Source organism: Amphiura filiformis, chromosome 17 (assembly GCF_039555335.1).
Source record: "Amphiura filiformis chromosome 17, Afil_fr2py, whole genome shotgun sequence".
Classification (NCBI taxonomy): Eukaryota; Metazoa; Echinodermata; class Ophiuroidea; order Amphilepidida; family Amphiuridae; genus Amphiura; species Amphiura filiformis.
In genome coordinates this window covers 37,808,146-38,051,938 of record NC_092644.1, presented here as the reverse complement: position 1 = coordinate 38,051,938, position 243,793 = coordinate 37,808,146, and the positions used below count along the sequence as shown (strand labels likewise).

General features: G+C 36.6%; 7 protein-coding genes across 8 annotated transcripts in view; 2 read left to right on the top strand and 5 right to left on the bottom strand.

Annotated features, from left to right (window-relative positions):
- Window positions 1–1,334: 1,334 nt before the first annotated feature.
- Window positions 1,335–31,744, bottom strand: LOC140137753 (15-hydroxyprostaglandin dehydrogenase [NAD(+)]-like). Its single transcript, XM_072159519.1, has 7 exons — window positions 31,602–31,744; window positions 30,409–30,535; window positions 18,978–19,084; window positions 7,923–8,016; window positions 6,770–6,846; window positions 5,801–5,952; window positions 1,335–2,825 (listed from the first exon to the last, which is right to left on the bottom strand). Exons 1-7 carry the CDS (start codon window positions 31,692–31,694, stop codon window positions 2,633–2,635), a joined length of 843 nt encoding a protein of 280 aa, XP_072015620.1. The 5' UTR covers window positions 31,695–31,744; the 3' UTR covers window positions 1,335–2,632.
- A 16,745-nt stretch (window positions 31,745–48,489) lies between these two features.
- On the bottom strand, window positions 48,490–97,161 carry LOC140137749 (ADP-ribosylation factor GTPase-activating protein 2-like). Of its 2 annotated transcripts, none has more exons than XM_072159515.1 (13): window positions 97,047–97,161; window positions 88,380–88,498; window positions 74,480–74,549; window positions 73,286–73,441; window positions 71,386–71,584; window positions 70,435–70,562; window positions 69,733–69,887; window positions 68,712–68,840; window positions 68,095–68,250; window positions 59,742–59,876; window positions 54,271–54,394; window positions 50,898–51,095; window positions 48,490–49,762 (listed from the first exon to the last, which is right to left on the bottom strand). In XM_072159515.1, the coding sequence occupies exons 1-13, from the start codon at window positions 97,113–97,115 to the stop codon at window positions 49,745–49,747; spliced, it is 1,656 nt and encodes a 551-aa protein (XP_072015616.1). In that variant the 5' UTR covers window positions 97,116–97,161; the 3' UTR covers window positions 48,490–49,744. The 2 variants fall into 2 exon arrangements, with proteins under 2 accessions (XP_072015616.1, XP_072015617.1); XM_072159516.1 differs by having other exon boundaries at window positions 48,492–49,762; window positions 73,310–73,441.
- Window positions 97,162–97,278: 117 nt separating this feature from the next.
- Window positions 97,279–119,034, top strand: LOC140137751 (periodic tryptophan protein 1 homolog). Its single transcript, XM_072159517.1, has 13 exons — window positions 97,279–97,423; window positions 100,029–100,117; window positions 102,109–102,385; window positions 103,497–103,603; window positions 104,147–104,246; window positions 104,833–104,940; window positions 105,937–106,052; window positions 106,996–107,157; window positions 109,838–109,899; window positions 111,029–111,140; window positions 113,816–113,989; window positions 115,231–115,378; window positions 116,472–119,034. The coding sequence occupies exons 2-13, from the start codon at window positions 100,046–100,048 to the stop codon at window positions 116,651–116,653; spliced, it is 1,620 nt and encodes a 539-aa protein (XP_072015618.1). The 5' UTR covers window positions 97,279–97,423; window positions 100,029–100,045; the 3' UTR covers window positions 116,654–119,034.
- Window positions 119,035–123,874: 4,840 nt separating this feature from the next.
- On the bottom strand, window positions 123,875–144,478 carry LOC140137748 (uncharacterized). The gene is made up of 8 exons (XM_072159514.1): window positions 144,361–144,478; window positions 132,832–132,981; window positions 129,545–129,713; window positions 128,703–128,923; window positions 128,077–128,190; window positions 126,703–126,832; window positions 125,387–125,495; window positions 123,875–124,112 (listed from the first exon to the last, which is right to left on the bottom strand). Exons 2-8 carry the CDS (start codon window positions 132,948–132,950, stop codon window positions 123,973–123,975), a joined length of 1,002 nt encoding a protein of 333 aa, XP_072015615.1. The 5' UTR covers window positions 132,951–132,981; window positions 144,361–144,478; the 3' UTR covers window positions 123,875–123,972.
- A 258-nt stretch (window positions 144,479–144,736) lies between these two features.
- On the top strand, window positions 144,737–159,568 carry LOC140137747 (T-complex protein 11-like protein 1). Its single transcript, XM_072159513.1, has 10 exons — window positions 144,737–144,928; window positions 148,676–148,889; window positions 149,532–149,664; window positions 150,442–150,562; window positions 151,424–151,644; window positions 152,368–152,504; window positions 153,070–153,275; window positions 154,325–154,500; window positions 155,130–155,296; window positions 156,260–159,568. The coding sequence occupies exons 2-10, from the start codon at window positions 148,685–148,687 to the stop codon at window positions 156,463–156,465; spliced, it is 1,572 nt and encodes a 523-aa protein (XP_072015614.1). The 5' UTR covers window positions 144,737–144,928; window positions 148,676–148,684; the 3' UTR covers window positions 156,466–159,568.
- Window positions 159,569–163,121: 3,553 nt separating this feature from the next.
- On the bottom strand, window positions 163,122–188,556 carry LOC140137196 (ectonucleotide pyrophosphatase/phosphodiesterase family member 7-like). Its single transcript, XM_072158847.1, has 5 exons — window positions 188,517–188,556; window positions 166,110–166,726; window positions 164,719–164,847; window positions 163,758–163,895; window positions 163,122–163,250 (listed from the first exon to the last, which is right to left on the bottom strand). The coding sequence occupies exons 1-5, from the start codon at window positions 188,554–188,556 to the stop codon at window positions 163,122–163,124; spliced, it is 1,053 nt and encodes a 350-aa protein (XP_072014948.1).
- Window positions 188,557–239,330: 50,774 nt separating this feature from the next.
- LOC140137194 (ectonucleotide pyrophosphatase/phosphodiesterase family member 7-like) overlaps window positions 239,331–243,793 on the bottom strand; it is a 6,791-nt gene continuing 2,328 nt past the window's right edge. Inside the window, exons 3-5 of the mRNA XM_072158846.1 lie at window positions 242,202–242,342; window positions 241,249–241,386; window positions 239,331–240,684 (exon numbers count right to left, since the gene is read on the bottom strand). Of these exons, the coding sequence (XP_072014947.1) occupies window positions 240,517–240,684; window positions 241,249–241,386; window positions 242,202–242,342 (447 nt within the window). The 3' untranslated portion in view covers window positions 239,331–240,516. The remainder of the gene's footprint in view (window positions 240,685–241,248; window positions 241,387–242,201; window positions 242,343–243,793) is intronic.

The window sequence follows — 243,793 nt, the reverse complement described above, 5'->3', positions numbered from 1 at the left end:
GTAAGTAAGATATGTATATTATAGGGGCAAGGACTACAACTATATACTGCACTGAAAATTCAGCAACTCAAGGCAAGTAGTTATTGATTTATTGATCAATATTGGTTTTCCCTCATTTTTGACTGTAACTCCACAACTGTTGTCTGTGCTGAAATAAAATTTCCAGTGTAGTAGTTGTAGTCCTTGCCCCTATAATGTCACTAATGCGCTATAACTTATGAGAAAAATGCAAAAATAGGCACAAAATTGGCCAGGGGTGTAGTACCCCCCTTAAGAGAGGGGCAATGCTTAGATATAACTGATTTAAAAAAAAAAAAATGATTTTGGAGATCTGCTAAAATGCCATCCACTAGAGGCCCATGTCATTTTTAATTGTGGGGAATTTGCAAAGTTTTGCAGGAAGGATTAAAAAAATACAAAGCAGGCTGGCTTGCCTGTAAATCAAATTATAAAGCAAAAGTCTCTTTCTTAGTTAAATATTATTTTAATTTAACAACTAAAAACTATTCTATTTAGCAAAAACTAAGTTACAGACATAAAATCTCCCCTTACTCTAAAATAATAAAACTTGTTTACATCAACTTCAATTGGGCTATTCCAGTTGAAATCCACCCCCCCTGTGGAAGATTTTGGAAATAGCTTCAACAGAGGGAGTGTAGGTTTCAAATAGAATAGACAGTTGGGTAACTTCCATTAGAATACTCACTCCAGTTGTGGAAGATACAGGTAAAGCCATTATACAGAGGGGGTATGGGTTTCAAAATGATTAACTCAGACCAATTACATTTGAAAAACATACTCCCCCTGTGCAAGATATTTCCAAAATCTTCCACAGGGGAGTGTGGATTTCAACTGAATAGCCCATTATGCATACTGTGATCACATGCACATCTCCTACGAGGGTCATTCAAAAAGTTCTACCTCCATCATCCCGGCTCTGTTATCTTACGCACCAGGATATTCAAATTACCCACGATTATACTCTTACATCTAGGCTACAAAATAAAAGTTATTTAATGAAAATGTGAATTTTGGTTGTTTAGATAATTGGTTAAAGCGAATACAGATTTGGTACATCGGACACGGTTAAAAACTGAAGCCGAAAGTTTAGTAAGCATCATATTGTAGCTTTGGATAATCTCCATAAAAAATGTTTTTTAGATGCGGTTGTCCAACTGCTTACTCAGGATAAATATTTTGTTTCTATTTGAGCTCCTTGATATGTCTTAGAACTTCAAAACAAAATAAAAATAAAAACATGTTTTATATGAGAAGAAAACATCGACGGGTTTAACAGACAAATAAAATGTTAGATTCGACTAGACCATGTTTAAGGTTAATTCGTAATTATGTCCTTAATTAAGGATGCATCTTGACATGGAAATAAGATGAACAGTTTATTAATAACCTTGTATATACATACAAAATACAAAAAAATGTGCATAAGATTTATTTGATTTTAATTTATGACCCAATTAATATGATTTCAACCAAAAAGTGCTCACCAAATATAGCTCCCAATCGAAGTCAACAACCTATGGAAAAGGGTCAATATGAAGGCTACCCTGGCCCTGAACATGTATCGGTTTTGTTTTGCAATAGATATAATACCCAGTAAAACTATACTACCTGCAAGCATTAGATATTGTTAAATTATTTGAACAAAAATAAAGCAATTTAATCATTTTTAGAAATAAATAAATCTGTAAATGATTTCCACATAAATGTGGCCAACCTTTTTAATCAAAATTAGCCTTTCTTTTCAGACCGTAGGCTGTATTCACTTTAACCAACACATCATAACACTAACAGCCAAAAATCATATTTTAAAAGATTTCGTGATCCTAGCATCTTCTTTTTATGACATTTTTCAGTAGATATCCACGAAAAATGCTTATTTCACAATATTTTTGCTAGACAAATTAATCTGCAAGACATTTTTTTGTAGCCAAGGTTTCCAGTGGTATAAAAATCTCAACTTTTAATATTCAATAAAAGGGGTCAAAGGTTAACTTTCATACTGACCGACCCTTGGTAAAGTGTAAGAAATCCCACTGGTTATTTTGGCCATTTACATGCAATTCTATGAGAGGACATAAAGTCATAGGCCTAATAAAAAAATTATGACTTTATGTTGAACTTTGCTCTGTTGACCTATAAACACAACAAATTTGGCTGATTCCATTTAGGTGCAAGTTGCGACATGTGCAAACATTACAAATATGCATTACAAAAAAATATGCAATAAAATCAACCAAAAACATTAACCAATTTCATGTTATAAGATCGTACATTATGGATTTAAGCCTGTGCATTGATACTCAAACATTTGAGGCAAGCACATGTATACCCACAAAGGTCCTGCATGTATATAGGAAGGAAGGAAGGCAGTGCCGCCGAGAGCCATTATGGGCCCGGGCGTCAAATGAACACACAGGCCCCCATTTTTACGGACCCCCAAGGTGTCTTTTCTTTGCTTTTACGGGCCCATTAATGTATGTTTTCTTTATTTTTGCGGGCCCCTTAGGACCCCGGGCCTGGGGGTAACACACAACCTTAAGCTCCCCTTGTCAGCAGCACTGAAGGAAGACAGCTAAACCACACCCACTGGCTAAGAATATTTTACATGTTTTTAGGATGCCTGCATGCTAGCAGCATCCCGCAGCTTCAAGAATGAATCAGCAAGACCTATATGTTCCCTGAATCCTTTGGTCTCATCTGCAATCAATTCAGTCTTCTGGGCATTCTCCGCAGGCACATACATAGTGTCACCATGATGAGATTCCTCAATGAGTTTCATATAGTGCTGGGCAAACTCTTGTGGTCTGCAATATAAAACGGTCAAAGATTTAAATCATAATCAGAAATATTGGATTGTCTGTAATAAACATTCCCTTAAATAAACGCCCCCCCCCTGCAATTTTTCAATGCTGACGTAACCAAAACGCACATATTGCCATATTAGCATGTGAGTAAGCTTGGGGGTAAGCTTAAAACATAAGTGCTGTAGGCTGTCATGATCACTAAAATTGCCTGGACAAAACCTACTACAACTTAACTTCCATCCAGTTCACTGCCACATTATCCCAGGCCCCCAGCTCAACACGGAAAAGATTTTTTTTACCAGTAGCGAGGACCTTGAAAGCAGCAAAATAGGGGGTATTTAATTTGCACTGTCCGCGAAATTTGGATAAAAGGGGTAGGCCTACTTGGGAAAATTTGGTATTTTATGTCAATATTATATAAGTGTCATTGAAAAGGGGTGTTTGAAATTCTAGTCATTGCAAACCACAAAAACAGGGTTGTTTTGGGCCAAATTTTGTCCTTGATTTTGCATGAAAAAGGGAGGGGGGAGAATTTGATGAAAACCATTGCGAAGGGGGTCTTTGCCATGCATGGTTACCACTTTTGTGTTAAGGGGATGGGCAAATTATGGAACATCACATTGTGCTTATAATGTGCTTACAGATGTACAAGTTTCGTAGTATCCCAGCCAACACCAATTTGTTTTTAAAACCATTATGAACATGTTATAAACATCTTTTGGTTTTGGTCAAAATGTTTTAATAACACTGATTTAAATGTCGGGTTATAGAATGGTCATGAAAACGTTTTTAACCCCATCAGAACTACCCAGCAAACACAAAAACGTTTTAAAAACGCTTTAAATAAGTTATATTTTGGCTTTTGGTTTAGGTAAAAACGTTTTAATAACATTAAAATGTCGGGTTATATAAAGGTCATGATAAGTTTTTAAAACGTTTTGTATGAAAACACACTACAACAATATTTTTTAATGTTTTCAAAAAATGTTATTGTAAACTATTTTTGCAAACATTTTTGCCAAATATTGTGTCAATACTTAAATAACATTATGTTAAAATATTTGAACCCAGCAAACACAGAAATGTTCTTAAAATGTTTTTTCAAAACCTTTTAATAACATTTAAATGTCGGGTTATATAAAGGTCATGACAACGTTTTTAAAACATTATTGAAAATATTTTGGGCAACTATTTTTCGCAAAATATTTTTTCAACCCCAAAATAACATTCTGTTAAGAATGTTTTGTATCAAGTTTTCAAGAATATTTTTGGAATGCTATTAAAACGTTTTTATACCCTTTATATAACCCGACATTTTAAACGTTTTCTGTAAAACATTTTTGTTTGCTGAGCAGTAGATTATCAAAAAATGTTTTTTAAGGTTATGAAAACGATTTATACTCTTAATATACCCTTCATATAACCCGACATTAAAACGTTTTCTGACAACCTTTTATAACATTTTGCGAATGATGTCGAAAACGTTTTGTGTTTGCTGGGTACCTGCCTATTGGTCAAAAAGGAGGTTTCCTTATCAATTGGACCAATCAGCAACATTGCTAGAATAATTTCACCACGCAAATAAATTGGGGTGCAATATTTGCAAAACTCCATTCTGATTGGTGATTAAAATGAAGATATCATGTAACTGACCAATCAGAGGCAATGTTAGATTGTGAAGTCTTTATAAAGTGTCATAAAATGTGGACCATTATAACATTAAAATAATTATTACAATTTGAGTTTGGGCTGGTGAAAATAGATTTCAAATAAACCAAGGTTTTTGAATGTGGTACACCTAAATCAGGAAAAGCTTAAATTTAATTTAATTAAAGATGCTCATTTTTGATTAAATTACTCACTAAAAGGGAAACAATTGTCAACAACAAATTGAAGCATAAAAAGCTAATGTAGAAAAATGCAACTTTTTTTTTTTTTTTTTTTCATAAATGGCTGTATTTTGCAAAGAAGATGTTAATATGTAGTAACACAAACCCGCTCACTTGATGCATAACTAATAATGAGTCTATGTTCCAAACTTTAAAACAAGAGAATTGATCAATCAGTTTTTGGATTATACCAAAATGTCTTGAGGGACTTGCTTTTTTGCAACCGTTTATATTGCATATGATAGTATAGTAAATTTGTGTCCCCCACAAAGGTCAAATTCAGCCTAAAGATCATGCTTGATTGACAGAAAGTACTTAATTCATAGCTCAAATGGTTTTGCGACACCCCTCGTCCAACTGCGGCAAAATGAGCATTGAATTTGCACGGGACTTTGGACAAGATTTTGGGTTTTCCTTTCCTACATAAATGTATGGTCCTCTGTTACCGAAATGAAGTAATATACAGCATTAGCAGACCCGTACGCAGTATTTCACTGGGGGTGCTGATTTTGAAAAAGTAGATTTTTTTCCAAGGGGGTAGCAATTTTGTGAAAAGTGGACTTTCTTCCCAAAATTTGGACCTTTTAGTCCATAAAAGCATAAAAAATCTGATTGTTTTGCTCGCAACGCTTGCAAAGTCTGAATTTTGGGACTTTTTGTATACTTTTCCAAATTGCGTACGGGCCTGAGCATTAGCAGGCCTTGCCGTCTAGATTTTAAAGGCGAGTGGTTAATCACTCGCTAGCATGATGCTAGGCGAGTGGTCGCATTTTCACAAATACCATTTATTTAGGTATAATCAAGTAGGTCTTAAAATGGTATTTATGAATTTGTGTTGAAATGCGTGCGAAGCGCGCTAAAATTTGTGACTTTCTCCGCTCAGAGAGGGCACAGAATCGATTAAATTCTGAATTTGCTGATTCAATTGCTGATTTGGGGAGATTCGCAGCGAGTGATATTTAGTGTGTATGGCGAGTGAAAAATCGCTCGCTAGAAATCGAGTTTGGGCGAGCGGTGGCGAGCGAGAGCGATCGCTCGCCTCAAACGGCAAGGCCTGCATTAGCATCACGTTGTGATGTTACTCACGTGCTCATATTCTGTACAATACCGGCGGTATCTTCCATCACTGGTACGTACACCTTTTCCTTCTTCATTTTTGTAAATATTGGCGTATCAACTGTATGTGGGCAGATCACATTTACACGGATCTTCTTTTTCGCTACAAGTGCATCAAAAGTCTGTAGGTCAAAATAAAAATAGGAATGGTTGTACTGTGCTATCAAATAAATATGATAAGTCATTGCATACACATGTGATATACACAATTACACGATGTACTTTATGGGGATATATGCCCCCTTGGTAGTTGGAAAAGGTTTCAAAATGAAGGCCCAATTGAAGCCATTCTTGGACCATTTTTACACTTTTGTTATTATTGCTTTACACAAAAAGTGTACAGGTGTCCAAAACAAGCCAAAATGGCTACTTTTATTGATCCATATACACAGAGTCTGAATGCTTCCCTCGCAGAAGTTGGAACATTTTACGAAATGATGGCCCAATTGAAGCCATTGGGTTCACCAACTTTACACAATTTACAAAGCAGGCAACACCAATTGTGACCCGTGGATCTCCTTATTTTATATCCACAACATCAGGTGTAAAACAGGCAATGAAGCAGGTGTACTCACTCTACTATGTTTTTCCCCTTTCTCTTGTCTTCTCTTTTCTTTTCTTTTTTCTTCCTCTTTTTCTCCCATTCTTTTCCTTCTCTTTCTCTCTCTCAGGGGGGGGGGGTAAAATACTGGTACCATGCTCAGCCATCCAATATTATATCATACATATGAGGGAGGCACTATGGAAGAAGAAGAATCATCAAAAGACACCTGAAATAGCAGCCTATCATGAGTGATTCACTTCCCAGGCATGTACGCTCGTGATTCTCATGTGGTTTACACGTTTGCTGTGTTCATTCAAATGAAATTTTTACTATAGTGATCCACCTGTAAATTCTGAGTTGAAATTCTGAAATACGTTGCGGCGTTGACAACTTACTGCAATTTGTCTTGAGAACCCAATGATGGCCAATTTTGTTGTTGAGTATATTGGTAGAGATGGGAACAAGGATAATCCTAGAATGAAAAAAAAATGATAAAGACGATTATAATATGATAATTTTGAAACCTAAGGGACCATTCACAAACACTGGTTAAGGGGCCCTGATGCAAAATGGGGGGAGGGATCTGAAAATTTTTGACCCTCCTAAGGGGGCCTGAAAATTTTTTATATGGGGTTGACCCATAATTTGTGACCTTTCATAATAAATATACACATTTTTTCCCCAAAAGACCTAATTTTTTGGGTGTTTTGGGGAAAAATCCATTAGATATGTACTTTTTTGTTAAATATCAAAAATATCAATTTTTAATTATTTGCCATAAAATGTGCATTAGGCCCCTATATCGCAAATTTCAAAAAATTCTTCATATTCAGAATGCAATTTGATATGTCTGATGTGCTCTTAAGTCCCACAAAAAGTACTGTCTAATCGTTCATACCCCATCTCTTATGATTTGTTGAATTCACATTTTCTCATACGGAAAACCATGATACAATCTTAATGCCAAGTCCTATCTTCGCGAATCAAAAACTCACTTATGAAATGGAGTACAAACTTTTGTCTCTTGGAATAATGATATCATGATGGGGGGAAACTATTGACCGGAAAGTTAGCCATATACTTGGAACAGGTCAATCTACTTGGGTTGTGTCAAGTTGCAATTCTCATGATATGCTTACCTAAGGAATATTTATGGGTTATTGTAATATCAGCTTTTGAATAGTCCTTCAAGAATTACTCTTGGCTGACAAAATTGTCTATCTGCCTCGCTACTAGGCCTTTGGCCTCACCGAGCCCCCCCCCCCATACAGTGGCATGCGCAGCACATTGAAAGTGGGGTGCCAGGTTGTTCAGTTCCCCTAAATGGAGTCTGATTAGGAGTGTAAGTTGCGCGCGAAATCAGTCATTTCGGGGGAAATGACTGATTTCCCTCGAATGACCAATAAAAGTGGGGGGGGGGGGGCTGTGGCCCTCTTGCCCCCTTTGCACACACCACTACCCCCATAGCCAAGGTTATTCTTGAAGGACTACTTTTGAAAGCAATGATAGGTGTGGTGTATTACCACACCATTTTATTTGAATTCTCACCAGCAAATGATGACGTGTTTATTATCACTCCTCCACCACCAGTATCTCCTTGCATGTACTGCACTGCCAACTTGGTGCCAATGATAACACCTCTCTGAAATTAAAAGTAAAAAGTATAGAAAAATATCATGGTAATCCAGCTCCCCCAGTGGCGTAACTAGGTGGCAGGGGGGGGGGGCAATGTGCCCCGGGCGCAACCTTAGGGGGATGTCAAATTGACCAATTCAGCATCGATTCTGTGCCCCTCCAAGCGATGAAAGTCAAAATTTTCGTATGCTTCACACGCATTTCAGCACAAAATCAATTGAAAGAACATTTTAAGACCAATATTCAACTTCTAGTAACCAAAATTAATTAGTGGTAGGCCTTATTTGTCCAAAATTTTGCACGCTAAGCATGCAATTGTTTCATGAATCTGGGGCATTATGTACCCGTAGCCATGGGCGCCACAACCACTAGCTACGCCACTGCCCGTGTCTAATATACTCTCGGGTTGGGGGGTAGGGGCACCAATTTGGTATCTTGCCCCGGGCGCTACCAACCCTAGTTACGCAACTGCCCCCATCTTATCAAATGCGGAAAATGTGTTGGTTATACTCACCTAGCAAACACAACATGTTTTTATAACATTTTTAAATGAGTGCATAATGGCAGCCAGAAGGTTAAAAAGTTATAAAACATTTTAATAACATGCCCCCCTTAAAAAAACCATACCTTTCCTTTGCCCCATCAGTCACAACAAAAAAATCACAGAAAATCCATTTATATTTTGGGCCATAAGGCAAAAAAAAAGTTTGTCTCAAAACTTGCGTGCGCATTAAATCGCATGATTTGAAAAAAAAAATGCAGTTTTTTTTTTATTTCAAAAATTTTTTTTTTCCGGAAAAATTGGGCCTCAAAATACCAAGTCAGGAATTAAAAAAAAAAAAAATTACATTTCGCATTTGTTTTCAAACCACTTGTGAGCTTTGAGGCCCATTCTCCGTTAAAGCGTTCAAGTTTGGTCTCAGGAATGACAAAATGCCAACCACAAAGAATTCATAAAATTCGTTCAGAATCTTAAACTTTAATAGTTTAAAGGGGCACTTCGTGATCCACAGCCTCATCCCCCACTTTTCTCAAAAAAAGTTGAGATTTTTATATCACTGGAAACCTCTGGCTACATAATGTTTATGTACAAAATATTTCTTGCAGATTAATTCGCTTTAGCAAAGATATCGTGAAATTTGAATTTCGTTCTGGTGCACCAGAACGAAATTACAACGTATTGTCTATGGAGCAGTGTAATACACATAATCATGCATAACTCGCAAACGCAATATCGGAATCAACTGAAATTTTGGGAATATGCTTTTTTCATGGATATGAACTGAAAAATGTCATAAAAAGAGGATGCTAGGATCACGAAATACTCCTTTAAGAACACAAAACAGCTAGTGCATGGGTGATTTTTCAACAATACTTCATTTTTAAGCAATATTACTTGTACGTATTGGGGGTAACGTATCAGTGGTAACGATATCTGTGAAACCCTTTCCCATCTTTGTCTTAATCGTGCAAGTGTAAAAACTGACCGACTTAATACCCATACTTGATCAGTCATCACCCAATGTACTAAAGTCTGGTATGGTATTTGGCTTCATTTATCACAGCGTTTTTTCCGAGGGGAGTATAATTTAGGTAACGTATCTGTGAAGGCATGAACATAACGTCAGCGCCAGTTGATTCATAGTTGTGTGCCCTTAAGGTGCACTGAGCCTGGATGAGCTCTCTCTCTCTCTGTCTCTGCACTCGTGGAAACTACATGTGCCTGGTTGTGATTATCACATTAGATTAATCCCTAATCCTTTTATTGGCGTGGTGACAGCTTGGATTCAAAACCAGTCATCTCTGAAGTCTCTCAGCTGACCTTCCTGACGAAATTGGTGGTCATCTTGAACCCTAAATGTGTGATCTTTCACAAGACTGTGAGCGACCAGTAAGCTTAAAACAGTAAGCTTAAGCCTGCAAGGCTGCATATTAGCTTTTATTCTGGTTCACATACACGAGTGTAAAAACAATCAGCAATGGCCACAACACATCGTGCGCCAAGCAATGGCCTCTAACAAAGAACGAAACAATAAACTCATTTGAAAGCTGGAAACATAACCTCCAATATACACTGTCATTAGACCCAAGCTTTTCTCCCTACTTGGTTGAAGGAGCGGTATGGGGCAAAAAGTCAAAACTTCCCTCTTCGAGGTCTCACTAACGATGGTGAGGACATACAGGAAGCCCAAAGGAAAACAGCAGTCCAGAAAAATGCTGCATTGGAGCTTATGCTTGGACAAATAGCCAACTATTGTCCAATTATCTCACGAAATACAATACTCAACTAGATGGACCGCGGTTCTCGGATGTCGCGGTTTTCGACGCACAGCGTCGACCGTGATGCCTCCACTAAAGGGAGTGATGTGGAATTCACAAGTTGATACAAAGCTTCAAGCCTAAAAGAGGAGACTGAATTTGACCTTAGATGACACCTGGATGACCCCAAAACAACCTTTCAATGACTCCTGGGTGACCCCTGATGACCCCAAAATGACCCCCAAAAATTTGGCTCTAAATGTTGACTGTACCCACCAAGTTTCATGTCCATATAGTAGTTTATACTAATTTGACCTCAGATGACCCCTGGTGACCCCAAAAAAAACTTCCAAAAATTTGGCTCTAAATGTTAACTGTACCCACCAAGTTTCATGCCCATACGATAGTGTTTACTAATTTGACCTCAGATGACCCCTGGGTGACCCCAGAAGACCCCAAAATGACCTTCCAAAAATTTGGCTCTAAATCTTGACTGTACCTACCAAGTTTCATGGCCATATGACTATTTTTGCTAATTTGACCTCAGATGACCCTGCATGACCTCAGGAGACCTTGACCCACTAACCAATATAAACTTGTTCTGTCTGGGGTCAAGATGCACCCACCCACCAAGTTTGAGGAACGTCGACCCCCAGTCTCTGAGAAAAGAGGTAAATAAGGAAAATGGGCCCTCTGACCTCAAATGACCTTTTACCTCAGTATATGACCTTGAACCTCACCAAAAAAAAAAAGTAGCCAGAGTTTTTGACCATGACCCACCTATCCTGAAAATCTGAAGTCAATCCGCCCATCCATGCCCGAGATATCGCATCCGGACGGAAGGACGGAAGCACGGAAGGACGGAAGGACGGACATTGCAAAAACAGTATGCCTCGCGGTGGAGGCATAAAAACTGCACCAGCCTGAACAAGATATGGCAAGCCATCCGTCTCCATTTTGGCTTCCAAACAACAGGTGGCCACTTCCTAGAGTTCAACAATATTAGCCTTGGCCCTGATGAACGGCCAGAGGACTTGTACCAGCGTCTAGTAGCATTCACCGAAGACAACCTCATGCGTGAAGGAGGCGGCATCAGTCACTATGACCAAGTCATCGATGAAGATGAGGAGATTACGCCTACACTAGAAAACTTTGTAGTGTTAACGTGGTTGCGTCTTATAAACCCTGATCTGCCCCGATTAGTAAAGCAGCGGTACGATACAGAGCTAAGATCCCGCACCTTGGCTTCTATCAAAGCCTAAATTTCTCAAGCTCTGGATGAGCTGAGCTCAAACGATGCTGCTCGCAGCATGCGCACTAGTAGTCAGCGTAGACCGATGCCTAAATTGAAAGCTAAGAAATCATTTGGTAAATCCTGCCCTCTGTGTGAGCAACCTGGTCGGCATGACCATGCGCATTTATTAAGCGAGTGCTCGTACCTCCCTGAAAAGGACAGAAAATACCTGGCCTGCGCTCGTCAGCTTAACATCCTTGATGATTGTGACAGCGACTCAGATTTAGCATGCGCCTTTGTTGACCAATCTGACCTTAGTGCGCAGCCCAATGTTCAGACAGCGCTGCGAATTCATGTTGATCAGTCTCCTTATGTAGATGCATTCCACAAGCACCATGCGGTCCGCATCACCATTGACAGTGGATCCACTGGTAATCTCATTCGCGAAAACACTGTCCAACGATTAGGATGCCCTATTCATCAGAGTTCGCAGTCTGCCCGTCAAGCTGATGGGTCATCCCCTCTTAAGGTAGTTGGGGAAACAACCCTCACTTTTACTCGTGACAGACACTCCTTTGTCTTTAAAGGTCTAGTTGTTAGAGACCTTGACGAAGAAATCCTTGCAGGTATTCCCTTCATGAAATGCAATGATGTCGCAATTAAGCCCTGCTAAGAACCAAATCATCTTGAAAGATGGTACAATTATCACTTATGGCGCCAACAAGAGCCCCAAATCCCAGCACACTGTTCGTCGTGCCCATATACTTCGTGGACCTTCTCAAAATACTACCATATGGCCAGGCTCATACGTTGAGGTAAATCTCCCTGCAGACATCGTTGAATCAGATGCTACTTTTGCCATTGAGCTCCGTGTTGATACCCCGCTCGGTAGGTTCCTACCGCCCAAACAAGCCTGGCCCAAGCCTGATGTAATCACAAGTATTGCAGGCAGGGTTCGCATTCCCAACAATACTGGTGTGCCACTTGTCATCAGAAAGCATGAACATCTTGGCCAGATACACACTGTTTATTCACCATCACTAACTTCTAAGCCATCACACACTGCTGCAGCAGCCCTTGAGGAACTGATTTGTCGTGTCCTTGGTGACCTCTTAGAGAAAGGTGTCATAGCAAAACTCGCTGATGACTTGTACTGTGGTGGTAATACTGTGGATAAACTTGTTGATAATTGGCGTCAAGTTTTGCAAGCTTTGTCTAAGTCTGGGTTACGTCTTTCTGCTTCCAAAACAGTGATTTGCCCCCAAAAGACAGTAATTCTGGGTTGGATTTGATCAAATGGAACCCTTTGTGCTAGCCCCCATAGCATCGCCACACTTTCCAGCTGCTCGCCTCCAAGCAAAGTTGGTGGCATGCGGTCCTTCATCGGTGCATACAAGGTTCTGGCCCGTGTCATTCAGAATTGTGCCAGTCTGGTAGCCCCATTAGATGATGCTTTTGCAGGGCACCAATCAACTGAAGAGCTTACATGGTCTGATAGTCTGCATACTGCTTTTCACAAGGCTCAAGCAGCACTGTCGTCCGCTAGGGCAGTCACACTTCCCCATCCCAATGATCAGCTTTGGATCATTACTGATGGATCCGTGAAGAAACATAGCATTGGGTCGACCTTGTATATTTCCCGCAATGACAAACTCTTCCTCGCCGGTTCTTCAGTGCTAAATTGTGTGATCGACAGCCAACATGGTTACCCTGTGAAATTGAGGCGCTGTCTATTTCTGCCTCCACCAAGCACTTCAGTCCCTATGTTATTCAGTCCAAACACAAGACATGTATCCTCACTGACAGCAAACCTTGTGTTCAGGCATATGAAAAGCTCTGCCGGGGTGAGTTTTCAGCCAGTCCTCGCGTGTCCACATTCCTCTCCGCTGTCAGTCGTTTCCAAGCATCTGTTCGTCATCTTGCAGGATCAGCTAACACCCCCTCAGACTTTGCTAGTCGTAATGCCCCTGACTGCACTGAGCCCACTTGTCAAATATGCTCCTTTATCAAACGTGAAGAGGAAGCAACTGTCCTTCGTGTTTCCGCACATGACATTCTGTCCGGGAAAGCTAAGCTCCCCTTTGCCAGCAAAGCAGTCTGGCATGCTATTCAGCAGGAATGCCCGGATCTGCGGCGAACACATGCTCATCTAGTTCAGGGCACTCGCCTTCAAAGAAAGCTACTTCTGTCAAAGATGTGAAGCGCTATTTGCAGGTTGCATCTATCGCTAGAGATGGCCTACTTGTTGTTCATCGTAATCAACCATTGTCCCCAACTCGCGATTGTATTGTTGTTCCCAGACAGGTCTTAAATGGTCTTCTCACTGCCCTGCACATCCAACTTGACCATCCCTCCAAACATCAGCTCAGTTTGGTGACCCAGCGTTACTTTTATGCTCTTGATATGGACAAGGCTATTGATCAAGTGACATCAATTAACTTGTCACCCTAAGGCATTGATCGAGCAGTCCTCAAGTTACCCTCCCGATGCAGTTGGCATTTCTTTTGCAGCTGATATCCTGAAGCGTAGCCGCCAGCTAGTCCTTGTGCTGCGCGAAACCTCAACGTCCTTCACAGCTTCTTGCATTGTCGAGAATGAACAACATGGCACATTGCGTGATGCCCTGATTCAATTGTGCATTGAACTTCGTCCACTTGATGGCCCCCCTGCAGTCATTCGTACTGACCCAGCACCAGGGTTTGTTCGACTCGCCAATGACAAACTTCTCACACGTTACCATCTATCGGTTGAGATCGGTCGTATTAAAAATAATAACAAGAATCCTGTTGCTGAGAAAGCCATTCCTGAGCTTGAAGATGAGTTGCTCAGACAAGATTCTACAGGTGGTCCGGCTACAGCATTATCACTTGCCATTGCTACTGCAGCCCTTAATACTCGCATCAGATCCCGAGGTCTTTCAGCCCGTGAGATGTGGTTTCAGCGAGACCAGTTTACCAATGAGCAGGTTCCTTTCACTGATTGTCAAATGATTCAGGCCCAGCATGCCTTGCGAAAAGCCAACCACCCACACAGTGCTCATTCAAAGGCCCCATTAGCCTCTGCCTCCCCAGCAGCAGAGTTGGAGGTTGGTGATCTTGTCTACCTCTACTCAGATCGCAAGAAATCTCATGCTAGAGATCGCTACTTAGTCACTACTATCGAAGGCCCATGGTGCAACATCCGCAAATTTGTGGGTTCTCAGCTTCGAATACTTCTTATCGTATCAAGAAATCTGAGTGCTTTAAGGTCCAGTATTATCCTGACCTGGATTCTCGTCCCTTTCCCAAGTCGTCTCCACCCACCGAGGATTCCGAGTTTGTTGAAGTGGTCCCTGAATGTACTCCTCCAGATCCTCCTTTCATCCCCCCGGGGGCACTTCCATAGTGGATACGCATCATGTGCCTCGGGAATGACCCCCTTTTTCAAACCGGCTTGTACCCAATGACCCCCTTTTTTGTGTTATGGTCCTACCTATTACCCAATGACCCCCTTTTAAAAAATCCATGTACTCAATGACCCCCTTTTTCTATTTCCTGCTATACCCAATGACCCCCCTTTTAATTCCCAAATTTAGGTGGTATTTGTGTTCTCCTCCAGAAATAATGAGATTTTTCACATTTCCAAGGTGGCCAAGTTGTTTTTACACAGTTTGGCACTTATTTATGTGTACTTAATGATACTCTTTTGGCAATCCTGTACTCAATGACTCCCATTTTACTTTTTGTTACCCCAATGACCATCCTTTTTTCAAAGTTTCATACCGAATGACCCCATTTTTATTCAGGTTGTGTACTGAATGACCCCATATTTTTGTATTGTACATTTGACCTGAATGCCCCCTACTTTTAACATGGCCGAGGCACATCCCTGCCATTTCAGATAGGGAGTGCCCCCCCGGTCAGTTTGTCATTGCAGACAAAAAGACTCTTGAACTGTTGATGTTATTGACTGTTGGCACATTGCCTATTTTGAGTGTTCTAACCAACAGTGTCTTCATTCACATAAGCTGTTAGATTGGTTTCTGCAAGTCAGTTGTTAGTAGTAGTTGTTTAGTAATGTTATCCTCACCTCCTTGTGAGGAAAGTGATCTTGTTTTTTTTCTTTTTAAAAAAAAAAAAGAGAGAAAGAGGTAGTTACGCCAGTTGATTCATAGTTGTGTGCCCTTAAGGTGCACTGAGCCTGGATGAGCTCTCTCTCTCTGTCTCTGCACTCATGGAAGCTACATGTGCCTGGTTGTGATTATCACATTAGATTAATCCCTAATCCTTTTATTGGCGCAGGACTTTTTGCCATTAATAGACCTGATTTTTTTACTTTGAAACCATTATGTTTTGTTCCATATATATAATATAACTATGGTTATCTGCTTGATCCATCACATATGAGAAGCATTCATCTAGCCAATTATTTTCACAGATTGTTATCCATTAGAAATATGGTAACGTATCAGTGAACAATATTGGTGACATAGTCTGAAAGACCTGTTGGAAAAATTTAATAATCTGTGTTGTGATGATTTATACTTTATAATTAGGGCATGATACCAGCTAATGAAAAGTACCTATAATCCATTATATGCACGCATGTTTAGAGAGCAGGGACACATTATACTGAACACACCTTGGCTGGCGACATGGAGGAAAACAGTGGACATGCATAATCAGCTCTATTGTTTTATTCTTTCTAGGCATGTTACAACCTCTAGCCTCACACATTTTAAAAAAGCAACTCCTAAGTATAAGTTATATTAATAAAAGTTATTTCTTTCTGATGAAACAAGTCTGAATACGACTTGAAACTATGGGCGACACATATTTGGCATTTTGAACACTTTATTGGAGAATGTGCCTTGAGACAAACCTTTTTTTTTTCAACGGGCCTATTTCCGGCCTAATCACCCAATTTTCAATCACTTTACACCCACCTATAGAAAAAATGGCTGCTGTTACTATTCACCAAATTACTGGATGACTTTTAAGATAAATTTGAGATAGAAGCAAATATAACAGATCAATTATAAAGAAAATAACAAGAAAATATGTGTCACATATAGTTTCAAAACTCACCCTTGATCTTTGACACTCAAGATTAATAGGTAAATTTTCATGGGAAAATTTTCTGGACACATGACCAATGCGTATCAATGTGAGTGTAACCTTGAGCCTGATCCCTGACCCCCGGCGGTGACCTCGCTATTCAAGTCTTAATTATTATGAATTGGAATAGTATTTTGGCCGTAGTTTCGATAGAAATTCATGCACTACAAAATTATTGAATATTATGTGATCTTAATTTCTTCACAATATCATCAAAACGTAATTTCAAAAATATTTACCTACGGAAAAAATATTTATCTACGGAAACTCTTGTTATAACATTATTAACTTCCGACAAGTAACTTATTTTGCATCCAAGAAAAATTCTGCCTATTCAAATACATTGAAGACCACCATGTGCTCGGGGTCACATTCCATAATGCTAATATGTCTGCGCTCATGAGTGTCATGTGTCCAGAAAATTTTCCTGTGAAAATATGGTGAGAAATATGGTAACGTATCGGTGAACAATATTGGTGACATAGTCTGAAAGACCTGTTGGAAAAATTTAATAATCTGTGTTGTGATGATTTATACTTTATAATTAGGGCATGATACCAGCTAATGAAAAGTACCTATAATCCATTATATGCACGCATGTTTAGAGAGCAGGGACACATTATACTGAACACACCTTGGCTGGCGACATGGAGGAAAACAGTGGACATGCATAATCAGCTCTATTGTTTTATTCTTTCTAGGCATGTTACAACCTCTAGCCTCACACATTTTAAAAAGCAACTCCTAAGTATATGTTATATTAATAAAAGTTATTTCTTTCTGATGAAACAAGTCTGAATACGACTTGAAACTATGGGCGACACATATTTGGCATTTTGAACACTTTATTGGAGAATGTGCCTTGAGACAAACCTTTTTTTTTCAACGGGCCTATTCCGGCCTAATCACCCAATTTTCAATCACTTTACACCCACCTATAGAAAAAATGGCTGCTGTTACTATTCACCAAATTACTGGATGACTTTTAAGATAAATTTGAGATAGAAGCAAATATAACAGATCAATTATAAAGAAAATAACAAGAAAATATGTGTCACATAGTTTCAAAACTCACCCTTGATCTTTGACACTCAAGATTAATAGGTAAATTTTCACGGGAAAATTTTCTGGACACATGACCAATGCGTATCAATGTGAGTGTAACCTTGAGCCTGATCCCTGACCCCCGGCGGTGACCTCGCTATTCAAGTCTTAATTATTATGAATTGGAATAGTATTTTGGCCGTAGTTTCGATAGAAATTCATGCACTACAAAATTATTGAATATTATGTGATCTTAATTTCTTCACAATATCATCAAAACGTAATTTCAAAAATATTTACCAACGGAAAAAAATATTTATCTACGGAAACTCTTGTTATAACATTATTAACTTCCGACAAGTAACTTATTTTGCATCCAAGAAAAAATTCTGCCTATTTAGTCCAGTCAAAGTGGGTTTTGACTCACCACTAACTGCAACAGTCATAAGGATTCAGAAAAAATATAGTTTGCCATATCTGTGATGGTCTCAAATTGTTCGGCTTGCATACATAATTCATTTAAAGAATATTTGCACTGTTTAGGTTGTTTAATTACATGTGTAACATCGAAAACTAGGTTGGGGTCAATAGAGTTCAATGGTCAATGACCTCTTTTACCCTGCTACCTAGGTAACGAAACATCCAAGATATGGCAAACTATTCTTATTTTGGAGTGTTTTTAAAAGACGAACACATTTAGACCATTTTTAAGGAGATCGGAGTATTTTTTCGAAGTTGACCCACATGGAGCCCAAAATTTGACCTTTGACCTTTTTGCTTATAACTTGAGAATGGTACATCACAGATATGACAAACTATACTTTTTTTGAATCCATAAGACTAGAGGAATGCTTTGGTATAGTTTTTAAAAAGATTAAAGCAATTTTGAAATTTGACCCCTGTATGACCTTTTCCCGCCAAAAACTACCTTTCCACCAATTCACATTCCATAATGCTAATATGTCTGCGCTCATGAGTGTCATGTGTCCAGAAAATTTTCCTGTGAAAATTTTCCTATTAATTGTGACTGTTTGAGAGTGTCAATTTATATTGCAGGGCAGATATTGGTACTCTTTTAATAATACAGAAAGTTTGAAAACAGCATTTATCATGTTTAGGCCAAATAAAAAAGTAATTTGTTTCGCATCCACCTCCCTAAGTTTTAATACTTTAGTATGATGTTAATGCTGATAAACATGATAAACAAGTAAGTTTATTAGACAGCATGTCTCACTTGCAAGTGTTTTTGTGGAACTCTAAGGGGTCTAACTCTTCATAATCTTAAATGAAAAGGGCCTCAATGTTTTAAATTTTATGTGTAACATATATACTCACCAAATTGACATCCAATGTTTTTTCCCAATCAATTTCATCACATATTCCAGCATTGTTACACACAATGTGAAGTTCTCCATATGCAGATATTACATTCTTAAAACAGTCTGTGTTGGAAAATAATATAAACATTCAAAATACCAGTGATTGAAGTTAAGAAAGTACAAACAAATATATAGGTCTTTTTGGTGATACAGGAATTTATTCCATTTCTTAATATTATCACCAGCTTAGAATACATGTTACGGTGAAAGTTTGTTTTCACATGTTAATCTTTTGACTTAAGGCGGTACTACACCCCTGATAAATTTTGTGACTAATTTTGCATTTTTCTCAAAAAATAACTACACACTGGTAACAAAAGAGTTATGTACAATGTACATGTATATTATTGGGGTAAGGAATCCAATTACTCACTGAAATTTCAATGATTCAAGACAAGTGGTTCATTATATATGTTAAGAAATGAGGTCAATTCTAGCGATACCCCTTTTCTTATCATAAATAATGTACCGCTTGTCTTTAATCACTGAAATTTGGAGTTTTTGCGTAGCATCCCCACAAACTCCGAATTTGGAGTAGAAAACATTATTAACAATATTTAAAATGGACGTAAATCCTCTAATTTTAGAGTTTTTGTAGACCTGCAGAAACTCAGATTTTGAAGTTTTTGTGTAGCATCTGCAAAAACTGTGAACTGTGGAAATCCAAAATCAGAGTAACTTCATACCTTGTCACTTATGATGATAGATTAATATTTTGGACCTTTTAAACATCTTGTTGGCTTAAGCAATGTAAAAAATAATGGCCCATCCAAAATGATTTTGTTAAGCACCTTGGGCGGTTAATGAAACGAATACGGTACTTTATTATGAGCAAATTTTTATCCTAAAGCCTCAAAGTCAAAATGTTCCCAAAAGTTACACAAAGAAGATAATTTCAGCTCTCGACCTTAGTCCTGCAGTTTTACCCGACACAGTTTATTAATGTCATTTTGGTCCACAATTTGTGACAGACATCAGGGTTTAAACATTATTCATTTTTATGGAATAAAGCATTATCATATTAATATTTAGCTTTTTCATTACTATTTAAAATAAATTTGCCTTTGATAAAAATCCCTTTGCCTTTGATAAAGATCCTGCTAGGATAGAAAGCTCAGGACATTAACCAAATTCGAACTTAACTACATACCCAGCAAACACAAAAACGTTTTAAAAACGTTTTAAATAAGTTATATTTTGGCTTTTGGTTTAGGTAAAAGCTTTTTAATAACATTAAAATGTCGGGTTATATAAAGGTCATGATAACGTTTTAAAACGTTTTATATGGAAACACACTACAACAATATTTTTAAATGTTTTCAAAAAATTTTATTGTAAACTATTTTTGCAAACATTTTTGCCAAATATTGTGTCAATACTTAAATAACATTATGTTAAAATATTTGAACCCAGCAAACACAGAAATGTTCTTCAAATGTTTTTTTTCAAAACCTTTAATAACATTTAAATGTCGGGTTATATAAAGGTCATGAAAACGTTTTTAAAACGTTATTGAAAATATTTTGGGCAAACATTTTTCGCAAAAATATTTTTTCAATCCCAAAATAAAATTCTGTTTAGAATGTTTTGTATCAACTTTTCAAGAATGTTTTTGTAATGTTATTAAAACGTTTTTATACCCTTTATATAACCCGACATTTAAACGTTTTCTGTAAAACATTTTTTTTTTCTTTTCAGTAGATTATCAAAAAAATGTTTTTCAAGGTTATGAAAACGTTTTATACTCTTAATATACCCTTTATATAACCCAACATTTAAACGTTTTCTGACAACCTTTTATAACCTTTTGCGAATGATGTCGAAAACGTTTTGTGTTTGCTGGGTAGGCTATTTTTGTGGACAATCAGTTTCCAACAGCTCCTTTTAACTTGATAAAATAAATTTGCATAAAAGGAGGGGATACAATGCCCTCTCATTTTGAATCACCTCACCAAACACCCCCAGCTCCCACATCCACCCCCACATCTCCCCTGCATACAAGGACATGTATGAGCTTACATACAGTGTTTGAAATAAGGCAGGCCCTCAGGTCACATGCCCGGTCCCAGCACTCCGTGCATCCACGGGTATTCATGCTCGTCGAAAGAAACACGATTCGCGAAACACACAAAAAAAGGGGTGTTTTTCAAACCATGTGTTCGCGAAATTGAAAAAAAAAAGGTATTTTCATTGAGCAGCCTACGCGTTTCTGCCAGAAAAGGGTATATTAGAAATATCGTTCGCGTTTTAGCGAAAATAGGGGTATTGTCGAAAGGCAAATAATTCGCAAAATCGCTGAAAAAAAGGGGTGTTTTCCCCCTAAAAACTTCGCGAAATGAGATGCAAAAGGGGGTGTTTTTAAAGTTCACCGACAAGCATGAATACCCGCGGATGCACGGAGTGCGGGGCCCGGGGTCACATGCCTGTAAAAATCCCTGCGAGCACCACTTTATGGACCCCCAGAGTCCATGAAGTTTTGATACCAAAGTCGACAAGATGAACTTGTTTACCGCTTCTGCTTGAATCTTATGAAGCTTCTGTTCTTGACATTACTATTTTATTTTGTTGGTCTCCAAATCTGACGTCTTAAGTGAATGTGTGAAACATAAATGTAAAATTTGAATTTGGCCCCTATATAAATTGATGAGGGCCCATAGAATTTTAGACCTACAGGCCAAAACATTCTGGCTTATTTCCAACACTGCTCACCCAGAGATTTGATCGCAGGGTTAGAGCAACACATCCTCATATTCAGGGTTTTCAATGAATGAAGGGTCTATTCCATTTTAAAATCAATTTTTGTGTCAGTTCCGCAGAAGTTCCAGAGCTGTAATCGATTGTCGTAAGTATCGATAGTCGGAAAATACATAGACTTCCGACATGTCGAAACACTCAATGTCAGTATCGATACACAAACGACATGGCACACATGCTTAGATTATCTCAAATCAGGTCTCAAATTACCGTCAAATACTCAAATTACCGTCTCCCAATTCCAAGGTGAGCTTTACATCTAGAATACATGCATCATGTCGTCTTCACGATCTCCAGCCCCTCCAGTATTGGTAAACTCAAATCCGTGTTTCAAACTGCGTGAGTATCGATAATAGTATCGACATGTCGGATGTTTGCCTCCCGACATATCGATACCCAGAAAGCTTATCGATTACAGCACTATGCAGAACTGACACCTTCTAGTACAGGTTTGACGATCATGTGACAAATCGAATCTGTGACGTCAATATTAATATCGATATCAATTTAAGGCTGTTCTAGTTAAAAAAACATACCCATTGGCATTTTGGCTGTTCCATTTAATTTACATACTCAACATTTCCCTGTGCACTTTAATAACACCGCCGGGTAACACCGGGGGTAGTTCATGAATTGATCCTGATTTGCATTGTTGTATAGAGTTATTTTTTGTACACAACAGGGATGTTACTATTGTTTAACTAAATTAAGCATACTTTTGCTTTTATCTTTCTTCGTCCTTTATTAATTATAAATTAGGTGATTTAATTAATATAATTCTTTGTTTCAGCGACCCTGGGGTAAACAGACAAACAAAAACATGGGTCAAAATCCTTTAATTTCTGTGAAAATTGAACAAAAAGTACCCAAATCCCTACATTTTATATCTCCCTGTATGACAAATTTTATATGTCACATTTAAAATCATTTAAAATGACTTATAAATTGCCTTATGCTATAATGGGGTCTTATACATTTAGTATAGTCACCAGAGGGGGTTCCCATGCACCGAGTGCTTTTTTTTTTTTTAACTTACATTTTTGTAATCCTGAAGGTGTCTAGTAAATGAATTTTGATGTTCCCAAAATTAAATATTGTCCCATGGGGTTCATTTGGCGGCCATCTTGGATTCCGACAAAATTCAATTAAATTGACATAACTTTTGAACTAGACATCACAGGAAGACAAATGACCCCATTTTTCGGGATAATGTGGACATGAGCAATCAATTAAAAGGTCTATTTTCATGATTTAAACATGTTGGATACATTAAAATGCAAAATATTATGTCCCATGGCGTTCATTTGGCGGCCATCTTGGATTCCGACAAAATTCAATGAAATTGACATAACTTTTGAACTAGACATCATAGGAAGACAAATGACCCCATTTTTTTCGGGATAATGTGGACATGAGCAATCAATTAAAAGGGTTATTTTCATGATTTAAACATGTTGGATACATTAAAATACAAAATATTACTAAAAATAGTATCTTCAAGGCATACCCAGTCTGTATATAATAGGAGCTCTTTTTGGTACATTGAGAAGGATATTTTGATGTTATTGATTTATTTACTATTTTCTCTTCTAGGTGCATGACTTAACTTATTATTAGCTAGAACTGGTGTTAGTGAACTAAAAATCGTAGCATAGTTATAGTGATTGGTGGATAATCATGCCAAAACGCAAGGGTGATAAAGGTACCGAGTCAGACTCACTGCAGAAATGTTCACCTGTAAATTGTATTTTACATGTGAGTGGTATTGAGCATCTAGATTATACGCCGCTCAGTAAAGTAAGGGGCCCCGCCACTGACAAGCTGGCTCAGCTACATGACATTTGTGACAAAAGACACATTGAACCTCATGATTCACCCTATCACATGGATGATGTCTGTAATCACATTCCGGAGAGTATTGCTGGTGTAGATTTATATAGAAACAATTGGATATCATCGAGGCTGCTACTAAAACTTTACTGAAAATCAATATCGTTTGAAATGTAGTGCAGGAACTAATGAAGCTTTAACATCACAATCCTCTCGTAACCGTAAATTACAATTATCAACTGTCATGCGACTGTTCCCTCCAGAATGTATCTTTTTACTGGAAATTAAAGTGTCTGGAAAGACTGAGAGATGCATCAAATTCCCAGTATTCAAGGACAAATACGGAGCATTTAAGGAGCCTACTTGGAAACAGATTGAGCCTCAGGCACTAGAACTAGGACTACATTTTTGTACGTCGTCTACATAGCATGGTGCTAGGTGAGGACCTCTTTGCAAGAGAGGTCCTGCTTGAGAACCACATTATCCATGACTCGATCGCTTATGCCAAATTTCATCTAGGTGACAAAGGGTATATCACCAACAACCTGGACTACAGCAGCAGCATCTCTGTCGCAGACGCGGTGACTGGAAACTACCAAAGCACATACTGCTCTGCACTATCATCCGGCACCTCTACAGAAGCAAACAACTCGCCACTATTCTCAGTAAGCTGGATATAACTGTGACACTGAGACATATAACTTCGCCTTGGAACTTGAGACAATGCTGGCCAAGGATCTTGATGAGGTTTCCACATCCCTTACTCCGCAGATCATTACCGGCGAGGGAAAGGATGTGTTTCATCTCGAATGGGACAATCTAAACAAAACAATGACAAATATTCATGGGCCAAACGTGGTGAACAGCACTGGTGGGATAATGATACAAGATGTGAAACCCGGTTTGATACCACTACTAACCAGGATTCTGTTCATATCTGTAGTCAAGTCGGGCCTAAATTTCCTGAGGGAACCGTGTTCACTCCGCCCATGATAAATAGCGAAATGTACTCAACATGCATCTCAAAGAATGTCGTGTGTCTGGTCATTTACACGGGAAGCAGTGGGGAGAATCAGCCTGTCCCAGGGTTTGGTGGCTTCTTCTCAGCTACCGGTGTGAAACCTCAAAGAAAGTCAACTATCGACTATTTCACCCCTATCCTCCACCATCCAAGTGGGTCAGGAGTATGTCCTTGTCTTCATATGTGGCATACTTCACAAGCATGGTAAAAGTGGAGGGGTCCTGTAAAGCGAGGTCGAGGGTCTCACGAGGAGTACATGTCTGTACAAGATTCAGCAAGGTCTTGGGCTTGGTAACCTCAACGTTCTCCTCCTCAATGAATCGCTCAATTAACAAGCGCTTCACCGGCTTCACCGACTGTTTAGAGGCAGAACAGTGCTTTTGCATATGCCTTCCCTGTCAATACAGTACATAGGCAGCCACTGGTAAATGAGATCAGCCACCAAACCCTGGGACAGGTTGCTTCTCCCAATAGCTTCCACAGCTGTGAACAGGATCAGGAGCCATGGTCTCGGGTGTATCTACCTTTAGGGAGCGCACCTTGCTCCGCGCGTAGAGAGGGAGAGTTCGAACCTGGTTAGTGGTATCAAACCCGGTTTCACATCTTGTATCATTATCCCACCAGTGCTGTTCACAACATTTTAGCCATGGATATTCGCCATTGTTTTGTTTAGATTGTCCCATACAAGATGAAACACGTCGCTTCCCTTGCTGGTAATGATCTGCGGGAGTATTATGTGGAAACCTTAGCCAGCACTGTCTCTAGTTCCTAAGGCGAAGTTGCATGTCTCACAGTGACCCAGCTTACTGAAGATAGTGGTGAGTTGTTTGCTTCTATAGAGGTGCCCGATACTAGTGCAGCATGTGCTTTGGTAGTTTGGTAGAAGAAACAGGGCCAGTCCACATCCTTAACTTATCTTTGAACCCCTGCTTATATGAATAAGTCACAGCGTCTGCGACAGAGGTGATAGCGCCGTAGACCAGGTTGTAGGTGATATAGCCTTTGTCACCCGGATAAAACTTGGCAAAGGTGATCGAGTCATGAATATCATGGTTCTCAAGTCGGACCTTCAGCTTGTCACTTCTGTACTCTGGATTGGGGAAGCCACTTCTTTCAAACTCTTGTATGATTGTACAGAAGACTCAGCGATGTAAGTAACATAACCTCCTTCTGCCCAACAACTCGGTCTTGAATGAAATCAAGGACAACAGTGAATGCCAACAGATGTGCAGCAGCTTTACGATCCTGCTCTGTTTCAATTGTCGCTTTCGCTTCATCACGCAGGTAAGTTGTGTACTTCGTGTTGAAAGAATCGCGACAGGAATAGTGGAAATTCGCCTCTCTTGCAAACAGGTCCTCACCTTGCACCATGCTATGTAGACGATGTAGTCCTAGTTCTAGTGCCCGAGGCTCAAGCTGTTTCCAATTAGGCTCTTTAAATGCTCCGTCTTTGTCCTTGAATGCTGGGAATTTGATGCATCTCTCAGTCTTTCCAGACACTTTCATTTCCAGTCTTTCACAAAAGATACATTCTGGAGGGAACAGTCGCATGACAGTTGATAATTGTAATTTAAGGTTACGAGAGGATTGTGATGTTGAAGCTTCATTAGTTCCTGCACTACATTTTAAACGATATTGATTTTCAGTAAAGTTTTGGCAGCAGCCTCGATGATATCCAATTGTTTCTATATAAATCTACACCAGCAAGACTCTCCGGAATGTGATTACAGACATCATCCATGCGATAGGGTGAATCATGAGGTTCAATGTGTCTTTTGTCGCAAATGTCATGTAGCTGAGCCAGCTTGTCAGTGGCGGAGCCCTTACTTTACTGAGCGGCGATAATCTAGATGCTCAATACCACTCACATGTAAAATACAATTTACAGGTGGACGTTTCTGCAGTGAGTCTGACTCGGTACCTTTATCACCCTTGCGTTTTGGCATGATTATCCACCACTTCACTATAACTATGCTACGATTTTTAGTTCACTAACGCCAGTTCTAGCTAATAATAAGTTAAGTCATGCACCTAGAAGAGAAAATAGTAAATAAATCAATAACATCAAAATATCCTTCTCAATGTACCAAAAAGAGCTCCTATTATATACAGACGAGTATGCCTTGAAGATACTATTTTAGTAATATTTTGCATTTTAATGTATCCAACATGTTTAAATCATGAAAATAACCCTTTTAATTGATTGCTCATGTCCACATTATCCCGAAAAATGGGGTCATTTGTCTTCCTATGATGTCTAGTTCAAAAGTTATGTCAATTTCATTGAATTTTGTCGGAATCCAAGATGGCCGCCAAATGAACGCCATGGGACATAATATTTTGCATTTTAATGTATCCAACATGTTTAAATCATGAAAATAGACCTTTTAATTGATTGCTCATGTCCACATTATCCCGAAAAATGGGGTCATTTGTCTTCCTATGATGTCTAGTTCAAAAGTTATGTCAATTTAATTGAATTTTGTCGGAATCCAAGATGGCCGCCAAATGAACCCCATGGGACAATATTTAATTTTGGGAACATCAAAATTCATTTACTAGACACCTTCAGGATTACAAAAATGTAAGTTAGAAAAAAAAAGCACTCGGTGCATGGGAACCCCTTCTGGTGACTATACTAATTTGTATTGTGTGAACTTTGTTTTTAAATGCCTTTGGCTTCCAGGTTAGTTTCTCGGAGCTGGTGAGGTGTATTGGGGTATAACTTGGTAGGGTGGTGGTAAATGGCTGCCCTAAGACTTGATGCAATTTTTGGCGCAAAATATGTACCTAATTTGCATATTTAACTTTAAATTTTTTTTTTTTTTTTTTTTTTTCCATTTCGAAGAACTGGTGATGAGGCGTATAGGGACAGGCGGCGGATGACATGATCGAGCCGGCAACTTGTGAAACCGCCCGGCCGTATGGCATTTTCCATATACTCAGTTAGTTTTGTGGGGTTCATTATCGAACCCCAACGGTTTTAGCTTGTATTTATATTATTTATCAACATAGGCCTATTTGTTTGTGATATTTCAAGCGTTTTAAAATTTCAAAATAATCCCATTCAATTACGGGTTGACGATGTAAATTTACTGAATTTAGGGAATGCACGTGATACACCACCTGTATAGGGATGTAACTTGATGAGGTTGTGGTAAGCGGCAGTTTCTCGGAGCTGGTGAGGTGTATTGGGGTGTAACTTGGTAGGGTGGTAGTAAGTGGCTGCCCTAAGACTTGATGCAATTTTTAGCGCAAATTAGGTAGCTAATTTGCATATTTAACTTTAAAATTGTTTTTGGTGGTTTTTTTTTGTCATTTTGAAGAACTGTTGAGGTGTATTGGGATGTAACTTGATGAGGTTGTGGTAAATGGCAGTCGTAAGATCCGATGCAATTTTTGTTGCAAGATATGCAAATTAATCACCACATTTGCCTATTTTGTTATTTGTCGAAATGCTTTTGGCCATTTTTCAGAACTGGTGAGGCATATAGAAATGTTATTTGGTGGGGTGATGGTTAAGAGCAGTCTTAAGATTAGATGCTATTTTTGTCACAAAATATGCAAATCAGCCACCTCATTTCCTTTTTTTCTATTTTTAAAAACGCTTTTTGCCATTTTTCGAAACTGGTAGGGGGTATATAGATGTAACTTGGTAGGGTGGTGGTAAAGGGGCAGTCTTAAGATCCCACATGATTTTTGTCGCAAAATATTCCAATTAGCCACCTCATTTGCATATTTGTTTATTTTTAAAAAGACTTTTTGCCATTTTTGGAACTGGTGAGGCGTATAGAGATTTAACTTGGTTGGATGGTGGTAAGGGGGCAATCTTAAGATCCCATGTGATTTTTGTCACAAAATATGCAAATTAGCTACCTCATTTGCATATTTGTTATTTAAAAAAATGTTTTTAGCTAGAATAGAAGGCTGATGCTGCGCCAAAACACGTATGTAAGTGCATAATTTATTAATGATAAATGAACTAGCACTAAATGTTCCTGTCAGTGCTGCAGTGCAAAACTTCTCATGCAATTCCATCTTTAACATTACATTCAAATAATAATTACAATGTAAATTGGAACTGACACCAATTTTTTTCAGGAATATCTTGTTTTTTTTAATTTGAACAATATGTGTTTTAATTTCACTGAATTATTGACCCCCAAAGAAAAATCTAAAAAGTGGGGAGGTGGGCACTACCATGACTACCTACAACCATAATCACATGGTTTATTTTCTTATTAAAGGCCCATTCAGTGATTTGCTCATTCGGACGATCGTAAAAATCATCAAAATTCAGATTTTGATACCTTTGTCTTTTTCATAAATATGTAAACATACCCTGCTAGTGGTTCAGCCGAAAGCCGAAAAAACTAGATGGACGGCGGTTCTCGGATGTCGCGGTTTTCGACGCACAGCGTCGACTGAGATGCCTCCACCTAAGGGAGCGATTTAGCACAAAGTTTGATACAAAGTTTCGAGCCGCTAGGGCAGACTGAATTTGACCTGGCTCTAAATGTTGACTGTACCCACCAAGTTTCATGCCCATATGACCAAATTTATTAATTTGACCTGAGATGACCCCTGGGTGACCCCAGATGACCCCAACATGACCTTCCAAAAATTTGGCTCTAAATGTTGACTGTACCCACCAAATTTCATGCCCATAAGACAATATTTAGTAATTTGACCTCAGATGACCCCTGGGTGACCTCTGATGACCCTGAAATAACTTTCCAAAAATTTGGCTGTAAATGTTGACTGTACATACGAAGTTTTATGCCCATACGACTAATTTTATTAATTTGACCTTAGATGACCCTGGATGACCCCAAAATGACCTCTCAAAATTTGGCTCTAAATGTTGACTGTACCCACCAAGTTTCAAGCCCATACGACCAAATTTATTAATTTGACCTGAGATGACCCCTGGGTGACCCCGGATGACCCCAAAATGACCTTCCAAAAATTTGGCTCTAAATGTTGACTGTAGGCCTACCCACCAAATTTCATGCCCATAAGACAATATTTAGTCATTTGACCTCAGATGACCCCTGGGCGACCTCTGATGACCCTGAAATGACCTCTCACAAATTTGGCTCTGAATGTTGACTATACCCACCAAGTTTCATGCCCACACGACAGTTTTTAGTAATTTGACCTTAAATGACCTTTGGCCTCAGTATATGACCCTGAACCCCACCAAAAAAAAGTAGCCAGAGTTTTTGACCATGACCCACCTATCCTGAAAATCTGAAGTCAATCGGCCCATCCATGCCCGAGATACAGCATCCGGACGGAAGGAAGGACGGAAGCACGGACATTGCAAAAACAGTATGCCTCGCGGTGGCATAAAAAGAGACAAAAATAAGGAATTTACATGAATCTGTAATTTAGATACTGACAGTATCTAAATTAGCTACATGTCTTCAAATGGGGCTTCAACTTTGTTAATACTGCTGTTTTCTTTGTTTTTGCCCAATTTGTCATTTCAAAAATACCAAATGACAATTTGAATGACTTATCCTTCATTTTAAAAGCAATTTATAAACAATATTAATTTTTTTACACTTGCGCTGGGATCACTGAATGGGTCAAGCTCTTGAATGGGTCTTTGAGAAGGGTATAGTTAATTTCATTGTCTATCACTACTAGCTGGAAATTACAGGGTGTTTTTTTTATATCAAATCATTGAATATATGAACACGCACATTTCCAAGTAAATATAATGTAAGAACCGGTAAATATACATGATTTGTGTGGTCAAGTAAACCCTGCTCACCTTCCATTTGCTCCTTGGAAGAGACATCACATTTGCAGATATGTACTTTTCCTGCGCCAAATTCCTTCTCAAATTCCTGTTGCGCTAGCTTCAATCCATCTTCGTCGATATCAACCATGAAAATTGCCTAAGAGAACAATTACTGGTATTTATTTTCTCAAGGAAAACTCAAGATTATAAACTATCATCATTAGAGAATGAATTTGGAGAAAACCTTCTGATAATTACAAACACTCGCTGAGCAGCAAGACCTTCCCTCCAAGCTTTTAATCCGATAGGCTGATTATCTATTTGATTTCATGAATTGGAAGACATTCTTTGTTGTATAACTGAGCTCAATCATCTGAAATTACTGGAACGTGAGCCACCCAGGCTGGTGGCTCAGCATAGTATTTTATTAACAGAAGGTTTTCTCCAAATTCGTTTCCTAATGTAGAATACTTGCAACCAAATTGCATGATGGGCTTTTACGAGGATATATTCATGATACAAATTCAATGTGTTCACCGTTGCCAATACTAAGTCTTACATCACTACCATAAGTGACAGGTCATCAGATGTTGGAAAAAGAACTATTCAAGCTGACTGGCCCTTGTCCACTAAAGACCTTTCTGGGAGGAAAAATCAACCATTTTAGCTCATTTTCACCGTATCTGGACAGGTTTTATATAAAAAGCAATTGCATGATAATATCGCTCAGCTTTGTTTCTTTTTTTATGCCAGGCTGGATTCACCCCCGGGGGTGGCACTTAACACAAATGACCATATGGGTATGCTCCCCCGGAAAGACCCCCCTTTTTGGATTTCGCAGCTCTGAAAGACACCCTATATTTGACCAAAATAGAGCTCCGAAAGACCCTTGATTTTGATCATTTCAGCTCTAAAAGGTTTTTTCAGGCGATTTTCAACCAAAAAGCCAAGAAAGACCCTCGATTTGCATTTGCCCCCCCCCCCTCAAATATTTTTCTTGTCCCCCCAGTTTGCTCCCCCCAGTTTTGAGGCAAAACCCCCTAAGTCTGTTGCTGGGGTCCGCTGTGAGGGACACAGACTGCGGCTAATCAAACCAAGGAGCAAAAAAAGATTGGTGTCTGCAGCATGTAGCTATGTGATATGATACTGAAGTTAAAGCACAACACACATAAAATTATACATAATATTATACCATGATTATACATAGGCTATTATATACATACCTTAGCATGTTTTTGGAGCAATATTTCCACCAGAGCTTTCCCAATACCACCAGCTCCTCCTGTCACAAGAGCAACTTTCCCTGAAATATTCATGATAGTGAACTGGGATCCACTCCTGAATATAATTATGTACGGTATTTTTTATTAGTTGAAATGGAAAAATGCACTTGCTGTCTGGTTCAATAGCCTATGTACATGTCATTGGGAACGTTGAGTGGATGTTCCTTATTGTTCAGTTGGTTCAAGCAGAGTCCATGGTTCAATGTTGCGTTCAGTTGGTTGTAACCTGAATGACCCACTTCAAGTTCAACATAAATGCAAGTGCATTGCATATGGTGTACCATGAGGGCCAATATTTTTCCCAGAAAAAAATATTTATCCCACAAAAAATATTTTTCACAGAAAAAACATTTATCCCAGAAAAGATAATCTCAGAAAAAACATTTGCACCCAGGAAAAATATTTATCCCAGAAAAAATATTATCCCAGAAAAATATTTTCCCAGAAAAAATAGTTTTCCCAGAAAAATGATTTTCCCAGAAAAAAATATTCCCAGAAAAATTAATTTCATCGGATAAAACATTTTTTGCAGAAAAAAATATTTATCCCAGGAAAAATGTTTATCCCAGTGACAGTTTTTTTAAATATTTCTGTGTGATTGTTAAAACAGTTAACAAGGGGGGGGGGACAACCAAATGTTACCCCCATTTATTTATTTGTTTATTTACTTACTTATTTTATAAATAAATATTATTTTGTTTTACCCTTTTGGCTGGCCACCCATCCCCCCATTTTACCATCCCCAGAGCTTATAATTAATTATTTGCACCCCCTGTAAAATTAAACTTAATATTATAATAAGCCATTTGAAACCAATTGAAACAAATCAAAGAAACATACACATTTGTAGGCAGGCTTTTCAAATGTAGAAATGAAATGTGTGTAAATTGAAGTGGCAGTGGCGCCGACAAGGGGGGGTGGCCTGGGGTCCTAGGGGGCCCGTAAAAAGTGAAGAGAAGATACTTTACTATGGGGCATTAAAAGCCAAGAAAACGGACCTCAGGGGCCCGTAAAAGGTTCAGAATAGATATCTTGCAATTAAGGCATATTTTTTACATTACTTTACTATACGGGCCGACAAAGGTCTCTTTTCTTAGGCCTAAGGTATCTCTTCTTTGCTTTTTACGGGCCCTCCGAGGTCTCTTTTTTTCTTTTTATGGGTCCATTATATATCTTTTCTTTGCTTATTAAGGTTTTTTTACATACTCACTAAGGTCTCTTTTCTTTCCTTTACGGGCCTATGGTATCTATTCTTTGCTCTTTACGGGCCCACTACGGTCTCTTTTCTTTGCCTTTACGGGTCCATTATAAGGTATGTTTTCTTTGCTCTTTTACGGCCCATAAAAACCAAACAAAAGTAACGGGTCTGTAAAAACATAGAAAAGAGACGTGCATTTTATAAAAAAAATACAAGATATAGCGTTTGAAGCACACACTCTAATAAATATTTCACTTGAATTTACTCTTTGCTTTTGCCAAAATGATCATCCTCGATATAATGAAATCTACGAGAAATCAGGGGAGTGCACAGCTTAATCGTGGGAACACAAATTGCAAATTTTCCCGCACTTCGCGTGTATTGTGCCCTACTGCCCTTCACTTTATTATGATCATTTACCTTAAAATTGGCAATTTTTCCGCGCTTCGCACGGAGTTTCTTTCAATATGTCCAATCTGGGAGCAAAAGTCGCTAATTCTAATTACAAATTTTTGCGAGCTTAGGGCGCATAATTCACCGGTTCATACTTGGATCATTTTAGCTTCAAATTGGCTTTAAATTGGCAATTTTTTTACACTTCAGCGTGGAAGTTGTTCAGAGAAACTTAATATGGGAGCAAAATGCCGTTCAAATTGCAAATTTGTAAAGGCTTCAGCAGCGCATTTGTCTCCTTCAATGTTCATATTTGATTATTGGCATCTAAACATGCTACTTTCGCTCCCGTCTGCAACATATGTTCAAGAATTTTACACCAACCTCCCTCCCCCATGTTACAAAGAAATTTATGCCACTGTTGCCCCCCACACACACCCACACTTATGAAGTCCTGCACCGTCATCACTGATCAAAGGGGCCCGTGCGTTCACATTGCCCCCGGGCCCGTAATAGCTCTCGGCGGCACTGTGAAGTGGAGTGAATTACAAAATGTCCAGTCAGTTGGACATATTGGGAATAGAAAAACTGGACTTAAGTTATGTTAGAAAGTTTGTTTGAACTGAAAAAAAGAATTGAAAGAACGCAAAAATGACCCTTTATTTAAATTACAGTCTATTTCAGATCTGGCCTATTTATTGTGCATTGCCTGTATTATAAAGATTTCCGAATATATGCCTATGCCCTCATTAGCTTCTCGTTGGAGCTGGGGCATGATCACATGCAATCAGTTGGCAAATAATGTCATTATGGTTCACTTTTTGGGACAGTTATCAGGGTTAAACAATTAATGTTTTGAATATCCATATGTTGCTTTATTCTGCAATAATTAGCATAAATTTGCATAAATGATCTCAGCCTATGTTGGGATATTAGGTGCCACTCTGCACTCCCAACAGAGTCAGTTCTGGGTATGCTAATGCGATACACCCCCAACACACACAACCCCACAAAGGTCCCCTAGCACCAGTGGTGTGCGCAAGGGGGGGGGACAGCCAGGGGGGCCATGGCCCCCCACTTTTGTTGGTCATTCGGGGGAAATCAGTCATTTCCACCGAAATGACTGATTTTGCCCGCACCTTACACTCCTAATCAGACTCCATTCGGGGGGAACCAAACGACAATGCCCCCCCCCCCACTTTCAATGTGCTGCGCACGCCACTGCCTAGCACTGAAGGAATTTAGCCAAAGTTAGATCCCATGATACTAATGTAAGGTAAACATGTGCTCTTTTATACTCACCAAATTTACAGCCAATATTTGCTCCCAATTAATTTCATCACATAGGCCTACCAGCATTGTTACACACAATGTGAAGTTCTCCGTAAGTCGACATGATGTTCTTGAAACAGTCTGAATTAAAGGTCCGTAACCCGATCGACAGCATCATCCCCCGATTTTTTTCATTGTTGATGAGGTTTTGGTATCACATAATAGATACTATTTTTCTCATTACTATCCTGAAATTTGACGCTCCAAGTCGATGTATTTCCGGAGATATCATGAAACACATCGGCTTTTTCAGGTTACCAGTTTGTAAATACTAAAATTACTCCGAATTCTGGGGCAGGGAATTATGAGCGATCATCAGTCTCCTCAACAGCTACTTTGGTTTCAAGGCATACACATTCTGTGAAAAAGCGAACCACACTAACTGCTGAGGAGACTGTGCGCCGTATTTAATTATAGAACTTCCACGCTTCATGTAATGGGCTGTTTAGCTCAATTGATTAGCGCGTTTGTTCTTATATACCAGAGAGGTACCCGGTTCAAAACCCGGTACCGGAAGGTTTTTTTTCTCTCCATTTTTAACCCAAACTTTTTTATATTCATTTGAAATGTAGATATTGCAAGGGGAAATATATTTTGTTTCCTTTTTTTCTGAAACGGTACGAAAAAAACAAATATTTTCCGTTCAATACGGGCCGGGCATTGTACGTCATACGAATGCGAATTGTTGTTGTTGCCTGCCTGCCCAGAATGCAATTCATGTATACCAATTGGATTGCAAATTTGGCTATTTATTCACATTTACGCTTTAAATGCTCTCGTTTTTTCACAAAGCAGCATAAAGGGGGCGATATTTGATATTATTATGTAATTTTAAAGACAATCCATATCCAAAACCAATAGGGTTACCCCCCTTTAAATAGTACAATACAAAATGGAAATAGATTAATTGCATCCTTTTTTTCCCAATATATAAGGTTTTCTGGGACACCCCACACCACCCCAACATTAACCTATTTTTCATTCCAAAAGAATGCTTCAATAAATTTTCCCACTTTCCTTTTCTAACAATTTCTGTTAATTTTAATTTGGTTAATCTTCAACCGAAATGCTGGAATAATATTATATTAGTATTAACTGTCAGGCAGGGTTTCTGTCTATTTTAAGCCGAAATAAAGAAGTAGGGGCCTAATAAAAAAGGAAAAAAACACTGGCTATTTTGGCCATTTAATGGGTGTTCTATGGGTTAGTGATACGACTTTATATATCGAAATTGCTTTGTTGCTTTGCAAACACAACAAATGTGGCTGATTCAATTTTTTTGCTATCAAAAGGGAAAAAAGAAATGAAAAAGGAGAGAAGATAAGAAAATAAGTCATTTGGTACTCTGCGATTCGAACCTTGGACCCCTGGCGTGCCAAGCACAAGATCATCATCAAGTAGCCACAGGACATTCGTTGGCCTAGCTAAGGGCAATTGCATCATGGCATACACCGTGTTTTTTAGTGTGATTTTTTGCGTAATTCGAATTAATTAATTAATCACGAGTATACATTAAAATTGTGTAAATATCAGAATGTTCTCAAATGTTACAATAAAGCAACACCTCACCTTCCATTTGTTCCTTGGAAGAGACATCTCATTTGCAGATATGTACTTTTCCTGCACCAAATTCCTTCTCCAATTCCTGTTGTGCCAGCTTCAATCCATCTTCATCAACATCAATTGCCTAAAAGAGGAAATGTATTCAAGACAAATAAAAAACCCTTTAAAAGGGAGTGCTCAGGCATGATTGGAAAACATGGTTGTGCAATGTAGGTCGGTGGTAATTCATGTAGGCCTACTAATAAACTTCTTGTGATAAAAAGTGTACCATAGCTTTAATGTTAAGTTATTCTATATATTTATACTATGATCAGCTCTTAATTATTCGTTTTTTGTTATTGCGCAAGTCAATAAAGTTCCAAATTACGCCACACATAAATTCACAAAAGCATGTGTCATTTAGGCAATATGCAAAGCGCAGTTCGTGTAGGTGCTGCGCCCAGCTGTGTGTGTACGCCATTCTACATGTATATCAATCCACAATGTTATGAGTCCCGCCTATTATGAGCTGATCAGAGTATAACACAACATACCAGGGCCGTAGCAAGCGGGGCGGCCAGGGATGCCATGGCCGCCCCACTTTTTGAGAAATTTGTTATGTTTTTCTTTATATCTCCATTTCAATTTGGGCATATATTCGTATTTTGGCCGCCCCACATTTGAGATGGCTGCCCCACATTTTTCAACCTTGCTACGGCCCTGCAACATACATGAAGTAAGAAACAGGTTCCGATGGTGTACGTAGGTCTATTTTGTGTATACGTAGGCCCCACCCCATATTGGATTTTTTTAAACACTTCAACATGTACATGTAATATACAAATGGTAATGAAAAGTAAATCCAAAGTTATACTAAAGTAACTTACAAACATGTATGGAATTTCAATAATGTGCACTAATTTGGACATCAATTCAAAACGATTTGAAAGGGGCATTCCGTGATCCACACTTTGTACAGAAATATTCAGATTTTTATCATTTTTATACCACTGGAAAACTCTGGCAGAACTGTTTCTGTAATAAATAATTCTTGCCGATTAATTCGTTTAGCAAGCATATTGTCAAACTTGTTCACCAAATTACAACATAGCAAGTTGCATATGGGGCATATAAATACACATAGAGGCTGTATCAAAATGATACCAGTACTCATCATTTTGATGTTGATTGATAAGCGTACATGCTTATTTTATTCTTGCAAACAAACAATCTCATCAACTGAAGTTGTGAGATTTAAGCTTTTGCTCCTGGATATCTACTGACAAATGTCATAAAAAGTGGATGCTAGGATTGTGAAATACTCCTTTAACATATTATGTCACATTTAGTGATGTAGGCCTATGCACTTGAATGTTACCCATGAAAATAAAAAGTAAATTTTAAGTTGTAAATGTTAACGATCTAAATAATACAATTCAATTTAAATATTACACCACTTTATCACCAATGCATCATTTTTACAAAAAAATAAATAATTTAAGCCCTTAGCGCCAATGTGCTCTGTTCTATTTCAGATGCCATTTTACCCGAAATTGTTTAAACTTGATAAATTTGTGTTTGTGGGATATTCCAATCCAGGGCCGTAGCAAAGTTGAAAAATGTGGGGCGGCCATCATAAATGTGGAGCGGCCAAAATACAAATATATGCCCAAATTGACATTAAGATATAGAAAAACATAACACTTTTTCAAAAAGTGGGGCGGCCATGGCATCCCCGGCCGCCCCGCTTGCTACGGCCCTGTTCCAATCTGTTGGCGTTGAAGATGATGCTAGATATAAATTTGTATCTGCGGAATATTCCAATTTCTGTTGGTCTTGATTCTTGAAGATGATGCTGTGGAAGGCTGTTGTGTAGAGTGTGAATGAGATGACTACTGTGTATATAGTGTGGATGAGATGACCACTGTGAACTTCTGGCAAAAGTCCAGAACAGTCAGAACACCTTACTTATCTCTCATTGCAAATTTAAGAAGTTCATGGACATTTGGTAACTGACCATGCACGCTGACCTAGCTAGCTGACTTTGTCCATAAAACAAAATCTGTTCATGGACAGTTTGTAACTTGTTATTAAACTTCAACTTCAACTTCCACTACACTATCAATCTGTCAACACTCATAATATTGAAACTGATTATCATTCCCAGGTAACAAAACCCTCCACTATGGGCTACAGAACACAGTCTTATAAATAATTTCATGTGGAATGAGGCTAATATCCTATCCCCACCTCAAACTAGAAATCTCACTGCTGCATATATTTATGAACTATGTCATGAGGAGTGAGGTTATTTTAGGAGCTGGCAGTAGTCTGCATTAGTGCATTTCTATTACTGAGATACCATGCATTATTCTACAAAATATTTTTAGTGATTACAAAGCAAGAGCATTTGCAAAAGAAGCTCGGACTTGGAGCTACTTAGGTTCAAAAGTCGAATTTTATTTCAAGGTCTAAACTGGATGTATATATTCACTCAGGTGTACCTGAGCGAAAAAAAGGTTTGTAATTTTTACAAATAGTTACATGTATTGTTCAATTTTGATTAAAATATCAAATGACACTTGCTTTAAGGCAAGTGGGATGGCTGGAGCCATATATTTCCAGTTGTAGCCATTTAATTAAAACAGTGCACTTATAATAAGTACACTTATAACGTGCGACGATTTGATCACAAGGATCCTACTTTTTGAATGATAGTAATACCCAATGGTGTACTTAAATACCCAGGGTAAGACTAAAGTCTGAAATTTCAAAAAATCTGAATTATTTGATATCATGACATTCTTCGTATGCCCTGTTCGTATTCAGAATACAATTCGATGTCTGGTGTGCTGTCATGTCCCACAAAAAATACTGTGAAACACTCATACCAGAGCCCTTAATTGCACTCAAATTAAAAATTTTATTTGCCAATTCGACTAAGCCAACTAAGTCAACTTTCAGCCCGGTTTCTCAGTATGATAAATAAAGTAAAGTACAAAATAATATAGCCCTACCCTTTAGAAAATTACTATACATACCTTAGCATGTTTTTGGAGCAATATTTCCACCAGAGTTTTCCCAATACCATCAGCTGCTCCTGTAACAAGAGCTACTTTCCCTGAAATGTCCATATTTAACTCAATGACATTCCTCCTCCAGCCACTTGATCCAAGGTGTTTGATTGATATGGAAAATGAACTGCAGCTCTGCTGAACTGGTATAAATGAATATGCAGTGTCACTGTCAGTATGCGAGTGAACATGTGTTTGGCGGTACTAAGCATTGAATATTTTTATACTGCTCATGAATTAAATTTGAATGAAAAAACAAAAACAAATTTGGTGTGATGCATGACTTTTGAACCACCGACATTTGAACCACCAAATGATATTTTTCTCAAACTACATGAAAACACAAAATGTGATGCATGACTATTTTTATACTGCTCAAGAATTCAATTTGACCTTTAGATGTAGTTATAACCAATCAAAATCAGTTCTCAGTTAGATATGGAAATCATAATATTGTAAGTTGTAACACTAAATACATCAAAGACACACAACTTGTTATTTCAATTTTTCTTATTTATTCAATGATATACATGTAGTACATGCTACACCATACATGAGCAAAGCCATTTCCAGTGATAGGTGCTTAACTTGATGACCCCTTATAATTGATGAGATTCTTTAAAATATGAACACAAAAAATTGACCTTGATATTCCTGAAATACAGACAATAAGACTCGACTAAACATAACTTCAAATGTGATCCCAATGCAACATTTGAACAAGAAATATATGTATTCATACATTGCTTCTTTATAATGAGTCAAACTGCATCCAGGTACTTCCTATTAAGCTGAATTTATACTCTATCACTTTTGCAGAAACGCAAATTACACAATGCTCTATGTTTACTTCTGATTTCAGAGCGTCAAGCCGATCGATCCATACCCATCACTTTTGCAAAAACAATGTTGCTTTTGTGCATTGACAAAAATTTGAACCACCACATGATTTTTTTTCTCAAACTACATGAAAAAACAAAAACAAATTTCAACCCCAGAAATATATTGCTAATCAATCATAGTTTGTTAATTAACTTTTCTAGAAGTTAATTAATACAGACCAATAATGATCAACAACAATTGACCTTTTCGGTAAATCCCATAAGCCTTTGCGAGTACATCCGAGATGTCGTCACATCAGTATGAGTCAGGCCGATGCACACATCATCGTTTAACAACATTGTTACTGCACATTGGAAGTTGGTGTGCCGTCAAATGACGACATCATATGTACCGAAAAGGTCAATATGGATGTTCTAAAATGCATTAAGTGGTATTGTTAATATTTTACTTGTCATCTGCAATCACTCAGCGAGCAAGTATAAGTTCACACTAAGAAAAGTATACTCTAGATTTACAATCACCACATTATTGATGTTGGTCTCAATTTTGACAGGGAAGTGAAAAAACTACATGAACATTGTTTGGACTCAAAATTGTTTAGATTCAAAATCTTTATTCAAAATTTGGTCTGTTTGTGCAATAAATATTAATTTTCTTTTGTTACCATACTTAAAAAATTTCTGTTATTATGAGCAAGTCATGCCTGATAACAACTTTATTACAGTTGCAAGGTAACATAATACTGGAAATGGAAATTTCGCACGATAAATTTATCGCGCTTTGCCAATTTTGAACTGTTTCCCCCGTTTTTAAATTTGCAATTCCAAGTTTCCTTACATTGACTTATATTTGTGCATTGTTAGTATCGCGGTATCAGCTTGAAAATAAATGTAGCACGAAAATTTCCATTTTTACAGTACACAATTTTAGTCACTGACTATTCTCCTCGTCATCAGTTATTTCCAACAAGTTTCTATTCACTCAAATCTGAGCAAGATACAATTTGACCCCCAGATGATTTTTGAAGAGGCCCTCTGGTTATCGCCCACTTTCAAAATTATTTCCAGCCAGTATTTGCCCAATCATAGCCATTTTCTGAAAGTATCATAAATATTGTGTACATGACCCCTGGGTGACCTTTGACCTTACTGTCCTTGACACCGTACCCCACTTGAACCTTCCTATAAGAAATATTTTGACCAACCTTTTAACGATCTGTTACTTTCAGGGAGAAAAACCTGTATTGTTTTGTTTTGGTATTGACAGCATTTGACCCCAAGATGACACTTGACAGCCTTCAGATCACCGAATGATCATTACTACAATTCGCTGTTGTAGTGCACGTTAGTAATCATTGGTTACTGCTCCAAGCCTGGGCTCATACACCTGTTCCGAATTTTGATATGCCATAGGCTTTGTGTTGTAATCATTGCGATCAGTGGTTCGTAACAAAGAAAGCGTGATCCAGTTGACCTAGCATTGGGCTAGCAGCTGCTAGCAACGGTCATATTCTAACATGCACTACGACAGCGAATAGCAGTGATACTTTTGGAATAGCAGCTATTTTACAAAACATTAACCAAATTAGCACATACACATACAAACAGAAATAGTGACTGCATAGTCTTTTCCTGGAGAGAGAAAAATAAAACACAAGGCAGTTACACATTTGTTGCAATTGCATCATAATTTCTTTTGTATTTTGATATACACATGTAACTTGATTAGTGATAAACAAGACGAGCATAAACAGGGATAAAGAATTATTGAACTACCGCTTGCCTTTTTCTTTCTTGCCCTTTCTAATGGAAAAATCACACCTTTTAATCTGTAAGCCTTCCCTTTACTAAACAAAAAAGCAACATAATGCTTTTTCCCCATCTCGATGTACATTACATAACTTAGTCCCGATTGACCCTGTGACAAAGTTGCAGCAACAAGCATTTACAGGTAAATGAAGTAATTCTTGCACGAGCTCGAACATTGTGAACGCTAGTGGCTCCGCAATAAACACATGCGTGCCCTTACATTGTGTAGGCGCTTAGTACGCTACATGGATGCAACACGCATGTTCCAGCTTGGCCAAGAATTACCTAATTTACCTGTAACAAGGGTAATAAGACAGTCAAAAATAAAATTGTTCCTTTACATTATAAACAGTACAATGAAGGTGCAAGTAAAACTTGTACTCACAAGTTGCACACCTGAAAGTTTTGATACACCTGTACATTTTGAAACCAAAAAAAAACCCACTTGGTTCTCAGTACAGACAAAGTCCATATACAGATCTGTGATAGGGAACCATATCACCTAGAAATATACATACTGGCCAACAACCAACCTGCTTTGATACTGGACAGAGAATGGGCTATTCCATTTAAAATCCATACTACCCCTGTGGAAGATGTTGGAAATATCTTCCACAGGGGGAGTATGAATTTCAAATGGAGTGAGCACAATAGTAGCTCCAATTGAAACTCTCCCTCCTTCTGTGGAAGATTCATGTTGAATCTTTCTCTCAAGGGGGTGTATGAAATTCAAATGGAGCTGCCTAATACGGTTAATTATCAACTGCAGCTTCCAATAAGCAATGCAAAACATTAAGGTAAACAACTTCACCTGCTATGAATGAAAGTTAAATTTGAAAATAATAATTGCAAACACAAATAAACTTTTTGTTAGTGTATCATAAAGAAAGTCTTTACTATATTTTTTTAACTTATCAAAAGAAGAATTGTCAAAGGTTAGGCCTATATGTTTGTAAAACTATGATGACAGCAGGGGACTGGGGGAGTGAGCATGAAATTATAAAATAAATAATAAATTAATTCCCACCTGTCCGAACTCTACCTTTACACAACTTCTATACTCTTATCCTAACTTGAAATCTGAACATTTTACCCTTACCCTAAAACTAGCGCTAACTTTACATTATAATGCCTTGGTATTTTAAGTTGATGGGACAATGAACTAAACACAAATAAATCATCCTAACCGAAAAATTTAATTTGAATATTCTTATCAACCAATGTATTATTTTATAATGTACCATCCAGGCCCGTACGCAGGGGGGGGGGGGTGCGACAGGTTTTTTACGCATTTTTGGACAAAAAAGGTCCAAATTTTGGGAAGAAAGTCCACTTTTCACAAAATTGCCCCCCCCCCCTGGAAAAAAGTCCACTTTGTCAAAATCAGCACGCCCCAAATGAAATCTTGCGTATGGGCCTGGCACCATCATTGGTACCCAAGAGAAGAGAAGGGTACACAGATGTATGACATGCAAACATTGCAGAGGCCAGGCTATCAAGTCTTAACTCTCTTCATGTTGAACAAATAATTGGACAAAACAGCTTTGTATTTTGACAATACATTCCAAACTTATGATTTTAAATATTTCTTAACAATATAACCAAGTCACCGACAATAAATCATAAGTTTTGTTAATATACATGTACAAATAAAAGTGGCCAGCATTGTGAATACCTCAAACAACAAATGTTGTCTTTACAAGTTTCAACAAAAATAACAGTCAAGTAATAATACATGACTCCATCCAACTTCAATGTTGACACACACATGGCCTACATTTGCATCAAAAGTTCCATGAAAGTGGATTGTTTTAAATTGTTATTCTATCAATATTATTCTAATATAGTTTATTTTCTTTATTATAAAACATTATGTACATGTTCATTCATAGTATTTAGTTCCATATTATTATGCTTATTGAAACCCCCACAATAAATAATATTTGAGGACCTGGAAAAATGATGCCTGGTTTGATATCTATAGTCTGCGCACCTTTCTCGAGTCAGTAATTTTGATATTAATGTTTTTTATTGTATCTTTAAATGTTATGATGGGAAGTATATAAAAGTACAGACAAATCCAATTTCACACATTCCTACACATCAATGCCAGCCATAGCTGGGTCCCCCGTTAGGTGTATCCCACCAAAAATGTGAAATTGTGTGGCCTTGGCAGGGATATTAAACTGCATTCCATCACCCGTGTTACACATAGACAAAGGAAAGATGAAAGCTTACAACACAATACAATTCAACATTGATTTTTAAGCGGATTTAATCCACCCAATTGGGCAGTATCAACACCAGTTTGGTGCAGGCGGAACCCAGTAATGGCCGACTGAATTCTGACCATCACTTGGCTCGTTGGATTCATCTATACATTATCAGAAAGGAAATGATTCAAGGAATCCAACTAGCATAACAGATTCCTGCAAAAATAAACAGTTTCTGAGAAAGTCTCAACATTTGATTTTACTTTACTGACTTGAGGAAGGTATACAGACTATAGTACCTCTATAACATTATAGAGGTACACACATTTAAAAATCCTCACACACACATATTAATATTACTAATATCATATTAATATTGGTGTATTTAATTTTACTGTTTAGGCAAAATAATGATTCCAGCATGTTTGCTAATCTAAACTTCAGATAACCATGTCATTTCCAATGAAAAGATTATATTGAAATACACCAGTGCTCGATTTAAGAAAAAAAATCTGGTCATCCGCCAGATGACTATGTCATAAAATCTGGTCCTCTGCCAACATTTTTGATCACCTGTGTATATTTAGGTGAAAATTGTTATTTTATTATCATTTTTTTAATGGGCATCCAACAGATAACCTCCAGTGAATTTCTGGTCATCCAACAGCAGTTTTGGGCATCAGGATGCCCAGATTACCACTTAATTCGAACACTGTAATACACTGGACAAAGAATGCTCCAAAATGCTGCTTGTTTTTGCAGGATAGTATTAATATTTTATTCACAAATATTTTTTTCACTCCACCTGACTGCCCCTGAAACACACAATAACAAGCCAAGATTAAGTAAACATCAATTGCATTGTTAGCAATTCACCATAGGAGTGTACCTTTGAACTATTTTGTCATGCCCCAATGACTTTTGATTTCACAAATTTAAGTGCATACAAAACAATGATAGCAAAAAAATCCAAGTGCTGTATTACTGTTGTTAAATATGACATGATCTGGTCCACGGCAGGCGGTAAAGGACACGTGACATTCGAGGCTGGCGAAAATACAAGGCTGACAGCCCCATTCAAAATACTTACAGTGGGGTACTTTGTCGTACCCCAGTGGTTTTAGAGTAAGATAATTTTGCTTTGACACCACATAACAAATTTAGAATAATGTTTGTTAAGATTTCATGATTATGTGTTAATCCAATGGCGATATCGCATCCGCCGCCACCTGGTCCATGGAGGCTAAAGGAGGCATTTTTGATAATTGAGTTACTGTAATTATTATACAAACATTAAGCTATCACATACTGAAAACACCAAAGGTCTAGCTTACTTGGTGCTGAAATTTTGTAATGTCTATATTATTATGTATTTTATTGGGTTTTTTTACCCATAAATTTTTTGCCTTTATCTCAATTTCAAATTTGCCACCTTTGGCCTCCATGGACCAGATCATTTCACAAATTATACACATGCTTTCTAGTAATACCCCTTTGACCTTTGCTGAAAAAATGAAGAAAACCCCACCCAACAGCCTTAATCATTTGAGCAGCAAATTGCAGAGAACAAGCAATTGCAGCCAGGAAATGGTAAATGCATTGTTGTTGTAATGTGAAAAAAAATGGCCATTTTCAACCAGTTTGCTCATTTTTAAATTTGTGATTTTGAGTTTTACATTGACCTATACATAAAAGAACATATTCATGCATTTTTATTTTCATGGTAGCTGTGTTATGCACTGAAAACTTCCACTTTTAGAGTGCCGGTATATTATTTGTACCACAGAACAAAATATTCTGGTTATCTATTTCTAGAAACACTACCACTACATTGGGATATGTTACTAATTTAGATCTATTCGCTGTCGTAGTGAATGTTAGTAACCATTGGTTACTGCTCCAAACCTGGGCCCATACACCTTTTCCGAATTTTGATATGCCATAGGCTTTGTGTTGTGATCATTTTGATCAGTGGTTCGAAACAAAGAAAGCGTGATCCAGTTCTGTTTGATTGGCGAATCCCATTTGTGGACACAGATCTACTTTATAGCCATCTTGTGGAACATTGAATAAATTATGAAAAGCTTTGTTAATTAATGAGTTGAGTTACCAACCATTTGGGCTAGTGTGACAATATTACATGTTTTACAAATGGAATGATTCAATGTAAGAGAACCTATAAAAAGAGAAAAACACCACAGTAACTTTTAAATATATTCCTTGAAACAAAAATAATTACATCACATGCCTACTTACAAATAAATGGTCAGAAAATAAAATATCACTGTTTTGTACATTTACATAAGGCCACCATAATTAAATCCGGAGTCTCAAAGCTTAGTAAAATTAGTAAAATCCTCTTTGAAAATCGAGAAATTCATTTTTTTTTTAACAAAAGGGAGAATATAAAACTTAAATTCCAATTTGATTTCAAGTTTTTCAACCAGTTTTGAAGTTTTCAACACAGAGAAGAATTATTTTGTAGCAGTGACTTTATTTGTCTACTATTCCAACATTTGTAACAGACATTAGATACTTTCTGCACAAAATGGTTGTCCCAAAAGCTGTTCTGACACATAAAAATAAAAATCAGTAAAAATAAATATTAAAGAATAATATATTCTGCATTTGATTTTCAATTTCTCACAAGCTGTGATACTCAGGATTTAATTAAAGCCATATTATAACATTTTCATTCAAAATAGATAAGTATTTCTTTGCCATAAAATGTTAGCTTTTATTATCAGATATGTCCCCTTTTAATTTTGAGCCAAACAACCGAGGTAAAGCAAAGAAAATTGGAATTTACTACCAGCGCCGCCGATGTCGCCAATGTGTATCACTCTGTCGGTTGTGTTACGGTACTATCCTTTGATGTGTATATCCGTCCCCGCACGCAATGCACGTACTGTGTTGTCAATATCGTGTAATGCGTCAATAATATTTCCATCGTAATAATAAAACGCCGTTCCGGGCGCTTTTATTCAAAATCTCGGATTTTGACAAAACTACAGCACCTATAGTCTTGATTTTTTCAGGGTATGATAGTTTAATAAAGTACAATATAATCATGTAAAAAACAGAATTTTGAAAAACTATTGAGGGCGTTCTTCTCAGCAAATGTTATAATATGGCTTTAAGGTGGTTTAATACTTGTAATTTAGAATTTATTTATGATGAATAAAATGTCACACATAAAATCCAAATTTGTTTTCAAAGCATGTGCATAATGGAGATTTTTGCTGTCCAATTTTATGTTTGTTTGAGTCCATCCATTATTAGTTTAGTAAAATAAAATTCTGTATGCTTAATTTAAAAGTAGACCCAAAAATCAGGGAAACCTTCAAACAATAAATACATTTGCAATAAACATTAATATGACATTGTACCATCACTTAGTCTACATACAACATAATATCCAGAGTTGTGGCCAACATTGTTGTTTTCATTTCTTATCATGTATGTAGAATATCACTTTAGGATAGTTCAAAACAACTTAAAAGATTACCCATTTTCACTCTTACTTAATGACAGCGTAGTCCCATCTTGATATGATTTTGACTTTCTGAACAATTTGCATATTTGGTAAACAATCTTCTTTAAAATGTAGCATTCTGTCACTCATCATACCCTCCTTCAAAATTCCTGCACTGTTAATACAAAACTATATCTTGTAGCTCAAATATGCCTGTATCATACTAAAGCAGTTGCATCAAGTGTCTTTTTGTGACATCCGTTGATTGGATGATGATCGAATCGCTAACAGTTTACTTCAAAGCAACTTTTTAGTAGTCGCTATCCACAAATGGATGCTGGTTAAAATTTGTTTGGCTTATAATAGGTGCATAAAATATGACTCATAACACCGTGTACTGATATCAAATGGCGTGCACCCAGTTGGGCGCAGCACTTACACTAGTTGTGCGTTGCGTAACGCTGACTGTCGCACGCTTATGTGAATTTGCGCAAGCTTGAGTTGAGACTTCATTGATGTGCGCAAGAAAATAAACCAAATAATTTTCACCTATTAAAAGCCAAACAAATGTTAGCGCTGTACAAATCCTACTAGCTTTTGATCACTCGCTGTGACTACAATATGGGCATTACATCAACTGATGAATTTGCAACCCACAGTTCCACCAAAACGGTAAGAGCATTGATTCACAAAAATTTATATTTTCATCTGTTAATATTTGGAATCTCAGCAGACTTTGGTCCCAATTCACACCTCATCGTAAAGTTGCACTCAGTGGCGTAGCTGGGATTTTTTCCTACAAGCCTGTATGGGGCGGGGGCCCAAATCCACCAAATTTCCCTGCACTTGGGGGGGGGGGGGGCGGGGCCCAAATAGACAATTTTTGCCAGGCTCATTGATAATAATCGTTTGGTATTGCATATCGTATGGATTCCCCATCTCTCTGCCCCTCCTCTCTCTCCTCTCTTTTTCCTCTTTCTCCCTCCTGTTTCCTCTGTTTTCCTTGCACTAAGGGGCGGGGGCCCAAATAGGCAATTTTTTGCCCCGGCAGCTACGTCACTGGTTGCACTCTCACAGAAACATACCAAAATGACTTCACAAATTAAAATAAATCATCATGAGAACATGAGAGATATATATCAAGTTGACACATTAAATGCAATTGAAGCTTACCTTCATGTAAATGCAAATAAGTGAATTAAAAATGCAAGGTATAATGGATAACACATTTATCAACAAATAATTTTCTCCAAACATCAATATAGCGCTTGTTGTCAGTTTAAGAGATATCTAAACAAATATTTTTGAGTTTATAATTTAAAACCAGCAGGTTATGTCGCATATTTTTTATTTTAGATCATTTCCTATTCTATTGAGGGTACAATAGCTTGGGTTATAATAGTTATGGTTTTGCTTAAGCCTACTACATGACATATGACATAGATTTCAAAACAAACCAATTATCACATGTTGATAAATTAAAATCCCACATTCCTTTTCATGGTTGGTTAATGGACCATCTGGCTTAAAGAATCAACCAATCATGATTGAGTTACAAAGTGACCTTTTAGCCCATGTTGTGATTGGTTAAATAGTGAAGTGGTATGTACATTTTTAACCAATCACAGTCTTCCTTACATGGATGCACCTTTGTATTTTTACTCAATAGAGGCCTTGCATGTGACGTATCATCCCGTAAATATGGCGGACTACTCAAATGCATTCAACAAAAGCATGATTGCAATCTACCGTGACAGTTCGTCTCACACACATAACCCTGCACTACGATCAAATAGGTTGATGACAACATTTGATTGAATGGACTGCACTCCGCCATAACTACGGTTGTAGGACACCGGCTCAAATCCTTTGTTTGGAGCCAATCGATAATTTCATGCAGGGCCTCTATGACCAATAGGACAACATGACACATTAGTGCTTGATGGAATTCTTCATGATGAGTTCAGTCAATCACCATATAACAAGATATACCATAACAAGATATTGGAACTGTATCAGAGCATCAAACTGCACACTTTATCGACAGAGTCCATGGATCACAGATGAAATCATGAAGCTCTTTGATTTCTTCAGGCTTATGACATCAAAGCATTGGCACCTCTGAAGTAACTGGTCCAAGCGGCATGCTGTCTCGGAAGTGATGGGAATTAAGATCGAGGTCTATCTATACTATAGCAGCATTATCTAGTACCCATAGCGGTCCTATTTGGAAAACACAAAGAAAGGGAGAGCCAGTGGTAAATGTTAAAGTTGAAGTGACCAAAACAAACAAAAAAACAATTATTGAGCTAACTTCTGCAAATATATACATCCACAAGATCACAAACCAACACACGGTAAAAATACTGACTGCTTACCACGTAGGTTGATACTAAAGCATATCTTCTCAATTGAAAGATGGGCAAAATGCATCTTTCAATGAGGGATGGAATATGTTTCCTTTATACATTTAAGTTGTAAATATTTCATTGATGTATCTCATTTTCTTTTAGGTTGCAAATAATTGCTGGCACATGAGTTGAAAGCTTAATGTTTAACAGGTACAATCTGCCCAACAGACTGCAAGTATGCATGCACTAGAAGTTCACTAGGTACATGGTCTACTATTTTGCCTCTATGAGTGACACACAACCATGGCAGAGACAAAACCTTTCCTATAGTATTTGGCAAGGTCCTTAAGCAGTCTGCTGATTTGGTGCTGTTTCCAGCATCACAGAAGTAGGGTTATGATTGGCTAATTGAATCACATCATCATCACAGCAGGTGATAAAAGTGGTTTTCCAAGTAAAGTGTTGGATGCGGACCGAAAGACCAATAGGCCTATAAAATAAACGCTGTGTCAGACAAAAGTCTTTGAACATGGAGAAAGTTCGAAGTCAGCAAAAACATCTAAATCCAGCGATGCTGAGGTCTTCACTTAGAAAACCACTTTTATCACCTACTATGCGTGCCGACGTAGCAACCTTGTCTTCTATCATCACAGCAGCACCTCCTTTGCCAAACAAGCTGTGTGATCTAGTTCTTTTTACACAATAATCAGGAAAAGTGGTAGGACAGTGCTGAAGAACCTTGCTGAATACTAAAGGGGGTATCAATATGATTGGTACCTTTCAGCTTCCACTGATTATGGACAGAACTACCACATCAAAATACAACATAGGATCTAACTTATTTATAGATTATAAAAGGTCATAAACTATAAATCCTGATTATTTCAAGAGGATCCAATGTTGCATATTGAAGAAGCAGGCTTGTCAATAACCCCCCAAAACTGATGGGTACTAATCATTTTGCTACATTTTGCTAACCTCCGTGACTCGTTACCTGTAATACTTACCTGTATAGATGTATATAATCCATTTGCCATCCGTGATAGTTTCCCAGCAACCTGTGTTACACCATCCTTCATTCCATCTTTAATAGCTCCCATATCTGTGGCACCTGCTGCTGAGCTCTGGGTTTCTCTACCAAAGAGCTGATCACTTGATATACTGCCACTGGCTGAGTATTTCTCTAGATTTGTTCTGGTTTCATACTGATGTATATGACAAAGAGTAAAGAGATCATTGGTCTCCGAACAATGTTGTGTTTACATGTATGCATATGTTAGGTTTTCATTTGTCTGAACTTAACAAGCTTGCTTTGTAATGTATTAGTGCAAAGAAAAACTCGCCTGAAAAGACGCTCTTTTATTATGAGAGAAAGACATGTGATTCAACATCACTAAATGCGTAACAATGCGTAAACTCTCATTTTGATTTATTAGTACAAGTGTGGAACAATGCCAAAAACAGGTCATATTTTATAAATTTAAATGCTCCTAACTTGTATTTGATGTTGTCATACAAACTGGTTTTCCAGCATTCATTACTTTTGATAAGAATGCAGGCCTTGCAGGGTATATATGACTTAGGCTGATAGCGTCATCAAGTCACGTGGAATGCATGCACGCAGAGTTGTTTTAATAGTGAGCTTTAGTGAGACTCAGTTGGGTTAGGGTTAAGTCCTCTAGATTACCAGAGAAGTAAGGATTACAATAATAGGAACAGCTCAACTTTGATACTTCCCTCAATATGTCTCATTTACATGTTAGGTCACATAAACTCCTCAACAAAAGTTTGGAAAGTTTTTTCAAGCATCTGTATCTCAAATTATTTATGACATATTCATATCGTGTAGCATATCAATGGATAGCGACAATACTCCCCTTTACACTGCCATCCCATTTGAAACAATAACATTTTTCACGGCTGAGTACACGCCTTGTGAATAAAGTGGGGTCTCAAAAAGAATTTGCCAAATTCTGCAATCCCATAACTTCACAATCTGGGACCTAATGCAATCCTCCAAGATGACACCGCTCGTCCCACATAGGCACGGTAGTCAACGACTACCTACAGAATATGGGAGTATAGTCAAAATGGCCTGCCATCAGGCCAGACCCGGAGGCCAGACCTCAACCCGATTGAACACTTGTGGGACCAGCTTGATCGTGCTGTGCATGCCAGAGAAGCCCATATGCAACGACATTGAATGACCTGCGGCGAATCCTTGTTGAAGAATGGAATGCCATGCCACAGTAACGTGTAACCAGGTCGGTGAGCAGCATGAGGAGAAGGTGCATGACTATTGTGGCTGCCGTTATTGAGGTTATTGGCTAGCGTTGTTTGAGCACAGAATAATGGTCAATTTGGCAAATTCTGTTTGAGACCCCACTACATTCATAAGGCGTGTACTCAGCCGTGAAAAATGTTGTTGTTTCAAATGGGGTGCCATTGTAAAGGGGAGTATTGTAGCTATCCAGTGATATGCAACACGATATGAATATGTCACAAATAATTGGATGCTTGAAAGAACTTTCCAAACTTTTGTTGAGGAGTTTATTATACAGAAAGAACTTAAAAAGCATGTTATATTTCAGAGTACAAGAAAGGCTGCTCATACACTACATTTGCACCCTTATTTGCCCACACCAACTTTGAACATTAGCTATCAACCAGGCTAATGTATGGAACATGGGATAACAATGCCTTTTTTATTATACAAAAATAGTCACCAACAAGGTAATACCTCAGTTAGATTTTGGACTCCTTTCATGATAAAAGTTCTGTAATTACTATGGAGTGCAACTTCCAGATTTTTTTACTAGCTGACTAGTTAGCACCAATCAGCCATGTATAATTATGTAGCCAGGGCTACGAAATCACCGGTATCGGAGTCGCAGAAAAAAATCAAGACGGGAAAAATAATCTTTAATATCATTTTTTTGAAGCTCTGAAAATATTCTGTGAACACGATCACTCGTGAAATATTTTCTGCGAACTTTCTGCGACGATAACTGATAAATAAAACTAAACGCCAGTGACAGGAATGAATATAGCATAAGTAGGATTTGTTCCCCAGAAAAGCAGGTTTTTCATTGATTTGCCAAGGGAAATAATTTTTTTTGTTGCATATTGTTTTGGAAAAACTTCAACTGTTCACATCTTTGGAACTAAATTAATGTTCAATAACTAGGATTTTGGGTCCTAAAAAAGGGGGATCAAAAAAATTCAGTCCTTAATAGAGGGGGATCAAAAAAATTTGAGGGTTAAATTCCGGAGTAAAATGTACAAGAAGGCAAAATTTTGCACGCTCCGCGCGCACGAATGTTAAGTATTCAATTTTGTAATCTCAAGCTACAAATCAACAAAATGTGCGCACTTTACAATTTGGGTGTAACACTATGACTCCAATGAGTAATAACTCCAAACAGTCATTTTAGCTAATGACATAGGGGTAGATCCGGGGTGGGAGGGGGCATAAATCCCCCCAATATATTGTTAGGGGATGGTCCATACAATCATCCCCACAAAATTGACGCCTGTATATGGGTTTCTAACCAAAATTAACCCTATATTTGGTCATTTTAAAATAAAAAGTGCCAATTTTTAAAGCGCTTCACGCAAATTAATTCTAAGATCTGCGCTGGGGCTTTGCCCTGGACCCCACCTGTTTAATAATTGTGTTCATACTCAAGGCTCCGGCTCCACACTCAGAAAATATTTCAAACAACAGTTCACGTTCCCAGAAAGGAAATTATTTTTCGCTGCCCTGTATATAGCTCACAGTCAGTTTTGAGAAGAGTAGGGTGTCAACCACTGACTGTTTCTATCCTGTCCCATTGTTCAAATGGGCCCCAATGGAAATAAGCTCCATGAAGCAGTTAGAGGCTTTCTTGGGTGTCAAATTTGAACAAATCAAATCAAATTTATATGACCTGAAAACAATTTGTACTGCAAATTCAGGTGCATTTGATGTAAATATTTCCTTTATTTATGCTTTTGGAGGGCATAACAGATAGCCAACTAATACCAGATCATATAAGGTCTATTCATGCTTAACTGTATCTGAGTTGCATTACAAATATATCGGTCATTGTCTGCCACAACTCAACACAACGCACTGCAAATCTGATGTTAAAAAGAATATAACTTTATTGTGATACTGCTATGCAGTATTTTGGGAAGAGACTGTAATACGGATAATGCAACTCACCGCTACGCAGATGCAGTGTAGCATGATTGGACCTTAAGTCTGTTAATCGTCCAGACTACAACTACAGTCCACTTAGTCAAGCAAACCCTAGTTATCCAGCTCCCATTTTCAGAGCCTGAAGTTTCCTAAAATTATATGCTCCAATTTTAACCCAAAAATAACCATCTACTTACATCCATTTCGTCTTTTTTGCCAAAATATTGATCTGATGATATTGATTTGGCATTGGCAAATCTCTTCATTGCATCATTTGAGCCGCTGCTGCTGCTGGAAGAATAGTCTTTCTTGGACCGTGCCCTGTAAAGTAATTCATTAAATCAAAACCATACTCTTAGAAACAATCCGGTGTAGTTGATGAAATTCCATGTGAGGACTGTTCAATATCCTATGTTGGCCAAGCTGGAAGGCCCCTTGGTGCTTGAACTAAGGTGGGTCGGAGAGAAGCACTCAAATATTGATATAAATAAAGCTGACACACAAGAGGAATGTATGGGTTCTATAAAGGAGACCCCAAGGCTTGATATAAGGGATGTTATTTCCACCCCATGTGCATGATTTTTTTCTGCGGATGGTGAAAACATATCGTCAGCCGCATTCTTCATTTAACTTGTCGAATACATCAAAAGAGATGTATTCCACAAGTTAATAAAAAATGTGGCTGGAAATTTTTATTATGCGTTTATTACTCAGAAAATCAAAATTGCAAATGAGAAACATGTAAAAATGACTTAGGCAATTAGCGTAGCAGGCTGACGATACAAAACTTTTGCTTTGATACACTATTGGCCTTAATTCAATAATTGAAAGACCTATGGAAATATAAATGTGCTTATATTGGCTTCCTTGACGTATTTCCTATAAAGTAACACTGTTGTTGTTCTAGTATCAGGGGCGGATTTAGAAGGGTGCACCTGGCACTCCCCCCCCCCCCATCTAATTTGTGCAGAGCGGCACCTGACTTTGGCTTAACGGCGGCAGCGGCTCGGCGTTCTTTTTACTGGTATTTATTATAATCATACTTGTTTTTATTTCATTCACGGTAGAACCTGCCATCCATGCATGCCACTTGGGCCGGTGTTGCTGACATTAGGCTATTCCTGTTAAAATCCAAACACCCCATGTAGAAGACATGGCCTTACATCTTCCACACAGGGAGTGTGAACTTCAAATGGGTTACCTCAATGGGTGACTCCATTTGAAATCTACACTCCGTGTGTGGGATATGAAGGTCATGTCTTCCATAGGGGGTGTATGGATTTCAACTGGAATAGCCCAAATTTGGTATTGTTACAAGGGACAAATATTCTTTAGAATTCTAATGTCACATGTCATCTGACAAAATATCTGGGGAGGAGCACTCAAGCTCAATTTGTTTGTCATCCTTGGGCAAAATTTCACAGGAAAGGGTAGGGTTTTCACTTAAGGGATCTGGAATAAGCGTTTTGAGCGTTTCGACAGTATTTTTTGTGGGACATGAGAGCACATCAGACATATCGAATTGCATTCTGAATACGAAGAATGTCTTTCTGATATCAAATAATTTTTATTTTTTGAAATTCACGATATAATACAAATTTTATGACAAATTATTAAAATTTTTTTTTCACATTTTTGATATATAACAGTCCTCGACGTAAATTTTTTTTATATCTAATGATATATTCTTAAAGTGTATGTAGCTGGGAGGAAAAGCCGATGATCAATTGAAAATTTTGAACTTTCATGTTGAAGATATGGATTTTTTTCCCAAAAAGACCACATTTTTTTTGGTGTTTTGGGAAAAAAAAATCCATATCTTCAATACTGAAAGTCAAAATTTTCAATTGATCGTCGGCTTTTCATCCCACCTACACATACACTTTAAGTACATATTATCAGAATTATAAAGTTTACTTCGAATACTGTTAAATATCAAAAATATCAATTTTTAATCATTTGCCACAAAATGTGTATTACATTGCAAATTTCAAAAAATCAAAATTATTTCATATCAGAAGGATATTCTTCGTATTCAGAATGCAATTCGATATGTCTGATGTGCTCTAATGTCCCACAATAAATACTGTCCAAAGGTTCATACCCCACCCCTTAACATCACAGACTGCATAATTAGGGTACTGATTTGGAACTCGGGACTCTAGCTTTGAAAGAAAAATTCAAATGCGCAAAATAAGCCGTCAAAAACGAAATGCGTGTGCGCCACAGGAAACGAACTTGTTTTTTTATTTGGCCTAATTTGTTTTTTATCTGCTGTACTTGTTTCATTTTGTTTATAAAAATTCACCCCTAATTCACAGTATACAGATAAAAAAAAGGGCTATTCCAGTTGAAATCCAGACACCCCCTATCGAAGATATGACCTTAATCTCCCACACAGTGGGTATAGATCTCAAATGGAATCGCCCATTTGGATAACCCCATTTGAAATTTGCACTCCCGGTGTAGAAGACAAGGTCATGTCATCCATAGGGGGCGTATGGATTTCAACTAAAATTGCCAAAAGCTATTCATCTGTATGCAAATCTGTAACATTCTCAATTATAAATTTTAGACCAAGTATTTCTATGTCCTACTGTCATATTCATCTAACAATCTCGATGAATGTATCATTAGTCGATTGATCATGGGCAGACCAGATCAGTGACTGATGCTATGCATGGGCCTGGTCGTATGCAGACATGGCGGTGCCATTACCATTAATAAGATATCATCATGGACATCCAAGGGTACATAGTTCGCCATCTAACTTGAAGCAAGTAGACATTTTTACTTTTCTTGGGGGACACAGGGGTTGATAGTTCCAATTGGAGAAGATTGGTAAAAAAAATTAGTAACAATTGTTGAAAGAAAGCACCTACTGGAATATCCAACTCCGATTCTCCATTAATATTGTAGCCATGAAAACAAAGCATAATTTCATGTGGGGAAAAGTAGTAAGAACATCATCTACTAACCTGGCAGTATCATAATCGAGGGTCATCATCAGAATTATGGCAAAGGGTCATCCAACTTTGGTCCAGATGACTAACAGAAGATTGCTGCCCGTAAGGCAAATTTTGCTACTCAGTGTCTGATCGACATATCATTTTTTTCAAATTGTATTTTTAGTGTGTGCATATTTCTGAGTTCTACTCCTTTGGCAATGAGGTGTCTATGATATAAATTGTGTTCTACAAGTGATGAGCTTGTTTCCAAACCATGTTAAGTCCACAAACATATGTGTCTGATTTACCTGTGTGATATTGCAATGCATTGTGATGCTATAGGTACAGTAGTTTCAGTTGGATGCACCATTACAAAGCAAACAGTGGATGGATGCACAGAGGCCTTTGTTTCCCAAATGAGAACAATAGTCTGCATATTGTTTAGCAGCACTGTTGTGGTAAATAATGGCTTGTTGATGGTACAACTCATTGTTGCTAATGTCAAACTTGGTCAAAGTAATTGTAATTGTATAACATAAGTAAATGAGAAACACTGGGTTGTGGACTTAGCATGGTTTGGAAACAAGTTCTTCAATTGTGTGTTTGATAGTATTGTTACTACTGCACCAGGCTTATCAGCTGAACAGCCTGTCATTGTACACCATGTGGGTACAAAACACCAGTTTATGTTTCCTTCCATTCCAAATTAAGGCTTGTTACAGGTTTCAGTGTTATTCTGAATACAATAATTCTTTCCATTTCATTCCCAACTAACTATATAGCTCTAAACTGCCACAGCCCATCTGGAGATTTCCCTATCTTATTAAGGTGTCTTGGAGCCTTCAGGCCAAATTTGGTAATTTTGCTATTAATACAGTTTATTTTGGCCAGGTAATACATTAATTTTACAGGAAATTAGTCAAGGAAGCCACTGGACACATATATATTTCCATATGTATAGCAGTTATCGCCAAAACAAAAGTTTTTGCTATTTCCCCTCTCTCAAGAAAAATCATGCAAATGGGGGGGGGGGGATAAAACCCATTTAAAATATTACAATTAGCCATGTGATATCAGATATTGAGCCGATACCTTTCCCTGTGATTATTTTTCTTAATATTTGAGCACAAGCACCGCTAGCGCAGGCCGCAGGCATCACTTCGACTTGCCTTAGTATTTAAATTATTGCATCATGTTTCTAAGGTGGCACATGACTACCACATTTACTCATCAAACGCCCTGGGGTTATTGCATTTTCCAAGGGGGAGCATTTATTGGAGGCAAATTTAAGCATAACCATCCACAGGCAAAACATAATTTACTTACAGGTCCGACATTTTAAAAATGCTGGCTGAAGTAAATAGCATTATTTTGTTTATTGTGAATCATCGGTGGGTATGGAAAATTAATCACCCCAAAATTGCATGCAAGTGTATTTTCATGTAAAAATAGTTCTGATCCACTCAGCCTTAAATGCTCGGATAGCGATGTTTTCACATATTTTTGTCAAATTGTGGGATCCAAGAGCACAACAGACATATCGAAATGAATTTTGAAAATGAGGAATGTCCTTCTGATACCAAATAATTTTGATTTTTTGAAATTTGTGATATAATACACATTTTATAGCAAATGATATATTTTTGAAATTTAACAGTCCTCTATATCTAATGATATGTACTTAAAGTGTATGTAGCTAGGATGAAAAGCCGTACAACATATACAATTTTGACCTTTCGTATTGAAGATATAGATTTTTTTTCAAAAACACCAAACAAAATTCTTTTTGGGAAAAAATGTAGATCTTCAATATGAAAGGTCAAAATTTTCAATTGATGGTCAGCCTTTCATCCCAACTACACACACTTTAAATAAATATCATTAGATTTATAAAGTTTACTTTGAGGACTGTTAAATATCAAAAATATCAAATTTTAATAATTTGCCATAAAATTTGCATTGTATCACAAATTTCAAAACATCTTAAATTATTTTATATCAACAGGACATTCCTCGTATTCAGGAAAGTGGGCACCTCTATATGTTCCATCTCGTGCCCTGCGGGGCAACCCAAATATCCGAAATACCCCGGCCCGATTTGGACCAACAGCGGATCAGATTTTAGAAAATTCAAAATTTAAGGGTCGGGACAGATCGGGATTATATCAGCGGGTTGGGACGGATCCGTGTGAGTTCTGGCTGAGTTGAAACGGATCGGGGTTCTTTCTTCCGGTCTGGGTCAGGATCAGCAAAAAATAATAAACATATAGCCTCCTATTATATTATTATATAAACAATACAAAAGTACCGATGCATCTGTGGTACAATGTATGAGAACTGAAGAGTACATTGATAGCACACTGTACAAGTGTACATGATAATGCAAGTCTGGTTGCCATTCTTAGTTTGCAATTAAAATTGATCGGATTGGATCTGGAAAGGCTAGAACAGATCGGGATGAGACTAGCAGAAGTTTCTGATCGGCTGGTCTGCAAAAAAGAAAATGGGTCCAAATCGGGCGGGATCGTTCAAGACGGGACGGAATGGGTCGGGTCGCTATCATTCGGGGAATGCCAGGATCGGGGTGGAAAAAATCCTGCCACGCAGGACACAAGTTCCATCAAACTGAACTCGTCAATGTATATTGCCAATTTAATCACAGTGAATTTATCATATTTACCACCCCCATACCAAATCCCATTTACGTAATAAATACGCACCTGGAGTCATCCAAAGGTGCAATAGAGTCATAGGAACTTTGCTTTGGCGCTGATGAGGTGCTCTTACTGCTTGATTTGCTGGCACCAAAACTGGAGAAGAATTCATCCTCATCTGGTTCTTCTTCATCTTTGAATCTATGAGAAGACACAGGAATAGAGAATTGATTGCAACATCTCAATTGGTACCACTAAGATGAGGTGCTGGTATTTTTGAAAGTTTATTATAACTGTTACAGAGATGTAAGTTAAAGGAGCACTTGTACTATTCTGTTGGTCAGACATCCAGGCTTTTTTATCATCTATCATAATTACTCCCTGGATCTAGAGTGAAACTTTGCATTGGCATGTGTACAAAAACAGTTTTTGTTCATTCTTTTTGGTGTGACACAATTAATTTTCTTGGGAGGAAATTAGAGAATATCAACTGAACAATGTTGTACAAGTTGGAAGTTTTCCATGAAAAGATTAGGCTGCAATTTCAAATTCTGAAGGTGAATTATGAATGAAAATACTGGAATAACTTACGAATTTTGCAAATTTTCATCCAATCTCATTGGACTTCATCTGGCAACTGCAAAGATGCCCTGTATTGATTGTAATCGGAGACTGGTCATGTATCAGCCGGCAAGGAGCAATACAGGAGCATCTTTGCTTGCCAGATGAAGTCCAATGAGATTGGATGAAAATTTGCAAAATTTATAAGTTATTCCAGTATTTTTTATTCATAATTCACCTTCTGTTTCTATGACTGGGTGATTCATTATATACATCAACATTTATTTCAAATTCTGTTAACTTCCCCCATGTGTCAGGTTGAGGAAAAGCCACAGAATAGCTTAATTTATATTACAATGCTCCGACTGACAAAATACGGTACATCACACCTGTCGAACACTTTTGAGAATTACCATACAAGCAATTCCTTGATAACTTTCATCTCTGCCTCAGATTTTGGAATAAGACTCTTTTTGCTTTTAAAGAAATTGTATGACTTTGATGTGGATTTGGGGCCTGCTACTTTATTGGGCTATTCCATTTAAAATCCACACTACCCCTGTGGAAGATTTTGGAAATATCTTCCACAGGGGAGTATGAATTTTAAATCGAATGAGCACATTTGGCAGCTCCATTTGAATTTCATACACCCTGTGTGAAAGATTCAAACTGAATCTTCCACTGAAGGAGGGTGAGTTTAAATGGAGCTGCTAATGTGTTCATTCCATTTGAAATACATACTCCCCCTGTGGAATATATTTCCAAAATCTTCCACAGGTGGAGTGTGGATTTTAAATGGAATGGCCCATTCTTGGGGTTTGAACTTGGCACATCACATTTCAGCAAAATATTTTTGAAGTTGGCCAGCAAGAAAGAAACTTTGAAATATAAACAGAAAATAATAATAATAAAATAATAAAACAGTATTTATATAATAAAACAGTATTTATATAATAAAACAGTATTTATATAGCGCATTGTATGAAAAAATAAAACAGTATTTATATAGCGCATTGTAAGAAAAAATAAAACAGTATTTATATAGCGCATTGTATGAAAAAATAAAACAGTATTTATATAGCGCATTGTATGAAATATGTATATTTTGCTGAAATGGATCATCACATTTTATGGGAAAAAGTAGTAAGATAGAGATTCACCGATGGGTAAGATTATGATCAATTTCATAATGATTCATGATCAAAATCATGTTTCCAGATCACCATGATTCATGATAAAGATAAGCAAGATCGAAATTCATGATCAAGAACATGATTCATGATAACGATCATGATCTGTGATCACAATGGTATATGTCACCAAAACCCAAGACATGCAAAGAAATTATGTGTGCCACAGATTGGCAATGTCACCAAGAACATTGGAGATGACCTTTTTAAGCCTAATATAAGGCAACTTTTGAGTAAAATGTTAGTGCTTTGGGACCGACAGGCTGTGAGATGAAATCAACATAATTAGTCACTCACAAACAAGGCTTACTTGAACAGGTTTAATTGTCTGAAAATGAAAACTGATAACTTATGGGTCATTTAATTATGAATTTTTTTGACGCACATTTTAGAAACAGCATCAATGAAACTAATAATTTGAAAGAATGTTAACTTTGTAAAAGTTGACCTGCTTTAAAGCATTTGGCAACTTTTGCAAGGCTTATGTAATGTAATAGGAACCATTTTCAAAAATTAAACTTTAATTTTCGGATGATTGGACAGGTAAATCATTAAAGACATATAATTTGTTTTTCATGCCCACATGAAAGCATGAACACCATTCAATTTAACACAAGTATTAACCAACTTGTATAGTTCTGAAGTATTAGTTCATGAGATATTGGCCAGGTTTAGCTGTAGTGTATGTGGAGTACAGCGTAGTGGTAGCAAAATTCAGCCCATGTGAGCAAGTGAGTCCAAAGTCCACTCAATCTACAGTGACCTCATTATGACAACCACTCTGCACTTAGCTAAACCTTGTTAATATCTCATGAAAATATACTTGGTAGCTTTTCAAGATGGTTACTATTTAGGTAAATTTGAACGGCATTCATTCAGTTCATTGTACATATTCAATTAAGCCTTGTGCGGAACACTTAAAGACAAAGACAGACGGATAGAGTTACAAGTGACTAGTAAGTATCTGTGTACAGGTATGGTGTAGGCTTTAATACTACGTTATCATGCATCATTATTAACACAAATCAGTTTACATTATAATTAATGAATTTGTGACATCTCATCTATTATGTCTCAATTACATCATAGAGGGCTGACAGTACTTGACAGCATTAACTATGTAATCTGGTTTGGTAATGTCAGCCCCAATGGATAGATTATTGAGGCATATTTGAAAGGATGCTGAAGTTTGATAATCTTAACAATTGACCTTTACGGTAAATCCCATAAGCCTCTGCGAGTACACCTGAGATGTCGTCATTTGATGTCACAACGATGTGCAAATCGTTTAGCAAACATCGTTTCTGCACATTTCAAAGCCGTGAAGTGCGCAGCAACACTGTGCGCATCGGCATGGCAACATCTGAGGTGTACTCGCAAAACTTATGGGATTTACCGAAAAAAATCAACTGACCAAATCTTAAAATCCTAAAAACTTTCACGTTTTAACCCCTATCAATACGCACAAAATGTCACACATCTTCACAATGCAATACTGCGAAATTTAATATACCGTATCCAATGAAAATGTGCAGAACGATCATACGTCATCAGGGGTCCAATATCAAAAGCTTTCCGGATTTACCGAAAAACTGAATTGACCCAAAACCAAAGAAAAACACACTACATCCAAGTCAAAGTGTACATGATCACTGTGCACGTTCAACTTTTCAAACATGAGCAGTGACTATGTGATGATGTAGTTTGTTTTTCTTCAAGAATTTCAGGAATTAACCATAATGATCCCTTAAAATTACTAATTATTATCAGTTTCTCAAATTTCATTCACTACAGGATGACATTATTTTGCATTATAGATGGCATGTAGAGTGAATGTTGGCCTTGAGGAGAGGCACTTCGAGGCAAATTTAATCCATTGAATGCAAGAAAGTCATAAGTGCTTTATTACTACTATGCATTTAGGACCTCCTTGCATTCAATTATTAATTTGAGATCTGATAAATTTGTTCGATTCAAAAGCATTATGTACAATACGTGGCTATTTTTACATAAACAATAACTACATAATAAATACTAATATGACAAACTACATTTACAGAAAATTTATCTTATTTATAGAGAGAATATAGAGAGTTTGAATCAAAGTAACTCAACTCTACAATTCATATCAGAAAATAGTTATCATAGATATCACCAACTATACTTGGTTGTTTTCATACAGTCGGCAACAGGGTTTCCAAATTTTTAATAAACCCCTTCCTCGGTCTTTCGTGGATGCACAGGCACTTACATAAACATAAGCCAAAGCAAATACTAAATATTCTGAGCATTCTACAAAGTTTATCAATTTAACCAAATTAATATTAATTTGTCAAAGGAAATGTTTAAAATTACCCTGTGGTTATTTGGATTGTTCAGACATCAAGGATTTTGTAGATCTTCATGAGTAAATTGCTTCAAACTCCTTATATTGAACCCATCTTTAAATGTCAAACAAGATAAATGTTTAAAATTTAATTTATATTTTAAGTCGATAAAAACATCTACCAGTGATAAAACTTTACTGCATATTAATAAGACTAAAATGTTATCTATTTGACACGCATCATAAAATTGTTTATGTTTATACAATTAAGATAAATGTTTGAAGTTTAATTTATATTTTAAGTCGATAAAAACATCTACCAGTGATAAAACTTTACTGCTTATTAATAAGACTAAAATGTTATCTATTTTACACGCATCATAAAATTGTTAAAGTTTATACAACAGATAATACTGCCCTATTGCGATTAAAAGTGCTAATTATATTGTACCACATCATCACCCTTCATTTAAGACTATTTTTTTAATATCATTTGGTATAACATTCTTGAAAGATTCAATGGTACTCCACACTTAATACTTTGTTTTGTTATGTCAGTAAAAAAGATTATTTTTATGTTTTAATTAATGCAGGTATGGAAGATTGCAATAGAAAAATTTAATAAATTGCACATTTCTGTAACTGCAGTGCTAATATACTTGGTCCACAAACATTTGTTGCATAAATATAAAATTAACAAGAATATGTGACAAACTTTTTACAATGATGCATACTCTCATTCAAGTGGGAAGAGCAGTCTTGTCTGACAAAGCCATATCAGGCATTCTTAAACACTTGAGAATGTTTCTGCAATCTTATTTGAAACTCGCTATTTGAACCAATCGGAGGCGCATAGCAACAACGGGACTGATCGATTTTAAGCCCTAGGTAATTCCTTGTAAAATGTAGGATTCAGTTTGATTAAAATGTGGTATACTTATGATTATTATAATTATTTGAATTGAAGTGTTTAAGAATGAGAATAAAGGTATTGTTTTTAGCCGCTGTCGTACATCTATCGTCTCATTTAACACGCGGCATCATTATTTTTGTCGTAAAACAACGAGGCGAAAAAATAATGATGTCGCCCGTGTTATATGAGACGATAGATGCACTCCAGAGGCTAAAACTAATACCTTTATTCTCTAAATTGAAGATACTAGTTCTAAAAGGGGCTTAAGTTACATTGGTTGCATTTTGGCAAAGAAGGATGTTATGTTCATGTAGATTCAATGCATCGTTTTTGCCCACAAATGAAATAGCCCATTTTTGATGGATGTTACAATCTACAATCCTTCTAATCTTTATGGGATTTATAATTACAATTTATACAAATAGCTGCAAAATAAACATTGGAAATGTCTCAAATTAATCTATTGAAAGAACAAATAGGTATAGTCCATTTTGCTTCCTTGCAACAGTAGCACCTGTGAATGATACACACAGGTAGCATGCGGTGCAAAGTGACTACTCCTTACAGATATAACGCCTTTCATCGTATGTGTACCACAAACAGACGCTACTGTCACAACAAAGCCATATGGACTACAGTTTAGAATAAATATATTGCTGAACAATATTACAAAATACTTGTGCGTATTACAAAGTTTCCCAGGAAGCAGTTTTACCATTTCCCAATTTTTGCCTGGGTGCTATAGTGCATCTTGTCTGAAGTTGAAAGTAATGCTAAGTTGGATTTTGCAGTGGCATGCACGCATATTCCAATCAGCGTATTTACACAGTTGCAATTCCAGCGTACAGACAAATTGCCCTTCTACATGTGTGTATACCCACCCCAACCCCCCAGGATTAGGTTAGCATGCACAATTCAAATCGGCCACTGCGATATCCAACATGGTGTTACTCTCAATTTGAGATGAGACACACTATAATAGCTCTGCTATCTTTAATATTATGATACAAACTATACCAATGTAGTGGCACCTGAATTAGTAGTACAATTTAATTCTGGCTTATACCATACTTAGTTTATAACACTGTACTGTTTCTTTTCATCTTCAGCAAGGCACAGTATGCCAAATTTGGTATGTTTGTTAGTTCTTAACACACTGTTGGAAAGTAGGTAAAAATTGCAAGTACTTTTTAATCATTGCTATAAAAATTGTATTAATAATAAATAATAGTCAGTATATGATATCAGAGGTAACACAGATTGCAAACACCTTACTTTATATAATAATTTGCAGCATAAAAATCCTTGAGGAAGCTCCTTTATGACATACCCAATACAGTGGCTATTCATTTGAAAATCACACTCGTGAGGAAGATTTTGGCATTCCACTGATAATTCCACTTTTTTTGTTTCATCCCAATTTTCATCCAAACTCAGTGGTAAGATTATGGAAAATTTAGAAATTAAGAGCAAATATGTCTCAAATTGAGGTTTGCCTGACATTTGAATAAAAATACCTGTCCTAATTTGACCTTTTAAAACATTTACCAGACCTCTACCGCCCATTGGTCTTGTTTTGCAAAGCTGGTCTACTAAAAAGGTCAACAGCTTTTGTAAATACATGCAATTTTAATGCAGCATCTGTCAAAGGCATTAATTTTGCCCGTCCCAGGAGCAAACTTCCCGTCTAAAATGACGGCCAGACGGGTGGCTAGCTAAGACACTGGGTAGCATCACAGCTCAGCCAAGACAAGCCATCAGGGTTAGACTTTCTTTGTGCACATTGTGGCAATTAAATATTGATTCTTGCTAAGGCATTATATAGGAATCATTCAATTCTTGCCAATTATAATACTTGAACCATATTCAACCTAACTATGTGCAAAACAATATTGTGATTAGGAAATACAGAAATAATATCCTTAAAAAACTATCATCATAGCTATTTTTTACTTTCCTGTGATTCAACAGGATTGCAATTTTTCATACTAAAAGTACACCGAAACAGTGCACTTAAACAGGTTCAAGTAAGAAAGAAAAGTTCATGGGGAGGGGCTTAAAAGGGGGGAGCACTAAGTAGGTTCAATACGTGCTGTAGCTTTTGAAAATTGTCAAGAATTAAACTTTCCTGCCAATCTTTGTGATAATCTTTTTAAGAAGCAATTATTATTAAGATGCTATCACTGACATTCTAACCCTGAGCCAAGTTGTAATGAAATGATGAAAGCTCAGAAGATAAAACATTGCACATACAATATGCCATAGTAGCACCTGACCATACTTAGCACTTAACAGAACAATTGTTTATTTCAAACAGATCTCCAAATCTGTTGTCATTAATACATCCATCGATCCAAGTGCATCCTATGCTCAGTCCATGCAAAATTCCACTCATCTCACCAATTGCTTTTATCCGCCAGGATTAGCTTCATGCTGTAGAGAATGTTGCAGCTTTTCAAGCACATGATTACGTCCCTCACCTGGTAACATCTCCACATCAATAGTCTTAAAAATTTCCTGATATGTACATATTAATTTATTACTTTTAAAATGTCATACTTACCCAGCAAATACAAAAAACGTATACAAAAAAAATATTGGGTTATATAACGTTTTAATAACATTCAGAAAACATTTTTGAAAACTTGATGCAGAGCATTCTAAGAATGTAATTCAACAAAATGTTTTGCAAAAAAAAATTGCAAAAAACATTTTTCAATAACATTTTGATAACATTTAAAAAATGTAGTTGAAGTGGTTTTTTTCACATAAAACTGTTTAAAAAATGTTTTCATGACCTTTCTATTTAAATGTTATTAGAACTTCTTAACCAAAACCAATATGCATTCATAACATTGTACATAAACTAGGCTCAAAAAGAAAAGTGTGTAATTTGGGTTCATTTTTATGGACAGGATTTTAAGATTAAATTTACAAGTTTCTTTTTGAGCCCAGTTTACATTTTTGTGTTTGCTGGGTATTAGTATTAATTGCAATGAATTACACATATACTGTTAGCTAGAAGGATTACATTTTGATCAAATCTTACGTACTGTACCAATTGACTACATTAAAATGTACATTACTTGCATGTTTAACAGTTGGGCCCCATTTCTACAGTATACTTGGCTATTTTTGTCCAAGTCTTATATATAGTGGCACAACATCCAAAACAGTTTAAATTGACATTCAAAATGACTCAAAAAGTTACGGTTATTTGAATTTCAGTACAACTAATTTTGGATATTGTTCACTATGCCTACAAATTTCTTCCTTGATCACAACAGCAGACAAGCTGGGAAAAAGCTGGACAGTTGTTGATCAAGAAAGCCTTAAAAAGGGTGGCAACCATCAACATCACCCTACTTCAACAAAAAGGAGCTATGTATGATAGGATAGGGCAGCTATCACCATTGTGATGATACCAACCTGCTACTGCTGCTGGAGGAGCCACGAGAGTTGCCTAGATCAAACTCATCAAAGAAATCACCACGGTTGGAAGAGCGAGATGAGCGTGATTGTTCCTTGATTGGTGACACTTGTTCTATTACCTTCATGTCGGTGGTGGCTGAATGTGATATAGCGCTGTATGCAATGAAAAGTACAGAATAATGATTACTTTAGCTTTTTATGGTGCTGACACAGCTGTCGCCACCATCATGTTTCTGCTCCCAGCTTTTCCTTGTTTGTTGTCTGTTATCATTTATATAAGCTTTGTTTATCTGTACCTGACTGTTAAACATCATCTCAACAATGATCTCTGTGAGTATGTTGATGAAACAAATGCAGCAAAACTAATTCCAAATGATCATCTACAGAACTACCTTTTGGGGTGCAAAATTTGGCAGCCATGCACCTGTTTAAGCTTACCTCCAGATTTAAGCTTATTGACTGTCAACCAGTTAATAAGTGACATTATTTCTATATCCAACAACATCAGTATTGATGACAATTTGTGCAATCACATCACATATGTCCCTTTACATGTCAGTTTTTTCTTTTTATATGTCGCTCCACGTCTAACAGAGAGAAAAGTGTTAACTTACGTTCTTCCGCCAAATCCCATGCCAAGTCTTTCCATCTGCTGAGCTTTCTTAGGATCTGCTGCTTTCATCTTCTCTTCTTGTTTCTTTAGTTCTAATGACATGTCTTGGTAAGCCAGCCTCATTGATGCCCTACAGACATTTATGGTATGTATAAATGGTCCATGATTATATGAAAACATCATAAAGGCATTTGGTTGGGGTATTAAAACATAAGTCACTGGCTTCAGTCCCCTCCTCAAAATAAAGACATTGGAAAATGTATGTTGGTGATGTTCACTAAAAGCTGATTTTTATCACTTCAGCAAAGTTCATAACAAAGGTTTTTTCTCTCAATTCCATCTACAAGTGAACATGCCTGTCAAAGACTCTCTTACTCTCTTTCTTCAAAAAACTCTCATTTACAGGCATATGTTCTCGTATATAGATGGAATTCTTCGGTATTTCTATAGTAAACATCCATGCAACAGTTTACCCATTACATCTAGCCCGGGTCAAGGCAAACTGCGTAAAGCAGCACACAAATAGTTCTGACACAGTAAAATCAGCATGGAATTTCCCTTTTTTATTACCTTTTCTCTTCCATTTCCTTTTGAACTCTACAACTACCCCAGTTTTGACCTAAACGACCACTAGTATGACGTCCCACCCCAAATATTGATTTAGTAAATAGGGACCAGTGGTACATATTGGCCTCCAGGTTCGACAAACTATGCTCTGATCAGCTTGTAATCGGCAGGACTCATAACATCATGGATAGATATAGAATAGTTTACAAATAGCTTTGTGTACCACCTACGCGCACAGCGCTTTGCATATTGCTTGACTGACGCACACTTTTGTGAATTTACGCAGGCGCCAGTAGGGAATAATTGATGCGCACAGTAACAAAAACTGAACTATTCTCGCCTATTACGAGCTGATCATAGCGCTTTATAAACAGCCCAAAACTTTTGTACACATTCTATAGTGTTTGTTGGCAAAACTTCTGGTGGTCACTTGTTCTTGGTCTATGTTTACTTACATGTTTGCTTCCTCTTCTTCCTTTGTCCTAGCAGCTTGCGCAGCCTTCTGTTTAACAGATTCCTCCTTCATGCGGTCTGCTTGCTGTGCAGCAGACTCAAGATCAGCAAAATTAGCCTTCACCTTCTGGGCTCCAAGTCCTTTCCTGGTTCCAAGCTAAAAGCAATACAAGCAAATGTTTTTATACCGTATGTTCAATGGCATTGATTTTTACACATAATATCAAACCAGGACAATGATGGCATTTTTTTAGATAACCATGTTACTATCATCCCCAACTAGCCATGTAGCAACCATGTAGTATCGATGAAATCTTTTAAGGTGTTTAAACACCCTTTTAATTATCACATTAGCACCTTTGAATAAGATAGCTTCAAATATTTAGTTTGCAATACTAAGGCTGAGAATAGATGATGATGAAAACAAAATATTGTTGTGACACCCTCCTGCGGGATTGAAAAAAAGCTGGTGCTTCTTCAACTTGGATTTAAGACCAACAGGGATATTCCAATTTAAATCCATACATCCCTATGGAAGACATGACCTTAATGTCCCACACAGGGAGTGTGAATTTCAGATGGGGTCATCTGAATGGGCAACTCCATTGTCTTGTTTTCCATAGGGGGTACATGGATTTCAACTGGAATAGCTATGTTGAATACCAACATCATTTTACAGATATGTTTAGCAATGATGTACTTACACCTTTCTTTGCACTCTGTGGTTTGCGTTGTCCAATGGTTGACTTCCTGGGCTCAGGTTTTGACAGAGCTTGAGTTGGGGAAATACTCAGTGCAGCCTCTACATTGGGCCCCTTAGTTGGATCATCATCTAGGTAAACAAACAGTGGGAAAAATTTATCACATTTCCTTGCCTTACTCCAGGAAGAGACCTAGGTGAAGGCACCTCTGGGGTAATGATAAGTGCTGTCAACTTCACGGTAACTTTTACAAGTACAGTTTTGATTAGAATAACTATAGTAGACAGAAGACCATTATAAGGCTGCATTTGTTTTTGCCAACAATGTTGTCAAGCAGCATCCAGAGAGTTCGATAAAAACACAGAAATTGTTCATTTTTCTCTCAATCAAAGTAACATTTGTTTTTTACACGAGTCATCTTCACAGAGAGCAGAGTATTTTGATGTATTGTACAGTTTAACACTCCAATATGACAAATCCAATACACTCATGAAATAAACAATATCAGAACTAAACCTTTACTTTTTTGGTTGCCATACCTTGGAACACTTTTAAAATATCACCGAATATATAAAACCTAACACACCTCATTCACCCTTTCACTACACCCTACTCTATACAAACACACCCTTGTTTGTAAATATGTTCAAAAGAGGACCTCAACTTTACGAGGATCTAACCAAGGACTCACACCCGTTTTTAATCGACACCGTGGACCTCACACAGACACACCAGACAACTTACTATCCAACTGTGACCCGTCCTATACCTCCTATGGGGGACCTATCTTATATGCATTTTTGCATCATTAACGTCATCCTGGTCATAGTAACAAACCGAGGTGTGTCCTCGTTGTATGGTGTGTATCCATATGTAGGTCCTCATTTGGAGGCATTTACAAGCGCACCCCCACACAGAAACATACATCCCGGAATTAAATTTCATTCCACTTACCAACTTTTTTACCGTTTCCGTTTCCATTTCCATTTTTAATAGGCACTGGTTGGCTGCTAGCCTCACTCGCTGTTTCTAATTGTATAGAATTACTTGCTGATTTTACTACTGAAGAAGGTGTTGACTCTGTGTGTTCTTGGAAGAAGTCTACTTCTTTCTCTTTGGGTGATTGAGCGTGGGCTATCTCTGATATATGTATCTACAATGAACATGGGCAAGAAATAATGTGAAAGGTTAACATTGGAGAATGAACAAAATCACTTCTTTCAGTATGATGCAGTGGTGACTTGATAAGAATTCATTTATTGATTTATTTATCTGATGATTGATAATTTAAAAATACAAATAGTCAGCAGAGTAGATAGCAGTGGCTAACAAAATATAATTCAATCAATATATGATTCAAACTCATGAAATATATACAAGAGCCAACTTTCATAAAATTTCTTCCTTACAAATAATTTTAAATCTGTTTCAATAAACAACAACAACATTTAGCAATTTAGCAACAACAGCAACACAATTTGCAAACTGAATTGGAGAGTGTACATTTGCTAATTTAAAACACAATTTAAAAAGTTGTAACCTGATGCAACTATGAAGAAAGTCAAGAAACTACTACAAATGTCAGATTTCAATCCATACAACATAATTGATAAACATTTAACAATTTCACTGCCCATTTGAGCTGGGAAATAAATATGTGTGCAGTACAAGATAACTGTCTAAATTGTGAAACAAAGTTCAGTTCATTTCAGTTCAGATTGATGATTTTTCACTAAATGCTTACAAAATAACAACAATAAATGATAGATAAAGCAGATATAATGAGTGAGGGAGTCAGGGGTAGCGCTAGGCTGCATTTTGGGGTCCCGGACTCACCAAAATACAGTTTGGACCCCCTACTTTTTAAATTTTCTGCACGTTCAGGGGTCCCTGCAGACCCCCAGATTTTCAATCTAGGGCTACCACACACATACTATTTATGCTGCATTTGTGCAACTCTGACTCACCAAACTCTACTAGGGACCCCTTACTCTTTTTTTTTCTGCAAGTTTGGGGGTCCCTGTGGACTCTGGAGTGTTTTGTTCTGGCGCTACCCCTGGAGGGAGTTACAGATAAGGCAAATAATAAAATAGCCTGTAAGCCTGTAACCCCTAGTAGGATACTGAGACTGATTCGATGTGAGGAAGGAATAATGGATATTAGGAAAGTATGCAACATAATTGTCCAGAATTAAAACATCATATCAAATCAGTAACCTGTAAGTGCAAAAAAAATATGAATGTCAAATGCTAATAAATAAAAAATATAATGCTAAAAAAAATTAAGTCAAGCATGACATGCTCATGGCCCTTGTGGCCAAGTACATGTAAGCAAAAGCTACTTTTAAAGCAATATTGTAACATGTGCTGAGAAAGATGCCCTCAATATTTAAAAAAAATCATTATAATGTAATGTACTTTAATAAACTAATATACCCTGCAAAAATCAAGACTTTACGTCCTGTATTTGTGACAAAATCCAAAATTTTGAAGAAAACCACGGAGTACATTGTTTTTAATCATACAATGAAAATATTTGTCAAACATGTATGCCATGTTTGTAACACTGTATATGTTCATATTAAATCAAGACAACTGAGCTCAGTCACAAACGATGCGGTGATATACATTAGCAACATAGGCACTGGAATTACTATGGCAATTTTCTTTGGTTTGCCTCATTTATTCGGCTTAACATTATAAAACTATTTTTTAATAGAAATGTTACAATATTGCTCTAATAATTGTGAATTAACAAAAATAACTAATCAAAAGAAAGAAAAAATACAACAATATCTCAAATGGCAAAATAGTAAAAAAAGATGGAGGGATAAAAAAAAAGGTTTGTTTCTTACTTCTTTGAGTGCATGCCTACTTACATCTGTACCATATTTCCTCATAGCTCCTATAGCTAGTTTATTGACTTTTTCTTTGTACATTCCAGCAGCACGGCTGGTGTATTTCCGGTGGGCATCTGTTGTAGACACTCCATGTTGTCTGAAGAATGCCATCTATAACAAGTTATATAGTCATTAAATGATGAATGATCATATTTCTCGGTCAAGTGTTGGGCTATTCCGTTTAAAACCCATACTACCCCTGTGGATGATTTTGGAAATATCTTCCACAGGGGTGGTGTGGATTTCAAATAGAATAGACAGTTGGGTAACTTCCATTTGAAATACTCACTCAGTTGTGGAAGATATAGGTAAACACATAATACAGATGGAGTATGGGTTTCAAAATGACTAATCCTGACCAATTACATTTGAAAAACATACTCCCGCTGTGGAAGATATTTCCAAAATCTTCCACAGGGGTAGTGTGGATTTCTACTGGAATATCCCAGTACGAAAGAGGGCTGTGTAAAATGTCAATATTCTCCCAGTTTTACTGCCCTCACATAGGATAACCATATTTTGAGACCAGTCATAGCAAAAGGTACTTTACAGGAAAATAATAATAATACTTTCATGTATTGTTAGGTAGAATTTGATCAGCTCTATTTTGAGATGTCTCTTGTCAAAATTGAACCATGGCATTCAGATTGTTTACATGAATAAAAACAATGACTTGTTTTTGTATTCGTTATTTATTCATGTATCATTTCATCCACACTTCAAAATTACTTCCGTTCCTTCCTCCGGAATGTGTGATATTTGATAAGATTAGAGCAGAACTGGGCTACATTCTTAGCATGATTGTCTGCAGAAAAAGTTATACATGTGGTTATTATAATACTCTCAATCTGGGTGTAGCAATATTGTCTAAATATATCTAATTCATCAGTGTACATGTAGTCCAGTTTCCTGTAAACTGAACAAAGACCTACATGTATATTCATGTTGAAGTTGTAGAGTACTTCCACCAAGATTATTTTTTCAACAAAGATACATTTTTGTGTACATCCATGAGACTCACATTCACAAACTAGTACCCAAGATCAAAATAAGAAAATGTAAGCGAGGTGGGCATAAATATAGTTTGAAATATCTAAAGTTTTACACAAATAGCTTCATTGAGTAAGTATTGCTAATGATAGGTCTTACCGCATTGGCGTTTCCACCAAGCTGCATGGCTCGTAATTGTAGCCATGTAAATACATCAAGTTGTGTAGATCTGAAACAATCAATCAATGTGTAATGAAAAAATGGAGAACATATAAATATGTGAGTGACAACTGGAGTGAAAGCAAAACAACAAAAACTCTCTGTGGACGGCCAATCTTTTTAAGATTAATGCAGAAAGACAATGACTTTTAAGCTAATAAATGCTGTTTTAACTGGAGAAATATTACATTGTATCCTTTACTATGAGGCTATCATTGAAAAGCTTAGTATTTTTGACTAAAATACTCATGTTGACATGTTATACAAGGACTAGACAACAACACATACATGCTTATATCACTAGTCTGTGACAAAGGTATGCTGTGCATCGCATGGGTTTTCATACATGTATCATAGCTTCATACACAGACATATATATGGCTCAAAATATGCTAAGGTGTCATATTGGGCTATTCCAGAAATTAAAGGCACACCCCCTAAAGAAGACATGGGATTCCCAAAAATTTTCACCATTTTTTGCTCTGGGAATTCCCAAAAAAAATGGCCATTATTCTCACAACCCTAAAGAAGACATGGGAATTCCCAAGAAAAAGACGTCTTTTTAGGCTTGGGAATTCCCAAAAATTTTGGCAAAAATTTGCATGTCTTCTTTAGGGACACTGGGAATTCCCATTTTTTTACACATAATTTTTTTCAAAAAGGGAATTCCCATTATTTCGGATATAATTTTGGTATGGGAATTCCCAAAACATTATGGTACAAATTTACATGTCTTCTTTAGTCCCCTTTTGCCTTTTTTTAGGAGTGCAAATTTTCCTCCAAAAGGGCTTGTAATTATTCTGGAAACCCTAAAGAAGACATGGGAATTCCCAAGAAAAGACACCTTTATAGGAGTGGAAAGTCCACCACTTCCCAAGAAAAATGTCCCCTTTTTACCCCCTCCCCCGGTTATTATTCTTAAACCCTAAAGAAGACATAAGAATTCACAAGAAAAAGACCCCTTGTTTCTTTTTAGGAGTGGACATTCAGAATAGGGAATTCTCTAGAATAAAGAAACTATTCTTGCAAATATCATATAGGGTGGATAAGTTAAATTTTGGTTCAAAAAGTACACAATTTTGTTCTTCTCTTATTTACCCCATCAAAACTTCTTGTATTAAAACCAATGTGCTAAGAACATTGTAGGCTTTCAAAAAAAATCAAACTTCAATAATGAGTTATGTTGCCTTGCTGAGATACAGCACATATCCTGGAAATCAGGATCTGTGGATACAGTGTGTTCAAAAACGATACATAATTTTAATATATTTTATGACTTTCTCAATCAAAACTATCCAACCAATATCATACAAATGTGCATGAAATGGTATGTAAGATTTGGAATTCCAACCAAATTTAACATTGTGTGAGCACATGCACAACTGGACAAATATCCACATTGACATCAAAATTGCTGATGGAGATGCATGGTTAGCCTATGTAAAATTATCTCATACTAGTATGGGCAGTATAGGTTTATAATGCAGCAAAAATTGAAATGTGTAGCATATGTCATCTCAGGACAAATCTATCATGTATTATGTAAGCCTAATCTAAAAACGGCCTAATATCTCATGACTAGTTATATTAAATTGCTGGTGAAATCTTACAACTAAACTTCATTATGTAGTTGAGAATGAGGTTTTAATAGCTAGTCAGTAAGTTCTTTAATTGCTAGTATCTCAGTATCAATGAACGCCTTTTTAGTTACGACTGTCCTTTTTTAATAATATCGCCAAAATATTAACCCTAACAACGGCCCTAATCCTAAACATAATCCTAACCCTAACACTGATTCCTAAACAATAGACCTAATCCTAAAACCATACTAAATATAAACTTTTAAAAAGAAGTATAGCATGCACATGTAATTTTCAAGTGGGGGTAAAATAGTCCAAAAACAGGGTACTTGAAAGAAATCTTTAAACAACGTGGGACCATATTTCAAAACATTTTGCCGGTTTTTGTAGTAAAAATTACCCTTAGGAATGGAGTAAAAATAACCCCTATGATATGTGGTAGCCTAAATATTACACCTATAGAAGTTTATAAAAATGTTGTAGGGGTTTGAAGTTTCCCCCACTCTGGCCTCTGCCCCTCCTGCCATGCAATGAATAAGTTTGATCATGTTGATAGTTGCGGAAGAGCAACCTAATTGCTATTATTTAGAGGCCTGCCACCAATGTCCACCATGACCAAAGACAAATGTAAGCATGTGCTACTTTCTTGTTCCAAGCAATGCAATTAAATAATATTTTAATATTATTTAAAAGAGGGAGCATGTTCATCTCTTATACTTCCACTTGCCTGATCCTGAGCCTGGGTCCCCTCGCCTCGCCCTCGCCTCTTTTCAGTCATTCTACTCCATTTCAAGGCGTGCCTAACGACTGGACCTTTTGACCACTTATATATAGACATTCCTGAATAGTGCAACACATGTGACATGGCCTGTCTGTCTTGTTGGTGGTCGTCCTAATTGTCTCAAGACATCGAAGTCATTCTGGTATAGACTTGGAATGGAATGGGAGTTGTTACTATGTGGGGGCAATTTAACAATATACCCAAACCATATCAATTGCCCAAAATTAAATCACAACAACAAAATGGGATGTTTTATTTCAGGCTGATATTTTTTATAATATAAGTGAAAAACAAAAATCTTCACCGTCTCATCTTGACACATGTGCTGGGCAGTCAGTAGAAAGACCTTGCTACATGTAATTCTATAATCGTCCATATGACAAACAACATATATCATATCAGTAGAGTCTCTGGAGCTTCGGAATCCACATTGTTCCCCTCTGAGGTTGTCGCCATTTATTATGGTTTACTGGTTCAGAACCATCTTGCAGAATACTCTCCATCTCTCTGGGATGGACAGAATGATTGCTCATAGTTGGCTGAGTCTAGTTTCCCCTGGGCCTCAAGGAAGAACAGATGATTAATTGTGTTTTCAACTGATTGAGTGTCCCAGGTTAAAGAAGAAATAAAGCAAACAAACAAAATCCCCCTCCTTGAATCCTGGGTGATAAGACCCTTGCTCCTTTCAAATGCCAGGGCCTTTATTTCCCCCTTACTTTTTGTAACCTAGTGACCTATATTTCATGCATATCGATCAATATTTGAACCAGTTTGGAAAACTTATGCCTCCGCACCAGGCTGCATGTCAATTTAGGTGAGTCATATTTTCACATATTAACATTCTGAAGCTGAAAGATCTATAATGGTACAGGGTGTCTCCCCCACCAAAAAATAAAAACCAGAACCCTCATTGCGCCCTCTTTTTCTCCTATTTCTGAAAAGGTGATCAAATATATTTTGGTAGGTAAAGAAACCTTTAATCGTTAGCTTAAATAAACCAAAATAATTATGACGATAATGTCCCCGTTTTTCACTCGGTACACGAATGAGGTTTGGCTTTGGAATGGTCTGCAAGATCACCAGATCTCTGTCACACCGCTTGATTTCTTCCATTGGGGCAACATCCAAAGCGACGTCTATGAGCGAGGATCAGCTAGCCTCCAACTCCAATATCTTCGCAACCGTATCACAAGTATGGGTATGCAACGCGATTGATGCAATGAGGACCAGGGCGGAAACAGGTATTTGTCAAGAAGGCAACCAGGTAGAAGGCAGAGCAGCACAGTAAATTCACTTCAGAAGAACCAAAGACAACCCAAACAGCCCTTTTCAGGGCTACCTTTTATCCCAAAAAGAGAAATGACTTATGTTGTAAATAAAAAGAAAGCAAGAAACAACAAAGTAAAAAAGTAAGAAACATAATTAACAAAGGCATAAATAATCAAAAAAATAAGTAATTACCCCACATCCATTTTGCCCACAATTATGACACGTAACAAATTCCATAGCCCATAAGCCCACCGGTAAAGCCAATTCCCTAAATAAAGTTGTTATTTTATAAAGTTATCATTGAGTAATGTTTGATATTCATGCATTATATTTGTGTTCATTTTTAATCTTTGAAGTAGCCAAACCTCCTCCGTGGACAGAGGGGAAAAGGTGTACATTTCTTAAAAACAGCATATTTTCAAAAGTTGTGAGCCGATTGAGGGGAAATATTTTTTTTTCAATTTATTAAAGCTAACGATTAAAGGTTTCTTTTCTTGCCTCAAATCTACATTTCCTTAAAATTACTGAGATGTAGGTAGTCATAGAATATGAGAAAAAGTGTGCCTATACATGTATATGGACAAGGTTAACATTTTGTCATTAAATTGCCATTTGTTCAAAATCCGTAGAATTTATGTTAATATTATATTATTGACCAATTTGGTATTTCTACAAAGCCTTATAATTGTTTTCAAAGTGACGTAAAGAAGGCATTTTCACTCTAATAGTGTCCAATTACCCATGAATTGCCCTTATTTATAATATGATGAGAACAAAATATTTTAAAATTTTCAGGCAGGTATATTTTTTCAATTATTTTCTTTAATTTGAAGAACTGCTGTCATCAAACAGGACTTGTGTCATCAACCATATTTCTCTATTTTAGGTGTGGTATGGCTCTGAAGGGCCAAGACAAATATTGGAAACTTGAAAAACTAATTTTCCATGATCTGTGGGGCACTCTTGACATTTTGTGGAAAATTGTTTAAGCTTTAGCATCCATAGCACTAGCGTTGGGCTGAGACAGGCATCTGCTATCTACTGAAGATAGCAACATTCACATACTTAATACATGATTTTCTTCACTTGTTCCATTGTACTTTTGTATTGTTTACCTGACACTGCTATGGGTTCTGGAATTGGTCATATTTGGCCATCTAACTTTACCTATTTTTATTTTGTTGTTCAGTTTAGCATGTCTGCATGCTTAGTACACATTATGTTAGTATACCTTGCACTTTTTCTTTCCAATTCTGAAAACCTGAATGGCTACACATGGAATGCCCAATCTATTAACATGATGAAGCTGCCAATGTTTGTGATTTTATTATGAGTCAAAAGTCATGTACTGGAGGCATAGCTATTAAAGCAGACATTAAAGGGGTGTTTCGTGATCCACAGCCTCATCCCCTCACTTTTCTCAAAAAAAGTTGAGATTTTTATACCACTGGAAACCTCTGGCTACATAATGTTTATGTACATGTACAGAAAATTTCTTGCAGATTAATTCTTTTCAATAACAAAACATTGTCAATTTGTATTTTGTTCTGGTTTGAAACAGAACAAAATTACAACACAGTGGCCTATGGAGCAGTGTTATACACATAATCATGCATAACTCGCAAACACAAAATCGGAATCAACTGACATTTTGGGGAAAAGCTTTTTTTCATGGATATCTACAGAAAAATGTCATAAAAGTATCACAAAATACTTCTTTAACATGACCATATCCTTGCTGACATTATCAACGCTATGTTGGGCGCAATGGGTGGGACGGGGAGAGACCTATTTTACCGTAGTTAACATTTGAATGGGAGCCTGTTTAAACAACTGTATACGTGGTGTCCCGCCTATTAGGGTTAGGGTTCGAGTTCAGTTCATTATTGATCGGAAATTATATAGATATTCACTGGTAATAAATACTATTTATTTATTTATTTATTTATTTATTATTCATTAGGCATTTCAACAAAAATATACAGCAAAATTAGACCAGCAAGCAAGGGCTGCCAGGGCCCAACAAAAGTGGCAAATAAAGCACTGACATCTAAAAGATGAGTGGACCCCACCCTTGCAAGCTGGTCATGAAAATAAACAAAGTATTGCACTATAAATACACATAAAAATTACAAAGATTATTAACACATTAAAAGTACAATTTTTTTTTAAAAACAGCACTATGTTAAAACTAGAAGCATGAAGCCCCAAGATACAAGAGACACAATATATTGCACTTAGCCAAGCAGGAAAAAACACACCACAACATAATGAGATAATGCCCCCCCTCCCACCCTATCACCACAACAAAACATAGATGGCACCAAGGATTAAATTTCTTGAATGGACTGAAAGTAGTCTCTCAAGTGGGATTTGAAGCAGTTAAAGCTATTGCACAAATAAATATCAGTGATGTGACGGGGGAGGTCAGACCATTTTTTGGGGAAGCGTTGGATGGAATGATAAAGAAAAGCATCCGTTTTGGCTTTAAGATGGTGAAAAATAAGGTGATCGGGATGCCTACTATTTGGACGGATTTTATTTAAAGCAGGCATAGCATTGCAGCAGTCAACATTGAGGAGGCATTTGGAAACAAGTGAAATGGACATGTATTCACGCTTTGGGACAAATAACTGAGGTCAAGACGCTCCAAACGAACATTGTACTCCTCCTCGCGACGCTTCTGATGGAGAATAGCCCTGGTGGCTGTCCTTTGAACGCGTTCAAGAGCATTTTAAGACGCTTTGTGTGGGGCATCCAGACAGGGAGCAATAATCGAGGATGGGCAAGACCATGGTCCGATATAATTGGAGGAGAACCTCTGGGGAGATTCCCCGCCACATGGCGAATAAAACCAAGAAGTTTGTTGCTTCTTGCTATAACATCCTTAACATGAGCATCCCAATTAAGCTTATCTGAGATGATGACACCCAAGAGGGAAGATTATTTACCTGATCAAGATTGATGTTGTTAATACTATACACTGATGGATATGAAATGCGCTTACGAGTGATAGATATAAATTTACATTTGGTAGGATTCAATTGAAGTGAATTACGAGACGACCATACTGAAAGCTTGTCAAGATCCATTTGTAAATCCCTTACATCATTAGCATTGTAAATAGCACGATAAAGAAATGTATCATCAGCAAATTGCCCGATACCAGAGGTCAAGTGCTGGCCTAGATCATTGGCATAAATGGTGAAGAGCAGGGGCCAAGAACAGAGCCCTGAGGAATTCCAGAAAGGACCGAGACCCAATCAGCACTCTGCCCTCTAAAAGTAACCCTCTGAACACGACCTAAGACAAAGGAACTGATCCAGGCAAGCAGTTGACCTCTGATAGTATATCATAGTATATCGTGTGTATATGCATTTTATTCCGTAATCATAAAAAGACGCGTAGCACAGTGGTCATGGTGGTATAGCATCTGACCCATATAGGTTGTCGATTCCGAAACCGGGTGGATCCTTGGTAGAATTTTATATATTTCGTTTCGTTAGGCAAGAGGAAATAATAATGGCATTATGTGGAATTTAACCTCATAATACTTATGTACATGTATGATGCAAATGTTAAATACAGAAAAAAAATATTGTGGATGGGGAGCATGACCTAGTGGTGTTTCCATTCAAATACTCAGCTCAGACAAATAAAGATTACACTCAAGCAAGAGAAATGAAGACCTATAGGTTCTATAAAAGATATCCCAAGACTTGTTATAAGGAAACTCCGTAAACTTTACAAGAATAAAGAAAAATGGATAAATTAAATAAAAATACTAGTAGTCGCCCGAGTTAGTATTTACAAAAGGGGTGGGGAAAGTTCTTGATTTTAATTTGGGTAGGGGTATGCAGCTGGGATTTAAAAAAACTAAAACAAAAGAAAACAAAATTGATGAGGAGACCAACATTCTTTTTATTATTTCTGTTTAAAATTATGGTAAATTTGCCCAACTATTTATAGTAGTATGGACAAAATTGTACAAAATTTGCTAAAACAATAAAGAATTTTTTAGATTTTAGGAAAACATTGGAAACACCATATGCACCTCAAGACACAAATTTAATTATGGCCCAGAGAAATGCCAATAAACCTGAAATTCACCCTAAATCGAGGAGGGGGCACTCGCTAAAATGGGGATGTTTAAGTGTGGCCACATTGACCCTAGTTCCAGTAACTGTAACTCAGTATCTTCATTTATCATTAGGACGTTATTAGATACTGATACAGGTCCGTAGATGTCAGTATGTTTATGATAAAGACTGAAGTCTTGCTTGCAGGACTCCTTCTCACCCAAATGACCCCTTATTTGTTTAACTGAACTCCTTCTCATCCAATGACCCCCTTTTTGTTTGCCTGTCACCAAAAGATTCCCTTTTTCACTTTTGGACACATTTCTGATAATCTCTCACCGAATGCGGGACCCCGACATCTTTTATACTTATTTTTATACTTTGTAAATACTAACTCGGGCGACTACTAGTATTTTTATTTAATTTATCCATTTTTCTTTATTCTTGTAAAGTTTACGGAGTTTCCTTATAACTTTAACAAGTCTTGGGATATCTTTTATAGAACCTATAGGTCTTCATTTCTCTTGCTTGAATGTTTCCTAGTCTCATGGAAAGACTGAGACTCCCCCCCCCCCCTCCTTTTTTTGGTAAGATTTTCCCCAGTCTCATGGAATGACCCCTTCTTTGGACCTTCAGTCTCTCAATTAAGACCCCTAGTGGAAAGGTGGGTACCGAGATGTGCAGCAGATTTGCATAATTTCAGCTATTAACTTTGGGTGTGTTTCAGTAGATATCCACAAAATGCCTATTCCCCAAATTTTAGTTGATTCCAATTTTTCGTTAGTGAGTTATGCATGATTTATATGTATTATACATGTAGGCTCAGTATGCTACTTGTTATTTTGTAAACAAATACAAATTTGACATGTCACATGGGGGAAAATGGGAATTAAAACGACAAACTATTTAAACTATTTTAAAGTGTTGACACATTTTGACAAAATTTTGACATTTTTGGAAAGTATTTTTGGGAAAAAGTTGTACAAATTATGAAATTCAGTGAAATCACTCAAAATCTATTAAAATATTTTTGAAATTTAACAGTCCTCGATGTAAATGGTATAAATTTAATGATATGTAGTTAAAGTGGGTGTAGCTGGGATGAAAAGCATTCCATCATATGAAAATTTTGTCCTTTCAGATTGAAAAAATAGATTTTTCCCCAAAGCACCTACAAATTTTAGGTCTTTAAAAAAAACACATACAAATAATAAATCACAAGAAAAAATATGTAATCGCAGGAAATAATGTGAAATAACAGGAAAAATCATTACATTATGATTTTGTTTGCAAATTATTGTAAAAATTAGCCAAAGTTGTTAGTTTCTAAATCACTGAAAAATATATAAAAATGAAAAATAATGTAAAATCGCATGAAAAATAAATGCAAAATATTTTTTAAACACCTTCAATAATGTCGCTCTCCTTGGAACAACGACATGCGATTAAAAAAAAAAGTCCCAAAATATAATTAATAGTCTTATTTGGTCAATTTTAGTTTCCATTTTTAATATGTACATGTAATCACCAGATTGTAATCACCCTATAAAAATAAATTTTCTTGAATTAAATTTGACTGGAAAAAAATGATTAAATTTCATTGTCATTTTGAGAAAAAGCCCACAAATTATTTCACCATAATTATAGTGTGGAATTTGTAAGTGTTTTTTCATATTGAGATTGAGGCTTTTGCTTGGGTACACTCATAGAAATGACTTGTTCGCCTTGTTGGCGCAATTCAAAAGGAGTAAGTTTGGACAACTTCAATATAGTGTAAAAGTTGCCAAAACACAATTCATTTTAGTTATCCGAACTTAAAAATGCTGAAAAAGCTCAAAAGTTCCGTCAACTAATCAACTTTGTTGGCATTACTTAAAAAGTTGATGTAAGTCGTTGCGTCAAGTTTCTAAGTAATGTCAACTTCTGAATTCAAGTTCAGGGAACTTAGAAAAATAAAAAGAACCAATTAGTTGAGTTATTGTAACTCGAACATGTAAGTTGATGTAACTCGTTCATATTATAAGTTACTGGTACTTATTGTTTTGAGTTATTTCAATTTAGTACTTTGTTACTTAATTCACGTAATTTTGGATCATCTTCTGCACAATTAGCAGTATTCAAATATTTATTTTTGTAATCAGTGCAAAATTTTGTATACTGTAGCACACCTCTAGAAAATTATGCTATAAACCTAGTTTTATTTTCTGAGTTGTAACAACTCAATAAAGTAAGTGCAAATGAGTGCGACCAACATAATGATATCGAGTCAGCGTTACTCAAAATTGTACGCGTTGGCATTACTAGGAAAGTTGACGCAACGTCTTACATCAACTTACTGAGTAATGCCAACGAACAATTTCTATAAGTGTAGAACGCAATTCAAAAGTATATTTTAATATTCAGCCCTGATCTTCAATTTGTCCATCAAGACCTGTTCTTGACATTTCACCTATGGCCAAACCATCTCCATAAAATACAGCAAGTTAAATTGGTTTACAAAGATCTACAGGTTTATATTGATTTGAACAAAGTTAACTAGTCAGACAAACACTTCAATTAATTCACATCAATATAGAGAGAAATGTACGATATATACGGCCTAAAACCCCAGTAACCATGGTAACCCACTATAAAAAAAATTCAAAAAGTAGCATGCTCAAGAAGATACAATGTATATCCAAAGTGGTATATCCATGCAAAGCTGTGCACAGCACTGAATGTTTTATCTTAGATAATCTATGGTTTTATCAAACTTTGAACATGTACACTGTATAGCATGTATAGTCATGATAGTAATGCTGCAGGCATCAGGCATATAGACCAGATATTGGAATACATGGGTCAAGGTCATATTATGTAATAGTTTCTACCAAGGGTTTCTGCTGTCTAGCATGATCTGGTTAAATCAGGGATCTACTCTCACATCCCTGGTTAAATTTATGTAGCATTTATATTTTTGCAGAAGTCTGGTTTTGAAACTTCCACAATGCAGACAAATGTAATGTCCTTGCCCCTTGAAGTCTTTTTAAATGTTGGGCAGTACAGTGGACACAAAGTTAAAGTCCCAGGCCTACTTGATTTATATAAGTTGATATTTTAATACCACAAAATATTAACAGGCAAAATAAAGAGTTGAAGTTTCTGAGATAACACATTTTGTCTTGTTTTGTGTGTCTTCCATGGGGTAAATTTGCAAATGATTGAGTTATAAAAGTGCAGGAAATTATTGAAACTGCCCCCAAATAAAGCAATATTGTATAAAGAATTTTTGAATATGGTTAAATCGCATGACGTATTTTATAAAAATGGTAAAATACCAAGTAATATTTCAAAGCTTCCCAAATAATTATACACTTGTAAGAAATTTACAAAAAATCCAAAAAGTTGTTAAATGGCATATGAAAATTTAAAAAAATTGCAAACAATTGTAAAATCACAGGAAATAATCTAAAAACATCCTAACATTTGTAGAATTCGGGATATATTTTTAAAATGTCCTAAAAATTGTAAAAACACAGTAAATATTTCAAAATGGGCAAAAAATTAGTAAAATGGCAGGAAATCTTCAAAAATTGCTTCAATAATTTTTCTAAACAGAGTGAAATCGCAGGAAATATTCAAAAATCGCCTTAACAATATTTTTCAAAAAGTAAACTCACTGGAAAAAATCTAAAATCGCAACACATTTAGAAAAATAAAAGTGGAAATATGTCAAATACGTTAACAAAATGATTTCCCATTTCCCCCATGAAACACTCCCGGTCGTTACACCTCTGAATAAGGGGGCAGGGCAGAACAAATTTTGTGTCAAAGGGGTGTGCAATAATTATGAGCCGGGGGGGGGGGATTCCAAACGGCTTGCCAAAAATCGCTTGTCCCCCCTCCTCTTGGCCCGCCAAAAATCACTTGCCTCCCCTCGCCCATAAAAATCTTTGCCCCCCCTTTTGGGGTGCTAAGTTTCAAACCTTATGGTCTATATACCTGTTGCGAGCGCTGCGAGCAAGAAGATTTGCCTATTTAAGCATTTCCGTGCCAAAATCACTTCCCCCCCCCCTCGGCTTGCCAAAAATTGCTTGCCTCCCCCTTTTGGCTCGCCAAAAAAAATTTGCCCTCCACCCAGGGCTCATAATTATTGCACAGCCCCTAAATTTTTAGGCTTGGGAATTCCCAAAAATATTGGTAAAAATTTGCCTGTCTTCTTTAGGTACACTGGGAATTCCCAATATTTTTAAGCATTTTTTCTGGCAGTGGGAATTCCCAAATAAAAAGGGCAGCATATTGAGGCAACCCTAAAGAAGACATGGGAATTCCCAAGAAAAGTACCCCTTTTTAGGCTTGGGAATTCCCAAAAATGTTGTCAAAAATTTGCCTGTCTTCTTTAGGGTCACTGGGAATTCCCAAGTTTTTTAAGCATTTTTTTATCAAAATGGGAATTCCCAATTTTTTTTGATAAAATTTTGGTATGGGAATTCCCAAACATTTTGGCAAAAATTTGCATGTCTTCTTTAGGGTCACTGGGAATTCCCAATAGTTGTAAGCATTTTTTTATCGAAATGGGAATTCCCAATTTTTTTGGATAAAATTTTAGTCTGGGAATTCCCAAAAGTTTATGGTACAAATTCACATGTCTTCTTTAGGGGGGGTGCCATTAATTTCTGGAATAGCCCATTATAGCCATATATTTTGACATCTTTTTTTAAAAATAATAATTATAGAAATGGAATATTTGCTAGTTTAGTGGCAAGTTTAGGTAGTAAAGACATAGCATACACAATTTAAGTAAAATCCTTTCACTCTAAATAATAAAAATAATAAAAAATAGCTGTAAAAATGCCTATTTTTACACTTTTATTTGTAACATGCCAAGAGATGCCTTTTTTCAACAGCTTTTAATTTTTTTTATGGATCCTTACAGAAATTCATGTGACCTGTTTCCCAAAATGGTGCAGTAAACCAATCAAAAAAACAGAAAGAGGCATTATGAATTATAAGTTAACAGATCAAAAAAGATTTAAAAGTTTGCCTTATGTATGTTACTATTGTCTGTCAAACTTTTGATTGATTTTGAAGTCCCTCAGTTTTTTATAAACAAAGACTTGAAGCATAAACTAAAGGGTAAATCTATTGTAAATTACTTCATTTCTCCATATTATAATCAATTTGTAAGTGGCTGCCATCTTTTTTGAACATATAACAATTTTAAAATTTTTCTTGAAATGTCTGTCAAATAGTAACATACGCAAGACGGTGCTGTAATTCCTGCTAAACTAGGGTGATACAGCTAATTATGCTACATGACATAGCATTTAGCTCCACCTAGCTTTGTGGCACTATCACTTTGTGAGGAGATGCTTTTTTGATGACACGATCCATTGTTAAGTGTTGTCTGTCAAACATTTGTACATAAGTAACATACGCAAGATTTGTATGTGTCTGTCAAAAGTAACATACATAATACGCTTAAAAAATTAAAAATCACTTGATGTTCACATTATGATGATAGTTTAGAGTTTATAAAAGTGTTTTAAAACATGTGATTTATAAACTGCATGTGATCTTTATTCAATTTCCCATCTTGAACTACTGTTTTTGCCAAATTATTATTCTGTATGTTACATTTGACAGACATCTTATGTATGTTATGGCTTGACAGACACACATATTTTATTTATAACAATTTATCCTCCTTATTGTAATATTTGGACACATTTTTTTCCACAATCAGTTGCTGTAGGTCCTACACCTAAATAACCACAAAATACCTTATGTAATAATTTATAAATTTTTATTTGATTGCAGAAAATCATCAAAATTGTGTCTGTCAAATATAACGTACGCAAGGGCTAGAAAATTGAATTTGTGAAGTAAATGGTCTATAACTTATCTTTCTTTTAGTGTATTATGAACGATATAGATGTGCATACTATAATTTAAACCTGGTTGGAGACCAAAAGAAAAGAGCTGGAAAAATAATTGTGTGTTACACTTTTATGACACCTTAGCTTATTTTGAGCCATATGGCAACCGACCAGTCAGTTCTTAGTCTCAAACTGATAAATAAGCATTACTTTTGCAATTCAATCACAATCAGTCAATCATGTGATATTTTCAAAACAACCATACCCCGGTACCTGATAAATGTGACATGTACTCCAAGGGCTCTGTGTACAGCGGAGCAGTCAATGCACAGAAAAACACCATAAGTTACTGATGCCCATGTTGGGTTCTTGGCTCCACAATCAAAGCATTGCTGCAAAATATAAAAACAGAATTTGTTATCTTATCAGAATGAGTGAAAACAAAATGACATGACATGACATTGACAGTTTTTGAAACAGCCCGATCGATAACACTTATTGCATTCTACAATGTACTTCCATTGAATAGGCACATCAGGTCACAAGTACTACAATCAAATTAAGTATTTCTTGGCCAAACTGGAACACTGTGAACACTAGTGGCTCAGCGATAAACACACACGAATATAGCACGGTACAGAAGAAAGTATGTATACACACGCCTTACACTGCGTACACGCTTAGTACACTACATGGACGCAACACGCATGTTCCAGTTTGGCCAAGAAATACTTAATTTGATTATAGTTGTCAGCAAAATTTTAGACTGTCCAAAATAGGCAAATATTGCTCAAAAAAACAGTTGACTCATCGAAATAACTTTCATCCAAATTTTAACATTAACAGAAAATTAAATAACCTCCAGTGCAAAAAATTGCACCGCTGTTCGACCAAAAAACCATATAGCAAAGCACTCTAGCATTGAATACATAAACTATCGTGTGCAAATTCAAAGTAATCCTCACGCCGCGACTAAATGAATGCTATAGCCAAAATAATTAATTCTCGATCATGAGAGCCAACTTGGGTAATGGGTACGCACAGTTACTTGCGTCGAGCGTACTACGCAAATACCGGTGCTTACGGCGCAAACACAGTGTATTGATATCATCATATAGTGATGTGCGCCCATAATCTGAGTAGCACAAGATGGCGACCTCCAGTAGTAAATAAACCAGTGTTATCTAATAAGAATATTAGATCTTTGTGTTCTGCGTAATCCATCCTGATATGTGTTCATAGTAAACACAATATGGTGATCAGAAGTGACTGGAGAAGAAGTCACAGCTGTTTTAACCGCTTGTAAGTGGGAGAATAATCCCAGTAAAATTCGCACGAGTGAAAGGTGCAGAATTTTGAAGGCATGCACGACATGTCAACGTATCGCAAGTCATGCAAGTAGTAATAAGGGTATATAGTAAGCGTCAAATTTAAGCTAGAAAGCTTAATAAATAGCCTTGCAAGAAGTTGTAAGCTTCTTAAAAAGTGGTAAGACGCTGTAAGCTTATAAAATAAAACTGAGCAGGCTAGTAAAAGTAAACCTGTCTGTGATTAAAAAATCAAGTCAAGTTACTGATTTTGACAGGAGCGCTTCGAGCGGCTTTCTTGATTTCAGCTAAAAATCAAGCCGGTGGCGCGATCCCTTAGGCGAACAAATACACGCTCAATTACACACATCAGTCATTTGCGCTCCGCGGCTTTCTTGATCTCAGCTTAAGATCAAGCCGGATGCGCTTCGAGCGAGTCAAATACACACGCATGACATACAACGGCCTTTCTTGGTTGGTGGTCAAAACCAAGATTCCTGAGTTTTCAGGAGCTCGCATCAGCGCCTTTCTTGATTTTCGGGTTAAAATCAAGTGCGCTTGGAGACAGCGATTTAGAAATTAGGTGAATACGTACACAGTGAAAACACAAATAGTACAGCCATGGCCGATCAGGTAGTAGTAGCTAGTCAAATAACACTCTCACAACCAGAACCATTGGTTTTAGAGGGAATCTCTCTGAGAATTGGAAAAATTCAAACAAAGGTTTGAATTGTTTAGGGTGGCATCAGGTTTAACGGAAAGTACCGATGCACAACAAACATCAACATTTCTCCACGTAGTGGGTGATGAGGCTCTGAGCCTGTATAATACATTTGAATTCACAAATGAGGATGACAAAATGAAACTAGAGCCAGTAATGCTGAAGTACGAGCAGTACTGTGCGCCGAAGAAAAACGTAACATACCAAAGGTACTTGTTCTTTCTCGTCATCAAGATGCAAATGAAAATATTGATCAGTATGTGACAGAGCTCCGTACTCGTAGCCAATCCTGTGAGTTTGATACACTCAAGGATGGACTGATCAGAGACATGATAGTTTTAGGGGTCAAAGACAATAAGTTGAGAGAAACTTTACTTCAAGAAGCTGACCTAACATTGGATACTGCATTAAAAAAGTGCAGAGCAAAAGAGCAATCGCGAAAGCAGGCTAAAGAATTAGTCAAATCCAAGCCTTACATTAAGTATGTCAAGACCAGGAGCCAAAAAGCGGCTCCTGGTCTTTGGTATTTTTGCTGAACCAGGAGCCATTTTTGCAAACCCAGGAGCAATTTCAAGAATTGAAAAAATTAATTAGTTTTACAGGTTTTATCCATTCCAGCATTATTTATACATTATGTGTATTACCAAAGTGTAAACAAAATTAAACCAACAAATTTGAAAAATGAATAATAATTTTTTTATAATTTTTACAGGGTAGACCAAGCTTAAATCATACAAAATCAAAGAAAAAACAATTATAATTATTAAATTTGTAATACAAATGAATAAAACTGACAACCCAGTGACCCACTCTTTTCATGAACTGAACCAGATCAAGAAAATCATGTTCTAAAAGTGCATTTAACTTCAATGAACAAGTGTATTGGGATTCTGGGATTCAACAAGGTCAAAGTGGCATCCAAGGTCAATTTAAATTGCATCTGGACTTTTAATACTTAACTTGCTGAAGACTTTAAGGACATTTTAGTTGCTTGTAAGATGAATTAAAATGCTAGGCCTATTCTTTTTTTTTTTTTTTTTTTAAAAGCAATATAGTGGTTTGTCATGTATGTTGACCTGCCAACTGAGTACAAAACCAGTCAATTATAGTTTTTACTGGTCAATTTAAGCTTTTATACCAGGAGCCAAACACTTGTTTTTAGTGGCTCCTGGTCCATACATTTTTCACTTGAACCAGGAGCCAAAAGGTTAGAACCACTGGGTAAAAATCGCCCGGCGCCTGTCTAATGTAAGGCTTGGTCAAATCAGGTACATCATCACATGTTGACACAGTCAATAGAAATAGAAAACCTAGACCTAGACAACAACAGTCACAAGCTAGACAACAGTCACATCAAAAGTCAAATCCACAACAGAAAGCTGAAAGTTCAAGTTCAAAATGTGGAAGATGTGGAAAGTATCACAAAAACAAAGATGAGTGCAAAGCGCTAAAAATAGAATGCTTCAAATGTGGCAAAAAGGGGCATTTCGCAACCTTCTGTCTTTCTAAAAAGTCTCAAAACAGAAGCAAAGTAGATGAAATAAATGATGAAAGCGATTCAGATCAAGAATACTTTGTTGACATTCATGCGATCACTCATGAGCTCACAACACGGAAACGTGATGAGTGGGTTGTTAAGCTACCAGTCAATAAGCACAATGTTTCATTGAAACTAGACACCGTGCTCAGGTCAACATATTACCTCACTCAGTGTATAAGAAACTGAAACCCAGACCAAAACTGCAGAAAAGTTTTGTGAAACTTAGGGATATTCTGGTACAGTCATTCCAGTTCTTGGTAGATGTAAAGCAGAAATAAAACACAAAGGCAAAACACAAGAACGATCGTTCATAGTCATACCTAACCAAACAAGACAAGGCGTCAAATTTAGACCAGTGCTTGGGTTAAAGGCGTGTGAGTCATTGGGTCTCATTAAGTTAGTTTGGAATGTGGAGGTAGACTCAGTTGAAGATGAACTGACAGATACTGTTATGGAAGAATTTAGCCATGTCTTTAAAGGGCTTGGATGCTTACCAGATACACATACAATACATGTAGATCCCTCATCAGTACCACCAGTACAACATGCTTGTAGAAAAATTCCATTCAAATTGCGTGACAAGGTCAAAGCTGAATTGCAAAGAATGGAGAGTATTGGTGTTATAGTCAAGCAAGAAGAACCTACTGACTGGGTCAGTAGCCTAGTCACAGTCAAAAAGAAAAATGGTGATATTCGGGTATGTCTCGATCCTCGTAACTTGAATAAGGCTATAAAGCGTGAGCATTTCAAGCTACCATCACGCGAGGAGATAATGGCTGAATTTGCTGGAGCAAAGTATTTCAGTAAATTAGATGCCTCATCAGGGTTTTGGCAAATAAAGCTCGATGCAGAAAGCAGTAAACTTACATGCTTTATCACACTCTTCGGTAGATACCGATATTTGAGATTACCATTTGGGTTAAATATGGCACCTGAAGCCTACCACCAGAAGATTCATAGACTGTTTGAATCAATAGATGGGGTAAATACAATGATGGATGACATTATTGTATGGGGAGCTACTCGTGAAGAGCACGATACTACGCCAAGCAAAAGTACTAGAAACCGCTTCTAAAAATAACATGAAGCTAAATAGAAGCAAGTGTGAGTTTGGAGTAACCAAACTGATCTTCATGGGAGATCTTATCACTGATCAAGGCATTATGGCAGATCCAAGTAAGATTAGTGCCATAACCAACATGCCGCGCCTCAGCAGAAAGCTGATCTTCAAAGATTTTTGGGCATGACAAATTACTTAGCCAAATTTGTGCCAGAACTGTCATCAATGACAGCACCTATGAGAGAACTGCTTGATCAGCAGAATGAGTGGATTTGGGGTGATGCGCAAGAAAAGTCTTGGCAGCAAGTGAAGAAAGTGCTTTCTTCAGCCCCTGTGCTTAAGTTTTATAATCCAGACAAACAATGCAAAGTATCTGCTGATGCATCTAAAGATGGTCTTGGAGCAGTCTTACTCCAACAACATAATGACGAGTAATGGGCACCAATAGCCTATGCATCTCGAGCGATGACAAGTGCTGAAACGCGATACGCGCAAATCGAGAAAGAATGTTTAGCATTAACATTTGCATGCGAGCGATTTCATCAGTTCCTGTATGGTCGGAAAGTACAAGCTGAAACGGACCACAAACCGTTGGTAGCTATATTTAAGAAGCCACTTTCTGAAAGTCCGCTAAGATTACAGTTGATGCGCATTAGATTGCAAAGATATGATCTTGAGTTAGAGTACACACCAGGTAAACTGCTATTTACAGCTGACGCTCTCTCTCGAGCTGTAGATATTAATGCATCATCGCATCCTGATGAAGGTATGGAAGATGACATAGATGTTTATGTTGATATGATCATGACATCACTTCCAGTAACCACAAGCTCAACTAAGAAAATCAAAGAAGAAGCTTTGATAGATCCTGTGCTGCAAAAGCTAACTAAAGCCATAATGGAAGGATGGCCAGTACAGAGACTACAGTGTCCAGTAGAAATCAGAGATTTCTGGAACTACAGAGATGAATTGTCAGTGGTAGAAAATCTTATCTTAAAGGGTAATAGATTAGTTATACCTACAAGTCTGCAAAGTGAGCTGTTGCAACAAATTCACAAGGGTCATTTGGGCATGGAAAAATGTAAGCGCCGTGCTAGAGAAGTTATTTTTTGGCCTTGTTTGAATGCTGACATAGATGATATGCTACAAACATGTTCAACATGCATGAGTAACAGAAAGAAGCAACAGGCAGAACCACTGAAATCACATGAAATACCACAAGTTCCATGGGAAAAAGTTGGAATGGATCTCTTCACTGTAAACAGAAAAGACTACTTAGCAGTGGTAGACTATCATTCTCAGTATATTGAGATCTCCACACTTACCAGTACTACAAGCAGAGCTGTAATAAATATAGTGAAATCTATATTTTCCAGACATGGAACACCTGTTCAAGTCATAAGTGATAATGGTCCTCAATTCTCAAGTCAAGAATTTAGAGAGTTTGCAAAGGAGTGGGACTTCGATCACACTACATCAAGTCCTCACTTTCCATCATCTAATGGACAAGCAGAAAATGCTGTGAAGATTATGAAAAACATGATAATGAAAGTAACTAGTACTCGTGAAGATATTTATCAAGCTCTTCAAGTATACAGAAGTACACCTCTGGAACACGGTAAATCCCCAGCAGAGTTACTGTTCAACAGACGTATCAGATCAAATCTTCCAGTAGCTAAAAAGTTACTTGAGAACCAGTCGCCCAGCTCTAATGTGGTTGAAAAGAAAAAAGAGCTGAAAAAGAGACAAAAGACTAACTATGACAAAAAAGCAAAAGCTGTGCCTTTTGAAACATTAAAAAAAGGAGCTACAGTTAGACTACAAAACATGGAGAAACCAACCATGAACAAACCACAATGGTCACTCAAAGGAGTAGTTGTGGAAGTTCTCCCAAACCGTTCCTACAAGGTGAGAACTGAATCCGGTGAAGTCCTCAGAAGAAACAGACGTCATCTGTTGGCAACGACTGAACCAGAGGAAGAAGATGAATGGTACGACGCAGACGACCAACCAGTAGTTGATCAGCAAGCACCTGCACAACCAGTACCAGAAGGGAACAACAACCAACCAGCTGCGCAACCAGATGTGAACCATCCACCTGAGATCCGCAGAAGTACAAGAGTCCGGAAGCCTAATCCGAAGTACAGCAGTGATGTGTATGACTGACTGCACATAGAACTCTTGAACATTAATTTTGTGTACCACAAGTCTGTGAACTCTGAACTGAAGAACTTTAAAACTTGTTTCAAAGTTATGGTACACATGTCTGAGATATAATCACACTTTAATCATACAAAAGTGAAGACAAGAACTGATTGTTTTTTCTAAATCACTTTATTCAGTCAAAATTTGGTATCATTTCTAAATTTTGTGAGTTAATTGAAGTTGAAAGTTTTCAATAATTTAAAAGTTTTCACATGTTGTGACATGTTAACTTAATCAACCGAAATGCTTGGTTGTGCTCGATAAGCATTTTTTTTTTCCTAATTGGATAATTTATGTCACATTGGACTTTTGAGATATTAAAATTTCAGATGTCAAGTTATATAGTAACTTCCTATCTTTTAAAGGAGGGAAGGTGTATTGATATCATCATATAGTGATGTGCGCCCATAATCTGAGTAGCACAAGATGGCGACCTCCAGTAGTAAATAAACCAGTGTTATCTAATAAGAATATTAGATCTTTGTGTTCTGCGTAATCCATCCTGATATGTGTTCATAGTAATCACAATACACAGCTTTTGAGAATTGACCAATCACACAGTCGTTGCTAGGCAAGGTCAAGGTTCGGTCATGCAGGTCGCGCGATCGTGTTATTCTATGAAAAGTACGCTGACGCAGAAGGTACATCCTTTCATGATCGAGAATTTGTTATTTTGGCTATAGTAAATGCACGAGCATACAACGGCCAACGCTACTCTACATGTACGCGTCCATATATAATATACGATGCAAGATTATCTGCGTACAACAGCTTATACTACGCACAGCCACGCAATTTAGAGTATGTTCCATGATGTACATGTACACAAATTAAATAATTTTTCTTAAGTTTTAAATTTATTAATAAGAATTCACATGCATTGTATTGCATGTGTACATGACAAATTTATATATATAAAAAAAATTCAACACTCAACAGACATCATGAAAGTCATCATGACATTGACAGTTTCTGAAGACTATAGAAAAATTATCAAATTCATGGACATCGTGGAACATACTCTTTGCGTGGCTGTGCGTAGTAAGCAGTTGTACGCAGATAGCCTCGCTAATATGGACGCTTAGAGTAGCGTTGTATGCGCGTGTAGTTAGTATGATTTATAGTCGCGGAGTAACAAGCGTAGTTGAATGTTCCACGATGTCCACAAATTTGATAATTTTTCTATAGTCTAAGACTAGGTATGCTAGGTGAATTCGAATTTGCCATCAAACTGCATCATTTTATATATCAAATTAAAGCCCTTGAGTAAACAAAGCCAAAACTGAAAACCTTTTTTTTTTCATAGCACTTTCCGTAGCAAAGTTACATCTTGTCAAAGATTGACTTTCATCAAACAATGTCAAAAAGATTCAGCTAGCAAAATTCCCCAAAACGGCATTTCGGGGTGTTTCTAGATCTTAGTCTCATGATGATAGCAGCTTTTTTTTATGGAACTGCTATCAAAATCCCTCTAAAATTCCATGTGCGAGTGACTTATCACCATAAAAAATCATGATATATTTGGGTCAAGTGAAGTATAGAAAACATATTTATGTAGGTTTCTTTCTTCGGCCAGTTGTTTTAAATTTCTATGTAAAAATTGCATTGACATTGTCGGCGAATTTGGCCGACTAGTAGTCCGAGGTGCTCTGACGATAACACTCTGATCGCCAGGCAATCTACGTTTGTAGTAGGCCAGTGGGACAACGAAAACGCTACGTGAACGAGCTAGCTGACTAGCAAATGTGCCTGGCAGGGCCTGGCATATAAAAAGTAAGACAGACAGACAGAGTCAATTTTTTCATGTTTAATACTTTTTACAATACAAGACAAGACGGAAACTGCTTCCATATGTTATTTGACTGATTATACAAAACAGAACAGATGTATATGACAATGCTAAATAAATGAGTCAGACATGCAGAGCCGGATTTAATTGTACGATACATGGATACGTGTAAATATTGCAGGCCTACGAATTTTAAGGAAACATATTTGTCGGAAATCAACGTAAATAACCACGATATTCTACAACTTTGTAACTTAATTTTTAACCACACAGTATCAAACATATACATCTATCATCTGACAAGTTTAAATGTCATACCTTATTCGTCTGAATCGAGCGTAGACGCTTAAAAATTGTCTGAATCTCTGCTTTCGTTGGTTCAGCCATTTTCCTTTTAACTTACGATGACAAATGTTGCACAATAATGTACCCCAATAGAGCCCAATTGAACGGAAGTCATACAGCTTCAAATGGAGCGATAAATCGTTTATTTAATCAAACCCGCCCAAATTGGGCGTCATCCACAAAAATACCGGTGAATTGCCAGAAAGCTGACGTAGCCTTCGTTGTGGTAGCCTCGACTTTAGTAAGCAGCTTACTCCTCTAATGTGCATTTGTGTGTACGGGAAGATGCAAGAGATGCGGTTATAAAGCACAAAGGTCAACAAAACACATGTGAGTGGAGATCTGAAAATGTAAGTACATGAGTAAGCTTAAACTTTTGAGAAAGGATATCTCAAACAAATGAAGCAATCTAAGGCTAACAATATTTCTTTATCTATCATGAATTAGTTTTCTGTCATGTCTGTCGGTCGGAGTGTTGTCACAAGCTTTGTTTGAGTGTTTTCTATACATTCAGCATGTTCAGTGGCTATTGTTGATTGCTCAAAGTTTTTTAAAAGGACACTGATTGACTGAACATGAGTGACATGTAATATGCATACATGCATGCATATGGCCCCGGTCTGGCCTGATGGAGCCCTGTTAGTGGAGCGTCATCTATAATATTAAAAGTGATCAACACTGCACTACAGTTCTTGTCGGAGAAGAACAGCACTAATTGTTTTAACATTTTGAGAGCGTGCAGAGCGCAAACACGGAAGTGGGGTTCTGATTGGCTGAATCAATTGTCTGACAATCATAGGTAGCAACAGACCGATAATCTGATTGGCCGATTGTGCAAATCAAATGATATTTTTTTTTATCATACATGTACCCCCAAGCCTATTCCCGGATCCCTGACGTTCACTAAAAAGATTGTGCCCCAAGCCAGCACTTTATTGGATAGTAGGACTTACTCATTGAATCCCAACAACATGGATGTTAGGCCCTTCACAATTGATTTTGAGTTTCCTATTTCCCACCCGCATCAAAAATTGAGAATTGCAAAATATTTAATTATTTGATTTTTATTAGGCCTGGCATTTTCGGGTAATTTTGTACCCGGGTACCCGGCGGATTTTTCGGGCGGGTAACTGGGTACCCGAAATTGCAAAAAAAATAAAATAATTCATCTATTAATGATTTCAAAATGCATTCAAATTCAATGCATTTTGAAATCATTAATAGACTATGACATGAATACAAATGATCAATTTTCATATTAAAAATACAAAATATTTTGAAATTTTTTATTTTTTTAGGTCAACCATGAATGATCCTAGCATTTAGGTCTAGGTCTAGGGACACTACAAACCGAAAAAAAAAAAAAAAAAAAATTTAAAAAATTTTTTTTTTTTTATTTTTTATTTTTTTTTTTGCAATTTCGGTACCCGGTTACCCGCCTGAAAAATCCGCCAGGTACCGGGTACAAAATTACCCGGTACTTGCTATCAGATGCAAGTTCATGCAACATACTGTTTGTAGCAAGTTACAAACAAGTACATTGCAGTATTTATCATTTCAATCTAGATGCCCATTAATTCATTATTGATATTTTTTTTTTGTTGTACCAGCATCTAGGCACAAGACTAAAATTTTAAGTGATCAACACTGCACTGTATTGAAAAGAATCAAACTTTGGATTAAGGGCTATGATGAGCCCTGGGTAGGGTAAAATTGGGGGTGGGGTGGCAAATTTTTTTGGAGAGCCGAGAAGGGGGGGGTGCAGGCGATTTTTGGCACACATTCACTGGGCGCTTTAAAAAAAACGCTTTAAAAAGGCATAGGAAAACAGTACGGAAACGCTTTAATATATATATGCAAATTTTCCTCCTCCTCATCCGCCGGATTTTTTTTTTTTAATTTTTTTTTTTACCAACTCAACCATTTGATACCTAATATTTCACAGTAACATGAGTGAAGAGAGGCATATGCATAATATTGGCTGTATATTCTACCCAATGTTCAATATTTTATTGAAGTAAATATTAATATTAAGACCCTTCACAATTAATTCTTAGTTTACTATTTAAATATTTTTAAAAAAGGCATGAGGTAACTTAATTATTAGTTATTTATTACTTATTATTTTCTTCATTTTGAAACAAGTGGTCACAGCCCAATATCAACATCCTGCATGGTACACACTGCAGATCATATTGCAATTATGGTTGATTTTATACATTGATAATAATATGTGTTATTTGTTTGTTCAGGATTCATGATCAAAGTAAGAAAGTAGCAAATTAATGTAACAAAAATGTCATTTAACAGAGAAAATGACAGATAAAAATTAAGGCTGGCATTTTCAGGCTGGCCCAAGATTACATTACCCGGGTAGGAAATACCCTACCGGGTAATTTTACACGGAAATAACAAGGTTAGGTGAAAGAAACCCCACTGGCTATTTTGATCATTTAACATGGAGTTCTACATGTATGGAGGACGCAAATGTCCAAATACAACATTCACACAAAACGATGTTGACCTGACAAACACAATAAATTTGGCTGATTCCATAATTAGGTGTAAATTGGGATGTGTGTAAACATGACAAATATGCAACAACAACAAAATTCAGTTTTGAAGAAAAATTACCCCAATTTCCTATTATCATGTCGTACATTGTGGCTTTAATATCAATGTATGTTGCAACAAGTTTCAGTATTAGAAAATATTTCAATTTGTGAATTCGCAGCAAAATTTATCCCTGAAGCCAAAAGCCAATTGATTAATGATCTCATTAGACCAATGTTCCGTTTGCAGAAAGATGACCTTTTGAAAATGATTATTTGTTTTTAGTTGTAAATAAAGTGAAAATATGTTTTTCAATGAGATATATACTTGTAACCAAAGAGTAATTTGTTTCTAAATGTACAGGAATCACTAAGACATAAATTGAAGCTTTCTATTTTTCAGATAGAAGTGAAGTAAAGATGTCGGGCAGCAGTCAGGTGACTTGTTTGGCTTGGGTCAAGAGAGGTGCTGCCAAAGAAACCCCAGACAAGGTAAGGCCCAAACAAACATAACAATAATAGTATGTCTCACAGCTTGCAAAGATTTAAACCCAATGCTGAGTGCATTTTTTTCCTTCTTCCTTTATTTTCCCTGACTCAAACTCTGTCCAAAGGTTGAGATACGTACTCTGAACTTTCAACACTTATATTGTTATACACCAATCTGAGAAGGCGTTTACTGTATTTGGCCCTCTATTGATGGCAACACAGATGTACCAGAGCTGGAGATTTAATTTGTAATTCAATACTCATGATTGTGTATTGAATATCACTGTTGTGTAATAAATAATGGATGAACCGTTCAACCCCGACCTCGGGACACCACAGTTTTACATCGGGGACACTGCAGTAATGGTGAAGTTGGATAGGTGTATACACGTCATAATGAAATGTTTTTACATAATTTATATTGTTGCCCATACAATTCTTCCAACAAATTTCCTGTGTTGGATTAGTGAGCCAGTCTGCCTCTGGTGTTTTGATAACACATTATTGCATAGGGTATACTTGGATAGGATAGGATAGGATAAGAAGCTTTATTTCACCACGGAGGCCCAAATCAACAAAGTTGTTCTTCCTTGGGGCCGTGGACATAACATAACATACAAAATATATTAATAAACAAAGTACAAATAAAATTTACATCATCATAAAATTGATAGATTTAAACAACAGTTAGAAATATACACTTTTAGCATTATTTTTGAAAATATGTAAGGTCATGGATTTTTGAATAGTTTCATCTAAATTGTTCCAGATGATTCCACCTCTATATGATAAACTACGTTTCTTATAATCTGTCCTCGGTTGAGGGATCTTAACATTAAATTTACTCTGGCGAAAGTTGTAATGATTCTCTGGAATTGAAAATATGTGAGTTAAGTACGGAGGTGACAAGTTATTCAAAATCTTATATGTTAAGGGGGTACTACACCCCTGTGGTAAATCGGGACTATTTTTGCATTTTTCTCAAAAAATAATAACACACTGATAACAAAAGTTATGTATATTATTGGGGCAAGGAATCCGATTACTACACTGAAATTTCAGTGACTAAAGACAAGCGGTTCAGTTTATATGATAGAAAATGAGGTACATTCTAGCGGTACCTCTTTTCTTATCATAAATAACAAACCACTTGTCTTGGGTCACTGAAATTCCAGTGTAGTAACTGGATTCCTTGCCCCTATAATATACGTAACTTTTGTTACCACTGTGTTATTAGTTTTTGAGAAAAATGCAAAAATAGACAAAAATTTATCGAGGGGTGTAGTACCCCCTTAAAACAGAACAATTGTACTGCTGCCTATTAGAAACTGGTTTCCAACCAAGTTGATCAAGAACGATATTACTAGATGTGTCCCATTTAGCATTACAAATTATACGTGCAGCCCTGTTTTGGATAATTTGTAGACGTTTTGCTACAGAAATACTACAATTTCCCCAAACAATGTTACAATATTCTAGATGAGGCAGAACAATTGAATTATAAACCATCTTCAAAATATCTTCAATGAGGAAATTAGATCTACATTTTTTTAGCATGAACATTCCTTTGAGAGCTTTTTTATGCACAGTATCAATTTGTTGGTTCCAAGACAAAGTATCATCAATAATAACACCAAGGTGTTTGCTCTCTTGCACCCTCTTAATATTAACACCATTTATATGAACATGGACATCTGCAAATTGGATTGGGCCACATGGAGATGAATCCAAGAAATGAGTTAATATATGTAACATTCAAACATTTACGTAGTATGTAATTATATAACCCATGTGGTGCCAGATATATGGCTTTGTCCAACTTGGAAGAAAGTTTCCATATCCTTACTAATTTCAGGGGAAAGCTGATCTTGTCTCAGGAATGCATTAGGAAAAAAAGATGGCATGGAAAGTCTCATGGTCTTTGAATAATATCATCAGGACTGGTATAAGTGTATTTCACACTTTTTCATGAATATTTTGTGATTTCTTTGCAGGTTGAGCTTTCACAAGAACAATTGAAGAAACTATTTCAAGAGGCTAAGACCGGTCTCCAAGAAGTGGGTGAAGCAGAGGATGAGAGTGGTGAGGTAGATACCAATGAAGATGAGGATGGGAGTGATGATGGTGATACTGAAGCAAAGGAAGGTGATGATGATGCAGCTAGAGGGGAGGGAGAACATATCACACCAGCTGCAGAGGAAGAGGAGGATGAACTTGCCAAATATGGATTGGATAAATATGATGATGATGAGGGTGGTGAACCAATGGAAGGTAAAGTATTGAAAACAAAATACTGCTGCTATAGTAGTGCTATAGTCCATTTAGCTTCCTCAAGACTGTAGTGTCCGTATGTGGCGTAAAGTGACTGCGTATGTTCATCTCTATACCACCACACTTTGCACAGCTCATAACTTAATGTGTTTTCCAGATATTTGGAGCGCCCTTTAAGAAGAAATCACCCAAACTTAAATCAGTAATAAAACACCAGAAAATTAAGCAAAAAGGCTTACCAAAAAGGCATAAATGCTCTAAGCAAATGCCCCACAAAAGGCCAAAAGACTCAGCTTCGGTGGAATGCAGAGGATGTATAAAGACATTCCCATAACCCAATGGGGTTTCTGACATTGTTATGTCTGGCTTTTGTACACATGTGGCACAGTTGACCATAACTTGCATTGGGATTGTGTGCAACATTCAAAACATTGAGACTTATGAATAAAATTAATGTAGTGGGACATGATTAAGAACGTTTTCTATAAGAAAATCCAATTGAATTTGATAAGTCTCAACTATTAGCTCATTGGCTGCAAGTTTAAAATTACCATTTTGTGTGTGTGGAAATTGGGACTTTGCCTTTAAGATTAGGTTATATTGATCAAATTTCCCAATCATAGTGCATTGTAGGAATGCCTTTAAGCCTCCTCTGGGTGGAATCATGGAATGTGACTCCAAATTAGCCACCAACAACCATCAATCAATCAATGTCAAAATTAGAATTTGACTTTTGTAGTAGAGAAGACATCTTACACTTCCCACAATGCATTTCTTTCATTTCAATTTTCTGTACTGATTTGTGATCTTGTGCAACATGGGTCTAAAAAGTACCTCAATGAACATAGCACATCCAGATCTTGCAAAGTATATTTATTTCTTGACTATTGACCCATGTTTAGCCCGTCTATTCATAACATGAAAATAAAGGGAATCATGTACAAAGTAATATGAGCGTCATGTAATGAAGTGATGTCTCATATTGCAAAGGATTCTGGGAAGGGTACGGTATCTTCTCTACTTTGGCAGCTTGTTGTCACATAAGTCGGGTTAATGGACCATTGAGTTATTGTCTTGCTTGATCACATTTTGTGTGTCCTTTTTCTGATAGAGGGTCAAGCTTCTGGGGGAGGCGGCATGATTGCATCAACCTTACCATCACTAGCCATGTATGCATCCAATGATGATGATCCTTATATAACGCTTAAAGATGATGAGGTAAGAATCACTCCAATTGGTTGGTTTGCCATACGAGTCATGTATGCAACCAATTACTATGTCTCTTATATAAATATATAAATCATGCATTGGGGTTTAACTAATTTGATTGGTTATTTATGAGCCTTGTTTATGAATTCATTGGTGAGGCTCTGTATATATAAGATGGTGTGGTTTTAAAAGGACATCGAAGTATAAGCTGAAACTATCGTCCTTCTTAAGTCATGTTTTTGAAGGAGGTGTACAATATGGATATGAATATCGAACATATATTATATATATTGCTCAAAACATTTTGAATGATGGAAATTGCAGTTGGACCAGCTAGCATGGTAAATGACTTGAGGCATGGTCACTTTCTGCAGTCCAGTGCTCAGTCAACCTTCATGCATGTCATATACATATTGTGATTTTGCTATAAAATTTGATTTTAAATCACCAAATTTGTGATGTACATCATTTGAAGTCAATTTTTTGTAAATAATTTTAAAAGGTTGATACTGATATTTATAGCATGATAATTTTCTCATTGTTTATTCCTAGGAAGATGAATTTGAAAGGGAAGATTTCACAATCAAACCAACAGATAATCTGGTGGTTCTAGGCAAAGTCCATGAAGATTACGGAAACATAGAAGTACATGGTATGTTTACAATTTTGTCTCATGAACAAAATATGTTACTTGTACCGTATCTGTTGCATTAACCACTCAGGGCGCTTAACAAAGTCATTTTGGGTGGGTACTTTTATATTGTTTACATAATTGCATACGGTACGTCAAAAATGGCCCATTATATGGATTTTATGTGTACATGGTTCCGTCTTTGATACATGTGTAGTTGGATCCTGCACATATTCAGCATCGAAGTGGTTACGTAATTCTCTTGGTTACCAGATCACGCTACTTTGGTATGCCTTCGAGTGCCATATACTTTATGTGGTGATCATTTCGATCGTGGTTCATTACTCTAGCGCGTGATCCCGTTGACATAGTAACATTACATAATGATGATGTGTAGTAGGCGCTTATAGGGGAATGGGCAGTTATGGAATGAATACGGTACACATTTTTTTTTGGAGCAAGGTACATTTTTGCCACCAAAGTTTTCCTGGTGTTTCAAGGTCTTCAGCAGAGTTCCAAGCCTTAATAACAAAAACAACACAACATTAGAAAACCGTACAATTTGCAACTGGAATAATAATTCTTTCTGTCTTTACTTTTTTTCCAGTTTACAATGAAGCAGAAGGTGCACTGTATATTCATCATGATATTCTGCTCCCAGCATTCCCTCTGGCATTAGAATGGTTGAACTTTGACCCTGGTGAAGGAACTCCAGGTAATGTGTAATGAATGTGTGTTTATTTCTAATGCATATTCTATGTCACCTTGCGTTTATGATGTCAGTGTCTTTACGCGGTTGCTCTGCATGGCGTGGAGATAAACACCATTGTAAGCATGTGTAAATGCTCTGCAAAATTAGAATAGCATTCATCATTTGATACTCTGATGCGATGCAGGTACCCGTTTATTCAGAGGATAACGTCCAGATACAGATACTGTAGGCCTGCTAAGAATACACGATTTTGGAGGCCAAAAAACGCACCCCGATTTTCCAAAAAACGCAAAAATCTGTGATTTCCGCCAAAACGCATAAAATCTTAAAAAATAAATAAATAAAAAACTTTTTTTTTTTTTTTTTTTTTTTTTGCGATTTTTTTTTTCTTCATGGATTTGGGTAGTCACTGGACCTAACATCAAGTGCTACCATCATTAAAAAAGTTTGAAAAAAATTTGGAAAAAAAAAAAATTAGAAAAAAAAAAAAAAAAAGATTTTTTCAATGTCAAAAAACGCAATTGGAGCCAAAATACACAAATTGCGGCACAAATAATTATTAGCAGCTCTAAGATACTGCAACCAGCGAAATCAGTAGTTACACTTGAGGTGACACAAGGTATAGATTTGACACTTATAGTGTACTGATAATTATGTAGAGGTTAACCCTGACATTTCTTCACCTTGGGTTTCGCTGATCCCTTGGTCCTCATCCATCCTATATGTAAAGTACTTACAATACTTACGACACTTAAGGTTCGTTCATACTACCACCGCATTTGCGATGCGTTGCTTTGCGATGCCGATATATCGATTACTTTTTGCCGCAACTCGTCGCAATTAAAAGTTAAAATGTATTTAACTTCATTGCGATATCGCAATGCAGTAGTTTGCAGTACGATGCAGTGCGGCACCGCATCGCAAAGCAACGCATCGCAAATGCGGTGGTAGTATGAACGAACCTTTAAGATTTGATTTATTTTGGTGGTTTCCTATTAGGTAACCTTGTTGCTGTTGGTAGTATGATGCCGACTATCGATGTATGGGATTTGGATCTGGTAGACTGCTTAGAACCAGCATTTACTCTAGGTACACCAAAGAGCAAATTACGAAAGGTAAATATCCATTTTATCATGGTTGTCTTATTTCTATAATCCACTCTGGAACTCATGAAACAGTCATAAACATCTGTAAAACTCATCATGCTTGATTGCTTATGATAATCAAAGTAATCAAACTCTTGATCTTTGCCCTTGCAGACCACATTTTTTTATAAATTTCTTTAAAATGTTTAAAATACCACAAATACAAGTATGTGTTTGGGACATCCATTGATGTTGATTAAAATTGTGGAGAATTAATTCACTTTTTATGATCGAAAATAGAAAATTAATATGCAAAATAATAGATCTGGCTGGTAGGTGGTGATTGGTCAATGCAGCTCATGTGACAAGTAATATCACTTAGAGGTTGCAAATTTTGTAAAGGCAGTGGTTATCGATCAATTGGCTTGGTGCTCTGAAAGAAAAGCGTATGAAGATCATGAGTGAGAATCACTTCCCTGGCAAAAGAATCTTGTATAAATTAGCCCGAGTCATGAACACCATGAGAACTACCTGCCGATTGGCTAAAATGAATATTGTATCCAATTTTGAACCAATCAAGGAGGGTCCTCTGCAAATGAAGTTTGACCATAAATAGTTTAAAGCCTAGTCATAATTGGCAATTGAAATAAGCATTTCAAGTTATCAACCAATCAGAAATGCTGTTAGATGACCAGTAGTGTCCAGGGGGTTAAACAATCATTTAGACTGTTTGGAGCACAAAAAGGCTATCTGCATATGAACTGCTGAAGTACAAAAGGATTAACCACCTGTATTTAACATTTAGCAGTTAAACATTTTATGCACCAGGCAGCACATGCAGTTGGCCTTTTTGTGCACCAAGCAGTTGATGCGTATCTCCGTGTCAGAGAGAGAAATACAAAATATCTACTTCATAAGTCAATTCCCTAATTCATGCATTGTTGAAAAACATTTCATGTCTTTTGCTCCACAGAAATCTGCCAACATCATAGCTCATCATGATGCAGTTTTAGATTTGTCATGGAACCGCCTTGTACCGCACGCCCTCGCTAGTGCATCTGCTGACCGCACTATTGTATTATGGGATATGGAGGAATGTAAAGCAGTATCTGACATAAGGAAGCATACAGACAAGGTAGGTTTTCAGAGAAGATATCTTACACTTCCCAGCATCCTTTGCAATTTGATGCATCACCTTGATGGCACTCCATTTCTTTGTGCAGATTCCCTTTGTTTTCATGTTGAGAATAGACTGGCTAAACATGGGTTGATAGTCAAGAAATAAACATATTTTGCAAGACCTGGATGTGCTCTGTTCATTTGAGGTAATTTTTGTCACCATCGACCATATTGCACTAGATAGCAAATCAGTACAGAAAAATGAAATGAAAGAAATGCATTGTGGGAAGTGTAAGATATCTTCTCTAGTAGGTTCTTATGTCTAAAAAATCTCCCAAGCCTGTTGACAAATGCGGCTGCCAGGCATGTCATTGCTATGAGACTGGAGAACATAAATTTAAACAACCCATCACTCCTCCACAATTTGTTCATCTCATTTCTGGCCTAGTACTTCTCTAAATTTAGGAAGGATGCTCTTTGCACTCCTTTGATCTCAAAAATCTTTGCACTGCTAGACAGTTATTTTGTCATTGAGTGCAATGATCATCCTATCATACGGCCCTAGTCTAGCTGAGGCCAAAAAAAAAAGGTGTTTGTTTGCCCAGACACGACCGACCCAAAAATTCAAAAAACATCACACACTTTTTTTTATTCTTTTTTTTTAATAATGATTCAAGAATAAAGTAAATTATGTTTTTTCCTATAAAAATGCAAAATGACACTTGAAAGTTAATATTCCTGGCAATCACAGCTTTCATTTTTCCCATTTAACCCTCCCCAACACTATTTTACCATCAATCAACATAGAGAACCAAGCATGACAAGTAAAGTCCACTTTGAAGTACGAAGTAAGGTACTCACAAGTTGCGTAAGCGAATCGTACGTCGTGTATTAAAACGCTCGTGCATTTGTGTGCGCCTAGCAGTGTGTTAGTTCTTTTTGACTTTACGGCATGCAGAAACTGCATAATTTACTGCGTAATTTGCTTCGTACTTCAAAGTGGACTTAAACTTCAATTTTGTACTACAGGCTTCCAGCCCGTCACCCTTGCAACAAGCATGTATTTATACTGAATTTTTATCAAGATTTTGTTGCCAAAGAGTTTAAACTTTATATGGTAAGGTTGAAATACATTAAAGTTTGACACAAGTACAAAATGTAAGGCAGATGAACGTCATATATATTTTCTCTTACCCCACTTGCTGCAACACGTGTACAGATCTAAAAAAAAAAAGAAAAAGGAAATCGACCTACCGACCCACTCCTTTCTACCGCATGTCTGGGCAAACAAACACTTTTTTTTTTTTGCCTGATGAGGTGAGCAGATTATGTTGAAGTGTGAAACAACCCGTTCCGCCATCATCACATGAGGTGCTGCCAAAAGGATGGTATCTGATATACGTCTAAGTGGCGTCTGTGCTGTGCTGTGCTTAAAAAGTGTATGAAACCAGCTAGTGAGAGAGTCTTCTTTGTTCTGTGGACCAGCAATTTGACTTCTTTGTTCTGTTGATGATAATTCTTCTGTGCTGCGCATCTGTTTTTCCTGTGTGCTGTAAATCTTTTCAAACAGGTACTGAGAGGGCCTGTACACTATCTTTTGGCAGAAGTTTCCATTCAACCTGTATCATAGAGGCTGCATCTGTAGGAGTTACAAAGTCCCGATATACTTACAGCTCCTCATTCTGTTTATCATTTAGCAGTTCTAGTTTGTTGTACACAGACATCACAATTTCTGTTCTAGCAGCTCATCTAGGAAGAAGGGGTTCTACTTCATCTACACCCAGCTCTATCTCTTGATTTGCGCCAGCTTCTATCTGTTTCTCTTCCATTCCACCTGGAGAGGGTTGGTTGATCATTAGCTGAATCTGTTTGCTGTACGATCCTTGATAGAAAATAGATGAAAGATTAGCATATCCGTTGCTTGAAGTTCCTTCTGCATACCTTCCATACGCAGAGTATCACAAAGAACAATGTTAAGCCTGGTAAAGAGAGTATCCGCTCCCCAAGTTTTGAGAAGACCCTTTGTCTTGTCACTGTACTATCCTGGCTGGTTGTGAGAAGAAACTCCAAAGTGTCACATATTGAGCCGATTTGGGAAGTTATACCTTTCGCCATTGCATGAACGTGTTCAGCAAAGCACACATCTGGTGGGTTCTTGAGCTCTGAATTCTCAATGTCCGATTCTTGGCATTTTCGCTTTAGAATCTTAAGCCTAGATGTTGTCCGCATAAAGCAGATAAACTGTTTGATAGTTGTGCTCCAGTGTCTCATTTCTGGTACATATGCTTCCAAGTCATGTAGGTCTTCGTCAGATCTATGGCAGGCACACCAGGTGCAAAGTATCACTCAGTTTTCGCCATAGACCAGCAGTTGCTGACTCTCCATCATTTGTTACTGCAGCAAGACCATGAAATGCCTGGTTTTTGAAGTCAAATACATTCTCTACTTCATCAAGATCTTCTTCATCGATATCTGAGGCTTCTGTACCACTTTCTATCAATTGCGATAGATCACTCCTTTCCATTGGTAGAGTTTGATTTACATCACAGTGTCAGTTTCAAGAAATGAGAATTCACCTATATTAGATGTCCTAAATTCATCTATTTGGACATCTGGATACCTCTAACTTTGTGTCAACCACATCTTGACTAAAAAGTCATATTTTGTAACTTCCCATAACAATATTGTGTTTTCAGGTCCAGAGTTTACAGTGGCATCCATTTGAAGCCCAGTCTTTACTTAGTGGAGGATTTGACAAGTAAGTGCTTGTTTCAGTTGGGTAAATTTTCTTATGAATAAGCTTACCCCAAGTGTTTTTCTTGCATGAGAGAAGCTGTAAAATATTTGACAGTCAGATGTCATCGTGCCTTTAAGAAATTTATGTGTTTAATAGTTGTTGTTCCTATTCACTGTACATGTATTTGGAAGAAAAGCCATATTTAAACATGTTAACATCGCCCGTCATTTTCAGTGATTCATTTTCTACGATGAAGGCACAGATGAATCAACTTCCCTTCATGCGTTACTAACCAATCACAGGCAGTTGTGAGTGTGATTGATAGGATTTTATTTACGACTTTTAGGGTAAACAAAATTCTGTTTCAGACACATTCGGTAAAAACGATAAGTGCTATGCTCTTTGTTTAGAAAATGAACTATGCGATATGCCATGTATTTTTTTTTACAGTCAAGGGACAATGTTTATGTACTTTGTAATATTAAAAAACACAGAAACATAGCAATATACACACAACGAATAGTTGTGTTTGTCTCTTTTACAATCACGTCGAAATGTGTACAAAAAAACAAACAAACTGAAAAAAAAAGACAAAATTGGATCACGATAGGATACTGAAAATATCAAAATGGGAAAAAAATTACAGACTTTCTTTTTTGGGAGGGGACCTTATTATAGATAGATACCTATACAGACCAACAGAGATATTGGCAAATGGGCTATTCCAGTTGAAATCCACACTACCCCTGTGGAAGATTCTGGAAATATCTTCCACAGGGGGAGTATGTTTTTCAAATGTAATTGACCAGGGTTAATCATTTTGAAACTCATACTCCCCCTGTATTATGCCTTTACCTATATCTTCCACAGCTGGAGTGAGTATTTCAAATGGAAGTTACCCAATTAATATATTCTCTTCAAAACTCATACTACCCCTGTGGAAGACTTTAGCTAAATCTTCCACAGGGGTAGTGTAGATATTAAATGGAATAGCCCAATAGAGGAAGAGAGTAAGAGGGGGAACAGGTAAACAGAATTGAAAGATCGGGAGAGAGCAGAAACAAAGAGACAAAATAATAGCTGTCAGAAAAGACAAAGACTTACAGATGTCAAGAAATAAGTTAGTTGTTGATTTTGTTATTCCACCCAGGACAGTGAAGGTGTATGATTGTAGAAGTCCAGGTGATAATTTGCAATCTTGGGCTATAGATGGTGAGGTGGAGAGAGTTCTGTGGAATCATTTCCAGCCTTTTACATTCTTAGTGAGTATACATGTACAGTCATATTAAGTAGCGTAAGTGGTATGGAAATCAGCACAGTCAAGTTACGTCTAGTCATGTTCACAAACACGTTATGCACCGGTAATACAACATATACAAATTAGATAATATCAAGTGTATTTGATCTTGTGCCATATACTGGGATACCCAAAAAGGTGGCTTTGTTACATTTTGATGTGCAGTTTGGATTTCAAAACACTGTCTCTTGAGTATTCCTTCAGTTAGAAGATTCAATTAGGTCTTAAATTGAGGCTAATTTATTCTATATTACTCATGTTTTTATCCTGTTTTAAAATATTTTTCAATTATTTTCTTATGACGTTTGGCATGAAATGTGCCAAGGGTGGCTGAGGATTAGGGGGAGGGATTTATATTGTAAATTTGATTTAAAACCCCCTTTAAAAATTTGAATCTAGTAAAAAAAATGTCTAAATTAACTCTTAGACATCTAAACCAAGTAAATAAATACAGAAGTTCATTTAAAAGACCAATACTTGCTCAGAATGATTGTAAATGTGGAAAAAAGAGGTGGGGTTACATCCTCCCTACTTTGTGATGGTTTTTGCCCACACTCTCTCATTTTTAACCGATTTCCATAAAAAAGGTGTCAAACTGCTCAGAAGGATGAGCCACTTCAAATGAGATGTGTAGGTAAAATGTTTGAACCATTTCATTTTTTTACTATGTAACACAAAGGTACCCCAGGTTGTGACACAAGACCATTTCTGAATCCTTTAGACCCACAGGCATAACATTTTGATGGATCTGTCCATTAGCTGTTATGTGAATGCTTGTATCTAGATACCTAGGGGTCAACAGTACAAAGCCATAATATGTCCATTAGCTGCCATATGAATGATTTTATTTTCATCTAGATTCTTAGGGCTCAGTGGCACAAGGACATATTTGATGCGATTAAGTAAAATCAGTCGGAACTCAGAAATATTGATTTTGAGATATAGCCAAACAAAGGCAATAGTTCCTTTTGTTTCCTCATGTTTTGGAAACTCTTTAATTGCCCATATCTTTGGAACGGATTGTTCAATTTCAATGTGGTTTTCTGCAAACTACAGCTTTATAAATGCTTTTTAGTATCCTATAAGAAACTAAAAATTTAATATTTCTGAGTTCCGACTGATTTTGCTTGATCGCATCACATATATCCATTAGCTGTGATATGAAAGATTGCATCTAGTTGCCTAGGACAAAGCAGCACAAAGACTTATGTCCATTAGCTTCCATATGAATGATTGCATCTAGATACCTAGGACTCAGTGACACAAAGACTTATGTCCATTAGCTGCCATATGAATGATTGCATCTAGATACCTAGGACTCTGACTCAACGGCACAAGACTTATGTCTATTAGCTGCCATATGAATGATTACATCTAGATACCTAGGACTCAGCGGCATAAAGACTTATGTCCATTACCTGCTATATGAAAGATTGCATCTAGATACCTAGGACTCAGCGGCACAAAGACTTATGTCCATTAGCTGCTGTATGAATGATTGCATCTAGATACCTGGGACTCAGTGGCACAAAGACGTATGTCCATTAGCTGCCATATGAATGATTGCATCTAGATACCTAGAACTCAGTGGCACAAAGACTTATGTCCATTAGCTGCCATATGAATGCTTGCATCTAGATACCTAGGACTCAGTGGCACAAAGACTTATGTACATTAGCTGCCATATGAATGATTGCATCTAGATACCTAGGACTCAGCGGCACAAAGACTTATGTCCATTAGCTGCCATATGAATGATTGCATCTAGATACCTAGGACTCAGCGGCACAAAGACTTATGTCCATTAGCTGCCATATGAATGATTGCATCTAGATACGTAGGACTCAGCGGCACAAAGACTTATGTCCATTAGCTGATATATGAATGATTGCATCTAGATACCTAAGACTTCACAGCACAAAGACTTATGTCCATTAAGCTGCCATATGAATGATTGCATCTAGATGCTTAGGACTCAGCGGCACAAGGACTTATGTCCATTAGCTACCATATGAATGATTGCATCTAGATACCTTTGGGTCAGCAGCACAAAGCCATATGTTCATTAGCTGCCTAGATTACATCTAGATATCAAGGGCTCAGTGGAACAAAGACATGTTCATTACCCATCATGTATTAATGTGTGCAGCTCAGTGGCACAGAGTCGTAACTCCATTTTAGTCATTTGAACTTGAGGAGTTATTATGGAATTACATGAATGCAGGGCAGCTAATGATGGACATACCTCTTTGTGCCACTGAGGTTATCTAGATACAATTGTTCATACAGCAGCTACTGGACATACAGTTTTGTGCAGTTTGTACTATATCCGTTTGTAAGCATACTCACTTGCCGTGATTGCATGAGTTGGATTTATATGTATACGCTATAATATAATTTATTTTATTTTGATACAAATAGTTGGTGGGCAACATTCAGCGTAGGGTTCGTGTTTGGGCTTAATATGTACCGGTATGTTCTTATTAATTGTGGAATGCAGATTGGCAAAAAAAAACCAACATCTAGCACTTGGCTAACACAGTGTGCTTATACAATCTTCTTGCATGTGTGTTTATACGATCACAGTGTGTTTATACAATCTTCTTGGTATTAATTTCTCCCTATCTTTATCCCCTACAGGCCAGTACCGATACAGGGTTTGTATGTTGCTATGACGTCAGATCAGCAAGTGATCCCGTCTTCAGGTTAAAAGCTCACGATGATGCCATCACTGGACTGTCATTAAGTAGTCAGGTGTCTGGTTGCCTAGTAACAGGATCAGCTGATAACACCTACAAAGTATGGGATATACAGGTGAGAACATAATACTGTAAAAGTGGCCATTTTTGCACACGTAACTGTTTGTGCTTCGTTGATGTTGAATTACTTGGCTTGTTCCTAAATTCACAATTCTAAGCAAAGCTTTAGCTAGAGACCTGTCCGGCCGTCATTTGGATGGTCTGTCACAAGAATGGACGGCCTACAAAATGCTAAAGCCGTCCACGAGGCTGTAAAAAAAAAAAGCCTTTTGCAATATGCAATCATGTTGAATGTTACAAACCACTGTTAGGAGCCTCTAAATGTCTATAAAAAGGTTACAAACCACTGTCAGGAGCCTCTAAATGTCTATAAAAAGGCACTTTATGATGCATTTTCACAAGTACGACCTTTGATGGGCACCATTTTGTTTAAGCTTGTTTACTTCCTGCTTTATTTGGTGAATAGCCGGATTTCGGCTGTGGCGGTGCTCTCCCAGAATCCCAGACTGGGTTGGGCGCCCTACTTTCAAATCCTGGCTAATGCCCTGATTCTGAGTTTATTTGTGTTTTTATTTTCTCATTGAGTGAGATGCACAAAAATTAATGTTCTGCAAAAATGTCCACTGTATTGATTAGGTTCAATTCATAATGCACAGAATTTGATTTTTATATTGTGGACTTAATCCCAAAAGTGTTTAATTATTAATTAACTTCTTTGGAATGCCTCCTAAACTTTGGTTCACCTCAAGTTCAGTAGTGATGTAGTTACATATTTCGATGGTCGCATTATTGATTCATAGACATAAAGATAATCGCATAGAGCCTACAGACACGCATACAAGGGCAGTTTGTTGGTATGCGAATTGCGCAACTGCGAAAAAGCATTGATGTCACTTCTGAAGTGAAGCAAAGTAAATAACTTGGTAATGTTACATTCCAATATGCTGTTTTTTAAGATGATACACAGGGATGTAAATCTTCCGGAAATTTGGCCATTTTGGTTTTTTTTTTTATTTCCTGAATTGGATGATGATAATTTGTCATAAAAAGAGCCAAAAAAATTTTTTAGGTGGGGGTGATACCCTACAGCGTATTCCCAGGACAAACCCCTCTTAATGTTCCATACTGTGCACAAGCCCTTGGCCACCTGTCCAAGGACCAGATGTATTTTCAGGAAATGGATGTTGCCCATTTACATCCCTGGATACAAATATGACAAAACAGAAAATGGTGTAATATTAGTTATGTTCATTTCATTTCAGTCATTGATCTTTCTGGGGTTTTTTTTCATTCCAGGATAATAAACCATCTCTAGTTGTCTCCAAAGATCCCAAGATGAAAGCTATTCATTGTGTCCATGGTAACCCAGACTCAGCCTTTGTCATGGCAATGGGAGGTGAACGGGATGGTTTAAGAGCGGTAGACATCATGTCTCATGCACCAGGTAGGCCAGATCAACATTTATTAATTTGCAGTACAAGTCCTAAGCAAGGAAGTCAAGCTAGTTTCCTGTCATAGACTTGACCTAAGTTGTATATTAATATAATAACTAAGTTGTATATTGTATATTACTGCTCAGTGCCAAAAGTGGGTAATTGCAATAGCTGCCCCGTGAACATTTCGCAATTTACACACAGTATATTGTACTCGTCTACTTACCCACTTCTGGCACCGAGCAGTCAATTTGTGACCTGCTCTCATAAAATGTGCATAAAGTTGACCAAATGTCTTTGAGAATTCAAGATGATGAATAGAAGCTTTAAAGACATACCAAGCATGATAGGGATGCTCCTTGCGTTTGTATTCAAACATCAGTATTTTAATTTTGTGTTTTATTGAATGTTGGCACATTCAATGGAATGTATTTTCTGAAGTTCACTGGTGACACTACACCCATTTTGTGGTAGCGGACAAAATGTTTGCCAACTTTGTAAATGTGAACCATCACTTTTATAATTTAGCATATACCACATGGTAGATTGTCAGATTTGTTTATTGCTTAAAAATTCTTCCGAAACACAGATTATTATTTTGAAATAGTTGTAAACTATATTGGTCTTGTATGCAGTCTATGGTCCAAAGGTGTTCATTTGACTCTGGTGAATCAATCAGAAAACTTAGCTACTCATCAATCAAATCTGACAAACTAAAATACTGCTTAAGTGGTAATTTTCACTTACAGTTTTTTCACGATTTGGAGTGAGAGACACATTTTCGCGAATGTTATTTTCGTGATTGCCCAGTTCTTCCCTATACTTATAATACATTATTGCATATATTCACAAGGTGTTATTTCCGTGGTTGGAGCTCTAATCGCGAAATTCACGAAACTAAAACCCTCGCAAAAATTACCACTAATACAGTAGTACTTCTGGTGTAACTTTTTGTTCAAAATTGGGGTAACAATTTTCACATTCAGTTGGTAGACATGACAAACTCTGTTGAAAATACATGTGTGCGTTACAAATAAAATTGTCATTGTGTAATACAATGTGTATACTAAAGTATCTTTTATTCTTTCTCCACTTTCTCTGCAGTTTCTAATCAATTTCGAGACAGGCCTAAACACAGAATACCAGAGCCAGATGTGACGTCAAGTAATGAAGGCTTAGTAAGGACACAACCTGGTACATCTGGAAATAATGCTGCACCAAGTACCAGCAGTGCACAGAAATCCCGCAGGAAAAGGAAGAAAAAGAAGAATGTCAAAAGCAGTTGAAATTAGACATTCCTGTGCAAGAGAACTTTATATATCTATCTTTTAAAACTTACGGAATGTGGGTATGGGTATGGACCACCAGAATTTAATACATGAAAGACCATCTTGAGGCCCCTGGATTACTTACTGAATGGGGCTTTAATGCATGCAAGACCATCTTGAGGCCCTTAGATAAATACTTGTTGCCTCTTCATATGGTAAGAGTGACTCATCAGTAATAATGCATTGGACTGTTACCACCCAAGGTCCTGTAACCATCTAAGGTCCTAGATTCAAAACTAGGACAATCGGAGTCAAAGCTAGTTTATACAAGAAACGTTTTATTTCTTATTTATAACATTTAGCAAATACCAGGCAATTTAACCTAACATTGACCAACAAGAAATCAAATGGATGCAGAATTTCATTATTTATGAAACCATTATAGAGATGGAGTAAAAGGTGCACACCTCAGTAGTTTTCATATGTGAGAAAATAGCCTATACTATGTGTTTCCTGAGGTGGTATAATCACGTCTTTAATATTCCAACAGGGATGTCAACATCCTGCAATTCTGCCATTTTTCGGATCCATGACATCCGTTTTTGAGGCAGTAAAGTGACACTACAAGAGCAAGTCACTTTTTGAAAGGTTTTTGGATGTTTTTTCACAGCAGCAGTGTGAAACGTAACATATGCATGGTTAAAATTGTATATGTTTGAGAAATTTATTACACACTGATTTTTCTGTTTTTCAGAGATAATGACAATATTTGAAGGAAATCATTTTGACACATTGATACTCAATATGCTTTTTGCAAATATATGCAAATTGAAATTTTATCTGTGCAATTGTTTTCATGATGGGAACCCATAACAATACAGAATTTGTCCACAAAAATTTAGACACAATTTTGTTTATTGTTTTAAAGATGAGGTAAAAGCAGTCAAGTTAGCTCAATCGATAAGGCATTCGACTATGGTGCTAGAGGTTGCTGGTTCGAACCCTGGCGGTGCCTAGTACACTCTCGTGGAAAAATTGAGTTAGCTTGAAATTCCCTTGGACAAGGAACTTACTGCTAATTATCTCGTTTTAACCCGTACGAAACTCGGGGAGCTGATCCTGGTTGTGAAGGTTATTTGTGGAATGTCTAGGGTGTGCGCTCTTGTATATTGTTTTGGAAACAGTTCAACTGTTCATTATCTTTGTAACTAAATGTTCAATTTCAATGGGATTTTCTGCCAAATGTATCTTCGTAAATGCTTTACACAATCATGTAAAAAAACTGAAAATTGATTATGCCTGACTTCAGACTGATTTTGCTTGATCACAGCAGATATATTATTGATTTCTTCCCAGAAGCACAAAAAAACTTTGGCACACCGCAGTTAATTCCTGTAATCAATGTACAGAATTACTGGTTAATCCGAATTCATGTGAAACAAATCTTTGTAATGTGGACACGAGTGTGTAAAATGAGCATTTATCTAATGAAATAAGGCAAATATCATACAGGTTGTATCAAAATGAATGGTGCTTGTCCTGACAAAAGCTTGACAACCTTTTCACTCAGATGGTACTGGTACACCAGTTGGTTGTTTGTTATGGGTTCCCATCATGAAAGCATTCTGCTTTGTTTTATTTATGACTGGTACCAATCCGTTTTTAAGTTTTATGTTTATTTATACCCAGGTATATTTAAACGTTCACCTTTTAATGGCGCCATGGGCTCCCTTGATCATGACATAACTGGAATTTTAGACATTAACTAAAAGTGCCCTCCCATAAAATTCCCACCAGCAAATAAGGGCACATACCCTTAATTCTTGTTATTCTTGGGATTTTTAGTTTTTAGAGGAGGGAGCTCTCTATTTGTACATGAAATTTACCCGAAGGCAAAGGAGCCAAGGTGCACCATTAGACGAACGTGTACGGTATAGTGCAAGGAAGGTAAAACACTCATTGTGGGGTGAGTGGTGAACTCCCCACAACCAGTTAATTCAGGAGAGTCTGACCAAAAAATCAAGAAGAAAAAGACGGGAACTTTGGCCTGGAGCATTGCTCTCGCATGACTTTACTTTTTTACTATCAATGTAACTACCATATTTTAGTAAAAATTTAATAAAAGTCGGAACACAATACTGCTTTTTAAATTTAAAATAAGATTTATTTCTACTTGTGTACAATTGCAAACAATAAAATTATATTACATGAGATGAATTAATACAAATATTTCTCCTGTAGTCCTTTCTCATTCTAGTGTCAAGCCTTGCTGTAACTCATGTTGTCAATGTGCAATTTAATTTCATTTATAATAATAATATTATTATTTATTATTTTTTATTTTTTATTTATAATAGGTAAACAGGTTTTTAATTTGTCAAAACCAGTGAAGAAACTTATTATTTTCTTGCTGACAGTTTCATCAGTGAACCACTGACTTTATCGAAGCTTGTTGATGTTGTGATCCAACAGCTGATGACTAGCGGGAAGTTATGTCACTTCCGGTAGTGATGTTAGTCCTACTTAGTTGGATCACAACATCAACAAGCTTTGATAAAGTCAGTGGTTCACTGACAAAACTGTCAGCAAGAAAAAAAGTAAGTTTCTTCACTGGTTTTGACAAATTAAAAACCTGTTTATTTTGTTATTACCAAACCTGATGAACCTGTTTCAATAACCTATTATACTTGTTATAAAATTCTTGCATCCTGGCAAAGACGCTCATTCCAAAATCTCGGGATTTGGAAGGATATTTTAGGATTTAGGATTGCAAGAAATAAGAAATTATGGCAAATTTTGCCATCTTTGGGCGGAATTTGGCTTGCCACTTTGTCTCATCTTGAGTTGAGAATGATGTCGGTACCTTACACATTGGCACTACATGTGTGCCCATAGACTGCAATTACGTTGGCATGTGATTCAATACCGCGACCATCGCAATCACACCTACATCACTATCAACTCCTGATGAGACAAAATATAGCATAAATATCTGCTCTGAGAATGATACAAAATGAAACTCCAGGGTTACAAATTAAATCATCAATTTGGAATTTTGACTCTTGTGTAAGCTATAACCTTGAATTGCCCAGGGGTGACAATTTTACACTCCAGAATCTCATTTTGCACCACCTATAATCAGCAAACCATCTTGCCATGCTCTTCTGCAAACATACCTTATTCTCTCTCATTAATACCCCCTGTAATAAAAGCCCCCCCCCCCTTTTTCATCTAAAATGTTTTTAAAATGATAAAATGTCTAAGTAAACAACGATCCACACACGATTAGTAATTGCTAAAAGCGACATCACAAAGCTAGAAGTGAACCGGAAGTCATTGATCGTAAGTTCATGGTTGATCATTTTGATTCCCCCTTTCGAAAATGTTACACCCCTGGGGCACTGATTAGATAGAATATGGTATGTAATGTTGAATGAAAACAAATTTTGTGTTTCCAATGCTGATGTATAGTTCAGAAATTTGAAATTGATGTAGAAAGTATGATAAACTGACATATAAATTGCGCATCAAAAAGTCATGCAAAAATGATGTCCTAATAAATGAGTGAACTTGAGCTAGCTAGACACTGAAGTTCAAAAATGTCACGATCTGGTCCATGGGGCCAAAGGAGGCATTTTTGAAAATTTAGTTAACTGTAATAATTACATTATACATACACTAGGCTATCATTCACTGAAAACACCAAAGGCCTAGCATACTTGATTCAAAAGTTACAAAGTTTTTTGATGTCTATTTTCTTATGTATTTTATTGTTTTTTAACTCCATATTTTTACCTTCATCTCAGTTTCAAATTTGCCGCCTTTGGCCCCCATCGACCAGATCGTGTCACAAATACAAATGAAACATGCCTGAATACATTGCACACTCCACCATATGATAAGAAAGAATCTTCATCTATATAAGGGGTTCCCGACCTTTGTTTTAAATCATACACCCCATTCTTAACCCTATTCTATTACCCCCACAAAAGTGGTATATTTGAGTGGTGTGGAGGTATCATATTAACTATTGCCTTGCAGTGTTATTGGTTGGGTAAAAACCAATAAGTGGCATACCATTGGCAAGCTTGGACTTTAAGCTTTTAGAAAAACAAGTTTAATATTTAATTATGTAAATTTTATGCAAATTAACTCATGAATAATTAATGAGCTCATAGCCAAATAAGATCAAAGAATTATTTTCATTTACAATTTTGAAGTGTATGAGTACATCAATGTGGCATTTTTATGCAGTTTTAAATACACTGCCATGTTCCTACATATAATACAAAGAAATCCGAGTTACTTTGGACCATATTTAAAAAGTTTATGGACTTTTTAGGGCAAAATTTGGCCTAAAAATGGTCAAAATATGCAGGTTTCCAACATTTTAAACCATTTTATGATGTGTTAATGGTAGTTATATTAGGAAAAAAGGTGTTTTATTGATAGAGAAGTGATAAATTATCAAAACTGTTCCAAAGGTAAGACCTTATTTGTGTAAACAATTTGTTTACATGCATATTAAGCCATTTCGTGCCATATGGCACGAAATTGATAGGGGGTAATAGAATAGGGTTAAAAGTCATACAACTCCCAACCCAATGTCAAAATTTGTATTTGTTTATTATTATGCCAAATCATCTGGCCAAAGTTAGGGCTCACAACTCACAGGGCCCCAGCAAACACAAGATTGTTTTTTGAATATAGAACTTTTTAAAAACATTTTAGAACATAAATGTTGAGCTACATAAAGATTGAAAAAAAAATAACACGATTTGTAAAAAAACGAAAATGCCTCGAAAACATTTTTATAACATTGACAAAATGTCACTTTCTAACCGCCTAAGGGCTTTTTGGTGACGGGAAGGGAAAGAAGGAAGGAATAAAGAGAGAAAACAAAGAAAGAAGTTGTTTGCTCTGGGTTGGATTTGAACCTGAGACCCCTCGCATGCCAACCATTAGCTCGGCGACACGTAGCCATGGGTGTTGGGCTTCGCTGGCCAGCGAAACTGTGCCTATACAATGTATATCACTTAGGGCGATTGTGTCATCACACCACGTGGGATGCACGCACGAACAGCGCATATATCAAGTAGTATTTTGTAGTAATTAGTACAGTTAGGGTTAAAATATTTTTGCAACAATATTTGAAAGAAATTATAGAGTAAAACATTTAGATAATGTAAGTTGCAATTGTTTTGAGGCAACATTTGAAAATGTTTTTAAAATGTTCTAAAACATTTTTATAATCTTTACTGACCCCTGGCATGGATTCGCCATCTTGCTACCAAAATGAGGTTCTCCCTACAACGCCAGAAAGCTTGCAATGCGTATGCAGTAATTACAGCATGCATTTGTAAGGCGAATGCACACAATACACAATTTGTGGGTGGAACCTCTTTTTAAGATGACCGTGCAAAGGAGTCAAAATAAACCACCATGTTATCATTTTCTGGCAACCTTTGTGCACCAAATTGAAAATGTTACAAAAACACATTATGTTTGCTGGGTTGGGAATCCCTGCTCTATAATCACCATAAAAGTCACAGTTTAGCCTCACTTTAATAGTTTACCACCATGAAAGGTACATTTAAACATATAGTTATTACATGCATATAGCAATTATTAACTTAACACCAATTAGGCTTAAAAAATTGTTATGTCTCAAAGCCCATGCGCATGTTCGTTTTTTCTTGGCGCATCCATATCAGCTGAAACGGCAAATCAATTTTTTTTTTTTTTTTCCTTTTTTATGGTTTTTTTGCAGTAAAATCATGAAATTCTGTGACAAATTTGGAAGAAAAGTTATTTGATTTGATACTCGCATTGTTTATTGATATTTGTACTTCAATAATGTAAATCAACTCCAATTTTATACTGTGTACTTTTGATCACTCAAAAATGACATCTTAATTCAAAATTATAAAAAAAATCTTTCAAAAAAACTTTTAAAAATACCTCATTCCGAATTTGTTTTTGAAACTGCCATGGGCTGTGAGACATAACAATTTTTTTAGCCGTATCTATATAAATATATAAATACACAGCCAGACAACTCCATTATGGGTGAAGTAGAAGGCATATGCACTTTTAATCTTGGTTCACAATAAAAGGATCATGCTCTAGCAATGCCCAGTCTACTGTAGAACACAACATTTTGACAGCACTAAATTTTTGAAATTTGGAAAGAATCATCATTTTTGCAGCATATAATATTTGTGAAATAAATAAATTTTCTTAAAAGGGTATTTCGTGATCCACAGCCTCATCCCCCACTTTTTTCAAAAGAAGTTGAGATTTTTATACCACTGGAAACCTCTGGCTACAAAATGTTTATGTACCAAAAATTTCTTGCAGATTAATTCGTTTAGTAAAAATATCGTCAAATTTGGATACGAAATGGCAAGAGTGGCCTATGGAGCAGTGTAATACACATAATCATGCATAACTCGCAAACGCAAAATCGGAAACGACTCAAATTTGGGAATAAGCTTTTTTCATGGATATCTACTGGAAAATGTCAAAAAGAGGATGCTAGGATCACGTAATCCTCCTTTAATGTAAAGGCCTAATAATAGTGAACATGAAAATCCATATCACTCGCAAAATTTTCCTGCGCACGAACATTTCATGCTCTACAGTAATCATGTAATCAAATAATTTGTGGTATTCACTGCAACAATGTGGCAGATTTGTCAATCTCATAGCATTGATTTAATTTGTTTTCATCATGAAACATACCCATAGCATAACACATAGTCTACTCGATAATCTTATGACAAAGGTTGCAGCATGTGTGTTGCTGCATGCAAAGCTGCATGCATACCAAGTGTTCCACAGTGGACACAAATTAGTTGAAAGGCCAGCGGGAAGACCTGTAGTATTCTTTTGCACTATTTTTGCCTCGTACCCCACCTAAAGAGTTTCAGGCCAGAATTTCAATAACTTTTGAAATGAGAGCCCAAAGTGTGTAATTAAATTCACTTAAGATGTTTTGCCTCAAACAATGAAACATCTTTCAACCCTAATATTTCACAGGGTAAATTAGAAAAAATATTGGCTTTCCACTTACAAAAATGTATACCAAAATCTCATTTTTTATAAAAAAACGGGATGAGGTTTGTTAATTGGACCATGTCCTTTAACAATATATTTCAGAGACCAACATGCACATAATGTGACACAAACAAACAAAATAAATTTACAAAAAACTCATTTTGCCTGGTCCTGCCACATTATACCAAGATAACTATTAAGGTATGCATAGCTGCATAGCTAACCCCATGATGGAGTTGTCTGGCTGTGTTATCTGTGTATCTACACATGAGTTATCATCATGACAAGAATTCAACAACTTCATCTATTTCTCGTTGTCTAGCTTGTTCGTGTGCCCATCGATCCTCTGATAGCTTAGGTGCTATGTTCCATTTGTCATGGTATATTCTCTTCCCACAATCTGGACATTTCTTACCACCTGCAGATGAGGGAAAATAAACGAGACACATAACAAAAGTGGATTCAACTGGCCTCTATAGCACTTTTGGCATTGTATAGTATAAATATTAACTGTCTTAAATTTATGTGATGTTAAGGACACAGATTCTTTCTCATCAATTTAACAATCCATCTTTTACCGAGTGATTATATTTCTACGATCACATTAATTTAAGACAGTTAATACTTGTTTAAATGAAGTCTCCGGCAATCACAGCATTATGCCTTATATGTTAGAAAAATACTTATCAAGCATGAACCACGTGGTTTTATTTAAAATAAACTCATATTGACCATAAAAACAAATAAAAACACCCGGCTCTCAACACACAATATTCAAAATTCCCGTGCCAAAAATTGTCTAGTGCAATGACATCATGGTTATTTGTACCCAATTGTATACTGGGACATCATTGCACTAGACAATTTCGGCACCCAGGAATTTTGAATTGAAAGACAGATGTTTTTATTCATTTTTAATGGTCAATATGAGTCTGTTTTTAATAAAAACATGTGATTTGTGCTTGATAATAATTTTTCTTTAATGGCATAATGTTGTGATTGCCGGAGACTTCCTTTAATATCACTCATACAAAAAAATGACTTTTTAAGAATGTTTTATACTCATTTGACACCATATACACAACACCAAGTTTTGCCATTACCTATCTATACTCAAATAATTCACAACTAAATCAGGGAGTCTATGAATGAGAAATGACACATGCACAAGTTGCCCAAGGAAGCAGTCTTTTCCCTGCACATATATGACACATATACTACATATGGCTAAGACATGAACGGTCATAACGCATTACATGATATAAGGGTCGTTGGGATGATAAAAATTATCAAACAGCGTTAGTTGATAGCAAAACTATTACATGGTAACACACCATATCTATGTAGTATTTATGTAAGAGTGCAATTGATATAATCAGTGTAATGATCCAGGCAACTGTTTCAAGTACACAGCTATGTTAAATCTGTGCATGTTTGCACTTTGCACTAGAGCTTTGAGTGAAAACAAAATTCACCTGTTACCATCTGATCCAGTGGCGGCACCAAGGGTGGGGGGCAGAATTCTTGCCCCTAGTTCCTCCCCCCCCCCCCCCAAATTATGAAAATGTCCACTTTTGGCGACAATTTTGCGCAAAATTTGTTGATTTCCACTTCTGAAATTCACCTTGCCCACCTCCCATAAAATTCTGGCGCTACTGATTTGAGCAAAGTAAATTTGCCTGTTTAACTCACCTGTAAATGGTGGTATCTTCATATATGCATCTACACATCCATGATGGTACACATGTCCACAGTACATCCATTCCACATGTCTGCCTGATTTAGGATCATTTATTACATGCTGTAGGTTAGGGAAGATAATGCAGGGAAGGGTGATTAAGTTATTGCTCTACACACATTACTTGAAGAAATTACTTGAATGACAATCACAAGCTGATACCAGAGGCGGATTTGGGGTGGGGGACACACCGGCTCGCCCCCTAATTTTTTACAGAGCAGCACCTGACTTTGTGTGGGTGGTGCGGCAGGTGTAGCTTGATGCCCCCCATTGAAAATTCCTGAATCTGCCCCTGGATACATATTAAAGTTAACTTACATATGTTTCATAATTATTATGTTTTGATGGATCCAAGTTGTGATAATATTGGATCCAAAACATAATAATGATAAAATTGATGCTTCGCCCAATATTTATTGGTCTCGCTATGAGTTGTAAAATATTGGACTCGACTACGTCTCGTCCAATATTTTAAAACTCATAGCTCGACCAATAAATATGGGCTCAACCGATCCAATTTTATATCATTATAGGACAAATGTGGAAGAAAATATCAGGAAAAAAATCAAATTTAACCATCTTTACTACTTTCACCTCGCATGACTTTGAAATGACGATACATATTAAAGTTAACTTACACCAAGTTTCAGACCTTTATAGACCTTTTTCCAGTGACATCATTAATTAAAATTGGTTCCCAGAGACAGCCTGTGTGATAACACAGCATTCAGAGTGATCTATGTGCAAACGAAAAATGAGCAGCCAATGCAAAAGATAACATTGCGTTACACGCTGCGCGATATACTTTGCGTTTGTCATACCATAATGTATAAAATATAAAAGTTACGAAATGAAGTATCAAAGAAACGCTTTCCTTTATACTTTCCATTTTGAAGGCTCAAAACAAGTTTAAAACAATGTGGACCATGTTTGAACACACTGTTTTTTGACAATAAACTAAACCTTATGAGAAAATAAGCGATGAGGTGTGCCTTGATTTTTTACATCTAGATCCAATATAATTAACACAAGCTGTCTCTTGGACCCAATTTTGATTAATTGTGATGTCATGGAAAAAGGTCTATCGGATAAAAGGGCAAGAAAATATCAGGAAAAAACCAAAATGGACATAAGCAGCCTTACATACTTATACACCCCCACTACCACTAAACAAAAGGAATATACTATCACAATAACCCGCTTATGGCTAAAGCCAGGGGGATAAAAATGAAAATATTGAACACTTGTTTCTTCTAAAAATCTTACTTACCTCAGGTTTCTTAGGGAAAGCCCTTTCTTTGCAAACAGGACATGGCAGCACTGGAAACCTTCGTATACAATCTTTGACTAAATACTCTACAACATGGCGTAGTGAAGGCTTGGGCTCAAAAGGTGGTTCACTGTAAATTGACAAACATGTTTAGAATTAAATCAATGAATATCCAACAGGAATAGTATGTCAGATGAAGTCAAAAAGGTTTACAAATTGTTAACTCATCAAGAATACTGCCCTTGTATATCATCTTCTTGCATGTAAGGTCCATCAGGTACATTGAAGCTAGACAGGTAGATCCCTGCAAAGTAGCTAAACAGGTAGGTCCATGCACAGCTCGCTGATGGTGTCTTCATCAAGCTCTTGAAGTCCAGGGGCACCGTGTGGGACATGTTGATGGTACAGACATCGATGATGTGCTCCATCGTTTGTTTAAATGTAATAACTGACACCATCTTCCAAAGACATCAAAAACTTATATCATTTTCAAAAGGCATCAAAATGTAAGGCCTCTTGACCATTGGTTCCAGTTGAATTCCAGACACTCCCTATATATGGTAGGCATAACCTTAATATTCTAAACATGGGGACACCCATTCAGGTAACTCCATGTGAAATTCACACTCTTTATGCGGATAATTAAGGTCATGTCTTCCATAAACTTATGGGCTCGCATACATTCCAAGGATTATGTTTGCTTCTGTTTTTGACTGCTGGTATTGCTTTTGTGACCTGTAAGGAAATTCAGTCTTCTTTTAATGGCAAGGCTAATTAAGGTTACTTACGATGCATTAACACTTCCTGCTCACAACCCATAAATGGGAATATTCCCTTCTCAGCAAATCCAAGATCATGGCTGCCATAGCAATGAGCTTTGATGTGTAGCAAAGGTGAATTTTGAAAACTACTTATGAGTAATGAGGAATAATCATTTAAAATGCTTATTAAGTAATTATAGTATGTTTTCCCCGCAGACTACTACAGACCATGTGTCAACAGTTAAAGTCCCTGTGCATTGTATGCTGTGAATTATCGCATATTCCTGAGGGCCGATTGTTCGATCATGATGTGTTTAACAATCATGCCAGCGCTGCGTGCATTCGCTCGAGCTATGTGTGTCTTCACGTAAACACGAAAGGCCGTAAAAATATGCAGTATCGCCTGTCGCATTTCATAGAACAATTAGACATCATTATCGGGTGATGCTGAGACTTTGACCGATTGAACACAGCCTGTTATCTCTATCGTCAATGGGTTTTCCCTCACTTGCATATCCAAGATGGCTGCCATTTGCACCGTAAGCAAGGAGCGGGATTTTTATGTCAGAATTCTGCTATTTGTTACAAGTTCAGCGTTTCAGTTTTCACTTACCCTGGTTTGGGTTTCTTGAGAGGAGGTTGAACACGCCGCCTTGCTAATTCTGTTGCTTGTGCTACAAACATGGTTTTGAACAAACCAGGAAAATTGCTGTCATCTAGTTCAACGCTGCAAATGAAATGCATATACAGAATTCTTTTAATGTTTACGTCCACATAATGAAGACTGTGTGAACTACATCAGCTTCAAATGTTTATTAGTTACTAGGTGAAGTGGCGGTATGGTACCGGAAATTATCATGCACAAAGTGCCATACTGGGTCAAGCCCAAGGTTGAGTATTATACTGAGTGAAATCAATGCATGATAATTTCATTCTAAATAAATAATATAAATAAGTTTTTAGGCATTCTAATTCTTGCAAAAAAGTAAAAACATTACAAAAATCAAATGACTTTTCCGTGTATTAACACGCGTAGCACTTAGCGTGCATTATCAGCACAACCCAATACTCCGAACATTATTTTGCCCTCCATGAGTGACATGCCCGGGTGACATGCAAACAGGGAGGAGTTGGTACTCTTTGGTTCTACCTCATTGGGAGGTACAATGTACACTATTTTGCCCTCCATGAGTGACGTGCAAACAGGTTCTAATCTCTTTGCTTACAACAAAGTCTCACCTAATCGGATGTTCAGGATACTCATTTGGCACTTTGCACTTTAACTTGACAAAATATTCCTGTACTTTGAGATGTAATGTGATGACGCCAGCTTTCTGTTTGGTTTTGATTTCATCGTTATCTGTGATTAGTTCTTTCTTTATGAAGGCAAGTTCGTCACTGCATACAGTAAATGGGTTATCATCTAAAAACTTTCTGATAAATAGAAGGATGTCTAGTACCTGTGGAAGAGTGGTGGAAAGATGAGTGTTAATGGTTTGGTCATTTTTTTTCTGTATGATGAAATATTATATTTGAATTTTTCTCCACATCCATAGGGTGAGATTCCTGACAACTTGGTCATCATATCTCTCATTTCTTATGACCACATATAGGCCTACAATCCAATGCTAAAAACATTGCTAAAAAATGTGCGAAGCAAACAAAAAATTGCAACAAGAAATGTAATTTATTTACAAATTTTGTAGATTTTCAGGGTCATTTGCTAAAAAAAATCCTGACCGATCGACCTTACTTGAAAAGTCCGACCACAGAACAGTCAAGTTAGCTCAATCAATAAGACATTTGACTATGGTGCAAGAGGTTGCGGGTTTGTACCCTGTCGGTGGTTTAGTATGCTCTAGTGGAGAAATTTTGTAAGCTCGTCAAAACTGCTATTTTCATTACCAAATTGTTCATTTCAAAAATAGCAAAAGACAATTTGAATGACTTATCCTTCACCTTTAAGCAAATTATAAACAATTTTAAATTTTTTACACTTGTGCTTGCCTGCTCGGATCACTGAATGGGTCTTTAACTACTAAAATTTAAGTACAAAATTCATAGTTTCAATGAGCACTTACATGTGGTTTTCCACACAATTTCTTTGCTTCTGCATCACATATAGTAGTAAACCCATTGCACAGTCTCTCTGGTATCGTCTTACTCTTGATTTCAATCACAATAGCATTACTAGGATAGCCATCAGCAGGAAACTGTAGACATACCACCAGCTTTTTATACTTGGTTTTTCTGTGGATATTTACAAACAATGTATGATCAGTGATATAGAATATCATCAGCCTGCTACGCTAATTGCCTAAGTCATATTTTGTAATTTTGAGAAGAGGATGTGGTTCAAGCATGCATCAGTTACGTAATCACCCTAATTATTTCGGATTATTCCCTTTTATTAGTCTCATTATCATTTGTTCTTGTTCAAAGATTGGTGAATAAATATGTTTAAATGCATGCTTGAACTATATTTTGTGATTTGTTCTCAAAATTACAAAAAATGACTTGGGCAATTAGCGTAGCAGGCTGACGATATAATAAAAAAACTCAAATCTGAGAACAATACTTCAGTTCCTGTCATATCACACGTATCATGCTCATGACTTCGAACTTTTATTTATTTCTTCTTTAACCGGGGCAGTGACCAGCACTGTTCTCCCTTGCTGCCCAGGATATGAAGTACCTATTTTCAATATAGCCCCTTTCAGTTACAGTGCCTCATTGCTTAAACTTTCTCCTACTTTTGCATTTAATTATGTCATACTCAAATTTATGTAAGTTTCACAGACACACCGTAATAGAACAGTGTAAAACAACACAGTCACACACAAATTACCATCTTTATGAGGGAACTTGAAAGTTGAAACAAGCATTTTCAAAAAGACAATGCGTTATTAAATATGTCCTCCAAATGATGACTATGTATGCTTAAAATACTGCTCTTTAGAAGGGGGTGTGGGGTGTGTGTGCAATCAATTGAATACCTGAGTGGAAGAAGGGCCCAACTCCATCAAATCTGTTTTTGAGATATTAAGAAAAAACTTAATATTTGGAAAAGTTTTATAGGCAGAATGTTATCATCTTCAGGGGACATTTAATACACGAACATACAATATTACATATATTCGAAATTATATATGATGTTTCCATGGCAACGGTACAGGTCTTAATACGAGCTGGAGTTGGGCCCTTCTTCCACTAATATACTGCAAGTGCCAGTTCCGTAAGCAGATGTGTTATAAATAGCTACAGAAATTATGGTAATTATCCATTAATTGCACAAGTAGAAGCATGTAATATGTTAACAAAAAAGTTTATTGTAGTGAAAAGCAGATTTCATGGATGAACAAAATTCCTCTTTAACCAAAAGAAGGGCCCAACTCCATGGAGTTGGGCCTTTCTTCAATGATAACCACGATTAAGTGTACATGGAAGACTATTTAGACTTAGGGAACAACCCAAAAGTTCGATGAAGCCCTATAAACGAAAGTCCTTTCGTTAGGGAGGGAGGGGGTCAAAAAGTCCAATTACGTTTGTAAAGAAGTAGTTAAAACATCGGTCAAAGTTGATCTTTTTTAAAGATTTAATATATAATTGTAAAATTTTAGTATTTTATGAAGTACGATATTGACATTTTACAGTGGTTGCTTCAAATGATTTCAAATAAAAGAAGCTCTCAATGAACTACTGTTTGCAGATGATCAATGTCTCATCCACCAAGACAGCCTTAGCTTACAAAACCACACCAACAGACTGCACGCAACCTGCCAGAAGTATGGCATGAGCATAAGCATCCCAAAGACAGAAACCATGCTGATCAGCCGATCCCAAAAGACCTTGGACATCAAGATTGACAACACAACCCTCCAGCAATCAAAGGAGTTTAAGTACCTGGGCAGCATCTTTACTGAAGACGGGAAGATAGACCGAGAAATTGAAACCAGATGCCAGAAAGCAAACAACATCACCTTCATGCTTGGGCCTATACTTTCCCACCCAGCTGTGCCAATGGATGCAAAAGAACAATCATCAACGCAATCTATACTCCGACTCTCGGGTACCGGGCACAAACATGGGCTAAAAAAAAAAAGACTGAACGGAAGATCACCACCTGTGAAATGAAATGCCTACGAAAAGCTGTAAACAAGACACGACGGGACAAAATTAGAAATGAAGTCATCAGAGACATGGTTGGCACCAAGCCTATGCTAGACCAGATTGAAAGCCATCGCATCAAATGGTTTGGTCACCTTATGCGCATGCCCACAAATCAACCAGCCCTGCGGACCTACAACAGCAAACTGTCCGGTACCACGCCTGTAGGAAGACCAAGAAGAAGATGGATTGAGGGGGTCAAGAAAATCCTGACAAGGCACAATACCAACCTGACAGATGCTACCCATGCAGCCCAAGACAGACGTCCCATCATTTCCCAGCGACTCTGAGAGGAACAAGCGGAGGACAAAAGTAAAGTAAGTAAGTAAGTACTCGCAACCTGCAACTTGTAAGTTCATTTTTAAAGCAGCTGTACCGCATTTTGATTCTTTTTTATATGAAAATTCAGCAAGTCCTAATTTTTATGAAGAAAAATATTTCAAAATAAAATAGAATTATTGTTTTTTAAACGTGTTCAACATCCTAGCAATGTCGCACCCTCCATAACCCCATCGACCATAGCGACGGCCCTGTGCCCCATGAATACGGGTTGGAATTCCCGATATTTGACACTTACGTTAGAGGGGAGGGGGGCGGGGGTTAGCTTTCTAACGAAAGGACTTTCGTTTATAGGGCTTCATCGAACTTTTGGGTTGTTCCCTTAGAGAGTGTATTTTGGCTCATCTTTCACACACAAGGAATTACAGTCTGGTGGCAAGAAAGTGCTGGGTCTACCTCATTTTTGTAAATTTGGAGTTGGGCCTTCTTCCACTCAGGTATTCAATTATAATGCATTTCGGTCGTCATTTTTAGTTTTCAATTGACATTGATCGGATCATTGGATCTGGAATAGTCAAATGAATCGCGATGAGGCTAGCAGAAATTTGGATTGGGTGAAAATAAATAAGTTAGAATCGGGTGTGATGTTCCAAATTGTTCAAGATGGGTCAGGTTGGTATTATTTAGGGAATAAATTCCAAGATTAAGGTGGAAAAATCTTACCCCACAGGACACTAGCAGGTATAGGTCCTTAAGAAACCCTTTACACATACTTTCATATTTAAATATGCAGATGTTTATTGAAATCATCATTTACACCCCGCCCATAATAATGTGCAAACACTTAAATGAGTCTGTGCTAAAAGTTTGCTTATAGTTAATTAATACTATTTATTTTATAACAATACAAGTTTTCACTTACGTAATCTGTACTCTGATTTGAGCTGGATGACATGTGATGACTTCAGAGCCTTCTATTTGAGATGTACATTTGCTCCTTAAATCTGATAACTCTTTCTCTATGACAGCTGACGATGTCATACTGACAAAACGTTTTTTCTATAAAGTCAACCTGTGAAAAACAAAAATATCAATCAGTGTACAATTAAAACTTGCTGCATTTCTACCTTTGTGTAGCTTGTATACTCTCATGAAAATTGACCTAAAACTGGACCGGCGATAGCACATGCACTGCCTGCATGTCACCCCCCCCCAACAAAAAAAATATTGACTACTATGGCTTCAAGATATTTAAAATGAAGCAAAAGCATGCAAGATTTATTTTAGATATTTCACATGAGCAAAATAATAACTGATGTTTTAACTACCGGTACTATTCTTAACCGCATGAATATACGCGAAGCATGTGATCCAATCATATTTTATTATTTGTAAAAACACAAACGCAAATCGAGGTAATTAATATCTCACAATTGTTTGACAGTAAAATGTGTAAATGTTCTAGCGTAAATATTAGTAACCTCCATGCGTGCCGTGTTGTGCATCGCACAAACTGATCATGCGTTTGCCTTTCGTATTGGATTGTGCGCTACCTTATTTGCACAGATTGTGCTCGCTCGATGCGAATCTCCCAAAATCAGCCATCGAATCAGCCATTTCAGCATTTAATCGATTCTATGCCCCCTCCAAGCGTAGAAAGTCAAAAAATTTAGCATTTCAACATAAATACCGTTTTAAGACCGAAGCTCTACCTGATTACAGGGTCGCATGTCATAAAGTGGGCACAATTTCCATTACCGGTACATGTTCAAAATTAACAAAAATTTTATTTTTTGATGTTATAGGTAGTGACTCTCTCTAATAATTAACACCAACTTAAGCTTGAAAACATGTGTACATACTTTTTGTAATAATGCTTAATTACTTAAGGTTAGCAACTATTTTAAACTGTTGTGATTTGGTCGTTCACAGCATCTTGCGAATGGTAGTGAGCTTTGGCAAAAATTGCATTGATCATTTCATAGCGAGTGTGTAGAAGAATTCAAATATCACAGATATAATTTTGTAGGTCTTGTGGTTCTTGAGTTATGTTGTAAAGAGGGCTGAAACAACAGCACTTTTGTAAAACGTACATAACTCATTAACAACAATAAATCAAGCAAGCTTTCAAAGTATATGATTTGTAGAATGAACTTTTGCAAAACATCAAAGTGTTATTTCTCAATAATAAATGGATTTAGATAATGAAAATCAATTTTTTTCTGATTCGACCAACAATACATTGTGTACCCTAATACACAGGCGCCTATGTAAACATCAAATTTCAAATGCGTTTTTCTCGAATTGGACATTAATTACAAAAATGTTTTATTTTTTGCACCATACATGTATGTATCAAATTTGGAGGACATGTTTTCTATTTCTCAAATACATTGTAAATTGTACATCTTATGTGATTATACAGGGTGCACAAAAAATAAGTTAATTTGAAAATAATTTTTGGCTATAATGTTTGCCTTTTATCTCCAACAATTTTTTGAATGCAATATTCAGATTCCTCATGCAATTTCCTTTCAGAAAATGTATACTTTTCTTGTGGTTGGGTCATTATCTAATGTTTAATGGTATAACTTCGGCTCAAAATATAATAAGATACATTGAAAAAGTGTACACCCGGTGCCAAAAGACATGACCATTAGGGTGCATCAAACGCCACTCATGCCATGCAGATTTTTTCTACCTGGTCTTAAAATGTTCCATTGGGCTAGAAAACACCCTGTGTAAAATTTGAAAAAAATTGAAGGTGGTCTAGGGTGGCCTCGGTGGCGTGAAAAACTTCTTCCTCAAGTTAAAATATGAGGATATTGTTCTTGACATAGTGACACATGTGCTATATTTAGGCTTAGAGACAAAACGCAATCTCGCATTTCACGCCGTGAATCTCGCTTTTTAGTGCTTTTCTCGCTTTCAAAACATTCATTTCTACCACGAAAATCTATTTCTGTGGCGCATGGTTGCAGAATTCGACAACCATTACAACTGATAAGCTTAAAGTTTGACCCGATTTTCCAGCCTGATTTTGCAAAAACGATCCATTTTCTGGCAAATCCAAGCAACATTGCAAGTGATATTCTTTATTTACTACACAAATCATTCAGTATATTGACCTTTTAAGCTGATTTATGAGCAAATATTTGTGTATTTTTGGTCACTCGCCGGCGTCAGTTCTGCTCAAGCAATGCAATGGTTAAATTCAGAAATAGAGGGCAGTATATTATTTATTTAATTAATTAATTTTTTTTTAATTTTCGCCAATTTGGGGGCATAAATCTCGCTTTTTCTCGCATTTTGCAGTTGCCATCTCGCATTTTTGGTCAAAAAATTGCGTTTTTTCTCTAAGCCTAGCTATATTCCTTCATCAATTCACCATGACTGTTCTTACGAAAAACGTCATTTTGTGTCAATTTTTCTCGAGTGATCGTCAGACATCACACAGTCGCCATTGTAATAGGTGATCAACAAATGTAGTGCTGGGCTCACATGTTCAAGAAGATATGACACCGGAAGGGTGTCACCATCAGTTTGCAATGACAAGTCAACGTTTGCCAATCGGGAGATGGATTGATTTGCCCAGCACTGGATTTTCCCATTGATATATAATGAGTGGCGCTGGTCGGTCGTCAAAACAACTTTGATCAAGCAAGGTTGTAGAATTAAACGGACTCATAATATAGTCGGAATTTCAGTACTTCAGGGCCCGTGTTTCCAGTTAAAAGTAAGCAAACACTTCAGCTAAGATACTTAAAGCCATAATGTACGAACTTATAATATGAAATTGGTTAATTTTTTTCAAACCTGATTTTTTTGCATATTTGTAATGTTTACACATGTCCCAACTTGCACCTAAATGGAATCGGCCAAATTTGTTGTCTTTTGTAGGTCAACAGAGCAAAGTTCGACATATTATCATAATTTAAAAAATATGATAATATGTCCTCCCATAGAAGTTAACTGCATGTTAAATGGTCAAAATAACCAGTGGGGTTTCTTTCACTTTACCTTGTTATTTCAACTTAAAAATGCACAGCAACCCTTCCTGGCAGTTATTACTAATATTATTTCAACATTTTGAATAAAAAATAACAAAATTAAAATTTGACGGAAATCGTACATTAAGGCTTAAATGATAAATGTTAGCCAAGTTAAATTGTAGCCAAATTGGACAATCTAAAGAATTGTTTTAATGCGTTAAAACTGATGACGCTATAATGACTGAACGTGATACTAGCACTCTCTATCTATCGTGTCGTCGTGGATAGTAGATAGAAGATTGTATATAGGTATGCCAGGCAAACCTTAGTTAACACATTTGCTAGTCAGCGAAATTCGCCTAGACCGGGGACCAAACACAATACATATTTACATAGAAATTTCATTTTTTTCAAGAACAGGTCGGTCAAGGAAACCTACATTTATAAATATGTTTTCTATACTTCACTTGACCCAAATATATGATTTTTTATGGTGATGAGACACTCACACATGGAATTTTAGAGGGATTTTGATAGCAGTTCCATTAAAAAAAGCTGCTATCATCATGAGACTAAGATCTAGAAACACCCCCGTAATGCTGTTTTGGGGAATTTTGCTAGCAGAATCTTTTTGATGAAAGTCGATCTTTGAAAAGATGCAACTTTGCCACGGAAAGTGCAATGACAAAAAGGTTTTCAGTTTTGGCTTTCTTTACTCAAGAGTCAAGGGCTTTAATTTGATATATAAAATGATGCAGTTTGATGGCAAATTTAAATTCACCTGGCATACCTATTGTATACATTATTATCATGCCAGTGGCTGGGGCCAGTCAGTCACAAGCGGCTACGGGACACCAGCTAGGTTAGGTAACCTCAGTATTTTCTTGTCAACTTTTTGTTCGTTTGTTTATAATTTGTTTCAGCATTTCCCAAAAATTAAAAGGTAGTGCAGAACCCCGTCAAAAGTCAACATTTTATTTTATTTGCAGTTTTTTTTTTCTTAAATTTTTTATGTTTGTTAGTTTTTCATTATTTCAGCATTTCCCCAAAATGTCACGTGTGTTTTCTTGCAGTTTAAACATTTTTTTTTCAGTTTTATTAGTTTGTAATTTATTTCAATATTTCCACAAAAATTCACAAATAAATTTTTCTTACAGTAAGCCTATAACAAAAAATCAGTTTTTGTTAGTTTTTTTATAATTTATGTCAGCATTTTCAAAAAAATAGAAAGAATGGGGTGTACAACCTCCTGAGCCGTCTTTTAATTTTTCTTTTTTTAAAACTTTTTTTTTCATTTTTGTTAGTTTTTTATTCAGCTTTTCCCAAAAATTCCAAAATAAAGCGGGATGTAAACCCCGCCCCCCTCAAATCGACTTTTTCTTCCCCTTTTTTTTTTTAATTCTTTTTTTTTCTTTTTTTAGTTTTTGTTGTTTTTAGAATTTATTTCAGCATTTTCCAAAAATTACAAAAGGGGGGTGTAGAACCCCTAAATCAACTTTAAAATTTGGGCGATTTTTTGGCTATTTGGGCGACATTTCACGGCTAATACCCGCGACTTGGGCTAAAAAGTTTTGGCAACCCTGCCAATTAGATGTTGATTGACAGGATGAGTGGTCAACGGATTACTGCTTACTGACTGTGTCAGTCACCAGTCTCAGTCAGATAGCCCTAGAACTCTGGCCATATAGTACCGGTATCCGTTTATACTTCCACTAGGGCCAGAGGCACTTACATTGAAAAATTTGTTGGAGATGCTTGAACGATCCAGTACAAAACATCAATGCTTGATCGAACCAATACAAATGTGTGTCAGGTCACTAATTAACATGATAAAACCCACTTGAGAACACACAATCGCCAGTCATTGCTGGTGACGTCATAGCCATAGGCGGTGCCATCCTGGGTCTCCCCGATTTTTCAGCTATATTTTCTTGATTTCGGCGGAAAACACAATCCATCCTGATTTTCCTGTTTATGATTTGGACCCATAAACCTTCTTGTTGCACTGTGCTTGCAATTTTTGTGAATTTTATCGCCAAAGGAACTCATACAGGAGTTGTTTGCTCTTGCCCATTGATCCCATCCCATATGACTGGACTGCAGAATTTTGATCCCTTTGTTTTCCCAACTACATGCGCAATATCATCTCAAGTGCTTTTAGCGGGACTGAAAGGTAGGATCATTCCTCTTTTATTAATGCAATTTATTACCTGTACCACTACCAATCATGAAGATGGCGTGTGATGAAGAGGCTAGACATTCCATATTGATGAATTTTCTCATGTTATCATCATTCGTGTTACAAATACATGCAGTTGTTTTGATTAACCATGGCAACAGTGGTGCTTCCATTCACCAACCAAATAGTAGTAGTATTATAAGTATACATACATACCATGGAGATACTTATGTAGGTTTTGACAACCCTGATCCTAGTCTGCATACAGGTGCCCGTCCACCCAGTTTAATCTTACAGGGTGTTGACATTTCTGAATTTTTGCAATACAGTGAAGCTTGGAGCTTACATGTTTCCTTGTGTGCCATACAAAAATCATCACTGGCAACCTGTGTTTTGAAATTTAAATCTGACAACACATATCATTTGTTCCTCGCAATCCTCCTGAGTGGTCAAGTTGAAACCAATCCTGGCCCTCCCAATCCGGCATATCCTTGTGGTATTTGTCAGAATGAAGTCCTGGATAATGATCATGCTCTGCAGTGTGACTCTTGTAATTTCTGGTGCCACACCAATTGCTGTGGCATCTCGAGCATGAATTATGAAGCTCTCTGTGATCTGCCATCTAGCTTCTCATGGATTTGTTTTAAATGTGGTTGTCCAAACTTCAACAGCTCTTTGTTTGGTACCATGTCTGTTGAAATCTCAAATCCATTCTCTGTTTTGGACAGTAGTTTTGACTGTGATGAATCAGAAAACACAGTCCATCTTGACCATCCTTTGACATCAACCCCCAATGATCCTGACAAATGCCCGAGGTTTGCTCCGCCCCAAAATAAGCACACACCCAATGGGTTGAAAACTATGATCATTAACTGTGATGGAATAAAGAGCATCAAAAAACAAGCTGCTTTTCTTGCTACCATTGAACAACATAGCCCCGATATTATCCTTGGGTGTGAAAGCAAGATTGAGAGCAATGTGCCCACTTATTCTGTTTTCCCACCTGGGTACACAGTTTATAGAAAAGACAGGAATGTTCATGGAGGCGGTGTCTTCATTGCCACAAAGGTCACCCTGGTCTCAGTTGATATACCAGACATGGACTCAAATAGTGAACTGATCTGGTCATGTTTACAATTTGCTGGCTCAAAACCATTTTATATTGCCAGTTTTTATGGTCCTCACCCAGCTGCGAGCAAAGCCAAGGCCCTTGAGGATCTTTCATGTTCTGTCTCCAAATTATTAAATCAGCACAAGAGAAGTCCCCCAAATATTGTCATAGGTGGTGACCAGTGTTTACTCTCTCTGGAAATTGGGTGCGCCAAATGAAACATTTTCTTCCCAAATTGGCCCAATTTTGGCCCAGTAATTCCCCAAATTGACTAATTGTAATACAGCATTACAAATTTTTGTGAGACAAAAAAATTTTCACTGGGCCAAAATTGAGACATACGGCCTCTGAGTAAACACTGGTGGTGACTATAATTTCCCTGATATCAACTGGGACAGTTGGTCTACCACCAAGTGTAGTACAGCTTCAATCCATCAGAAATTTTTAAACTTTCTTCTTGAAAATTCTCTTGCTCAGCTGGTGAATAAAATCACAAGACCACGGTCAAACAGTGTTCTTGACCTCATTGTTACGAGTTGCCCGCAGCTCATAAATGATATTGAGTCATTACCTGGTATATCAGATCACAACATAGTTCTCTTCAACATAAGTCTGAAATCTAAAAGGCAATCCAAACCACCATTTAAGTCGTTTAACTTCAAACAAGCAAACTTAGAACAACTAAAAGCTGACACACAGGAGTTCACTTCAGAATTTTTGGCAAACAATCCCCTAGAAAATTCAGTGGACACAAACTGAGTATTATAAGTAACAAGATCAAAGAACTTATGGACGAGCATGTCCCTCAAAGCTTAAAAGTGGCAAAAGACATCTGCCATGGATTACAGTCCCTATAAAGAGACAAATGAGAAAGAGGGATCGTCTGTATAGTGTTGCCAGAAAATCAAATTCCTCCTCCAAATGGAGAAGTTACAGAGAGTATAGAAATGCTCTTGCTAAAACTATACACCAGGCACATTTAAACTACACCAACAACATAATCGGTGGTAGTTTGTCTGAAAATCCCAAGACCTTTTGGTCGTATGTCAAGCTCATGAAAACCGAAAATCTTGGCATCCCAGTTCTATGCACAGAAAATAAACTGTGCACCACTGATGAGGAGAAAGCCCAAGCCTTAAATGAGCAGTTCCAATCTGTTTTCTCATCATCGTCTGCCAGAGATATACCTGATAAAGGCCCCTCACCTCACTCGAGCATCTCACCACTGGTCATCCACCAGCAAAGAGTTCTTAAACAGATGCAACAACTGAACCCAGCCAAGGCCAGTGGTCCAGATGAAGTGCCACCGAAGTTATTGAAACCTGTTGCTGAAGAGTTAGCCCCAGCCCTGACTGTACTCTACCAACAATCCATTGATACTGGGGACGTACCAGTCCAGTGGCGCCAGGCACTGGTTACAGCTATCTACAAAAAAGGTGACAAATGTGATGCAGCTAACTACAGACCCATATCTTTGACATGCCTATGTTGTAAGATGTTAGAGCACATAGTACTGAGCCATATGGCCAAACATTTGAGTTCCCACAATATCCTCTTGGACTCACAACATGGCTTTAGAGAACGCCTGTCAACCGTTACTCAACTTCTCACATCTGTACATGACTGGGCTAACACTCTTGACAACCATGGCCAGACAGACGTAATATTGCTTGATTTCAGCAAAGCGTTCGATAGAGTTTCACACCCACATCTATCCGCTAAGTTGGACTTCTATGGGATCAGGGGATCTACGCTCCGATGGATCTGTGCATTCTAGCTGATCGCAAACAAGCTGTATCAGTCAACGGTACTCACTCAACATGGGGTAACGTCACATCCGGAGTACCCTAGGGATCTGTGTTGGGGCCAGCCCTTTTCCTATTATATATAAACGACATCCAAGACAACATAAAATCAAACATCAGGCTATTTGCGGATGATTCCATCCTTTATCGTGAGATCCACAACCAAGAAGATCATCAAATCCTCCAAGAAAACCTGCAGGTTCTTGCTGATTGGGCTACTGATTGGCTGATGGACTTTAACGTCAAGAAGTGTGCGGTTCTTGCTATATCTCGCAAAAGAAAACCCAGTCATTTCCAATATTCCATTCTTGGGCAGCCACTCACCAGTGTAGAGCAACATGATTACCTAGGTATCTCCATCTCCAATGATCTTCGATGGAACTCCCACTGTAACAACATCATCAAGAAGTCTAACAAGACCCTGGGCCTGTTATGGAGGACATTATCACCCTGTTCCAGAGATGTTAAGAAGAAAGCTTATGAGGCCCTGGTTCGTCCACGTTTAGAGTATGCTGCAGCAGCTTGGAATCCATACAATATCCCTGGTGAACAAGCTAGAGCAAGTTCAGAGAGCTGCTGCACGCTTTGTTTATGCTGATTTTCGTCGGACGACCTCAGTTACACCTATGATTACCAGTCTTGGTTGGGACTCCCTACACGTAAGACGCCTGGTAGACCAGAGTGTGATGTTCTACAAAATCCACAACCAGTTTGTCAATATCCAGTTCCCTCCATGTGTTACCCCTGCATGCTACCTGTCTCGCAATGATCATCAATTGAAGTACCAGGTACCAACTCCATCTACCGAGGGTTTCAAGTTTTCCTTTTATCCACGCTCCATACGTGTTTGGAATCATCTTCCTCCATCAGTTGTGATCCAAGCAACCCCAGCTGCCTTCAAAGAAGCTGCCCTTGTGTCAATCAGGGGGATGCTTCCGCCACCAGGCAGCAAACTCCTGTAAACCAGTCTCCAGTTCCTGTATATAGTGCACCCTCAGTTCATCGTTGGATGGTTTTTTGCCGTAGCTTTGTTTTTCTTCACCTTCTTCACTACGCACCGCACCATGGCTGTTGACGTCACTCTGCACCGTTACATCCTAGTTTAGCTCAAGATGAAGCTGTAAAAGGATTACACTACCAAGTACAAGTCATTTCTAAAGATGCATTTATACTCAATCGCTTTTGCAGAAATCTGAATCGCACGCATGATCAGTGAGTGTACTAAATCGCCGTCGTATTTGCCTGCTGAGCGTGCGCATGAATCGCTGTTTTTCACAAGCGACACGTAGGCCTATATTGACACCCTCTGTCGGTCAACGTTCTCTAGAATTGCACACATAACTTGTGCAGCTAACGACAATGATTCAGTCTAATGATGAGTAACCTATGGGGCCATGCGTTTTGAACTGGTAGATTTTCGTGTGACATGAAAAGTTCACTTTTTCAGTTCCGCGAAATGCACCAATTTTCATTTGATATTAATTATTTCAGTAACTGTGTATGCTACCATAGGAAAAATATACATATTCTGAGAGGAAATTCCACAAGGAAACCAAAAATGACATTGATTTTTATGTGGGGTTAATGGTTAGGGAGATATTGCAAGTAGAATGTGAGATTTTTCATGAAAATTTTTCAAAACTTTGTGTGAATATTTTGTTATTATCTTATACCCCACATCAAAAAGAAAATTATATTTAAGCTCTATAGAGCTAGAGCTTTCAAAAATGTATACATTTACTATACTACCTGCTATAGATTTTTCATGGCGTAAACATTTTGTCGGAACGTAAAAAATATACAAATTTGTTCAAATTCTCGTAATGCTCTTGATAATACTTGTACAAATAGTTACAATTTATGTTACCCTGGACACAAATTTGCACAAAAACACATACATACAATGTTTTCTAACTGATTGATAACTAAAAATTTAACCAATGCCTAACCTAATTACCTTTTGTACAATTGGGCATACCGGCACTTTAAAGATCTAGAGTCTAGTAAGTTACATGGAAATGGAACATATACATGTATGATGTCGCATTATATCTGTGGGCTTCAGGTCAAGTCACCCTGTACTCTGGGCCAAATAATTCCTTAGTGCTTTAAGTTTAAGTTCAGATTTGATTATTTAAATTGCAAGTTTTGCACAGCACTTTTGTCACTTTCTTTTGCATAAGGCTCCATCCACCCCCTTGGGTAACTTACAATTTTACACGTCAATGTTGTTTTTTTAAACAATTTTCTTGTAACTGACTGTAGGGACAGTCTAAAGCTTTTTTCAGTTGCACTTATAAACAGTATTAATTAATAATTTTACCAGCCACAAGACATCAACAACAGAAAAACGATGACTACAAATTTTACCGCATTATATATTTCGCCTTTTCTGCATGGCAATAACAGCCGCAATTTCACTTCAAGTTCAGGGCTCCAGTTTCCAACCTCTAACTTATAAACTGATAGACCTAAATTATACAGTATGCCTAATATTTAATGCCAATGATGAAATAAAAGTTGAATTAGCTGAGTTAAATCATTTTAGGTAGGTTACTAGCTATAAATTAGCTGATTTCTATTCCAAACCAAATTTACCGCGTGGGAGCCACCGCGTGGGAGCCACGGCTCCACCCTGTGATTTTTTTACCTTAACAATCATAACTCTAGAAGTTCACATAGTATGTGCAAAGTTAAGGTACCATTTTAAAGAGCTCATCAATAGCTTTAATTTGATATGTAATTTACCTATGCAGGGTATCATGATGTGAACTAAAATTGAATAAGAATGTAAAAAATCTTGCGCCAATGTCACGGCTCCAGGCTATCAGTGTACCAGTTCAAAACACATGGCCATGGGTATAAACACAGCTTTTATACACGACAGCACAATGACTAATTTACATATAGGCACAAAAGACGTGTTCATGTACCGTTACTCAGCCAAACACGGCAGAGTAGGTCCCGGATGTTCGGTACATGTTCCTATCTCGTCAACGTTATACCTTTCCAACAAGGAAAGAGATACGAAAAGCGAACGTCTACACTACAGTCAGATGAGTTCTGAATCTGAACCTGAGCTGAGTGACAGTCACATACTTTCATCCATAACTTCATTAATATTGGCTTAAAATACACCATTCACCTATCATTTTATAGGGAAATGTATCATCTTCCTAGTCCTTACAATTCTGGATTAAAATTTACTTCTGTACAACTTAAAAATTTACGGATCATAAATTGTATCTAGAAATGTAGCAGAATTCGGCAGCTTTGCAAGTTACTTCCGAAGCTTTTAGTTTACAGAATTACACACGATGATCATATGCACTCCGATGTTATTAATTCGATTTAAACAACTTACCTATAAAACAACCGTTTACACTTTTATTTACGAAAAAGTTTGGTAAACTCAACAAGGAAGACGTATTTTACGAGAAAATTGGGCGACTAAAAATTGTGTTGCAACAAATCTTCACAGGGCTCACGGAAGTAAACGGAAGATTTCCAGTGCTTTTTGTTAGCCCTGTGAATTTGGTTTTCTTTGTTGGTGACAATAATTTTAATAATAAATTCTTAATTCCTTTCCAAATTACAAAATAATTAAACTAGATGAGCGTGCTTTTCTCTTTAATTATTTATAACTTGAAGCATTACATAAAATATTTGACTTTTGTTGACTTTTTAAAGATTTTATTACACAAATAGAGCATTCAATCAATCATCTAGAAAATATTCTAGAAACAATGATCAGCTGTTTTCCGGATTGTTTTGTTTTCGTTTCGCGTCCTCTGCTAGCGTCTATTTTGATGGAATGTGCTAGAAATTTGTAACGAAGCTACTGTTGTAGGTCCTCAAAACATAGCAGTTTGCAGATTTTGAGAGCATATTGTAATCTGAGTTGATTTGTACTGTGAAAAGAACTTTTACAGGTAAGTGCGTCATATTTTTCACATTTAAAGGTATTCTGTCGGTCGGACATCCGGGCTATCTCTAGTCTCGAGCCCAAACTGCATGTGGCTCACGGTTTGTTGTGAACAACAGAAACCGACTGTGAAGGAGGCTACATAGCGATGTTGCTGGAGTGGCATTCAATTTCGGAAAAAACGACACTCGACCATGGAATTTAATTTTAAGTTTGTCAGTATATAAACGGTAAATCAAGTAAGTTTCTTCCACTCTGAAGACTTAGAAACTGTTGTTTGATTCCACTGACTATTTGCGATCGAAATTTACATAACACCAATGACAGAAATCATCAACAAAAATCAAATTAGGGACTTGTTTTCACTCGAACATCATCAACCGGAAGTGACGTGACACGGACCGACAGAATATGTGTGGAATAGGGAGACATGAAGTCCATGTACAAAGACCAGAATTACATTTCAAATGTACACCAAGGTATTCTTCCCTAACTATTTCACTTACCATGTCACTGTTGCCCTAAACATCATTGAAATAAGCTTCCTTGGTTGTATTATGTCTCTGGAAATTTATTGGTCCAAATTTGTAGTCAATATCCTGAAATTATGTGTCCTGCTTGTAAGCTACACCATGCTTCAAATGGTGTTGATCAAATCTAGCTCTCAAAATGTCTGACAAAACAATCCCTAACTTTTGACCTTTCATAAAGACATGTGTTATTCTACCAATACCCCACAGAACAGAGACTGTGACTATGAGGTTGATGACACATCAGCAGTTGAAGCATGTGCTATAACATGTGCAGGTGCATGGGTGAATGAACATGTGGACTCTCAACCAGTCTCTTGTTCAGCATGAATTGGGCTATTGACCACATGGCAGTGGTATCAAGGCCTTGTGCATGTGTCTAAGGTCTGATTTTGGGTCATGTTGTGAACATATACAATGGACATGTACAGCTGAATTTGTCATGTGGATATTTTAACTTTTATCAATAAAGTAAGTACAAATTGGGGATCATATTTTTCAGATATGGAATAAGGACTTTGAGTGCATTTTAAAAGTGGTATGTGTGTGGGAATTTTTATAACTGGTGCAGTTATCATGTTTTGAAATATACACTCTTTGACAGCTCTCTCCGTGCCTGTTTGAATGCCTGGTTATTCCATGTACCCATACACTAGGTATGGGTACATGAGACCAGGTATAATTTAAAGGACAACATTTTCTTTTCATTCATGCATTTAAAAAAAAAAAAAAAGCCAGTCTTGTTTTTTTTTTCTTATGGGTTCAGTTAGATGCGGAACTCAGTCCTCAATGATAGTCAGTCATTTATCTTTTGGTCGTTATATGACTATCATTTGAGGGACTGAGTTGTTATAATATATCTTCCGAGGTGCAATTTCAGACAATAGCTGGGGATTAGTGGGGCAGAGGTTATCTATTGAATCCTTTCATGACCACTGAAGCATAGTCAAGACTGCCAAGGACACTGGTACAAATTGAAAGACCATCACAAAAGAATGCATGCATGTCAGGTCATCGACACCAATTTGGTGTTTGTTATGACACAAATTTTGTGTCTGTTATGCACCTCGAAATATGTACCTTAAAGTCTGTATCTAGGGTTCAGTATAGAAAATCATTCATGCAATCCAAATGAAAGTGAAAACTGCAACGTGGAAGAAGTGCCCAATTGCAACAATAATTTTATATGCCATAGCTGTGCAATAAACTCCAACGTGCAAAAATGTATTTAATATTTAAATAAAACTAAAAGTAAAAGTATAGAACTTTCTGCTAATTAGCCAAAATAATTAATTCTCGATCATGAGAGCCAACTTGGGTCCGCACAGTTATTTGCGTTGAGCGTACTACGCAAATACCGGCGCTTACGGCGCAAACACAGCTTCTGTGAATTGACCAATCACACAGTCGTTGCTCAAGGTTTCGTTCATGCAGCTCAGGTCGCGTGATCGTGTTATTCTATGAAAAGTACGCTGACGCAATGGTACATCCTCTCATGTTCTCGAGAATTTGTTGATTTGACTATAGACATTGTCTTTGTGACTTGCTGCTCTAGCCTTGTGTTGATTGATGTGTTTTTATCTACATGTAATTGTATGTCCCGGGTGAGGGTCACTCACTACTTGACTTGCTACGCACCCGCATCCAAGAAAAACATCGAAAAGGGTACGTTTTCCACCGCACAGCATCGTCGACATCTTTTTGATGCTGATCACTCGCACAGTATCTTTGAATTGAAGAGATCGCATCTATGATTGCAGACATATTAAATTTAACACAGGTGATGAGTGCAACCTACTTGTAGTGCAGGGCGATATGTTCAAAATTGTTTTAACCTATTATTGCTATGGTACCGGTAGTTAATCCTGTTACATCATCTATTCTACAGCGAAAGCGAATATTTGAGTGGTACTCTTGCAAAACATGAGCTGTACTGCAGAAATTAAATTAAGATTCCTCTCTGTGTCTGAGCCTAGCAGCCTAGCTGGGGTGCACTGAGCAAAGCTGATGACACAATGGGGTAAACTTCCCACTTTTGCTGTAGTTGGTCCATGCACCCAATACCCAATGCAGTATTGGGTGCTGGTAATTCATTTCAGCGAAGGCACAGCACATTTTGTGTCGCCTATAATTTGTAACTCAATGTTCAAAATCATTCCTTGCATGAATTTTTAAACTCAGTACGGTAGTCATAATTTTTAAGAATGGATTCTGCTCAAATTCCTATCTATTGAACCTCTGCTATTTAACCATTCCATACTTTGGTACAAAAAGGATGCTATAATCGCAAAAGACCTATCTACAGTAGCGTAGCCAGGGGGGGCAGGGGGGGGCAGAGCCCCCAAAAAATGAAAGAAAAGTGCCCTTCTGACAAAAAAAATGAAAGAGAAAATCAGGAGGGCAAAGGAAAAAAAAAGGGCAAGGAGCCCCTTTTCTAGCAAAATTCAGGGCCAAAATAGTGTAAAATACAAAATTTATGCGGACATTGTAACAATAAAGCCCTTTTTAGCCGGATAATGGGCGAAAATAGTGTAAAATACCATTTTTTCACGCTACGCGCCCACATCATCCCACTCAGGCCCTTTTCGTGAAGCTCGAAGACATACAGTCTCTATGTATTGTATGATGCAACTGCAATTTTTTTCGCCTGTGCCCCCAAAATTTTTTTTTCCCCCCCGACCAAGAAAGCTGGCTACGCCCTGCCTATCTACATGAATAATGAATCCTGTTTGTCTTTGACTGTATATAGTATTTATAATACTTCACAATGTTTCTGTAGAAGCCATGCGCGAAGGAATGTGAGTAAGCAGAGAGTTGAAATTTTGAATAGTTGCAGAGTTGTTGTTGCCCTAGTCCGAATAATCAGACCCAGAACAAAATATTAATTTCTGACATGATACTGTACTGGGTCTGAACTGTTTCCATATGAAATCTTGATGGCAAATTGGACAATAGAAGCACATGGTTCTACGTGACAGCTTTTTAATCCCTATTCATGTTACGTGAATCACGCTATTGTGGACCATCCTGATGATACTTGAGTGTTTGGACAAGCGGAACGGTCTTTTGTCGAAATCGTCCTCCTTGCCGAATACGAAAGTCAGCGTAATAGTACGGCACTATTGTTGCCCCTGGGTTGTTGCCGCCTTACATGTAGGCCTATGTGTTTACTAGTTACTTGGTCTAAATCAGTTACTGTAAAGTTTTTAGAAATTTATTTTCAGATCAAAAGCATGCCTCTTGAAGACAAACCAAAAGAGGACCCTCCATCACAACAGGATGGAGCTGTTGGTGGTGCAGCAGATGATGGGTCCACTAAGATGGATGATGATACTAACATCAACACCCATGAATTAGATTCATCAGGAGAAGGAGAAGTCTTCAAAAGGCAGAGAATCAATAGTCCTAAAAGGCCAACACATAATGTCAGTCCTGGTGGTAAGTGACTTGAATAGTATGATACAATGCTTTCATGGTTCCTGGAAAAATCAAAACTACAATGGAGGCAAAGTCATTTTATGATTTCCTCTTAACAGTCCAGCAAATGAATACATTTCTTGCTGTATTGATGATTGGTCTATAGTTGCCATTCAGAGTTGGACTGACTCTTTGTAGTGGTGCAGGAAATTTAAATTTCAGTGAAATTGATCCTGGTTTAAATCTATTTCTGGGATTGTAAATACTTGTCAGACCCTTTAATCCGTCTAGATACTATACAACCTCCTTCAATTGGGATATTCCAGTTGAAATACATTAAAAGAAAAAAACATATGACCTTCAGTTGCAGTGCCAGGATTTGGGTGGGGCATTGGGAGGCTGGCAGAGTCAATTTCATCTGGAATGGATTTCAACTGGAATGGCCCATTATTTACTCCTTGACACCACAACATTGAAACAGTCCCAAACAGTGCAACATCCCATTATGGCCACTGTAACAGACTACCTTGGCCTTTCAGGTGTTAATTTGAAATATTTTCTCTGAACTGTTTAGATATTGAATGCATGATTTTGGATATAAAAGTCAACTTTACAATTTCAAACTTGCCTCTTACCCCTTTCATAATACTTTTATGTCCATAGCATCACCAAGAAAGCATGCCACATTCGAGGAGCTACTAGCTCAGGCTGGGATTGTCACCAACATGGCTTTGGCTCATGAAATAGTTGTTGATGGCAACTTCAAGCTTCAGCAGAGTGATTTTCCAGAGAACTCGTGAGTAACTTTTTCTATCTTAAAGTTTTCCACTTCATCAAAGCTAAACAGCTATCTCCCTTTCTTGGCTGTCACCGTCTTTCTGAACTTGGATTAGGCCCTTTATTTTTCTTTCTGTCTGTCTTTTGATTATCATGCCTTCCTGCCATCTTTCTTTTGAGTTTTGACATTGTTGAATAAAGTGTATAGTGTAGATATAAAGCTAAAAAGATATAAAGCTAAATGCATGAATTAGATTAACCATACCAAACATCAAAAACCTTCCATTCACAAAGCATCTGCAAGCGCAAGTATCCCAGGTGATGCGATTGCGTCATCATGCAAACAATCATATGGGCGCGGAAAGCTTGCCTGGCCAAGGGAGGGCGCGTGCAGTTCACATGTCTGGCACCCGAGGGGTCCCTGGTTCAAAACCGCACCCAGAAAAAAGTTCTCTCATCTTCTTTTTTTCCTTCCTTCCTTTCTTCCCCCTTGCCATTGGGTTTTAAAATTAGATTTGATCTGTTATATGCCTGAGATTAATAATAAATAAACCACAGTGGATAAACCAACGGATAGAAGCATGTCATGTAATAAGTTTATTATGGAACCTGTTGGCACACTTTTCACATCATGTTGACGGATCCATACATGTGGGAGACCAGAAGGAGATAATTGAAGTGATTAGTGGTTTTCAAATTATTCCTTTTTCATATGGAAACTGGACTATAAAAGCATTTTCTTTTAAATCAGATGGTCATAAAGATCTGTCAATATAATACATTTATGTTTATACAGAATTGAGAAGCAGGTGAAAGAAGTGATGCACAGAGCATTTTGGGACAGTCTTAAGGGTCATTTAGAAGAAGATCCACCAAGATATGATACTGCTGTGTCTCTGCTGGGAGAAGTTAAAGAGGTGAGGTAGTGTCAACTACATAGATAAATGTAGATCGCTGAGCTTGCGCTAGTATGTTGCCATTTCATTGAAAACCACAGATCTACAGACTGAACAACCCATTTATAAATAGGGGACCTAACAAAAACAGCACCAAAAAAAAATGATAACTAAATTTACTTTAGCATGTGTGGGTAAATAAGTTTAAATGAATCACATATTTTAGCACCTTCATCTTTACTGTATGCCATTGTTTTAGCGTAATATCAGTGAATAAAAAAGCAAGCACACTCCTAAATCTAGTACATTCGTCCCGTTGCCATACAAACTCTACCACAATGATGAAGGAGGCAGACTGTGTCGCGAAAGTGGTTATCGATCTGCTCCAATTTTGGACAGGCAGCTTGGTTGAAAATGACGGGCAATACATCACTGTATAAAACAGTACCGTATTTCGTCAAATAATTTCCCAAGGGGGGGGCGTTTATTAGAGGTCATTTTTAGCACGACAATTCCCGTTAAAATCATTAGGTAAGCTTAAAAGTCATGCTAAAATGACGAACTATGAACTTTTGACACTGACATTTGGTTCACTTCCGGGTTTCTGATGCAGATTTTCGCCATTTATTGCTGTTATTACCGACCATGTGAGCAACTTGGTAAGCTTACTACACAAGATAGCATAGAAATATCGGAATTTTTGAAACATCTTGGTTGAAAAAAGTGGTGAGGGCGTTTATTTGAGGGGGGCGACTATTTGACGAAATACGGTATGTGGTTTGTACACGACAGGTACATGAACTTCTGGATGGCCATGAATTATTTGAAATTACCATAGTTATGTTGATACCTAAAGATAATTCTCTACCATTTTCTTTTCAGTTCATGTTTTCCATTCTCCTCCCTCATCATGAGAGGTTGCGAGCCCAAATAGATGAAGCCATTGACTTACCACTGATCCAACAACAAGCAGAACAGGAGATCCTAGACGTGATGCATTATGCTAATTTCATCATTGGTATCATGAGTAAACTATGTGCACCTGTCAGAGATGAGGATATCACTAAACTCAAAGAAATCACAGATGTTGTACAACTCTTCAAGTAAGAACCTCTAAATTTGTTGACTTCATTCTATAGTGGCGTATGGTGGGGCACCATGTATAAATAACTTTTCGAGAAAATCAGGCTTGAAGAAATGCCAATATAAAATCAAGTTATGTAAATCAGACACTCATTATATATATTAACTTTGTAGTTGATGTGAAATTTCTGTTGTGCATGTAAAATAAATAGATGTTATCAATTTTTATTGAAGATATTTATTAATCTAGTGATGCTGTGGTTTTGCCCGGAGGTTAAAGTTCTGCACATGAGTTGTTTTGACTTTTTAGGGTATACAAGCTGTATCAAAATGATTGGTACCCGTTAGTTTTCATTGATAATGGACAAGTCTGGCACATCTACATTCAACATAAGATGCAGATACTTTTTAGATTATTGTATACATAACAAGTCATAAATTATACATTCTAGAGATTTCAACAGTATCCTATGTTGCATTTTGAAGAGGCATGCTTTTCAATAAACATCAGAATTGATGGGTACCAATCATTTTGATACTCCATGTATTTGAGGGTATCAGAATATCTTTAGTACTTCTAGGTACATGTACAGGTGAAAATTGAGTTAGTCAGTCAAAGACAAGCAAACCTCTGTCAATCTACTCATTGAGATACATTGTATATTGGTCCTTTCACACTAGCACCTTGTGAACCATCTGTTGGATGATCATGTAACATAAATCCCAACATTTATTCATTTCAGAGAGATTTTCAGAGTGTTAGAATTAATGAAGCTTGACATGCTGAACTTTACACTGCAAAGTTTGAGGCCACACCTCCAACACCAGTCTGTGGAATATGAGAGGGGAAAGTTTGCAGAATTCCTTCAAACACAACAAGGTAAGGAGAATTAGTATTAATAATAACCCATGGGTCCCCCGGGGCTCCATTCTGTGACCCCTTGTTTTCAGGTCTCAATAAATGCTTGTTATACTTTGTTCAACTTGTTGCTGCACACATCAATCACAAGTTGGACAAAGTAAAAAGTACATACAGTGTATATGTCAAAATCAAGCTATTCTATATAGTACTATGAAAATCTCTGATGTGGTTTTGATATAGTAATGTATGTGACTAGCTGTGACAAACATTGGAACAAGTCAGAGTCTTATCATTTTGTATTTACAGGAGGAAATGCCTGAAAATGTGCTTTTAAATGAAAATAAGCCAGGTTCATTTTCTTTTTTACACAGGAGTAGTTGATTAATTAAATTTCATAGGAATGTCATCTTTTCAGGCTCATAAATCAAAAACATACCCTTGCAACTTGTTCTGTGTTTTGTTGGAGCAGATGGCATAGTTTTGGTTACTCTGACCAAGTTATATATTTTAACAAGTTATATCAACAGGACTAGACTAAATGCTACAACATGTGACACTGTTGTTTTCATGTTTTTCCCTATAGATGGTTTGGAATTAACACGTAAATGGCTTGAAGAGTCTGCTGAAGATCTGAAAACCAAAGTACAGCAGTCAACACCACCTAGCACTACAGCTACAGCATCAGCACCATCAACAGCACGTCCTGGGTTAGTGTATGGCCCTGCAGCTATCTTGAATCATGGTTATGTCGGGTTATTGAAATGGAAAGAAACAGAGCTGTTTCCAGAGGTATGGCTGTTATTTTACGTTCAATTTCATAATATAATGCAAACTATTTATTTTAGTTCTTCTAACAGTGAAAAAAGCAGAACTAAATAAAACTATTTTGCAGATGATTCCTAATCCATGTAATGCATTTTAATGATTTCTGAGAGATTACTTTGATGGGAGCAAACAAATTTACAGACCAACGTCTATCCTTAATTTGTCACTTCAAAAAGGACATGCGCAGCAGTTCTGAGAGTTACTTTATTGGCCTATAATATGCAGTGGAGGATTTGCCACGTCACCACCCACAGAGAGTTTACATACGTTCTTGGCATAATCACCATACACTGGGGCTTGAAGAGGCAATAGAAGTGAAAGGTTGCTTCAGTGCACAACATGATGGCACCACCAAGATTTGATCCTGCATTGCAACCTTGAGACCATGAGTTGGCAACATGGGAGCACCACCATATCCTCTCTGATGTAGACTTGAAGTAATTTGAAGAGACTTTACTGTTCCCAAAAAATGTATCCATTCCTAATAGACTATGCCATTGTCAATTTTTGATCCTTAAAAATAAGTTAGTAATCATGATGAACGCATTTAGTTGAACTCAAAATTATACTGATGTTTGTCTCAATTAAAGTATTCAATAAATAGTCGTAAAGCAGTTAATATAAATAGTAACAGTAAAAGTAAATTAACCTATATGTGTATTATTGAATGCAACATATATGTCGGTGTAATTATAATGAGTGCTCACTAACTGAACAATTCTGATATTAGATCTACCAGTCTATTTGATCGCGAAAGCCCAAGTAAAAAATATCGTCTATGAACTTTGGATTTTGAGCAGGACTTTGTCCCTAACACACACTGTCAATCATACGTATGCGTACGCATTTCCTCCTTTGGGGCTCATGCATTAAACGCATCAACATCTCAGTATGTGTACATTATTTTGTACAATCTCACTCCCTACAAGTGATATGCATTTATTAACCTATAAGTCTATATACCCTTACTGCATGAATGAATAATTTCTTCCTTTCATATGTTACTTTTTCAGACAATGACAATGGATAAAGGCAGAATTATTGACTTGAGTGTACAGTTGGAGAGAGCTGTGCTATTAGCATCAGTCCTGCTTGTCACTTATACCAATGTTGGTGCCGCTATTGCTGGCATACAGGGATTCCCAAGCAGATTAAAACATCATATGATTGTACTATTGGAAGGAGTAAAGTGAGTATTCCAATCAAAGTTTGTCCTAAAATATTTTGCAGAGTGGAAATTTATGAATGAACTTTGCGCCATACGTGTTCTTAGTTCTGACTTTGCAACATACGGTAGTTTGCACTTGTCAAAGGTTTACTGCAAAATATTATAAAACTAGGTGTGTAGAAGTGAGACATTATTTTCTGTTCTTCAGACTTGTCATTTGGCATAAACAAAACCACTAACATGTTCATTATGACAAGCTCCTCTTATTGATACTGTGTGAGTGTGATTTATAGTTCCTCTTTATGATGCTCTGCATCCTTATATATCCTTAATCAGGGCTGTTAACTTTTTGGAATTGCTTGGCATGAGATATTGTTGAGGGGCGTACGAGGATGGTAATATAGTTTTCTGACTAAAATAAATTATTTTTCGCTACGGCACTAAAATGTGGGGGGAAGGGGTAGGTAGGGACAAAATTTTGATGAATGCATGAGATTTTGTGTGAGATTTGACATCCCTGAACTAAATGGTTGACATCATACATTAAGGATGCAATGCAATAAAGTATAGGCCTACACTTTACACTTTACACTCCAAATTCTGAGCTGTTATTAATCCTTACAACAATGCATTGTTGTTTTCCATTATAGGGATTATTCAACAGTTATGCCCAACATAGCAGAGGAAGTTTGCAAGGAAGTGAACAAGTGTCTGCAAGAAAGACAAGCACCAGTACTAACTCCAGAAATACAAGAGGCACTCAAGGCACAGGTCATTGCTGTGGGAGATAAACAACACTCAGTACACCAGCTATTAGGTAAGTTCATTATAGTCTTTAGGTTTGCACCTATGAAAATCATGTCAGACTCATTCTTGTGTGACTTTTGTTGTGCCATAGTGCAACTGCCTATCAGCGCCTGTGTACCATGCTGATGTACCATGCTCTGTAGTTCTAAAATTATTTGTTCAATAACAAGCACAGTCAAAATGGTCAATATGGACACAACTGCGCAGTCTCAGATCAACAGAATCTGATGGAAAAGTCAGACACTTTTTTAAAACATAAGTTTCTCAGTTATCAACCCAGACAGTTGATGAATGAGTGCAGCGGTCTTTGCTATCACCCTTTTAAAACAAAAGTGAAGTTGCAAGATCCCGTTCAAATCTACACAAAATGAGAGATTGCATTTATATTAATGAAACTTTTAAGTATTTGATGGTATCAGGGAACCTCAAAGCCTCATACATGTTTTAAATCAGGGATTATCATAGGTAAAGTAGTCAACAAATGTGGTTTGAAAATAACAAAATGGAAACCATCCAATGTTTTTGTATCGCCTGAACATTGTTCAAGGAGGCACTGACCAGTCCTAGATTCTGCATTGATTATGTAGGGTGTGTGTGTGGCAGGGCTGTCAACTCTCACGCATTGGGACACTTTCTCACAGTCTCACGCCAAGGTAGTATAATCTCACGCCTAGGTAGTTAATCTCACGCAAAAAGCTGAAAAATAAGTAAAATCTCACGCATTGTCAAAATAATTTGCTGTCCCTACAACCCCCCCTGCTTTTCAGATTCTCGAGCGCCGTGGCTCAAGTAATCATGGGTCAAAATGAACAATGTAGTCGGAAAATCCCGGTGCGTCTCTGACTCACGCCAAGCAATTCCAAAAAGTTGACAGCCCTGAGCTGGTGTGTGGATGTATGTATCAATATTGACTGATTTCTATACAATATATATATCTAACTATAATTTCCTTTTGTATTTGTTTTCTACGCAGATTCAAGAGCAGAATCATTCATTAGAATGATCATCTCACAACCTTTGAACTTTGACCCTACGGGTAAACTACCAATGGGTCTGACAACTGTGGAAAGACAGCTAATAGAGCTGAGTAAGCAGTATGCTAGATTATTATCACATAACAGAGCTGTATTTGGACCATACTATTCTGAAATTATCAGTAAAATAATTCAGCCAGCTTAATTGTTGTCCTTGTAGTAAATGTAGTAAGTACAATATTGACTGCTTCAAGCTCAAAAAGGTCAACTTCATTTGTCTTCATATTATTATAGTATTTGAACATTTTTAACTGGTGCACACACCAGTTAAGGACTATTAAATAATCATTGGTTAAATGGTGTGGACATTTTATGGGTCAACCTGGCAGGAAAAAGTGTCAGGTCGACCCATAAATCCTTATCAATATTATCAATTGTCAATAGACCACCTAAGTTATCATAAATTGGTTTTTGTCAGGTCAACCATAAAAGTTTGACCAAGTGAGAGCTACAAGTTATCACTGTTCATGCAAGACCTGTGTGGTGATTCTAATATTATATTCTTTGATCAGGGATGTTGGGGTGAAAGGTCTGCACATAGCTTTGTGGGTATCATAAATTGGCCAGTAATGTTAAACTAATGATAGTTTAATCATGTTACTGTAATTAACAAAACCACATTAACAGAGTTTATACATGTACCTCTTAAACCTGGGTGATAATGGTGATACAATGTATATAGAATTTTTTGGATGCCAAAAGTTGCATAATTTTGTGATAAATATTTCTTCACAATGAAGAGAGTCAACTTGCAAATGAACATATAATGTGTGTAATTGTATCCAGAAAAGATTTCACAATAACTATTTATGAAATTGATGTACAACAAATATGGTTACAAATCTTGGGTGTTGTTTGTTTTATTTGTTTTTAGAGATCATTGTATGGGGTGTATGTCAATTACAGCATAACTTTATGCATAGTTGAACCACTATCCCAGTAAGGGAACAACCCAAAAGTTCGATGAAGCCCTATAAACGAAAGTCCTTTCGTTAGAAGGCTAACCCCCTCCCCTCTAACGTAAGTGTCAAATATCGAAAATTACAACCCGTATTCATTGGGCACAGGGTCGTCGCTATGGTCGATGGGGTTGTGGAGGGGTTTGACATTGCTAGGATATTGATCACGTTTTAAGAAACAATAACTCTATTTTATTTTGAACTATTTTTCTTCATAAAAAATTAGGACTTGTTGGATTTTCAAATAAAAAATAATCAAAGTGCGGTACAGCTGCTTAAAAAAAAAATGAACTTACAAGTTGCAGGTTGCGAGTACTGCACTCTATTATTTGAAATCATTTTGAAGCAACCACTGTAGAATGTCAATATCGTACGTCAGAAAATACTAAAATTTTATAATTATATATTAAATCCTTAATAAAAGATCAACTTTGACCAATGTTTTAACTACTTTACAAACATAATTGGACTTTTTGACCCCCCTCGCTCCCTAATGAACGGACATTCGCTTATATAGGGCTTCATTGAACTTTTGGGTTTTCCTAAAAAATATAATCGTTTTATTATCTCAAACTGATATTATCTCAAACTGATATTATCTGGTATAATACTGCGTGTACATGATACACGTTTTTCCCTAAAAAATATAATCGTTTTATTATCTCATACTGATATTATCTCAAACTGATATTATCTGGTATAATACTGCGTGTACATCATACACGTTTTTCCCTAAAAAATATAATCGTTTTATTATCTCAAACTGATATTATCTGGTATAATACTGTGTGTACATCATACATTTTTGTACATACAGCTACTTGTGATTCAACCCTTGATATGCAACTCACCTGTCTCCACTAAAGCTTTATTAAGAAAAACAAGCATTACATGTCGGTAATTACAGGTTATATTAATGATAAAATTGACAGAGTCAAAGATTTTATATATAGCTTACACTTACCAAATCAACGATGTGACTGTTTAGCTTTTAATATATACAGGACAGATCCAGGGTCCACCTGGATATACATTGTAGCTAGTGTATGTAGCAGGGACTGCCTTTTGAGGAGAGCAAGAGCAATCGCTCACCTTAAATCGGATATAGGAGAGTGATTTTTAGCACTCCTTAGTTGACCATTCTCTCCTTACATTCTGTTGTAAATGCTCTAAACAGCTCTCCTCGAAGACTCCAGAATAGCTATTTATGCTCTCCTGCAAATTCCAAAAGACAGTCCCTGATGTAGTGTTTCTGTTTGTGTATATGTGTTTGTAGTGTGGTGCAAGGCACATCTATAGCAATTAAGTGTATCTATGTACATGAAATTAATATATGCACATGAGTCATGACCATACGACTTGTTGAAATCATACCATTGTCTTCTGTGCATTATTATTTATATTCATTTCTCAGTCAGTGACTGAATTGCCAACATTTTAAAATGAAATATTTATTACTGAAAACATTAATTTTTGTTTCATTATTTTTACCTTTCTGACATTTGAGACCTGTACTCACAAAATGAGTGAAAAGTTGCCAGGAAGAGAAGGAGATATTTTTCATTTAGCATACCAGAAAACAATAGAAACAAAAGATTTCTTTGAAATATTGACTCTTGAAAACAAATTGAGGGAGCAATCCTGGTAATTTATTTTAAAGCTTATGATCCAGAAGTTATGAAGCTGACCATATATCAAAAATAAAGATTTGTAACTTTCCTCTTGTTTTGTGGGAACAGGTCTCATTTATGGTAGAGTATTAATACTCCACCATTAATGAGACCCTTAAAAGTTTCATCAGAACTTTCATGGACATTGTTAATAGGTAGGTATTCATGTGGTTACATGAAGGGAATTTTGAAACCTAAAAAGTACATTACAAACTAATTAAAAGCTGGTAACATTAGATATGTAAAGTTCATATAGTTTCTTTTGCTGAGTGGACAGTATCTCCAACATAAAAGGTCAATTCTTCAATATTTCAATAAAATAATGTAGACTACATATCTAATTATATTGGAAATTGCATAGCATGGAAAGGTACTATTTCAGAGTTGTGTGTTGTACAGCAATGTGGCATTGATGGGGCTATTCTTGTTGAAATCCATACACCCCTTATGGAAGGCATGACCTTAATCTTACACACACACAAGGGATATAGACTTCAAATTGAGTCACCCATTCAGGTAACAACATTCACTGCATGTGTGGAAGATTAAGGTCATGTTGTCCATAGGGTGGATGCATGGTTTTCAACTGTATAGCACATTATTTTTTATATGAACTGAAAATTTAATGGGTCCTTCTATATATCATATCAATTGCTTGGAGCACAAAAACAGGTAACTGCAGGATTGAACCCCGGTCGCTGGATTACCGGTCCAGAGTCTAACCACTGTCCTACCTGAGTTCAGAGTCGGTACTCAGGCAATCTCAACTCAAGTTCCCATGATAACTCCAGACCTGCCAACTGCCCCTCATTTTAAGGGACTGTCCCTCATTTAGGGTTTACCAAAGTGAAAAATGAGGGACAGTCCTGTTTTCTGAAAATTTCAGTGATGGCAAATTTAAATGTAAGAACAGCAGAAAATGATGAAAATGACCCTTTAAAATTTACTATAGCATTCTCTTTAGTCTATTGTGATAAATTCAGACCTGCAAAACCTTCTCTGAATTCTGAAAGTAGTCCACACCTCAAGTCTTTGAATTTGTTGGTACCTGGTTTGTGTACCTGTACAAGGTTTTGGTCTCAATGTCCCTCATTCTGACTTCGGTAGGTTGGCAGGTCTGTAACTCTCTCATTGTGTCTCAGCAGCTAATTATAATATGAAATAATGAAGAAGGAAGAGGCCTACATGCTTCACCCTAACAGGGCGTAAGACAACGCGAGACACAAATTAATATATGTGAGGATCGGAAATAATAGATGCAAGCCCAAGAAATTACGATTTAAATGATGTATTTAACCTGTTTGGTAGTTAACCTGTTTGTTCTCCAGGTAGCCTTAGCACTTAAATTTTTTGTGCTTCAAACAGTCAATACTGACATGATGTTTGAGTATACATAAGTCTTGATTGCATTGACTAAAGCATTCTTGTGGAAATATAGATTTGAGTCTTTTTTTGTTATTAAAAAAAATGTGTATGGAATGTTTTATAGAAGTTGCTGAATGTATATAGTGTACATATAGAAACTGGTTGATAAGCATGTGTGCCATTTAGGGAACAGACCAAAAGATTGATGACATCCTGTTAAAAAATATATGATTACTCTTGAAAAGGATGGGTAAAATATCAGTTAAAAATGATTAATTTCCAACATTTCACAATTTTCAACATTTCACATACATTTTAGGCAGGGAAGGAGGGCCAGCCTTCTAATGAAACTAATTTTGTTTATTGTACATAATTGATCTTTTGGTTTGTTTCCTTATACAAAATGTCTGTGATTAGGCAAAGAATTGAAGACCAAATTAAAAAGACTAGTTAGCGTCTGACTTCATGGTAAAAGTGCTGTGTCATTGGTTGCCGACCTGGGCAGTACGGCATTTTTGGTCTGGTTTACAGGACGTCATACACAAACTAGTCTTTTTAATTCGGTCTTCAATTATATACAGTGTGAATTTTTCAGGGAGACTTTGTCAAATAACTGTTTGGTCATGATGTCATCTAATCGATACAGACTTTCAACAGGAATATGTATATTTTTTTTATTTATTCTTATACCTGTGACCATTAGAAAATGCACCCCACAAATCAATTACTATAGATGTCACAAATATGATTGGTTTGTTAGAAATTGTTGGGTTTTGTGTTCGAGCACAGATGATGTAAAGAACATCTCCGGTTAAAGGAAAATTTCATAGAAATGGTAATAGATGTCTACACCAGAGATGACACAGGTTGATCTGAATTCAGGTATTTTGTAAGTTCAAATTCCTCTGTTTTTATTTAGCATGATTTTTCAGGGTTTTTTGAGTGAAACTGAGTGGCATCTCTGCTACACAGATAAAGATTAAATTTGTTATATTGCTTGAAATGGTGTGTTTACTAGCATGTTAACATGCGCAAAATGATTAAAGATCAGGGCTAATATCATTCCATCTAAAAATTGAAGCAGAATCCCGTTTACAAATCTGTAGTACTTAATGCACCGAGCATTGGCTGCTTATGAGATCTGTCGGACTCCCAATTTGCAATTGTGACGCCAAACATCTATGATGCCTGAAAAGGATTCTGCTTCTTTATAATTGAAATGGTGCTTCATTTACTTCATATTACAAGTAGTTTAAAGGCTCATTGAGGGATCCCAGGGACAGTGTAACAAGATTACCATTGTGTATAAATTGCTTAAAACATAAGTTATTAAAATTGTCATTAGGTATTTCTGAACTGAAAAATTTTGCAGTAAACAACAGTATTGACAAAGTTGAAGCCCTATTCAGATACATGTATCCAATTTATCTACATGTATGTATGACGCACGTACATTGTATGTAGAGATATTAGTTTCATGTATGTGTTATTTTGTCTTTAATATACACTGCTTTTGGTTTAACCACTCACAGGCTATATTAGCACATCTATTGCTAGTAACAAAGGTGCAAAAAAATTTTGATGATTTTTCAAATTAGCAAATCACTTAATAAATGAGTAAATCACTGTCTTTTGAATGATGAAAGGTTACAATATGTTATAGCTTAATTTGAACTCATTAGTACTATTTATTGTATGCTTTATGTGACATCAATAATGGCATTGGTTTTAGTGCTGGACACTATTAATATGTTGATAAGTTATTTTAATAACTTAAAACTTAAAAGTTTATTTTCAATTATCTTTATGTCTATTGAGTGTATTCACATTTTGGAAAAATGTAGTAATAACATACATATCTGCGACTGTCATTGTGAGCTCAAAATGGTAACATAATAACGGTAACATACTTGTAATACAAATAGAATTTGTAAATTGGTTATTCCAGATGAAGTCCATATACCCCTATCCCTATGACAGACATGACCTTAATCTTCCACACAGGGAGTGTGAATTTCAAATGGAGTTACCTGATCTGAATGGGCAACTCCATTTTAAATCTACCCCCCTCCCTATGTGGGAGATCATGGTTATGTCTTCAATATGGGGTGTATGGTTTTCACCTGGAATAGCCTGATAACACCCTCAGATGTTAAAATTGATATTTGCATTTGAAGAAAGTTGTAAGGAAATAAATGACATTTTGAGTTGAGTTCAATAGTCAATATTTAATGGATCTATGTCAACATTATTTTAGTTCTAGTTGTTTTATTCAGTAGCGTATATAATGATGTATTAGGGTCAGTAAACTGTAGGGAAATAATGTGGGCAGTTAATTGCCAGGGGTTAATTGGTTCCAAAACATATTACACTTTTAAAAATATCGGGAGATTGCCGCAAGCGACCTCTATGGTGTGTATAAGACATTGAAAATTGTTGGTTAAAAGAGCTCATAAATTAAAATCACAAACAGTAATATCCACATTAAATATCTACATTTTAAACAGAAATGCTTTTCAAAAACATACCCTGGGGGGGGGGCAATCATCTTGAGCCCCGGCTTGAGCCAAATAGGGAAAATGGGACCACCTGTAAAAAATTTTAAAAAGTGTGTATGCTTGAAGTGGCTATAAATTTGGGACATCGCAACATGTTGAAATTAGTGTCAGTCCTGTTAAATGATACAATAATTATCCTCAAGACGGTGTTTGTTAAACTGCGATGTTTACTTTTTATGAAATAAATTACTTTCTCGGAAAACTTTGAGGGGAAGTACTTTATTAAGGTACATTGTATAAGGAGTTAATTCAACAAAAGCATGGGGAAAAGCAGCCATATCCACTGGATATCAGCATATCTGCATAGTTTGCACAAGATCCATTATTTGGTGCTGGGTTTAGGTTGAGAAGCTCGCACATCAATGGGTAAACGTTTACCTGCAATGAGAAAATAAACATATTTGTCGTAATTTTGTCATAGTATAATGGCGACTTTGAAAAAGTAGTACATTTTTAGCGCTACATTTTTGGACAAAGCTTCTTATGGTATATTTTAACATATCTGTGTTAAAAAAATCATATACACTGATGTTTGTTTATATGGACATAAAATGATGGTATTCAGCTGTGTTTTATTGTAGCCATTACGTTTCACTACCTGGAGAGAATTGATCAAAAATTGAATTCCCTCCTGAGGTTTGTTTAGATCTGTCAATGTGTTGACCAGATCACAAGGATGTCATTATAAATAGCTAGAGGCAGTATATAACACAAATGGGTCAATGAGTTGCATAAAAATGACATTGTGTGGTATTTCGTGCCTGCCAACCCTGCTATATGTGTATTACAACATGATATGTCACTGTTCAAAAATGATCAAGACTCTTATATATTTTAATATACATGTAGACCCGGCATGTAGTAGGGGGGCCTACATTGACTCACCGATTCGAAGGGTTCTTTTTTATAACCCTTCTTAAAGCTGGGTCCCTGAGCAAAGAAGATAGATTTCATTTCTGTGTTACCGTTATCATATCCATGTCCAGATCCAATAGGGGGCCTCCTTAATACACTGGATGAGTTCTGAGTTTTAAAAAAAAGTATTATAAAAAGCAATAATCTTGTGATCAAGAGGTCATAATAGGCCAGCGAGTAATCAGCACCTAAAATTATTAGTTACCAAATATAACACCAAAATATGGGTCAAATGTTATGCTTGTACATATTTCTATTGGACATTGGCTGCATTAACTCTGAAGGGGGCGTGGCAATACAAAAATGCACTTAAATTGTTTGAGATTTCTTATGTTAGAGGGAGTGATTTGAGACCAGTTTCAATGAAATCGGACCATTTTTTTAATTATGACCTCTGTATGAAATTTTTGATATTTGACCTATTCGACCTTATAACTCCTGAACTAAGCACCGTCGGAAAATATGACAATTGATTTTTTATTCCCTGTGATAAGAGAAACAATTTGAGATACATTACAACATGATGAGACTGTTTTTAAGTTTTCCCCCCACTGTGACCTTCGACCCCTCGTGGGAATCACAGGGGCATAGAAAAATGGAACCAATCAACTTTTTATCATTTCAGGTTGGGATGCCAAAAAAAACATGGGTTCCACTTATGTAGAAATATAAAATCCCAAACCCATAAGAGGCTGTGCAATAATTATGAGCCCCCAGGGCGGGTAAAATTTTCAAATTGCTCGCCAAAAATCGCTTGCCCCCGCCCCTCTCGGCTCGCCAAAATTGCTTGCCCCACCCCTTTCGGCTTGACAAAAATGTCTTGCTCCCCCCCACAATTTTACCCTCCCCCAGGGCTCATAATTATTGCACAGCTCCTAACGCTATGGCCTCAGGCCCTCTGAAAGTGTAAACACATTACCTCATAAAGGACCCATGGTGAGTCCACATATCCTATGATCTTCAGATGCCTTGAATTATCTCCGTAATGATATTGTTCAGGGAAGTCTTCTTGCTTAAAAACGTGAAGATTTGGATGTGCTCTTCTCAGGATACTAAACAACTGCGTTATCATGAAAAAAAAAACCATGGCAATTTTTTTTTGTTACAGAAATTAAAACATGCATTATTAAAATTATTATTATTATTATTAAGTTTTCACAAAACTATTATGTACATACACTGTAAAAAAGGGTGTCTTCCGATATAGACGTGTCCAGTGTCTTGAAAGTAGACACATCTACACAACAGAGAAACATAAGAAATAGAAACACATGCATTGCAGCTTATTGCATGAAGACACAATCTAAGACAACTCTGTGAAGACGATTCAGCCGGATCCAAATTAAGACACAAGTCTCGTCCTTATTCAAGACATGTCATACATGCAAGACATGTCTAAATTGATTTTGTGTCTTCTGGTTAGACGTGACTTGCCTGAAGACACGTATCTTTGACAGTGTCTTCAAGCAAGGGGCATGATTTTATTTTATCTTTTGTTTTCTATTGTTGAAGACATCGTCTTCTTGCAAGACATGTCTTCAAAATGATGCAAAGACACCATTTACAAAGGAATGGGGAGAAAGAGTACCAATGACGCATTTCATAATTCCACGAAATCCATGTTTTATGGTCGTTAAAGTTGGCAAAACATGCATGTAATCAAATTTTGGCTCAATGTGTCTATAGTTTGCCTTATACTGAACAGTAAACTGGCCTCAAAAAGAAACTTATAATTGTTCACAAGGTCATATCTTAAAATCCTATCCATAAAATGAACCAATATTGCACACAGGATTACTTCAATACTCTACTCTAAACACTGGTCAGTAACCAAACAGTTGTCCAACTGACACAACAGCAAATGCACTGACATGGAACAGCTTCCTGGACCACATTCACGGCCCAACAATTGACACCCAACACAAGAAATCTGTGAGTAAGTGGAATAATGTGGAACAAGACCTGTCTCTTGAAGAAAGGGTGTGAAAAGAAGCAGCCTTGTTCCACACTTTTCCACTTACTCTTTGGAAATAATCACCTGTGTGTTCGCACAGATTTTTTTTGCTGGGTGCCAATTATTCGCCTGTGAATGTGGTCCAGGAAGCTGTTCCGTGTCAGTGCAATTTGCTGTTGTATCAGTTGGACAACTGCTTGGTTGCTGACATGTGTTTAGAGTAGAGTATTGAAGTTATTCCTGTGTGTAATTTTTGTTCATTTTTATGGACAGGATTTTAAGATATGGCATTTTGAAAAATTAAAAGTTTCTTTTTGAGGTCAGTTTACATTTCTGACCGATACCAATTTTTATGTGCATGCACTTACCTTTTGCAATTGCCCTTCTTTAGGTTCCAGCTCAAACACAGTGTTAGACACGATCAACATGTGCACATCATCTGGATCGATGTAATCATACATCGATATCGTCTTTTGAGGATCCAATGTCACATGTCCATGATCGCTGACAATGATGACATCGGTGATGTCTGACAAACCTTCGCTTTCCAGCTTGGTAAAAAGATACCCAATATCTGAATCGATTTCTTTGATCATTTTGATTGCTGTCGGGTCTTCATACCCACGTGCATGGAGAATAACGTCTGGCTGTGGAAAACGTATCAAAGCTAAATCAAAGTCATCTTCTTGTAACCAAGATAAGGCCTCATTAACGGCTTGACGGTTTGGATAATTAGTCCACTGCAAATAGTAGCTGATGACATTCTTTGTTGGCCATACACCATTTATAGCAACATTACAACCAGGATACTGAATCGTGGCAGCTTTATGCCCTTGGTTAATTGCTGTCACCCAGATTGGTTCAGCTCCCTTCTGATTCCATAATTCTGTGTCGTTTAAACCTTCTAAAAATGAGTATTGTCTTTCTAATGTTTTTGCATTGAAGTTGATGTTAAGAAGAACGCCATGGGATTCAACATATAAACCTGTTGTTGGAAAGATTAATAATTGTTAGTAGAATGGAATCTTCCTCCGGAAGCTAGAAAAGTCCTTACCAGAAGGCTGGGCTTTCGATACATTAGTTAATAGGTGTTATCTTCGGAGGGAAATTAAGAAAATGTGCCATATCGTTGCTCGCATCACATTATTGTCGTATCTCACGAAATACAGTTTCCGAGAAAATCGCGATTGAAATTCTTTCGGAATACGTGCAAGCCTATAGGCCTACGTAAAACTTGGAGAGGTCCATTAGGTTTGTAGAAACTCGTAATAATTATACAGTTCATCTTGTCAAAGTCAATTAGGGCCTTAATGTTTTACTGACCTGACAGTTTCGACCATCTTGGGCGATGGCCAAGAATGGCCGTTGTGCAGAAGCTTGGATCAAACATATCAATGGTCAAAACTGTCAGGTCAGTAAAACAGAATTGGTTTAGACAAAATGAACTGTATGAATTCATTATTTTATTATGAAGTAATGTTCTATAAAATCATATCACGTCTTCCATCTTAAATATGGCATAAAAATCCCTGTTGAATTGACTGAGGCTTGTGGGTAAAGCCACGATTTCTCCGTGATACGGAAAAACGGAAAAATTCACGGAATTCGGGGTTTGCTCACGATCACGGAAATTTGAAAATGCGACAAAATAGTCAAAAACTGTGTAAAATGTGTAACCTTTGTGTTGATTTGCAAAAGAAAACAAAGATGATAATTTAGCAGTAGTCAACCATTAAACAATCCATTCTAGCATTTATTCTAGGCCTACGATGCAAGATTCTGGCTGATACAGCTATCGAAAGTACACACAAGACAATTAATGATGCTTAATTTTAATGGGGATGTTGAGGGAGACTACAGTAAAAAGGTACATATAATTACATAAGACAAATAACACTTTTAAAAACATGCTTGTATTCACTTTTCACTGCTTTATAATGGAAAATGGAAAATCACGGAATCGACTAATTTGTAACACGGAATTTAAATTTTGTAACACGGAAAAATCGTGGCTTTAGTTTATGGGCACGGTGAAGATGGCTCGAGATATTGAGAATAGACATTTGTACTGAATTACGTTGAATATTACCTGAGACTAATATTCAGGTATATTAGTCTCAACCTGAGACTAATATTCAGGTATATTAGTCTCAACCTGAGACTAATATTCAGGTATATTAGTCTCAACCTGAGACTAATATTCAGGTATATTAGTCTCAACCTGAGACTAATATTCAGGTATATTAGTCTCAACCTGAGACTAATATTCAGGTATATTAGTCTCAACCTGAGACTAATATTCAGGTATATTAGTCTCAACCTGAGACTAATATTCAGGTATATTAGTCTCAACCTGAGACTAATATTCAGGTATATTAGTCTCAACCTGAGACTAATATTCAGGTATATTAGTCTCAACCTGAGACTAATATTCAGGTATATTAGTCTCAACCTGAGACTAATATTCAGGTATATTAGTCTCAACCTGAGACTAATATTCAGGTATATTAGTCTCAACCTGAGACTAATATTCAGGTATATTAGTCTCAACCTGAGACTAATATTCAGGTATATTAGTCTCAACCTGAGACTAATATTCAGGTATATTAGTCTCAACCTGAGACTAATATTCAGGTATATTAGTCTCAACCTGAGACTAATATTCAGGTATATTAGTCTCAACCTGAGACTAATATTCAGGTATATTAGTCTCAACCTGAGACTAATATTCAGGTATATTAGTCTCAACCTGAGACTAATATTCAGGTATATTAGTCTCAACCTGAGACTAATATTCAGGTATATTAGTCTCAACCTGAGACTAATATTCAGGTATATTAGTCTCAACCTGAGACTAATATTCAGGTATATTAGTCTCAACCTGAGACTAATATTCAGGTATATTAGTCTCAACCAGAGACTAATATTCAGGTATATTAGTCTCAACCTGAGACTAATATTCAGGTATATTAGTCTCAACCTGAGACTAATATTCAGGTATATTAGTCTCAACCTGAGACTAATATTCAGGTATATTAGTCTCAGATATTCGTTTTCATCGTTTTTCTGCATCGATCATATATGGAGTAAATTTAGACGGTTTTTGGACTTTCTAAAATTTTGACCCAAAAATTGACGTATTTCGACCTTAAAACACTTTCATGCCTTCTACATTATTTTGACACCATGTTTGGACATTCAAACATTTTGGCGTATGAGTCGAATAAATAAAGAGAACTCTTAAAGGGGTACTATACCCTGCCCAATTTTGTGCCTATTTTTGCATTTTTCTCAAAAATTATAGCGCATTGGTGACAAGTAAGATATGTATATTATAGGGCAAGGACTACAACTACTGCACTGGAAATTTTATTTCAGCACAGACAACAGTTGTGGAGTTATGTACAGTCAAAAATGAGGGAAAACCAATATTTGATCAATAAATCAATAACTACTTGCCTTGAGTTGCTGAATTGTCAGTGCAGTAGTTGTAGTCCTTGCCCCTATAATAAACATATCTTACTTGTCACCAATGCGCTATAATTTTTGAGAAAAATGCAAAATAGGCACAAAATTGGGCAGGGGTGTAGTACCCCTTAAGTTATAGTTTTGAGATACACGTTCCCGGTTGGATACATTCGTTTTAATGAAACCTTTCTTAATATAAACATGCATAAATTGCCTACGATTAATAATAATTGTTTTATTTTTAGAAGAATCATAAAATATATATGTACAAGCTAAATGGGTTTGATGTCGATCAAAATCAAAATTCAATTTTTAATGAGCTATTCTCAGAGCTGTATTTCACTGAAAACCCCATCATATAAAGACTTCTATAGAGATAATGGTCATTTTAGTGTTGCTCAGAACAATAAAATACAAAGGAAGATGAATACTATTATTGGCTATAGTACAATAATCAAAATCAATATTTCCGACATCAAACTCATTTTGCTTGATTACATCATTCAAGGCCTACCCGTAGCAATACTGAATGTACTGGGGCTTGGGCATAACTACACAATACCCACCACACCATGGGCACAGCCCCGAGCTGCTTCGAAGGGAATAGCCCCCTCAATTTGATATTTTCTTGTATTTTGACAAATAATCCCCCTATAGTCACATCATAATTTCTTTTACATTTTGGTTCTTGGACAAATGTCTTCAACGAAGCGCCATCTATCTAGTAGTTGGACAAATAATCCCCCTACAGTCACGACATGGCTTTTTGGATTCTGGTATTTGGACAAATAATTTCAGACAGAGAGGGCGTGTTGGTTGAAAACAGCCCGACGGCGTTGGTCGGCGTAGACGGAGTTGAAAACTCATTATTTCAGTACATCCAAGGTTCCACACCATGGGCCATTAACCAAGTGCGTCCATGTCCAAATAGGATATGCACGCAATTCTTGGTTTTATGTTGGCGCAGTCGGCGCAGACATAGTTCTGAATTCACATAGACACACTTGCGTGTAGGTCTTGGTTTTACGTTGGCGCAGTCGGCGCAGACGTAGTTCTGAATTCGATAGAGGGCTTATAGGTCTTGGTTTTATGTTGGCGCAGTCGGCGTGGACATAGTTGAGAATTCGCAGTGTTCCGTAATTAATGGACAGACTTGCGTGTAGACCTCATAGTTGAGAACTCGCAGTGTTCCTTTCTTAAACACAAAGCACGACTAAACATAATGTATGAGGGAATGGCTCGTTCTAACAAGAAAGCCCGACTGCGCGTTGGGACGAGAGACCTTATTTTTTTTTGTATATTTCGAATCAATCGTATCAAATTTTTAATTGAGTTGTAAAAACCATAAAAAGAGTCTCAATCAGTCTCATTAATTTTTATGTATTTTGCTGTTTGTTGGTATAAGAAAATATGTAATAGTGCAATGCATCGCAACAAGACCAAAGTCATATAATTTGGATTCTATTATTTTCCCAATTTTAACGTGATAAAATGGACTTTACAATCCATACCCGATGACCACCCCCCTTTTTTTTTTTTTAGTTGCAGCTACCCAATGAACCCCTGTCTTTGGTTGCGGCTACCCATAACCCCCTTTTTTCTATAATAGCATATCAAAATGCAACTAAAAAATGCCGAACCTGTCCAATTTTGCTTCATTTGTCCAAAATTATGCCGAAAGTTTCAACATTTGGCTACATTTTCTCACAATTTTCTACCCGATGACCCTTTCTTTAAATCTTATATTCGATGACCCCCTTTTTTATTTTGTTTGTACCCAATGACCCCCTTAGTTTTAAAAATAACGCTTTGTACCCGATAGGCCCTATACTTCGCGACTCCGGTAGGCACATACCCGTCACTTCCAAAATTGAGTGCCCCCCTCCCCCCGAGGTCCAAGTTGCATATGGTATACAAATGTGACACAAAGACAGAGATATACACAATTATTGTTTAATTCTTGATGGTTTATTGATAGTAATAACAAAAATATACTTACAAAATTGGATGCAAATATAAGTGAGATGCTTGTAGTCATACAGTTATAACAAGATTAGAATGTACACGAATTTGTTTGCCTTATTAAGAAATACAGAAAGGTGTACAATAGAGTTGATAATGGTAAGCATGGCTATGTGTCATTCATGTTAACTGTGTTTTCTTTTGAAAATATGCAAGCTTCATAAGCATGTAATTGAAGATTCCGCATGTTTTGAAGGTGATAATGATACTTTTTTGATAATTTTGGCTATGGCGCACGGGCCCAAAACGGGGAGGCTGTATTGCACGCCCCACGGCTGGTACCAGAGGATGATTTTTCTTGTAAGACTGTCTGGATTTTTGCAATTTATAGTAAAAGTCCACGTAGGTCCCCAAAGTCCTTTCAGATATTAAAAGATAAAATTCCCATAAAGACGAAACAGTAATCTTTAGTACGGACCTACGTAAATTTTACATAAAATTTCCGCCATCAATTCAGTGTTAATTTTTATTATTCAGAAAATATTTTGGCGTATATAAAATTGAAATAAAATTCTCTGCTTCCTAAACCACATAAATTGAAGCATGATTGGGTATCACGAATCGTTATATATGATGTAGGCTACAGTTAATATTCAAATATTCTTTTACACATATGATGCTTCAGTTTTTACACAAACAAGAATTTGTCTTAAAAAAAACAGTTCACGGATCAGGTGTATAGTACATGTACTTTGAGCTACTTTGGTCTAACATTTAATATTCATATTTAACCTACTCTGCACTTATTCGACAATAAATAAGTGATATGAGGCTTAATAATGATACATGTGTCTTGACTCTGAAAAACAAAGGATCTCATTTTGCATTTAGGGTTTTTTATTGCGTCGCAAAGTAGCAAAACTTTCTTTATATATGGCCCAATTCGTGCCTGGAAAAGGCTATCCTCTTACAACCTATCAACAAGTCTGATTTCTATAATGAGGTGTCACCGGGTTTCATGAGATAATAGAGAGCTTGCGAAATGACGTTACTTTAACTTTAACTTTAACGTCTAGAGGATTATAGAGGATTATGTATTAGAGGATTATGTATTCAAAACCACTTGGTTTTGAATACATAATCCTCTATAATCCTCTAGACGTTAAAGTTAAAGTTAAAGTTAAAGTAACGTCACGACCAAGCTCACATTGGGCGCCCATTCCTTTTTTAAAGGAATTTTTATTAAGCCACCTACAGGAAACAAATTTGGCTATAAACTACGAAGAAAATTGTACATGTATGCAAGATGCCTTATCACTGAAGTAAACAAATTACACAGCCATTTGCTCTTGCTAGCTTTTGTCAGGGTCAGGGATATTTGTCTCATAGTCCTGCTATTATGAACACCAATATTATACAGGTTTGTAGGCCTACACATGGGTTATTACAAGAGTCAATAAACATTTGACCAATTAACTATAGATAATGGGCTTAGTTTTATGCAATGTAGTTATATTGAACTTTTTCTGAAGTCGCCTGCTGCATAGTTTTCTATACAGATGATATGTTTACTTTGTGATTAGGCCTGATCATGACCTGCTAGTTTGATTAACCAATCGGGTATGTGTATTGGCAGCATGAGACGGCTATAAGCCAATTGCAAACATATTTATAAAAAAGGCTAAAAAATTCCTACACTGAGTAGACTCTTTGCCGGGTTTAAGGGCTAAATAGTAATATGAGATGTGGGGGCAAGTGGCATCATTTCACTGCCGTGAAAAAATATTTCATTGAAAACCCTCCCACTCAGCTATTTTAAAAAGGTAATCAGGCTTCCTCAGCATGTGCAATAAATTAGCATTACATTTTTTCTTACTCATCTGGAATGGATAACAATTGAAATGGCAGACATGTTGGTTTTAAGTTCTAAGTGACAGAGAGCTATTTCTCTAGTTCGATTCCACAACCATTCACACTTATCACCTGTGTTATGGTTTTATTTTGCGAATTGCCCCGTGGTACTTTATGGAGGGGAGACTTTTATTTAAATATAAAGGACGAGTGGCCAGAATTCGGTAGGGTCTATACTAACTATATAGCTTTACAAATTCAGAGTCTTGCAATTATGATTTTAGAGCCAAAGGGGTAACTATATATTATAAAATTATAAAAGGTTAGAAAGTCAGTATTATAAAGCAAGTCAGTAAGATACACCTCTACACTTCAGACTGCACTCCATAGTAGGCCCACAGCTAAAAACTACACTGACAGAAAAAAAAAATTTAAAAAGAGGAGAACTTTTTTATTTTTATTTTTTTTCTACAATGCAAAATTGATCATTAAGAGGAGGAAGCAAATTATTTTTCACTTTTATGCAAGAAATAAAAGAAGAAGATAAAAATTCCTTTTTAAAGGGAAAGCCAGCTTCAATGCAGAAGAGGTCTTGTAATTAGTTTGGGTGGAAGGCATTTTTAGGATCAATCTTTTTTATGATCCATCATGTTTCATGACAGTCCACCAAACCAGGTGGTCAGCGTTCGAAATAGGCCTATGCCTCAAAAAGTTACAGGCCAGCCGGGCCTGTAAATCTGAAAAGTTACAGGCCCGGTTGAAAAGTTTCCGGCCAAAACTTTTAGAGCTTCTAAACGGGAAATTAAGCCGGGAAATATCAACATAGTTCCGTCAATGACAAGTTACAACAAGTTCAATAGTGACGTTTTAAACCAAGGAATTATTTGTCATGCATTTTTAAAATGAACTGCAAATTATAATTATACATTTTATATTGATAATAAAAATTCCTTTAAAAAAGGAATGGGGCGCCCAAATTATGTGAGCTTGGACGTGATATGGTGAATTCCATGGCATGGTGTTTAGATTTGGTCCCGGGGATTTGGTATCATAATGATTTTTTCTAGGGAAGAGTAGAAGATGATCAAATGCAAGACAAATGTGTTTGATTGGGGAAGGTGTATCACAGGACCGTTTTGGATGAAATAAATTGAATTGGAATGAAGCTGTCGTGTCAATTTGCGATTATGTGGGGTGGGGAGTTCAATTTTGGGGCATATTGTAGTGATGATATTGCTTTGGATATTGAATATTGTTGAATTTCGTTATGCAGGGGGGTATATGATGGATAGTATAGAAGAGGATCTACCCCTATGTTGACCAAAAGAAAAGTTTTTATGAATGTATAACGTCTGTGATACATATACATCATAACGTCTGTGATACATATACATCATCTACTTGCTAATACACTGAAAATCTAATAGAGATGAAGGATAAAAGACAATTACAGAACATTCATTCTTCAAAAGTAGCTATATGGGTATACAATGTTTACAAGATAAGAACGTTAATGTTTTGTACATGAACGTAACATCTTTGATACATAGTTGTTAACACACTGAAAATCTGACTAGAGATTTACAATTTGATGATATCCAAAAGAATACTTACTAACTTAGCATTGAAGAATTAAAATAATTACAGAACTTTCATTTGTTAACATACACGTAGCAATGATTAACAATGTTGAAAATACAAACGTAACGTTTTGTTCATAAACATAACATCCTCGACACATCTAGGATCTGCATAATTTGTTGATTAATGTCATAAACAGTCACAAAAGATTTATGGTCTGATCATTTTATCATTTTAAGGGGGACCCGATATTGCATTTGGAAGAACCAGGCTTTTCAATTACTATCAAAACTGCTGGGTACCAAACTTTTTGATACAGCTTGTATAGTAATTTGTTCTAATTTCCATGCAAAAGGAGCCAGTTGTTTCATCCTTATAGCTACACCATAATTTCCAATTACCCCATGCAGATAGATAAGACCTTGGTAAGATAAGCGTGTGAATTGTTATGTCACTATCACTATCTTGATCTTGATAAGATGCCTGACTTTGAAACTTTGGGTACAAAAACTCATACTCTGCAAGTTAGGTCAAATGTTGCACTATGATTGTTTATTTGAGCTTATTGGACTATGCCATTCAGATTAGGCTATTGTAATCCAAAGTGTTGGTCACCGTCTATCGGGTTCTAAGAGGCGGTAAACTGGTTACAAAGGTCAAAGTGGTTACAAAGGTCAAAGGTCTCGATTTATTTGGTGTTTTTACAAATCCATTAATGTTGTCTTTTAAACAAAGAATATACGCACACCATTTTATCCTGCGCATAACAGAAAACAATAATAAAATAAAATCCAAGCATATTGTGGATTTATTTCTGAGCAAGGGCATAATTTTAGCAAAATAGCACAACAATTGCGGAGTAAATCTAGTAAGACTGAAATTAGAAGCTACTCACAAGTACATGCCAATATTGTGGGACGCCTCCGTAGAGGGCGCCCCAAAAAGATAATGTTATTTGTTTTAATTCTGAACAGGTACCGGTAACTAAGGACGTATATAGATTACTATGTGTATAGTTTTACCCCAGTTTGTGGGTATTTGTCCCAGCTGTAAGTTTGTAACTAACGGAGAAATTAGAGTTAAACTAAAGTGGCAACTGATACCAGTACATCCATCGACCCCCCCCCCCCCCGCCCACCTCCTCACTCGGGTACTCATGCATAAGATATAAAGATATGTGCCCCTGTACCATGTCTATAACGGGTCGATTTTTTGCAAAAAGAAAGCCCTAAAAATGGGACCTTCCGAATTTGAGAAAAATATCCCTAAACATGGGTCCTGATTTGAAAAAAATTGGTAAAAAAAAGTCAAATCAGCCGTTTTTTAGGCAAAAAATCAAACATGGCTCCCTATTTGGGAAATAAAATGGTCAAAAACTGCCAAATCAGCCGTTTTTTAGGTAAAACAAATCCCTAAATTTGGGTTTCAGACTCCCAGTCCCAGCGGCACACCCCTGTCAAAATGTAATTCGAGTACCTCCCCGGAATCGTAACGTCATCTAATCACCATAATCCACATCACTGATGTAAGAGTCTGACTTGGGCTGTTCAAAACGGACATCTCGTTACTACAAATCAAGTGTGATATAAATACGTTGGCACGATTATAATACACAGAATATAACTTGTATAATATATAAATGTTTCTGGCAAGATCACGATTTTTTTATCGAAATTTAATTAATTTTATACCGTGCTGTGGTTTAATAAATAATAACAGTACAGATTGAAGGTGCATTCATGAATCATGTGTTTGAACATTTAAAAAACTAATACTTTGACCTTTAAAAAGTTACCGGCCAGCCGGGCCGGCAACTAGACTGCCAGTCAGAAAAGTTACCGGCCAGGCCAAAAAGTTACAGGCCAATGGCCGGCTGACCGGCCCTATTTCGAACGCTGCAGGTGGTGTTCGCATTGCATTTTCATCGTCAACCGTGTAATTGAACAAACATTAACTCCTATAACTTCCTGTCAACTCTTCAATTAATTACTCCAAATTGTTCTGTCTTTTTGTCTTTTCTGCCTTGCTCATTATTAATATAAAGAAATACACTGCAGTTTTTAGTTAATGGGCTAAAAACTGTCATCCTACTTGCCTTATACATGTACATAAATTTTATATTAATTTATATATTAATTCGCAATTTATGCATATCACATTATAAAATGTATAAAGACTGATATTGTTCAATAGGCCTACATGTATATAAATTATACCCATATCAAAAATAGGCCCTGAAATTACATCGAATTTTTCCCGTTGAAAAGACAAAACTGATGTTTAAGATATCAATTATTTAATAAATTACATTTTGAGTCATTTTTATCCATAAAACGATACGGTACAGGATATAGGATATTTTTACTTTGACTTTTACGTCCATAAAGGTTTTAATCATGTTATCAATACACACATCTCATGCTGTGCTGATCTCCAGGAGGTCTGAAAATGTAAATCTAAGAACGCCTGATAACAAGGATACTATCATGTTTTTTCGTTGACATGCTGTGGAAACTATTATAGGCCTGGCATATAACTTTTAATGTCATATTTCCTTCAAACCATAACTTTTGAAATTCTCACTCGTTTTCATTCGTTGAAACGGAAAAACATACTTTCCTTTTCTAATACAAATCGAATAACATGTCTTACATATATTTTCACCATAAAAATTTCCGCTGAGTAATTCAAACCAATGCTAGTACCCCGTAATCTCTTTATCAAACAAAGACGATCTCCGAATTAGATAGCCAGCTCTTAGCTGGCGAAAATCAGAATCCCTCAAAAGGACAGGGACAATAAAATGTTTGTTTGTTGTTGTTGTTTTGGCCAAATAATAATTTTATTGCTTTGATTACGTTCGATAAATTTGGTTTTACCATAGACCACTTATCTTTCCTATTTTGGAGATTGATGATAAAAGACATAATGTACGATTTTGGTAAAATTTTAATTTGTTCTTCTTTTTTGTCAAAAATTACTATGATTACATAATATTACTACTACATGTACTAGTAACACTTTATCTTTCAAGGTGGTCTTCTGATCATTTTAACCTGAGACTAGTAAACCAACAGTCTCAAGTTTACTAGTCTCAGTTTTAACTAAGCGAAAATAATGAGGTAAAAGTAAAAAACCGACTTAGCCGCTTAACTGTGGAGCTTTGGGGGATCCCAGTTTTATTATAAAAACTCTAAATTTTACTTTGGAGGTTTAGTCCTTTACATGGTATTTCAGATAGCATTGGGCAACTACAATCATGTAAGAAGTACAAATTTGTGCAAAATATGCAGCAAATGATAGCTTTACTGTAATACCAGAAGATGGGAGAAATATCTTTTCTGCTGATCAAGCAGACCCCCCCTCCCCCATCCAAAACATAGCCTGGAGTGACTGTGAAGACTGCATGTATTATAAACACAAGTGTGTATAACTTTGTTTGCCAAGTCATGGAACCTTTAATGTGTTTGAAGAGCATAATTATCTTTATCTATGGTTAAACAAACAACCATGAACAAGATCTTGTTCTGTTACACATACATGTACTGCTCTGTGGTTAAAGTTTTGCAAATTACCAGATTTGATTTTGTTTACTTACGTTTTTGCAGCAGTGCTGCATTAATTCTGAATTGGCTGGGTGTTACTATACTGAAATTTTCGAATGTGAAAGGCATTTTGTACCACTGAAGTTTTTCGTACACATCGATAGCTTTATTAATATAAAGATTGACTTTTGTAGAATTTTGGTTGTGTATACATTGATTTTATATGTGATTTCATTGAAAGAAGTGTTTTTTAATGCAATGATTTTCAACAACACACTCAACCTGGGCTCCTTGCATGAGGAATATTAGCTACAAGCATTAGCTGAGCATGCGTCCTGTCAATTTCTACTCTCACACCCCTGATTTAGCATAGGGATTGGGCTCGTTTGCATATGCATGAGTTCGTTGAGTTGGTCGTAGCGTCCTTGGAGATAGTACATTTCTAGTAAAATGGTATAGATGAGTTTATAGTCAAAATGCGTGATGTATTTTAGCAGTTTAAACGTAGGCCTATGTTTTTGTAAATGTGCATAATTTCCAATCACGTCGCAGATGGCAACTATCACAGCACAAGTAATAATTTATCCTAGTGTATTGCCCCGGTAGAATACCTTGCATATGCCATAGACAAATTTTGATAACTTGGTTGGTAGACAGAGATGACGTCAGTGGTACTGATTTTGGTTTAGATCTGAAACCATATTATACCTCAGGTTTAGATTGAGAAAGTATAGGCCTACATATCAAGTAATTATCTGGTGGGAATTGTTTTATTGTTGTATTAATTGTGGTATACTGAACCCGACAACCACATTTGAAGAAAATAATTATAACTATGATTAATTTTATCATGGGCTATATTTTTTGCCGGCGGAGGAATATGGATTTAGCCTGGGGAGTTAGCTTTCAAAAACTGTATCACGTATCATTACATGTGGATGGGATGGGTGAAGTTTCGTGTTACCAAAGTATGGTGTGTTACCATTACAACAACAACTTACTTATTTACATAGTACATCCAATCACAGCGTGCTGATCTGTCTAAAGTAATAAACAAAGGTTGTTCAGTCGCACAGTAACAGTGCATGCACGTCATTAGAGGCGCTGTAGTTTAATATGGATATGCAAACGAGATGGCCGGTGACCGTGACTCAACTGTAAATGATTATTCTTCGGGACACCTTGACGGATTTTCCCGCAATTGACACACCGTGCTGTATTAAAGCATGGTAAAGTGAACCTGTAAAATGTACCAAATGCAGTTTTTGATATTGCGGTACATGTCAGCTATTTTTATGCAATTTTCGGCCGTTGTTTCGGCCTACAGTTTGTTTAGGACTTCTTTGTTGTGGACCATACTATTTTGTTTTTACGAAAGTGATAATTTCTCCATCATTTTGTTTCAAGTTGCTTTATTTATTACTAAATAGCCTATTCGGTCTGGGTATTAAATTGATAGGCCTAATGGCGCAGTGTAAAGGACCATGCGGTTATAAGTTGAGACTCCCAAAAGACTGACGGCGTGACATTTTTCTTGAACAAATGAAATGATAATGATATTTTCAAAATGAATACTTACACCCCTCATAGGGGTCTATGTAAAACAGTCAATTATCAGAATTGCAAGTGTAGTCTAAAAGTGACAAAGAGATATTGTATTCTCTGGTTTGGAATGAGTATTTATGACTGAAAGCAGTTTAAGCAGCTAATTAGCACTAATTAAACCTTTTGAATAAATAATTAGGTCTGTTAATGAAGTAAATTTTGATCACCCTGTATACATAGAAGCAAACATCGCACCCAAAATAAAGTATATTTCTGGTTGGCTTTTTCAATTCAAGCTCTGTTTGATTTTGTGGTCCTCAGATTGAGAAAATATTCCTGAAAAGAAAAATATACCACATGTTCCTTAAAAAGTTCATTTTTACACACTGTATATCGTCTAGTACACCCTGAATATTGATTTCGAATTTTGGTCAGTTTAATCTCTGTTCTTAATGCTTTCCAGAAATAGGCCTACCTGTAATTGGTTCATAAAATGATATAACTATTCATCGCAAAATTGAAAACAATGGCCATACCCGATGTCAGTCAATGGTATATCCAAACCACAATATGAACCTGAAGACTCGTCATCAGACTTAGACACTATCCATGCTATCAATGAGGAATTGCTATTACCCCATACCACAGTATTATGTTTAATCATTCCTAGGCCTTATTAAAGGCTCAAATGCATACAACTTTTTAACTCATTTATGTTAAGTACAAACTTGAGAATAATTATGTTCTTCATTTTAAGTAAATGTCATCATATATTATTAAGTATACCAAGAAATGAACTAAGTAGGCCTACTCAGCATATAAATTAATTTGTGCCCTCATTGTGGGTTTTTAAGACAAAATAAAATAAAGGAAACAAACATCATTCTCCTTTTTACAGTGTCGTTTCTAAAAGCTCATTTTTAAGCCAAAGGTCCTCTCAGTGAATGTGAAATCCAACATTTTTTCTTCATTCACTGCGCCGTCTTTTTTAAAGACATTTCTTGTTTTAATCTCCATGTGTTATTCAACATTTTTATGTTCAACCAGCATGCAGGAGAATTTTAGATGTGCTAAGAACATTGTAGGTTTTACAAAAGCAAAACTTCAATTATAATTATAATGAGTTAATTAAATAAAGCCTAGTAGAAACGAGATGCAGGGTATCTTAATTTTTTAATGGCATTATCACCCAAAGTTTTTTCCTCCATCCCCTACACAAAACCCAATGGCATATAAATATTAAAATTCCTCATCAAATTTATAATATACTAATTAATCACATCCCGTGAATAAAAGGGATGATATTTGATATTACTATATTTTGCATAACATCAGAGAAGATGCATTTCGATTGAACATCTGCATTTTGTTCCATTCAAAGAACAGTAGTTTTAGCTAGTATGATATTGGATTCATATAAGCCTATCCCTCAGAAGCCTATCCATAGAGACGAATTCATCTGACATTTGGTTTGTAATGGAACATTTTCCAAATGCAAAACATGCAAAAAAACCAATGTCCGGATATTTTAGGCGGGGAGCATCATTTGATATAAACCAAAGAGTCCCTCTTTCAAATTTTATATTTACGTGTAATCTCGCTATATCATAATTTACTGATACTTTGGTCAAAATTTACATTAAAATGATCAGAAAAAAACTATTATTGTCAAAATTTCTGTTTTTGGTGTCATGTTATTTATTGTATTTTTGGCGACAAAAAAGAAAAACCCACCCTATTCTACGGGCGGACCTTTCAACTTCAAGTATAGGGTCGGGTGTTTTTTGTACTTGTTTTTCTACAGAGAGGCTATCTTGAAATTACGCTAAAATATCACCAAAATCTGAAGAATTTTTACAAACATATTTTCTATGATTTAAGCAAAATAAATGTTTTTTTTAATTCTCAAAAACACAAATTCCAGGTCGGTTGGGCCCGTAGAGAAGGGTTTTTTCGTAGCCTTTGATACTATTATTTTTTTTTAAATTTGCAACATTTTATTAAACTTAACTAAATATTAACAAAAACTGACGCTAAACTTAATTTGTATCCATCATTGAAAATCAATCAATTCCGGAAATTAAACTTGTTATTAAAACCCCAAGCCACGAGGGGTTGATTTGTTTTTAATACCCAAATCTGCTAAAAATATTCTAAAAGCACACAGTAAATTTGAAAACAGATAACACTTTGTACTGCATGGATGGAAGCGTGTGTGCACTATCTATGTGTGCAATGTACCATGAACAAACAATTACGTAATAATTGCTCCTACTATAATTACTGTTTAAGTGGTAATTTTCGCGTACAGTTATTTTTGCGATTTGGAGTTCAGTACAGAATCATTTTTGCAATTGTTATTTTCGCGATGCTTAGTCTTGCCCTATACTTGTAATACATTATTATATATACTAGTATTCGCGAGGTGTTAATTTCGCGGATGGAACTCCATTCGCGAAATCCGCGAAAATAAAACCCTCGCGAAGTGCGCTTGCTTTCTGTGAACTTGTTTTCATTAACTTAAGGGGTACTACACCCATTGATTTTTTTTTTGCATTTTTTGCATTTTGTGAAGAAATTACAAAAAAAATGGACAAAGTGGTATGCAAAATGAAGGGGCAAATCTTCTCGTTTTATTGGTGGCATCGGTATCAACGTAGCTTACATACTTTTAAAAGTAGAAGCCAAAAGGTGGTACATCACTGATGATTTAAATTCACTTCATTTTGGAACGCTTACTATCAACGGATTCCGTTAAAATTTTGGACATGTGTTGCTAACACGTTAGGGAAATAAAGTTGATATGTAAAATGGGAATAAGTGGTTCCTGATTTCTTTTATGACTTCATGAACTTGGTGCTTCACAACTATCAAAAAGGAACTGGTTAAAATGCTTCTATTTTCAATGTTGAGCTATATTTTGTATTTTTAACTTGCGACATTATTTCACTGAAACTTAATTAAGCCACAGGTAACAGGTTACCACAACCATACTACAGCAATGTTGAAAAATTGTATTTCTTGTCACCTATACCACCATATTGGGTAGTTTTCCGTAAGCTTACCTTTTGTGATTTTGGTAACTATTTTATATTTATTTGTGAAATCCGTCTCAACTAGGCATTCTAAATTGTACTCACCATTTACATCCCAAGGTATATTAGTATATCCACCTTGCACTTCTCGATATATATCCAGTTAAAGACAGAATATCAAACTTATTCCTCATTATGACATGTATGATATCACAAACTCTCACATGTGTATTCAAAATTGATGCTTAAATTTGACCTGAACCAATTGACCTATAACCTGACATACGGTGACCTAATAGCCTTTTCTTCTCCAAACAACACATTATAGTATTATTGACTAATGACTATTCATCCATTGTGTAAGTGTTTATATATTTTGCATGCACCACTAGATTTTCTATAGAGAGTATAACAAAGGATTTAATGTATTCTATTCATGTACCCTACTTGAACATGTTGAATAGAATAAATCATGGCTTGTTATGAAACACGCATCTGAGTAACTAGGATACAGTAAACAAAATATATATAGGGCTAAAATGACTTACTACAATTGTTTAAAAGCACTTTTTTTCTTCTTTTTTTCATAATTTTTTATTTCACATGATCCGTGCATATATCGCCTAGCTATAAATGAAAAATATTTATTTAGACCAATCAAACCAATATATGGGTGTAGTACGCCCTTAAAGGTGGGTAACCTGGTTGCCAATCTCATCCCCCACTCAGTTACCTCATTAAAATGCTGATTTTTGTATCAGATGAAAGCTCATATTTTTCTCATAAACATATTGACCCCGGGATATTGACATTTGGCGTTTCAAATCGTTATATTTCCGTAGAAATCATCAAAAACTGTCAAAATTAATTAGTCTCAAATATGGTATACCATATTTTGAGACTAATTAGGCAGTTTTTTGATGATATCTTCAGAAATACACTGAGTTGCAACTTCTAATTTCAATATGTTTATGAGAAAATAGGGCCTTTCACGTGAAATCAATATATTACATGATCATGATGATTATCATTAATAAAAATACTGTAGACTACCAATATCATGCTGTATAAATGTCCGTAATTCCATTAGGAATTAGACATATTGACAAAAAACATTTACCTGTTCTTTTTGCATGAGTGCTTGAAAGGGATGACATTTCATATTATACATAAGTTTTAAAGAATTTGATTTTCAAAATATATCAGGTCACCTTCCTTTAAGGTAGTGTACTTGTTTTAAGCTGTTTCTTTACTCAATGAAACTTTCATTAATTGAGTAAAGAAACAGCTTATTTTCAGGGCAACCATTTTCTTGGGAGTGACTTCATTTTAAATCTACACCCCCTGACCCCTGTGTGAGAGACTAAAGTAATGTCTTCCATACAGGGTGTATGTCTTTCAACTAGAATAGCCTAAAATTTGTACATCATATACCTGGTATATGGCCGGGTTTGCCTTTTGATGGTCCTGTGGGCAAGGCAACATGATTGATGCAGATCTACTCACTCAAATGGCTTTTACCAAGATTGTGCGCAAAGTGCGGCAATTTGGCATTTTAATAATAAATGGGCCAATCTAGGGTTAATTTTGGTCTAAAATAGACCAAAAGGGAGATGCAAATTGTAAATTTTGTCACAACATATCTGTCAACTGAGTAGGGGAGGGATCTGATTCGCCACCCTGCGACTTGTTTTCCGTTCAGTTGGTGTACCTTGCTCTTTTTCTAATAATTAAGGCTTACTCAACAAGAATGTTGGTTGTCATGGTCACTTGGACTGTCAATCATGATGATTATAACTAGTACCCACCACCAACTTGTGGGGTCGCCGGTGGGAGAAAACACCCCCAACATACATTACATATGCACATACATAATGACAAATTGCATTGAACTGGAAGAGAATGGAATTCCTGATATCTATTTGCACAAAAGGCTGGAAATCCCGACAAATTACTAACAAAACCATCTGGAATTCCAGCAACTCAATGGACAAAAATATGGATTATTTTGTTGAAGTCTGGAAATCCAACCAAGGATAAACACAATAAACCTGGAATTCCAACACCCTCTATGCCTTCAGACTAACAAAACGGTGGAAAAATCTGGAAATTTTGTATCATTATTATTATTATGTCAAAATTTTCAACTTTTCATTATTACGTTTCTGGCAGGGAGGGAGGGGGTCGGCTGAGAAACGAAACTAGTTACGTTTATAGGACGTCATCGATCTTTTGGTTTGTTCCTAAAGCATCGGAACATCGCACTGCGCTGCGATGTGGAATAAGATTTGTAGGCGAGTAAACACAAATATGTTTAGCATTCCACCCTACTTCCTTTTATTTAAATATGCTTAAAAAATTCATCTTCAGAACTTTCAGTTTTACCTTTTCATGAAAATGGTTCATAAGTTCTATAGACTTACAACTGTATAGTTTATGAAACACTTCAAGAAGTTTTTTGATCAACAGAGGGGCCTAACCAAACAAAATCAAGCAGGAAAACCTAAACGAGTATTTTCTTGATCGACCTTATACCACATATTTCTAGACATAAAGATTAGCCCAAAGCATAATTTCAATACATTAAGGGAAGAGATATGAACGCTTGGACAGTATTTATTGTGGGACATTAGCGCACATCACACATCGAATTGCATTCTGAATACGAAGAATGTCCTTCTGATATCAACTAACTTTGATTTTTTGAAATTCGCAATGTAATACACATTTTATGGCAAATCATTAAAAAATTATATTTTTGATATTGAACAGTACTCGAAATAAATTTTATAAATCTGATGATTTCTACTTAAAGTGTATGTAGGTGGGATGAAAAGCCGACAATCAATTGAACATTTTGACCTTTCATAATTGAAGATATTGTTTTTTTTTCAAAACACACAAAAACAATTTGGTCTTTTTGAAAATAAGTCCATATCTTCAATATGAAAAGTCACAATTTTCAATTGATCGTCGTCTTTTCCTCCCAGCTACATAGAATGTAAGACTATATCATTAAATTTATATAATTTACTTCCAGAACTGTTATATCTCCAAATTTTGAAAAATATCAAATTTTAAAAATTTGTCATAACATGAATATTATTTGATATCAGAAGAGCATTCTGGTTCAACAAACCTGTTAACATCATTTCTCAATTTGACTGGTCCTAATTGATGCGATAACATTAAAATTCAAAGATAACCTTCAATAATATGGTACCAAATGAAGACCGGGGCAAATACCCTACAATGTATTTTAAGGATCTTCAGAGGTAGCCAGCTTGGGTTCACCCCAAGAAACCGATCCACGGAGAGAGTTTGTCACGGCCCAAAGGGGCGGAACATATACAGCACTCAACGTGATGATATGTGTGTCTTGTGAGTAGGTCCAAATATTTTAACTCGAATATACCCGATGACCCCTTTCTTAAAACGTCATACGCGATTACCCCTTTCTTTTAGCTTCCCCTAATCCTATTAAATCCACAAAACAAATTACGTTCCCATATTATTAACATTTACGTAATCAAATATAACAAAATTCACATACTGAATTAAACATCCACGCCTAAACCCAGAACGTGCCATCATTTGAACAACGTCTGCGCCGACTGCGCCGACATAAAAACCCCGACCTATATCCAAACAACATAGCATACCAATCAGCTTCATCGGGAACAAATCGACCATTCCCATATATAAAATCACATTTTAACTACGACCACGCCCAAAGCACAAACTTGCCAATTTTAACTACGTCTGCGCCGACTACGCCGCCATAAAACCAGGATCTACGTTGTCCAACTTACATGTACCAACAACAAATTCAAACACTATCAAACACAAAACAACATATTGATGGCCTACTCCTTCAACGCCATTGCGGACAAATTCCCTCATACTGCATCCACGCCCCATTTATAAAATCGCCACTTTTAACCACGTCCACGACCAAATGCTAAATCTGCCACTTACAACTACGGCTGCGCCGACTGCGCCGACATAAAAATCAAGAACTATGTCCAACTGTACATGTACTGCCCACACATTCACACACAATCAAACAAAAACTAACATATTATAGTCATTTAAACTAATTTAACGTAAAGGGAAACAAATCCCCCTAACACTATTAGTGTAGTCACCAGAGGGGGTTCCCATGCACCGAGTGCTTTTTTTTTTTTTTCTAACTTACATTTTTGTAATCCTGAAGGTGTCTAGTAAATGAATTTTGATGTTCCCAAAATTAAATATTGTCCCATGGGGTTCATTTGGCGGCCATCTTGGATTCCGACAAAATTCAATGAAATTGACATAACTTTTGAACTAGACATCATAGGAAGACAAATGACCCCATTTTTCGGGATAATGTGGACATGAGCAATCAATTAAAAGGTTTATTTTCATGATTTAAACATGTTGGATACATTAAAATGCAAAATATTATGTCCCATGACATTCATTTGGCGGCCATCTTGGATTCCGACAAAATTCAATGAAATTGACATAACTTTTGAACTAGACATCATAGGAAGACAAATGACCCCATTTTTCGGGATAATGTGGACATGAGCAATCAATTAAAAGGGTTATTTTCCTGATTTAAACATGTTGGATACATTAAAATGCAAAATATTACTAAAAATAGTATCTTCACGAGTATGCCTTGATCAAGGCATACTCGTCTGTAGAGCTCCTATTATATATATATAATAGGAGCTCTTTTGGTACATTGAGAAGGATATTTTGATGTTATTGATTTATTTACTATTTTCTCTTCTAGGTGCATGACTTAACTTATTATTAGCTAGAACTGGTGTTAGTGAACTAAAAATCGTAGCATAGTTAAGTGGTGGATAATCATGCCAAAACGCAAGGGTGATAAAGGTACCAAGTCAGACTCACTGCAGAAACGTCCACCTGTAAATTGTATTGTACATGTGAGTGGTATTGAGCATCTAGATTATACACCGCTCAGTAAAGTAAGGGGCTCCGCCACTGACAAGCTGGCTCAGCTACATGACATTTGCGACAAAAGACACATTGAACCTCGTGATTCACCCTATCGCATGGATGATGTCTGTAATCACATTCCGGAGAGTCTTGCTGGTGTAGATTTATATAGAAACAATTGGATATCATCGAGGCTGCTACCAAAACTTTACTGAAAATCAATATCGTTTGAAATGTAGTGCTAATGAAGCTTCAACATCACAATCCTCTCGTAACCGTAAATTACAATTATCAACTGTCATGCGACTGTTCCCTCCACAATGTATCTTTTTACTGGAAATTAAAGTGTCTGGAAAGACTGAGAGACGCATCAAATGCCCAGTATTCAAGGACAAATAAGGAGCATTTAAGGAGCCTACTTGGAAACAGATTGAGCCCCTGGCACTAGAACAAGGACTACATACATCTTCTACATAGCATGGTGCTAGGTGAGGACCGCTTTGCAAGAAAGGCGAATAAGAAGCTGAAGGTCCTACTTGAGAACCACATTATCCATGACTCGATCGCCTATGCCAAATTTCATCTAGGTGACAAAGGGTATATCACCAACAACCTGGTCTACAGCGGCAGCATCTCTGTCGCAGACGCGGTGATTGGAAACTACCAAAGCACATACTGCTCTGCACTATCATCCGGCACCTCTACAGAAGCAAACAACTTGCCACTATTCTCAGTAAGCTGGATATAACTGTGACACTGAGACATATAACTTTGCCTTGGAACTTGAGACAGTGCTGGCCAAGGATCTTGATGAGGTTTCCACATCTCTTACTCTGCAGATCATTACCGGCGAGGGAAAGGATGTGCTTCATCTCGAATGGGACAATCTAAACAGAACAATGACAAATATTCATGGGCCAAACGTGGTGAACAGCACTGGTGGGATAATGATACAAGATGTGAAACCCGGGTTTGATACCACTACTAACCAGGATCGGACTCTCCCTCTCAACGAGCGTAGATCTACCCGAGACCATGGCTTCTGTTCATATCTGTAGTCAAGTCGGGCCCAAATTTCCTGAGGGAACCGTGTTCACTCCGCCCATGATAAATAGCGAAATGTACTCAACATGCATCTCAAAGAATATCGTGTCTGGTCATTTACACGGGAAGCAGTGGGGGAAGCAGCCTGTCCCAGGGTTTGGTGGCTTCTTGATCCTCTCAGCTACCGGTGTGAAACCCCAAAGAAAGTCAACTATCGACTATTTCACCCCTATCCATCACCCCTTCACCATCCAAGTGGGTCAGGAGTATGTCCTTGTCTTCATATGTGACATACTTCACAAGCATGGTAAGAGTGGAGGGTTCTTGTAAAGCGAGGTCGAGGGTCTCACGAGGAGTACATGTCTGTACAAGATTCAGCAAGGTCTTGGGGTTGGTGACCTCAACGTTCTCCTCTTCAATGAATCGCTTAATTAACAAGCGCTTCACCGGCTTCACCGACTGTTTAGAGGCAGAACAGTGCTTTTGCATATGTCTTCACTGTCAATACACTACGTAGGCAGCCACTGGTAATGAGATCAGCCCCCACCAAACCCTGGGACAGGTTGCTTCTCCCAATAGCTTCCACAGATGTGAACAGGATCAGGAGCCATGGTCTCGGTTGTATCTACCTTTAGGGAGCGCACCTTGCTCCGCGTGTAGAGAGGGAGAGTTCGATCCTGGTTAGTGGTATCAAACCCGGGTTTCACATCTTGTATCATTATCCCACCAGTGCTGTTCACAACATTCTAGCCATGGATATTCGTCATTGTTTTGTTTAGATTGTCCCATACAAGATGAAACACGTCGTTTCCCTTGCTGATAATGATCTGCAGAGTATTATGTGGAAACCTTAGCCAGCACTGTCTCTGGTTCCTAAGGCGAAGTTGCATGTCTCACAGTGACCCAGCTTACTGAAGATAGTGGTGAGTTGTTTGCTTTATATAGAGGTGCCCGATACTAGTGCAGCATGTGCTTGGTAGAAGAAACAGGGCCACATCCTTATACTTATCTTTGAACCCCAGCTTATATGAATAAGTCACCGCGTCTGCGACAGAGATGATGGCGCCGTAGACCAGGTTGTAGGTGATATAGCCTTTGTCACCCGGATAAAACTTGGCAAAGGTGATCGAGTCATGAATATCATGGTTCTCAAGTCGGACCTTCAGCTTGTCACTTCTGTACTCTGGATTGGGGAAGCCACTTCTTTCAAACTCTTGTATGATTGTACAGACGATTCAGCGATGTAAGTAACTTAACCTCCTTCTGCCCAACAACTCGGTCTTGAATGAAATCAAGGACAACAATGAATGCCAGCAGATGTGCAGCAACTTTACGATCCTGCTCTGTTTCAATTGTCGCTTTCGCTTCATCACGCAGGTAAGTTGTGTACTGCGTGTTGAAAGAATCGCGACAGGAAGTGGAAATTCGCCTCTCTTGCAAACAGGTCCTCACCTTGCACCATGCTATGTAGACGATGTAGTCCTAGTTCTAGTGCCCGAGGCTCAATCTGTTTCCAATTAGGCTCCTTAAATGCTCCATCTTTGTCCTTGAATGCTGGGAATTTGATGCATCTCTCAGTCTTTCCAGACACTTTCATTTCCAGTCTTTCACAAAAGATACATTGTGGAGGGAACAGTCGCATGACAGTTGATAATTGTAATTTACGGTTACGAGAGGATTGTGATGTTGAAGCTTCATTAGCACTACATTTCAAACGATATTGATTTTCAGTAAAGTTTTGGTAGCAGCCTCGATGATATCCAATTGTTTCTATATAAATCTACACCAGCAAGACTCTCCGGAATGGGATTACAGACATCATCCATGCGATAGGGTGAATCATGAGGTTCAATGTGTCTTTTGTCGCAAATGTCATGTAGCTGAGCCAACTTGTCAGTGGCGGAGCCCCTTACTTAACTGAGCGGTGTATAATCTAGATGCTCAATACCACTCACATGTAAAATACAATTTACAGGAGGACGTTTCTGCAGTGAGTCTGACTCGGTACCTTTATCACCCTTGCGTTTTGGCATGATTATCCACCACTTCACTATAACTATGCTACGATTTTTAGTTCACTAACACCAGTTCTAGCTAATAATAAGTTAAGTCATGCACTAGAAGAGAAAATAGTAAATAAATCAATAACATCAAAATATCCTTCTCAATGTACCAAAAAGAGCTCCTATTATATACAGACGAGTATGCCTTGAAGATACTATTTTTAGTAATATTTTGCATTTTAATGTATCCAACATGTTTAAATCATGAAAATAACCCTTTTAATTGATTGCTCATGTCCACATTATCCCGAAAAATGGGGTCATTTGTCGTCCTATGATGTCTAGTTCAAAAGTTATGTCAATTTCATTGAATTTTGTCGGAATCCAAGATGGCCGCCAAATGAATGTCATGGGACATAATATTTTGCATTTTAATGTATCCAACATGTTTAAATCATGAAAATAAACCTTTTAATTGATTGCTCATGTCCACATTATCCCGAAAAATGGGGTCATTTGTCTTCCTATGATGTCTAGTTCAAAAGTTATGTCAATTTCATTGAATTTTGTCGGAATCCAAGATGGCCGCCAAATGAACCCCATGGGACAACATTTAATTTTGGGAACATCAAAATTCATTTACTAGACACCTTCAGGATTACAAAAATGTAAGTTAGAAAAAAAAGCACTCGGTGCATGGGAACCCCCTCTGGTGACTACACTATATGTTCCATTCATAAAATCACCAATTTTATCCACGTCCAAGCTCAAAGCCCAAAACCTGTTAATTTGCAACTACGTCTGCGCCGACTACGCCGACATAAAAACTAGACATAGAATTTGTCCAGGTATACGTGTAGTACCAAATATAATTCACATAGGCCTACTACCATACACAAACGTACCACATCTTGTACTCCTTCAACGGTAACGGGGACAAATCCCCCGCTAATCTACGTCCACGCCCAATTTAAAAAATCCTCACTTTCAACTATGAAAATTTTCAACAACGTCTGCGCCAACTGCGCCCACAAAAAAACCAAGACCTATACTTAGTCTCCAGAATACCACACTCACAACATTATCATACACAACTCATTACAACACAATCAACCACTCACGCACAAAACACCTAATTCCCATGCAATAGGCTACTGCGACCACGCCCCAAAGAACAAACATGTCAATTTTTCGACTACGTCTGCGCCGACTGCGCCTTGTTAAAAACCGACACCTATACCGGGCAATTACACTCCCGAGTAGTCAACTAAAAAAAAAAACACTATAAATTACAAACAAACAAACAGACTTCATTTTTTTCAACTGCGACTTAAATAATGCATCTACGCTGCATTGATTAACCCGCCAATTTAAACTGCGTCCACGTCAAACGCCAACTCTGTCGGTTTTTCGACTACGTCTGCGCCGACTGCGCCCACAAAAAAACCAAGACCTATACTTAGTTTCCAGAATACCATACTCAGAACATTACCATACACAAATCATTAAAACAGAATACCCCACTCAAGCACAAAACACCCTATTCCAATACATACAAACATGTTACAACTTTATACAACTATACCCCCGAGAGGGTATTCTGTAGTTACTCCGGGGCTTGTGTAAGTGACAAACACAGGGTCCATCCATCTAGCTCGCACACCATTTTCCTCTATTTTCTGTAACTCTGGTAGATCAAGTCCAAATAAATCCCATCTCATTCCGTCGACCATCAATAATATGACTTTACCATGGCCTTTGTGAGAAGCCAATATAAATTGGAATACGAATAGCCGGATAGCCATCAAGTAGGCCATTTGTGTGCCGCTTTCATATGAATTGTACGAGTATAATGTATAATAAATTATGAGAAATACATATTTATTTATTTTTTATTTTATTATTTTTGTATTCAATAATAAACTGGCGTACATTTTAACACTTTGAAAGATTAGACCCGCATAAAAAGCTATACTGTACGTGTTGAGGTCGGTCAGTGCTACTCTCTATCAGAAAAATGCGTTTTTTAAATAAAATTAAAACAACATTATTTTCTTTTGCCAGACGAAACATTACTCAATCATAACTCATATACCAATATAGATAGCTACTTCATCAATAGCAATATCAGCAGTCTGTAGATAGCTACTTCATCAATACCAGTATCAGCAGTAGATAACTACTTCATCAATACCAATATCAGCAGTAGATAGCTACTTCATCAATACTAGTAGTACCAGCAGCTACTTCATCAATACCAGTATCAGCAATACATAGCTTCTTCATCAGTAGATACTCAATCAATACCAGTACAGTATCAGCAGTATAGGTAGCTTCTTCATCAATACCAATATCAACAGTATATAGCTACTTCATCAATACCAGTATCAGCAGTATAGGTAGCTACTTCATCAATACCAATATCAGCAATAGATAGCTACTTCATCAATACCAGTATCAGCAGTAGATAGATACTTCATCAATACCATACCAATATCAGCAGTAGATAGCTACTTCATCAATACCAGTATCAGCAGTATATGTAGCTACTTCATCAATACCAGTATCAGCAGTAGATAGCTACTTCATCAATACCAGTATCAGCAGTAGATAGCTAATTCATCAATACCAATATCAGCAGTAGATAGCTAATTCATCAATACCAGTATCAGCAGTAGATAGCTAATTCATCAATACCAGTATCAGCAGTAGATAGCTAATTCATCAATACCAGTATCAGCAGTAGATAGCTACCGTACTTCATCAATACCAGTATCAGCAGTAGATAGCTACTTCATCAATACCAGTATCAGCAGTAGATAGCTACTTCATCAATACCAGTATCAGCAGTATATGTAGCTACTTCATCAATACCAGCATCAGCAGTAGATAGCTACTTCATCAATACCAGTATCAGCAGTAGATAGCTACTTCATCAATACCAGTATCAGCAGTAGATAGCTACTTCATCAATACCAGTATCAGCAGTAGATAGCTACTTCATCAATACCAATATCAGCAGTAGATAGCTACTTCATCAATACCAGTATCAGCAGTATATGTAGCTACTTCATCAATACCAGTATCAGCAGTAGATAGCTACTTCATCAATACCAGTATCAGCAGTAGATAGCTACTTCATCAATACCAGTATCAGCAGTAGATAGCTACTTCATCAATACCAGTATCAGCAGTAGATAGCTACTTCATCAATACCAGTATCAGCAGTAGATAGCTACTTCATCAATACCAATATCAGCAGTAGATAGCTACTTCATCAATACCAGTATCAGCAGTATATGTAGCTACTTCGTCAATACCAATATCAGCAGTAGATAGCTACTTCATCAATACCAGTATCAGCAGTAGATAGCTACTTCGTCAATACCAATATCAGCAGCAGTAGATAGCTACTTCATCAATACCAGTATCAGCAGTATATGTAGCTACTTCGTCAATACCAATATCAGCAGTAGATAGCTACTTCATCAATACCAGTATCAGCAGTAGATAGCTACTTCATCAATACCAATATCAGCAGTAGATAGCTACTTCATCAATACCAGTATCAGCAGTATATGTAGCTACTTCGTCAATACCAATATCAGCAGTAGATAGCTACTTCATCAATACCAATATCAGCAGTAGATAGCTACTTCGTCAATACCAATATCGGCAGTAGATAGCTACTTCATCAATACCAATATCAGCAGTAGATAGCTACTTCATCAATACCAGTATCAGCAGTAGATAGCAACTTCATCAATACCAATATCAGCTGTAGATAGCAACTTCATCAATACCAATATCAGCTGTAGATAGCAACTTCATCAATACCAGTATCAGCAGTAGATAGCTACTTCATCAATACCAATATCAGCTGTAGATAGCAACTTCATCAATACCAATATCAGCAGTAGATAGCTACTTCATCAATACCAATATCAGCTGTAGATAGCAACTTCATCAATACCAATATCAGCAGTAGATAGCTACTTCATCAATACCAATATCAGCAGTAGATAGCTACTTCATCAATACCAATATCAGCAGCAGATAGCTACTTCATCAATACCAATATCAGCAGTATATAGCTACTTCATCAATACCAGTATCAGCAGTAGATAGCTACTTCATCAATACCACTATCAGCAGTAGATAGCTACTTCATCAATACCAGTATCAGCAGTAGATAGCTATTTCATCAATACCAGTATCCGCAGTAGATAGCTACTTCATCAATACCAGTATCAGCAGTAGATAGCTATTTCATCAATACCAGTATCAGCAGTAGATAGCTACTTCATCAATACCAGTATCAGCAGTAGATAGCTACTTCATCAATACCAGTATCAGCAGTAGATAGCTACTTCATCAATACCAGTATCAGCAGTAGATAGCTATTTCATCAATACCAGTATCAGCGGAAGTTAGATACTTCATCAATACCAGTATCAGCAGTAGATAGCTACTTCATCAAAACAGTATCAGCAGTAGATAGCTACTTCATCAATACCAGTATCAGCAGTAGATAGCTATTTCATCAATACCAGTATCAGCAGTAGATAGCTACTTCATCAATACCAGTATCAGCAGTATATAGCTACTTCATCAATACCAGTATCAGCAGTATATAGCTACTTCATCAATACCAGTATCAGCAGTAGATAGCTACTTCATCAATACCAGTATCAGCAGTAGATAGCTACTTCATCAATACCAATATCAGCAGTATATAGCTACTTCATCAATACCAGTATCAGCAGTAGATAGCTACTTCATCAATACCAATATCAGCAGTATATAGCTACTTCATCAATACCAGTATCAGCAGTAGATAGCTACTTCATCAATACCAGTATCAGCAGTAGATAGCTACTTCATCAATACCAATATCAGCAGTATATAGCTACTTCATCAATACCAATATCAGCAGTAGATAGCTACTTCATCAATACCAATATCAGCAGTAGATAGCTACTTCATCAATACCAATATCAGCAGTAGATAGCTACTTCATCAATACCAATATCAGCAGTAGATAGCTACTTCATCAATACCAATATCAGCAGTATATAGCTACTTCATCAATACCAATATCAGCAGTAGATAGCTACTTCATCAATACCAATATCAGCAGTATATAGCTACTTCATCAATACCAGTATCAGCAGTAGATAGCTACTTCATCAATACCAATATCAGCAGTAGATAGCTACTTCATCAATACCAATATCAGCAGTAGATAGCTACTTCATCAATACCAATATCAGCAGTAGATAGCTACTTCATCAATACCAATATCAGCAGTATATAGCTACTTCATCAATACCAGTATCAGCAGTAGATAGCTACTTCATCAATACCAGTATCAGCAGTAGATAGCTATTTCATCTATATAATTTCCACTAACTGGGAGTAAACGTTCAAATTCCACATCCAATCAACTGTTAGAAATATTGCACAAAACTATGCATTTTATAAGGTACTATTTGTATCATCAAACCAACGAGCATACAAAGATACATTTTTAGTCTACATAACAAAAAAGCTAAATAAAAACAAAACGCAAAAAATGTAAAGCTATAAAGAATGTTAAAATGAAGAAGCTGACCAAAATTTTAAACGGCACTTATACAGCCGAGATTATTGGGAACATAAAGGAAAGAAAGTAAGAAACAAAACAAAAAACAATGATGATTCAGTACTCAAAAAATCACACCTTTTTGTCTCATATAAACCCGCCGTGATTGCTATCTTCGGTAGACAGTCAAAATGATAATCATTAAAAAAATCATTCAACATAAATTAAAAAATAGAGGCATGAATAATTTTCTTTGTAGGCCTTAAATGCTATCTAAAGAAGATAGCAAGAACAGCAAAAACATGCAAAATAATAATGTTCCACAAAACATTGCCTAACATGTGTTCTAGATGATAATGATTCAGTACGCAAAATGTGAGGATTCGTACGCAAAATCCCGGGACCGGTAAAACGGCAACAATTTGCCGCGCGTTTAGAAAAAAAATCGGCATTAGGCCGAATGCAAAGTTATAAAGAATGTTAAAATGAAGAAGCTGACCAAAACTTAAAACGGCACTTATACAGCAGAGATTATTTGGAACATGAAGGAAAGAAAATAAGAAGAAACAAAACAAAAAACAATGACGATTCAGTACACACAAAAAAATCCCTCAGCATCGCTGGATTTAGATGTTTTTGCTGACTTGGAACTTTTGCCATGTTTAAAGACTTTTGTCTGACACGGCATTTATTTTATAGGCCTATTGGTCTAACGGCTCCCATCCAACACCTATTTTATTACATACTTTGCGCGCCGACGTAGCAACCTTTTCTTATAATTTGCCGTGCGCTTAGAAAAAAAAATCGGCATTAGGCCGAATGCAAAGCTATAAAGAATGTTAAAATGAAGAAGCTGACCAAAATTTAAAACGACACTTATACAGCAGAGATTATTGGGAATAAAAAAAAAAGAAACAAAATAAAACCGAAACAAAACAAAACAAAAAACAATGATGATTCAGTACGCAAAAAAAAACCCCTTTTGTCTATCTTCGGTAGACAGTCAAAGTGATAATACTCCGAGTATTCCTAATAAAACAATATTTTGTTATCTACTGATGATACCATTTGGAAACGTATGAACTGATTTTTTTTTAAGCATAGAAGGCAAAAATTTCATTTAGGATATTTTTTTGTTACTACATGTTTGTTGTTTGTTTGCTTGTTTTTTGTTATCTACTCAAGATAGAATTTACGGTGTGATTTACAAAACAGGCCCTTTGCGACATCACGCATCATCTGCTGTCAAAAATGCGCTCAAAGCCTACTTACCGGCTGCATCATTTTCTCGGAACTCGCAGACGGCTTTACGGGCTCAATAAAACAACACAAAAATATTTCACAAATTTAGAAAACGTCTGTTAGGAAAGTTTGTTTTGATGTTTTTTGTTTATTTGTTTGCTTGTTAGTTTTTCGACTATCTACTCAAGATAGTATTTATTTGTAAAATACAAAGAAATTGAGAACGGTTGAATATATTTTGTTAGGTCTATCTACTGATGATAGCATTTTTGAACCTAATGAAATAATACAAAAAAAAAGAAGGAAATCATAAGACTTAGCATGAGACGAGTCAGAAAGATCATTTGGTATATTTTTTATATTTCATGTTTGTTTGTCTGTTTGTTTGTTTGTTTGTTTGTTTTTTATCCACTCAATATACCATTTACGGTGCAATTGCAAATCACCCGTTGCGACATCCATCATTTTCTGTGAACACGCGCGAGCCCACTTACGATCTGCATCATTTACGATCTGCATCATTTTCTCGTAACGCGCACGCAAACGGCCGGCTATCTTCTGAAGATAGCATTGCGGGCCTAATAAAACAACAGAAAATATTTCACAAATTTAGAAAACATCTGTTAGGAAAGTTTGTTTTTGATGTTTTTTGTTTGTTTTTTGTTTGTTTTTCCGCTATCTGCTCAAGATAGTATTTTTTTAAAAATAAAATACAACGAAAGTAAGTAAGAAAGGTTGACAATATTTTGTTATCTACGGTACTGATGATACCGCCGTATGAACTGATTAAAAAAAATCATAGAAGTCAGAAATTTCATTTGGTATATTTTTTTTTACCACATGTTTGTTGTTTGTTTGCTTGTTTGTTTGTTATCTACTCAAGGTAGAATTTATGGTGTGATTTGCAAATCATTATAGGCCCTTTGCGACATCACGCATCATCTGCTGTCAAAAAACGCGCTCAAAGCCTACTTACCGGCTGCATCATTTTCTCGGACCTCGCAGACGGCTTTACGGGCTTAATAAAACAACACAAAAATATTTCAATTCAGAAGACGTCTGTTAGGAAAGTTTGTTTTGATGTTTTTTTGTTTGTTTGTTTATTTGTTTGCTTGTTAGTTTTTCTGCTATCTACTCAAGATAGTATTTATTTGTAAAATACAAAGAAATTGAGAAAGGTTGAATATAATTTTGTTAGGCCTATCTATCTACTGATGATAGCATTTTTGAACCTAATGAAATAATACAAAAAAGAAGGAAATCATAAGACTTAACATGAGACGAGTCAGAAAGATCATTTGGTATATTTTTTTTATATTTCATGTTTGTTTGTCTGTCTGCTTGTTTGTTTGTTTTTTATCTACTCAAGATACAATTTACGGTGCAATTTGCAAATCACCCGTTGCGACATCCATCATCTTCTGTGAACACGCGCGAGCCCACTTACGACCTGCATCATTTACGATCTGCATCATTTTCTCGTAACGGGCATTGCGGGCCTAATAAAACAACAGAAAATATATCACAAATTTAGAAAACATCTGTTAGGAAAGTTTGTTTTTGATGTTTTTTGTTTGTTTTTTCCGCTATCTGCTCAAGATAGTATTTTTTTAAAATAAATAAAATACAACGCGCGCGCAAACGGCTATCTTCTGAAGATAGCATTGCGGGCCTAATAAAACAACAGAAAATATTTCACAAATTTAGAAAACATCTATTAGAAAAGTTTGTTTTTGATGTTTTTGTTTGTTTTTCCGCTATCTACTCAAGATAGTATTTTTTTAAAAATAAAATACAACGACAGTAAGTAAGAAAGGTTGACAATATTTTGTTATCTACTGATGATACATCATTTACGATCTGCATCATTTTCTCGTAACGCGCACGCAAACGGCTATCTTCTGAAGGGAGCATGGCGGGCCTAATAAAACAACAGAAAATATATCACAAATTTAGAAAACATCTGTTAGGAAAGGTTTTTTTTTGATGTTTTTTGTTTGTTTTTGTTTGTTTTTTCCGCTATCTGCTCAAGATAGTATTTTAAAAAAAAAAATAAAATAAAACGCGCGCGCAAACGGCTAACTTCTGAAGATAGAATTGCGGGCCTAATAAAACAACAGAAAATATTTCACAAATTTAGAAAACATCTATTAGAAAAGTTTGTTTTGATGTTTTTTGTTTGTTTTTCCGCTATCTACTCAAGATAGTTTTTTTTTTTAAATAAAATACAACGACAGTAAGTAAGAAAGGTTGACAATATTTTGTTATCTACTGATGATACCATTTGGAACCGTATGAACTGATTTTTAAAAAGTCATAGGAGTCAGAAATTTCATTTGGTATTTTTTTTTGTTACTATACATGTTTGTTGTTTGTTTTTTTGTTTGTTTGTTATCTACTCAAGGTAGAATTTACGATGTGATTTGCCAATCATTATAGGACCTTTGCGACATCACGCATCATCTGCTGTCAAAAAACGCGCTCAAAGCCTACTTACCGGCTGCATCATTTTCTCGGAACTCGCAGACGGCTTTACGAGCTTAATAAAAGAACACAGAAAATATTTCACAAATTTAGAAAACGTCTGTTAGGAAAGTTTGTTTTGATGTTTTTTGTTTTTGTTTGTTTATTTGTTTGCTTGTTAGTTTTTCCGCTATCTACTCAAGATAGTATTTATTTGTAAAATACAAAGAAATTGAGAAAGGTTGAATATATTTTGTTAGGCCTATCAACTGATGATAGCATTTTTGAACCTAATGAAATCATACAAAAAAGAAGGAAATCATAAGACTTAGCATGAGACGAGTCAGAAAGATCATTTGGTATATTTTTTATATTTCATGTTTGTTTGTCTGTTTGTTTGTTTGTTTGTTTTTTATCCACTCAAGATACCATTTACGGTGCAATTGCAAATCACCCGTTGCGACATCCATCATTTTCTGTGAACACGCGCGAGCCCACTTACGATCTGCATCATTTACGATCTGCATCATTTTCTCGTAACGCGCACGCAAACGGCTATCTTCTGAAGATAGCATTGCGGGCCTAATAAAACAACAGAAAATATATCACAAATTTAGAAAACATCTGTGAGGAAAGTTTGTTTTTGATGTTTTTTGTTTGTTTTTTGTTTGTTTTTTCCGCTATCTGCTCAAGATAGTATTTTTAAAAAATAAATAAAATACAACGAAAGTAAGTAAGAAAGGTTGACAATATTTTGTTATCTACTGATGATACCGCCGTATGAACTGATTAAAAAAATCATAGAAGTCAGAAATTTCATTTGGTATATTGTTTTTGTTACCACATGTTTGTTGTTTGTTTGCTTGTTTGTTTGTTATCTACTCAAGGTAGAATTTATGGTGTGATTTGCAAATCATTATAGGCCCTTTGCGACATTACGCATCATCTGCTGTCAAAAAACGCGGTCAAAGCCTACTTACCGGCTGCATCATTTTCGCGGACCTCGCAGACGGCTTTACGGGCTTAATAAAACAACACAAAAATATTTCACAAATTTATATAGAAGACGTCTGTTAGGAAAGTTTGTTTTGATGTTTTTTGTTTACTTGGAAAGTTTGTTTTGATGTTTTTTTGTTTATTTGTTTGCTTGTTAGTTTTTCGGCTATCTACTCAAGATAGTATTTATTTGTAAAATACAAAGAAAGGTTGAATATAATTTTGTTAGGCATCTACTGATGATAGCATTTTTGAACCTAATGAAATAATACAAAAAAGAAGGAAATCATAAGACTTAGCATGAGACGAGTCAGAAAGAACATTTGGTATATTTTTTTATATTTCATGTTTGTTTGTCTGTTTGTTTGTTTGCTTGTTTGTTTGTTTATTTTTTATCTACTCAAGATACCATTTACGATGCAATTTGCAAATCACCCGTTGCAACATCCATCATCTTCTGTGAACACGCGCGAGCCCACTTACGACTTGCATCATTTACGATCTGCATCATTTTCTCGTAACGCGCGCGCAAACGGTTATCTTCTGAAGATAGCACTCCTAATAAAACAACAGAAAATATTTCACAAATTTAGAAAACGTCTGTTAGTAAAGTTTGTTTTTGATGTGTTTTGTTTATTTTTAACGCTATCTATTCAAGAGAGTATTTTTTTATATAAAATACAACGACAGTAAGTAAGAAAGATTGGCAATATTTTGTTATCTATACTGATGATACCATTTGGAACCGTATGAACTGATTTTTTTTTTAAATCATAGAAGCTAGACATTTCATTTGGTATACTTTTTTTGTTACTACATGTTTGTTGTTTGTTTGATTGTTTGTTTGTTATCTACTCAATGTAGAATTTATGGTGTGATTTGCAAATCATTATAGGCCCTTTGCGACATCACGCATCATCTGCTGTCAAAAAACGCGCTCAAAGCCTACTTACCGGCTGCATCATTTTCTCGGACCTCGCAGACGGCTTTGCGGGCTTAATAAAACAACACAAAAATATTTCACAAATTTAGAAGACGTCTGTTAGGAAAGTTTGTTTTTTTGTTTGTTTGTTTATTTGTTTGCTTGTCAGTTTTTCGGCTATCTACTCAAGATAGTATTTATTTGTAAAATACAAAGAAATTGAGAAAGGTTGAATATAATTTTGTTAGGCCTATCTACTGATGATAGCATTTTTGAACCTAATGAAATAATACAAAAAAGAAGGAAATCATAAGACTTAGCATGAGACGAGTCAGAAAGATCATTTGGTATATTTTTTATATTTCATGTTTGTTTGTCTGTTTGTTTGTTTGTTTTTTATCTACCCAAGATACCATTTACGGTGCGATTTGCAAATCACCCGTTGCAACATGCATCATCTTCTGTGAACACGCTTACGGCATGCATCATTTACGATCTGCATCATTTTCTCGGAACGCGCCCGCAAACGGCTATCTTCTGAAGATAGCATTGCAGACCTAATAAATAAATTAAAATTATAAAGCAAAACAAAATGTAGCAACATTTGACATTTTAATTTGATCTTCAGAAGATAGCAGTAACATGATTCTATAAAATATCGCTTTTGGGTTCATATACCACTAAATCCGCCTGCGAAGCGGTTTCCGGTAAAAGTTTATCACGCCTATAGTCCCAAACTGTGCATAAAAATTCTAAAAAATCGGTACAATATTAACAATTTTAGTGTTGAAAATCGTGTTTTACTAGAACTTGTGAATGTGATCTCTACAAATTTGTAAAGAAAATGCGAAAATTTGAGTGATATTTACGATTATATATGCGCATGAACAAACGAGGTCAGAAAGCGGTTAGCAGTCGGATGTAAACACAGGAAAATGTGACCTTTTATAAAGCACTAATTTTCTGAAAAATTAGTCGGAACTAAAATGTGTAGTCATTTTCAGAAATGTTATGCAGAATTTTGTTCTAGTTAAGATGATATCAAATATATATTTCAAAGTTGGACGTAACTCGTCTTATGGCCAAAACGCGTGACCCCTATTTAGCACGTAAAGTCTCTGGAAAGCTTTTCTGTGGTATATCTCGTTCAGCAGACAAAAACGACAACCAACGGGCATTTAAATTTGAGCTATCTGCAGTTGATAGCAAAATCACACTTATCCGACAAACACCAACATGACATAAAACAGATAGAGAAATGTAAAAGCTTTATTTCAAAGTTTGTTTCAGTGTCATACAGTATTCGGTTCTTGAGATATTTCAATTTTAATATTACCCATGTAAATCAATGCAGGAGCTCTATAGACACCGGCACCAGAATCGAGCAAATTACGGCATGTCTCGCCACATTTTCTTTTAGTATAAAAATCGGCACTAGGCCGAATGCAAAGCTATAAAGAAATATTAAAATGACGAAGCTGACCAAAATTGCTATCTTCAGAAGAAAGCAAGCAAAAAAAATAAAAAATAATAATAATATTTAAAAAAAAAGCACACACAAAAAAAACATTGCCTAGCACGCGTTGTAGATGATGATTCAGTACGGCGCGAAACGGTAAAACTGCATTGAACGGGGTTGCACGATCAGAGAAAAATCGGCATCATGCCGACTGCAGAGCTATAAAGAAATGTAAAAATAACGAAGCTGACCAAAATTTTAAACGGCACTTATAAAGCAGAGATTATCATCTGTCTGTTTCTCTATTTTTACCTCTTTTTTCTCCTTTTTTTTTTAAATAGCGCGGCATATTGGCCGAATGTCGATTTGTTAATTCGGGCAGAGTAACCGTACGCGTTTTAGGATTTTTCGCTATATCTACTGAAGATAGCATTTAGAATCTCATCCCGATTCATTGCATCTATCTACTCTAGAAGTAATGTTTTACATTATTTTCTCTAAATTTTTACTTCATCATGTAGCGGCGAATTTTTTCTTTCTAACACATTAGTTCCGATCTGGAAGTTTAAAGCGATATTACAGACTCATCACTTTCCGCATCTGACTGTTTCTCTATTTTTACCTCTTTTTGCCCCCCTTTTTTCTTATAGCTTGGCATATAGGCCGAATGCCGAGAAAGATCATTTGGTATATTTTATTTATATTTCATGTTTGTTTGTCTGTCTGTTTGTTTGTTTGTTTGTTTTTTATCTACCCAAGATACCATTTACGATGCGATTCGCAAATCACCCGTTGCGACATGCATCATCCTCTGTGAACACGCGCGAGCCCACTTACGGCATGCATCATTTACGATCTGCATCATTTTCTCGGAACGCGCCCGTAAAAGGCTATCTTCTGAAGATAGCATTGCAGGCCTAATAAATAAATAGCATTTAGAATCTCATCCCGATTCATTGCATCTTTCTACTCTAGAAGCAATCTACATTATTTTCTCTTAATTTTTACTTCATTATGTAGCGGCGAATTTTTACCTCTTTTTTGCCCCCTTTTTCTTATAGCTTGGCATATAGGCCGAATGCCGAGAAAGATCATTTGGTATATTTTTTTTATATTTCATGTTTGTTTGTCTGTCTGTTTTTTTGTTTGTTTGTTTGTTTGTTTGTTTTTTATCTACTCAAGATAACATTTACGGTGCGATTTGCAAATCACCCGTTGCGACATGCATCATCTTCTGTGAACACGCGCGAGCCTGTGCTTACGGCATGCATCATTTACGATCTGCATCATTTTCTCGGAACGCGCCCGCAAACGGCTATCTTCTGAAGATAGCATTGCAGACCTAATAAATAAATTAAAATTATAAAGCAAAACAAAATGTAGCAACATTTGACATTTTAATTTGATCTTCAGAAGATAGCATTAGGCTAACATGATTCTATAAAATATCGCTTTTGGGTTCATATACCACTAAATCCGCCTGCGAAGCGGTTTCCGGTAAAAGTTTATCACACCTATAATAGTCCCAAACTTTGCATAAAAATTCTAAAAAATCGGTACAATATTAACAATTTTAGTGTTGAAAATCGTGTTTTACTAGAACTTGTGAATGTGATCTCTACAAATTTGTAAAGAAAATGCGAAAATTTGAGTGATATTTACGATTATATATGCGCATGAACAAACGAGGTCAGAAAGCGGTTAGCAGTCGGATGTAAACACAGGAAAATGTGACCTTTTTATAAAGCACTAATTTTCTGAAAAATTAGTCGGAACTAAAATGTGTAGTCATTTTCAGAAATGTTATGCAGAATTTTGTTCTAGTTAAGATGATATCAAATATATATTTCAAAGTTGGACGTAACTCGTCTTATGGCCAAAACGCGTGACCCCTATTTAGCACGTAAAGTCTCTGGAAAGCTTTTCTGTGGTATATCTCGTTCAGCAGACAAAAACGACAACCAACGGGCATTTAAATTTGAGCTATCTGCAGTTGATAGCAAAATCACACTTATCCGACAAACACCAACATGACATAAAACAGATAGAGAAATGTAAAAGCTTTATTTCAAAGTTTGTTTCAGTGTCATACAGTATTCGGTTCTTGAGATATTTCAATTTTAATATTACCCATGTAAATCAATGCAGGAGCTCTATAGACACCGGCACCAGAATCGAGCAAATTACGGCATGTCTCGCCACATTTTCTTTTAGTATAAAAATCGGCACTAGGCCGAATGCAAAGCTATAAAGAAATATTAAAATGACGAAGCTGACCAAAATTGCTATCTTCAGAAGAAAGCAAGCAAAAAAAAAAAAAAAAATAATAATAATAATATTTAAAAAAAAACACACAAAAAAAACATTGCCTAGCACGCGTTGTAGATGATGATTCAGTACGGCGCGAAACGGTAAAACTGCATTGAACGGGGTTGCACGATCAGAGAAAAATCGGCATCATGCCGACTGCAGAGCTATAAAGAAATGTAAAAATAACGAAGCTGACCAAAATTTTAAACGGCACTTATAAAGCAGAGATTATCATCTGTCTGTTTCTCTATTTTTACCTCTTTTTTTTCTCCCTTTTTTTTTTTAAATAGCGCGGCATATTGGCCGAATGTCGATTTGTTAATTCGGGCAGAGTAACCGTACGCGTTTTAGGATTTTTTCGCTATATCTACTGAAGATAGCATTTAGAATCTCATCCCGATTCATTGCATCTATCTACTCTAGAAGTAATGTTTTACATTATTTTCTCTAAATTTTACTTCATCATGTAGCGGCGAATTTTTTCTTTCTAACACATTAGTTCCGATCTGGAAGTTTAAAGCGATATTACAGACTCATCACTTTCCGCATCTGACTGTTTCTCTATTTTTACCTCTTTTTGCCCCCTTTTTCTTATAGCTTGGCATATAGGCCGAATGCCGAGAAAGATCATTTGGTATATTTTATTTATATTTCATGTTTGTTTGTCTGTCTGTTTGTTTGTTTGTTTGTTTTTTATCTACCCAAGATACCATTTACGATGCGATTCGCAAATCACCCGTTGCGACATGCATCATCCTCTGTGAACACGCGCGAGCCCACTTACGGCATGCATCATTTACGATCTGCATCATTTTCTCGGAACGCGCCCGTAAAAGGCTATCTTCTGAAGATAGCATTGCAGGCCTAATAAATAAATAGCATTTAGAATCTCATCCCGATTCATTGCATCTTTCTACTCTAGAAGCAATCTACATTATTTTCTCTTAATTTTTACTTCATTATGTAGCGGCGAATTTTTACCTCTTTTTTGCCCCCTTTTTCTTATAGCTTGGCATATAGGCCGAATGCCGAGAAAGATCATTTGGTATATTTTTTTTTATATTTCATGTTTGTTTGTCTGTCTGTTTTTTGTTTGTTTGTTTGTTTGTTTGTTTTTTATCTACCCAAGATAACATTTACGGTGCGATTTGCAAATCACCCGTTGCGACATGCATCATCTTCTGTGAACACGCGCGAGCCTGTGCTTACGGCATGCATCATTTACGATCTGCATCATTTTCTCGGAACGCGCCCGCAAACGGCTATCTTCTGAAGATAGCATTGCAGACCTAATAAATAAATTAAAATTATAAAGCAAAACAAAATGTAGCAACATTTGACATTTTAATTTGATCTTCAGAAGATAGCATTAGGCCTAACATGATTCTATAAAATATCGCTTTTGGGTTCATATACCACTAAATCCGCCTGCGAAGCGGTTTCCGGTAAAAGTTTATCACACCTATAATAGTCCCAAACTTTGCATAAAAATTCTAAAAAATCGGTACAATATTAACAATTTTAGTGTTGAAAATCGTGTTTTACTAGAACTTGTGAATGTGATCTCTACAAATTTGTAAAGAAAATGCGAAAATTTGAGTGATATTTACGATTATATATGCGCATGAACAAACGAGGTCAGAAAGCGGTTAGCAGTCGGATGTAAACACAGGAAAATGTGACCTTTTTATAAAGCACTAATTTTCTGAAAAATTAGTCGGAACTAAAATGTGTAGTCATTTTCAGAAATGTTATGCAGAATTTTGTTCTAGTTAAGATGATATCAAATATATATTTCAAAGTTGGACGTAACTCGTCTTATGGCCAAAACGCGTGACCCCTATTTAGCACGTAAAGTCTCTGGAAAGCTTTTCTGTGGTATATCTCGTTCAGCAGACAAAAACGACAACCAACGGGCATTTAAATTTGAGATATCTGCAGTTGATAGCAAAATCACACTTATCCGACAAACACCAAAATGACATAAAACAGATAAAGAAATGTAAAAGCTTTATTTCAAAGTTTGTTTCAGTGTCATACAGTATTCGGTTCTTGAGATATTTCAATTTTAATATTACCCATGTAAATCAATGCAGGAGCTCTATAGACACCGGCACCAGAATCGAGCAAATTACGGCATGTCTCGCCACATTTTCTTTTAGTATAAAAATCGGCACTAGGCCGAATGCAAAGCTATAAAGAAATATTAAAATGACGAAGCTGACCAAAATTGCTATCTTCAGAAGAAAGCAAGCAAAAAAAAAATAATAATAATAATATTTAAAAAAAAGCACACACAAAAAAAACATTGCCTAGCACGCGTTGTAGATGATGATTCAGTACGGCGCGAAACGGTAAAACTGCATTGAACGGGGTTGCACGATCAGAGAAAAATCGGCATCATGCCGACTGCAGAGCTATAAAGAAATGTAAAAATAACGAAGCTGACCAAAATTTTAAACGGCACTTATAAAGCAGAGATTATCATCTGCCTGTTTCTCTATTTTACCTCTTTTTTTCTCCCTTTTTTTTAAAATAGCGCGGCATATTGGCCGAATGTCGATTTGTTAATTCGGGCAGAGTAACCGTACGCGTTTTAGGATTTTTTCGCTATATCTACTAAAGATAGCATTTAGAATCTCATCCCGATTCATTGCATCTATCTACTCTAGAAGTAATGTTTTACATTATTTTCTCTACATTTTTACTTCATCATGTAGCGGCGAATTTTTTCTTTCTAACACATTAGTTCCGATCTGAAAGTTTAAAGCGATATTACAGACTCATCACTTTCCGCATCTGACTGTTTCTCTATTTTTACCTCTTTTTTGCCCCCTTTTTTCTTATAGCTTGGCATATAGGCCGAATGCCGAGAAAGATCATTTGGTATATTTTATTTATATTTCATGTTTGTTTGTCTGTCTGTTTGTTTGTTTGTTTGTTTTTTATCTACCCAAGATACCATTTACGATGCGATTCGCAAATCACCCGTTGTGACATGCATCATCCTCTGTGAACACGCGCGAGCCCACTTACGGCATGCATCATTTACGATCTGCATCATTTTCTCGGAACGCGCCCGTCAAGGCTATCTTCTGAAGATAGCATTGCAGGCCTAATAAATAAATAGCATTTAGAATCTCATCCCGATTCATTGCATCTTTCTACTCTAGAAGCAATCTACATTATTTTCTCTTAATTTTTACTTCATTATGTAGCGGCGAATTTTTACCTCTTTTTTTGCCCCTTTTTTCTTATAGCTTGGCATATAGGCCGAATGCCGAGAAAGATCATTTGGTATATTTTATTTATATTTCATGTTTGTTTGTCTGTCTGTTTGTTTGTTTGTTTGTTTGTTTGTTTGTTTGTTTGTTTGTTTGTTTGTTTGTTTGTTTGTTTTCTATCTACCCAAGATAACATTTACGGTGCGATTTGCAAATCACCCGTTGCGACATGCATCATCTTCTGTGAACACGCGCGAGCCTGTGCTTACGGCATGCATCATTTACGATCTGCATCATTTTCTCGGAACGCGCCCGCAAACGGCTATCTTCTGAAGATAGCATTGCAGACCTAATAAATAAATTAAAATTATAAAGCAAAACAAAATGTAGCAACATTTGACATTTTAATTTGATCTTCAGAAGATAGCAGTAGGCCTAACATGATTCTATAAAATATCGCTTTTGGGTTCATATACCACTAAATCCGCCTGCGAAGCGGTTTCCGGTAAAAGTTTATCACGCCTATAGTCCCAAACTTTGCATAAAAATTCTAAAAATCGGTACAATATTAACAATTTTAGTGTTGAAAATCGTGTTTTACTAGAACTTGTGAATGTGATCTCTACAAATTTGTAAAGAAAATGCGAAAATTTGAGTGATATTTACGATTATATATGCGCATGAACAAACGAGGTCAGAAAGCGGTTAGCAGTCGGATGTAAACACAGGAAAATGTGACCTTTTTATAAAGCACTAATTTTCTGAAAAATTAGTCGGACCTAAAATGTGTAGTCATTTTCAGAAATGTTATGCAGAATTTTGTTCTAGTTAAGATGATATCAAATATATATTTCAAAGTTGGACGTAACTCGTCTTATTGCCCAAACGCGTGACCCCTATTTAGCACGTAAAGTCTCTGGAAAGCTTTTCTGTGGTATATCTCGTTCAGCAGACAAAAACGACAACCAACGGGCATTTAAATTTGAGCTATCTGCAGTTGATAGCAAAATCACACTTCTCCGACAAACACCAATATGACATCAAACAGATAGAGAAATGTAAAAGCTTTATTTCAAAGTTTGTTTCAGTGTCATACAGTATTCAGTTCTTGAGATATTTCAATTTTAATATTACCCATGTAAATCAATGCAGGAGCTCTATAGACACCGGCACCAGAATCGAGCAAATTACGGCATGTCTCGCCACATTTTCTTTTAGTATAAAAATCGGCACTAGGCCGAATGCAAAGCTATAAAGAAATATTAAAATGACGCAGCTGACCAAAATTGCCGGTGTCTATAGAGCTCCTGCATTGATTTACATGGGTAATATTAAAATTGAAATATCTCAAGTTCTAGTAAAACACGATTTTCAACACTAAAATTGTTAATATTGTACCGATTTTCTAGAATTTTTATGCAAAGTTTGGGACTATAGGCGTGATAAACTTTTACCGGAAACCGCTTCGCAGGCGGATTTAGTGGTATATGAACCCAAAAGCGATATTTTATAGAATCATGTTACTGCTATCTTCTGAAGATCAAATTAAAATGTCAAATGTTGCTACATTTTGTTTTGCTTTATAATTTTAATTTATTTATTAGGTCTGCAATGCTATCTTCAGAAGATAGCCGTTTGCGGGCGCGTTCCGAGAAAATGATGCAGATCGTAAATGATGCATGCCGTAAGCACAGGCTCGCGCGTGTTCACAGAAGATGATGCATGTCGCAACGGGTGATTTGCAAATCGCACCGTAAATGTTATCTTGGGTAGATAAAAAACAAACAAACAAACAAACAAACAAACAAACAAACAAACAAACAGACAAACAAACATGAAATATTAAAAAAAATATACCAAATGATCTTTCTCGGCATTCGGCCTATAGGCCTATGCCAAGCTATAAGAAAAAAGGGGGCAAAAAAAGAGGTAAAAATTCGCCGCTACATAATGAAGTAAAAATTAAGAGAAAATAATGTAGATTGCTTCTAGAGTAGAAAGATGCAATGAATCGGGATGAGATTCTAAATGCTATTTATTTATTAGGCCTGCAATGCTATCTTCAGAAGATAGCTTTTTACGGGCGCGTTACGAGAAAATGATGCAGATCGTAAATGATGCATGCCGTAAGTGGGCTCGCGCGTGTTCACAGAGGATGATGCATGTCGCAACGGATGATTTGCGAATCGCATCGTAAATGGTATCTTGGGTAGATAAAAAACAAACAAACAAACAAACAGACAGACAAACAAACATGAAATATAAATAAAATATACCAAATGATCTTTCTCGGCATTCGGCCTATATGCCAAGCTATAAGAAAAAAGGGGGCAAAAAGAGGTAAAAATAGAGAAATAGTCAGATGCGGAAAGTGATGAGTCTGTAATATCGCTTTAAACTTTCAGATCGGAACTAATGTAGTAGAAAGAAAAAAATCACCGCTACATGATGAAGTAAAAATTTAGAGAAAATAATGTAAAACATTACTTCTAGAGTAGATAGATGCAATGAATCGGGATGAGATTCTAAATGCTATCTTCAGTAGATATAGCGAAAAAATCCTAAAACGCGTACGGTTACTCTGCCCGAATTAACAAATCGGCATTCGGCCAATATGCCGCGCTATTTTAAAAAAAAGGAGAAAAAAAGAGGTAAAAATATAGAAACAGGCAGATGATAATCTCTGCTTTATAAGTGCCGTTTAAAATTTTGGTCAGCTTCGTTATTTTTACATTTCTTTATAGCTCTGCAGTCGGCATGATGCCGATTTTTCTCTGATCGCGCAACCCCGTTCAATGCAGTTTTACCGTTTCGCGCCGTACTGAATCATCATCTACAACGCGTGCTAGGCAATGGTTTTTTGGTGTGTGTTTTTTTAAATATTATTATTATTATTATTTATTTTTTTTTTTTTTGCTTGCTTTCTTCTGAAGATAGCATTGTTTTTATCTACCCAAGATAACATTTACGGTGCGATTTGCAAATCACCCGTTGCGGCATGCATCATCTTCTGTGAACACGCGCGAGCCTGTGCTTACGGCATGCATCATTTACTATCTGCATCATTTTCTCGGAACGCGCCCGCAAACGGCTATCTTCTGAAGATAGCATTGCAGACCTAATAAATAAATTAAAATTATAAAGCAAAACAAAATGTAGCAACATTTGACATTTTAATTTGATCTTCAGAAGATAGCAGTAACATGATTCTATAAAATATCGCTTTTGGGTTCATATACCACTAAATCCGCCTGCGAAGCGGTTTCCGGTAAAAGTTTATCACGCCTATAGTCCCAAACTTTGCATAAAAATTCTAAAAAATCGGTACAATATTAACAATTTTAGTGTTGAAAATCGTGTGTTACTAGAACTTGTGAATGTGATCTCTACAAATTTGTAAAGAAAATGCGAAAATTTGAGTGATATTTACGATTATATATGCGCATGAACAAACGAGGTCAGAAAGCGGTTAGCAGTCGCATGTAAACACAGGAAAATGTGACCTTTTTATATAGGCCTAGCACTAATTTTCTGAAAAATTAGTCGGACCTAAAATGTGTAGTCATTTTCAGAAATGTTATGCAGAATTTTGTTCTAGTTAAGATGATATCAAATATATATTTCAAAGTTGGACGTAACTCGTCTTATGGCCAAAACGCGTGACCCCTATTTAGCACGTAAAGTCTCTGGAAAGCTTTTCTGTGGTATATCTCGTTCAGCAGACAAAAACGACAACCAACGGGCATTTAAATTTGAGCTATCTGCAGTTGATAGCAAAATCACACTTCTCCGACAAACACCAAAATGACATAAAACAGATAGAGAAATGTAAAAGCTTTATTTCAAAGTTTGTTTCAGTGTCATACAGTATTCAGTTCTTGAGATATTTCAATTTTAATATTACCCATGTAAATCAATGCAGGAGCTCTATAGACACCGGCACCAGAATCGAGCAAATTACGGCATGTCTCGCCACATTTTCTTTTAGTATAAAAATCGGCACTAGGCCGAATGCAAAGCTATAAAGAAATATTAAAATGACGAAGCTGACCAAAATTGCTATCTTCAGAAGAAAGCAAGCAAAAAAAAATAAATAATAATAATATTTAAAAAAAAACACACACAAAAAAAACATTGCCTAGCACGCGTTGTAGATGATGATTCAGTACGGCGCGAAACGGTAAAACTGCATTGAACGGGGTTGCGCGATCAGAGAAAAATCGGCATCATGCCGACTGCAGAGCTATAAAGAAATGTAAAAATAACGAAGCTGACCAAAATTTTAAACGGCACTTATAAAGCAGAGATTATCATCTGCCTGTTTCTCTATTTTTACATCTTTTTTTTCTCCCTTTTTTTTAAATAGCGCGGCATATTGGCCGAATGCCGATTTGTTAATTCGGGCAGAGTAACCGTACGCGTTTTAGGATTTTTTCGCTATATCTACTGAAGATAGCATTTAGAATCTCATCCCGATTCATTGCATCTATCTACTCTAGAAGTAATGTTTTACATTATTTTCTCTAAATTTTTACTTCATCATGTAGCTGCGAATTTTTACCTCTTTTTTTTCCCCCTTTTTTCTTATAGCTTGGCATATAGGCCTAGGCCGAATGCCGAGAAAGATCATTTGGTATATTTGTTTTATATTTCATGTTTGTTTGTCTGTCTGTCTGTTTGTTTGTTTGTTTGTTTGTTTTTTATCTACCCAAGATAACATCTACGGTGCGATTTTGCAAATCACCCGTTGCGACATGCATCATCTTCTGTGAACACGCGCGAGCATGTGCTTACGGCATGCATCATTTACGATCTGCATCTCTCGGAACGCGCCCGCAAACGGCTATCTTCTGAAGATAGCATTGCAGACCTAATAAATAAATTAAAATTATCAAGCAAAAGAAAATGTAGCAACATTTGACATTTTAATTTGATCTTCAGAAGATAGCAGTAACATGATTCTATAAAATATCGCTTTTGGGTTCATATACCACTAAATCCGCCTGCGAAGCGGTTTCCGGTAAAAGTTTATCACGCCTATAGTCCCAAACTTTGCATAAAAATTCTAGAAAATCGGTACAATATTAACAATTTTAGTGTTGAAAATCGTGTTTTACTAGAACTTGTGAATGTGATCTCTACAAATTTGTAAAGAAAATGCGAAAATTTGAGTGATATTTACGATTATATATGCGCATGAACAAACGAGGTCAGAAAGCGGTTAGCAGTCGGATGTAAACACAGGAAAATGTGACCTTTTTATATAGCACTAATTTTCTGAAAAATTAGTCGGACCTAAAATGTGTAGTCATTTTCAGAAATGTTATGCAGAATTTTGTTCTAGTTAAGATGATATCAAATATATATTTCAAAGTTGGACGTAACTCGTCTTATGGCCAAAACGCGTGACCCCTATTTAGCACGTAAAGTCTCTGGAAAGCTTCTCTGTGGTAGGCCTATATCTCGTTCAGCAGACAAAAACGACAACCAACGGGCATTTAAATTTGAGCTATCTGCAGTTGATAGCAAAATCACACTTATCCGACAAACACCAAAATGACATAAAACAGATAGAGAAATGTAAAAGCTTTATTTCAAAGTTTGTTTCAGTGTCATACAGTATTCGGTTCTTGAGATATTTCAATTTTAATATTACCCATGTAAATCAATGCAGGAGCTCTATAGACACCGGCACCAGAATCGAGCAAATTACGGCATGTCTCGCCACATTTTCTTTTAGTATAAAAATCGGCACTAGGCCGAATGCAAAGCTATAAAGAAATATTAAAATGACGAAGCTGACCAAAATTGCTATCTTCAGAAGAAAGCAAGCAAAAAAAAAAATAATAATAATATTTAAAAAAAAACACACAAAAAAAAACATTGCCTAGCACGCGTTGTAGATGATGATTCAGTACGGCGCGAAACGGTAAAACTGCATTGAACGGGGTTGCGCGATCAGAGAAAAATCGGCATCATGCCGACTGCAGAGCTATAAAGAAATGTAAAAATAACGAAGCTGACCAAAATTTTAAACGGCACTTATAAAGCAGAGATTATCATCTGCCTGTTTCTCTATTTTTACATCTTTTTTTTCTCCCTTTTTTTTTAAATAGCGCGGCATATTGGCCGAATGCCGATTTGTTAATTCGGGCAGAGTAACCGTACGCGTTTTAGGATTTTTTCGCTATATCTACTGAAGATAGCATTTAGAATCTCATCCCGATTCATTGCATCTATCTACTCTAGAAGTAATGTTTTACATTATTTTCTCTAAATTTTACTTCATCATGTAGCGGCGAATTTTTTCTTTCTAATACATTAGTTCCGATCTGAAAGTTTAAAGCGATATTACAGACTCATCACTTTCCGCATCTGACTGTTTCTCTATTTTTACCTCTTTTTTGCCCCTTTTTCTTATAGCTTGGCATATAGGCCGAATGCCGAGAAAGATCATTTGGTATATTTTATTTATATTTCATGTTTGTTTGTCTGTCTGTTTGTTTGTTTGTTTGTTTTTTATCTACCCAAGATACCATTTACGATGCGATTCGCAAATCACCCGTTGCGACATGCTTCATCCTACGCGCGAACCCACTTACGGCATGCATCATTTACGATCTGCATCATTTTCTCGGAACGCGCCCGTAAAAGGCTATCTTCTGAAGATAGCATTGCAGGCCTAATAAATAAATAGCATTTAGAATCTCATCCCGATTCATTGCATCTTTCGGAGTAACTACAGAATACCCCTCTCGGGGGTATAGTTGTATAAAGTTGTAACATGTTTGTATGTATTGGAATAGGGTGTTTTGTGCTTGAGTGGGGTATTCTGTTTTAATGATTTGTGTATGGTAATGTTCTGAGTATGGTATCCTGGAAACTAAGTATAGGTCTTGGTTTTTTTTTTTTTTTATTTCGGCACAGACATAGTTGAAAAACCGACAGAGTTGGCGTTTGACGTGGACGCAGTTTAAATTGGCGGGTTAATCAATGCAGCGTAGATGCATTATTTAAGTCGCAGTTGAAAAAAATGAAGTCTGTTTGTTTGTTTGTAATTTATAGTGTTTTTTTTGCTAGATGTACTACTCGGGAGTGTATGTGTCCGGTATAATAGGTGTCGGTTTTTAACAAGGCGCAGTCGGCGCAGACGTAGTCAAAAAATTGACATGTTTGTTCTTTGGGGCGTGGTCGCAGTATTGCATGGGAATCAGGTGTTTTGTGCGTGAGTGGTTGATTGTGTTGTAATGAGTTGTGTATGATAATGTTGTGAGTGTGGTATTCTGGAGACTAAGTATAGGTCTTGGTTTTTTGTGGGCGCAGTCGGCGCAGACGTTGTTGAAAATTGACAGGTTTTTTCTTTAAGCGTGGACATAGTTGAAAGTGAGGATTTTATAAATTGGGCGTGGACGTAGATTAGCGGGGGATTTGTCCCCGTTACCGTTGAAGGAGTACAAGATGTGGTACGTTTGTGTATGGTAGTAGGCCTATGTGAATTATATTTGGTACTACACGTATACCTGGACAAATTCTATGTCTAGTTTTTATGTCGGCGTAGTCGGCGCAGACGTAGTTGCAAATTAACAGGTTTAGGGCTTTGAGCTTGGACGTGGATAAAATTGGTGATTTTATGAATGGGACATAGTGTTGGGGGGATTTGTTTCCCTTTACGTTAAATTAGTTTAAATGACTATAATATGTTAGTTTGTGTTTGATTGTGTGGGAATGTGGGCAGTACATGTACAGTTGGACATAGTTCTTGATTTTTATGTCGGCGCAGTCGGCGCAGCCGTAGTTGAAAGTGGCAGATTTAGCATTTGGACGTGGACGTGGTTAAAAGTGGCGATTTTATAAATGGGGCGTGGATGCAGTATTGCGAGGGAATTTGTCCGCAATGGGGTTGAAGGAGTAGGCCATCAATATGTTGCTTTGTGTTTGATAGTGTTTGAATTTTTTGTTGGTACATGTAAGTTGGACAACGTATAGATCCTGGTTTTATGGCGGCGTAGTCGGCGCAGACGTAGTTACAATTGGCAAGTTTGTGCTTTGGGCGTGGTCGTATAGTTAAAATGTGATTTTATATATGGGAATGGTCGATTTGTTCCCGATGAAGCTGATTGGTATGCTATGTTGTTTGGATATAGGTCGGGGTTTTTATGTCGGCGCAGTCGGCGCAGACGTTGTTCAAATGATGGCACGTTCTGGGTTTAGGCGTGGATGTTTAAATTCAGTATGTGAATATTGTTATATTTGATTACGTAAATGTTAATAATATGGGAACGTAATTTGTTTTGTGGATTTAATAGGATTAGGGGAAGCTAAAAGAAAGGGGTAATCGCGTATGACGTTTTAAGAAAGGGGTCATCGGGTATATTCGAGTTAAAATATTTGGACCTGCTCACAAGACACACATATCATCACGTTGAGTGCTGTATATGTTCCGCCCCTTTGGGCCGTGAAAAACTCTCTCCGTGGATCGGTTTCTTGGGGTGAACCCAAGCTGGCTAGCTCTGAAGATCCTTAAAATACATTGTAGGGTATTTGCCCCGGTCTTCATTTGGTACCATATTATTGAAGGTTATCTTTGAATTTTAATGTTATCGCATCAATTAGGACCAGTCAAATTGAGAAATGATGTTAACAGGTTTGTTGAACCAGAATGCTCTTCTGATATCAAATAATATTCATTTTATGACAAATTTTTAAAATTTGATATTTTTCAAAATTTGGAGATATAACAGTTCTGGAAGTAAATTATATCAATTTAATGATATAGTCTTACATTCTATGTAGCTGGGAGGAAAAGCCGACGATCAATTGAAAATTGTGACTTTTCATATTGAAGATATGGACTTATTTTCAAAAAGACCTAATTTTTTTTTGTGTTTTGGAAAAAAAATCATATCTTCAATTACGAAAGGTCAAAATTTTCAATTGATTGTCGGCTTTTCATCCCACCTACATACACTTTAGGTAGAAATCATCAGATTTATAAAGTTTATTTTGAGTACTGTTAAATATCAAAAATATAATTTTTTAATGTTTTGCCATAAAATGTGTATTACATTGCGAATTTAAAAAATCAAAGTTAGTTGATATCAGAAGGACATTCTTCGTATTCAGAATGCAATTCGATGTGTGATGTGCGCTAATGTCCCACAATAAATACTATCCAAGCGTTCATATCTCTTCCCTTAATGTATTGAAATTATGCTCTGGGCTAATCTTTATGTCTAGAAATATGTGGTATAAGGTCGATTAAGAAAATACTCGTTTAGGTTTTCCTGCTTGATTTTGTTTGGTTAGGCCCCTCTGTTGATCAAAAAACTTGAAGTGTTTCATACACTATACAGTTGTAAGTCTATAGAACTTATGAACCATTTTCATGAAAAGGTAAAACTGAAAGTTCCGAAGATGATTTTTTTAAGCATATTTAAATAAAAGGAAGTGGGTGGGAATGCTAAACATATTTGTGTTTACTCGCCTACAAATCTTATTCCACATCGCAGCGCAGTGCGATGTTTCGATGCTTTTAGGGAACAAACCAAAAGATCGATGACGTCCTATAAACGTAACTAGTTTCGTTTCTCAGCCGACCCCCTCCCTCCCTGCCAGAAACGTAATAATGAAATGTTGAAAATTTTGACATAATAATAATAATGATATATACTTCAGACCGATGTTTTTGTACAAACGTAATCGAGTATGTTTACCCCCTCCCCTAAACGAAACTAGTGTCGTTTATAGAACGTCATCGATCTTTTGGTTTGTTCCCTTACAACCTTATTTAGAAAGATATAGCAAACTTTCCATGATAGAGATTGGACCCAAGACAAAGTACACCCAAATTAGGTGACAATTCAGAATTAAGCCATGGCTGGAAAAACACCTAAATGTTGTGACTGGTCCGGCTATGGATAGAATTGGGCTATTCCAGATAAAACATGCACCCCCCTATAGAGGGCAAATTTTTTTTTTTCTAAAATGTCTGGAATTCCAAAGCATACTTGAGGAAGAAATCTGGATTTCCGGCCCTGTTTAGTGCATGTAAAATCTGGAAATCCATGGAGGGGTATAGAGGGTTTTTAAAAATTGTCAAAAAAAAGTTGGAATTTTCAATTGACTTACCCAAAAAATCTGGAATTCCATCGCCCTCTATAGAGGGTTTCTAAAATATCCAAATAAAAAGTTGGAATTTTTCAATTGACTAGCAAAAAAGTCTGGAATTCCATGGAGGGGTATAGAGGGTTTTTAAAAATAATTTAAAAAAAAGTTGGAATTTTCAATTGACTTACCAAAAAAAATCTGGAATTCCATCGCCCTCTATAGAGGGTATCTAAAATTACACAAATAAGTTGGAATTTTTCAATTGACTACCAAAAAGTCTGGAATTCCATGTTAGGGTTTTCAGAGTTATTTTAGGCTTGTATAGGTGTTTATTGTTCTAAAGGTTTCATTATAATTATTGGCTTTATCTGCATTTATTCCAAGTCATCTATGATGTTTTACATGTATAATATAGGACAACCACCAAGGCATGTGTTTAGTAGTAACGTACGCTTTTCAAGGTCGGGGACAGGGTCTCGATTCTCTGACTGGTTTAAAATTTAATAACTAATTCCCAGTTTCCCCCCAATTGGGTGCATTATTTCCCCGAACTTTTTGAAAAAAAGTGGGGGGGCACATCCCCTGTCCCTTTGCGCACGCCACTGGTGTTGGTATCCTAGGTAGGCCTAACCACTAAAATTAAGCTTCTCTTTTGTGAAGGGTTGCTGTTCTCCTTACGGGTTTTCAATAACAATGTGTGGTATGTATAGGCCTACTAGTTTCTATATTGGGCCTAAAAGATGTTTGATTGGCGTAATTTTAACATTTTTGTTAAACTGGGTCTTTAGGTCCATGAACTGAACCACACAAAGGGACGCCTACTCTGTCGGCAGCACACATTTCGAACTATAAAAGGATTGTATTGTGAAACTCAGTTTCTTGCTTCAGCTCTTTCTAAAAATTCATTAGGGCAAAATTCGTTCTTTATGTCCTTAATTATTCTTTCATCCTGTTCTTTCTTTCTTGAGGCCTAGATCTTTTTCCCTACTTTACAACTCGAATATTGTTGTATTGTCAATGGATATACCGTAGAACGTTCGCTTAGTAATGGCGCTATGGGCCCACTTGATATAACTGGTATTTTAGACACAAACTTAAAGTGCCCTCCCTCAAAAATCCCACCAGCAAATAAGGGCACATACCCTTAATTCTTGTTGTGATTTTTAGAGGAGGTAGCTCTCTCTTTGTACATGAAATTTACCCCAAGGCAAAGGAGCCCATGTGCGCCATTAGGCGAACGTTTACAGTACATAAGAATTAAAACTTTCTTACTTTGGTTTGAGCTGAGACTAAAATACCTAAAGCCTCAAATGTTGTTTTTATATTAAATATATACCTGTATTTGAATGAAATAGATTTATAATAGGCTACATGATAAATACATGAAGCCACAGCAAGTAGAACGAGTGCGATCTTGTCGCGCCGAGGGTGCTTGCTAATTGCTGCAGTACCATGTACTATGCAGGTGCTCCTTTGTTAAAAGGGAATTCCCTGATTGGGGAGTGGACGATCAAAGCGAAGTAAGAGCTCATATCTAAAAACTTTTAAATTCGTTGGGGACTGTTACTTTTTAAAGTTTCAACGTCTGTATACATACGACATGCATGAATAAAATACGACATGAATAAAGTAATCGTCTTCCAAATCTAGGTATATCAATTTAACACCCAGATTGGGAAGATAGAGGAAATGGTCCTTTATTGTTACCAAAAATAAATAACTTGACTCACAAATGCTAGTATTTCGAACGCAATGCAACTTCTTTTCTAAAATTTGCAAGTTTCTTGAGTTTTTGGACCGGGCCAGCGTGAGCTGGGCCGGTACTTATTAGTCGGAAATAAAAAAATTGCTGTTTCTAGAATATGAATAAGATAGAATTCGTAAAGAAAACAGGTGGACCTAGAGCAAGTTGTTTTGATAATGTTTAAACTTGTAAACATTAAAGTTGTATGTGAAGGGAATTTTTGTGTTGAAACAATGATGAAAAATTAACAGGTTGTTTAATTGTTTTAGGAATGAAATTAAACGTTGTTAAATTGTTACAAGTCAGTCGCTCTGACGGTTATAGCATTCACCTTGAGCCCTCTTTCATGTGTAGTTTCACTTGGGGTTACCAAGTTAAAGAGACTGCCATAGTCTTGGAGCGTGTTTCTACAGAGCCAAATACCGTTTTGGAAACGGTATGGAACCGTTAATCACTCCTGTGGAAACAGGTCGGGACACGCTATTAGTATTACATGTACTACCCCCACTGGGTTTAACTTGCAGCTAGCATAGCAGTATGCCACTGTGAGTAAACCTGATAGATAGTAAGGGTCCAGTCTCCTTCACTATTTATACCACCGGACTATAAACTATCTTTGCATAATTTGTACACCCGTGCACTAGTAAAAAATCCCTTTAAAAGGGAAAGGCAGCCTAAATGTAGAAGAGGTCTTGTAATTAGTTTGGGTCACCGTAAAAGGCATTTTTAGGATCACGCTTACATCCAATTTACATGGCAGTCCTCCAAAACATCAATAATGATAACATGAACACTGAAACAGCATGTTTCATTCATTACTCAAATTGTTTCGTCTTTTTGTCTTTTCTGCTTTTTACCTATGCCTATTATTAATATTAAGAAATAGGCCTACATTGGATGCAGTTTTTAGTTTATTCGCTATATAAACTCACCTTACATGGACATTTATATTTTATATCAATTCGCAATGTATAGTTTACTTTATATATACTAGATAGTGTCAAGCACATAAAGGACTGATTACTCACTGCCATGACTACAAATACAATCTTCACTTAGACTGTGTTTTTCTGATCATTGTGTTGATTGTTAGTCCGAAACTCCTGCGAAGCTATGGACATGGCATCTTACCTACTCCGTTTAATAATAATCTACATTGTGTGTTTTCTCTTCAATCATTTTCATCATGTTAATATTCAAATATTCTTTTACACATATGATGCTTCAGTTTTTACACAAACAAGAATTTGTCTTAAAAAAAACAAGTTCACGGATCAGGTGTATAGTACATGTACTTTGAGCTACTTTGGTCTAACATTTAATATTCATATCTAACCTACTCTGCACTTATTCGACAATAAATAAGTGATATGAGGCTTAATAATGATACATGTGTCTTGACTCTGAAAAACAATATTTTTAAAAACCTCATTTTGCATTTAGTTTTTAAGCCACCGTGGAAGCCACCTACAGGATCTCATTTTGCATTTAGGGTTTTTATTGCGTCGCAAAGTAGCAAAACTTTCTTTATATATGGCCCAATCGTGCCTGGAAAAGGCTATCCTCTTACAACCTATCAACAGGTCTGATTTCTATAATGAGGTGTCACCGGGTTTCATGAGATAATAATACCAAATCTAAACACCATGAAATTCAACACATCACGCGTCACGACCAAGCTCACATTGGGCGCCCATTCCTTTTTTAAAGGAATTTTTATTAAGCCACCTACAGGAAACAAATTTGGCTATAAAGTACGAAGAAAATTGTACATGTATGCAAGATGGCTTATCACTAAAGTAAACAAATTACACAGCCATTTGCTCTTGCTAGCTTTTGTCAGGGTCAGGGATATTTGTCTCATAGTCCTGCTTTTATGAACACCAATATTATACAGGTTTATAGGCCTACACATGGGTTATTACAAGAGTCAATAAACATTTGACCAATTAACTATGGGCTTAGTTTTATGCAATGTAGTTATATTGAACTTTTTCTGAAGTAAGTCGCCTGCTGCATAGTTTTCTATACAGATGATATGTTTACTTTGTGATTAGGCCTGATCATGACCTGCTAGTTTGATTAACCAATCGGGTATGTGTATTGGCAGCATGAGACGGCTATAAGCCAATTGCAAACATGTTTATAAAAAAGGCTAAAAAATTCCTACACTGAGTAGACTCTTTGCCGGGTTTAAGGGCTAAATAGTAATATGAGATGTGGGGGCAAGTGGCATCATTTCACTGCCGTGAAAAAATATTTCATTGAAAACCCTCCCACTCAGCTATTTTAAAAAGCTAATCAGGCTTCCTCAGCATGTGCAATAAATTAGCATTACAATTTTTTCTTACTCATCTGGAATGGATAACAATTGAAATGGCAGACATGTTGGTTTTAAGTTCTAAGTGACAGAGGATATTTCTCTAGTTCGATTCCACAACCATTCACACTTTAAATATCACCTGTGTTATGGTATTATTTTGCGAATTGCCCCGTGGTACTTTATGGAGGGGAGACTTTTATTTAAATATAAAGGACGAGTGGCCATAATTCGGTAGGGTCTATACTAACTATATAGCTTTACAAATTCAGAGTCTTGCAATTATGATTTTAGAGCCAAAGGGGTAACTATATTATAAAATTATAAAAGGTTAGAAAGTCAGTATTAAAAGCAAGTCAGTAAGATACACCTCTACACTACAGGCTGCACTCCATAGTAGGCCCACAGCTAAAAACTACACTGACAGAAAAAAATTAAAAAAGAGGAGAACTTTTTTATTTTTATTTTTTTCTACAATGCAAAATTGATCATTAAGAGGAGGAAGCAAATTATGTTGCCAATACCGTATGTTAACTTTAATTTTCCACTTTTATGCAAGAAATAAAAGAAGAAGATAAAAATTCCCTTTTAAAGGGAAAGCCAGCTTCAATGCAGAAGAGGTCTTGTAATTAGTTTGGGTGGAAGGCATTTTTAGGATAACTCTTTTTTATGATCCATCATGTTTCATGACAGTCCACCAAACCAGGTGGTGTTCGCATTCATTCTCATCGTCAACCGTGTAATTGAACAAACATTAACTCCTATAACTTCCTGTCAACTCTTCAATTAATTACTCCAAATTGTTCTGTCTTTTTGTCTTTTCTGCCTTGCTCATTATTAATATAAAGAGATACACTGCAGTTTTTAGTTAATTGGCTAAAAACTGTCATCCTACTTGCCTTATACATGCACATTAATTTTATATTAATTTATATATTAATTTGCAATTTATGCATATCACATTATAAAATGTATAAAGACTGATATTGTTCAATAGGCCTACATGTATATAAATTATACCCATATTAAAAATGGGCCCTGAAATTACATCGAATTTTTCCCGTTGAAAAGACAAAACTGATGTTTAAGATATCAATTATTTCATAAATTACATTTTGAGTCATTTTTATCCATAAAACGATACAGGATATAGGATATTTTTACTTTGACTTTTACGTCCATAAAGGTTTTAATCATGTTATCAATACACACATCTCATGCTGTGCTGACATGATCTCCAGGAGGTCTGATAACAAGGATACTATTATGTTCTTTCGTTGACATGCTGTGGAAACTATTATAGGCCTGGCATATAACTTTAATGTCATATTTCCTTCAAACCATAACTTTTGAAATTCTCACTCGTTTTCATTCGTTGAAACGGCAAAACATACTTTCTTTTTCTTACAAATCGAATAACATGTCTTACATATATTTTCACCATAAAATTTCCGCTAAGTAATTCAAACCAATGCTAGTACCCCGTAATCTCTTTATCAAACAAAGACGATCTCCGAATTAGATAGCCAGCTCTTAGCTGGTGAAAATCAGAATCCCTCACAGGGACAATAAAATGTTTGTTTGTTGTTGTTGTTTTGGCCAAATAATTATTTTATTGTTTTGATTACGTTCGATAAATTTGGTTTTACCATAGACCACTTATTTTTCTATTTTGGAGATTGATGATAAAAGACATAATGTACGATTTTGGTAAAATTTTAATTTTGTTCTTCAGTTTTAACTAAGCGAAAATAATGAGGTAAAAAGTAAAAACCGACTTAGCCGCTTAACTGTGGAGCTTTGGGGATCCCAGTTTTATTATAAAACTCTAAATTTTACTTTGGAGGTTTAGTCCTTTACATGGTATTTCAGATAGCATTGGGCAACTACAATCATGTAAGAAGTACAAATTTGAGCAAAATATGCAGCAAATGATAGCTTTACTGTAATACCAGAAGATGGGAGAAATATCTCTTCTGCTGATCAAGCAGACCCCCCCATCCAAAACATAGTGACTGTGAAGACTGCGTGTATTATAAACACGAGTGTGTATAACTGTGTTTGCCAAGTCATGGAACCTTTAATGTGTTTGAAGAGCATTATTATCTTTATCCATGGTTAAACAAACAATCATGAACAAGATCTTGTTCTGTTACACATACATGTACTGCTCTGTGGTTAAAGTTTTGCAAATTACCAGATTTGATTTTGTTTACTTACGTTTTTTAATCTCCATGTGTTATTCAACCTTTTTATGTTCAACCAGCATGCAGGAGAATTTTAGATGTGCTAAGAACATTGTAGGTTTTACAAAAGCAAAACTTCAATTATAATTATAATGAGTTAATTAAATAAAGCCTAGTAGAAACGAGATGCAGGGTATCTTAATATTTTAATGGCATTATCAATCAAAGTTTTTTTTCCTCCATCCCCTACACAAAACCCAATGGCATATAAATATTAAAATTCCTCATCAAATTTATAATATGCTAATTAATCACATCCCGTGAATAAAAGGGATGATATTTGATTACTGTATTTTGCATAACATCAGAGAAGATGTATTTCGATTGAACATCTGCATTTTGTTCCATTCAAAGAACAGTAGTTTTAGCTAGTATGATATTGGATTCATATAGGCCTATCCCTCAGAAGCCTATCCATAGAGATGAATTCGTCTGACATTTGGTTTGTAATGGAACATTTTTCAAATGCAAAACATGCAAAAAAAAAACCAATGTCAGATTTTTTAGGCGGGGAGCATCATTTGATATAAACCAAAGAGTCCCTCTTTCAAATTTTATATGTATGTGTAATCTCGCCAAATATCACCAAAATCTGAAGAATTTTTACAAACATATTTTCTATGATTTAAGCAAAATAAATGTTTTTTTTAATTCTCAAAAACACAAATTCCAGGTCGGTTGGGCCCGTAGAGAAGGGTTTTTTCATAGCCTTTGATACTATTATTAATTTTTTTTTATTTGCAACATTTTATAAAACTTAAGGTTGGTCTGAACCCTGGAATTATGGAAACTTTCAGGCCTCATAACTTCTAAATTGTTGGTCTAAAGTATATAAAAGTATACATATTTAGAATGGCAAAGACTTGATAAGTTCATCTATGAGGTCAAATTTGGGCCAAAATGGCACTTTTGGCTTAAAATCCAAAAATAATGGTTTTTGGCCCACTTCTTTTTTGTGCACCGTAACAAAAAAATTCTTGAGCCAAAATTTTTTTGAAACTAATTTTTAAAAACTAGATCAAAATATCTGGGACCCGTTTTTACATTTTTTTGAATTTCGACTAACTTTGAGAAATTTGCGCCAAAAATGGTCAAAAAATGCTGATTTTTTAAAAAATCATAAAAAAAGCCCGATTTTGGCACAAATTTCAAATATTTTTGGTGAAATTGGTCAAAATTCAAAAAAATGAAAAAACGGGTCCTAGATATTTTGATCTAGTTTTTAAAAATTAGTTTCAAAAAACTTTTGGCTCAAGAATTTTTTTGTTACGGTGCACAAAAAAAGAAGTGGGCCAAAAACCGTTATTTTTTGTATTTTGGGGTCCAAAAGTGCCATTTTGGCCCAAATTTGACCTCACAGATGAACTTATCACGTCTTTGCCATTCTAAATATGTATACTTTTATATACTTTAGACCAACAATTTAGAAGTTATGAGGCCCGAAAGTTTCCATAATTCCAGGGTTCAGACCAACCTTAACTAAATATTAACAAAAACTGACGCTAAACTTAATTTGTATCCATCATTGAAAATCAATCAATTCCGGAAATTAAACTTGTTATTAAAACCCCAAGCCACGATGGGTTGATTTGTTTTAATACCCAAATCTGCTAAAATATTCTAAAAGCACACAGTAAATTTGAAAACAGATACAACTGTAACACTTTGTAGGCCCCTACTTATACTGCATGGATGTAAGTGTGTGTGCACTATGTGTGCAATGTACCATGAACAAACAATTACGTAATAGTATTGGTCAGTCCAGAGAGTTTCTCTGCATGCTCCTACTATAATTACTGTTTAAGTGGTAATTTTCGCGTACAGTTATTTTTGCGATTTGGAGTTCAGTACAGAATAATTTTTGCAATTGTTATTTTCGCGATGCTTAGTCGTGCCCTATACTTGTAATACATTATTATATATACTAGTATTCGCGAGGTGTTAATTTCGCGGATGGAACTCCATTCGCGAAATCCGCGAAAATAAAACCCTCGCGAAGTGCGCTTGCTTTCTGTGAACTTGTTTTCATTAACTCTAGTGGGTAACCTGGTTGACAATCTCATCCCCCACTCAGTTACCTCATCAAAATGCTGATTTTGGTATCAGATGAAAGCTCATATTCTTCTCATAAGGCATGATCACACGGGAGCATACCTCCGTGTTACCGTAATACGGAGGTAGTGCAAGGACATGACTTAACATGGATACTTGTCCACACGGTCCTTCCTCGTGGTCTTTAACTCTAAGCACTCCGTGTTAGCTGCACGGCTCGGTCTTTACTTCGTGGTAAATATAGGAATTTCCTGGAAGTTATAGGGCCGTTTGCTATACTGCAAGTACACTGTGGAAGCCGATGTCTCTTAGTTTCAGGGCAATTATGTCCTACACGTGTTCTTTAGCTGTTATTTTCTTCTCCACTCAATTTCTTCGTCTTTCAAGACACTTGTCAGCTCTTCCATTTCTTCTTTTGGCCATTTAATGTTTTGCTTTGTTAGTTTTTTTTTTTCGTTTTTGTGCTGCTTCTTTCATCATGTTCATTCTCGGTGAGAAATGGAGATAAATTATTGTGAATTTATGCTAAAGAAATTTTAAATACTGCGAAATTGTAAGTGTTGTATCCATAAGGTCAAGCTTACCCGGAATCTTGTTCATACGGGCACTAACACGGAACGATCGCTTCGTGTTAGCGCGCTACCACGAGATTTCTCTGTGGTAAATCTTCCGTGTTAAGCTTCGAGGTAGTTAACACGATACTTGTTCAGACGGGCGCTAACACGAAGCTACCTCAGAGGTAGCTTCGTGTTAGCTTAACACGAACTTACCCCTAAGCTAGCCTGAATCCTTCTGGCCTCTAATGGCGGCGCCTTTTTTTACCCACAAAATACTAAGATCTTTCATGGTTGAAAATTAAAAAAAGCCCCCAAAAAACATTTTGTGTCTTCAATATGCAAAGTTATAACTTGTGTTCATGTTCATGTTCAAAATACATTGGATTTGAAATCATTAAAAGACTATGATATGAACTCAAATTATAACTTTAACTGCATATTAATGAAACAAAATGTTGGTTTTTTAAAGTCACAATGAATGATTGTAGCATTTAGCTCTAGCTCGGTCCAGGAATGCGTCAAATCCGAAAAAAAAAAATTAGAAAAAAAAATCCTCCCGCCCGCACATCCTCTTTCAAACCTGTGGAGGACAAACAAACAATTATTTTTTTTGGGCCTAAGGAAGCTTAATATAAACATAAATTTGGAACTTGTACTATTAGTTTATTACATGTCTTGACAAATCTGTTTCGTAAAGGCCGTTAGGCCTTTCATCTTCAGAAGGCTTAATGTATAATGATGAGGGTGTTTAAAACGTGTTACTAGAATAAAAACGAACCCAAAAGTTTGATTATTGTATAAATGATTTATTTGTTATTTATAAATGAAGAGAAAACAGCAATTTTCCTGATATGTCAGAGGTCAAAGTGTCCCAAAAACCCGAAAGTTACAATGACGATTGGGCTTATTCATAGTGAGCGTGTAGAATAATTCAAATATCATAGATATACTTTTGTAGGTCCTGTGGTTTTTGAGTTATGTTGTACAGAGGGCTGAAACAACAACACTTTTTTAAAACGTACATAACTCATTATAGTAATTAACAATAAAGTAAGCAAGTTTTCCAAAGTATATGATTTATAGTAATGAACTTCTGCAAAACACAAATTAAGTGTTATTTTTCAATAATAGGGCCTATATATTGATTCAGATAATGAAAATCTGCTTCGATCAACAATACCTTGTTACCCTTAACCCATATTCACATTCATGCTGGGCATGCTGAAAAATACCATGAATATGACCTTGTTAAGTGATAATTGTGTTTACTTTATTGATTATTGACTCAATGACCCAGTATACATGAAATGATAATTGTCTCCTCTCTAAACTGAGAAGTTAAAAGGGCATTTCGTGATCCACAGCCTCATTCCCCCACTTTTCTCAAAAAAAGTTGAGATTTTTATATCACTGGAAACCTGTGGCTACATATTGTTTATGTACAAAATATTTCTTGCAGATTAATTCGTTTAGCAAAGATATCGTGAAATTTGAATTACAACGCATTGTCTATGGAGCAGTGTAATACTCATAATCATGCATAACTCGCGAGCGCAAAATCGGGTTCGACTGAAATTTTGGGAATAGGTTTATTTCGTGGATATCTAAGGCAAAGTAAAAAATAAAACATGTTTCACGTCCTGGTTTTCAAAAAAGGAGGAAGAGGGAAAGGAAAACGAGCAAGGTACACCAACTTGATGTGGGGAAACAAGTAAAATACAGACTAGACAATATGCAGGGGGGGGGGCAAAACCAGCAAATGTAGGCATAGGAAGTAGGCAAAGTTCGATAGCCAAAAATTACCAGTTCCAAGGCTTACAAAAGTGCTAAACCTGCAAAAACAACAAGGATCAATGATTTGTTTTCCTTTCTGTTGTTTATATTCAAGGTATCCTCTTGTATCATTTATTGATCCTTGATGTGTTTTGTGTCCTCGTCCGTTGGATTCACCATTACCCACTTTTTTTGAGGAAGAGGGGGCCCCGGGAGGGGGCTTTTTATTTTCTATTTTGTATTGCAAAATTGGTGTAAATCCCCATACTTGGAGCTATTTTAGCGTGTACAATGTAGCAATGGAAACAGGCCTTCCTGTTGAAGTCAAATGTTTATTGCTTCGGAATGACAATGGGCCATTCCAGATAAAACATGCACCCTCCCTATAGAGGGCGCTTAGCTATGCATGACTGAACACATCCCACAATGCTCCCTGTCCAAATAAGATTACATAATAGAGTAAATGAAACTTTGACCTCATGAATATAACAGTCCACTATGACAAGGGAATATTGACCAGTTCTTGGTTTAAGTCTATAAAAATGATCCATGCAGCTTGATGGTGTAAAATGTAGACTGGTATGAAGACCTAGATATTGTGTAAATCACCCCCCCCCCCTCCAAAAATGAAACAAAAACTTAATCAAATGTAATAATTGTCTAAACCTTAGGTCAATCCATGTAATTGTGTTAGCTAATCCTAATCCTAAACCTAATCCTAACCCTAATTTTGTGTAAAATTACATGAAGCAATATTGAACCAAACCTGGTCAGAAGAAGAATTTCTATGCACCCCCCCCCCCTGCCAAGATGCATCCAGTTAGTGCTGATGTGTTTTACACAAAGTGCCCGGCCCAACTTACTAATAATTAGCAGACGACGTGAGGGCCAGACCAGAGCACCACCACAAGCTTCCGAGTCAAATTGTGTAACCCGCAAAATAGGCCTCTTAAAAATTGAGCTTATTTGTTAAATTTTTCAAGAAATATGTGACTCGGATACATTGTTTTGATGCCATATTAAAACTGGGATGGTGTCGGTGAAAGTACATGCTGAGAAAATGATTTTAAATCTGTTCAGCGGGACTACTTTAAATGCAATAGGGCAAATAGATATCCTTGAATATGATGGTGGTGACTTGTTTGTATACAGTACAGAGATGGTTTGAGTTTGATATGCAATATCTGGATTGATTATTCCAAAGTGCTCTTGTTTTTTATTATTGTAGTCTGCAAAAGTTGACTTGTAATCATAAATCTAAGCAGGAAAAAAATATGTACACAAAATATCAGAAAAGACTGGATTAGGCCGATGTATTTAGAAAGACATGTAAAATATCTGTCAGCGATATGCAAACAAGACTAGTTTCCATCCTGCGCGAAATTCAATGAATTAGATTTCTCAGTGTTCGATAGTTTTTTGATGTATGATTCTTGCACAGCTATCATGAGTAAAGCACATTGGTCACGTGTGAGTATAGAGTAAAACATGGGGAAAAGACCGAAATATGTGTAAGCTTATCAAAAATGTTTTATATCTAGAGCCTACCTGGTTGGCTACCACCATACGTACATATACTGTACGTTCTGCATGCATGGTTGCAAAATTCAGCACTCCATGCCTGGCTGAGCTATTATCAGTCTTGCATGGTACATGAGACAGGTAAGGACTGCCTTTTGAGGAGAGCGAGAGCAATCGCTCTCTACTGCTCTCCTTAAATCTGATATAGGAGAGCAATTTTTAGCTCTCCTTAAATTAGTTGAACATAAATTCTCTCCTTAACAATTAATCCATTTTAATGTAAATGCTCTTATTTAAAACAGCTCTCCTGAAAGGCTCCAGAAGAGTTATTTAATGCTCTCCTGCCAATTCCAAAACTAAGACAGTGTTGTGTGTCGGTCTCCATAGCAACACGTAACACAGCACAGACTAATCTTCAGCATGTTCACTGTGTATAATACGGGGCTGTGCAATAATTATGAGCGAGGGGGGGCAACATGGTCATGCCATGGGCAAGAAATCCTAAAAATTTGGCATGTGCAATTCAAGGGGGGGAGATTTGTTGGCTGGCCGGGGGAGATTTGTGGCAGGCCTAGAAGGGAAGTAAGTGATTTTTGCTGGGCCGTTCAGAAATTTTACCCCCTGGGGCTCATAATTATATTGCACGGCCCGTCGGCCCCTAAGGCTTAAGTAGAATTCTGTAGAAATCCGAGAAAACAGACTGTTGAATTGTCACTGCCAAAGCGTACCCTTGCCTTGTACACAATATGCAACATTAGCACACAGCCAATTGTGTTTGCCTGTATTCACACACTATAATATAGAGTGATCTTTATATTCACCTCGAAGGTCAAAGTTTCATTTTGATTACATAACAAGTGTTTATCTTGGCTCAACCCATTGTTTGATATGGTAATTTTATTTGGACAGGGTGCATTGTGGGATGTGTTCAGTCATGCATATATAAGCGCCCTCTATACCCCCTGTGCACTCTTTATCTGGAATGGCCCAATGGGCTGAGATTGAACGTACCAGCCCAGAGGATGATTTAAGGAAGCCCCATCATGCACTGTAAAAGTGTATCAGTAGAGTTTCAACTGCCACTATATTTTTCAAATCCCATCTGTGCAAAAGATGTTGTTTAAGAATTGCCCGTGTGTCATTATTACTTGGTCGATTTCAGATGTAAAGTGATGTATGCACGAAGGATAAATCACACCTTCTGTAGATAAGATAACATATAAAATGTGAAATCGACCAACTTTTTGAAGGTGTTTTTATTGTAATATATCTGTCCAAATTCAAATTTAACCATGCACGTGTACGTGTGTATGCAGTGGGCGGGCAGTGGTGTCATGTTCACCCCACAGCTATGCTAACCGCAAGACTTGCTGGGAAGTGCTTAAATCATCCTCTATGGTAGGCCTACCAGCCGTGGGGCGTGCAATACAGCCTCCCCGTTTTGGGCCCGTGCTCCATAGCCAAAATTATCAAAAAAGTATCATTATCACCTTCAAAACATGCGGAATCTTCAATTACATGCTTATGAAGCTTGCATATTTTCAAAAGAAAACACAGTTAACATGAATGACACATAGCCATGCTTACCATTATCAACTCTATTGTACACCTTTCTGTATTTCTTAATAAGGCAAACAAATTCGTGTACATTCTAATCTTGTTATAACTGTATGACTACAAGCATCTCACTTATATTTGCATCCAATTTTGTAAGTATATTTTGTTATTACTATCAATAAACCATCAAGAATGAAACAATAATTGTGTATATCTCTGTCTTTGAGTCACATTTGTATACCATATGCAACTTGGACCTCGGGGGTAGGGGGGCACTCAATTTTGGAAGTGACGGGTATGTGCCTACCGGAGTCGCGAAGTATAGGGCCTATCGGGTACAAAGCGTTATTTTTAAAACTAAGGGGGTCATTGGGTACAAACAAAATAAAAAAGGGGGTCATCGAATATAAGATTTAAAGAAAGGGTCATCGGGTAGAAAATTGTGAGAAAATGTAGCCAAATGTTGAAACTTTCGGCATAATTTTGGACAAATGAAGCAAAATTGGACAGTTTCGGCATTTTTTAGTTGCATTTTGATGATGCTATTATAGAAAAAAGGGGGTTATGGGTAGCCGCAACCAAAGACAGGGGTTCATTGGGTAGCTGCAACTAAAAAAAAAGGGGGGGGGGGGGCATCGGGTATGGATTGTAAAGTCCATTTTATCACGTTAAAATTGGGAAAATAATAGAATCCAAATTATATGACTTTGGTCTTGTTGCGATGCATTGCACTATTACATATTTTCTTATACCAAGAAACAGCAAAATACATAAAAATTAATGTGACTGATTGAGACTCTTTTTATGGTTTTTACAACTCAATTAAAAATTTGATACGATTGATTCGAAATATACTACAAAAATAAGGTCTCTCGTCCCAACGCGCAGTCGGGCTTTCTTGTTAGAACGAGCCATTCCCTCATACATTATGTTTAGTCGTGCTTTGTGTTTAAGAAAGGAACACTGCGAGTTCTCAACTATGAGGTCTATACCTACACGCAAGTGTGTCCATTAATTACGGAACACTGCGAATTCTCAACTATGTCCACGCCGACTGCGCCAACATAAAACCAAGACCTATAAGCCCTCTATCGAATTCAGAACTACGTCTGCGCCGACTGCGCCAACATAAAACCAAGACCTACACGCAAGTGTGTCTATGTCCTGTTAAGAAGCATGCTGTTTTCAAAGCCCCATATCGAATTCAGAACTACGTCTACGCCGACTGCGCCAACATAAAACCAAGAATAAGCCCTCTATCGAATTCAGGACTACGTCTGCGCCGACTGCGCCAACATAAAACCAAGAATAAGCCCTCTATTGAATTCAGAACTACGTCTGCGCCGACTGCGCCAACATAAAACCAAGAATTGCGTGCATATCCTATTTGGACTTGGACGCACTTGGTTAATGGCCCATGGTGTGGAACCTTGGACGCACTCAAATAATGAGTTTTCAACGGCGTCTACGCCGACCAACACCGTCGGGCTGTTTTCAACCAACACGCCCTCTCTGTCTGAAATTATTTGTCCAAATACCAGAATCCAAAAAGCCATGTCGTGACTGTAGGGGGATCATTTGTCCAACTACTAGATAGATGGCGCTTCGTTGAAGACACTGCGTCTACGCCGACCAACACCGTCGGGCTGTTTGCAACCAACACGCCCTCTCTGTCTGAAATTATTTGTCCAAATACCAGAATCCAAAAAGCCACGTCGTGACTCTAGGGGATTATTTGTCCAACTACTAGATAGATGGCGCTTCGTTGAAGACATTTGTCCAAGAACCAAAATGTAAAAGAAATTATGATGTGACTATAGGGGATTATTTGTCAAAATACAAGAAAATATCAAATTGAGGGGGCTATTCCCTTCGAAGCAGCTCGGGGCTGTGCCCATGGTGTGGTGGGTATTGTGTAGTTATGCCCATCTTTCTACTCTAGAAGCAATGTTCTACATTATTTTCTCTTAATTTTTACTTCATTATGTAGCGGCGAATTTTTACCTCTTTTTGCCCCCTTTTTTCTTATAGCTTGGCATATAGGCCGAATGCCGAAAAAAGATCATTTGGTATATATTTTTTATATTTTATGTTTGTTTGTCTGTCTGTTTGTTTGTTTGTTTTTATCCACTCAAGATACCATTTACGGTGCAATTTGCAAATCACCCGTTGCGACATCCATCATTACTCGTTGATGGTCGATAAACGTCCCAATAAATCGGACTTAGTCACCGGTCAGTTCTACAGCATAGATATCCATGGCTAACGATGGTTAACTATGGAAACATGTTGAAGGACATCAAGAAAATTTTCTAAGTTATTTATTTTGAGCTCTTTCGAGACGAGTAATGGATATATTCTGTAGATTTAGGTTTTGTCTGTGACTGCTAATGTGAGGCCGTCGTAGGTCGTACGGGGCTCAAACTCGGTGGGTGGGTGTAGTTCTGTCCTGGCAAGAAGAAGTTTATGTTCGTTAAGTCATCCGACCCCGGGGCCCCCTCCAAGGGGTACTTTGAGGTCAAATGACTAAAAACTGCCATATGGGCATGAAACTAGGTCCTACGGGACTCAAACTCGGTGGGTGGGTGTAGTTCTGTCCTGGCAAGAAGATGTTTATGTTCGTTAAGTCATCCGACCCCGGCCCCCCCAGGGGTCATTTGAGGTAAAATGACTAAAAACTGTCATATGGGCATGAAACTAGGTCGTACGGGGCTCAAACTCGGTGGGTGGGTGTAGTTCTGTCCTGTCAAGAGGATGTTTATGTTCGTTTTAAAGTCATCTGACACCGGGGTCCGCTCCCAGGGGTCATCTGAGGTCAAATTACTAAAAAGTGTCGTATGGGCATGAAACTTGGTAGGTACAGTCAACATTTAAAACAACATTTTTGAAGGTCATTTTGGGGTCATCCAAGGTCACCACGGGTCATCTGAGGTCAAATTAGTAAAAACTCATATATGGGCATGAAACTTGGTGGGTACAGTCAACATTTAGAGTTATAAGTTTAGATAATTTTGGGGTCATCCAAGGTCACCCAAGGGTCATCTGAGGTCAAAATACTAAAAACTGTCGTATGGGCATGAAACTAGGTGGGTACAGTCAACATTTAGAGCCAAATGTTTGGAAGGTCATTTTGGGGTCGCCAGGGGTCATCTGAGGTCAAATTAGTAAAAACTGTCATATGGACATGTCACCATCAGCCTGGTAATCGCGCCCAGCCGAGAACCGCCAAATATGGTAACCGCCTAGTCTATTTTAAAACTGATGCATCAATGACTATGTTCATCATGTCATTATTGTATCATTCTCACATACATTAGGAAATGAATTTGGAGAATAGAGGCCTTGCATGTGACATATCATCCCGTAAATATGGCGGACTACTCAAATGCATTCAACAAAAGCATGATTGCAATCAAATAGGTTGATGACAACATTTGATTGAATGGACTGCACTCCGCCATAACTACGGTGAAGGACACCGGCTCAAATCCTTTGTTTGGAGCCAATCGATAATTTCATGCAGGGCCTCTATACTTTCTGTTAATAAAATACTATGCTGACCTCACACTCCAGTAATTTCAGATCATTGAGCTCAGTAATACATCAAAGAATGTCTTCCAATTCATGAAAACAAATAGATAATCTGCATATCGGATTAAAAGCTTGAGGCATTTCAATTGCAAGGCCCATTACTTATACACCAACAACAACAACATAGGCCTACAAGTGTATATAATGTAGCATGTGCACACATTATCATGTTGTGGATGGTGAATCAAGCTGCAGTGCCTACCCATTCCCAAATAAATGCAGTGACCAACCGGTGTTCACTCATGATTGACGTACTGATCATTATGTATGATTTAAACTCATAGGTTTTGGCAATTTGGGAGGGGGTGGGTTCAAAATGACCCCATAGGATTATACGGGGGTAAAAATTTCAAATTGCTCAAATACCCCTTTCAAATAGGCTATATCAAATTATTTAAATAAATGAATGAATGAATGAATGAATGAATGAATGAATGAATGAATGAATGAATGAATGAATGAATGAATGAATGAATGAATGAATGAATGAATGAATGAATGAATGAATAAATAAATAAATGAAAAAAAGTTGAACAAATTGTAGCGTAGCATTAAAATCATAATAACCATTGCTGGCAGGCGGATTCGAACAAACGATATTGACATTACCAGTCTGATGCTCTAACACTGAGCTATGCCATCATCTAGTAATGAGGGTCGAGTTTTTAGCGTATACAGTGTTTGTCTGTGAAAATGCCGCCTTGTGAAATAAATAAATATAAAGTCTCAATTTTTAATTTAAATTTATTTGATAATTTTCTAACCTATATTTTCTTTAGAGCAGGGACAAATATTTCCCCTTTTATCCAATTTGGCCGCTAAATAAGAATCTACTTCTTTTATTACTGATTTATTCCGCGATTTGTTCCATTCAGCAATATCAAAGATTAATGTCAAGCATCTCACGACAGATATTTAGTTGGCTTAGTGGTTTTGCACAGTGCTTTTTAACCGGGAGGTACCGAGATCGATTCCCACCTCTGCCTGAATTTTTTTTCAAGACTGGGAAATAATAACCTGACATTCGCCGCTGACATTCGCACTGCAGAAGCGGAGTTGTAACTTGTTAAACTTTGCTCCTTCCGTAAAAGGGTACATTATTTTGGCACTACATTATTTCTTTTTTTCCACATTGCTGGTAGGCCCCTATGAAATATCAAATGGTCATCATTGGCGGTCACTTCAAATCATCGCCAACTGAACGAGGTTCAGGAATGTACTCTCATTGTTAATTGTTGGTTAATCCACCACTTGAACAGGACTTAACCAAAGCAAACAAAGGCTTAAGCTTTTTTACGAATGCTATACATAAGTATAAGCTTATTATCCTCTTCAACAATAGGATTAAAGATTGGTGCTTGACTGGAATTACGTGCTAGTGTCATTGGTTATTGTTAAAAGGCAATAAGGTGTGTAATTGCAATATTTCCTCTGAATAGGAAAGACTCTCTACATCGAACCATGGATGCTGGTGGTTCGAATTAAGCCCGATCCTGACTCCACTTCGCAGCGGTATGCGATGCTGCGATGCTTTTCAAACATCTCAGCATCCAGCGATGAAATTAAAATGTACAGGTGGAGTCAGTATCGGGCTTTAGGAATAAAAAACCAATTCGAAATGATGCGCTTGAGAATTCAACAATATAAATAATGGTAGCTCTATTATAATACACATTAATGATAAAATTCCAAAATATAATACGTTTTCTGTCTTTGCTTGTCACGTGGTAGCGATTATATTTTTAAATAAGTTTCAAATGAATAACAACAAGACAAGTGGCCGAGTGGTCTAAGGCGCTAGGCTCATAGAGTACTAAGCGTTGCGCCGTGAGTTCGAACCCCGCCTCTGCCAAACTTTAAAAGAAGTAAATTAAAATTTGACTTTTTTAATTTCATATTTGGGAAATGTGACTGGGAGAATTTATGTATGGTGTGGAGTGGTGTGATAGGGCATGTACTTTAACTGGCCGGCGCGGTCCGGTGACTAAGTCTTTATTGGGCGTTTTATCGGCAGTCAACGAGTAATGCATCTTCTGTGAACGCGCGCGAGCCCACTTACGATCTGCATCATTTACGATCTGCATCATTTTCTCGTAACGCGCGCAAACGGCTATCTTCTGAAGATAGCATTACGGGCCTAATAAAACAACAGAAAATATTTCACAAATTTAGAAAACATCTGTTAGGAAAGTTTGTTTTGATGTTTTTTGTTTGTTTGTTTATTCATTTGCTTGTTAGTTTTTCCGCTATCTACTCAAGATAGTATTTATTTGTAAAATACAAAGAAATTGAGAAAGGTTGAATATATTTTGTTAGGCCTATCAACTGATGATAGCATTTTTGAACCTAATGAAATAATACAATAAAGAAGGAAATCATAAGACTTAGCATGAGACGAGTCAGAAAGGTCATTTGGTATGTTTTTTTATATTTCATGTTTGTTTGTTTGTGTGTTTGTTTGTTTGTTTGTTTGTTTTTATCCACTCAAGATACCATTTACGGTGCAATTTGCAAATCACCCGTTGCGACATCCATCATCTTCTGTAAACACGCGCGAGCCCACTTACGACCTGCATGATTTACGATCTGCATCATTTTCTATTAACGCGCACGCAAACGACTATCTTCTGAAGATAGCATTGCGGGCCTAATAAAACAACAGAAAATATTTCACAAATTTAGAAAACATCTGTTAGGAAAGTTTGTTTTTGATGTTTTTTGTTTGTTTTTTGTTTGTTTTTCCGCTATCTGCTCAAGATAGTATTTAAAAAAACAAAAAAAACAACGAAAGTAAGTAAGAAAGGTTGACAATATTTTGTTATCTACTGATGATACCATTTGGAACCGTATGAACTGATTTAAAAAAAATCATAGAAGTCAGAAATTTCATTTGGTATATTTTGTTTGTTACTATACATGTTTGTTGTTTGCTTGCTTGTTTGTTTGTTATCTACTCAAGGTAGAATTTATGGTGTGATTTGCAAATCATTTTAGGCCCTTTGCGACATCACGCATCATCTGCTGTCAAAAAATGGGCTCAAAGCCTACTTACCGGCTGCATCATTTTCTCGGAACTCGGAGACGGCTTTACGGGCTTAATAAAACAACACAGAAAATATTTCATAAATTTAGAAAACATCTGTAAGGAAAGTTTTTTTTTTTTTTTTTGCTTGTTAGTTTTTCCGCTATCTACTCAAGATAGTATTTATTTGTAAAATACAAAGAAATTGAGAAAGGCTGAATATATTTATTTTGTTAGGCCTATCTGCTGATGAGAGCATTTTTGAACCTAATCAAATAATACAAAAAAGAAGGAAATCATAAGACTTAGCATGAGACGAGTCAGAAAGATCATTTGGTATATTTTTATGTTTGTTTGTCTGTCTATTTGTTTGTCTGTCTGTTTGTTTGTTTTTTTATCCATTTACGGTGCAATTTGCAAATCACCCGTTGCGACATCCATCATCTTCTGTGAACACGCGCGAGCCCACTTACAACATACATCATATTACGATCTGCATCATTTTCTCGTAACGCGCGCACAAACGGTTAGTAGTATATTCTGAAGATAGGATTGCGGGCATAATAAAACAACAGAAAATATTTCACAAACTTAGAAAACATCTGTTAGGAAAGTTTGTTTTTGATGTTTTTTGTTTGGTTTTTGTTGTTGTTTTTTTCCGCTATCTACTCAAGATAGTACTTTTTTTTATATAAAATACAACGAAAGTAAGTAAGAAAGGTTGACAATATTTTGTTATCTATTGATGATACCATTTGGAACCGTATGAACTGATTTAAAAAAAATTATAGAAGTCAGAAATTTCATTTGGTATATTTTTTTTTTTGTTACTTATACATGTTTGTTGTTTGTTTGTTTGTTATCTACTCAAGGTAGAATTTACGGCTTAATATGAGCTATCTTCAGTAGATAGCAAAATTAACATGATCCGATATGAGTTATCTTCAGTAGATAGCAACATTAACATGATATGATATGAGCTATCTTCAGTAGATAGCAATGTTAATATGACATGATATGAGCTATCTTCAGTAGTTGTGATACTTATTTTAAAAGGCGAGTTATATTTTTTAAATGTTTAAAGTCATTGTTAAGTTATTCTAACAAAATCACTAAAAGAGTCGCCAATACTATGGCTAAATTGCAGGTGTTGATGTGACGATGTCCCCTAGATATCAGCATGTCTGCATAGTTTGCACGGGATCCATTATTTGGTGCTGGGTCTAGGTTGAGAAGCTCACACATCAATGGGTAAACGTTTACCTGCAATGATATCAAAAAATAAACGAGTTTTTTGGTAATTCTGTCACACTTTGCGGTCAATGTTTTCTGGATAAATTATGAAAGGCAGACGTTTTATAGCGTTATTTTATCTATACGAGGCAATAAATAATTATGAAAAAGAACAAATAGACGCTATTATATGTAGGCATATTACAAAATTGTTACAAAAATTAATTCAATGTTCAATTTGTGTTCAGTTTTATGTTGCCAGCCGCCTAGGGAACAACGTAAGGGTAATAAAATAAAATTACCATGATAGGGCCTATCATAGTGATCTTAACCCTTACGATGGCTATTCACCCATCGCAATACTGGATCACAAAGTTACTCCTCAATATATCAACATATTATTAACCCTGTACCCCCAAGTCCCGAAACAGTATGAAGGATCATTTGTACCAAATTATATGCGATAGGACTACATCGCAAATGCAATAAAATCTAAGAAAAGAGCCGTTATCAGTGTTGAAAATATCAAGTTAAATTGGCGTGTTGCTGTTCAAACAAAGATCATTATGTAGTATACTGTCTACGTTGACTTACCGACTCGAAGGGTTCTTTCTGATAGCCCTTCTTAAAGCTGGGTCCCTGAGCAAAGAAGATAGATTTCATATCTTTGTTACCGTTGTCATATCCGTGACTTGATCCTTTAGGTGGGTACGCTTTTACGTCGGCTGAGTCCTGATATATACGAGAATACATACAATTTAATGATTAGAAATTATCGGTAAATAAAACGGTCCACAATAAGCATGCGTGTCGATTTTACATGGAGAGAACAAAGGTTACGGTCAAAGAAAAGATATACCGTTCCTAAAAATTTGCTGTACATCTTTTGCAGCTTTTTGCACATTATTCGTTCATTCATCATCTAGCACACTTTGTTGAGAGTTGTGTTTGTTTGTTTGTTTAAGTGGTTGCTCCGTCCGGAGACACTCCCCATAACATGGCGATATTAGTCCAATGGTGGTCCGATATATGTTCAATATTGGCCCAATATCATTTGCTCATGGGCCCAAGATTGGTCCAAGATTGGGCTTGGGCCAAATATTGGGCCTAAATTGGACCAATTTAGGCTGCCACTGTGATGCCAATATGAAGATTACCGATGGTAAGCCAAGATTGGCCCAATATGGGCAGCAAAATAATGCCGATGCCAAGATTGGCGTTCGAAAACCAACGTTGGGCCAATATATGCATGTTATCTGAGTCTTGGATCCTAGGACCAAGCTCAAACAAGATGATTTTTAAGATGCTCAAGCCAGGTTAAAAAATATAAGCATGTTGATGAACAGATAAAGATACAGGAAAAAGGCTGCTGACAAATTAAGTGAACAATTTTACTGTCAGCCTTTGGGACCTTTTGGGTCAAGAAAGTGGAAAGTCTTAATCCAATCTCAATTCGCAACTGCCACTAACACATTTAAAGTTTAATTTCCCGATGCGAAACTATAGAAGATTTACACAATAATCGTTCAACGATTTCAACACATTACCTCATATAGGACCCATGGCGAGTCCACATATCCTATGATCTTCAGGTGCCTTGAATTATCACCATAATGATATTGTTCAGGAAAGTCTTCTTGCTTAAAAACGTGAAGATTTGGATGTGCTCCTTTCAGGATACTGTACAACTGCATTATCGGAGAAAATACGTCAGTTGACATAATATTATATAAATGAAGTTCTTTAATTTTACGAATTGCTTTTATAATGTATGTAGGGTGTCCCAGAAAAAAAGTTGGTCCTAACGAAAATTTTGATATTTTAAAATGTGTTTGAAACAATCATTCAGTGTTTAGGCTACATAATGTGAAAGGCACATATTTAAGCAATCATTTGCAAAAAACACAGATAAAATAGTTTTGGTTGTAGTATAAATTTTGCAATTTTTGTTGACTTACAGAGTACTGGTTGATTGTACATGCATAATGCACTACACATTGGAGAGTTTTTTGAGGCATTGCATGCGTTCGTCTGTGGCTCATTGGTATAATGTTTCTCAAAACCCTTTTTGTAAACATGGTAAAAAGTGAGACATGTATATCTCAACGAAAATGTTCTGAGAATTTCAAAAAATGGCATTCAAAATTCGGCACGTTTAAGGGTTCCTGAATTATAGGAGGAAATCTCAAAAAATGCAAGTCCTCTCTATTTTAACCAGTAACTCAAGAACCAACAGACCTATCAAGATTTGAATGCCAGTTTTGAAATTGCGATGCATATTATTATATTACGTGTTACAAAGATATTCTGATTTTGGATAAGATAAAAATTGATCCACGCATTTATATTCTGCATAGAGACGAATCATAAATTCAAATTTGGGATATATCAATGTCAAGCGTATAGAGTCGTGTTTAAAGTAATTAATGAAGTAAAGTTATTACTACAATGCATGACTTCAAAAGTGACATAGATGTTGACTGGTCACCTGATCACATCTACACACACTACACAAAATTATTGCAACATTGCTGAAAAAGAAGAATTCAGCAAGCTGTAAGTTGAACATTGATCCAATATCATGACGATTTCACATGACGTACTGCATGAATGGAAATGCTCTTTGCTGAAATAAGAAAGATTATGCTAATACATGGGATTGAAGGTGTCACTTGTGGTGACAGCATGTGCCTATTCCAGTACTTACAATGGCGGAAAGACGGAAATCCGTTTGAACGTAGAGACGAAGAAACTTTGTCCCCAAAATGCTCCAATGCCTTTACAATGGTCTTTAAATGGTTTAATTACATATAGTTTTTGCACGGTATAGGATAATGGTGGTGGGAAAATGATTCATGAGGATGTCGGATTTCGGGTAAAAGAAATTACCAACCTTAGAAGACAAAGATCTTACAAGGTCTGGATGACTCAGAGGAAACAAATGTCATATGGCTGCACCGGGTGACCTTGAATCACACCAAAATATTGTCTCTGCATTCAATGAATTCCGGATCCCGTCTTTCCGTCACTGAAGCACCGAGAATAGGCACATGATGTCACCGCAAGAGACACCTTCCATCTATTTTCCATGCAGTACATACATATGTGAGATCGTCATTGGATCAATATTCAACTACAG

Bases quoted from the DNA above. Each gene is read 5' to 3' on its own strand.
- LOC140137753 (XM_072159519.1), bottom strand. From the start codon at position 31,694: ATGAATATTTCAGGGAAAGTTGCTCTTGTGACAGGAGGAGCTGGTGGT. The intron at 6,847-7,922 runs GTGAGAATTCAA...TTTTCATTCTAG, and splicing joins AAACACGTCATCATTTGCTG to GATTATCCTTGTTCCCATCT. The intron at 2,826-5,800 runs GTGAGTAACATC...TTTATATTGCAG, and splicing joins ATTGTACAGAATATGAGCAC to ACCACAAGAGTTTGCCCAGC.
- LOC140137749 (XM_072159515.1), bottom strand. From the start codon at position 97,115: ATGGCTGAACCAACGAAAGCAGAGATTCAGACAATTTTTAAGCGTCTA. The intron at 68,841-69,732 runs GTAAGTAAACAT...AAATGTCTGTAG, and splicing joins GAAGAAGAGGAAGCAAACAT to GGCATCAATGAGGCTGGCTT. The intron at 68,251-68,711 runs GTAAGTTAACAC...CATTGCATACAG, and splicing joins ATGGGATTTGGCGGAAGAAC to CGCTATATCACATTCAGCCA.
- LOC140137751 (XM_072159517.1), top strand. From the start codon at position 100,046: ATGTCGGGCAGCAGTCAGGTGACTTGTTTGGCTTGGGTCAAGAGAGGT. The intron at 102,386-103,496 runs GTAAAGTATTGA...TTTTTCTGATAG, and splicing joins GGGTGGTGAACCAATGGAAG to AGGGTCAAGCTTCTGGGGGA. The intron at 109,900-111,028 runs GTAAGTGCTTGT...TATTCCACCCAG, and splicing joins CTTAGTGGAGGATTTGACAA to GACAGTGAAGGTGTATGATT.
- LOC140137748 (XM_072159514.1), bottom strand. From the start codon at position 132,950: ATGACATCGTCAGCTGTCATAGAGAAAGAGTTATCAGATTTAAGGAGC. The intron at 126,833-128,076 runs GTAAGTGAAAAC...GTCAATTTACAG, and splicing joins CTCAAGAAACCCAAACCAGG to TGAACCACCTTTTGAGCCCA. The intron at 125,496-126,702 runs GTAAGTAAGATT...CCTAACCTACAG, and splicing joins CTTTCCCTAAGAAACCTGAG to CATGTAATAAATGATCCTAA.
- LOC140137747 (XM_072159513.1), top strand. From the start codon at position 148,685: ATGCCTCTTGAAGACAAACCAAAAGAGGACCCTCCATCACAACAGGAT. The intron at 151,645-152,367 runs GTAAGAACCTCT...TATTCATTTCAG, and splicing joins GATGTTGTACAACTCTTCAA to AGAGATTTTCAGAGTGTTAG. The intron at 155,297-156,259 runs GTAAGTTCATTA...TTTTCTACGCAG, and splicing joins CTCAGTACACCAGCTATTAG to ATTCAAGAGCAGAATCATTC.
- LOC140137196 (XM_072158847.1), bottom strand. From the start codon at position 188,556: ATGAAGCACATCCTTTCCCTCGCCGGTAATGATCTGCAGA. The intron at 166,727-188,516 runs GTAAGAGATGTG...TTCCAACAACAG, and splicing joins CGCCGGTAATGATCTGCAGA to GTTTATATGTTGAATCCCAT. The intron at 164,848-166,109 runs GTAAGTGCATGC...ATGATAACGCAG, and splicing joins AAGAAGGGCAATTGCAAAAG to TTGTTTAGTATCCTGAGAAG.